This window comes from Chelonia mydas, chromosome 1 (assembly GCF_015237465.2).
Source record: "Chelonia mydas isolate rCheMyd1 chromosome 1, rCheMyd1.pri.v2, whole genome shotgun sequence".
Classification (NCBI taxonomy): Eukaryota; Metazoa; Chordata; order Testudines; family Cheloniidae; genus Chelonia; species Chelonia mydas.
In genome coordinates, this window is record NC_057849.1 from 331,047,148 (window position 1) to 331,335,505 (window position 288,358).

The window sequence follows — 288,358 nt, forward strand, 5'->3', positions numbered from 1 at the left end:
GAGTGGTTTGATGTAGTTTCTGCAGCACTAGCCGGATTAGGCCCTTTGGTAAGAGGACCTTCCCTTCTGGGGAATGGAGCCATCCCTCCTTTTCCCGGAGACCGAGTTTGTCAGTTAGCTGTCTCTCCTCCCCAGAGTACTGAGGGGTTGGAAGCTCCCCTACTGATGGGATAAGGGCAGCATATGGGCGTTCTCAGTCTGAGGGGATGGCAGGGTGACAGCATGCTTAGCCTCTCTATCTGCCTGGGCATTACCTCTGGCCACATCTTGATCCTCCCTTTGATGGGCTTTACAGTGTACCATCGCCACTTCCGAGGGAAGTTGTACGGCTTCTAGGAGCCGGAGGATTTGGGGCCCGTACTTGACTGGGGAGCCTTGGGCTGTCAGCATTCCCCTTTGCTTCCATAGGCCAGCATGAGCATGCAGCACCCCAAAAGCACACTTTGAATCAGTAAAAATGTTGACCCGCTTTCCTTTTGACAGTTCAAGTGCACGGGTCAGAGCTATTAGTTCGGCAAGCTGGGCAGAGGTCCCAGCAGGCAAACCTTCAACTTCCACAGTGTCATGGAGGGTCACAACAGCATAACCCGCCCTCCTTTGCCCATCTATTACAGTACTGCTACCATCAGTGTACCACTCATAATCTGCATTTGGGAGGGGTACATCCTTTAAATCCGGACGGCTGGAATACTGGACATCTATGATCTCTAAACAGTCATGTTTCTGTTCCTCTGTTTCTGGCAAGAGGGTGGCTGGGTTAAGGGAGGGGCAAGGCTGTAAGGTGACTTCAGAGTTCTCTAACAGCTTAGCCTGGTACCGAGCAATCCGAGCCCGGGTGAGCCAAAGCCCTCCCTTTGCATCCAATAAGGCTCGGACCATATGGGGAGTATAGATTTGCATAACCCCTCCCAATGTTAGCTTCTTGGCTTCCTCAAGCACTAGGGCAGTAGCTGTGACCGCCCGTAAACATGCCGGCCAACCCTTTGCAACCTGATCCAATTGCTTAGAAAAATAAGCCACGGGACGTCTCCATGCCCCTAACAGCTGTGTAAGCACTCCTAGGGCCACCGCCCTTCGTTCATGTACATACTACTGAAACAGCTTAGAGAGATCCGGCAGACCCAGAGCCGGGGCTTCCATCCATTGTCTTTTCAGGATTTTAAATGCCCTGTCAGCCTCTGGGCTCCAATAGAAGAGGTCATGATCTGCTCCTTTTACACAGTCGTACAGGGGTTTAGCCCACAGTCCAGACTCTGGGATCCAGATCCTGCAAAAGCCTGCCATACCCAGAAATGCCCTGAGCCGCTTACGAGTGCTTGGGGTAGGAACTTGACAGATAGCTTCCTTTCTTTCGCTTGAACGCTGACGCTCCCCTTGCCTTAGCTGTAACCTGATTCCTTTACCTCGGACAACAGAGTTCTTAGGAGGATATTACATTTGTCTCAATCCGGCTTGTGACTACTGAGGCACCCCTCAAAGACTGATATAAACCTGCTTGGGTTCGTTGAGAATTCCCCAGCCTGTGTTTTAAAAGCTGCTAAGTCTATTGGATTGAATGGCACATGGGTGTAAACTTGCATAGTGGTAGCCTGACTTCCATCTGCCCCTGGGCAAGCCACAACAGTCTCGGTAAGCAAAGGATAGAGTCCCACCGAGGGGGCAATCTCTGTAACCCGAGGCATCCTACCCTTATAAGGTGGGGGTGTGGGAGCCGAAGGGGACACCGGCTCTGCCATTACAGTGGGGGTGGGGGTCTGGGGACTAACATTAGCTACTACCGAACCAGTCGGAGTCAAATTACAACTCTGCAGAATTACAGCTCTATTCTATTTCTTAAAGCCATAAAAGCTTGTGCATACAAATATTCATTCCATTTACCCATTCACTGACAAAACAAAACTAATTGGAGGATCGTGTTGTAATTAATTGATCCTCCTGGTGGCCACCACTCCTGGTCCTCTAGTTGATATTGAGGCCAGTCAACTGTACAGAATCGTTTTAATTGGCTCTTAGTCATCGGATCCGCACCAAATACCTTCCAGTTTGCTAGAATGCACTCTAGGGGCGTACACCGTGCCCTAACCCCTGAGCTCTGTCCCTGTCCCATACCTACAGGGTAACTCTGGGCATCCCCAGGTTCCAACAGAGCATACAATCCGGATTTCAAAAGGTTCCTACCTTATCCAAGGCACCAGTTCTTCACCGTCGTCCACAACTGCAAGGGACCAGTTCTTCAGCATCGTCCACCACAACTGCTTCTCCACTATATGAGTGCGTTGCACCATTGTGCCCTCCGGGGTTGATCAAATTGCGTCTCCTCTGAGGCCCCAGATGAACTCACCAATGCGCGCTGGGAGTCGGTTCTCGCCACAATCCTCAACCTCCAGGGGGGTCCGGGCAAGGCTAAATTGCAGCCTCCGCCCACCCAGGGACGCCAAAAGCTGTTGCCGGCACCCAGTGCCGAGAGGCTGAACAACAGCTTGAGCTGGTTCGCTACCCGGTGTGCTACACCCAATAATCACAACGGGGTGGAGAAGCAGAAAAGTTTATCTGAAGCTTCAAAAAGGTATAGGGAGATTTGAATCTCAAATCCTGTACACAGAGCAGGAAGTTACACAGGCTTTTATACATCCTTTTTCCCAGCATACTTATCCAATAGCAAGCTGCCCTAAGTATCCATATAGCCAGCCAATCCAGTTCCCAGCTAGTTCCCTGGTTCTCTGTATCATTTGTTAAACTATACATAAAGCTGCTTTATTCAGCATTGTTCTTCCATATCTCCCCTGTGTGGCCTTGCTTAGTTCCAGGCAGTCTGACTCCGCAACATAGTGTTGCAGATTCTCAGCATTACCAACAGGAGAGTGGGTTTGTGCGGGGCGGGTTGGGGAAGAGAGAACCTGGATTTGTGCTGGAAATGGCCCAACTTGATTATCATACACATTGTAAGGAGAGTGATCATTTTAGATAAGCTATTACCAGCAGGAGAGTGGGGTGAGGGGAGGTATTTTTTCATGCTTTGTGTGTATAAAAAGATCTTCTACACTTTCCACAGTATGCATCCGATGAAGTGAGCTGTAGCTCACGAAAGCTTATCCTCAAATAAATTGGTTAGTCTCTAAGGTGCCACAAGTACTCCTTTTCTTTCTAAGGACTTTTGAAAATGTTATCCTAGAACTGTATTGTCAGATAAAGATGTTGGCTATAGAAAACAAGCCACTGTGGGCAACTTGGTCTCCATATTTCCCTTTTCCTGATGAAGTCACAGTGGACTACCTGTTAAAAAAGTCAGTCTTCCTCTCTTGTTTAGATGAATGTTGCCTGGTCTCTGGAAGTGAGCTAAGAATCTGCAAATCAGGAGTCCAAGTAAAGCTGAGATTCCCTTCATCCCACGTCTGAGTGTTAACAATGGGATTTTGATGTATTTTTTTAGTCTTAAGTGAATTTGGTTTTGCCCTAAGGCCTCTATTTTCCCCCCATGAATTTTCAAAACATTAGTATATTCCTGAGGCTGCAAGGCCTAGTTTAATATAATTGTTGCACAGCGTGTCAGCATCACCCTCCTTGAGGGCAGTGTAGTCTTGCTAACTTCGTCTGCCCAAGCAGCAGAGAAAGCACTTATTTTTAAAATTGCCTGGAAGGCAGGTGAAATGCGTTGCCCAATTGGACTTTAGTGCTCAGGGACACCACGAGTCTGGCAGCCTAGGAGACAGAGACTTATCCACAGAACAAGCAGTGACAGTGCAAACTTCTCCACTCTGGTGTGTGTGCCTCAATTTTGACCTGGAGGAGGATCTATGTCTGGGAAGGAGAGAACATAAGCAGGGCCATACTGGGTCAGACTAAAGGTTTATCTAGCCCAGTACCCTGTCTTCTGATAGTGGCCAATGTTTAGGGTTACCAACCCTCCAGGACTGGCCTGGAGTCTCCAGGAATTAAAGATGAATCTTTAGTTAAAGATTATGTCATGTGATGAAATCTCCAGCAATACATCCAATCAACATTGGCAACGCTACCAATGCTAGATGCCCCAGAAGGAATGAACAGAACAGGTAATCATCAAGTGATCCTTCCCCTGTCGCCCGTTCCCAGCTTCTGGCAAACACCATCCCAGCCCATCCTGGCTAATAGACATTGATTAACCTATCCTCCATGAAAGGGGGTATTCAGTCCCTACGGCCCGTTTGGTCTGTGACTTCTCTGCTGAAACTGCTGGTCATTGTGCTGCTGAGGACCAGTTGTATTGCTGGTTTTTCTGAAGTGACCACATGGACACTAGGAACGGGTTGGAAATCCCCAACTCATGCTACACGGGCTATTGAACATTCTGATGATAGTGATTCTCAGTCACTACCAGACAGTGGCCAAGGGTCTCTATCAGGTATAGCAAGCCAGCCCCCACAACCTCCAATTCATATTTCTAGAAACACCAGAATGAAGGAAATGAAAGGAGAAACTCCACTTATCCATGGCCTTCTCATGAAACATAAAACACATTAAGCCAGTTCATCTCTGGTGCAACTCCCCTGACTAATGGCGCTACTTCAGGGATAGAATTGGAGTCAACAAATTAAATGACGATACGAGAGGTGGGACAGAAGCAGAGCCTAGATTCTGACTGCAAGCCCTCACCCTCAACTTTGGGAGACTTTGGATTTATCTAGGAACCCAGGCCTGAGCTTCACAGCTGGGACCCATCACTACCAGAAAAGAACACACTAAAAACAAAACAAAAAACCTCTGGGGCAAGATGTTCTGAGGCAGCGTGGCTGCTGTGGCTAAACCTGTTGGATTCAGCCACTTGAGGATTCCTTGACATTGCTCCTACAGCTCTCCACTCCCAAAACCCACTGCAGGAGAGGGGATAGGGGAAGTAGGGAAGTAGGCAAAACGTCCCAGAAATCCCCAGCTGAAGTTTCCAATTCCTGGTGGCTAGCTAACAGAACGGTCCCTTGGGGCCACTAGCAGCCCGTTGACAGTTTAGAACAGGCCTGGGGCTGCATTTACTTTACTTCAGGGTCTTTCCTCTGGGAGCCACATGAATTGGCTCCTGAACTGAGAAAATGCAAAGGTAGCTTCAGTTCCTCTGTCCTTGCGCTAAGCAGATGTTAGGCAGATCAGAAAAACTAGCCTGTCAATGTTTTTTGATAGGTGATGGGATGCTCTGTCTCCCCCTTACTCGCCTCTCTCTGTGACTCATGGGGCCCAATTCCTCATAGCCTTGCACCTTGTGTTGTCAATAACACTTGTGCAAAGTGGGCATAAGACATTACCACCCATGTAGGAGAATTCTTATTTGGTATCAGTTTACACCTTGTACTTGGCATTCCCTTCGTAGAGATGTAATTGCCTGCACAAAGTTGATGGTGCTGTGGTTAGGGTTCTAGCCTTAGACTTAGGAGATCCTGGATCAGTTCCGCCTCCACCACAGACTTTCTGTGTGACCTTGGGCAAATCACTTAATCTCTCTCTGTACCTCAGTTCCCCATCTATAAACTGGGAATAACAAGACTATCCTTCACAGGGGTGGGGTTAGGATAATTGCATTAATGATTGTGAGCCGCTCTGACACAATGGTAACTGAGATTATATATGCACTTAAAAGATCTAGATAGACAGAGGTGCAAGGCAGAGGAGAACCAGCCCCATGATTCAATGACACTCGAGGTTTTACATCTAACTTGGAACATCTTTAATTCCCTTCTCACACCAGCCAGCATAATTCCATTGGCTTCAGTGGAATTACTCCCGACTGACATTTGGGTCAGAGGAGACTCATGCCCCAAGATCATCAAGACAGAAACTTTGCCTGCCTACTTGTCCATAGTGCCTGCCGTACGTACCAATGGGTCTATATAAGTAATAATCATAAACATTGTCAAACCATTGTTCTTAAAAGCTGTTTGTGAGCGCCAAAAGGAACCATTTCAGTGCTTTTTATTTTCTTATTTGTTCCAACAGCATTGGCCGGCAGCCGCCTGGCAGATTGATAGAGAAGCTAGAGGAGCCTGGCTATGTAAAGTCATTGCTGATAAATAACCCATCATTAGTCACTAAATCACAGCATTTGTCATTAAACATCAGTATTTTGAAAATGTTCTGCTTTATGGGTCACACAAGCTCCAAAAGGCACATCAACAATGACTGTTTCTCGCCTAGCTTTGTTTGGCTTCAAGACAAGTTGGGGAGCTCTGATCTTTCCTAGCCTCAATGTTTTTACTGCCACTGTTTTTAGCCACCTTTAATAAGTCTCTCCCTAAGCTCACAATTTTCAAGATTTTTTTTAAAGGCCTTGCTTGCTAGGTGTGTGTTTTCCACATATCAACTCTAGTTGTAACTGAATCTAGAAGTTCACGTTTCTTTTTTTTTTCCAGGTAAAAGGAAGCATTAAGATGATACCTACAAAGAGCAAGGCACTGCTGAAATGGGAGCAAATAGCAGTGGCTTGCCGGGTAACAATGAATGTACTAATAGTTGTGATTGTACCATATGAGCCAACATTCCACTTTCCCCGGGGGTGCTCAACCCTCGCTTCGCCCTAGACCCTGCCCCTACTCCAGCCCTTCCCTCCCAGGTCCCATCCCCACCTCTTCCCACCCCCCGCTCCACCCCCACCTTGTCTTTTCCTGCCCCATTACACCCCCACACCGCCTCTTCCCACCCCCATTCTGCTCCCTCCCCCAAGCACGCTCCACCCTCACTCCTCCCTTCACCCCCCCAAGTGCCTCCTGCACGCCGCTAAACAGCTGATCCATGGCAGGTGGGAGGCACAGGGGAGGACGATGCGCTAATCACTATTTTTTTCCTGTGGGTGCTCCAGCCCCGGTGGAGTGCTCCAGCCCCATGGAGCACCCACGGAGTCAGCACCTATGGATTGTACTACAGCACCTATGGATTGTCCTAACTGTGAATTGAAAGAAATCATAGAATCATAGAATCATAGAATATCAGGGTTGGAAGGGACCTCAGGAGGTCATCTAGTCCAACCCCCTGCTCAAAGCAGGACCAATCCCCAATTAAATCATCCCATCCAGGGCTTTTGTCATTAAAAAGGTGTAAACCTTCTGCCAGGTGAAGTCAGCAGCAACAAGGGCCGGGTTCAATACCCAGGGGTCTCTCTTAACAATATAACTGCACCGGCTTGAGCCCCCACCCAGCAATCTGGGAAAATTAAACATTCCTGGGTGCCTCTAGGAGGCAAATCTTCCCCACTCACAAGCACTGAGTCTGTGTATAGCAGAGAAAATGTAAGAAAAAGAGGAAAGGAACCTGGCATTAATTTGGGAAAACACCACAACCATGACTTGTATACATCTGGCCATGAAGCCAAACTCCCACCACAGAGTACATTGGGCAGTGTTCTTTGCCTCTGTTTCTCACCTTGCAGTGTGAAAGTCCAACAAACCAATGTCCCTTTAACATACCACTCCCCTCTCCCTCCACTGCACCCCACTCACAGCTGCTGTCCTTGGTCAGTGGAGGCCCAGAGTTCAGAGGTGCATTCACATGAGTTCACCTCCCACTTGGGTGGGGGGAGGGAAGGAAACATCGAGCAATGCCTTCACGGCTGCTGCTTCTGCAGCTGGCTCACAGTTGCACCGTTCACGCTGCATCACCGCCTGCTGCTGCCACGGCACTATCATTCACTTTGCTGCTGTCGTGTGTAGTGCCACTGTTCACTCCAACGCACTGTCATCTGCTCCATCACCGGTGGCTCTGCACCATCACCTTTTGCTGCCACCTGCCTCTCTATTGTGACCTCTGCAAGTCGGTCTCTTGAGGTTTCACCCAGCTCTCAGCGATTTCAGTTCTCTGTGAGGGAATCTCACTGCTAGGGCAGGCTGGGTGGTCTCTTCCACAGAAACACTGTCCCCTAGCAGATCTAAGCACTTAGCCCTGATTATCCGTGATTTCATCTCTAGTGATCACTTAACAAACCAAAAGACTCTCCATGGAGCCTAAGCAGCTCTGTCCTTAAACCAGGGAGAGGAGCAGGCCAAATGACGTCTATGGCTCTTAGGCAGAGCCCACTGCACCAGGCAGAACAACTGTCCCCACCCTCTCCCTCTCCACTGGAATCTGGCATCCGACCCCTCTGCTTAGTGAGTTCAGTTCCGTTGAGGGTGACCCCATCAATCAGGACAGACTAAGTACAGTTCTGCTGCACTTTACTCAGATAGTAAGGATAACAACTTTTCATTACCCCTGCATTCAATTTTAAAGTGATTTGTAACCCAGCACCAGCCAAAATTGATCACTTGGGCAACACAGCTCTGTCTGCTGGATACCTAGGCAGAGTAGGTGTGTTCAAGTAAATACAGTCTGGTCCTGAAGCCTTTTCCCCACTCACTGTCAGGGGAGAGCTCATTCAGACCTTGCTTACAATGGATGCAGGTTTTCTTGTCAAAAAACATCTTGGACCAGATCCCCTACTTATGTGACCTGATGCAGCTTTATTAACTTCAATGGAGCTATGCTGATTTACACCCCTCAAGAATCTGGCCCATGGATCCATTGTCAATGGCTCACATGCAGTAGGAAAAAGTTTTATAGAATCATAGAAATGTAGAGCTGGAAGGGACCTTAAGAGTCCAGCCCCCTGTGCTGAGACAGGACCAAGTAAACCTAGAGCATCCCTGACGGATGTTTGTCCAACCAGTTCTTAAAAACATTTGGTGATGGGGATTCCACAGCCTCCCTTGGAAACTTATTACAGAACTCAACTAACCTTATAGTTTGAAAGTTTTTCCTAATACCTAACCTAAATCTCCCTTGGTGCAGCCCATTATTTCTTGTCCTACTTTCAGTGGACATGGAGAACAATTGATCACCATCCTCTTTATAACAGCCCATATGTAAAGATTATCAGGTCCTCCCGCAGTCTTCTTTTCTCAAGACTAAACATGCCCAGTTTTTTAAACCTTTCCTCACAGGTCAGGTTCTCTAAACCCTTTATCATTTTTATTGCTCTCCTCTGGACTCTCTCCAATTTATCCACACCTTTCCTAAAGTGTGGCTCCCAGAATTGGACACAGTACTACAGCTGAGGCCTCACCAATGCAAAGTAGAGTGGGATAATTACCTCCCATTTATTGTATGCAACATTCCAGTTAATACACCCCAGAATAATATTAGCCTTTTTCACAACTGCATCACATTGTTGACTCATTCAATTTTGTGACCCACTAGAACCCCCAGATCCTTTCGTACAGTCCTGCCATTTCACTAGTTATTCCCCATTTTGTAGTGGTACATTTGACTTTTCCTTCCTAAGTGTAGTACTTTGCATTTGTCTTTATTGAATTTCATCCTGTTGATTTCAGACCAGTTCTCTAATTTGTCAAGGTCATTTTGAATTCTAATCCTGTCCTCCAAAGTGCTTTCAATGTCTTCCAGCATGGTGTCATCTACAAATGTAATAAGCATACTCTCCACTCCATTATCCAGGTCATTAATGAAGATATTGAATAGTAATGGACACAGGACTGACCCTTGGGGGACCCTACTAAATACGCCCTCCCAGTTTGACAGTGAACCACTGATAACTACTTTTTGAGTATGGCCTTTCAACCTGTTGTGCAGTCACCTTACACTAACTTCATCTAGACCACATTTCCCTAGTTAACTTCTGAGAATGTCACGTGGGGTGTCAAAAGCCTTTCTAAAATCTAGATATGTAACACCTACAGCTTCCCCCTATCCACTAGGCCAGTAACCCTCTCAAAGAATGAAATTAGGTTGGTTAGGCAGAATTTGTTCTTGACAAATCCATTCTGGCTATCCCTTATAACCCTATTATCCTGTAGGTGCTCACAAATTGATTGTTTAATAATTTGTTCCAGTATCTTTCCATGTATAGAAGTTAGGCTGACCAGTCTATAACTCCCTGAGTCCTCTTTGTTTCCTAGTTAAAAGATAGGTACTATGTTTACCCTTCTCCAGTCCTCTGGTACGTCACCCATCCTCCATGAGTTCTCAAGGATAATTGCTAACAGTTCAGAAATTGCTTCAGCTAGTTCCTTAAGTACCCTAAGATGAATTTTGTCAGGCCATGCTGACTTGAATACATCTAACTTACCTACATATCCTTTAACCTGTGCTTTCCCTATTTTGTCTTGTATTTCTTCCCCCTTGTTAATAATAATAGTATTGAGTATCTGGTCACATTCACCTTTTTAGTGAAGACTGAAGCAAAATAGGCATTAAACATCTCAAGCCTTCTTGATGTCATCAGTTACTAGCTCTCCTTCCCCACTAAGTAGAGGAATTACATTTTCCTTCGTCTTTCTCTTGCTCCTAATGTATTTAAAAAACTTCTTATTGCCTTTTATGTCTCTTGCTAGGAGTAACTCATTTTGTGCCTTAGCCTTTCTGATTTTTGTCCCTACATGCTTGTACTGTTCTTGTGTACTCATCCTTAGCAATCTTCCACTTTTTCTAGGATTCCTTTTGGACTTTCAAGTCATCAAAGAGTTCCTGCTGGCACGGAGCCATATTGGCCTCTTATTTTTCTTTCTATCTTTCCTTTGTCATCTGGATAATTTGCAGTTGTGCTTTTAATATTGTCTTCTTGAGAAACTGCCAGCTCTCCTGAACTCCTTTATCTCTAAGATTTTCTTCCCATTGGCCTTTACCTGCCAGTTATCCACATTTGTTGAAGTCTGCTTCTTTTGAAGTCCTTATTCTGCTGCTCTCACTCCTTCTTTCCCTTAGAATCATGAAATCTATCATTTCATGATCACTTTCATTCAAATTGCCTTTCACCTTCAGATTTGTAACCAATTCTGCCGTGTTGGTCAGAATCAAATCTAAAACAGCTGTTCCCCTGGTTACTTCCTCCACTTTCTGAAACAAAAAGTTATCCCCAATACATTCCAAGAACTTACTGGAAATTTTGTGTCTTGCCATTTTATTTTTCCAACAGATGTCTGGGTAATTAAATTCCCCATTACTATCAGGTCTTGTGTTTTGGATATTTCTGTATTTTGTTCTAGAAATGCCTAATCAACCTTTTTTTCCTGATTTGGTGGTCTATAGTGCATTCACATGACTTATCACTATCACTATGTCATCCTTATTTTCTCCCTTTTAAATTTTACCCAGAGACTTTAAACTGTTCTGCCGCTCACCTTCTTCTGGACCTCAGAATAAGTATGTATATTCTCTTGTATCATGCAATACCTCCTCCCTTTTTCCCTGCCTGTCCTTCCTAAACAAGCCATATCCTTCTTTACCAATACTCCAGTCATGAAATTTATGTCTATGGCGTCCAAGTCTCAGTGATGCCAATTAAGTCAGAATTTAGCTTATGTACTAATACTTCCAGTTCTTCCTGTTTATTCCCATACTCCCTCATTTGTGTATAGATATCTAAGATGTTGAGCAGATTTCCCCACTGATTTCCCTATGACCCTATTGTAATTTTCCATATCCCCCCACCTACATCTAGCTCACTGTTAAGGTCACCTTTTTGATAACTACCTTTGGGCTTTTGTCACCTGTCCCCTTTGAACTTAATGTAAAGCCCTCCTCACTTGGTTGAGGAGTCAGTGCACACAAATGTTCTTACCCTTCTTGGTAAGATGGATCCCAACTCTTCCCAGCAGTCCTCCTTCCCAGAACAGTGTCCCATGGTCAAGGAAGCCAAAGTCCTCCCATCGACACCATCTGAGTAGCCATGTGTTACACTTTGTAATGTGCATGTGCCTGCCTGGCCCCTTACCCTCACGGGGAGAGTAATCAAGGCAAGTGCTTTCCTTGTAGCTACTCAGTAAATGCTGGTATGGACAGGTGTTGGAAAGACAGTAGTATGGAATGGCTGTCTCACTATAATCATATATAACAGGGATTGCTCAGGGGGTACAAAACTATGTATGGTAGCAAGAGAGGTGATCCCAAGAAATGCACTAGAAATGAAGAGCGTAGCTTACTTGCTACAGTTTGGTAGACCTGCGGTCACTATTGTATTCAGCAGTACCTGAATTAGAATCTGGCTAAGTCACCAAACTAAACCTCTATATTATGGTTATAAAATGTATGAGAGCATGAGTTCTCAGCCTATGGCTGATGAGCAGGTATTTGTGAGCACACTCCTTTTCCTTATGGCTAGAGCAGACGGGGGTCCCAAAAAATTTTCTCTCTCTCATGGGGTCACAATTTAGTGGGATATGGTGAAAACCACTGTACGAGGCGGTTTTTAATGAGCTTAGTTGGGGAGGGAGAGGGCAGTTTTATACCTCCTCCTTAAAATGGAAGATAAAGTATAGGAAATTTATGTGAATAAAAGTTATCCTAGCAAAAGCCTTTTCTACAAGTTACTATTCAAATATCATAGCTCTTACTGATCATTCTTGTTAATGATTTGTGTCTCTATAGAACATGCCAAATTGTAGCTAAAAATTGAATGACTAAATGTGAAATTACAGTCTTTGTGAATCTCTTTTGATTCTGTTTTTCAGTAAGAGTTATCTTGGGTAATTGGTAGGATGCGGTGAAGGATTTTAATGCCCATAAACATATAAAGCAAACCCATCTAGCAGTGCTTTCTTCAAGTACTGTAACACTAAGAACTCCCTAAAGTGGTGCAATGTTGTTTACGATGAAAAAAAAATAAATGGTTTTTGTTCCAAAAATGCATTCAACATTCACTGGATTACATGCTCTCGGGGGTAGTGACCAGACAATAAAACAAGACCATAAACAATTGCTCCAGCCTTATCTTTCAAAAGTATCATAAAGATAAAATGCAGTTTCTTCCAGCATATGCATTTACAACAAATCTAGTGAATAAGATGTACCATCAGCCATAACCCCTGCTAAATGCCAGGCTTCATCCTGTTTTTCAAAAAAATCTGTGTGTTGCTTATAACATTTTTAATCTAAATAGTTAGCTATCACTTGAAAGGGTCCCTCTGTTGAGATGAGAGAAAGTTTACACTCCTGAGGTCGTTCTCTAGCACATAGATATACATATGCGTGGTATAAACCTAAAATTAAGGTTGCCCAACACTCCCCATTGTAAGACTCTTTTGCTGTTGCTAATAACTTCACCAGACTTAAACAATTTAGGCTGAAATTTTCCATGCTGGGTGTCTGCCTCAGGCATTTTCTTACCTTAATTTTTCAACCCAAAGAGTTCCGTGATCTCTGAGAGCAAGGCTATACAAAAGAAAACTTTTTGCAAAGTTAAAAAATTCTGGTGACTGTTTCTCTGTGAAGCTCTAGCGCCCCCATGCTTTGGATCAGGGACTTGAAATTTGGCAAGGCAACACCCTTTGTGACAAGGATGTGCTTTTTGCCATCCCTGTGAAAATCTGCCCAAATTTGGCCAAGTTATAAGCCTTTGGAATATCACAGCTTGCACGTGCCCAGTCTTCTTGCCCAGGCAATTCCACTTCCCTATCCGTCTCCCTGATCTGTCTCTTCCCCACCCCATCCTCAACCTCAGCCTTCAGTCGTCATGCCTTCTCTGACCCAGTCTCTGTGTCCCCACCTCCCCAGCTCCTTGTCTCAGTCACTTTGCCCAGCCAGTCCCAGTTTACATCCTACAGCATGGCTCCTTGTCACATCTGTTCCCACTCCCTCCACATCCTTCCCCTTGGTTCCAGTCCCAGTCTCCACTGGTCTCCTCAGCCAAACTCGGTTTCTGCCCCCCACTCACAGGTTCACTGTCTCTTCCCCCCACCATTTCCCCCAGATCTAGTATCCTATCGCAGCCAGCGCTAGTCTCCATCCACCAGCTCCCAGTCCCAGCCTCCACACTCAGGCTCACTGTCCCAATCTACTCTCCTGACCCGCCCTTGCAATGCGCTAGGTCTGGCTTTTGTCCTCTCTGCATTTGAATCAGCTGGCTTTCACCTCCATGGTGCCTGAGTGCCAGCATGCAAAACCTATGTTAAAGGAACACATGGGGAATGCGCTCATGGGAGTAAAACTCAGGTTGCACAGACAACCTTAATTCTGGCATTTCCTAACTTCTGAGTGCTTGAATTTGCAAACTTAATAGTGCTCTATTAACTTAGTTTTTTGTGTGGAGTGTGTGTGTATGTCAGTGTGTGCAATCTTACACTTGTGTATATATGCAACATTTTTTGAAGCTACATTCAATAGAAAATCATTATCTTTTCACAAGGATATAACCTTATCCATCTTGGGCTGGATTCATTGATACACGGGAGCAGTTTGGCATCTCTCCACTGGCACAGATCTTAGTCTAGTTTACAGCTGCTTTCCATCCAGATCCGTACCAAGTAGCCAGAGCATACCAGTGAATCTGGGCTTATCTCTATTTTCAGACACTGGGAACCACGATCACTCTGGTTCATCGTCTCTCTAGGGTTCTGTAAATTTTGGTCGCTGGGGCAGATTCATGCAGCAATTTCCCCTCTAAAAGATAACTTTCAGTGGAAGGTGTCTTCAGCGAAATTACGTCTCCACACCATCTTTTCAGATCAATATTTCCTATTGAGAACGGATCCTTTGTTACGCTAATCCCTACGAGGACTAAGCAGCAAGCACAAAACAGACCTATATGCAACTGACAGTGGAAAGAATGAGGGAGTACAGGATAGAAATCATTTTGTGGGCTGAAAGATGACCTGAGTCATGTAAGCTTGCATCTACATCATGAAAACTGTGGGAACTATAACAGATATCTGTTTAAATTGGTTAGTCTCTAAGGTGCCACAAGTACTCCTTTTCTTTTTGTGAATACAGACTAACACGGCTGCTACTCTGAAAGATATCTAAATGGAATCAGTATTGCTGTTCCCTTTGAAGTTTCCAGAGAGTTTGATTTATTGGCACTTGGAGCTTGTTTTTAGCTGAAGAGAGATAGCTGAATTACAGTGTATGCAGCCTGAATGTTACTATATAATAGCATTCACTTATATCCTGTTGCTTCCTACATTTGAAAGAAGCTTCACCCAATATGTAAGCTCATACAGAAATTACAAGGAACACAATCGGTAAACACCATATAATAAAGAGAGTGAATTTGTGTCATTTCCAGCATTACACCTCTTTGGAACTGAGCTTGGAAGTCAAAGTTCTTTGATCTCTGCAAGCCGCTGCAGTTTGTGATGCCAACAATTCATGTCTCATTTATTCAAAAAGTAGAAAGATCACATGTGAAACATGTTTATTTAGAAACAGCACTTTTTCCATTGCTTCTGTTACAATGTTGCTCTTTGCTCTGGGGAAAACTCTGGTTTCAGTACTCCCAGTGTAAATCAGGACTAACTCTGCTGATGTCAGTGGAGTTTCACACTGTGAAGCTGGGCTAAGTGAGATCAGAATCAGGCCCAGTCTGAGTAAAGGCCCTCAGTGAATTACTCAAAGTCACAGAGTTTACATACAAAGCAGGACATTAAGTGTCCCATTTCTTTTGGAAGACCTGTTCCTAATATACCCACAAATATACCATTAAATTAGGTGTTGCCTGTGTTTTTCTGGTCCTGGGGCTCATCGGTATGGCAGAACCAGTTGGTCTGCTGTAGGTGATGTGGGATATGTGATACGCAGAGCTACAATCAAAATAGCTCTGTAAGCTAAACATGTAGACATCCCTTACAGCTTGGTCAGCAACAGAGAACTCAGTGCACATACCAACATATCTATGTCCTCATACTATGGCATAGTTGCTCAGACACACACATAGTATGTGATCAGATATCTCATTATTTGCTTAAACACCCAACTCACCAAAACATCCACAGGAAAATGCAATTCCACTGCATCTTGCGTTTCAGAAAATGTGGGTTGAGCAAAAAATTGCTAATTAGCTCTAAGTAGCTATCATACAGGTAGTTGTGAAAAGGGGACTATAACAGATTCATCCTATAGTGTGTATATTTAAGTTCCATTTTGAAAAGTGACTTTTAGGCACGTAGGAGTCTGGGGGTACATCTACAGTGCCGCTGGAGGTGCAATTTTCAGCTCGAGTAGATGTATGCAGGCTAGCTTTGATTGAGCTAGCGTGCTAAAAATAGCAGGATAGCCATGGCAACACAGGTGGCAGGACAGGCTAGCCACTAAAGCACAATCCCAGCTGAGGTGCGAGATAAACACCTGGGCGGCCGGCTGCCCATGCCACAGCTATGCAGCTATTTGTAGCATGCTACTTCAGTCTAAGCTAGTGTGCATGGTAGTGCAATCTAAGATGGAAACTAAGCGCCCAACTCCATTGTAGACGCACGCTGAGTTTCTTGTAAAAGATGTGATGAATCTCGTCTTGGCAGCTGCACGGTGAACCATCAGTGAACCTGTTCCAGCAGGAATTATTTGGATTCAGAGCAGTCCCAGAAGGGGTCATTGTGACTTCAAGACTTATGCTGGCGGTTTCACAGCTCTAAGACAAAAGCTGATACCAGCGAGCCTTTAAAGAGAACCCTTCAAAATATTTATTTTCAGAACGACTAGATACTTCCACATCCCCTCACATAAAACTAGTATCAGATTTAATCAACATAAGCAGCAATGGCCTAATAAAACACTTCATGGCTCTTAGATGAGTGAGCCAAGGTTATCATAACAGAGGTGTCGAAAGGTCATAAATACAAAACAATGATCATCAAACAGAACCATCAGCAAATACTTTCTCGTGTGTTTCCTTTTCACTGTCATAACAACAAGTTTTTGCCACAGAGGACTTTGCTTCACTTTGTTTTTTATCCTGGGACTTGCATTTTCTAACCCCACCCACATCATGTGTCACCCCTGGTGTGTAAGGCTCTAATTCAATCTGTTTTCTTTCATTTTAACTATATGGGAAGTCTGTAGAATTCCTTCATCTAATTACTTTGTTGATGTTGCAGTCCCGGAATAACATGGGCTGAGAAGAACATTCTGGTTTAATCTGACACTACAGGTCTGATTCTCCTCTCACTTACATCAGTTTTGCATGCGTGTATCACCGCTGGGCCTGATCCCGCCCTGTTGCACAGAGATAAATCAGGAGTAACTACACTGAAGTCAGAGAGCGAGTTGAATCGGGCTCAGTGAAATCAGTGGAGTTACTCCTGATTAACACTGATGTAAGTGAGGGGGAAATCAGGGTCTCTGGCTTTAACATTCCCAAGGATTTCATTTGCATCCATGAATAAAAAGCATTTCAGTCACTGATGGCCAGATCCTCAGCTGGCATGATGCCAGATGAACTCCATTTGAGTGCAGTTTACACCAGCTGAGTTTTTGGCCCTGACACTTTAAATCAGCTGACATCAGCAGAGGCGGTCTTGTTTTCCTCAGGTGGATTTCACTTCTTATTGATTCCGGAATATGATCTGCCATGCAGCTACTCCCATATCATTCTCTCATCTCCAGCTTCAGCTTTGATTCCATTCGAACACGCGATCCCTTTTAGGTGGCTCTTGAAGTTGTCTTCGGGAAAGCACTGTGTCCTATTGCATAACATTTCCCGTGTTCTAGCTCTGGGGCTGGGGCTGCCTGACATCTTACATTCATGCCTATTCTGTTTCATCAGCAGCATTTCACGCATTCTAACAAGCCAGCGTGTTATTTCACTGTCTTCCTGGTACCGTTTTAATTGTTCTCCAGGAAACCATTAGGCATGAGTGTGAAGTGTTAATGCAGAGTTCTAAAGATTAAGGTTGTATCTTTGTAAGTGGCGCTTTCACTTTAATAGTCATAGAGAATATATTCATATATCTGATCTGCACTATTGCACAGATTAAAAAGTCACATTTGTTTATTATAAAACTACTTTGTATGGACATCCTAGTATTGAAAGGGGCTGCTGCTTTAAATGGACAAGATAAAGGATACAATTCAAGTTAATTCAGCTTCACCCCCCCAGTTAGGAACTCACAAGACAGATTCTCTCCTGCAGCCAAGTTCTGCTCAGCGCAGGAGAGTGGGGTAGCCATCAAGCTGAGTATTGTGAGCAACAGACCCTAAGGTTCAAGGGGTGATAAACCAGCTGAGAGCTGGTGGAGGTCTGCCCTCCACCATGTCTCTTCTTCACTCTGGGGTGAGGTGGGCTAGTTGGCACAGAAGTCAGCTCTGCCAGATTTATGCCAGCTGAGCTGAGACCTCCCTCCAGCATGAAAATCCTCTGCTGGCCAGCAACAGCCAGCATCTCGTTTCCTGGCACCAGCCGAGCAAAGGAGAATCTGCCCTCCTATCCCATGTAGATTTATGAACTCCGAGTTGGAACCACTGTAACCTTAATTGTGCCTTTTTTTAATTTGTCCAGGTAAGGTCCTGATTTTGCACCTTTACCCATGCTGAATAGTACCCTACCCTGCATTTGATCTTCTTTCATTGGGAGTAAGGGCAGCAAGACAGATTCTCTCCTGCAGCTGGGTCGCAACCTTCCTGGCTCTCGTCCTTGTGTGGATACATAGTGATAGGAGGGATTAAGAAGTTTTCCCCATTGCTCAGCCCACAAAAGTATGCTCTCTATGCTCAGGTAAATTTAAGGTCAGCTTCTTGCTTCTTCCTAGGGATGCATGGCAACCCAAAGTGTGGGGAGGGGAAGGGGTGGGCAGAGACTAGGCTGGGCAGTAGGAGAGTAAGTGGGCAGCAGGGGCTGCACTCCACCCAAACCGAGGCTCAAGATCCAGGTAGCGAGTACTCGGCAAAGAAGAGAAGAGAGCTTTACCCCCCAAGGGCCCTGCTCAGCTGTATTAGACCAGGGCACAATCTAGCCCTCAGGAATATCGGTGCTTGTCAATGAGATTTCATGGTGGGTGGGGACAAAGGGCACGTCCACACTGCAGCATGTGAGACATACTGGAGCTAGCACTGATCTGGCTCACACTAATCACTATGCCAGGGAAGCCAAGGCAGACCAGGCTGTAAAAGCCCCTGTCCCCTCCCTCTGGGACCTGGAGCAGGTCCTCGAGAGGCTAGCCGGTGCTGCAGCTCCTGCTCCTGGGGCTTCACTGCCATTGGCATTCCAGCTAGCGAGATCGGTGCTACCCTGGGAATGTCTACATGGGCTGCAGTCACCCCTCTGATTGCAGTGTAGATGTACCTAAAGGAGACCTGATTCTGACCTCACCCCCGTTCTACCTCAGTCTAATCGACTGACTTCACTGGAGCGACTCCCGAGTCACCCTGGCATAAATGAGATCAGAGTCCAGCCCAGAGTGATACTTGTACTGTAGGTCCAGTGTCCAGGAAGCAGAGATTATTAGAATTATGCCACTTCTAAATGCCTCTTTGCTTCATGTCCATCCCAGGGGATGCCTCCAGGAGTCATTAGGCTGGTTTCTCCATTTAGAAGGCAGCGTGTTCTGCATGCTGCTCACACACTCCCCTTTCACTTTAAAAAGCCCTGAGTGGCTTAAAAAAATTAATTGGGGTTTCTCTGCTAGTAGAGAGAAAAGCAGAAAAATAATTCATGTGTAACCAAGAACTAGTCCAAATGATGTGGCCAGGAAGAAGGACAACAGCCAAGCCGAGCTCATAAAACTCAGCTGTACCTAGCCAACTACCCCTTCCAGCCCATACTCATGTTTCAAGACACTTTCCCAGAGAGCAGGGGCATAGCCCCTCAGCACTGCCTTTAGTGGAGGGGCACTGGTGCCTCCCTCATCATGTGTGGTGAGAGAAAGAACCAGTGCTGGTAGACCTTGGAGGAACATCTTTTTATCCGGGGTCCTGTTGGCTTTGCCAACGGAAAGGTAGAGCGAGCAGAGCACCAAGCAGTCTGCTTCAGCCGGCCAATCAAAGTGAAAGGGTGCTGCTGCTTCCACCCACTTAGTCTCTGGCCACCTCCATGTGCTGAGGGCTCAGTCGGCACTGGCCCATGTTATGGACTGTACAGAATTGAGCTGTTCTCAGAGGAAACTCTAGGAGGAATTATGCCTAGGGGAGAATTCCTCCCAGGCTCCTCAGCATGTCCAAGGAACGTGCCGTCAGCTGAACCCCTTCAAGGGGTGAAGCATACTCCCCCCTGCATGCCCAGCCAGCTCCCCCTCCTCCCTGCCCCTTCTGACACCTTTAGGGTGTCCTGCACACTAAGGGGTGCTAGAAGAGAGTAGCCACTGCTCTCAGGGGAGCATAGGGACTGTGATTGTATCTCGCCACCATGCAGAGACGAAAGGGGGAAGTTTCCCATTCCCTTGTGCATCCTAAAGCACAATCTACACCTAAGTTATGCCCCCAAGAACTCCACTGATGTGCACATCCCCCAAAAGTCTGAGAAACAAGTAGCATGTTCTAACTTCACAGAGGAAGATGAGGCCACATTTTTTTCCTTCTCTTCTCTATTATGGCTTGTGTAATGGCAAATCACCCCCGTCGTTTTGTACTCCAAAAGCAATAAAAGGTCTTTGCAATAGATTAGTGCCTCAACTTTGCTTCTGCATTTGATCAGCGAGAGCAGCTGTTTGTTATTTTGTATATTCCAAGGCAGCAGAAATTATCACTTAAATAGACATTAAAACTTGGGGAGGAAGTCATGTCAGCTGTTGAAAAAGAGATTTGTTCGCTCTCATAAAATACGGCCTAAAGTACAAATGTTTCTTTTGTAAAGGTGTAGCTTTGACAAGCTGCTCTATTGTTCTGGTCTAACATAAAGACATCAGCTACCCCCTTACTCCGGGCTGCTCTGAAAGGTGTTGGGGGGTAGCAAAGAGAACCCAAGAGGTTCTTGCAGCATCTCCTACAGGGCTGTGTTACCAGAAATGAAAAATTTCTACTGGCACTGGACTGTGACTCCAAAGATCTAGGCCATGGCTACACTGCCCTGTGCTTCGGACTACAGGTGTGTGAATAGCAGTGCACACCAAAGTACGGTGCTGTAACTCCCCCCTCTGGATGCTGTGGGCACAAACTAAAGGGTTCCTAGTTCGCATTGATGGCTGAAGAGAACTACATTCATGCAAACTAGGAACCTTTTAGTTCACGCCTGGAGTGTCCACATGGGGACTTAGAGCTCTGCACTTTGGTGCATGCTGCTATTTACATCCCTGTTGTATAAACTGTGTGGCAGTGTAGACACGCCTCTAGATTTCATTCCTGGCTCTGCTACAAATTCCCTATGTGACCTTGGACAAGTCGCTTAATCTTTCTGTGCTTGAGTTTTCCATCTGCAAAATGGGCATAAAGGTAACCCCTTATGAGACTGATGCCTTTGAGCTAACAGACCTGGATCTTTTGCTGGGTGAAATTCTACAGCAAGTGTTATGCAGGCAGTCAGACTAGATAATCATAATTGTCCCTTCTAGCCTTACAATCTATGCATTTAATACCTGCTTGCTTTCACTTTCAAGCGCTTGAGATGCAATTGCTTGTGCATGTGGAAAAAAGTGAAGAGAAAATCAATGAACACTGAGAAAGAAAACATTGGTACAAGACAAAGCTGGATAGTAAAACAAAAACCCTGATTCACAGGTATTCTGACAGTTGAAAAAGTCTGAGATTGGTTCACTAGGGTTCAAATTATTCCTTTCTCACAAGTGTTCACATGACAGCCGGCTGTTTTTGCAAATCCTGAAAGTTGGAAGCACAAATGAAAATGTGTCCCAAAGTTTCTTAGGAAAGTTGGTTATAGATTGTAAATCATGTTCCTGTTTTAAAATCTTTCCATCATCCAAACACAGACTATAAACAGTTTATAATTATTTATCATACAGTACTACCTTATGCCCCAATGAAAGCAGGGCCCCCATTGTGGGAGGTGATGTGGGGACGTGGTGGTAATAGTGTGAGGGGGTGTAAAGAAAGAGACAATCCCTGGCCCAAAGCTTTTAACTTCTAAACAGACGTGCCAAGTACTATTATCCCCATTTTACAGATAGGGAACCAAGTCATGGAGAGTTTAATGGACAGATTTTCAAAGGTAATTAGGTGACTAAAACGCAGGCAGGTGCCTAGTGAGATTTTTCAAATGCACCTATGCTGGTTAGGCACCTAAGTCTCATTGAAATCAATGGGAGTTAAGCACCTAACCTGCTTAGGCACTTTTGAAAATCCTCCTATAAGCAGCTTTAGGTACCTTTGAAAATCTGCCCCTAAGTGACTTGCCCACAGTCACATAGGAGTCTGGGGCAAAACCAGGAATTGAAGCCAGATCTACAGAGTCCCACTCGAGTGCGTTAACCACAAGATTATAGATTAATGGTTGTGAGGAGCTCAGATACTATAGAAATGGGGCTTAGAGAAGTAACGTAGATAGAAGGTACAAATAAATCTCCCATGCCAGCTCTCTTCAAGTCCCTTTCCTCAGGGCTCGCTTTACCAAGACAGAAAGGTCCAAATGAAGAGTAAACCTACTCAAAACACTTGTCAATAACCACCAGAGCCTTTCTAGCTTTCAGCCAACTGGGAGGCATGAGGACACACCCTCCCCATTTGGTAGCCTGCTTTGCAACAGCTTCCTTGTTCCTTTTGTAGCCCTGCTAAAGATCCGGGATGTGATAGGCAGGGAAAACAGTAACCCACACCATACCAGGACATAAGGAGCACCATTTCACCTTGACTCTCTTCCTTTACTCCCTTCCCCATTTTTCTTTTCTTTCTTGTGTTACACAACAGGTGAAGGGTTATTTCTTCAATCATGAGTTCCCATACATGCACCACTGGGAGCTAGTCCATGGTTGTCAGATCAGCAGAAAGTCCCAACTAGATTATGGTTCTGTCATAATCCGTATTAAAAGTCAAAGGGACCATCATCATCGGGACATTATAAATTAGACTGTGGAATTCACTGGTTGAAGGAATGTCCGAGATGACCTTGTAAAATCTTTTCCCTGTATTATTTCTATGATTCTATCAAGCAAACGCATACTTACTCCTGTCTCCAGATAAGACATTGGGATCTATTTTTGAACATACAGAATATGTGTAAATGACAGTGGTTTTATTCATGAAGGGTATGAAAATTGGTCAATGAAATTATAAATCCCCCAGGAATGCTGTTGCTTCTCTTAAGCCACTTATATATCTCTGAGCAGATTTCATGGTGCAGTTCCTTTCAGAGCTGTTCAATTTACATTCCACCAACAGAATGCATCCCTCCATTCAGTTACTTCTGAATCTCCAGCACTCATTGCAAAGCCCAGGACCATTCTAACATGCAAGTCAGTTATGAGCCCAGCAGCTTAGTTAGTTATTTTGCACAATTTGAAGTTCCATTTCTGCATCGTTTTGAAGGCTTTGGGTTAGCTTTATCTGGTAGAATTGTAAGCTTGCAATAAGGCGGTAGTGGCTAGCCGATATTTAAATAACATTTCTTCAGCTCAGTAGCTGACAGGAAATGGAATGGTTTTCCCCTGGATTTCTTATTTTTTTAATAAAAATCATTAAATCGGGGCACCCTATCTGAATAATCCTTGATGCACAGGATGCTAATTTTAAAACATCACGAATTAAACTTTTTTCCCCATTTATTGCTTGGCTTGTTACATCAACAGGAAAAGATAAAGTTTAATTACATTTATGAAAATGAACTAAAACTATTATTACTTTACTGAAGTACTGATGGCAGTGCCACTTAAAACTAAACCACCAAAGCATACCAAGCGCTAAGTGACTCATTGGGTGGGGTGCATAGCAAGAGGATTCTTATTTATTAGGACAACATTAGCATTTTATGGTACAGAGATTGATTACCCAACCCTGATTTGTTTGTTTCCTTCATGCTCTGTAGTGTTATCTTGTATAAATTCTCTAATTTATTTCCCACTAACAATACTATAGCGATTGTTTGATTAGATGATAGATTATGTAGCCTGAAATGTAATCAAATAAGAGATGACAAAGACTGATAGCAATTACAGTCTGAATCCAAAGGCTTTTTAAAAGGTATTTACTTGTTACATGTATATTTATATAGATTAAGGGTCAATGTTTCTCCCCTAGGAAAAGGGTTTTTTTAATAAATATCCAGTACATTATCAAGGTTGCTTGTGAATTATCGGTCCAGACCCTCAACTGGTGTGAATCATCATAACTCCATTGACTTAAATGGAGCTACACAGATTTGCACCAGCTGACAAGCTTGTCCATTATGTACACTGTTTATTGTAACAGGACCAAATTCTGCCCAGGGCTTTACCCAGGCCAGCTCCTGTTGAAGCTACAGGGCTTTACTCTGCACTAGTGTAACTCCATTGACTTCATTAGGGTTACTCCTGATTCACACCGGTGTAAATTAGAGGAGAATCAGGGCCATGAACTGGAGGCAGAACCTGTCTCTCAGTCCCACTCCTCATTCAGAACTCCCATTGATGTCCACAAAAGATAATGAGCAGATACATGCAAAGCCAACCTTTTGAACATCGGATATGTTTTGGTATGGTCTGGAGTTTTGGCAACATTGCTGGTGTGGGAGGTGGGCCTCTAATTGTCTCTGAACAGGTTTGTCCCAAGTTCAAGACCTTCTTCACCAGAGGTAGCTGGATTTTAGATATGCTTTCTGCCATGCTGCCCTCCATGCCTGAGAGGTACTTCCCAGAAACATCCACAAAGCTACCTCATAATCTTCCTTCAAACCCCTCTTCAAAGCTCCCCTCTGCCAGAGTGCCTACAAAAAACTTGACAAAGGTTAGGCTGATGGTGTACTGAGACCCCAGCCAAATGTGTTTTCTTGTACCTCCCCATCAGTCTGTGTATCCTGCTATTGTTTTTTGTCCTAGTCAGTAAGCTCTTTGGGGCAGAGACTGTCTTTTCATTCTTTCTTTGTACTGTACCTAGCATAATGGGGTCCTGGTTCATGACTAGGGCTCCTAAGCACTACCATAATACACATAATATATGGGTCCCTGTGAGTGGAGGTTTTTGTCAGTTTGTAGAATTGACTAAGCATTTGGAAATGTTAGGATGGAAGGTGCTGTACAAATGCAACTCTTGTGTTATTATTTTATTTTTTAAATGACCTGTCTGAGTGCTGGGCCAGACCTCAGCTGATGTAAATCAGCAGAGCTTCCAGCTGAGGATCAGGCTCCTTCCGGCTATTTACTCTGTCTAATCTGTTTACTCAAAAGGCCTGTTGTGGCTGCCTGGAGCCAGTGCTCGTACTCCATCCTGGACAGTGTCTTTTTTCCATTGGAGCACCTTGATTCTCCACTGGCCATTTACACCTGTGCAAAATGAGCGCAATGTGAAACGTCACCCAGTCAGAATGACACCCGCTTTGCCCAGATTGAAAAGGAGGACTTGTGGCACCTTAGAGACTAACCAATTTATTTGAGCATAAGCTTTCGTGAGCTACAGCTCACTTGCCCAGATTAAGACTCTGACCATGCAAATGATAACGCTGTACCCACAAGGAGCCTGTTGAAATCAGTGGTTCTCCATGCAGACGCAGCAATCTGCCCACATTTTATCGGCTGCAGTATAAGAGTCTATGCAACAGCCCAAGGTGCAAGGTAATGGAGACAACGGTCCATTGAATAGCCCAAAGCCTTGCACCACTCTAGATGTAGCAATATTTGACATTATGATATGGTCCCGATCCTGCACACCCCATGCATCCAGACCACCCCACTCAGGTCAGCACAAGCGTGGAGTGACGAGGATCAAGTCCCAGGCCCTGAAGTGTCTTATTGCTGGAATAAAATCATCTCACTTATACTTCAGGCTGCTTTTAGAGGTTTCAGACTTTCCAGTAGCAACTGTCTGACATCATCCTGGCTTGGACTGTTCAGTAACAGATCAGACTCTCACTCACTGGCAAACAGACTGCACTGGCAGGGAGACAAGATGACATGGCAGGTCTTTTCTAGCGCTCTTGCCTGGGATTTTGTGAACATCATTTCAGACAGGAAGTAAAGGCATCCCCCTGGGAAGTCAATACTAGGTTTGTATAAGTCAATTGTTGTAAATATTTGTCTCAGAGCCCTCTCCCACAAACACCTACTGCCCAGCATAATGCTTACTGCTGGGAGCAGTTAGTACCATTTCGGGCAATGGGACTAACCACAGCAGTGAGCACTGCACCCAGCAGTAAGTGTTTCTTGGATCAGACCCATAAATTGGACAGAGGGAAATAATGATCTTGTGGTTTAAACCCTGGACGGGGACTTAACAGATGGGGTCCAATTCCTGGTTCTGTCACTGACTTCCTGTGTGACCTTGAGCAGGTCATTAAGAGTCCGTCAACACTCTGAGCTGGGAGTGGGATTCCCAGCTGAGGGAGACACACCCTTATAGCTCGCATCCAGCGAATGTGCCAAAAATAGCATGTAGCTATGGCAACGAGGGGTGTGGGACCAGGGGCAAGCTGCCACAAGTATGTACCCATCCAAGACCCTAGACCAGAGGTGGGCAAACTACAGCCCCCGGGCCGCATCCGGCCTGCGGGACCATCCTGCCCGGCCCTTGAGTTCCCAGCCAGGGAGGCTAGCCCCCAGCCCCTCCCCTGCTGTCCCTCCTCCCCCGCAGCCTCAGCTCGCTGCTCCACCAGTGCTCTGGGCGGCGGAGCTGCAAGCTCCTTCCGGGCAGTGCGGCGGTGTGGCTGGCTCCGGCCGGGCGGTGCGGCTGCCAGTCCTGCTGCTCTGAGCGGCATGATAAGGGGGTGAGGGGGGTGGATAGGGGGCAAGGAGGTCCCAGGGGGCAGTCAGGGGACCGGGAGTAGGGGGCAGTTGGACGGGGCAGAGGTTCTTGGGGGAGGCGGTCAGGGGGCAGGGAGCGGGGGTGTGGACAGGGGTTGGGGCAGTCGGGGGACAGGGAGAAGGGGGGTTGGATGGGTGGGTGATTCTGAGGGGGGCAGTCAGGGGGCAGAAAGTGGGAGGGGGCGGCTAGGGGGCGGGGGCCAGGCTGTTTGGGGAGGCACTGCCTTCCCTACCCGGCCCTCGATACAGTTTAGGAACCCCAATGTGGCCCTCAGGACAAAAAGTTTGCCCACCCCTGCCCTAAACAGCAGAAATAGTAACCTGGATACATTTCTTTCAACCTCTTGGCTCTGTTCAGAAAACAATTACTTTGAAAGCCATCACCTGGGTGTTTTACACTTTACTAGGTCAGATATAAGGCTGTACACGGGAGATGAGAACAGGAAAATAACATTTTGCCTCAAGGTCCTGTTTCCCATCTAGGGGTGGAAATATTTCTCCCTCTACACACTTATGAAAGAAATAAGCTGTATATAACAGTCGAACACTGTGAAGCAAAACATCAGTTGTTTGGAGGTTGATTATTACACTGGGCTGTTTATCAGGAACATTAGGTGTCACCTCTAAGGCGTTCACCTGTGAGTGACAAATTCTGAGGCTGGGATTGTCAAAAGCACTTGAAAAGCCCCAGTCCTAGGGACTGAAGTGTTATAAATGGGAGGGGATGAGGCCCGAGGACTAAGCCCCTCTTACGAGTAACAATTCCACAGAACTGAATCCCACAGTAAAAACGGTGCTGCTGTGATCTTCCAAGGACTCTAGTTCTGCTAGCTCCCTTCATCTAGAAGCAGAAGTGTTCCAGATCAAAAGAGCTGAGGTCAGTGGGAGTTTTGCTGGAGTGGAGAGCTGCAGGATCAAAGCCTGTGAAAGGAGAGAGAGAGAGATAGCCCATGCAAAGGCCAGAGAAGGACAAGAATAAGGATGAGACTGGGATAAGGTTAAAAGGGGAATAGACAGCTTTAGCAAAAGGTGCAATGCAGCTTGTAACCCCATTCATTCAAAAATCACAAGTCAGGCCCCCCCAAATTGTGAGATTGGGTTAAAATTATGACATTGTAAAAATACAAAATGTTGGGTTCTTTTTATTTGCCTTCTGGTGTTGGAACATTTAGAGTCCGGGTTCTCAAGGTTTTCTGTGCAACCATAAGCACTAGAAATATACTTTAAAAAAAAAGAAAAGAAAGAAAGCTGAGGTTGTCAGATAATAAACTGCTCCCAGCAGCTGTGGCTCATGATATGATTATGAAAGTTGTCAGCTCTTTGGGGTATGGACATTCTTAGATGTTTGTACAGCACCTCGCAGAATATGGCCCTGATCCATGCTGGGGCTGCTAGGCACTAACACAGGGTAGGCAAATTTTTTGGCCCGAGGGCCACATTTGGGTATGGAAATTGTATGGCGGGCCATGAATGCCCAGAAAATTGGGAGTTGGGGTACAGGAGGGGGTGAGAGCTCCAGCTGGGGGGGCGGGCTCTGGGGTGGGGCCAGAAATGAGGAGTTCAGGGTGCAGGAGGGGGCTCTGGGCTGGGGCAGGGGGTTGGGATGTGGGCTCCGGTTGGGGGTGAGGGCTCTGGGGTGGGGCTGGGGATGAGAGGTAGGGGGTGCAGGAGGATGCTCTGGGCTGGGACTGAGACTGAGGGCTTTGAAGGGTGAGAGGGGAATCAGGGTTGGGGTAGGGGGTTGGGGTGCAGGAGGGTGTCAGGGCTCCAGGTGGGCTCCAGGCAGTGCTTACCTCAGGCAGCTCCCGGAAGCTACGGCATGTCCCCCTCTCCAGCTCCTATGTGGAGGCGCAGCCAGGCAGCTCAGCACACTGCCCTGTCCACAGGCGCCGCCCCTGCAGTTCCTGGCCAAGAGGAGCTGCGGGGATGGTGCTTGGGGTAGGGGTAGCATGCGGAGCCCCCTGGCTGCCCCTACATGTAGAAGCCAGAGGGGGGACATACCGCTGCTTCCAGGAGTTGCACGGAGCCATGGCACACATGGAGCAGGGCAAGCCCCCAAGCCCACTCCCCATCGGGAGCTCAAAGGCTGGATTTAAACATCTGAAGGGCCAGATGTGGCCCCCGGACCATAGTTTGCCCACCCCTGCACTAACACAATATATTTAATAATCAGAGTAAAGGCAGACAAATGAACATATTAGAAAGAACACCGATCAGCAGACATGTAAGAGGTAGATTCAGGAGAGAATAACAATGCCTGGGAGAGATGAAAGGAGGAAGATCTTTAAAGCCATTGAATTAAAAAGCCATTGAACATTATAGAAGTTAGTTGGAGTGAAAACATGGAGCCTGCCAGAGACTGAGACAACATGAAAGGCAGATCTATGAGGTGAGAGAACAGACTGAGGAGAGAAGACAGAGATGGGAGAGGAAGAACAAGGCAAAACATAGTGAGTTCCTTTTAACAAATGATTTCATAGACCTAGCGTATGATAGTCATTTAACAGCCTGCAGACCTTGAAATATTCTGCACAAATTCTCTGTTTGCCGTTTAAAAAAAAAAAGAGTATCACCAAACATTAATTTATTGCTGATTATTTCTAGCAACGGGAAAGCAACAGCAGTTTGCCTGAAGAATGTGGAAATAATTTATCCTTAGTACTGCATGTGTTAGCCCCCTTTGCACTAACAAGCACTGAAAGAAACTACAGCCTGGAAAGCCATGTGCCCTACGGTGAATGCTGCTAACGCATATGCATATAAGTGACCTTACACATGTCAGTAGCCCCATTTAATTCACTTTTAGGTGCAGTGGGACCATTTACATGCATAAAGTGACTTGTGCATAAGCGTTTGCAGCACTGGCTTTCGTTACCATGAGTCCTGCTATGACAGGCCCAGGGGGAACCATAAAAACCTCTAAAAATGACCTAAAATAGATTTTTTGTACTGAAAATGTCAAGGCATTAAAGTTGGATACCTCGGGTCCAGGGACACTAATTCTGATATTCCTTGTGGGAGTGGAGGGAGGGATTCCAGTCCCTGCCCTACCCATCCCCCCAGCAAGGACCTACTTCCAGTTCCCGTTCATAGCCCCCTCCCCTGCCACAGGGACCCCAGATCTCCCTCTGCCAGGAAGACTCCCCTCTCTCTTACCCACACAACCCATGAGCTGGAGTCACCAAGAGTGCATTTCTTGGCAGATTCCTCTGTGCTCCACCAGAGAGGAACAGACACACACACCCCTGCATCCTCCCATCCCTCTGTCTGGATGCATGGGAGGCCTGGCAAATTTGAGTGACATTGTGACCCCGTGCGCCAGGTCACTATGCCACCCACTGAAATTTGGCCTGGCTACCCCTCCATTTGGGCAGGGGGCGGCTGAGTGAAATTTCAGTGGCATTGCAACCACTCAGCCAGAGTGACGCTCCAGCAGCAACTGTACGGATTTAATGTGGGACCAGTGCTTAAAAATGGTTGGGCCACGGACCCCAACCCCAGCTCTACAGCCTAGGGAACTTAGAGCAAGTGCAAAACCTTTTTGGGGGAGGGGAGAGATCATTCACCATCCCTAGCCCTCCCTAACTGGCACCTTAGTGGTACCATTGCTCAGGTTCTTCCAAGGCTAAAAGGAGTGCTGAGTTCCATCAAAAAGCTGTGACTCCTCCTTTCTCATGGTAGAAACCTCCCATTCCCGATCCCTGAGGGCTGGCAGACATCAGACTTCAAAACTGAGACACTTTTTGATGTCGATAATCTTGCCTGACCTGAATCTTGTCCCTCCTGGCTCTAAGGCAGGCGTAATTTTAGGGGAAGAGGAAGAGGAGAGAAATCCAAATTTAGGGGTAAAATAAATTTGTGGCAGATGGTTGTTTTTTTTAATGGCAGCTCATGTGATTGGACTGTTAGAGTAAGTCTCAGGGAGATGGGCTAGTGGGCAGCATGCAGGTAAGACAGTCAACAGCTCATGGTAAATCACAGGCTCTGTAATTTACCACACAGCTATCAACTCCCATGACAGGAGCTTCTCCCATTGGCCTAAGTACTCCACCTCCCTGAGATGTGGTCACTATGTCAACGGGGGAAGCCCTCCCATTGACATAATGCTGTCTACACTGGGCATTAATTCGCTATAATTGCATCACTCTGGCTTTTCCACACCCCTGAGTCATGTAGTTATACCAACATAAGTTGGTAGGGTAGACCAAGCCTAAGTCTTGGCCAAAAGATAACTGTTAGCATAATTATAGTAATGTTTGAAATATTTATGTCTGACATTCATAGCAAAACTGCATATTTGCTTCTTTTTAAAAACCATTTTCTGTTTTGTGCACAAGGCAAGGTAACACAGAAATGCAAAATAAAGCCATACCATATGTTGTTTTTATTTTCTCCTTAGATGTGTTATTTCTGCATCTTTATTGAAGAAATGTATGCCAAATCTTGATCTTGTAACAGCAAGGTTTTAAAATCTGAGGATGGACGGGATTTTTTTCTTTTAATTTTTAAAAACTCCATTGCAATTTTCCCTTTTTAATTGAATTGTCTGTAGTCCAGACATTTCAGCGTAATGCCGCTGCAATAAAATGTGTGTGGCTGACTAGGGAAGTCTCTATATAAACCTAAGTGATACTGGCCAGTCTATCATCATTGTCCTGTGCCGACAAAAAGTAATCAAACAGCGTCACTAGTGGAAAATAAATGGGATTTTTAAAGTCTCCTCCGTTTCAGTAAGTGAGGGTGCTAGTAGCAGGAAGGGTAAGGTGGTTAAGATACTGGCTTGGGATGCAGTTCCTGGATCTGTCTGTGACACTTAGGGTCAGATTCTCAGCTGGTATCAATCAGCATAGCTCCATTGACTTACACCATCTCAGAGTCTGGCCCTGATTAGTCTCTCTGTGCCTCAGCTCCCCTTCCGTAACACAGGGCGAATAATGTTTCCTTTGTCTGTCTTATCACTGGAATTGTGGACTCTTGGGGGCAGGAACTTGTCTCACATTCTGCCTTCCCTGCAGAGTTAACTCCAGTTACTGGCACCCGAGTCAGCCGAGCTCCAGTGAGAGCGGCCACACTGTGAAATAACCCTTGAGAGGCTGTCCCTGCAAGCACTGCGCTCGCTCATGTGGGGCACTAAGACTTTAGTGGGCGCATCCCATGGTAGTTGAGCCCCTCGATGAATACTCTCCCAGTGAACTGTAGGAAAACTTCCCTGTGCTTTCTGGGCACATGGGGGGTGGAATTGTGGGCTACCAGCACTAACCTGTGTCCACACTATAGAGTGGTCATGGTAGCGGCTGACAAGTCGGGCTCACTCGAGCTTCAGACGTACCCCCTCTGAGGCTGGTGAATTCAAGTTAAAAGCAGCGCAGCACTCAAGTGAAGTGTATTCATGAGTGGATGGGACTCTAATTGGGGGGCAACACTTGTGTTAACTTCGCAGTGAAGACAAACACTAAGTGTTCGCACAGCACCTAGCACAATGGGACCATGCCTCTGTTAAAGCTTCTGGGTGCGACTGTATTTCAAATAATTACTAATAACATACTCTGGGAACTAACTTGGAACTGCATCAGTTTACACCAGCTAGGGATCTGGCCCACGCTATTTAACTTCAACGTTGCCCTTCATATCTTTTACTTTGAAGAAAACACCTTATCTTAGCTGAGTATATAGACATGCACTGCTTGCATTCACGTACCATTTAAAGGTCTCTATTTTCACTTCAGAAATGTCTTTTTTTTTCTGTTTGATTCGCTTTTTATTATTCATCTGTGACTAGCAGATTAGGAGAGTAAATAGATGCACTGACAATCATCTCTGAACATAGTGCTACCTCGAGTCTTTACATGTGTATATACACATTGTGATAATCGTGCTTTAGGGTTATTTCGGGTCATATTTTGCCTGGCCCTTCCCGGATGCACCGTGGATCCTTCTGCCCCCTACCTCTACCTTTCACTGAGCAGCCCATGTAAGATCCAGATAGAAGGGCATTCCTTGTGATCACTGCTTAAGGGATCTTTCTGATCCCTTGGGTCAGACCATGGCTCTACATTCTTCTGCAACAGTCTTTGGGACCATCAAGCAGGAAGAAAGAGGTTGCATCCCTTACAGGGTTGTAGTAGCAGGTGCAATCCCCCTACACATCAGAGAGATCTAGTGAGCATTTTGCTTCCTGGCAGCCCAAGCCTTCCTGGTGATCTGCCCCCAAAACTGGGCTGGTCCAACAGGGCACAAATGAGCTCTTTTGGAATAGCTTATTATTGGAGCTGACTCTGTAATCTTTGCACATTCAGATGGTCACTGAAGCCCATGGAAGATTTACAGAGGGCAAGGAATTCAGGAGGCATCCTGCTGTTTTGACAGGAGTGTAGGTGAACACTGCTCTGAATGCTAAGTGAAGTGTGTAGAATATGCAAATTTAACCGGACCCTCCCCCAGAGACTTTACAATACCAAGGTGCAGCCTGTATGACTCAGAATTAAAACAGAATGGTGTGTGGTCATTGTGAACTCCATCCTGCTAGTTGGGGGAGTGATAGCTCAGTGGTTTGAGCATTGGCCTGATAACCCGTGAGTTCAATCCTTGTGGGGGCCATTTAGGGATTAGGGGCAAAAATTGGGGATTGGTCCTGCTTTGAGCAGGGGGTTGGACTAGATGACCTCCTGAGGTCCCTTCCAACCCTGATATTCTCTGATTTAAGTGCTGGATTAGGGTTAGAGTTCTTAGCACTTTGCAACATCAAGTGCTATTGCTGGAGTATTTCATGGCAAAGGTGGATTAACTAAATTCTGTGTTTGTGTTTATGATGCTTTTCTAAAACTCTAGGCACTTCCCACAATCTACAATATCCAGTTAGAAAGTCTGAATACTTTTCAATACTATGGGCCACTTTTACCCACTATACTTGATTGCTTTGCACTGCTCCAGCAGTATAACACCGCCGTAATCCCAGCCTAACTGGCCACTTAATCCTGGTCTACAGCTGTGTTCTATCTATGGAGTAGCACAAAGGAGCCAGAGCATACTTACGAATCGAGCCTAACATTCTGAGTCATCAGCTTGCCAATTCCTAATTTCCAATGAATAGACTCTCTCACAAACAATAGAAACACACCACCCAATTGTATCACAATATTATAACTACGCGGTTACTAGGTGGGAATAACTAATTATTAAATACTAAGAAAGTGTCGAGAAAACCTTCTCTACATAATTCTGTATTGTATCTGCATTGAGAGAGAGGAGAGCATTTAGAGTATAGGATTGGCACCTATCCCTGGCCTGCCAATGACACCCCCCGTCATCTTGAATGATTTACTTAGGGCCTCATTCTGCAACCCTTACTTGTGCTGGCCCTGACTGTGACATCACAACAGTCTGAGACTTGGATAAAACCCTTCACTGCATTGAAGTTACTTCTGATTTACATCAGTGTAAATGAAAGGAGAATCAGATCTACGGAGCAGCACTCACGCAGAGTCAATGGAACTATTCTCACAAGTACTGCTTAATGAGAGTAAAATTTGCACCCTTGGGCCATTAATCGCTCTTCCCCAGTTTCCTCAAACGGTAACACAGCGGTGTTCAGAGGATTAATTAAGGCTCTCATGGTGAAAAGAAGAAGCTCTGAGTATTACTATTATTATTGCCTCTCACATGGTCACTTAAATGTTCAAGATTAAACTTTAATGGACAAAAAGCTACAAAAAATGAAAAGCTCAGCATTTTCAGGAAACCTCTCATCAAAGGGCATGAAATGGTGAAAGCACCTGATTCTTTACCAGGTGACACAGGAAAGAGAGAAGATTTTTTTTCAAAAGCAGCATTTCCCTAAGACTTTGACTTTAATGGGGCCCACACAGTTCTTTTTGTCGAAGGCCATAATCCAAAGCTCAGTGAATTGCATAGAAAGTCCCACTGACTTCACTGGGCTTTTGATCAGGCCTGCTGACATTTGTTAATTGGTCTTTCGAACAAACACCGCTCCACGGGGTTGACAACTTTCTACTCTCACAAAACCGAACACCCTTGCCCCGCCCCTCCTCTGAGGCGCTGCCCCTCACTCACCCCATTCCCCCGCATCCTTCACTGTCCCCATCCTCACTCACATGCTCATTTTCACCAGGCTGGCTCAGGGGTTTGGGGTGCAGGGAGGTACAGGGGCTGGGCTGGGGCTGCGAGTTCCAGGGTGGGGCCAGAAATGAGGGGTTCAGGGTACAGGAGAGGGCTCCGGGCTGAAGCAGGAGGTTGGGAGTGGGGAGGGTGAGAGCTCTGGCTGGGGGTGCTGGCTCTGGGGTGGGGCCTGGGATGAGGGGCTTGAAGTGCAGGAGGGGCCTCTGGACTGGGGGATGGAGCCAAGGGGTTCAGAATATGGGAGGGGGCTCTGGGCTGAGGCAGGGGGTTGGGGTGCAGGAGGGGTTACGGGCTCTGGGCTGGGGCTGCGGGTTTGGGGTGGGGCCAGAAATGAGGGGTTCAGGGTACAGAATGGGGTTCTGGGCTGGAAAAGGGGGTTAGGTGCATGGGGGGGGTGAGAGCTCTGGCTGGGGGTGCAGGCTCTGGGGTGGGACTGGAGTTGAGGGGTTTGGGGTATAGGAGCGTGCTCTGGGATGGGGCTGAGGAGTTCGGAGGGTGAGAGGGCGATCAGAGCTGGGGCACTGAGTTGTGACACGGGAGCGTCAGGGGTGCAGGCTCCAGGCGGCACTTACCTCAGGCAGCTCCCAGAAGCAGTGGCATGTCTCCACTCCGGCTACTATGTGGAGGCATGGCCAGGCAGCTCTGCGCGCTGCCCCATGTACAGGCGCTGCCCCTACAGGTCCCATTGGCCATGGTTCCCAGCCTATGGGAGCTGTGGAACTGGTGCTTGGGGCAGGGGCAACGCGCAGAGCCCCCTGGCTGCCCCTATGCCTACGAGTCACAGGGGGGCATGCCATTGCTTCTGGGAGCTGTGCGGAGCCACGGCAGGCAGGAAGCCTGCCTTAGCCCCACTGCACTGCTGACTAAACTTTTAACAGCCGGAGCTGCCAGGGTCCCTTTTAGACCAGGCATTCAGGTCAAATATCAGACTCCTGGCAACCCTACCACTCCATAATTAAAAACATGATAAACAGTTTATGGATTTCACTATAGGCAAGGCTGGTAGGATCACCTATTATTAAGGTTGCCTGACATTTCCCATTATAAATCTGTTTTCTGCTGCTTAGAGCTTTGCCAAAACCTTATTATCTGTGTAGGCTTTCCATGCCAGGTCTCTGCCTCAGGCTGAATTTTGTTATATTATTATTTGCAGGGTGGGGGGGATCTGATCTGCAGAAGTGCTGAGTACTCACAGCTGCAGCTGAAGTCAATAGGATCTGTGCCTTGAATACATAAAGTGCTTCATAATGCTAAATGCTCTGATGAATCAGGTCTTTGGTGTCTCAAATTGGGAAGCCAAAATTAGTGGACACTTCTGACCTCAATCTCTCTGTGCCTCAGTTGGCCATCTATAAAATAGAGATAATACCACTCCCTCATCTCATGGGGTGAGGGGAGGGGTTGTGAAGCACATGGATACAGTATTTATGAGCTCCATAAAGAAGACCATTAGCAAATTAATAATTCTGTCTTCACGGCAGGGTTTGAACAGTGTGAAGTAAATAAGGTCTGGGCCACACATAGAACAACAAGGCTAAAAAAAATATTGAATAGCTGTTCATCCATTCTGTGCACTGAATGAGGCAGGGTCCTGTGAAAAAAATAGTATGTGGTCATGTAATTAAGGCTGTATCATAATGCATATGCACAGGGGGGCCTAATTAAGGTTATACAGGCAACCTTCATTCTGACATGTCCTAGCTTTTAAGTGCTTGACTTTACAATCCTAATAATGTTCTTTGAACATCGTTTTTTGTGTGTAAAGCAAATCATACCATTCTTTCCATTCTCTTGTAGTGACAAAGGGTTGCTTCTTTTTTCTTTAAATTAGAGGAGACATCTTTATTCTGCAGAAGATTATGGAGTGCAATGGAGGTTTTAAAATAGTTGAAAAATATTTTAGTTGCCTTCTGCCCTGAGTATTTTAATCTGTGTTTTTATCAGAACCCCGAGCACACAAATGCTTTTCTCTTGGAAAAATGTTGGCTTTTGTTAAAACATGGGCCAGATCCTCAGTCTGTGACTTTTAGCTCTTACCGATTTTATTTTCCATTGACTTCAATGGAGCATTGCCCATTTATGCAAGCTTTTTAACCATATCATCCTACCTGTATTGAGATGGGATTGCTATTAAAATTCTTGTGGCCAAAAAAAAAAAAAAATTGCAAGACAAAATCCTAACCCAATTTTCAAAAAGTTAGAATATCATTGACCAGAAGAACTTAACAAACTTCCTACTTCTAAATTTAGCCTTTCATTTTCAACAAGGGGCAATGCAAATTCTCAGCAGGATATTCAGACAGTGGTATGTCCAGATGGATTCTCAGTGTGAGGGGAATCTGAAATACACTAACTGGCATAATAAAAATAGGCTAAAGTGGAGTTTTCAGACTTGCAAAGCTGTTGCCTTTGGGCTGTGAGTGTATTTATTTCACAGGAAGCCCTTATCTTGAGTTAATGGGAAAATGTAGATCTTTTGCCTGGCTTTGTATGTGGTAGGTCATAGATATGATAGCATTATAAAGGAAATGGATCCATGTGTCACTGTCGCTGACAGCACTGTGCTGAACTCTTTGGCAAACACGCCACTTTAGAGTTGCAAACAATCCTTTATATCAAGCCAGCCAACGCTTTAAGTGGCTCAGATCTTGACAATGTTGCAGAAACCCCCAAGAGTAAAGCCAACGTGTCCATAATTCGCAAGCACCTTAAAGAAAACATATAAATGCCGTAATTCCTGTGAAGGGGAGAAAGGAAATATTTCTAACAGACTGGTTACATTTAAAGGAAACAAAATTGGTAACAGCTTGAATACTAATAGACTCATAGACTCATAGAATATCAGGGTTAGAAGGGACCTCAGGAGATCATCTAGTCCAATCCCCTGCTCAAAGCAGGACCAATCCCCAATTTTTGCTGCAGATCTCAGTGGCCCCCTCAAGGATAATAAATATACTATAATGCCCAGAAGCCTAAAGCTGATTTAAGCCAAAAGCAAAATGTATTGGATGATACCAGTATCCAGAATCCAGTAATCTACTTGATAGCTAGAACAGAATGTTTGTCTGGTTTTGATTAGAAAGCCCATTGATTCTGAATACTAGAGTGTGGGAGAAGAAGAGATGAAAAATAATGTAAGCAGCAATCACTATACGAACCAGTGACACATCTTCTTACTGAGGGCTAAACTGTGTGGCTTTGCCCAGTGCTGCCCCACAAAGAGACTCAGAGAGTCACAATCTAAGGCCTGATCTACACTACAGAGTTAGGCTGGTGCAAGGCAGCTTGCATTCACCTAACTATGGAAGTGTCTACACTTAAATTTCACTCCCAGCTTCGTAACTGCCCAGCTACGCCGACTTAATAACTCCACCTCCACAAGAGACGTAGAGTCAAGGTTGATGGAGTTAGGCTGACGCAGTGTTAGTGTAGACACTGCGTTGCTTCTGTCAACTGTTACTGGCTTTCAGGAACCTTCCCACAATGCCCCACACTGACAGTGCAATTGATAGACACTCTCCTGGTGAGGACGCACACCGCCAGTGCAAGGAGCAAAGTGTAGACACACACAGGTGATGTAATTACTGGGGCGGCTGTATGCCGACGTAAATTAGGTCGATAATTTTGTAGTGCAAACCTGGCCTAAGAGTACGCCTACACTAGAAACACTGTCGCTGCACCGCTACCGTGTAGGTGCTTTCTACAGCGCCGGCAGACCCCTTCCATCACTCTGGTAAATCCACCTCTCTGAGAGTCAGTAGCTAGGTCAACAGAACAATTCTTCATTGACATAGCAGTGTCCACACAGGGGCTTAGGTCGGCTTAATTACATTGTACAAGGAGTGATATTTTTCACAGCCCTGAGCAATGTAGTTTAGCCGATCTAACTTTGTAGTGTAGACCAGCCCTAAGTCCTTGCACCAGACCTTTGCATAGTGCACATCCACACCTGGTGTGGTATATCACACTTCCCCCTACTCTCTCCCTAGCCTGCTCCCCTCCAACCTGTGGTGGGGGGTGGGGTAGCGGGGAGTTAGTAGCCATTGCAGGGGAGTAACAGAAGTCCATATGTCCTGAACCAGCCTGCAAGATGGGCCATGATCCGGCCCTAGGCTAATCAGGATTGTGTTACCTTCTCCTCCTCCTATTCCACAGCCTGGGAAGGAGAATTGCTCCCACCCATCCCCATAATGTTACTCAGGCTCAGGGCTAGGGAAAAGATTTGCCCCTAAAAATAAAAATGTGGATGTCGCCTAGTGTTAATCTCCTATAATTAATTAAGGCAGTAATATTGCCTAGTGGCTAGAGTACTGGTCTGGGATTCAGGAGTCCTTTGTTCTATTCCTGGCTCTGCCCACTGACCTGCTGAGTGACCTTGGGCAAATCACTTCACTGCTCGGTGCCTCAGTTTCCCCATCTGTAAAATGGAGATAATGATGCTGACCTCATCTGTAAAGCCCTTTCGGTATGTCTAGCCTGCATTTTAAAACCCGCATCAGTGAGTCTCAAAACCGGGGTCTACGGACAGGCTCATTGGGCTCATGTTACCGTACTAACAGCCATGTAGATGTTCAAACCTGGGGAGGGTGGTGAATTTCACATCTACACAGCTGTTTTTAGCACCATAGTGTGAGCCCCAGTTTGTAGACCCAGGATGTGAGACTCACCACTGTGGATTTTTGAAAGCTATGTAGACATGTTCTTTGAGACCTACTGATGAAAAGCACAGGAAAAGAGCTAGGTATTATTACAATCATTATCACATATAGTGGTCACACACGTACTCCTACCATTTTTCTTAGATAATACCCCAATTCAGCAAAGCACTTGCCAATAGCAAGTATAGGAAACACTGCATATATGCAGGTTATCAGAACTAGTTATTTAAGGTCAAATTAGCAAGTATTCAAGTGTGACCACTGTATGGTACTAAAGCTGATCTTAAAAGCCACTTAAAATAAGAAACCATCCCTTTGTTTTTGTTTCTGGGCCTGCATGAGGTTGTTAATCAAATTTATGAGTTTTTGTGAAACAATTTCCTCTGTTCATTAGAGGTTACTATGAAAATGTTATCTGGAAGCTCAACTGCCAATTTGAAACTAATCTAGCTTTTAATCAACAGCACTAAAAGCTATTATTTCACTAGTGGGTAGCTCATGAAGGCAAATCACTCCCATGAAAAACACTTTTAATTTTCCCTTGACTTATACCTTCCAGACTGAGATGGGAAAATAAATTTCACATTAAAATTTCTTCTTCCAGATGCAGCATTAAGACATTGAGGGTTTTTCTAAGTAATAATATCATGCACTTAGAGGTTTGATCTTGCATGCTTGTTCTATTTACTGAGGTACTTACATGGCCCTCATCACCAGAGTATCTGACCCCACCTCCTCTCTTCACAATCATTAACGGAGTTTATCTAGAGATGGTTGACATTCTTCTGGCAGAACTACTGGGAAATGATCTGATGGAATCAAAATATTCAACAGGAACTTGTTGATGCTGTTGAAACTTTTGACAGAAATCAGACAGGCAGATTGGCCAGACTACCTACCTGCCAGTTCATCCACCCATCGACCTGCCCAAGCTCCTCAGGACTGAAGCTGGGGTTGCCTAGGCTTCCAGGTTCCTAGCACCTTGGTAGCTCACCCTTTAGAAGGCTGCATGGGAACCCATGGTCCTGGGACCAGATATATATATTTTTAATCCATTCTGGTTCTTCTGAAATTAATTTTTTTTTTAAATGCTATGGAAAATTTCACATCTCCAGCTTTTCTTTCTGATTCAGAATGAGAAAAAAAATCAGAAATGCAAAATTTTCCTTGGGACAGAAATCCCGGGTTCTCCCAAGCTCTAATTTCATCTTCACAGCTGTTATCCCTTCTTTAAAGAGAGGGGACTCAGGCACAGAGAGATTGAGCAATTTGCCCAGCATCACACAAGATGTGCGGGAGGGCCAGGGCCTTCTACGCAAGCCTTTTCTCCCCGGATCCAACCGATCCTAACGCTTGCAGAGTGCTCTGGGACGAACTCCCTACGGTGAGCGCGGGTGACCGAGACCAGCTAGAGCTGCCTCTCACTCTGGCCGAGTTCTCGGAAGCCCTCTGCCGCACGCCCACCAATAAATCACACAAGTAGTCTCTACTAAAGCCATGCATAGCACTAATGTCTCTTGAGCCCTGAGTTCAGTGCCCCCTCCAGGAGACCATCCTGCTTTGAGCACCCGATGTTCCCAGTAATGTCAATGGGAGTTTGGATGTGCAAGGAATGTGGTATTGGGTCTCAAAGCACTTCATAGACAGAAATTAACTGAACTTTACAACACTGTTGTGGGGCACAGAGCCAACCTGCAACCTTGTGGCTGGGGGCCTACGTTTATGTCATGGAGGTCATGGAAGTCAGGGAATCCGTGACTTCCAGAGACCTCCCTGACATTCTCTGCTTCAGCCCCAGGGGCTGCAGGACTCAGGAGCTGACAGCCAGTTGGGCCCTGGCAGGGTTCCAGCGACAGGCAACAGCAGTGACAAGTGATGGGGGCCCCCTGCAAAGTTCCTGGGACAGGTGACAGACCCCTGAGGGGGCCCTCCTCAGGGTTCCAGCGACGGGCAACAGCCTCGCATGGGGGGAGCGGGACACGTTGGGTGAGCGGCTGGGGGTGTCATTTTCTCTTTGGGAAATATGGTCACCCTGAAGCTCCCAGCCACCGCGGGCAAAGGAAAAACCCCACAGCTCCCAGCTACCATGGTGGTAGGGGAAACCATGGAGCCGCAGCAGCAAAAGACATAGACAGGTCACGGCTTCCGTGAATTTTTGTTTATTGCCTGTGACCTGTCCATGACTTTTACTAAAAATAACCATCACAGAATCTTAGCCTTAGCAATAAGTGACCCCTTTAGGCCAATAAAGTCAGTGAAAAGGGGTTGTGGTGAAAACTGAGATTGAAGCCCTTGTGTCATTATTTACACTTGTGCAAACTATGTACAGAGGGCTTGATTGATTGTTGCCATAAACCAGGTGTGAAGCCCCCATGTGGCACAATAGTGGTGCTAGGGGCCTTTCCACCAGAGCCAGAGATTGCAGAGCTGCAACTGCCCCCAGTGGACATGTCAGGGGTGTCCCATGGCAGCCCGGGGGCAGCAGGGGGTGTGGCCAGGACATCTCTATGCCAATTCACCACTGTTGCAAGCCCCACAGTATCTCTGAACCCTGTTTATTCCATCCACCCCTATGCTGGCCAATCCCACAGAGTGGGTTTTAAATGCTACTGAATCCAAATGGTAATATTTCACACTCACTTTGAACAGTGACCACACAAGGTACGAGTCAGTGCAGAATCAGACCCTCCCTACTCCTAGCTGACAGCCAGACTTCACCAGCATGAACAAGGTGAGCAGGGCTTGGTTCGCTACTACACAAAGTTATGATTTAAAGCACTGGGGGCGGAGTTTCCTCTTTTACTTTGGTGGAAGTGCATTTACTCCCGTGGAGTTACATCTGATGTACAGCAGTGTAAGCCCAGAGGAGAATAGAGCCCTTGATGGTTTGCTCTTTGCTTCATTGACGGCCTCAATGAAACAGTTTAGCAGGCACATCTCAGCAAATGTCACTGGCTCCCAGGAACAGAACTCCTGTACAATTGCCCAAGTAGCTCAAACGCAGGGGCTGGATTGCAAAAGCAAACAGCTGTTCAATAACATTAAATATTAAACACCAGAGATAGGGTAATTTTTTAAAGTGGCTTAATTCGTCACTGGAATCAGGGCTGCTTCGAACAACATGGGGCCACTGCACAGTCCCTTGTTCGAGGCTTATGACTGCAATGCTCCAGAGTCCTCCTTCACCTTCCCCAGACTCCTACATCACACACACTGAGGGAAGGAAGGGGGGCCAGGCCTGACTTGAAGTGGGGAGGGAATAAATAATGTGTGCTGTGCTTGCTCAGTTAAGGGAACAGTGGCCAGAAGTTTCCTGTTAAACAGGAGGAGCTGGGAAACTTGCAAAATATCCCAGCCGGAGCTGTCATGAAGGAGATGTCCCTAGTTGTTATCTCAGCCAGCTTTTACTCAATAATAACACCCGGCAATGGAGCATGAGCAGTAAATCACACTGCGGTCCCCCATGCAGCTGCTTGGCAGCATTGTTTAAACTCACCCTAGCTGAAGTCAATGGATTTGCACCCGTTGCCCCCTGCGGTTCATTCATCCCATGATGGTTAATTGTCTCCCTTTAGATCCATTACCCCGTATTAACTGTCCTCTGACGTTTGTGGGGTTTCAAGCCAAATTTTCCTTTCAAACCTGATTATTTGAAAATATATCTTTATACATTTTAGATTGTTTACATTGATTTGGCTTCCTGTCTTCTGCCTTTGCTGCACTCTGGCTTGTTTTCCTGGTGCCCATTTTTCCTCTTTGCTGTTCTCTGCCAGAGTTGGGGTGGGAGGGGGAAGCTGTTTTTCCTTTAAAGAAAGAGAGAACCAAAGTAGATCTTTGGAATCAGCTGAGGGAGAGCGGGAGACAGAGAAGCAGACAGGGAGCAGACGACCCACCAGACTGATCTGGCTCTGCATTCCAGCCCCTTCTTGGAATTTCTCCCCCTGAAAAGCACAACGAGGCAGCACCCAGAGCATCCTCGCAGGGGTGTGGCTCCCCTCCTCCCTCCTCCAATCAGAACTTTTTAGGAGCCTCCCAAGAAGATTGATGCGGGGTTGCTAGGAGATAGCAGCGTCTGCCGTTCTTGCCCGGGCTGCCAGTGCAGGTGGAAAGCTGCGGGGAGAGCGGCTCATCGCATTGCTCCGTGCGCGGCTCGTGCCGTCCCCCGGCAGCCCGGGAGCGCAGGATGCTCCTGCTTCCGAGTTAGCCCTAGAGAAATAATCCTACGTCCCCCCCGCACCCTCTGCAGGCAGCTGGTGCTGGCTGGGAATGGGAAGCCTGCAAAATCTGCCCCCCTCGCCTCCCTCCTCTTGACAGCCCCAGCCAGGCTGGTAATTTAAGGCTCTGCACCAAGCTCCCCCCAGCTGAAAGGAGGGGAAAGAAGGAGCCGAAGAAAGATGCGGCTCCGCAGCAGGGAGCCCCCGCTAGGAGCCTGGCCGAGGCGAGCCCCCGTGGGGCCGGTGCACGGGAAGAAGCGGGCTCAGGAGGAGCGAGGAGCAGGGAAGCGGGGGGTTAATTGGTGAGCGCAGATTCCGCCCCCCCCGCCCCCCACCCCACACACACACCGCCAGCCTCCCCCCGGCGCACGGGAGGCCTTGGTGCGCTGCCAGCGGGACTCGGTCCAGAGCGGGGCGGACGGGGGAGACGCTCCTCTCCTCGCACAAGTTTGGACCTTCCGGGGCGGCGGGGGGCGAACTCCCTCGTGGATCTTAAAGGGCGAATGAGAGGCAGCGCGGAGCCCGGCAGCGAGCCGGAGCCCAGGAGCCGCCGCGCCGGCCGGCCGGGAGGTCCCTTCCCGCACGGTAAGGCGAGCGACCGCGGCCCCGCGGCTGCTGCCCGCTGCCCGGGCGCGGCTTGCGGCGCCATCCCGGGGGGAGTTATTGGGCGGGGGGGGGCAGGTGTATTTGCCTCGAGCTGCAGGGATTGGCGGTGGGGGGAAAGGGGGCAGGTGATCGAGGGTTGCCCTGGGCCCCTCCGCTGCACAGGGCAGGTGGGGCGCGAGCCCCCCAGACCCCGGGGCTTTCCCTGGTTTGCAAACCCACCGCCGGTCGCGACGGCTCCGCGCCGTGACTCGGTGGGACCCGGCGGCGGTCAGTGACACGGGCTCCCCGGCCGGCTCACCTAAGGCACAGCGGCTGCAGCCAGATGTTCCCCAGAGGTTCGCTGCGGGGGGGCGAGGGGGGACTGAACTTACTGTCCGTTTGGTTCCCAAGCGCGGGTGGCCACTGGCAAGCGAGCCTGCAAGCTCCTAGCCGGCCCCTAGTTCACCGCATGGTCTTGTCTGGAGGAGGGAGCAGGCTGGGAGGGAGAGACTTGGGGAACACAGCGCATTGACGGGGCTTCACGGCTCCTTAGAGATTTCTGCAGGGATTTGGCTGTTCCCAGCATCCTAATCTTGGAGTTCTGTAAAAGATACAGAATAACTATAAGTGCATGTATCTAGCCGTGTGTGCATAGATGTGCATATCTGTGTGAGTAAATGTATTTTATCTCTATATTTGTGTGTATATATCTATATGTTGGGTGCATCCGTGTGTCCATTTGTATATGTGTGTCTATACACGTGTGTGTTTGTGTCCATATGTGTGCCTATCTGTGTCTATATGTATATATCTATCCACGTGTGTGTAACTATCTTTGTGTTGTATCTGTGCATACAAATGTATATTTTAACAGCTGTCTGAAGGTGGGTGTTTTTTATGCATATACGTGTACATAAATATGTATGAGTGCAGAAGCAAGAAATAATATACATATTTATGTGTCTGCACGGGTTTACCAAGTTATCTTAAAGCTTCAGTTATTAAAAATCCCCAAATTTCAGTAATCTTAGCATTTTGATTCAAACCAAGCAAAACACAAAAATAGAGTATTCGGACTCACACTGCTTTGGTCTGAGTTAAGGATAAAGCTGCTAGTTTTAACTTTTCTCAGCTTTTTCACAGTTTATGTCACTTGCTGAAGACGATGTAAAACATATTCTAAATGGTTGATTCATTTTAAAAAATCTTCCTTGGAAGGTTGTGAAACCAAATCGCTTAAGACGCAGACTAGCAAATATTTAAGCTTGTGTAAATGCATGTCTCAGGTTGGTTAAATCTACATGAAAACAATTTGAAAGGTGTATTTTCCACCTGATTAAATACATTTCCCTTACAATGCTTTCAAGCTGTTAAGAGTTAGTCTACTAACTACATATTTTTATACATGCAATGATTAGAAAACATAATTTACTCTAAAGAGGGTTGCAATTGCAAAAATACCAGTTAAGGCATTTTTACCAAATTGAGGACAATTTTATATAGTGCCTTTTATCCTCAAGGATAGATTAATGATCATTGTGAATCCTTCTTAATTAATTGATTAATGAGCAGAATAATAGGAATGGTTATGGTCTACTGTGAAATAACACATTCTTCCCCCACTTCCAAAATATACCAATCAGTACTGTCCACCAAACCTCATTGTTTCTATGATTACTCATTTTAGAGGTAAAAGAATGAAAATCAACATTAAGTAAAAAATGCCCACCATTTTTCCCCTGCTGTGTAACTTAAAAATAAGCAAAATCACTATTTTTATCAAGTACATTAGACTATAAATCTTGCTCCTGCAATGAGACACTGGTTTTTGTTGCTGTTTGTTTTGTTTGAGTTGTTTTTTATTGATGGCCTAGTTATATACTCCTCTGCAAATGATGATTTTTAATGTAAATGTTGCCACCCTTGGTAAATGTAGCAGAATGCTATCATTCAAAGAGTGAATCCTTGGCATGGTATGGCGATCAAGTTCCTCTCTGGATCTTGTTTGCATCTTTATGTTTAGATAATATGTGCTAGAGCAAGTTTTGAAAGTAAGCTCGAACCCCAAAGCAAAAGAAACATAGAGGTAAGAATACTCAGCAGTGCAATGATCTGTGCTGTTTAAGTGGAATTTAATTTAGAAATGAGTAAAGTAATGGGGTGGGGGATGGGAAGATACACTGTTACATCTTGGTATTGAAAGGAAGATGTGTACAGATGTTTTGTGCAAACAAGATAGCCCCAGGGGAAAATCCTATAGAATTTAATAGTGTTGTAGCTAATAGGTTCTGTACAATGCATCCGATGAAGTGAGCTGTAGCTCACGAAAGCTTATGCTCAAATAAATTGGTTAGTCTCTAAGGTGCCACAAGCACTCCTTTTCTTTTTGCGAATACAGATTAACACGGCTGTTACTCTGAAACCTGTAAAACCCTATGTAGCTTAATTCTAATCTGATTTGCCCTGGTGTAAATCAGGAGTAATTTGTTTGACATCAATGGTCCAGATTCTTAGCTGGTGTAATTGAGTTCAATGGAGCTATACCAATTTACACCAGCTGAGGATCTGGTTTAAGAGTGTGAGTTCAGAATCAAGTCTGTAGACTTTAGTAAAGCAGTAGATCCTGGCTATACATTTGTTGAAGCATCCTATAGGATTCCACTGCAGGAAAGATCATTCTCTATTAAATTCTACAGGATGGTTCAGAAAGGTTATTATTTTTTATTAAATCTCCATTAGAGACCAGAATTTCAATGCTTCAATGCTTTGTCTCTCCTTACATACAGTATAATAATAATTAATCATTTTGTTTACAAAGCACCCACCCACTAAAGCTCTCAAGAAGTTGTACAGCAATGTTATCAATACAGGATAATACAGTATTACTGTTTGTGTGTAAACATATATAATGAGAAGTGCAGAGAGTTGTTCAAACTGTGGTGAAGAAATCCATGTAGTATCGACTGGCTTCTCTTTCTGAGTATTGATGTCAAGTTTACTGATGAAAGAAGAACAGGAGTACTTGTGGAACCTCAGAGACTAACAAATTTTATCTGAGCATTTATTTGACGGTTATTTATTTAAGCATTTATTTGATGGTTATCACTAAGTGATCCAGTCCCATTCTTGATCAGAAGCTAGGGTCGATTGTCCCTTGCCATATGCAGGGAAATATGGTGGCATATGGTGCTCCTTTACTTCTTTGCATGGGATGCACATGCAGTCTCCCCATGGCCACTGCTCCCCTTCCCATGAAGGGGTGGGGAATGGGCAGGGATTTGGTTCCATCCACCCCAACAATGCATCAAGCTGTGTGGAGGGGGAAGTAATCTGCGACTTCTCTATGCTCGTTTCCCCTTTGGAACAAGTTGGGAGCCAAGAGATTGAGTCTCTTCCCTGCTCTGCTCCTGGGATAGTGCAGCTATGTGCTACCCCTTCCGCAGGGCAGATTGCAGAGTGATGCTCTAGCCCTAAACTGGTGAAAAGGAGTGGGACACAGCAACAAGAGGTCTTGTGTAAAACACATCTTTTCATTTAAAATCACCTCTTTATTTGAATAGTAGAGCTGCCAGGACAAAAGACAAGATTTTCTCAGACTTTGTAGTATCCAACTCTAGGCTGGGAACAACTTCAGGGCAAGTGTGTGTGAGTTTTTCCATTGCTACAGACAAAAAAAGCAATTGTCTACAAAAGTGTTTCAGTTTCTACCACCTGGGAGGCAAGGCTATTGCTGCCTCCTCTGGTATGCAGAGAATCCAGTGGGCAATGCCAGTGAAACTGTTGCCGTGTATATTTTACTGCAGGGTTTTTCAGTATTTTTTTTTTCAGTATTCCGCGAATATTACAAGGAATATCATACGTAGTTTCAAGTTGTGTGTTAACTCAGTGGTGTCAGATCATCAGTCAATGTAAATCAATGCAGTTCCATTGAAATCAAACAGCACTAAAGTCAATGGAGCTACATGAATTTTTACCAGCTGAGGATCTATCCCAATATTCCTTTTATCTTAATATTGGCCCTGTGACGCTAAAATGATATAATTGGAAACACTGTAATGTCATTATGCACAGCTACAATGGAAGCAAATGGAAATGTAGGGTAATAGTCTTCACACTATGTAGCTGTAGGGCCATGTTGTCAACTGGTGTAAATCAGCATAACTGCATGGAAATCAATGGAGTTATACCAATTTGTACCAGCTGAGGAACTACCCCATAACTTGTAGCATAAAATGGTATAAAAACTCAATTGTAAAAGAATAAGTAAACAGATCATTCTACACTACAGTCTGTTCTTAGATACAGACACCAGCCTCATTATGATGATCATTATTGTACCATAAAGGTGCACAACAATGACCAGTAGCAAGTGTCTACACTGAAGAAAGCCCCAATTTCAATTTACAATTGAAAGCCCCAATTCAATAAAGTACTTAAGCATGTGCCTAACTTCAAACACCTAAGTAAGCCCATTGACTTCATTGAGACTGCTCATACGCTTAAAGCTTGGCACATGTTTAAGTACCTTGCTGAATGGGGCCTATGGCTCTACCCCTCACCATTACAGTCAGTGGGAGCTTTGCCACTTATTTTGATGAGTGTAGGCTCCATGAACAAATGGAGATGGTGGAAAAACAAGACAGGATATGCATTAAGTAGGGAACGCACGACAGAGCTTGAACACTTCATGGATAAAGATTTTTTCCAAGGTTCCTTGTAGGGAACTGAGGGACCCTTGAGCCTTCAAATGGGGAGGTTATTTCAGGTACAAATGGGTGGCATGGGAATAGGCACAAAAGTCAGAAATGGCTGAAGAGGAAAATGGGGTGATGAGTGATAAAGCTTGGGAGGAACATGAAGAGCTTCAGGCAGTGGAGAAATGACATGAGGAGAAGAAGGCCAAGCTGGGCCTGCAGTAAGTGTAAGAGCAATGTGAAGATTCAAGGATGACTGAAACGTGGTCAGAGCAGTGGGGAAAGAAAGGTAGCTGCATTTTGGGTTGATGGAAGTGGAGAGAATTAAGAGTGGAAGAGGAGAAGCTGCAGTAATTAAAACATGAGATTGCAATGGCAAGGAAGGCGTGAATTTTGGAGGTGGCGTAGAGGTAGCCGAATTTGGCAAGGAGAGGGGGAGAGACGACATCAAGGATGACATCTTATTCAGTAAAAAGAAAAGGAGTACTAGTGGCACCTTAGAGACTAACCAATTTATTTGAGCATAAGCTTTCGTGAGCTACGCGAAAGCTTATGCTCAAATAAATTGGTTAGTCTCAAAGGTGCCACAAGTACTCCTTTTCTTTTTGCGAATACAAACTAACACGGCTGCTACTCTGAAACCTATCTTATTCAGTGGAAAGGATGATGGTGATAGAGGTGGGGAGAAGGGAGAGGTTTACGGAGGAGATTTCAGGGAGTTGATGTTCACCACTCCGAATTTCTAGTGGCAGTGAGTCACAGAAAGGAGATATCAGACAGCCAGGTGGGGATATGAAAATGGGGAAAAAATTGAAAATTCATGCGTGCCTACACATTTGTACAGAGAAATCAGAGTAAAGCTGGTATGACTAAACCTGTGTGAGCAAATTGCATCACTCAGGAGGAGTGTGGTGGAAGAAAAGGGGAGGGCCCTGGTGTGCCTGGAATCCCAGGGGAGCCAGCTAAGGTCAGTCAATCAGGGTGAACTGCAAAGAGTGGGGCAGGCAATCCCCAAAGCTGGTGGATATTCCAATACTTAGATTTACCAAGCCAGCACAAAACAGCTTCTATTATACTCACTGGTTACTCAGAAATCAACAACACAGTCCCCTTAAAGTAACCCAGCCTCAGGCCTCCACCTAGACACCCAAGTCAAATAATGCATCCGATGAAGTGAGCTGTAGCTCACAAAAGCTTATGCTCAAATAAATTGGTTAGTCACTAAGGTGCCACTAGTACTCCTTTTCTTTTTCCAAGTCAAATATGATGAGGATTAATGAAAATCTTATTCATCATATTAAAAAGTTCTGCCAGTCCCAAAGGATTGGACACATTACCCACCAAGTTAATTAATATTTCAGATCTTACCCAAATACATGCTTATGGCCAATTCTTATTAACTAAACTAAAATTTATTTTTTTAAAAAGGAGAGAGCGTATAGGTTAAAAGATCAGTATACATACAGACATGAGTCAATCTTGAGATTCAGATTCATAGCAGAGATGGTGAGCTTTGTAGATGCAGAGTTCTTTCAGAAATAGTTCACAGGTTATAGTCCAATGTTTATGTTCAGAGTGGTCCCGTCAGAACTGGGATCTCAATTTTTTGGCTTAAGTTTCCCCTGCATTGAAGCATAAAGCAGATCTGAGATGACAGGATCAGGACCCAAGAGTCTTTTATACAATTTTCTAACAGCCACTTGACCATACAATCCTGCATGAACAGCAGGCTTTTGATGTAATCTTCTGTTTCCCAAACCTCACTGGTAATTAACTACATGGATTAACATAAAATAATTTGTCCATTAAGCCATTTATCACAAACAAAGAGACATATAGACAATGACATTATTTCATCCACGATTCATCTAAATGTTCCCTTTTGATCATTAAATCAATAGCTATAGTGACAGACAGGAACTGTCTGTTTACATGGCTAACACTTAACAAGCTATAATTAACACATACAATTAATATCACCTTCAATTCTCTAACAATACAGGCTTGCATTTCAAAGTTCTAGTCTACTTAGCTTGGAATGGCCTTAATTACCATTTACATAGTGTTCTAAAATCTCTCTAATGGTTGACTCTGGTCATTTATTCTGCAGAATGCTTAACCCTTTCTGGCTAGGTGTCACACTTCGTATAAAGTTTGCTGCAATTATATAACAGTGGTAGCAACAATGGTTTGCACGGTCATACTTTAATTAGATAATGTCACTCCTGGATGGAGTCCAGAAAAAATAAATGAGAAGAGAAGGAGGAATGTGATAGAGATCCTTAAGGAGACAATGAAGAAGTGTTTCAGAGTAACAGCCGTGTTAGTCTGTATTCGCAAAAAGAAAAGGAGTACTTGTGGCACCTTAGAGACTAACCAATTTATTTGAGCATCAGCTTTCGTGAGCTACAGCTCACTTCATCGGATGCATACTGTGGAAAATACAGAAGATGTTTTTATACACACAAACCATGAAAAAATTGGTGTTTATCACTCTCCTTACAATGTGTATGATAATCAAGGTGGGCCTTTCCAGCACAAATCCAGGGTTTAACAAGAACGTCTGAGGAAGGGGGGGCGGGGGGGAGGAGGAAAAAACAAGGGGAAATAGGTTGCCTTGCATAATGACTTAGCCACTCCCAGTCTCTATTCAAGGGGAAATAGGTTACCTTGCATAATGAAGAAGTGGTCAGAGATGTCAGAAAAGAATCAAGCAAACACAAGTATTGGGGGAGGTAAGACAATGATCTGCAATGTCAAAGGCAGCTGATAGATCAAGGAGATGAAGCACAGAGGCGTGGCCTTTAGAAAAGTGTTGGTGGAGTGAAGACAATGAAAGCCACATTGCAGGGCCTCAAAGGAAGACACCTTGAGGAAAGGGATTAATGGGAGGAAAAACTGATCCCCTGTTTAGAGCATCTGTTCAAGCAGTTCAGAAGCAGAGCTGAGGAGGCAGATAGGATAGCAGTTAGAGGGGCAGGTGGATTTTTCAGGATAAGAGAAACCAGAGCTTTTTGCCTGAGATGGACGGTTCCTGAAGAGAGGGCAGAGAGAGAGAGAGAGAGAATGATAGAGGGAGCAAGTGAATGAAGGCATTTGGAGGCCAAGGAATAAAGGAGGAAATAGATGGGGGGAAGGACTAAAGACTGAAAGGAAGGAAAGGAGAGAGAGGGAGGGACTGGAGAGAGAGAGAGGAGAAAGGGAAAGAGAAGGTGCAGAGATCCCACTGTGTGGGATCATAGGGATTGGAAGGGACCTTCTGGGTCCATTGAATCCAGTCCCCTGCTATATCAGGGAACCCTGTCAGATAATTCCATTCATAAACTTATCAAGCTCTATCTTAAAACTACCTAGCTCGTTTTTTCCCATTACGCCTATTGGACGACTGTTATGCCCCTGAAGCACCCCATGTGGGACAGAGAGGGAGGAGGCAGGGGCTTGGGTAGAGGGCCTGAGGAGGGAGGCAAAGGGAATCAGAGACCTGTGACTCACTGAAGGAGAAGTGTAAATGCCTTGCCAGAGAAATAACTACCCTGAGGGAAGAAAGAGCAACTGAAAAATAGGAAATGTTAGTAAGTGGGTGCATCATTAGCTGACAAGTGTAGTAGGGGCTTTATAATGTCCTGTTTTTCCATGGGACTCTCCAATTGGGAGCAATTTCACACTCAAATCAGGGACCATTTTGTTCCATGCCATGTTTCGTTTACATCTGAAACTTAGGTCAGGCCAGCTCCATCACACAGGGGTGTGTGAAAGCCCAGTGCAGACAATGCTAGGTCAACAAAAGAATTGTTCTGTCAAACTAGCTACTGCCTCTTGGGGAGGTGGATTTACTACAGCAATTGAAGAACACTTTCCGTTGCTGTAGTAAGTGTCTACACTACAGTGCTACAGCAGTGCAACTGCAGTGCTGCAGCTCTGCTTCTGTAGCATTTCTAGTGTAGACGCTGAATGGCCAGACTGCTGATCTGCGGACCTTCATCCTGTGCAGTTCTGAAAACGATCAACTTCTGTGCATTTGTGATGGCCTGTCCCCAAAGGCATGTGATATTAGGCAAAGCCAAAAGTGACTCTGCCGTCTCTCTGCCATCTGAAAGGTATGGTTCTGCAGACAATTTACTGAGTCTAAGTTTCGGCTGTGCTGACTCTTCCAGTGTTGCATAAAAGCCTGCTTAGATGTGTTGCCAATGGAGTGCTGACGGTCTGCACTGTGTGAGTTTTATGCACCTTTCAGCTGAATGTAGCAGATCCAGATCCAGATGTAGCATTCAGGGACATCACTGATCTGTGGCAACCACTGGAGGGCTTTGTGCTTGTAAACCAACAAGAGAATTGCACCTATCCATAGAGTATGAAAAGGGACAGATTTTCAAAAGAATTCAGCCTCCACCAGCCCCCATTTATGCCTCTAAATAAATGGCCTGGTTCCACTCAAGTGGCTAAATGAAACAGCCAGATTTTCAACTGCTGGGTTCTGCGTAGTTTTAAAATCTGGTCCTAAACAGTTTCTCATCAGTGACAGACGAAAGAAGGAGAATATTCTCCATTTTACTTATTCATTACAAAGCGCTATGTGCAAGAGAGCACGATACAAAGGAAATTGCTTATGAAACATACTATATTTTGCAATACAATATGCTATACAATACTGTATATTCTAGTCATGATTAGGGATCTATTAAAGCTAAAGGAGCATTGCCACTGACTTCACTGGGTATTGGTTAGTCCCCAGGGTAATGGATTTGTGGATGCATATATTTGTGTATGTGTCTCAATGAGTGCACAAGCTTTTATTTCTGCATTCTTTGGCTGCAAATGTTTGGATCTTGTAATTTCTGCCAGGGATTATTAATTTATTAGTGGTAATTGTAATCACAATGGTGTATATATTGCTCAGTAAAGAAATTATGATGGCAGCCAGAATAGAGCATATTAAATAACATAGAGGAGAAACCCATATATAGCCATAGGGACTCGTTAAAGACACAGTGCTGTTTAGTATAGTGTGGGCATCCTGCAGTCAAAACCACACACAGACATCTGTGAAAAATCAAGGCACAACATTTGGGACCATTTCCCCTGCCCTTATAACATGGAGAGATCGGCATTTTTCTTCCACGGGCTTCATTTTTCGTATAAATAGATAGATACCTTATACTAAGACACACAGGGACCAGTCCTGCAACCCTTACTCTTACAAAGGGGCTATGTTAGTCCTATTAACTGGGATTACTCTCATGAGTAAGCATTGTAGAATTGAGTCCCTGTCTAAAACTATAAAAACTATTATCTTTATTTTACTTCTAATAAAAAAATGACCCTGCCAAACAAAAGACAATTTTTGGAGGAAGTGAATGAGCATCTTTGCTGAGGATATATATTAACCTGAGTTTTAGCTCAATGGAAATTAAATTGTCCAGGTATTGAGCTGAATTCTCAGCTAGTTTAAATTGGCATAGCTCTGTTGATGTCAATGGAGCTACATCAATTTATACCAGCTGAGGGTCTAGCCCATAAACTCCTGTATTTTTAATGGATCCTTCACTAAAATTGGGCTCAGTCCAACATCCTGTACAGTCAATGGGAACTCTGCCATCCACTTCAGTAGGCAACGGATCAGGCTTCTATCTGTGGTCCAAAAGAGTCTTTCTAGACCTTAGCATACACAACAAATCAAGGTCTTGGCTTTAGCTGCTAGCAATGACGTTTTATCACTACTCTAGATCTCTGTCTTGTAAAAAAAAAAATCACATTCAGTCTAGTAATCTGACCACAAAGTCATAGATCAGCATTTAGTACAAGAGGACTTCATACATTGTTAATTTATACACCACATTCTTTGCACACAGAGAAAAGAGCATCTGTGTTTCCCGGAAAGTTTTGACATCAAAGAGCTACAGTGAACTTTCATATGACTAGAATATTTACAAAACGTGCTATAAAAATTACTACTCCAGAGTTATTTCTAAGTATTATAAGTCAGTAGAATTAAACTATGCTTGTTAAATACAGTACATGGACAATGTCCATGTTTGTGATGCATTCTTCTTGGCTTTTTCAGTTGGACTTGCTCACTTTCTCACTAACTGGCAACACTCGAACTTATGATGGGGCCTCCATTGTAAATTGAACTGGACAGATATTGCGTTTCCATTATTTATTTATGGGCCTGATCCGGTGTGTTGCTGAGTGCTGTCACCTCCTGATGAAGTCAATGTGAGGTAAGGGCACTCGGCACTGCACAGGATCTCAGCATTTTGTTAAATCAGGCCCTTGTTACTCTACCTATTCCCAAAAAGTGAGGAAGGGGAGAGTTCTTTAAGGGAATGAAAGCTCAACATTAATGTCAACATCAGCCAGTTCTTCTGAGCCATCTTGTTAGCAACCACATTTCTGATAAAGGAAAATCTAAAGCTACTCAGCTTCCCTTGATATTAAAGGAGACATTTACCTTCTCTTTTGTAGCCAACAGATATGTTCAATCTTAGGATCTTCAGTGCAGAACAAACACAATTACAGTACATGCAACCATTGTCCTTTTTCCTTCCATTTGTTATACCAATAAAATAAATACCAGCAGGATCTTATTAAAGGGAAAAAGGCAAAATACCACATTTATTGTGAATACACAAAGAATCATAGTAAGTAGTTAGTTATAGCTATAACATTCCATTCAATCTCATATTTATTCACACACACAAACACACACACACACACACAGGTTCTGCAAGGTTGTTATCATAGTTACCAGCCTTAGAGTTGCTCATGCCAAGCCACTGGCCAGGTGGCCTGGACATGAGGAGGGAGCAGGGCCTTGTCAGATGCTCATCTGATGCTCCTGGAAGTTGGTTTGCAGAATCAGACCCCTCAAAGTTCTCACTTTCTAGAGTCCATTTTTATAGGAATTTCTTCCTATACCAGTCTATGGGAATTGCTTCATCATGCTGTTGCTGAATCAATCAGCAGATGGCACATTCCTGACGGCTCCATGCTGCTAGATGTTATCTTGTTCTTTGGTTCTCCCATTCTTGAGGCTGTTGGGTGGATTCTAGTCTGCCCTCCGGGGGTCCTCTGGTTATTTCCACTTGACGCCTTCTTCAGCCGATGGACACTGGATTCTTAGGCTGGCACCTCCCTGATCATTCAGTTATTATCCACACCAAGCATCCATCCACATACATCCTCTATCTCTATTTTAATCACAATTGTTAACAAAGCAAGATGAATACAGCAAAAGGGCGGGGAGTCTCTGGGTGCTGTTTCTATTGTTACAAAGTATTGCTTTGAGTCTCTCTCTGTGTGAGTAGTTGTTGTAACAAAGAATTGCTTTGAGAACAGACTCTGTCTTAGAATGTACTAACACAATTAGCAGCTTGCAAGTTTCACACATAGAGGGAGAGAAACAGTACCAAAAACCAAGAGACCTCTTAATTAGTAATACCCTTGAATTTAAACTATGGGGAATCAAACTTATTTATGATTTTAATACAGAACTTCTTTAATATGATCCAACACATTTGCCTGTCTATTATGCTCTTAATAAGGCTATGTTTACACGTGGATAATCCTGAGATCGATTTATTAAAATGAGTTTATGAGTTAAAAGGGAAGAAGATCGAATGGGATAGTTCAGGGAATACAAATCAGATGAGATGACTTTTGGAGAATAGTAATTTTGCTTCCTGAAACTGACTTGAAGAGAACTGCACAGCTTAAAGCAACCTGTTCTTCTTTCACGCGGAAGTGATCTCGAATTAATTGTACAGTTTAGCTGAACTTGGTTTTCCTTAATATCCTTGGAGAAAAGCTCTGAGAGACTGGGAATTTTAACTTGTTTGTAATGTAAACTCAATATATTGGAGGCACTTTTTAACACTACAGAAGCTGGCAGGAGGGGGAAAAAGCCTTGATTCTCTAAGCAAAGAGGAAAAACAGGTGACAAGAATCACCCTCACTGAAAGGCAGATAATGAAAATGTGGGAAAAGGTCTTTATTTTACCAATTGTCTTTCCAAGGCCACTTAAAATGACATTTACAATGTCAGCCTCTTTCTTATTATTAGACCTCTTCAAAAATGGGGGAAGCGGGAGGGAAATTGCCCATTTGTATTGTATTTAGTTATTTATTTGCTTTTTTCAACATTTTCAGAATTTCTCAATTATTATAATACATTTCATTTCATTTCATTTCAATTTAGCCAAGATTTCTCCCAGAAGCAGGTCTCTGGGGCATTCTGCAGGTGTTGTGGGCTGTTTTCGTACCCTGAGGGCCAGGTTCTGATACCCTTATAATGATACTACTCAGTATAAGTAAGGGTATCTGAATGTGGCCCAGGTGCAGGAGGGTGGAGCCAAGGCTCTGCCCATTCCCCGCCCCTTCCAGCTGATGACTCCCTGCCCACCTGCTCCAAGGAAGGACTAGGCAGGCCGGTAGCCCTACTTACTCCTATGCCTTAATCAAAGGCGTAAGGAATAGTGGATGCCCTCACTCCCTCTGACTCCCCTGCAAAGGCATGCAGCCCGAGCGAAATCTAGCCCTGAATAAGGATGCATTTTGATTTGGCCTCTCCAGATGAAATGTTGCATGCAGCACCTTATACCTAATGAATCATGCTGCCCACAACAATCCACAAACATTTGTGATTTTTAAAACAAAGGCACATCTCTCGAGTTGGCGCCCCAGGAGAATTCCAGCAAATGAGTTTACTTGCCGGAATGTCCCTGAAACAGGGACACGTTCATCTAGTCAGGGAACTGGCTCTGAATTGCAGCCCTTTGGGGTGACTGTGTGTTAAGAAGAAAATGTGTGTTTACTTGAGAACTGAATGTGCGTTTGTTCCTTGAGCTGCACCCTGTGATTTTAAAACTGATGTGCTTGAATCAGCCTGGTCACTGGGCCGTGGGAGGCGTCCCACCTTTTCTCTGCAGCCCCAGCAGCCGCTCTGGAGTGAGCGGGACGTGCTGTTCCTTCCCTGTTGCAGCTGCTCAGCAGCTCCCCCTCTGGCAGCCCACTGCATCACAGCAAAGGGAGGAGAATTCTTCCATTGACAGCCTCCTTTCCAGGCTGCAGGAACCCCAGGGAAAGCAGGAGAGGAGCTCAAACAGCTCTGCCTGAGCTTAACAGTGTGCCCAACAAGGGAATGCTCCTTCCCGACCCATACACACAGCAGAGGGGGAAAAGGGGAGAAGATGAGACCTAACAACTAGTTACGGCTCCCTGATTTTCTGCCCCAGAGCAGGTTAGAGCACCTTGTGGGCTGCTCTCACTTGTGCCAGCTCCCGATGGTCCCCAACAGACTATTCACCAGGTCAGCAGCATGCACCAGCCACTCCTTTCCTTGACCTTGACTTGTCTCTGTGCACGTCCACATGCCCCCTGCACCAGGTGCCTTTGTGGAAGGAAGCATAGGAGCCGGATAGATTGGCACTACTCCTGCTGTGACGTGTGGTTGGTTTCCGCTCCCTTTGCAGCACACAAGTGGCACAAATGGAGTGGCGAAGGCCAGAGAACCTACCCCAAGGTATTGATTGTGGTCCCTTGGCCTTTGTGAAATAATATATTTGGCCCCAGGCTGGAACAGTTGGACTCCACTGGTCTAAGCGGTACATGGTGCAATGAAGGAGCAGTAAAACAGAGGGAGGCGAGACTGTGGACACAGTAACACAGCAGAGGTGTGTGTGCAGCTGGGTAAGCCCCACATCTTCAACAAGCTGTGCCACAGCCCATAGATCAAAGACATGCTCCCTGGGAGCCCCCTAACTTCCAGCATAACGGTATTGAATTGGTTGCAGTGGAGCGGAGGGAACTCATTCTCTCAGGGCCTCTGCACTGTGGGTCCCCAACAGGACCTCTTCATGGAGGTGAGGGCGCAGTGACCATGCAGGGAGGCCTTTGCAGTCCTGCATATCGAGATGTGTGCTCCGTGCCAGCTCCAGTTATGCCAACATGAAGGGGAGCATTGGAGTCAGGCTGAGAACAGGGGCGGTGGTCCAGTGGCCAGGTACTGCAGCATTTGGGCCGTGGAGGGGCACTAGCTGTTACTCCAGTCTCCGAACTGGAGTAGTGACTGTTGTAAAGTGGTCATCAAGGGGTTAACTGGGTTACTCAGAGTATTATGGGTTGAAGCTGTGCTCCCTGACTTCTGGTTTAGTTAGAACAGTGGGAGTTTTCTCCCCTGCCCTGTTGTGATATAGTTAAATAAAGCAGCAAGTTCCCACCCTGCTATCCTTTGAGTAGACTGATTGTCGTTGCACTGAGCAGTCCCTTTACAAAAGTGACCACGGAAGGCTCTGTACAGGAATCCCAAGTGAGGGTGTCCCCCTGCAAATCCCTTCACAATTCATCCGCATTAAGCCCAGCTACTGGGGCTTTTGGCAGGATTCAAGAATCTCACCCGCAGCAAAATTCTGTTTCAAGCAGAACTTAGATTGTTACCTCTCATTGTTTATTGTTAATCCTGCTATTAATAAACAAGCCCTTTTTGATTAGCATAGAACACTTCCAACGCAGGACTGGGAAAGAGAGAGCGTTCTGCGGGTACTGGAGGAGTTCTCACCGGTCTTTTCCCAAACCTCCTCTGTGCCTAGTGCACAGCTTCTACATCTCTAGCTTCAAGGAAATGAAACATGCAAGTGGTAGAAACTCCACTACAGCCTCCCGAGCAGTTCGCAGAGCATCCATAACATTGAAAAAAGCACCCCCTGGCCTCCAAGCTAATCGACAAGATGTTTTAATTTATCTCAGCAAATTAAAACACATTCCGTCAAACTATTACATTAACTACCAGACCTCCTTCTTCCGTTGAACTCTCATTGTTCAGATGAGCAACTGCTTTGCAGGCATAAATAGCATGGTGCTGTACCACAAAATAAGCTGCCACTAGCCACCAGGTCTACCTGAGGGGAGGGGCAAGAGAGCCCTTTAGCCCCATTGCTTCCATGTAGGTGTAGGGTGCCTGTTTGCACTCCTAGACCACAAGGATAGAGCATGTCAATGAAACCCATGGGGTTGTCTGGGTTGAGACACGACCACTGCTGTGTGCTGACAGAGGGCTACACTGAGGCTAAGAGCAGCAATGAGAATGCTCCTGTCGTGTCTCTGAAGGCATCACGCCTCCTACTGCCCTCTGCCTGCAAAACATCCCCACCTGCCTCCACTTGGACCATATACCTTCTCACCCCCGCACTATCCTGGCTCTGCTACTGGCTTCACTGAGCCCTGAATAAGCACCTTCTTTGGTTCCTGGCCATTGCTAGGGCTGCAGAGATCAGCTCTAGCAAGAGAAAACAAAACAAATGATTGACAGTGGGTTTTCTTAGATTGGCTGGAATTTGGAAAATAGGCATCTGGCATCAGAGCTCTCAGTGGAACTGAGGAGCCTAGTCCCACTCTTGGTTTCACAGTCAGGTACAGCTCTCCTGGACTTCAATGACAAATGCATGCATACCCCCAAGCTCAGAATTTCCCCCACACTACATGTTCCCTGACTGTGGAGCTGCCTTAAGTATTATCAGGTAGACTCATACTATTCTATTCAGGGGAGATGGACGCTCTCTAAAAGTGGGGGGGGCCACTGACACCCAAACCATAGCCCTGCCCTCCACACCACCCCTTCTCCCCATGGCCCCGCCTACCCACATCTCCCCTTCATCCGAGGCCCCGCCCTCGCACCGCCCCTCCCCTGAGGTCCCGTTCCCATGCCGCCTCTTCCCCACAAGACCCCACACCCCACTCACTCCTTCTCCGCCTCCTTCCCCCCCCCCGCCCCCATTGCTCGCCCTTACAGCCAGTAAAAAATGATGGGGCCATGGCCTCCTGGTCTCCTGCGTTCCTGAACCCCGACTCTATTTTGTATCCAATCTAATATCTCTATCAAGGATTTTATACTGTAGCATCTGAGCACTTGACAGATGGAGAGAAACTACCTGCTTTCCCTCCACATATCTGACTTCCCTCCTGCTGTAGGGACTTTGGGTGATGCTTTGGGTTATTTTTCCCTCTTACTTTTGACTGGGGTGCTTGTGGTGAAAGGGGTGGGTTTTGCATTTCACTCTGAAGTGAAGTTAAGAATCAGGGTCTTTCCCTGGCGCACACTGCAGACTTGCAGGCAGCCCGTCCCAGAGAAAGCTTCTGCGCTCATGAGCAAAACTGGTCAAGAATGTCTTTTTTTCCCCTGGGAAAAAAATCAATTCAAATTTTAAAAAGATTTTGGTTTTGTCTAATTTGTTCTTTAGAAGTGTTCAGGTTATTGTCAAATAAAGGAAAATTTCAAACCAAACCCTGGAAAATGGTTGGGGTTTGATTTTTTTACATAAGCACAAAAATGTGGAAACTGAACATTTCCCACAACAGTTTCCATTTCAATTAAAAACTATTTTCCACTGAAAACCATTTTGAACAATACTTGCCCTGGAGGGTGCCAATTCCATTCCTCCAACAGCAGGGTGCTGACATGGGAGGTGACCACCACACATGGCCCTTCAAGGAATTTGGGCCATTCTTATAGAGGTCTTTGAAGGTGAGCACGGAAACCTTGAATTCATCCTGGAACTCAACGGGGAACCAATGACGAGAGTGGAGCAATGGGGTGATATATTCTTGGGAGTTAGTTGCTGGCCTCTATGAAATGAACCATCTGTAGGTGTTTAAGCTCGGCTGCTTCAGTCCTATTTCCAGAGTACTGCAACAGTGAAGCTGTTCTGAAGCGTCACTAACATTCGAAAACCCAGCCAGGAGTTGCTCTAACATTTTTTGTTTGTATTAATTCACATTTTTAATGCCGATATCTCACCAAACACTGTAACATAACATGGATTCAAGTAGCTTGAAAGACAAAAGCCCACTTGGAATCAGACATGTTTATCTTTGGAGAATAATAACTACAGAAAGGAATGGATCAAGGGGCATTAAATGCCAGGCTAATCATTCGTTAGGCAGCCTAATACTGATTAAATGTGTTAATCTGTTTCATTTTGCATCTATTCATTTCCATTGTTACCCCTGCTCATGGTCTGTTGTATATATTACTTAACCCAAATTGGTTTGCTAATGAAAGAATTCACACACGACTCAAGGCTCAAATCCTGCAGTCCTTACTCAGGCCTACTGATGATGATGGCATAAGGACTTCAAGATCTGACCTCATATTCTCTCCCTGCTCTGTGCCCTGGACAAAATAGTAACACGAGAGTTGTTTTATATATGATGAAAATTAATACACACTCCATGTGCATTGATTCTAGATAGCTCTTCCACAGTCATGTTAAATTAATGTAGGTTTATTTGCAATATGTTTTTTGTGTCTCCTTCTATGAAAAAGGAGCTGATCCTGTAACCCTTGCTCATGTGAATAGTCCTAAAATGGATTGTTATTGTTTATTATACATTGTGTGTGCTAGGCTATGTGCTTTACAGACACGTAGGGAATAAGGCTCCCAATTACGGAGCTTACAAGATAACACCTAACATTGCACGCACTTGTTACCAACATAGGTTTCACTGTGAGCCAGTCTAAATGCCTGCCTAGGGGAGTAATGGGGACATGAAGGTTTCCTCTATGCCTTGCTCAGCCTACTCTCATCGTGGGTCACAGTATGGGGGGAGAGCAGAGATCACCAAGCCGCTACTCCCCCTCCCATGCAGGTTACCAAAGAGTGCGCAGGCAGGTACAAAGAATGGGTAGGGCCAAGGCTCCAGCTCGACCACACACGAGCCAGTACAGGTGAGATGGTGCAGAGGGAGAAGTTAGCTAAGCCAGGTAAAGGGCTGATGCAGTATTACTTCCCCCCGGGGGAAGCAGGGACTGAATTGTGACTCTTCATCCAGTCCCTGCTCTGGTCTTGGTGCAGTGCAGTTACATACTACCCCTTCCTCAGTGCACATGTCAAGGTGCTAGTCAAGCCCATAGTGTTTAAGACCTCTCCCATTGGCTTCAACAGGGTTGCTCGTGGTAGCAAGGAATTCACACAGCAGTAAGTGTTTTCAGGATCAGGCATTGTATGGACACAATGCCAGGCTAACAATTTAACAATCAGAAAGAGCAAAAGGGAGAGAGATGGTAAAGGTTACTCTCTCCATATTAAGCTATGTGCTGTGTTTTCATTGGTTTCAGGACTCATGGGTAGGTTTTACATTATCTAAGGCTCTCAAGTAATGCAAATATTAAAAATATATGTATTAGGAACAAATGCAATATATCTATTGACGTCATCAATGCAGAATGACAGTAACTCTAATGCCTTCTACACTGCAGTGATTATTATGAAACTAGTAGGCATTTTGTATTATTAACTCAAGCCGTCAGCTGTAATAAATACTTATAAAACCTGATGGCCAGAACATAAGCTGCAGGAATCTATGAAAGACATGTGCAATATGTTTTCTGTCATGCACCAATTGCTAATGCTTTTACCCACTAATTATCTGGTCCAAAATATATTGTAACTGAAATCTGAAATTACTGAGAAATTTCAGTTGTTAGAAATAAGGGCCTAATGTTAATATTAATTACTGGAGCAGGTTGGAGTATATTTTAATAAAAGTGTGAGATGATATTGAAATTCAAATAACTCCTTAGAGGTTTTAAGGCTCATATAATATCCAAAGGAATTCAGGATGAGAAGACTTTAGAAATTAATAACTTTTTTTAAAAAATCGAGATAAAAAAATCGTGTGTCTTGTTCCAAAAGGCCATTGTGTTTTGTTGTCAGTTTGTGAAAATATATTATTCATATGTGTGATAGAAAAGATGCTTAGGGTAAATCACACGCTGTCTTTTCTGCCATGGAACTTTTCTTCCATTCACAAAGCACTGTATCTTTCATTACTTGAGAATATAGAACGATTCGTCTTTGCCCTCTCAGAACAACTCACCCCCTCAGGTGAACAGTAGAAATGTGTTGATTTGTGATGCAGCAAAGTAGTTCAGGAATGGAACCTGACCTAAATAAACGATTCAATGGGGCAGACCCTCAGCTGGTTTAAATTACCAACAAAGTCGATGAGCACTACACCAGTTTACCCCAGCAGAGGATCTCCCCGGATGGGTCAGATCCACGGTACTGTCAATCACTGAGTTAAACTCACGTGAATGAGAGAAGAATCAAACCTAACGTTTCCAGTTTTTAGAACCTCTTTGCGTCCCAAATAAAAACCAGTGGTAAAGAGGAGACATATTTTGCCATCTCCATGTATTGCAACATGGTATTATTGTGAGGCATGTTTAAAATCACTCACGGTACAAACACTGCTCTCCCTTGTTCCCCCCGGCCTCCAGCTAAGAGCCTGGTAAGCCACCGGTGTAAAATTGTTGGGTACAGTGGTGAAACTGATGACAAGAGATTGTGAGGTTTATGAGTTGCTCCAATGTTGTCCTTGTATTTCTCAGATTTAAATTTAAAGGCCAGATCTTTAGCGGGTGTCAGCCAGAAGAGTTCCATTACTTCACTGCAGCTACACTAATTTATGCCAGCTGAGGATCTAGCCCTTAACAAATCTGGGCCTATCTGTGGCAGACATTTCCTGAGTGATTGCTGATGTAAACGGAAAACCAGAAGCCCAAACTGTAAGACTCAGCCCATCTTTAAATTGCTGACCTGTTCATACACACAGCCTTCTGTTGTTTCAGGAGCCAGGAATGCATGTTACAAGTAGCATTGCCATGAGTTGCTTCCGGTGCTCTATTGACTATTTGTTCCACTGCTACATCTTAGTCACCATCTCGCTAGCTTCTGAAATGTTGCAAGGTGTTTTTAATTTTTAAGTTAGTATGTAAAGTTTTCGTTATGGGTAGAATTCACCCCGTGCAAAGGACAGCACAATTTATTATTATTGTGACTGGTTCCTCCTGGGGTGCCACCTGGAACCTGGGTGCCACTGAGCCCTCTGGCTCACCAGCCTGGGTTTCCTTTCACACTGTGTTGCTGTGATAAGCTGCAGACCACTCCCGGTTCTACACTTCCACCAGCATTCACACAGGCAGGGATACACCCAGCTGCAGTTGCATGTAGGCTCTGGCCAACCACTGCATGAACCAACAACAGAGAGACTGCACCAAATTAACCCCCAGCTCCCCAGCCTAAGACCCCAGAGCTATACTGTCCTGCCCTGGTCAAAACCCTGACCAGTGTGAATTTATTACCCAGTTTGCCCCTTCCTCAGTGTGGAGAGGAATATGCAACAGACTTTGCTCACAGAGCAGAGATTTTCCCCAGACACTTCACTCAAAGGCAAAGTGGTTTAGATAAAGTGAAAAACAAGTTCATTAACTACAAACGATAGATTGTAAGTGATTATAAGTGATAGCAAACAGATCAAAGCAGATTATCTAGTAAATAAACAAAACTGCAAACTAAGCCTAATATACTCAATAGATTGAATATAAATTAGCAATTTCTTACCCTGGCTGATGATACAAGCAGTCCACCAAGTTTCCATACACAGCCTAGAAATCCCTTTAGCCTGGGACCAACACTTCCCCCAGTTCAGTCTTTGTTCCTCAGGACTTTCCAGGAGTGTGTGGGGAGTGAGGCCACTCGGTGATGTCATACCCCCTTTATATAGCTTTAACATAGGGTGGGAACCCTTTGTTCCAAACTCAGTTCCCCTTCCCCCAGCTTGTGGGAAAATACAGGTACCCCAAATGGCGTTCACTATCATGTGGTCTGGTCACATGCCCTTGCTGAGTCATAGCAGCCATTACTTACAAGCCAGTTGAAATGTTTACCGGAAGGCTAAACTCTTTCATAGTCCATTGTCTTTGCTGATTGGCCCTCAGAACTGTCTAGCTTTTTCACTGTTGTACCTGAAAGGCTAGCTGTTTCCAGAGTAAACACATTTGAAGTACAGATACATAGTCAGTATTCATAACTTTACATACAAAAGTGATACATGCACCCAAATAGGATAGTCATATTCAGCAAATCATAACTTTTCCAATGACACCTTACATGACCCATCTTGTACAAAATGTATCATAATTATGCCATGATCATATAATATCACTATGACAAATATGGGATGTCGTGTCACAATTATTACTTGATTATTAATTTGTATTACTATAGTGTTTATGAGCCCTATCCATGGAGCAGGACCCCATTGTATTAGGTGCTGTACAAACACGTAAGGCCTATCTGTCATTTAAATCCCATTGTGACATTAAGTGGAATTTAAGTGATAGTTGGCCTTTGTCTGGCCATCTGTACACAGATGAGAACAAGTGAATGATGTGCCAGGGATGGTGTCTACACAGCCAAAATCTTATAGGGCAAGGCTTCTTCATCTTTTCCATACCACAACCCCCTTTCCCATACCATGACCACCTTAGACCACTCACTGCTTCCATCAAGCAAGGTCTATGTGGGATCCCCTCCCTTTTAGCCATATTTAGCACAGAGACTGCATTGCTCACATGGATGGATGGTCTCTTCCTGGTGACAGATGAACACCGGTTGTCCAAGCTGGTATAGTTCGATCTGTTAGCTGCCTTTGATACTGTTGATCACCAGGTGTTGTTGATTCAACTGCGGACCCTGGCGGGCGTGGCCATGGCTGCTCTTCAGTGGATTTGTTTGTTTATCTTGGAGAGATCTCAGCAGATGGTTGTGGGCAATTGTTCTTCTTCCTGAAGAACTGTCAAGTGTGGGGTACTGCAGGGTGCCATTCTGACACCCCTGCCCTCTGTATGTGGGGCTGTTAGTAATGAGTCATGGAGTTCAGTTTCTTCGATCTGCTGATCACACCTAATTGTAGGTGTACATCTTATCTGACTCCAACACTGTGGGTCAACATCTTAGCCAGTGTCTAATAGAGATAGGGGCATGGATGAGAGCGAGTTGGCTGCATCTCAGCCCAGAGAAGACTGAGGTGATGATGGCGACTTGGGGAAAGCAGCCAGAGGAGATGAGGTATGTAATAACAGTCCCTCATAGGTGCCGGAACTAGGGGTGCTGGGGGTACTGCCACATCCCCTGGAGTGAAGCGGTTTCCATCATATACAGGGTTTACAGTTTGGTTCAATGACTCTCAGCATCCCCACTATACAAATTGTTCCAGCACGCCTGCCTGTGACTGAAGGAGTACATCCACTATTAGTTACTACTAGTGTTCACCCCCTAGCTGCTATTTGATATTCATGTTACAGCAGTGCCCTAGTCAGCTTGTTAACATCTGTGTCTGGCTATGAGGTTGCAACCCTACCTGTCAGGTATGGCCCTTGCCACTGTTATCTCTGCTGTTGTTACCTCAACATTAGACTACTGCAAAGCACTATACATGGGGCCACATCTTAAAACCATTTGGACACTGAAGCTGGTGCATAGCATTGCACTGGCAACATACGACGCCAGCAGCTCAGGATCTACTTGGGCTGCCCAGTGGTCTTTGGGTGGAGATTAAGGTGTTGGTTATAACCTTTAAATCTCTAACTGGCCTAGGACTGGCCTACCTGAGGGACCATCTCTCTCCCTGTGCCAGACTGCCGTAGCTGTGGTCAGCAGGGCACCACTTGTTGTATCAGAGAGGAAGCAGTTGCTGCTATGAGAGAGCTCTAGGACACTGAAACTTGCTTCCCCCTTGATCTGAAATAGCTCACACTTAGTGACATGAAAGATATCAATATGAGAGGCCTTTGGAGAGGATTGTAGGTGTGCTTGCAGAACAATGAAGGGGTGAAAGGAGCTTTTTTTGTAGGTAGATAGCGGGCCAAGTTTCTGGCTAGTGGATTGTTTATTGCTGCTGGAGATATGCTGTAATATTACTTGAGTGGTAGGATGCCTAGAGCCTTGCAGAGATGTCTGTTTTTTAGTATATAATTGGGGATAAATAAATAATATGAGAAGGGTGTGAAGGTCAGTGACTCCCATGTTATAGAGACATTTTGAATTACAGACTTTGACACAGGAGACATAGGGCTAGGGAATTTGTGGATAAGATAAACTTCTAGTGCAACTATGGTAGTTTGTTACCAGGAATATGGCACTTTTAGTGTAATCACAGATGCAATGCTCTATATTTCTTCTGTAGCACCCTCTGGGCACAACTCCAACAGTGGTTGAGGCCATTGTATCTTCCCTCCTAAGTGACTCTGCTGCACACCTGAGGACCAGCGTGCCCTGCCTACATTGTGTTCCTTGGGCTGATCACAAATCTGAGCCCTTACTGGTTTTCTTAGATGATACTGGATTCTTGGTGCATGGTGCCTCGCCCTAGTGGCAGGGTGAGTAATGCCCATTAGAACAATAACAGTTCTTATTCTCTTATCAGAGTCCTAATGTTTGGAGGAAGAAATAGCATTTATTTGAAGGGAGGACAGAGTGGAAATAAAAGAAGAGGTTGTTGATGGAGAGAAGGGGTAGAAGAAAAGTTCTGGGCAACAAGGGGGACATATATATCAGTCTGGCTCTCAGACAGTCATAGCCTCTCAGTTGAACTAATCAGTCATGGTCAGCATCCCCAGAAGAAAAATGGATAGAGCTTCAAGGTCTACCCTAATGGCTTAGCACTAATTTTGCCTTGTGTTGGACTCTTTAGTGCTGACTAGAGAATAAAAATTTGCAGTTAATAATAAAATAAAGGGATGAACTAGGCCAGGCCATCTCCTCTGTACATAGAGAAGTTAACACCTTCTCCTTTTCCCCCTCCAATACCCTCTACTAGGATATGGCCTTCTCTTGCAGAGCTGCTCTGGGGATCAGCTAGTTGGGGATGAAACCTCATCTTGAAGTTTGGCACATCAAGTCAGCAGGTCTTCTTTTCCTGGGAGTCAGCTAGGGTTTGCCTCTTTCCTACCTGTTCCAGAGCGGTATCTCCTCCTGGTGCTTAACCAGCTCCCATCTTCCTTAATCTTCCCATCTTCTGAACATGGTCTGACTGGCAATATTTGAAAATATTTGGGGTAGTCCCAGGCATGTGTAAGCTTTTCTTTGCTTGTGTTCTCTCTCCTCGCTGTCAGTCATGCTCCTGACCCAGTAGTCTGCAGTAGTCTCCTACTTTCTGTCACAGCTCAGACACACAGGTCAATGCAGTCCTTTGGGACCTAGCAACTCTTTTTTCTCTTTGGACCCTCCTGGTGGGCTCCCTGCTCAGGTTTGACTTTCTGTTTCCCAGTTGTTCCCAGTTTGTTTACTTCCAGTTTCCCAGTTGGTCCTTCTGTGAGTGCTGGTCCCCTGAAGATCTTAAACTTAACTTCATATTACCTTCATAATACCCCTGAAGTTACAAGGCTGGATTCTCCTCCCAGGTCAGCCAAGTTCCATGGGAGTAAGACCGGCAGCCTGAGTGAAAGGAGAATCAGGCCTGCTAAGTACAGCATGTTCTGGATCTGTGCCTGGCACATAGTCAGTTCTCTCCCCAGCTGCCTTCATAGTCGACATTGTGTGACGTGCTGAGAACCTTGTGCCCTTAGCTTCTGTAGGTCATGTGTGACTCTAATCCAAGAAGCCTAACAAGCATGTGGAAAAGCCTTTTTGGAGAGTGATTGTACAGGCCCATTGATCGCATAAATATGCTAATTATTTTGACCGTTAAGTTTGAGCACCTTATAGTTTTGGATCCCTACAAACTACTCGCTGTCAGCCAGATAACTACATTTTACCTCAGACACCTGACCAGAATATCTCAGTCGGATCGTACTTTGTAGGGAGGGCCCATTGCCCTCAGATTCCAATTTGAAATCCAGTCTAATGATTTATAAGTAACTTTTCTGCCTGGTGGTTACCACTAGCAATAAAAGCTGGCAAGTATGTCGAAGGTCCCTCTTGAAGAATAACAAAACTGGCTTGAGACCCCACCTGGAATCCTGGGAAAATCAGTAAATCCTCTGCTGGTTGCCCTTATCAGGAATGCCCTCTGCATCTATACACAGAACAAGGGAATCTTTATAAGGGGAAAGGGGGACATAGAAATTGGGAAAGCTCAACAATAATATAACATTAAAATAAGGATTAAACCCCTCAGTAAATCTGCAGTAGTCCAGTCAGCTTTCGTCACACCAAACTCTGTGCATTCTCAACAAACAAGAGTTCTCTGGCCACTTCACTTCACCCACTACAAACCCCACTCATGGTTCAGGTCAGTGAAAACTAGTGGTCCAGGTGTCTAAGGGTGATGATCTCTGCACATCTGGCTCTGGTCCAGTTGAAGCTAGTCACCTCGTCCCATCTTGAGGTGCCTCTACCTGACCCAGCTTTGTGATTCAGCTCAATCTAAGTGCTAGGTGAGGGGGAACTCACTGAAGCCAATTCAGCTCATTACCATTCACTGATCTCTGCCAAGGAGTCTTTTCTTCACTACAGGATCCTCAGCAGGGGGAAGCAAAGAGCACCTAGGAGCCTGGGGCAAAGTCCTTACTACGTGGAAATGAACTTCTCACAACAAAGAGAGAGTACCCCTCCCCTTCCCTCTCAGAGTTGGAACTTCATTCCTCTTGTGACTATAAGCTTACCAAGAATCATAGCAATGTAGGGCTGGAAGGGACTAGAGGTCATCTAGTCCAGTCCTCTGCACTGAGGCAGGACCAAGTAAACCTAGACTATCCCAGGCAGGTACTTGCCTAACCTGTTCTTAAAATACTCCAGTGATGGGGATTCCACAACCTCCCATGGAAGCCCATTCTAGAGCTTAACTACCCTTCTTGTTAGAAATTTTTTCCGAATATATAATCTAAAACCCCCTTGCCACAGATTAAGCCCATTACTTCTTGCCCTACCTTCAGTGGACATTGAGAACTATTTATCCCCGTCCTCTTTATAACAGCTCTTAACATATTTGAAGACTGTTATCAGGTCCCCTTTCAGTCTTCTTTTGTCAAGACTAAATATGACCAGTTTTTTAACCTGTCCTCATACATCAGATTTTTCCAACATGTCCATCATTTTTGTTGCTCTCCTCTGGCCTCTCTCCAACTTGTCCATGTCATTCTTAAAGCCTGGCACCCAGAATTGAACACAGTACTCCAGCTGAGGCCTCATCAGTGCTGAATAGAGTGGGACAATTATCTCCTGTGTCTTACATACGACACTTCTGTGAATATACCCCAGAATGATATTAGCCTTTTTCCTGTGCCTTATGACATTAACTCAAAGGATACACGCACAAAAGGATTCTTGGCAACAGATTATCAGTTAAGTATTTCTTTATTACACTATAATATCAAGAATTAAGATTACACTATTCTTTAGATAACATGCATCTATATTTTAAAATTATTTCAAGGATGCTTTCTCTTTTTTCAGTGGGTCTGTGCTGATGTTTCCTGGGTTTTATTAATAGTGTGGTGAATGTTTTCTCTCCCTTTTAATTACATTTAGGTTTCAGTTCAGAACTGACCTGACTGACAGATCCTCTGTTTAACTCTCAGGTTCCATTTTCTCACCATGTTTAGTTCCCACCTCCTTCCAGTGACTTCTACAAAATCCAGCATGGCTGCATGAACACAAAGCATTCAGTGGCCATTGGGTACCTTGTGTTAATCTCTCTGTTAACACAAGAGATCCCACACAAGCACATGCACTGATAATGTGATTAAACATTACATGCTAGATCCATAAAGGGATTTAGGCACCCAGCCAGGAGTCAATTTACCATGAAACAAACTGTGCGGTGGCACTGGTCCCCCCAAAACAGGGGGGGGCCCAAAATGCAGGACAAATATCTGACAACCTGCCCCAAAGTCCCAGCTGGTGGCACAGCAGGGCTCCTGGAAGTGGCCAGCTGCTGGCACATATCTGCGCACCACTGGCACAGAGACCCGCTGCCTCCCTACCCCCCAAGGGGCACGCAGAGACATGACAGCAGCAGAGCTAAGGGGGCTCCCTGCCCAATCTGCCTCCCTCCCTCTGTGCCGCTTCGCTCCCAGAAGTGGCCGGCATGTCCCTGCGGCCCCTAAGGGGTGTGTCTCCATGCACTGCCCCTACCCCAAGCACCAACTCCACAGCTCCCATTGGCCAGAAACTGTGACCAATGGGAGCTGCGGGGGTGGCACCTGTGGGTAGTGGCATGCGGAGACACCCTGCCCACCTAGGAGCCACTGCTGGAGGGGTGTGTGTGCCAGTCGCTTTGGGAGCCGCGCTGCCCGAGGTAAGCGCCACACCCCTGCCTCCCTCCCACACCCCAACCCCCTGCCCCAGCCCGGAGCCTACAGCCCACACCCAAACTTTCTCCCAGAGCCCACCCCCCTCACCCCTGCCTCCCACACCCCAACCCCCTGCGCCAGCCCAGAGCCTGCACCCCGCACCCAAACTTTCTCCCAGAGCCCACCCCCCTCACCCCTGCCTCCCACACCCCAACCCCCTGCCCCAGCCCAGAGCCTGCACCTCACACCCAAACTTTCTCCCAGAGCCCACCCCCCTCACCCCTGCCTCCCACACCCCAACCCCCTGCGCCAGCCCAGAGCCTGCACCCCGCACCCAAACTTTCTCCCAGAGCCCACCCCCCTCACCCCTCCTCTCACACCGCAACCTCCTGCCCCAATCAAGGTAGCTCACTTTATTTTCATTTACTTCCCATTACTTATAATATAGGAAGAGGATGAAGAAAAAAAGAATGACAGATGGGGTGGGGGGGAGTTAAGAGAGAATGTTCTTTTTCTTGGCTGGGTCCCGAGGAGGGCCCCTGAAAATGAAGCTCTGCACAGGGCCTCACTAACTCTAAATCCACCACTGCATCCAACTGCCATTTTAGGTGCCTACATCCAAAATTTAGATCCTCAAAATGCTCACTCAGCAGCTACCTAAACCTGTAGGTGCCTAAATTCCCTATGTACCTAAGTTTCCTTTGGTAACGTCCATCGGCACCTAAATTTCTGCCATTGGGCATACGGACAGTTGCCTAAATCCTGACACCTAGGTGCCTAGCTCATGCCTAAGCCCCAGTGGAATACCAAACCCCCTATCTCACCCACCAAATTGGGCCCTGAACAAAGAACAGTCAGTGGTTTCCCACTGGTAGTTTGTAGCCCATTGATTAAAAGACTCATCAAGGGTATGGAAGACTCAAGTTCAAGTCAGTGTTCTGCCAGATGCAGAGCAGGGATTCAAACCAGAGCTTCCCCTTTTCCTAGATGAGTGCTTAACCACTAGTCAATGGTGTATTTTCAGGCATAAAACACCTTAATTCTCACCTCTTGAAGTTGTGCCATTTTCTATGACATACTTTAAAGTCATTGGACCAATGTAAATGCATGAGAATGACTGTATAGCCCAGAGTTAAGGGCACTGATGTGATAACTGGGCTTATAAATTTACTCTAATCATGAGCTCTACTGCAAAAAGTATGTGAAAGGTCATAAAATGTCACAACAATCTATAACTTTTTGAAATTTGAGAATTAATCATGGCAAGTAGGTCAAGTTATTTTCAGTAAAGAATGTTATGAACAACGAGTGTAAGAAAACCAGATAGGGAGACTGAATTAATCCAAACTAAAGAGGGCTACCAATATAACTGAAAGACTGTGTTAAGAACATGCTTGGTAAACAAGAGGTGGGCCTGGAAATTAATGGACCAAAATTGGTGTGGCGGATATTAGGCTTAACTGATGGATAAAAATTTGTAACCCACCTTCCCTCCCCCCAGCATTTTTGAGATTCTTAAAAGGACATTCTGAAAAATTCTGAGCAAAATGCTGCTCATCCCAGTTCAGCTCATCGCAGTTTAGCTCATCTTCCTCAACCCCAACACAAAAGGAGCAGAACAGACCAAAGGATTTTCTTCTCAAGAGGAAGGCCATTAGGCCTCGCTCTTCTTTAAGGAACTTTGTTTTCACCTGTGAGTCCTGAAAGTCAACATATCATCATGCCATCCAGTCCTCAGCCCCTCAGTGGGGATATCTCATTCTCAGCACTGCAGCCTGTTCTGTTTCCCTTCCTTTTTGTGTTTCTTTCCTCCCCGCTACCTTTTTTCCTTCTATCCTATCTCTCACTCTCTCGGCATTTCAGCGGATCCTGAAATCAACAGCAATGAACACATTACTACAGTGAGATAATATGGCCCCTTCAGCCCCGCCCTGTCTGAGGAAAAAGGACCCAACCAGATGACGTCCCTGACCCGGCATGTGTGCCTAGGTCCACGCAACAGGTGCCATGGCCTACCTGCCATTCTAAAGCATCCTTTTATGACCTACCAGTTGTCCAGTGTTCCAAGAAATCAACAAAGGCTGTATTTCCTCCATCCGTTCTATACTGTCTCCCCTTCACCTTGTGTCTGCCTGCTAGTTAAAACCTGGAAAGGTGAATACACTTCACACCTCAGGACTGAGAGTAAAATTAACCTTTTCCTTTTCACAAAGAAAGGTTGTTGGTGACTATTAAAGGCTCTGATAGTGTGCCTCTAAAAGGAGAAAGACTTAAATAGGATTTGTTTGTTTGTTTTGCGTAATTACCCAAATCCAGTTTCAGTATAAATCCTTGTTTTGATTTCTTGTTCTTTCGTCTGTTTGATCAATAAACTTCCAACTTTAAAATGAGCACCCAAGTAAATCAGTGCCTCTGTAGAACTCCCCTCCCACCCCAACCTTTCTAATGCTGTTTTAATATTGGTCAGTGAAAGAGTTAATACATACCTTTAACTCTGTTGATCCTTGAGATTAACACAACAGCACTCACCCAGGATATGGGAGACTCAAGTCCCTGTTCCAATGACCTCTTAAGTATTTATACAAATTAGGAGAGTTTCAACAGAAGAGACTGAGAAAGACCCACCCCAGAATACCCCATGCCCTCAGGTGAGGGCATCCACCTGAAACACAGGAGACCTGAGTTGAAATCCCTGCTCTACATCAGGCAAAGTGGGGATTTGAATCCTGGGTAAATGCTCTAACCACTGGGGTATAGCCTATGGGGGGGACGGGAGCAGCACATCCTTCTTAGGGTTTTTTTGGGGGGGAGTGTTTTTTTGTTTTGTTTTTTGTTTGTTTTGTGAGAAAGGGCTTGGGCACCTACCTCCAGGAGAGGGTTCCCGGCTGTGATTCCCAAACCTGGCCTGGATTTAGACACCTAATTCCCTTTGGCAAATTTAGGCTCAGAGTGCTGGCTTTTGTGGATCCCATTCTTAGGCATCCAACTCTCCCCTTGCATTGTATAGGGAGCCTGGGTGACCATTGTGGATTCCACTAGGTGAGAGAGCACCTAAATGTTCAGTGTTGCTGAGTTTAAGGGTATTGCTACACTTGCAGATGTAGAGCTCTTTGAGTTAAACCAGCCTTCGTAGAGCGCAGTAGGGAAAGCGCTGCAGTCTGTCCACACTGACAGCTGCAAGCGCACTGGCGTGGCCACATTAGCAGCTCTTGCAATGGCCACAGAGAGCAGTGCATTGTGGTAGCTATCCCAGCATGCAAGTGGCTGCAATGTGCTTTTCAAATGGGGGGGGTGGAGTGTGACAGGGAGTGTGTTGTGTGTATGTATGGGGAGAGAGAGTGGGTTTTGGGGGGGCTGAAAGCATGTCAGCATGCTGTCTTGTAAGTTCAGACAGCAGCAGACCCCCCTCCCCCCCGCCTCACTCTCACACACACAGCATTCCACAGTAATGGCTGCTTTGTCTTGGAGCAGATAAGCAGCCAGCTGTCAGAAACGGAGCTTTCAAAGGGCATATCCGCATTCCTACAGCGAGTTAAAAACAATGACAAGAGTGGGCACTTGACTTAAGAGGATTACGGGACGTTTCCGGAGGCTGATCAGAGCGCAGTAATGCAACACCTCATTCACACCGACACTGCGGCGCTCCAGCAGGGGTGCAGCAAACGTTATTCCACTCGCCGAGGTGGAGTACCAGCAGCGCTATAGCCGCTGAGTCAGAGCTCTCTACGTGCCTTGCCAGTGTGGACAGGTAGTGAGCTAGTGCTCCCAGGGCTCCTTTATTGCGCTGTAACTCGCAAGTGTAGCCAAGCCCTGAGTCCCTTTTGGGGATCTAGCCCTGGAAGTCTTCACCTCCAGAAAGATGATGAAAAATTGGAGAGGGTTCAGAGAAGAGCCATGACAATGATGAAAGGATTGGAAAACATGCCTTAGAGTGATGGTCTCCAGGAGCTTAATCAATTTAGGTTATCAAAGAAAGTTTAAAGAGTGACTTGATCACAATCTGTAAGTACCTACAAGGGAGAACAGAAATTTGATAATAACGGATTCTTTCAATCTAGCAGACAAAAGTAACAAGATCTAGTGGCTGGAAGTTGAAGCTAAACTAATTTAGACTAGAAATAAGGTGACAGTTTTTAATAATGAAAGTCATTTACCATTGGAACCATTTACCAAGGGTTGTGGTAGATTTTCTATCACTGGAAATTTTTAAATTATGACCAGATATTTTTCTAAAATATGTGATCCAGGAAGTGCACCAAAGCTATGAACTTGAAGCAGGAGTTTATACAGGGACATCCTATGGCCTGTGTTATCCAGATCAGACTAGGTGATCACCATGCTTCTTTCTGGCCTTAACTTTATAAATTAACTTAAGTTCATTGAACTGTTCCCAATCTTCAGCGATGCAAAATAAGTCACTGGTAAGATGAAGCAAAAATTATTAGAAAAGTAGGCAGGATGGTATGCAAGTTGAAGCATGTTATTCATATCAAACTTATTAATTATAAAGATTTAGGTTCTGGGCTTCTCAGAAAACATTACATTCTCCTTCCACTAAACTTACGCTGATAACAGTCCCATGCAACATTAAGATATGAAAATAACTTTCTCATTTACATTAGTATGTCATGCATGTGTGATGACATCCCCTTTGGTTGTGATGAGGGTCTGAACCGAGCTAAAAGCATAAACCTCTACAGCCAGAATCATAGAATATCAGGGTTAGGAGGGACCTCAGGAAGCCATCTAGTCCAACCCCCTGCTCAGAGCAGGACCAATCCCCAATTTTTGCCCCAGATCCCTAAATGGCCCCTTTGAGGATTGAACTTACAACCCTGGCTTTAGCAGACCAATGCTCAAACCACTGAGCTATCCCTCCCCCCAGAAGAGATCATAGACTACCTACTGCAATGAAGTGCTATGGCAGGTTCATCTCTTCTGTTGAGCAAGCATAGAGGAGGATACATAAGACACAAGCCAAAGCAAAGAATTTTCTCCCAGTTAATATCTTTAAAAACATTTCTGTTAGACCAGTGGTTTTCAACCTGTGGTCCACGGACCCCTGGTGGTCTGCAGATTATGTCTAAGATTTCCAAAGGGTTCACATCTCCATTTGAAATTTTTTAGGAGTCTGTAAATGAAAAAAAGTTGAAAACCACTGTATTAGACTATGAATGCCACGTCTCAGTGAAGTCAAAGATTTAAATTCAGGTCAGTAGTAATGTGCAATATTCTAAATATCCTAGAAAATGCTTATTTTTCTGCTCATGTCAGAAGGACTGTCTGCTGTGAGCTAGGACTAGCATGTCTGATTTCTTGCATTGCTTGTCTCACCACCAATTCGTGGCCAGTTTGGGGTGAGGAACAAATAAAGTTTAAAGTCAGTGACTATTTTTTTAAACAGTCCCGTTATGCTTTTCTGTTGCAGCCAGTTGTGGGGCCGCAGTTCTCTGATGAAAGGCTGGACCTTTGCTTCTTGCTGCCTTAGATGTTGGGAGTCTGAGTCTTACAGTCCGCCAATGATGCGTTCTCATGATTTCCCCATTGATTTTTTTCCCCTTTCTCCCTGTATCTCTGGGTGCACCCAAAAAAATGCAGCAGCAAATCTCAGAGCTGGGTCAACTGACTCAGGCTTGTGGGGCTTGTGCTGCAGGGCTAAAAATAGAAGTGTAAGCATTTGGGCTTGGGCTGTAACCCAGGCTCCGAGACCCTCCCCACTTGACGGGTTTCAGAGCCTGGGCTCCAGCCTGAGAGGGAACATCTACGCTACTATTTTCAGCCCCACAGTGTGAGCCCCACAAGCCAAGATCAGTTGACCTGGGCTCTGAAACTCACTGCTGCGGGTCTTTTTTTGGTGTGTGGCTGTATCCTCTTTCTGTGTCTCATTCATCTGGAGCTGACTAGAAGTCTTGTCCTTCTCTCTGGTACTCTGAAGGTTGCCTAGCATTTCCCCTTACATACTAGGACCTCAATCTTATAAAGACTCATCTGCATGTAGTACAATTATCAGTCTACATCTCTTGAGCCTCATGGTCTGGAACCTTTGTTTCACTATGCAGTTCATCCATCTTTTTGTCTTCTCCCTCATTGAGTATATATTCTTTGCTTTGCTTTGTTAAGTGGAATTTGCTGCGTGACTGATTATTTGTGCCTTGGTTTTCATTCTCTAGGATTGCATGAGTAAAAGACAGACAATTGCCAGTGAGTTCCTGCTCAGTCTAATGATGTCTTACTATTCTATTCAGGTTCTTACACCACGCTCCTCACTGACGTTGTAGACATATTTGTTTCTCCTTTCCCACTAAAATCTACAGAGCCAAATTCCGATTGAAGTTACACCAGTGTAAATCTGGAGTAACTCAACTGACTTTAGAGTCATATCACTGTGAGTATCTGTCCCAAGGTATCATTCTGCAGGTTTTTTTAATACTTAAATCCACCAGCATTGCCTATATTGCTGTTACTGAGACCTAAAGATGACTCTAAATAGAGCAAAGGGCCTGACAGTTCACAGATTATATTTTCATGTCTCATCAGGCAGCACAGTTACTATCTGAATCAACCGACGTACAAGTGGAACAAGGAAGCCATTTCTTTAATGACTCATATCCCACTAGGTGTCCTCATGTTCCCAAATGTCTAAATTATACCTAATCTGTTCAGAACAGAGTTACATGGTTTTTAAATAAATCTCAGCTATCCAGGGTTGACTAAATGTATAGAATTTATGCGTAGAAATTCAGTAGATTGCAAGGTTAAGTTCAGTAAGCAGCCAAATGTCTGAAAAACCAGGCTGCATATCTCACAAGATCAGGTTTGCTAGTGAGACAAATAAATAGGTTGTATATGACAAAGTCAACATTAAAATAACATTAAGGATGTTTCGATAAAGAATGGTAAGAGCAGAGCAAATTGAGAGATGTAGGGCCATCAGTACCCAAACACAACAGGAGAAATGTCAAAACGGTGTTAAAATTACATCAATGAACGGAATACATATGGCTACATCCAGAGCCATCCCTAGGGTATGGCGAATTGGGACAACCGCTCCGGGCCCCGTGCTTTGTGGGGCCCCGCGGGCCGGTGCACATGGGTGGCTCGTGAACCGCTGGCTGGAGGAGGCTAGCCCCAAGCCCCACCCCTTCCACCCCATGGAGAGCGGGCCTGCAGGGAGAGCGCGAGGCGCCACCAACAGCCTGCCCAGTCCCAGGAAGGCGGTCGGCGTGGCCCCAGCCCCTGGAGCCCAGCAGCACCACCAAAGCGGGGCCCTGGGGGAGGCGGAGTGTGGGCAGGGCCATGCCTGTTTGGGGAGACACCACCTCTCCCAGCCTCCCCTACCCACCGCCTGGCGCGGTCAGTCCCAGAAGTGACGGATTCATGACTTCTGCCCCAGGCTCTGCACTCCCCCTAGGGACGGCCCTGGCTACATCCTCAACTGGTGTAAATTGTTGTGGCCCTGTCAACATCAGTGGACCCCTGTCAGTTTAACCCAGCTGTGGATCGGATCCAATTGTCCTTGCATTTGGTGGGTTTGGTCCATCCTCTAACACTCTCTCACAACGCTGAATTTTTTGTTTTTGAGAGTTGGGGAAGGCAACAGATATTAAACAAATTAGGTTCCCTTTGCTCTCCAATCCATCTGTTAGTTCTTTATTGAATATTCAGCATAAATTCCTAGCAGAGAACTCCCATGGAAACCAATAGGAGTTCCACATGCAGAGCAAGTGACGAATATAGACAATGCTGGGAAGCCTGTTGCCTGTTATTTGCAGTTGAGAGACTATTTTTAGTTCACAGACTATTATTCCATGGAATAAACTCAAGTCAGGTAGAAGAAAAGGCACTTTGTATTTTCATCTACATGGGGAGCCAGATCAATCAGAATTCTCTCTCCCTTTAATATGTTCATATTTTTAATACTTGTGTCTTGCAGATCACTATGACAAATCCAACAGAATTAAATCCCATAGATGGGTAATCCAGCTATTTAATAAAATAGCCTTATGATTTATGTTGTGCTGAAATAACAGATATTGAAATCATCTAAAAAAAAAAAAGCTAACAGCATGCCAGTTCCATATTTTTGTTGCTGCCTGTTGCATTACCATAATAAACATTGGAATCTATATAGCTGAATCCATAAGGTGCCTCTGTGCTATGGTTTTAGTAGAGGAGTTGACTAGTCTCTAGTGGATTGCACATGGGATTAGAAACCTGGAAATTCTAAATTCCAACCCGAGTCCTGCCAAATTGTTTTAATCTCTTTGGGTCTCACTTTCCCCATGGGTAAAATGGGGAATAATTATACTTACTTCTCTGAGTAGTGGGTTGTGGGGTTAATTACTGAGGGCTTGCAAAAATCTTGGCCAAGATTTTTTTTTGCAATATAAGCTACCACATACGTGCAGTGAAATTATTATTATTACATGCTGAGGGTTTCATCATTCGCCTAAATAGTTTTTCAGACTGATTATTGCTATGCCATCTTAATGCAATTTTCACAGACACATATTATTAGCCTGTATTAATCATTCTTATCCTTCTCCTGTGGGCTATCCTAACATGCTCAGGAAGAAGAGAAACACAATACATGTACACATCTGAGAAACTCATTGTTGCATCCGTGCAGCACCATCGTGCTGGATTGTGGTGGCAGAGGATGGCTTGGAGCAGCTCATCAGACACAGTTTGTTTTGATGGGAAAGGGGGGAAATGGATGGATTGGTGGGGCTTGAGGAGCATGGCAAAGACATAAGGAAATAGGGCATGAGAGATATGGAAACCCCAGCAGAGGACAAGAGATAAAATGGGTGAAGATCTCAGAGGAGGGATAATGGAATATGGAGTGGGGCAGAAGCAGAAAGACATACCTGGGTCAATAAAAATGGGGTTGGAATTAACAGAACAAGAGGGAGAGAGTGCTGAAGGGATGCTAGTGTGCAGTAAGTTACTAGTCATGATTCTATTTATATCTATTCTTGGAAGAAATCAATTTTTATTTTTTTCTAATTTCAATGGATAATATTTTTTCTATTTTTATTTATTTAAATGTTCAAAGTTGCATAAAAGTTTTATCAATTCTAATTTTCACATTTGTGGGAAATTAGAGGGGGGCAAACCATAACGGGGGGTCAAACAATAATTATTTAATAAGAGTAGATGTTGAGATTCAAGAAGTTAAAGCTTCACAACTATGAAAACCCAAATTGTCAAGATCACGTGACCAAATATACAAAGTAAGTATTCTTAAATCAAACTCTGATAAATTCTCAAGCAGCATTTTTCTTATTTTGCCTCTCTGTAAATTTCAGTTACTATCAATGGAAATATTTTTTCATTGGTTTTTGTATGTGTAGGGTGAAATCAACGTTTAGCGACATTTACTGGTAAACATCTAGTTCTTCCAAGCCTACTTATATTACAGCTCCCAACCCAAATCAGGGCTCCATTGTGCTGGACATGAATAACACACAGTGAAAGACAGTCTCTGTCCTGAAGGCTCTACAGTGTAAATGGACAAAGGAAGGCATGGGAAAGAGAAAGAAGTGACTTGCACAAGGCCAACAGCAAATCAGTAGCAGAGTCACAAATAAAACCCTGGTTTCAGAGTAGCAGCCGTGTTAGTCTGTATTCGCAAAGAGAAAAGGAGTACTTGTGGCACCTTAGAGACTAACAAATTTAGTCTCCTTTTCTCTTTGCAAATAAAACCCTGGTCTCTTGAATTCTAGTGTAGTGCCCTATCCACTCGACATTTCTGTCCCAGCGCCTCCCTGCTGGACTGAGCAGTGGGAGGAGCTGGAAGAGAAATGCGTGAGGTGAGAGACGGAAAAAACAAGGGTGGAGAAAACTGGAAAGGGAGAGAATGGATGGAGTGGTTTAAAGGGGGGGGGGCGGGAGGCGGGAGGGGAAATATGAAATCAGACCTGCTAGCCCAGCCTCTTATGCCTGTGCAGACCCCCATTCGAGTGTGACTGCATGATCAAGGCCTTTGTGTGTAGCAAAAATTGTCACTGGGGAAAAAAACAGGAAAGAGACAGGCAGCTATAGAAGAAAATGAAGTCAGTGAAGAAAGGAAAAGAACATAAAAACCCAGTGTCCCACAACAAGGGAGATGTGCTAGCCATATTAATTCCTGGCATAATGACATTGATTTCAATGCAGCTCCACAGGGAAGAATTTGGCTGCCATAAGTTTAAATTCTTAAAAATTATTTAACAGAAAGTCTGGTGCCAAGAGATATAAAAATCAAAGGCTTGGGCATGCCTTTGCATGCAGGAGGAAAGGGGCTTAGGAGATCTGGCTGTGGGTGGGAAGTCAGTATGTTTTCATATGACTGAGGAAAAGGATTTTTGGGGTATTTCAATGGTGTATCTGATTATGGTAATAATAACAACATCCTCTTATATACCACTGCGCATCCATACAGATCAAAGAGCTTTTCAAAGGAGGCAAATATCATTATCCCCATTTTACAGATGGCAATATTGAGGCACAGAGCAGTTAAGTGATTTGACCAAGGCCACCCAGTTGGCCAGTGTCAGAGACAGGAATAATACCCAGTTCAGCTGAGTCCCAGACTATCCACTAGGCAATCCTGCCTCCCCTCCATGAGTGCATTCATGGCCCAAAGATTTTGGTGTTGAGTTAATTGTTGGTGGTTCAGTGGACCAGGAAGTTCAAAATTTCTAGCTAGACTCCTATTTTATTTATCCACTGTGGTAAATAGGGTTGATTTCTTATAGACATCACATTAAATTAAACTAGCTTAAGCACAAATTATATTGATTTAAGAGCATCTATATTAGGCATTTACTTGGTGGAACTAGCTCGAGCTTCGGTTGATTCAGTTACACCGGTGCAATATTTCTCATAGAAAAAACAGGCCTTAAGGTTCCGGTTTTGATCTATCAAGCCCTGAATGCTGAGGACCCACAAATCTGAGAGACTGTGTCACTCCCTGCCCTGCAGTAGAGATATGCCCTTGGTTTAATCGCGAGGGAGCTGCCAGTACGACCTTTCACATGTGGGCCCTGAACTTTGGCATTGGCTCACCCTTTGGTCTGAAATAAGCTCGCTCTGCTGATGACATTTCAGGCAATGCTCATCTCAAGCCCTTTGAGAGGTGCTGAGTGAGGAAAGTCTGGAATTTGAGGGGAGGAGGGGGTTTGGTTGGCCAAGTCCAGGGCATAGTTGGATGCAAATACTTTACACATTGGTCATGGGTGCCTAGAGTCTGGCATAGGCCCTTTTCAAATCTTTCACCTACAAATGGAAATCAGAAGCATAAGCCAATCTACAAATCATTGAGAAGTCGGAAGAAATTTTCCCTGGGAGCAGGTTATCCTGTAATAACCTTCTGCAGAGCTTTTTGTACCTTCCTCTGAAGCAGCTGGTGCTGGCTGCTATCAGAGACAGGACACTTGACCAGATGCACTTGGGGTCTGATCCAGTCTGGCCATTCCTATGTTCCTTAATACTTTATGAAATGTACTTGCATTTTGCATCCTAGTCTCTAGAAAGACATGCAAATAAGTAGAATCTTCTTCGAGACGTTGCGCATTACATGCTTTCTGATATTCTGGGGCAACGTTCCTTTCAATTCCCTGTTTAAAGCACTTGTACGCACAACAATGGTTTTAATGTGCTTTATCAAGGTCTCACTTTCGCAGCTGCAAAGGCACAGTTAATTACTAGTCACAGAGTATCTGCTGTGGTGATTTTTTAAGTACGCTGCCATCCTCTAAGGTGTTCATTTGTCTGACTCTTGAAATGACCATCTAAAAGAAAGGCGCCGGTAAATGTGCTCCAATTACCTTGCTGGTTTTAGTACCAGATTATTTAGCACCTTTTCTCTTTCAAATTGCAGTTCATTAGACCTCAGACAGAAAAACAGACAATGAAAGCGCGGCTTTTGACTCAGAACTCACAGCTCCCGCCCAGGAAAATGGACTGTTTCCTTTGTGCTATAAGTGGATGAAAGACACAGGGAAAGTGTTTATCTGGTGACATAGGGCTCAGGTTGATGCAGGAATGAAATTATTGGGTTGCTATTTTTTTAATATTGTGACTGTTTCCCTCATAATAAACTATTTAGTGCAGGGACTGTCTCTTCTATTATATGCGTGTAGAGTGTTTAGCAGAATAGGGATCCCTGACTAGGGCCTTTAGGTGCTCCCTCAGTACAGTTAATAAACAATGCACACAGGTACTTCATATTTTAATAACATGCCCTACCAGGGGCCAATAGTGTAGCCTTTATAATACTGATAGGTTGGTGTTTCCAGTGGTATCTTAAACCACAGTAACCTGTGCCAAAGGTTCAAGCTACCTGAGGGCTACAGTATCAGAATTAGCAGTGTGAGAACCACTATTAGAAATATCCTCAGGTCTGGAGACTGTAGGGGTACACAAGGAATGATAGCAGTGCCCACCACAACATTCCCAAGTTATCAATCTTCCCTGTATTAAAAGCCTTACTACACAGATAATCAGTGCCACAGTCATAGATATATCAATGAAGATGGAGGAATACCATAAAAGACCCAGCATCAATGTTTTCATACTCACATCCCCCAGGGTACCATAGAAATGGTTGGATCTCTCTACAGATGGTCATCTTTGGAGGGTTGCCTGTTGAACTCTTCATCCCTCTTCATGCTGGGGAATCCCTTTTATTCTGCGTTACACTCACGCCCATAACTTTACACATAGGCATGGGGGTTCCAACCGCTTTTCCCTTATCTGGATTTCCACACCCCATACAATTTGGGGTGCTCTGCTTTTCTTAGGCTACCCTCTTAGTTCCCCTTATTTTTATGAGCATTTAGATCAGCATGTCCCCTTAGTAACATGCGGTCACAGCAGAATTTCTCATGATGTTACAATCAGGTGTCTTGCAGTATTGACATATTTTACAGTAATCTTGTAACTTTATTGGTACAGGATTACTCATGGATCAGCTCCTCATGTCAATCCTTCTTAGGTTAGCTTAGCACGTGGCTAAGCTAAGATCTGGCAGGCGTCAGCCTGCAGGACTTGCATTACAGCCTTACTTTGCTTATATACCTGATACACACACATCACTCAATATTATACCTCTATGATATTATTCTACTTGTTCCTATACCTATCACTTAAATCTATTAATCACACATTGATTACATATGAGTAAACCACAACAATAGATAACCCAAGTAAATGCTTATATAAGGTGTTCAGCTACAATAGACAGATTGATCCTGAAATCTCAAGCACTTGAGCTCACGTGCCAAGTTCACTAGCTGGGAGCAGTAGTAGGTAGTTATCTTCTGAGGACCTCTGTAGAGACATGCAGCACAAAATAAATAGCTGGTTACAATCTGATTTCATCTGACTATAATAAATGGATCCAATAAATGGATCTAATTTTGCAAACGATGAATGGATCTTTAAGCCACCTCTCAGGAGAACATGGCTGCTATTCCTTGGCACACAGCAGCATTAAGTAATTTAGGGGAGGAAGGGAAGAATACAAGGCCACACTAATTTTATATATAGAGGCTGTTACTAAAGAAAAACAATTAACAAGCCCCTACAAAAGTTCACATATAAAATACCACCAACCCCCCGCCCTGGTCCATTGTATTCTATGCAGCTGTGTTGATTTACACCATGTGCAGATCTGTCCCCCTATATAAAAAAATACCATGGTATCTTTAGGCCCCCAGTCTTGTGAGGTGTTAAGAGCCCACAACTTGCATGTTGAGCTGTGCAAACAAGTGAGTTTTCAGTTCACTGGCCATTCCAAAAATTGGGAGAGGGAATGGTTTTGGATTGACCCAAAACAATTTTTTTTTCCAAACAAACTTTCAGCAAACCAAAAAGTTGAAAAAATATGCTTTAGGCTGAAGAAGAGGTTTGGTTTCATTTCAAGCTTTTAAAAAAAATTCATTTTTAAAACTTTATTTTAAAGCCAATTTTGAAAATGGAAAATCATTTCAACTGAAAAATCGAAACATTTCAGTTAGAAAGTGTTGAAACAAAGCATTTTGGTTTCTTCCCAGAATTATTTTTAGTTGTTTTTTTTTAAACTGAAAAAATTCTGCAAAATCAACACAAATTCACAAAATATTTTGGTTGATCTGACTCTGCATTTTTCAGCTGAAAAATTTTGCCCACCTGTACTTGCACAGACCACAAGTGACAGCACACGGATTTTACATTTTATCCACAGTCAACATCCCTAATACGATGCTGGATGATTGTCCCAGTGCTGACTCAGGATCATTTGCAGCAGCTCCTCTGTTTTCCTTGCAGGTCTCCCCACTGAACACTCACCAAGCTCACCCTGTTTTAGCTTTAGAAATACAACAAGGTGATAAATCACAGCTGTAGTGGTACTGTATACTGTGTTATAGTTAAACAGGAATGGTGCCATATACTGGGATGACAGCTTTCCACACAGCTTTCAATGGACCAGAATGTTCATTCCCTATTGTATGCCAGAGATACTGGGCAAGAACCTCTCCTGAGCTCTGGGGCAGGAAGTGGGTAGCGGGTGTCAGTTACTCAGGGCTTGTCTATATGGGGAGTTAGTTCACGGCCGTCCGGGGTGTAAATCTGCAGCGCACCAGCTCGACGCACACTAGCTGGCCGTGTGGACCCTTCTAGCATGCTCTAAAAGTTCTGTAGTAGAACAGCAGTAGATCAAAGCACGCTGCCGAACTTTTAGTGTGTGATAGCAGGGTCCACATGGCCAGTTAGTGTGCAGCGAGCTCATGTGCTGCAGTTTTACGCCTTAGCTTCCATGAACTAACTCTCCATATAAATAAGCCCTTAGTTGCAGTTCCATGATTCTCAAAACCAGCCCAGGCCCCAGGCAGTTTTGAGCTGCTGGCCGCTCTAAATTCTGCCACAGGTGTAGGCTCCTCAATGGATCCTTTGCTAGTGTAAAATAGGCATAGCAGAGTGGAGGTCTGGCATGCACCCTATTCACCCATAGCATGCCCTCCCTGCTTTGCCAAGAGGACGGGAGTCAGAGGCTCAGATTCAGAGCTGGCGTACTTCTGCCCAGCGGAGAGATTTTTTACATCAGCCAAATTACTGCCCCCTTGTGCCACTGCCATAACATTGCTATGGAATCTGGCCCTCTAGTGCTATAGCAATCAACAGATTATGCATAAATGGCAGGTGGGCCAAGTTTGCTTCAGCTAGTCACTGAAAAGGTAACAATATTCATGAAAGCAACTTGATAATAACACTTTGCACTTAAGTAGCACTCTTCTTCTTTTCCAAAGTGCTCTACAAACATAAGTGGAATGCATTTTAAAAATAATAATAACTGGAACTTCCTAATAGCATGACAATGGGAAAACCCAGTCATTTTGATACTCCTGTGCTGTGTGATATGCCACCGAGTTGCAACACAAAATGTAAGATCTCAGTTCATCTTGTTTTAGGAGTGTGGGAAGAGCACAACATTGAACTTAGTGAAAATGTAAATGACTTTACCTATCACTCTGCCCCATTCTTAATGGTACATAAGTATTAGGGATTATGATTTCCTGAAAGAATGGTTCAGTTCTCAACACATACTTGTGAGAGAACTGCAGGTATGCCTATTAGCTAGAGCAGGAGAACTGACTGGATACAATGGGAGAAATCCTGGCCCCACTGAACTCTATGGCAAAATCTCCATCGACTTCAATGTGGGGAGTGGGAGGTGGGACAGCATTTTGCCCAAAGACTCTTGGGTTCCATTCCCAGATCGGCCACGGACTAGCTGTGTGACCACAGACAAATCCCTTAACTTCTCGGTGCCTTATTTTTCCTTCACCGGTGAGTTAGGATAGTAATAATTACCTACCTCGCTGGGTGGTGTGAGGATTAATTCATTACTTAACTCCCAAGGGTTCTCTCGGCAACAATAGCTCTCGCCTTCCAGTAATGAACCTCACACCCGTAAAACACCCGTCTCAACAGCCTGTTCTCAACAGCCAGGCCTAGTGCCTCTCTGGGTTCTCTTCCTGTTCCAATCTCACTATTTTAAATACTGGGCTTAATTCCAAATCAGTGTGGGAATATCAAGCAAGTAATTTGTGTGTGTGTGTATCTATAATTTATATAGTATTTTTTGTTTTGTCACCATTGTTCCTGCCAGTCAGATAAACCGGCTATGTTTTAATGAAAAACATGAATGACAGAAAATTGCACATTCCCCTTACATTCATAAGTGCCCTTTAACTTTAATTATGCTGCATGCCATTTATTGTAATGGGCATGTTATAACTGACAGCTTACAGTAGACACCACAGATTTCTCCTGTCAGGCATAAATAACTCCGTGCCAGTTTCCCTGTAACAGACAATAACATGAGACCAGATTCTACATGCCTCACTCACATGGGACCAGATCCTCAGATAGTGTAAATCAGACTAGATTTACATCAACCGAGGATCTAGTCTGCTGAGCAATCCCTTATCCCAGGAGTAGTCCCACTGTTTGCAATAGGATTACTCACCTTCTGTGCTCCTTAACATCAGTAGGGGTGGCAGAGTCTGACCCTTTGTTTTTATGAGAGATTTTTGGTGGGGGTCACTAGGGATGCTCAGCAGGGGCAGAGAGAAAACCAGGTCACGAATGAGATGGAGGAGCTAGGGAGATTTCACTTCCTTACCAAATAATTTCCCACAAGCTGCGTCAGCTATCTTTTGTTAAACAAATACTTGAAAAGATCAACATTTTCTATTTGTATGGTGGGGCGGTACCAATGACCTGTGGTTTTGCTGTCTTGGGAGTCTCAGCAGTCGGCTTCAAACACAAACTCCCACACCCTGACCAGTCATGAGTTTCCTGTTTCACAATACTGGGGTCACAGTCTATCCTTTGCAGTGAAGTCCTCCTTGATGCTGATGTGTGTGGACGTAGGGCGGTGTAGACCCTGATTCCTTTGTACTGTGTAGATCTTCGCCTTCTGGCTGGAGACTCACAACTAGCACTAAATCTGTTAGGCATTTTTGACAGTTCTGGTGATATGTTGCAGGGTGTACTAATTATCAATATGCAAAGGTTTCAGATGTGATCAGAGTCCTGATTGTCCTCTTTCTTACAGTAGGTGGAAATCAGGAATGACTCCATCTAAGCTAATGAAGTTACACTGATAAGAAGCCAATGTGAGTGAAATCAGAATCAGGGCTGACAGCTTTACCCATTACAATGACTTCATAGGACCTCCTGTGCTCCACCTTTCTCCCATTTTATCCTGCTCTACAGGCGAGGATGGGGATTTTTAAAAATAATTTTTGTATGTAATAATGTAATTGTATTTTATGTCTATTGGCCTTGATCCTGAAAACTCTTACTCATTGTCTTCAGTGGCACTACTCATCTGATTATAGTTGACACCGATGAATGCTTGCAGAATCAGCCCATCATTTGTAATTAACAGTGTCTAGTAGACTGGCAAGATGGTCCAGCAGGTAGGACACCAACCTGGGATGCAGGAGACCTGAGTTCAAAGCCTCTTTCTACTAAAGGCCTCCTGTGGGACCTTGGATTATTTACTCGCTCACCCAGATCCTCAAACATATTTAGGTGCCTAACTTCCGTTGAAATGGATTTCAGTGGAAGTTAGGAACCAAAATATTGATTGATTTAAATGGGAGTTAGGTGCCTAAATACCTCTGAGAATCTTGGTCTCAGTTCACCATCTGTGAAATAGGAGAAATACCACTGCCCTACCTCACAGGGCTATTGTGAGGGTGAATATGTTAAAGACTATGAGGTGCTCAGATAGCAGGGGACATATGAATACCTAAGATAGATGGTCCCTGAATATCACAGAAGGAGTGAAGGAAGCACTTTATAATTTATTTATTTATTTATTACCCTGACAGGGATTAAAATAGCAGCTCTGTTTTTGCCTTTCACAGGATTCCTCAGAAATATACACTTGCCAGTCATGGAGCTGAGAAAGGATTAAAGGCTAGATCCTCTGTGTAAATTGAAGCCAATGGCTCTACGCTAATTTACAGTGACTGAGCATCTGGCCTTTGTGTGCTGCATGTGTGTTGGTGTTCATGTGAACATGCAAAACTGGCCTTCATTGCTGTTGAAATAGTTCAAATGTATTGCTTTAAAAGGTTGAAATTTTAGGAACTGTTGGGGTTCGCCGCACAGAAATGAAGCAAAGGACAACATCAAACATTTGGAAAATTTACAAATACACCAAAGAGAATATGGTGATTTACTTGGCTTTAATCAGGTTAATATAATTTCATGAATTTTACACCTAAAGGTTTCCCATCGGTGTACCAGTTACCTGTGAATAAAGCTTGCTTCTGGCAAGTGATAATTAATTCTTAAATCTTAGAAGCCTTTGAGCTTCCAGGCCCCTGAGCACATTTGTATGAAGATTAGATATTGTTTCTTTTCTCCAGTTTTCTTTGAAGTCTTTTCTTCAAAGATACCTGTTCGCTGTTTAGACTGCATAAAGCCTCAATTGACAGAGCTTTCCTGTACATTGCACAGGCTTTGCATCTGACTCTCCTCTTTCCTACACCAGCAAAAATCAGGAGTAACTCCATCGAAGTCAATGGAGACACATCAGCCTAAAACTGGGGTAAGGGAGAGGGAGAATCAGACCCTGTGTCGGGAAAACAAAAGAAATCAAGTGAATTACTCACCCCATGGTGAAAACTTAACAAGTAACAATGTATTAATTGATATCGATGGTGCATGTTGTAAGCATGTTGATTTTTTTTTAGAAGCTCCTCTTTGGGGTTGGGCAGTGACAGGTTGTATAGAACAAAGGCTGATGCCTCTCATTCATTGTAACAAGCTCTCGGGGCAGTGCTTGCTTGTCGTGGGAAGAAATTAGTGGTGGGTAGAGCAAATCCAATACATATATATATTGGACCAGAAGCCTTGACTCATATATAAATATGTTTCAGAATGAACCAAACACAAAATCCTCAGCAAATTGAGAAGTCAAAATAAATTTTGGATCAAACAAAATATTCTGATAATTTTAATGTTAATTTTAATTAAAGGAAATTTCTAAATGAAAAGTCATTCTGAAACAAAAAATCAAAACATTGTTTTGAAAATAACAACATGTTTACCTTTTTTCTGATTTTAAGGGGGTTTTTTAATGAAACAATTCCGCAAAACCTGCACAAATTCACAAAATGTCTCAGTGTCACCAAATCTACATTTTTTTTTTTTTTGGCCAAAAAAGTTTCAGTTGAAAAATGTTCCCCAGCTCTTGTATGACACAATGCAGTCCTGTGCCGAAAGTGACGGCAGATGCTAGAGTCAGATTCTAATTTCATTTACACCAGTGTCAATTGGGACTAACTCCACTAAAGTAATGGAGCTACTCCCAATTTACCCTAGGTAAATAAATAAGATCAGCATTTGGCCCCTAGAGTACACAGCAGCGCTTGTCTGATCAACCTTTCATTTTCAACCTTTCATTTTAACAAAAAAAAAAAAAAAACAATCGTGCAGGCAAGAAGGGTGGGATTCACCAGTGGGGCTTAGGTGCTGCCACCAAGTGGAACTGACAGCCCCAAATTAGGTGCTCAGACTCCCTTATACAATGCATGGAGAGATTCAAGTGCCTAAGAAAGGGCTTCGCAGATACCAGCATGCTGAGCAGGGAGCCACCTAAGCTAGCCAATAGAAAATGCCAAGCAGAGGGGTGTGGCCTAAGCCCTACCTCCCCCTTAGGGATTTAGGGTCTAACTTCCAGACCTGTTGGACCAACTGGCCTTTCCCTGTCCAGCAGTTCTTCCAGTTCTTAAGACTTTGTGCTTTTTCTGAAAAACAGCATCATTGTTGTAGCTCTACACCACAAGTCCTGGTGGAGAAAATGCTTATCCAATGGAGTCTCTTTCTCCAAGAATCCAGTTAATGGATCTGAAATTTGGTAAAAAGAAAAGGAGTACTTGTGGCACCTTAGAGACTAACAAATTTATTTGAGCATAAGCTTTCACGAGCTACAGCTCACTTTATCGAATGCATCCGATGAAGTGAGCTGTAGCTCATGAAAGCTTATGCTCAAATAAATTTGTTAGTCTCTAAGGTGCCACAAGTACTCCTTTCCTTTTTGTGAATACAGACCAACACAGCTGCTACTCTGAAACCAGAAATTTGGTGTGACCTTTCACCAGTGTTCAAATTCTAGACATCTTTTCCCTTTCTTGCATGTCATGCACATACAATACCTCCCCCTGCTGGCCCAATGTGGAACTCAACTCAGATTTCTCTCAAGCTGCTGCAAGCCCTCTGACAAGGAGCCATACGAAGGTTTCTACCTAAATATCGTTACCCAAGAAAAAGCAGGCCAAAGAATACAAAATGTTAGTTGAGGGCACATTGCACTTGATACAATGGAGAAAGACCCCTGCTGGCTGGAAACTCAAAATTAACAGCAACAACAACAAGAAAATTAGCAAGGTTTGCCAGCTGGGGATAGGCGGCTGGCTGGTGATCAGAAGGGCCTTTCAGTCAATTAATCCATCTCAGAGCTGGATTAATGCATTTAAACACGTTTCCCTTAGTTGCTTCAGAGAGACCCATTGAATGAGCTGTAAAGATGAATGGAAGTGAAGAAATTTCTTTGAGAGGAAGGAAAATGTCTCTGGAACAGTGAGTGGTTGATTTTTACATACCATATGTGCATCAATAACTGAGAACAACAGAGTGAATTAAGGGCAGAGACCAGCAGCTTTGAGTCAAAAACTCTTGAGTCTGAAGATCTATTTCATTTTAAATGACTATCTATCTGTGTTTCTAACGTGCCCGTTACCAAAGAATCTTTAGGCAGTTGCAATCAAGTTAGGACAAGCAGACTTCTGCCTGCGGAGTTTACTCTCTGCTCCTTTCATTCATTGCTCCACTGCACTAAGTGAAGTAATCTTGCTTATCACGGGGGAAGCTATTACTGGGCTATTTTGCCATCATTCTGAATGGCAGAAGACTGGCTCAAAGAGGTAGCTTCACAGCTCAGTGTAGGAGGTATCTGAGACTTGGTCTCAGCCTGGTCTATCACTGATCAGGTGATTGACTGAAAGTCAATGGGACTTGTGCTTTATCAAGTGTCTTCGTTCATAGTCAAGGTCCCTCCACAGAGAATGTTCAACCCCTGGCCCCTGAGAGTCTGGGACTGGCCTCCGTTAGTTGTAGTATCTCAGCTGATATAAGCTGTCACATAAAGTTGTGGAAGAAAAGGTAGTCTCTGAGGTACGCAGGGCTTTCTCGATGAGACCCAGTACCTTGATGTTCATGCAGCAGCTGACTTGAAGGCAGGGACTGTTGCAGAGCATGATTTCCCTTTCAGTATATAAAGCATTTATACACTCTGATCTTCCACGAGGCCAGGTGAGATCAGTCTCTTTGGAGATCTATGAATGTGATTTATTCTTGTATATTCCCTTTTAATAAGAGACACATAAGAACATAAGACTGGCCATATTGGGTCAGACCAAAGGTCCATCCAGCCCATTATCCTGTCTGCCAACAGTGGCCAATGCCAGGTGCCCCAGAGGGAGTGAACCTAACAGGTAATGATCAAGTGATCTCTTTCCTGCCATCCATCTCCACCCTCTGACAAACAGAGGCTAGGGACACCATTCCTTACCCATCCTGGCTAACAGCCATTAATGGACTTAACCTCCATGAATTTATCCAGTTCTCTTTTAAACCCTGTTATAGTCCTAGCCTTCACGACCTCCTCAGGCAAGGAGTTCCTCAGGTTGACTGTGCGCTGTGTGAAGAAGAACTTCCTTTTATTTGTTTTAAACCTGCTGCCCATTAATTTCATTTGGTGGTTCTTATGTTATGGGAACAAGTAAATAACTTTTCCTTATTCACTTTCTCCACACCAGTCATGATTTTACAGACCTCTATCCTATCCCCCCTTAGTCTCCTCTTTTCCAAGCTGAAAAGTCCTAGCCTCTTTAATCTCTCCTCATATGGGACCCGTTCCAAACCCCTAAGCATTTTAGTTGCCCTTCTCTGAACCTTTTCTAATGCCGGTATGTCTTTTTTGAGATGAGGAGACCACATCTGTACGCAGTATTCAAGATGTGGGCGTACCATGGATTTATGTAAGGGTAATAAGATATTCTCCGTCTTATTCTCTATCCCTTTTATAATGTTTCCTAACATCCTGTTTGCTTTTTTGACTGCCGCTGCACACTGAGTGGATGTCTTCATAACAAAGTATATTTGGGGCCAGCTTGTGACTTGGACTATGCACCTGCACATGGGTATAAAATGGACTTTCCATTTTGCTGCTAGTTAAGAGGCAGAGGGGAATCAGGCAGGGAACTGTGGTGGGGATGCTCCTGGGCGGGAGCAGATACCTACCGTGCTTTCTGTCCACCAAGATTGGACAGGAAGAGGCACAAAAGTGGTTTAAAGCCATTGGTGAGCTGGAGCCGGTTCGCACCGGTTTGCGTGATCCGGTTGTTAAATTTTGAAGCAGTTTTAGAACTGGTTGTTAAAAATTGTTACAGCTCCCTGAGCTCCCGGCCGGGGAGGCTCCCCCAGCCCCTCCCCCGCCTTTCCCCCCTCTCGCAGAGCCTCAGTGTGCCACATCGCCAGGGCCAGTGCTGTGGAGCGCTCCTGGGCAGCCCTGCAGCGCCTGCCGCTTTGAGCAGCATGGTAAGGGGGTGGGGCTGCGAGCTCCAGCGGGCCACGCGGCATCCATACATGCTGCCCTGAGCAGCATGGTAAGCGGGCTGGGCCAGGGCCGGGAGGAGGGATTGGATAAGGGGCAGGGAGTGGTTGGAGGGGGCGGAGGTTCTGGGGGGGCGGTCAGGGGACGGGGAACGGGAAGGGGGTTGGGTAGGTGTGGGAGTTCCGGGGGTCTGTTGAAGTGGTGGTGGATGGGGTTGGGGCAGCTCGGGGACAGGGAGCAGGGCAAGTTGGGTAGGGGGTGGGGTCCTGGAAGGCAGTTAGGGTGGGGGTCTCAGGAGAGGGTGGTCAGGGGACAAGGAGCGGGCGGGGGGTTGATGGGTTGCGGGTTCTGAGGGGGGCAGGAAGTGGGTGGGGGTCAGATGGGGGCGGGGACAGGCTGTTTTGGGAGGTACAGCATTCCCTACCCGGCCCCCAATACAATTTTGCAACCCCAATGTGGCCCTTGCGCCAAAAAGTTTGCCCACCCCAGTCTAGTTTATTATTTTATCAACAGAGGTCGCACTTGCCTCATTCGTTATGTTGATATGCATTTAATAAAGCAATACTTTGTTTCTATTGTAATAAACATGTAAAAATGTTTTTTTTTTATTGTTAAGTATGACTCCCAATGATTTAATGCATTGCCACTTCTTATGGAGAAAGATACAAAAAATACATACTGTGGCACATTCCTTAAATCAGAACTTTTTATAGGGAACCAGTTGTTAAGATTTTGGCAGCTCATCACTGTTTAAAGCCACTTTTGACCTGCCCCATCCCCAGGCTTTTATCAAGCTCTCCACATCTGGACTGGAGTCCTGGAGCCAATGAAAGGGGTTGTTTTCAGAGAGATTGTTCTGTTATCTACCAGCATGTAGGAAATGAACTATGGAAACCATAGGGAAGTATTAAAATTAATTCACAAACCTCCTTCCAATGAAATAAAGGCCTGATCAAAAGCCCACTGAGGTCAACAGCAAAGACGCCCATTGACTTCAACGAGCTTTGGATTAGGCCCATAGATTTTTAAAACTCTGAGAAGTCGCACGGTTTGCACTGCATTCTGAAGGAAAAAGCTGTTCCATTTGGTTTACTCAGGAGAGACTTTGCCATCTGCTGTCATAGGAGACCGAGTAATGAGATTTTTGTAAAAGAGAGGGGGAAAAAAATCACTATTTCAGTTTTTTCAATTTATTTATTTTATTCATCTTAAAATGTTCCAGCACAGAGAGAATGTTTTGAGGAAGGAATATCGTCAAAGCAACAGGCCCAATTGCTTCTAAGTTTCATGCCTTTTCAGTGTAAAGTAACCAAACAATTTTCTATCATCACATCCCTAAGTGTTTCTGAGTAATGACTTTTTTTAAAATTCATGGTACCATTTACTACCTACACACAGACAGACAGCAGAATAATGATCAGCAAATGGTTGTAATTTGATCTTGTTTTATTCTGCAGCTTGTCTGCCTTCATCCGTCTTCGTTTGTGAAGAAGTAACAGGTCCCCTCGGTCTCCAATGCAAATGTATGAGCCTATTGTGAATGCATTGCAATGCTTTCATTTTCTATCCAAAGTAATGCCAATTATAAAAATAAACCCACTGATGGCTGTCACGCTGTGTGGAGTGGCTCACGACTGTGAGTGCCAACCTCAGGATAGATTGTCAAGAAGCAGGGCAGAGACCCCAAACTGTTTGTAAGTTCTATCGTTAGATTTCACCAACTCAGTAAGAAGTATGACCTCCTAAAGCACTATAGCAGTCTTACCCTAGAGTCACAGAAAGTCCTGTTGGGCATTCCAGTCTCTCTTGCCACCCAGGCAAGCTGGACTCAGTGATAGATGGTTGCTATACACCAAAGATCACAAAATATCCAGGTTGGTCCCAGTCCCAAGAGACCAGTCACTTACCCCATGTCAATTTGTTCCCTAGATCTCACACCAGAGACAATGCTTGTAGCCAGTCCTGTAGTAAACTCTAGCTAAACTATCTAAAGCAGACAAACATATATACATAAATGAGTTATAGTCTATTGTTTCAAAGGTGACAGAGTTATGGTAATGTCAGCTCTGAATGTCTTTTAGGGCTAACTCAGGTTGGCCCTGGGGATCTCTGCTTCTGTTTCCTAGCTCCGGCCCTCTGAATGTCGAAACAGCAAAAGAGATGAAAAAAATTTTGGTCAGGTATTTTTATTTCCTTCTTCCAGAATTCAAGCTGATAGGATGAGCCCTTTTCCACGTAGCCCCGTCATGGATCTGAGGGGCCAATTAACAAAGTCTTTGCATTGTGATGTCCCACTGACAGGCCTTCTTGATGGGCAGGAGACAATCCCTCCTGACTGGGTTTACAGTTTCAGAGTAAACATTTCTAGAGTTATAAAGCAAAATCTTAAACATTATCTGATAGCATGTGATAAAGAAATTGGAAGTGAGATTAAGGCATGCAGCAATTTACAAGCATTTCATAAAAGTCTGAACACATTGTTATAAATCCAATCCCCCTCTTAACCATACTAACACACAGGTGAAATAGACTGGTATCCAACAATGAATTTGTCAGTCCTTGGCTGAGGCCTAAAGCTTTGGCAAGAGCTGGCACCAGGTCTGCCAGTGTCACAATGGCTAGTTCCAAAAGCATTTCAGTTCATTTGTATATTTAGCCTTTTGCAAATGGCCTTCTCATGCCAACACAGCTACAGTCGAGATCTGAACTTTATAAGTACACAAATTTAAGGAGCATCATTCCCCTTTGCAAAATGATAGATGCAAAAGGTGGCGGCAGGGAGAGCATCTCATGAAACATTGAAATAACGTGTTGCAATTCTGCAGCTCTTTTATTTCAGAAACTCAAAGAGAATATTGAGAACAATAGGAAAGCCATCAAACAGGATCATGTGAATAGGGTAGTAAAACATCCCCTCATCACTGTTAGCTACCTCATGCAGAAAATGTGCAATCAGCCCTAAAAAAAACCCAACTCATCTCACAGTAAGGGTGTATTACTGGTGGACACTCATTTGCTCTAGGTATTTGAATTCCTCAGGGTTTAGTGAAACTGTCAAAACCTTACAAGTGTGAATTCTGTTGTGTAAGTAAAATTAATGACTGCTTTGTTGCTTCCCATATTTTAAGGCTTTAAATGAGTCTTATTGCGAGGGGTTTTATCGAAATGTAAATGTAAATCTGTCTGCATTTAAATTCTCAGAACTGATTGACCTCAAGACAGTGTTTCAGACTGGCATTTATCTTGGTGTTGTAAAGCAAGCAAACTACTTTATCCAGGCATGAATCCCACATCGCAATCTGCTTTAACTAACTAGGGAATAAGGCTCAAATGGAAAGATCCAGTCAAGCAAGTAAACATTGGAAAACAAACAAGGGCATTTGCATGCAAATGTATTAAATTTATTCATACTTTGACCTCTTTTTCTATGGGAGGGCACAGTATTCTGGGCATTGCTGTAATGCAACTATTAAATAAATGTGAATTATATGAATAATTAAAATTAACGCTTGCCAGAGCCGTATTACCAAAAAGAAGCTTGCAAGTTAGATATAGCGACAGAGTGAGGGAGTTCAATCTATTTAGTTTAACAAAGAATGTTAAGGAGTGACTTGATCACAGTTTATAAGCATCTACATGGGGAACAATCATTTAATGTTGGGCTCTTCCGTCTAGAAGACTTAATGTAAAACAAGATCTAATGGCTGGAAGCTGAAGCCAGAAAAATCCAGACTAGAAATAAGACTAATTAATTAACCACTGGAACAATTTACCAATGGGTTGTGGTGGAGTCTCCATCACTAGCAATTTTTGAAACAAGATTGGATATTTTTTCTAAAAGATATGCTCTAGCTCAAACAGGAATTAATTCAGGGACGTTCTCACGCCTGTGTTATGTGGGAGGTCAGACTAGATGATCACAATGGTCCCTTCTGGCCTTGGAATTGATGAAGTTAGGCCCTCATTCAGGAAACCATTCCTAGTCAGGAAAACACTTAAGCACTGGTTTAAATTTATGCTTACAGGCCCTCCTGAATAAGGGTCTTTAACTGCAAACTTTTTGCGGCAGGAACTCTGCCTTCCTCTGTGTTTGGAAGGACACCAGCGTAGTTCGAGCAAAGCCTCAAGCTATGGCCCTTTGGTGCCATGCAGTGAAAAGGAGTCAGAACTCCTCAACAACACTCTGTGGCCTGAATAATGGCAAACCAGGAATTATGGCCTGGAGCTCATAACAAATACGAGGGACATGCCCCCAACAATTCCCATCTGAGCAATTCAGCAGAAGTGGGGTGGGACTCCATGGGAGTGCTAGGGAGTAGGAGGAATCATGGCTCCGTCCCCTATGTCTAACAGCAAAAATACAGGATGAAGTCCTGTCCCCTGCCACTATAACCTTCGGGTGGGCTAGAGTTTACTTCAGTCACCCCTCTGCTAGAGCTTAAACACATCTGTAGAAAAAGCACAGGGAGACACAGAATTCGGTGACTGAGGATTTTCAGCAAGGACTGCACAGGGTCAACCTCCCCACAATCAAGTCACCAACAACACCAAAAAAGGGATGAACTTAATTCTTAAGTACCAACTTTATAAAATCATATAATGATAAAGAAACATAGTAATAATAGCTTAATTTCTGCTACATAACAAGTCTACTTTCTAATCCACGTACATTATCTTCACACTTATACATAAATATAAATAAAAGTAACATATTAAATCTAAACAGGTTGGTCCCCACAAAGACACAGTGAGAAGTAACTCAGAGATCCAAAAGCTTTGGTTGAGTTCCCCTGAGTCTCAGAGTCTTTGTTCATCCGCTCCATACAGTCTGCTGAGTCAAAAGCAAGGCAACAATATCTTCCTCCTCTTGCTTGCTTGCAATTGGGACCCAGGTGGATTCTTTCTCCTTCTCTCCTGAGCTGTGGAATCACTCCATTAGCTAGTCAGCTAACTAACCAACAACCAGGGTTAAGTATATAAATGAAAAACCCTGTTATAAGAAATATACAAAGCTGAGAATAGCAAGCTATCCCAGATTTTCCCCATCATCACATTTAAATAAGAGCCAGACTGGTTGAGACAATGTAACTACACTGGTTTGGCTAAAATCAAACAACATTCAAGGTATATGTAGTGAGGGGGGCATGGTCTCCCTCCCTGACAGACAGGGAGAAAACTACAAGCGCCCCCAAGTGGGCAGAACCGGGACACCCGTGGCCACCCTGCTGGAAGCAGAGGGGGCGGGACAGGAATCGGAAATATAAAAGACAGGCCCTTCAGCTCAGCTGAGGGTGAGCTGCCAGAGGAGCAGGATTTCTCTCCCCCAGGAGCAGAGCATGGACCTGATGGAGGCTGCTACAGTGCCAGAGAGCCAGAGGGACTGCCAGAGCTGCCAGACACCAGGGACACCAAGGAGCTGTTGGGGCTGCCACTAGCCCTTTACCCCAGTGAGACAAATGACAACCCCGGAACCCAGGCACCCCCTGATTGGGAGTGTAGGAAGGAGCCCAGGGAAGCCAAGTAGGGTTGAGCTGTGTTACTAACTGCAAGCCGGCCAGCATCTTGAGGCCAGATCTCCCCACTGACCCAGTGGCGGACCACTCTGCCACTGTTAGGGCCCTAGGCTGGGATGCAGTGGAGTGGGTGGGCTTGTGTCCCCCTATCACTGCCACCCCACCCCTGTGGGTAGCAGCCTCCCCACCTTTAGGCTAAGAGACCTGCATTGGTCTGACGCCCCCGAGCATCATCAATGGCTATTAGCCAGGATGGGCAGGAATGGTGTCCCTCGCCTCTGTTTGCCAGAAGCTGGGAATGAGCGACAGGGGATGGATGACTTGATGATGACCTGTTCTGTTCATTCCCGCTGGGGCACCCGGCACTGGCCACTGTCGGAAGACAGATATTGGTCTAGATGAACCTTCGGTCTGACCCAATAGGGCCATTCTTATGTTCTTATGAGCTAGGACGCCAGATGGTTTTGCTGGCTCTCCTGCCAGAGAGCTAATCTCCCCCTAGACTGCTGTGTTGCTCTGCCTGACTGCCAGCCAGAGCCCTTACCTGATTGCTGCCCTGCCCTGATTGAGGGCCCCAGGGCAGATAGACTGCCTACTGCTCTGCCTGACTGCAAGCCAGAGCCATTAACTGATAAGGATCCGGCCCTGATTGAAGACTCTGAGCCTATAGACTTCCCACTACTCTATCCGACTGCAGGCCAGAAGCGTTAACTGTACCCTGCCCCACTCTGGCTGGGAGCCAGGGCTCACAGACCCTATTGCTGCCTAGCCTGGACTGCAGGCTTGGGCCTACTGACTGTCGGCTAATTCCCCCTGGACGGCGTCGCTTTAGGAGAAAATTGTGATCACCTTACAGGATACAATTAAAATGAAAAAAATTAGTTATAGAAAGGGGATATTGGGAGGGAAAACTAACACTGCCAGGGCTTCCCTCTGTCGGAAAGTTAACAACAGCATTAATCTGTTGCAAAATGCTTCAGAGTTAGAGTGAAACCAGCCTGCTTTGTGCTCCGGTGGCTGAGCTTCTCCCATCCCATACAGGTCACACCTCATTTTGCAAAGCAACTGCCATGACTACTTGCCCTCCATGAAGTCTCTGAGTCCAACTACAGAGAGCCTATTGAGTATGGCCAGAACCGCCACACCCAATTCCAAAAATTTCTGGGTGTGGAAAGCTAATGTGCAGATGTAACACCGACAGACCGCAGTCGTTGGTGGGTGGGATTGAACCGGGGTCCTCTGAAGCTTAAAGCATGAGCCTCTACTGCATGAGCTAAAAGCCAACTGCCTGTTAGCTAAGGCTGTAGAGCAGACTCATTTTATCTCTCTTTCTAAGTGGTCTTGGTGCCACTAGATGGGACAGAACACCACCCCCAGGAGTTGTGTGGGTTACATACTTCCCCTAGCTGAGGAAGCACATCCCAAGCTTCAGAGACCTCCCAGCTGAAATCCCGGACAAGCCCCCACTTGTAACATCAACAGACCCTGCTTGTCGGTGGGTGGGATTGAACCGGGGTCCTCTGAAGCTTAAAGCATGAGCCTCTACTGCATGAACTAAAAGCCAACTGCCTGTTAGCTAAGGCTGTAGAGCAAACTCTTTAATCTCTCTCTCTAAGTGGTCTCGGTGCCAATAGATGGGACAGAACACAACATCCAGAAGGTGTGCGGGTTACACAGATGCACAGCAACAATGACCCAGACACAACTCATTCCTTCCCCACCCCCACCCTCCAGTTTCTTAAAGAGATATCTCCTTGTTAGACAAGTGAGTTACACCAGTGCAACCAGAAAGCCTTGGAGCTTGGCTACACTTGCAAGTTAGAGCGAATTAAAGGAGCCCCGGGCGCACTATCTCACGACCCGTCCACACTAGCAAGGCACGTAGAGCGCTCTGACTCTGCGACTAGAGTGCTCCTGGTACTCCACCTCGGCAAGTGGAATAACATTTGGTGCACCCCTGCTGGAGCGCCGCAGCGCCAGGGTGGACGCCCTGGTCTGTTAGTGCGCTCTGATCGGCTTCCAGAAGTGTCCCACAATGCCTGTTCTAGCCACTCTGGTCATCACTTTGGACTCTACTGCCCTGCCCTCAGGTGACCAACCATCAGACCTGCCCTTTAAATTCTCTGGGAATTTTGAAAATCCCCTTCCTGTTTGCTCAGCCAGGCGTGGAGTGCTCTCAGCAAATCTTTCCAGGTGACCATGCCTCTACGTGCCAGACGATCCCCAATATGGAGCAACGGTGAGGTGCTGGACCTCATCAGTGTTTGGGGGGAGGAAGCTGTCCAGTCCCAGCTGTGCTCCAGCCATATTAATTACGATACCTTCGGGCAGATATCAAGGGACATGACGGAAAGGGGCCATGACTGGGACACACAGCAGGGCAGGATTAAAGGGAAGGAGCTGCGGAATCCCTACCGCAAAGCCCGGGAGGCAAACAGCCGCTCCGGTGCTGCCTCTGAGGCCTGCCATTTCTACAAAGAGCTGGACACAATACTTGGGGTGACCCCACCTCCACTCCGAGTACCACCATGGACACTTCAGAGCCCAGTTCAACAAGGCAGGAGGAGGAGGAGCAAAGCGGGAGCGAGGGTGCTGAGGCAGAGGAAGACACCCCGGAATCCCTAGATACATGCAGCCAGGAGCTGTTCTCAAGCCAGGAGGAAGGTAGCCAGTCACAGCAGCCGGTGCTTGGAGAAGGACAACCAGAGGAGGTTCCCGGTAAGCGGCTTTTATTTTGGGAAGGAAGTTATTTGGTGCAGGCTCTTGGGGCGAGGAGGGTTAGGGCTGCATGCATGCCTAGATGTGGAATAGGGTGTTGATGTGCTCTCTCACATCATGGTAATCGGCCTCAGTGATCTCTTCAAAGGTCTCATCCAGTGCTTGGGCAATGTGCTTGCACAGATTTCTTGGGAGAGCCACTGTGGTCCTTGTCCCAGCCAGGCTAACTTGTCCGCACCACTGTGCTGTGAGGGGCAGGGGGACCATTGCTGCACACAGGCAAGCTGCATATGGGCCAGGGTGGAATCCGCATTGCAGTAGAAGACCCTCCCTTGCTTCCCAGGTCACCCTCAGCAGCGAGATATCTTCCAGGATGAACTCCTGTGGAAAATGTGGGGACCGTGTTCAGTATAGGGGCCCCCTGCCGCTGTTGGCTCTCCCCAAGGCACAGAAACCCAGAGGACAATACAGCCATGAAACAATCAGTCACGCTTGACCCAGTGCTTGCTCACCATTTTGAGGCTCCGTGGGTTATGTGCTCTTGCTTTGGGATGGGCAAATTACGTTATTGTGTTGACAGTGCTTGCCCTTAAGTACAGGGGAATCATTGCTCTATCTGGTGTGAACAATGCTGCCTCTGTTGAGTGTTGCATTTTGCCTTTACAGATGCAACCTTGAGATCTCAGCCGTCCATGTTATCACTGCCCAAAAGACCCCAAAGAATCAGAAAGAGGCCACGTAAAAGGAAGGAAGACATGTTGCATGAAGTAATGCAGCATTCAAGTCATGAAAATCAAAAAGTGCAGGAGTGGCAGGACAGTGAAAGGAGGATCCGCCAGCAGAATGAGGCGCGCTGGCACAAAAGCGCAGTGCTCTGGCAGCAAGGCACGGATCGGCTGATAAGCATAATGGAGTGCCAAGCGGACTCGGTCCAGGCACTCGTAGCCATGCAGGCAGAGCACTACCATGCCCGACCCCCCCGCAGCCCTTGTCCAAAAACTCTTTCCCTTGTGCCCCCATGTCACCTCCAACCCACTTTCCCCAACATCTGGCTTCTTACCGCCACCAGCTGCCTCCAACACCTGTAGCTTCACCACCCAGCCCTGAAAACGACAACCCTTACCCCCTGCACTGAACCCCCATCACCATGCAGTATAGCCATCCTGAAGTGCAGCACTCATTGCACAGCACTCCAGGCAGGAAGACTGAGTATGATAACAGGACATACACAAATCTGTGATTGTACCGTTCCCCACCCCACCCCCTTGCCCTGTCTGTTTCCCAAGCAGTTGTGTTTCTTTTCAATAAATTAATTTTCTTTTCAATAAATGGATTTTTTGGCTTTGAAAACATTCTTTATTACTGCATAAAGTAAAAGATACCTTAGCCCAGGAAAGAAACAGGCACTGCAAGTCAGCGTAGCAAACACAGATTCCTACTAACATTGGAACCACTTCACTTCAGTCCCGTGCAGGGCACCAGACATTACTGGTGGCTTTTAGCCTCAAATTGCTCCCTCAAGGCATCCCTAATCCTTGCAGCCCCACACTGGGCCCTCTAATAGTCCTGCTCTCTGGCTGTTCAAATTCAGCCTCCAGGTGGTGAACTTCTAAGTTCCATGCCTGAGTGAATCATTCACCCTTCCCTTCACAAATGTTATGGAGGATACAGCACACGGATATAACCACGGGGATGCTGTCATCGGCCAGGTCCAGCTTCCCATACAGAGAGCACCAGCAGCCCTTTAAACAGCCAAAAGCACACTCCACAGTCATTCTGCACCGGCTCAGCCTGTTGTTGAACCGCTCCTTGCTGCTGTCAAGGCTCCCTGTGTAGGGTTTCATGAGCCACGGCGTTAAAGGGTAAGCAGGGTCTCCAAGGATCACAATGGGCATTTCGACTTCCCCATGGTGATTTTCTGGTCTGGGAAAAAAAAGTCCCGGCTTGCAGCTTCCTGAACAGGCCGGTGTTCCGAAAGATGCGTGCGTCATGCACCTTTCCGGGCCAGCCTGCGTTAATGTCAGTGAAACACCCACAGTGATCCACAAGCACCTGGAGAACCATAGAGAAATATCCCTTCCGATTAACGTACTAGGAGGCTAGGTGCGCTGGTGCCAGAATTGGAATATGTGTGCCATCTATCGCCCCTCCGCAGTTAGGGAAACCCATTTGTGCAAAGCCAGCCACAATGTCATGCACGTTGCCCAGAGTCACAGTTCTTCTGAGCAGGATGTGATTAATGGCCGTGTAAACTTGCATCAACACGATTCCAGTGGTCGACTTTCCCGCTCCAAACTGGTTAACGACCAATTGGTAGCTGTCTGGAGTTACCAGCTTCCAGATTGCAATAGCCACCCGCTTCACCACTGTCAGGGCAGCTCTCAATCTTGTGTCCTTGCGCCGCAGGGTCGGGGCGAGCTCCTCACACAGTCCCGTGAAAGTGGCTTTTCTCATCCGAAAGTTCTGCAACCACTGCTCGTCATCCCAGACTTGCATGACGATGTGACCCCACCACTCAGTGCTTGTTTCCCGAGCCCAAAAGCGGCGTTCCACGGTGGTGAGCATGTCCGTGAATGCCACAAGCAAACTCGTGTCAGATGCATTACTGAAATCGATATCATCATCAGTGCCCTCACTGTCACTTTGGAGCATAAGGAATAACTCGACTGCCATTTGTGATGTGCTGGCGAGACTCGTCAGCATACTCCTCAACAGTTCGGGCTCCATTCCCGCAGACCGAAAGGGAAGACAGAGCGCGCAGTACAAAGATGGCGCCAAATGTGGATGGAAGCACAGGGATTGCTGAGATGAGAATGGATGCAGCATGGGGTGTTGGGACAGGACCCAGAATGCCCCGCACCCCTCGCCCCCTTCCCACAAGCCACAGCGCCAGAATGGGAAGAGGTGCTCTGTGGGATAGCTGCCCATAATGCACCACTCCCAAAGCCACTGCAAGTGGTGCAAATGTGGCCACGCCCGTGTGCTTGCAGCTATCAGTGTGGACAGACTGCAGCGCTTTCCCTACTGCGCTCTCCGAAGGCGGGTTTAACTCAAAGCGCTCTACATCTGCAAGTGTAGCCATGTCCTTGGAGTCATTACGCCTGTCTGAGGCACAGTGCTACCTGCTGCTCTCCCTGGGGTGATGCCCAACACACTGCCCCTTCTCTGAGATCCGTGCTCAGAGCACAACTTCTCCATAAATAACCAAACAACAATTTTAAGAAAATGCTGTCCCTGGGAAAAAATCTTACAGCCCATTCCTTGCAGGGCATTGCAAATTATTTTTGCTGCTCGGCATGAGGCTAATGGCAGCTTGATCGAAATCCCATCACAAAACACCGGAGCGGGTGGGGGTTATATTTTGCACTCCGTTGGCCAAATTGCTGCTCTCAGCTGGAGTAATGTGACTGACATCAAGAAAATTACTCAGATTAACAACAGTTTAAGGGTGAACAAAATGTGCCCATGGTGAACAGAGGCAGATTAAGATTTATTGGGGCCCTAAGCACAAAGAATTTTGGGGCCTCCAACAACCCCTTTGCCATGGGGCCCTGCCCCCTGCTCCTCCTCTTCCCCCTGAGGCCCCACCCCCTGACCAGGCCAGAAGCCAGAGCTGGTCCATGGTAAGAACCATGGCGCACTTGGGCCACTGTGGGGAGCCCTGGACTCTCCACCTGCCCTGTGTAGCATGCCCCAGGCCAGTGGCTGCTCTCGCCGCCCCCTCCCCCAAGGCAGGTGGAGGGTTTGGGGCACCCCACAGTGGCCCAGGCTCCCTGGAAGGCTCCTACTATGGCCCGGCACTGGCTTCTGGCCTGGCCAGCCAGCGGGACCTCAGAGGAAAGAGGAGGAACAGGGGGAGAGGCCTCAGGGGAAGAGAAGGAGAAAGGGGGAAGGCCACAGTTCTGGAGCCAATGCTCCCCCCTCTCCCCACACACACACACACTTCTACCCAGGTTCTGGCACTCCTGCGGGGGCCTGCAAATTATCCGGGGCCCCTGGGCACAGGCCTCATGGACCATGGGTTAATCCACCACTGATGGTGAACAGTAATGTTCATAAGATGATCTCAAAGCTCTTCACAAGACTTGATTTCCATTGCTGGCTCTGCCACTGATTTGCTAACCTCAGACAGATCATTTAAACTCTCTATACCTCAGTTTATTATCTGTAAAATGGGAATAATGGTACTTATCCACATTGGTAAAGCTATGAGATGTATTTGGAGGAAAAGTACCACTGGCAGCAAATACAACAGGGGGCTCTGAGGGAGGGTGCAACTTGACACAGCTGCTGCAGGAATTCTTACAGGAGGGAAGGGTACAAAATTTGAAAGACGAGTAACTAGTGGAGAAGAAGGGTTACAGGTTTACCTCCCAGTTGTGTCTTGCCAATCCAGTTTGGAAAAAAATAGTTTTAGGAAGAAGATTGTTCCATTATTTAATGCTTGTTGTATGCATTGGAGCACAGCTCATGCTCTGTAGTAATGGCTTGTTTGACGCTGAATGTAACCAGCCAGCCCAGACACACACATTGCCAGTTTTAGGCTGATGGCAACCTTATGACTACTTCACCCGCTCAGGAATCTTACTCCTCCAGCCAAGGATCAGCACATTAATCCAAGCAGCAGAACTAGGAGCTGAAGCTGGGTTCTCTGAAACAGCAGGTTTAACAGATGAAAGTAGCAAAGCTCCAAGCCTCCATGCTGGCCAGCTGATGTGTTTTTAATTTCTTCTCTTTGCCATATATAAAATGAAGCAAATTCTGAGAAGTCCCACTGACCCCTAAAACTCAATGGAGAAAGTCAGCACCTTCCACCAGGACAAAAAAATCAAGGGCCAGATCATCAACTGGTGTAAATCGGTGTCATTCTATTACAATCAAAGGAGCTACATCAGTTTATGCAAACTGAGGATCTACCACCAAATATTTACAATAAAGCGCTACCAACACTTTGGATTCCACCCAGTCCTTCCGGTGCCCTTGCATGTATCTTCTAAAGTTAGCTTGTGCACTCGTACACATGACTGGGGTTAATTTGGATATCTAGAGTATTATGGGATGGTGCCATGCACTGCCCTTCACTTAACTCTTCTGTTGTGATGCAGTTGTTGAAAATAGCAAGTTTGCAGCCTGCAGTCCTGTGAGTAAAGTGTTATTTTTGTTAAACTGAGCAGTCCCGTTAGAAAACCTGTCTGTAAGATGATTGTCCAGGACACTGAATGCAGTGATGATGTGTCCACATATCTGGGGGCAGGAACCAATCCATTTTTACCTAGTCCAGGTACATTTGAATTCATTATTCACTAGACTAGATCCATCAAAGGGATGATGGGCAGATTTTAATATTGTCACTTTACAAATTTTGGATTTGTGTGTGTCCTTCCCATCCCTTTCTATTCTACCATTCCATTTCCTTTAAGATCCTCGGATGAAAGATGCTAATTTAAGTGCAAAGTGTTGTTAGTCTTGCACAGATAAACAGTATAACATAGCCAGAAGATGAGACAAAAAGTATCTGAATATGGACAAAGGGCCAAATTCATCAGCAGTGTAACTCTACTGATACCAATGAAATCCCTTTCACCAGGAGTGAATTTGGCCCATGCTTTGCACAAAGTCTGTATTTCTCATGGTCAGAATCCTACTTAAATAGGGTCCATTCATGCAAGCTTTTGTGGACTTCAATGTGAGTTTTGAACAGTTGATGTCTGCAGGATCAAGCCCATAATGGATCTAGTTCAATGCACCACTGAAGTCAATTGACGGTCTCCCAATAACTTCAATGGGCATTGGATCAACAATGAGCACAAATTCATAGAATCATAGAATTCTTGATTTAGATTTTATATGCATAAGAGTTGCCTCCTGCAAATCTCGTAGGCGGGGCTGACAGCACCACCTGTCATTAAGGTTGCTTGATATTTCCCATTACAGGATTTTTTATCAGTTGCTTGTAACTTTAGCAAATTTTAACAGTTTGGGCTGACATTTTTCATGCCAGGTGTCTGACTGAGGCTGAATGTGTTTGAAAAGCTTCAGCCAAAATAGTGCAGCCATTTCAGAGAATGAGGTTAGGGGGAAATTGTTGTTTTGCCAGTTAAAAAAAAACTAGAGCAACCTTATCTTTGAACAGCTATAGCACCTCATGTTTTGGACCAGGGATATGAAATTTGGCAGGGGAGTGACTTTTGTGTCAGGGATGGGCCTTTTGCCATCCCTATGTAAATCCATCCAGATTTGGCCAAGTTATATGCCTTTGAAAAATTGCATGGTGCACATGCTCAGTAGTGACTTCTGTGGTCTCTGAAGATTCTGTCTACACTGAGCATGCTCCACCCCTTCACAGCTCCTGTGTTACCAGACTGTGCATGCAGCATCCCCTCTGCCCAGGGCTACAGAGCCAAATCCAAACTTTCTCTGTAATGGCTGCGCCTAGCTGCTCCAGGCCAGGGTGGTTTGGGCATTGGAACTGAGAGCAGGGAACCTGTCTCTCCTGTGCTCTCAATGATGCTCTTGCTGGTGCCCAGGCAATGTGCAAGAAACCACCTGGCCTGAATGCAGGGGTGACAAGGACCGGACTGGTGGGACGGGGGGAGAAGTAGACTGGGACAGTCTGATGACATTGGGATGGGGGTAAGTCTGGGACATATTGGTCAAGGCGACTGGGATTGGGAGCCTGGGGGGAAGAGAAGGGAGGAGAGACTGGGAGCTGATAAGGGAAATTGGGTGGAAGAGGGGACTAGGAGCCAGTTAGAGGTGGAGAACAGAGTCAGGGGGAGTCAGATTTGAGAAGGAGCTGGGGAAGAACTTGGACTGGATAGTCAAAGCGACTGGGTCAAGGAGCCAGGGAGGTGGAAGACTGTGATAAGGTGCCAGGGTAGGAGTGATTTGGGGAAGTCTGAGATTGGATAAAGGGGCTGGGGAGTCAGAGTAAGACTAGGAGGCAGTGGGAGGAGGGGAAACTCGGGTGGAAGCCAGCAGGGAGGGGAGAGACAGATTAAATGAGGAGCCAGGAGGGGTGAACTGGGACTCGCTGGCAACACGACTGAGAACAAGGATTCAGGGTGGGAAAAACTGGGATTGGCTGGGCAAAGAGTCTGGAACTAGGAGTAGGTGGGAAGGCTTGGAGGGGGGTGACTGGGACTCTGAGTGGGAGCCCAGATAGGGAGACTAGGAGTGGCTACGCCAGGAGACTGAGACAAGACTGAGGAGTGGAGGCTGTGACAAGAACCAGAGATGGGAAGGAGGACTGGGACAGAAACAGGGTGGATGGGGTGGAGCAGGAAGCATCAAGCTTCGTGAAAATAGACAGAAGAGTCTGTGACCACTAAAACCACACTGCCCTCCAGAACCTGGAATGAAACCCAAAATTCCAAAGGGCTTGTCTAGATGAACAGTTAGTGCACAGCAAGCTGGAGTGTAAATCTATAGTGCCTTAGAATGCCGCGCACTAATTGTCCGTGTGGACCCTGATGCCACCCACTAAAGCGCCATAGTGTACTTCTATCTACTCCACTTTGAAGTGCCTCATTTGTTCCATAACTTGGAAGGTGCGTACCTATTGTAGAAACAGTGGGGGATGGCGGGCATGGGCCCACTCATAGTTAAAGGCCCTCCCTCCTCATCTGAGCAGGAGGGACCTGCAGACCCCAGTCACAAATGAATTCTGGGGACGACAAATGAAAAAAACAGGGATGGGAATGAAGGTCATAGGGCAAAAACCAGATAAACAGAAGGGGACACCAAACAGAAAGCCCCCAACAGTGCCCACTGCTCCTCAAAAGGCATCTAGGGTGTCAGTGAACGCTCTCCCGAGGAACTCTGCTTGGAGGTCTGACTGTACAAAGGCACAGAAATAGGCCCAGCAGTTACAGAACAGCCCACACACATACACCCCAGTCCAGCTTCCTATATTCCTGGGCTTGAATATATAAATTCCTATATAATGCTAAAGTACTTTCAAAAAAAGTCAGGTCCTATATTACTCAAATTGGACACCCAAAATTAGTGGACACTTTCATCTTAATCTCTCTGCCCCAATTCACCATCTATAAAATAGGGATAATACCACCCCTTCAGAAGGGTGTTGTGAAGATAAATGTCTGTGAAGCACATAGATGCTATACTGATGAGCACCATAGAAAAGCCCACAAGGAAATTAATAATTCTGTTTTCAGAGCAGGGTTTAAATAATGTGCAGTAAATAAGGGGACATGCATTGAACAGGGACAAGTGAACAAATTATTGAATAATTGAGCACTAGCCATTCTATGCACTGAACAGGGCAGGGGTCCTCTAGAAAAAAACTGGATGTGATCACGTAATTGTAGGCTGTATCAGAATATACATGCACAAGGGGGTGCAGTTAAGGTTTCACAGACAACCTGAATTCTGGCATTTCCTAACTTTTGAACCTTTGACATAGCAACATTATGCTTCAACATTCTTTTAATGCAGATTTTTTTGGTGTTATTTTATATATATAAAAAATTGACAATGGGTATATATATATTCAGAGAGAGAGAGTCACTTTTGCAGCATACAGATTGCAGAAATAAACATCTAGCATATGAAATATACACACACATAAACATATACACACATGTAAAACCAAACATCCTTAAATATGAGCATCTAAACTGCTGAGAAATACTAACTCGCTTGGTTCACGTTGGACTAAGTGGGGCATGCAGAAAATATAATGAAAGCATTTATCTTTCATGAATGCAAGCTTACGGACTGATAGATCAGTTGATATCTATGACTCCATTATGAACTTGTCATTGGACCCACCCAGGAGGCATTAAAGACCATATTTATGGCATTATAATTTTAATAAACCTTGCGTGTTCCCGCTGAGCTCACTGGAACCCAGATTGTCTATAAGAGATGCTGCCATTTAGCAAATTTATGGGAACCATTTTGTCCAAAGAACCTGGTCACAAAGTGCATTTTCCTGTTAGCATCTATTGAGTAAGGTTTCAAGAGGAATAAGTCATCATGGTATGTGTGGCCATTAGCCATAAAAGAGAGGGAAATGTACTGTGGAGAAGAAGCACAACCTTAGGGCACATCTGTTTCAGGTTTGATAGAGAAAACAGCCCCAAACCAACAAATCAATGGCTCCAGAGTGAAGCTGAGCAAAGTATCCATCGCAAGAATATAGTTGCAGGGTGCAGGTCTCACTAAGTGGCATGATATTGCTTTTGCTCCTGGACTGGATGGCTGTTATATTAAATGACACAAATAGAAGCTGCTGCAATTGTAAGAATAACGTAACAAGGGGCCAGATCCTCAAATGCTGCAAAATCAGTATATCTCCATGTGTCCACGAGCGATCTTCAAGGTACAACCCTTGTATAAAATGCTACAGGATTCATCAGCAATGGACCAATCCACTACCATTTTAGACGCTGATACCACAGTGTCTGGGGTGGTAACTGTAGGACTCTCATCTTTTTTGATAAGGGAATCTTCTTGTGCCATGTGCTGTAGGGGCAGGACTGCAGACACCAGATCTCTCCTTTATGAGTAACGTCCCAACATTACCCTAGGTTGTATCCGAAGGGCCATTCCAGGCCAAATGGGACGAGGGGAAATCTAGGGCAGGGATTCTCAACCTTCTTCTTTCTGAGACCACCCCCCACCTCCCCACCCCCGACATGCTATAGAAAAGCCATGGTCCACCTGTGCCACAACAGCTGTTTTTCTGCATATAAAAGCCAGGGCCAGGGTTAAGGGGTAGCAAGTAGGGCAGTTGCCTGGGACCCCGTGCCACAGGGGGCCCCGTGAACTTAAGTTGCTCAGACATCGGCTTCAGTCCCAGGTAGCAAGGCTCAGGGTTCCGGGCTTCAGCCCTGCACAATGATGCTTAATTTTTCTGCCCTGGGCCCCAGTGAGTCAAATGCCAGCCCTGCTTGGTGGACCCCCTGAAACCTGCTCATGGCCCCCCAGGGGGCCGCAGACCCCTGGTTGAGAACTACTGATCTAGGGAAAATCCTGACCCCATTGAAGTCAATTTGTTCACTTCAGTAAGGCCAGGATTTCACCTTTGAAATACCTCCTTGTCCTAAAGGCACAGCTTGCAAGGAAGACAGACCCACCCGTTCAATAGCCCATCTTGATCAGAGAGGAACTGCTTGGATCAAGATGAAGCCCTACCTATTGTCTCAGCAGGGCACATCTCTATATTAAAGATGAAGGTAATGGCAATCTAACCCAAATTAGATGCAGCCCTTCAACTCTTAGCGCATTCCACAGCTGGGCAAAATTTGGGCATCTCTGTTTCCTCGCACTCTGCTGATGGTTTTAATGTGGGGGAAGGGATTAAAAAATTGCCATTTGCATGCATTTTTCTTCTCGAACCAGCTGCTCTCTCAGAACTACCTGGTGTCTTCTTGACATATAAGTCACACACTTCTCTATTTCCTTCGTGTAACGAGAAAAGGCAGAGACTTTGGGTCATTTTATCCTTTGCTCTGCTGAGATAAAGTGTGCAGATGCCCCTTGTGCATTTGCAGTGGGGAATAAAGCCCTAAGGAAGACCTTTCCCCTGCAGTTACCACTCACACCTTAGCCAAATTGTGCAGGATAATCCTGCCAAAAAACTCACACGATCATTAAACCTGAAGAGCTACGTGCTGCAGTTCTTGTCTCCTAAACAGTTTCCTGAGCCTCAAAGGTCTCAGATTTTGCTGAAGCTCATTTCCTGACTTAGAAGACTAGCTAATTTTGAAGCCTCATTCCAGTTTCCTCGCAGCACTCCTCCACCCCTCCCTTTGTTGTTTTCATTCCACGATTCCCTTCAGGACATTCACTAACAAGTGAGTCTCATTATGTTTGTCTCGCACCCGTCCCTTCTCCAGGACTCAGCAGTGGCTTTGCCACAAGCCCCAAGCAAGAGGCAGTCCAGGAGCAGCCGAGGTACCAGCCTGTGGCTCTAGGAGTCACACTCTGGTCCCTGATTTCCCCATTGTTCCGAGGGAGCAGTCTGTGCCAGCCCAATATCTGGTGCAGTCACTTCACCTAGCCTGCCAGATCAACTGTGCAGCCAGCATATTGGATGTGAGAGAGCCAAGGCTCCACCCGCTCCCTGCCTCTGCCTGCCCATCCGCCCCACATATGCACAGGAGCGGAGTCCAGAGAGACAAGGAGGAGGAGGAGAACCCTGCAGAGAATGCTGTCCCCCACAATGTTACTACCCTCTGATACAGGTTGCACTATCAGAGGTGTATGCCACTTACTACTCTGCATGGGAGCAGAGCCAGGATCACAATCCAGCCCTCGGGCATTTTAAATTCCTAATCTACCACCACATTTACATGCACCTTTATCTACTGATGGTTAACCCGCATGCTTAGGTCACTCTCCCTTAGAAGAATCTGGGGCAGTCACTTAATAATATTCATTGCACTCTTGGTGCAGAATGGACAGTTCTGGCCAAGTTTCTGTGAGCCATGTAAATCCTGACAGACACAGACCTTCTGTCTGATCAAAGCTAAGGAGAGTTGTCAAAGACGACGCCTTGCCTTTGGTCCAGTTTTTGTTACCTAACACAACTGGCCACCCTCAGCCAGCTTCTGAGTTCCCATCAAATTATTACTCGTGCATGCCAAGTTGATTGACACTTTTCACATACAGTGTTGTAAATAAAGATGCTTAACCTTTGAGGGGAATTAGAGCCCCAGCAACAACAAAAACACGAAGGCCACATCGGGGGTGCTGGAACAATTTGTATAGAGAGGATGCTGAGAGCCACTGAACTAAACTATAAATCCTGTATATAATGGAAACCACTTCAAGTCAGGGGGTGCTGCCTCCCCTGCCCTCAGCACCCCTAGTTCCAGAACCTATGGTCCACACACAGAGTCCACACTGTAAAACCCCAAACAGACAAGATGCAGCTCCAATCATACCTTTTGCATACAGTTAACTTCACGTTCTAAGGAGTAATAATGACCTACTACCTATGTAAGGTCCTTACTCAGTTTTAACTCAGGTCCTTACTCAGTTTTAACTCAGCCCTTATTCAGAAAAGTCTCCTGTTAGCTACAGTAATGGTGGGGGGCAGAGTAAGGAGTTAGCAAGAACCTCAGGATTGGGCCCATTTGGTACAACTTTAACCCAAGCATCTGAAAACATATTACAAATTAAGGACCAACATTTCAGCTGGGGTGGACGGGTGTTGCTCCACTGTAATCCATGGAGCAACACCCATTTACATCAGCTGCGGATCTAGAGAGTCTGAATTAAATTAAGCCTCACCCCCGCCCCCCCCGTGATGTAGGTCCTGTGATTCCCATTTTACAGATGGGGAAGCTGAAGCACACAGAACTTAAGTGACCTATCCGAGGTCATGCATCAGTCCATGACAGAGCCAGGAATGGAATCCAGGAGTCTGACACCAATGCCTGCTCCAACGACTAGGTCAAAGAGCATCAGAATGTTTGTACTTTGGGGAGCAGGTGGAGGGCTTCCTCCCTCCTGGGTCTACTGTCATCAGCAGTGGACAGCCCAACAGTACTGATCTAAACGTGCAATTATTTCTAGCTTCCTGAGCAAATTCATCTGCTCAGTGACAAAGTGATTATTATAATTATTCGTATTGTGGGAGTGGTTCAGAGAACCGAGTCACGGACCAGGACCCCATTGTGCTAAGTGCTATGCAAACACACACCAAAAAGACAGTGCCTGCCAGAAAAGCCTACAATCTAAACTTACCCCTCTTCTGTAAGGTCGTAATTGCTTACTATTCTGGCACAGTCTTGTCCATAGGCACTGGCATCTCCCAGCACCTGCAGCATCCTTGTGCACCAGTTGTCTAGAAGGTTGAGTGTGGGCAGTGATTTCCCCAGTGCTTGCTTACAAGGTTTGTGCATGAGAGTCCTGTCTGCAAAATGACTTCCCCTGAAATTCTTACCAAGGCTGTTACAACTTTGCGGTCCCCAAGAACTAAAGAAATGAATGGTAACAGAAATCATTTGCACCTGGCATTGTGAAGAAGCGTCTGTTTGGATAGGTTTGGGGAGACGTAGTTTTCTCAATAACAGAGGCACTTTAGTTTATTCGTGTTGAGCCTGATTCTGTTCTCACGCTGGTGTAAATCTAGAGGAATTACACTCCACTTAACACGGCTGTGCAATCCAAATTTGAGCCTTGGCTAGAAGAGGTGTCTCAGACACATGCTCTGCTCCTTCTGACAGCCCTGCCTCTATTCCCTCCATGGTGATCTTGCATATTGATACCATTCAGGAGCTGCCAGATCTGATTTAAGGCCTCTCCATCCCTTCCCAGCTTTTATTAGCAAAGAAACCTACAGCCTTTGTGGTCAATCCATGAATTATTCTGGTAGGAAGGGCATCAAGGATCAGAGTGTCAACCTGGGGAACTTAAATCTGCAAATGAATTGCCATTGACTGTCACTATAGAGAAGAATAAAAAGAAATCTAAAGCCAGACTCAGCTGTTTCCTGGGACCTCTGAAATGAAGGAGCAGGTGGTTGAATCAATGGGTGCTTTGATACAACTAGACTCTGGTGATTAAGGCAATAGCTACTTCTAAGAAAGTGACCTTAAGTACCACACTTTTGTCTTCTTCTTTTTTTTTTTTGCTTTAATTTTTACTAAGTGGCCTCGTGTAAATTTCAAGTTACAATGAGTTGTTGCCATGGTGATAGCCACTGAAAGCCAAGGGAAGTTGGTGAGGGTCATAAAGGTGTGAGGTCTTGGCTCCTAGTGGTGGGAGCTCAATAGACAGCTTAATCCAGGTCTGAGGAGGGACATTCCAGGAGGACAGTGGAGGGAAAGTTAAGAGACTCAGCTGAGCACAAGGGGATATGAAAGGGAGAGGCTTTCTGCTGAGGGCACTAGATATTGGCTCTGAGTCCAGCCTAGTGCTAAGAGTGAGACAAGAAGGATAGCTATTCACTTGTCTATTGTTTCATACAGATACAACATCTGCTTGTCTGACTTCATTGGTTTGTGCAGGGCTTGCTTATTACTGTACATGTGGGATGTTTATTTATGGAAAAATAACTCTCGTTCAGAAACAGGAAAAACCTATTTTTTTTAAGAACCAAGTCTCTAGTGGTAGAGAACAGAGCACCTTTCAGCAAACTGCTCATAGTTCCTGGTAGAGGGGCTGTAACTAATCAACACACTTCCATCTATAGGACTGACCTTCCAGGGTGTGGTAGTGCCAAGGAGAGACTTATGTAATGGGACCCTCCTTCCCCTGCCTATTGAACTTGGGACACCAGAGTGTGGGTGAATTATCTTAATTTCCTGCTAATGTAAAGTTTTTATATTTCACTCATAAAGGCCCCTATTGGCCTGTCTGAGCAGTGGCTCGAGCCAGCCACAACTAACACCCCACTGCTTTCCTCTTCTCTTCATTGCCCGTTCGCATCCAATGAGTTATGAGCATTCCCTGTTCATACAGACGGTAACAGTGATGTGCGGTGGTCCTGCGAGATACTGTGGTTTCCTGTAGCTTTTCCCCATAGGACCACCAGACATTTTGGCCAATGGCAGTGCGTTCCCTCGATCTTATTTTGATACTGGCCTTTTTGAGGTGCCCTCCAATTCACATCCACCAGGGCTCACACGCCAAGGCTTGAACAGCTATTGCACTTTTCTTATTTTCCTCATTTGCCAGGTCATCTTGCTGCTAATTTATGTTCCTGGTTTAAAAAGGAGAGACAGCAGCCATAAAGAAGTCAGAATTTAGTGTTCTTGCAGCGTTTGGATGCTCCTCATTACTCACTGTCCTCTTGAATTTGAAGCCTCTCTTTCTCAAGGGACACTGGGATTTATAGAAGCACTTAGCATTGGCCTAACTCTGCTCCCATTGAGGTCAGTAGGTGCTTTGCCATTGACTTCAATGGGAGCAGAGTTAGGCCAACTCTGCATTTTTGAAAAACTTTTCCCTTTATGGAGTCAGTGGTCTGGACAGTAGCTCTGGCACTATTAAAACCCTGGGGAATCACCAAAATTTGAGATGGCAAAAACCTGTTCGATCGCATAACCTACTACCATGCGAGTGCAGAAATGCTCCCTTTAGTTTATCCTTTTGTGCTTTGTTGAGAGTACTTTCAAATGACTCCAGGTATGGATCTTCTGCCACCTCTTGGAAGTGGCAGGCATATTTACCCTCTATAGCTATTATTTTTATCTCTAGCCCTCAGTATTCTACCAAAAATTTAGCAGTGTATACTACTATCTAAGGCACTGAGATGGTCCTGATTACCCTAGGACTTAAACACCTCACAGTCTTTAATAATGTGTCCACACAACACATCTGCGACACAGGGAATTGCTAAGATCCCCATTCTGCAGATGGGGAACTGAGGCAAGGAGAGACTTGCCCACCATCACTCAGAACGTCTGTGGTACAGCAGAGAATTGAAGCTAGGTCATTTAAGGCCTAAACTAGCACCCTAACTCCTGGGCCATCATTCTGCTGGTAGGCATTACTGCACTAGTTATTATTTACAACTCACCAGATATCCCTCAGCAAACACCACTGATACATCATCTTCATGTAAACCAGGTCACCTCTCAAACAGCAGAACAAGCACTATGTTCTGTAATGACAGCACCTGGGTAATCATTGTAGTAAGGCAGATTCAGAGCACCTCACTCATTCCGTAGAGTTTGTCTCCCTTTAGGGTCACCCCAGGAGCTACAGCTGCTTCACAGTATAGCTAGTGTGACGTTACACTCCATATTCTTCATTAAAATATTATTATGATATGAATATGGCATAACGAAGATATGTTTTATGCAAACCGGGTCATGTGAGATAGCATTGGAAAGGTTATGATTTACTGAATGTGTTTATCCAATTTGGGTCACCCCAGGGTCACCCCAGGAGCTACAGCTGCTCCACAGTATAGCTAGTGTGACGTTACACTCCATATTCTTCATAAAAATATTGTTATGATATGAATATGGCATAACTAAGATATGTTTTATGCAAACCGGATCATGTGAGATAGCATTGGAAAGGTTATGATTTACTGAATGTGTTTATCCAATTTGTATGCATGTATCATTTTTGTATCTAAAATTAGGAATATTGACTTTGTAACAATTACAACTGTGTGTGTACTTGGGAAACACTCACCAGACAGCAGGCCATCAGCCTTGATGGGCCATTAGGAAGAAGCAATAAGACTTTGAATATACTAATCTCTCTCCTTCTGAGAAGCTGGGATGTTGCTTTGACATTACAAGGTCAGGTGGTCATGTCACCTGGTACTAAACATCGTCTTGGATTTCTAGTGATTTTCCACTAAAAGGAGGGGGAGGTCCAAGACTGGAAAACAAAAGGTTCCAGCCTTATGTAAATTATGTTTAAGGCTGGGGAGTAAGTTGATCTAGGTTCACTCTTCATTGAATCCTCACCCAGGATGACAGCTGGAAAGATCTGAGAAACAAAGACATTTGTGGGGGGGGGGGGGGGGAAGAGTGGGGAAAGAGTTGTGCCCAGGCTGGAAAAGGGATCTCGTCTGTGAATATGGTGTCTGAAGATTTAAGCTGCAAGCAAGGTAGCTAACCTTCAAGAATTTCTGCATCCTGCACAAATGCAACATTTAGGGTGAGAAATTACTTCTTGAAACCAGTCTCTTTAAGATCTTAAGCTTAGTATGTGTGTTTTGTTTTATTTGCTTAGTAATCTGCTTCGTTCTGTTTGTTATCCCTTATAATCACTTAAGATCTGCCTTTTGTAGTTAATAAACTTGTTTTTGCTTATTATAAAACCCAGTTTGTGCAATTTATAACTGGGAGGGCAAGAAGTTGTGCATATCTTCCTCCACATTGAGGGAGGGGGTGAATTTATGAGCTTACGTTGTACAGATTTCTGAGAGCTGCTTGCAGATTCTGTGTGATTCTACAGCTGGTGTGTCCCTGCCTGTGTGTGTGTGTTGCCAGAAGCCGGAGAGCCTGATTCAGCAAAACAGGGAGAGGGAGCGCAGACTAGTGGAGCAGGCAGGCTCAGTGAAACCCCAGTACATCAGATGGCATCCCAGACTGGGGGTCCAACCTGTCACAGCTATCTCAAAACAGAAAGCAGCATTTAGGAATACAGAATAGAATTCCCTATGAACTTCAGGTAAGGTTTTTTAAATACAGTACTTGCTTCGCAGGACAACAGATTCTTTTTACTAGTGTGTGCATTGTTAAGAAATCAGTGCAGTGCATGGAAATGTTATTACATAATTTTATGCCCTCTTCCAGCATATCTCTACACTCCTATCACTAGTATTTTCTGGTTAGAGGATGAGATAGTCAAGACTCCGGGATCTGTTTCTAGCTTGACCACTGATTGCGTGATCTTAGGCAAGTTACTTAGGCCCAAAGTTTCAAACATGGATGCCTAAAATTAGGTACTTAAAATTCATGCTGAGGCACCCAAGTTTGACAATTTTAGCTTAATCTTTCTGTGCTTCAGTTTACCTTATGGGTGAAACAGACAAAATAATATTGAAATATGTCACTCAGAGGGCTGTTGCAAGGGTTTAATTAGTTAAGGTTTGTAAAGTGCTTTGATACGAAAATGTTCTTACTTTCTAGGCCAGTCCTGTAGTGTTGCTTGTTTCTCAGTAGATTCTGTATTAGTGCTATTTCCTGCTTCTCAGAACAAGTTAAAAAAAATGTTAAGACAGGTATAGAAGATAGAGGATCTTGTTTTTAAATCAACCTTCCAGGGTACTTTTTTTTTTTTTTTGGCAGTAGAAAAGGTAATTCACACCTTCCTCAGCTGAATGAGGAGGATAAAAACAAAGGGCCAGATCCCCAGCTAGTGTAAATCAGTATAACTCCATTCATTTCAATAGAGTGAAAATGATTTACATCAGCTGAGGACCTGGCCCAGTAATATGCTCTGTCATCTGCACAGTAACAACTAGTCCCTAGTTTATAGGTGAGGGTAGCTTTTGTTTCCAGGAAAATTCTGTGCCATTAATGATTAAAACATAAAAGCAGTAAGCACAATTCACAACCAATTATGTTTTATTAATGTTTTTCTAATACATACACGCCATAGCTCAGCAATCATGAGCCTGTTCAAGAGAGCTGTTCTAAAATCAGCTAATAGCAGAATGTAATTTGCAACAGCTTCTGCACACTTACAAAACACTTGCTCTGTTAATTGTGATTTCACACTCCACTGAAGGCTGGAGCCTTGAGGTAACATTCATGTGATGGAACAGTTACCAGTCTGTGGTTTGGTGTGGGAGCATTCCTTATTATTTATTATTATTTATTATTTTAGGATAGGCTACGGTAGTTAATTTCAATTTTTTTAAATATTAAAAATAAACCTAGCAGAGACAGGCCCCTTATCAGTTGCTAAACACTTTAATTCTTTCCTTTCCCCGTGAACCTAAACAGGAAAAGTATGTCTCCTGGCTCTGATCTCTTTCACTCACTCACCATTGTTACCAAGAACAATTATTAATACTAGTATATATATTACAACAGAGTCATGATCAGGGCCCCACTGTGCTAGGTCTGCGCAAGCACAGAAACCATCCCTGCTCTGAGTCTACTAAAGGGAGCTAAAGGGAGCAATGCTATTCCCATTTTACAGATGGGGAACTGAGATACAGAGGAAATTATGTCTAAGATTTTCAGATGTCTTCCAATGAGCATAAGAGATCAACCTTCCCTAGCCACTTTGGAAAATCCCAGCCTACCGATCTTGCCCAAGGTCACACAGGGAGTCAAGGCCAGATTTAGAGGCAGGCGACTGCCTGAGGTGCTGTGTGGGGGGGTTACCGGGCTCAGGGTGATGTATGGGATTTAAACATTTACCAAATGGAGGAGAGGCAAAGACGCTCCTTGCCTGGGGTGCCAGGGAGTCTGTGGCAGAGTCAGGAACTGAATCCAGGTCTCCTGCATGCCAAAGACACTGAGGAAAATTGCTCTCTGTTCATCCTTACCTACAATCTAATTTAGTAGCCCAGGCTTTCAATATATTGCTGCCAATCCTCATTTTCTGCATTAAACGCCTCGATTTCCCCATAAATGGCCATTCGTGTTCTGACACTTTTCAGGGTTACCCAAACACTGCCACCTGCTTACAGCATGAGCACCTGGTCTGGGCCCACCAGGGGATACCCTCCCCAGCTACTGGCTGTTAGCAATACAGGGGATCCACTCTGGGCTTCACAAGCCCCCGCTCTTTCTCCACGCAGACTCGCAATTTACACCCTGCACTTTGTTACACTCGACTGCCCAATCCCTTATCTTCTGGACACCCACAATACCTCTGTGGAAGCAGTGCACCCCAATTCACCACTGGGCTTAGCACAAGGCACTTACACGCATCTCTAGTAAAACCACATTCAAGTTTATTTAACAGAGCTTGAGACAGAGAGTCACAAAAAAAGCAGATATAAGGGTTTGGAAACACAAGTAAAAGAAAATCATAAAATGTGTTCTGCAGCTTATACTTATTAACAACTTACTTTCCTGTCTAATAAGGTATTTCTTACCCATGGTAAGTCTTTATAGTGTTGTCCAGTTCAGAAAGCTGGGATCCACCTTTCAGGAGATAGAGCCTCTTTTCTGTAACAGATACAATCTTGTGCTCTTTCCTCTTCTCTTAGACAGTTACAGACTATTGTTACTACCCAAGGTGGGTCCCTATTCAGAAACTTTTCTTTGGGTTCTTTTGTCTTTGTAAATCCTCAAACCTGCTGCTGGTCCAGGCAGTAAGCACAGGGCTGGCTGTACAGATGTCCATTGTTCTCAAAGTTAGCCCTGAGGCCTGCCTTGCGTCAGGTGACAAGTTGCACTTCAACAGTTCAGAAACCCAATATCCTACATGTTACAGAACTAAAATTATTTCCAGTACAAACATTGCGCAGTAAGCCGGAAGCTGGGTGAGGAAGACAAGGGTGGATCACTCCAACTGCCCTGTTCTGTACACTCCCCCTGAAGCTCTGGTACACCCACTGTTGTAGACAGGATACTGGGCTAAATGGACAATTGGTCAGGCCCAGTATGGCTGTTCTTATGTTCTTAATAACCATGACAATCAGCTAGTTCTTACCTTTCATCGGAGACCACACACAACCCCTTTTGAAGACATATTGAGAAGGTGGCCAAACACATAGGCACTAGACCTACCTGCATATGCCTGTGTCACACTCACATTTTTCTTCATCACCAGTTTTGCAAAGGGAACTGTTCAGTCAACAAGAAACACAAGCTACTTACAGGACTGAACAAATGCCCATCAACAAGTTTAGGCTTGAAATGAAATGAAGGTTTCTAACCACCAGAGGAGTGAAGTTCTGGAACAGCCTTCCTAGGGGAGAAGTGGGACCAAAAACCTAACTGGCTTCAATAGTGAGCTTGATACATTTAGGGAGGGGATGGTATGATGAGCCTGCCTAAAACGGCGTGTGACCCATCTGTGACTGCTAGTAAGCAAACATTCCCAATGGGCAGAGATGGGACACGAGATGGGGAGGGATCTGAATTACTACACAGAATTATTTCCCAAGTATCTGGCTGGTGGGTCTTGCCCACAAGCTTGGGATGCAACTGATCTCTGTATTTGGGGTCAGGGAAGGAATTTTCCCCTTCTGCAGCTTGGGACAGGGGTCACTTGCAGGTCTAAATTAGTGTAAATGGTGAATTCTCTGTAACTTGAAGTCTTTAAATCATGATTTGAGGACTTCAGTAACTCAGCCAGAGGCTATGGGTCTATTACAGAAGTTGGTGGGCGAGGGTCTGCAATGTGAAGGAGGACAGATTAGATGATCATAATGAGCCCTTCTGTCCTTAAAGTCCACAAGACTGCAGGCTGGAAACGTGCTGCTTTATTCAACCACAGAACAAAGTGGGGGACATGGAGGGGGGACGGGAGAGAAATCCCACTGGCTTAACAGGAAGTAACGAAGGGATGGAGATGACTCTATCCCATAATATTCTGAGTAACCCAATTAACCCCTCGATGACCACTTTACTTTAACCACAAGTCCATCCTCATACAGAGCAGAGACTTGGATACCACACTGCTATGGGTAATTCCTCATCACCTACACACAAGGCTCTCATTTAATACGCTGGGCTCAAGACTCATCGCTCCTGAGCTGTATTGGGGCGAGAACAAGTAGTGGTGAGAGGCAGTCATTGGGGGCCTCCTTGGCTGTCAGGACAGAGTCCTGCTACTCCAGGAGAGCGGCGGTAGTCTCTGCTGCCCTAGCTGATGTGTAGGGGACCGGCCCAGGCTCATGCACTGCCTTTCCGGGGTAGTAAGCACTGCTGGAAACATCAGACAGCCCCCCCCCTCCATCTGCATTAGAGAACATTTAAAGGCAAATGTAATTACAGCTGCTAACTGCACAGGAGCAGTCTAGGAAAGGGACTTCCTGTATCCCTCCTCTGTGCAGAGAGCCAGCCATAATATGGGCCTCTTGCTGTCACACAAGAGAGCTGTCTTGGCAGAGCAGTGGTGAAAGTGAAACTGGCAGATTCAAATGTCGCTATCTGGCAGAAGCCAAGGCTCTGCCTACACAGCAGCTGGGCTGGAGGGTGAACAGAAGCTCACAGCAAGAACTGGGCTCAAGAAGACCTCTGCAGATGTTCCAAAGAGCTGCCAAGTGATCACGAGCAAAGGAGAGGGATGGGGTTTACTAGGAAAAGACAGGAAGACACTTGAGAAAAAAGGAAAATGCTAAACGCTTGTCCAATGAATCAAGTCTTTGGTACCCAGTCCTGCAGACAGGGAGAGAAGTGAAGGGGGTCATCTGGTATCTGTATCTGGTGACTGTGCCTTATACCTCGTCTCTCTTCCTTGCCAGAGATTTCATCTCAGACCAGAGCATAGAGACATCCCTAAGAGCACTGAGGGACAAATCGCTTTCTAGTGTTGGGCAGGATACACACCCCTATATTTATACTGGGAGCGCTCACTGGCCTTTGGCCCCATTGACCATACTGTGCTGATGACATACATACAACAGCTAGCAGGAATAAATGTGGTAGCACTGTATGGCATCCACAGGTCAAAAAAGGTCAAGATGGGCACCTGCTTCTCCTCATCTAATGGAGGTCCTCAGTATTCTCCTCCTTTCGCCTCGCTGATTTTATGAGAGTATTTAAAGTGCTACCAAAATGCAGACAGCACTTGTCTGTGCGTTGCTTTCTCCACTGGTGCAGTCTCAGCTGTCACCAGTGCCTGGAAGAAATAAGCAGATGGATGAAGAGAAGCAGGCCCCAGCTTAATCTAGGAAGGACAGAAGGGATGATGGTGGGAAGGCAGTAACTCTTTGAGGGACTTGCAAAGACTCTAACTTCACTTTACATCAAGGTCGTCACACCACAAGACATCCAGATGGCGCAAAGCCTCAGACTCATGTTGGGCTTCCCACTACTCCTCAAAACACTCAGATTGCTACAGTACTGAAGAACACTATCTTCCATCTTCAGCTGGCCAGAAGACTGTACATCCTCCTTGCATTGGAGCAGATGGCCATTTGTGATCCACATACTACTGCAGAAAGAAAAGGAGTACTTGTGGCACCTTAGAGACTAACCAATTTATTTGAGCATAAGCTTTCATGAGCTACAGCTCACTTCATCGGATGCATACTGTGGAAAATACAGAAGATGTTTTTATACACACAGACCATGAAAAAATGGGTGTTTATCACTACAGAAGGTTTTCTCTCCCCCCACCCCACTCTCCTGCTGGTAATAGCTTATCTAAAGTGATCACTCTCTTTATCTTTATGATAATCAAGGTGGGCCATTTCCAGCACAAATCCAGGTTTTCTCCCAACCCCCCTCCCACACACACACACCCCAAACCCACTGGGGGGGCGGGGTGGGGAGAGAACCTGGATTTGTGCTGGAAATGGCCCACCTTGATTATCATACACATTGTAAGGAGAGTGATCACTTTAGATAAGCTATTACCAGCAGGAGAGTGGGATGGGGGGAGAGAAAACCTTTTGTAGTGATAAACACCCATTTTTTCATGGTCTGTGTGTATAAAAACATCTTCTGTATTTTCCACAGTATGCATCCGATGAAGTGAGCTGTAGCTCACGAAAGCTTATCATAGAATCATAGAATCATAGAATATCAGGGTTGGAAGGGACCCCAGAAGGTCATCTAGTCCAACCCCCTGCTCGAAGCAGGACCAATTCCCAGTTAAATCATCCCAGCCAGGGCTTTGTCAAGCCTGACCTTAAAAACCTCTAAGGAAGGAGATTCTACCACCTCCCTAGGTAACGCATTCCAGTGTTTCACCACCCTCTTAGTGAAAAAGTTTTTCCTAATATCCAATCTAAACCTCCCCCACTGCAACTTGAGACCATTACTCCTCGTTCTGTCATCTGCTACCATTGAGAACAGTCTAGAGCCATCCTCTTTGGAACCCCCTTTCAGGTAGTTGAAAGCAGCTATCAAATCCCCCCTCATTCTTCTCTTCTGCAGACTAAACAATCCCAGCTCCCTCAGCCTCTCCTCATAAGTCATGTGCTCTAGACCCCTAATCATTTTTGTTGCCCTTCACTGGACTCTCTCCAATTTATCCACATCCTTCTTGTAGTGTGGGGCCCAAAACTGGATACAGTACTCCAGATGAGGCCTCACCAGTGTCGAATAGAGGGGAACGATCACGTCCCTTGATCTGCTCGCTATGCCCCTACTTATACATCCCAAAATGCCATTGGCCTTCTTGGCAACAAGGGCACACTGCTGACTCATATCCAGCTTGTCGTCCACTGTCACCCCTAGGTCCTTTTCCGCAGAACTGCTGCCTAGCCATTCGGTCCCTAGTCTGTAGCGGTGCATTGGATTCTTCCATCCTAAGTGTAGGACCCTGCACTTATCCTTATTGAACCTCATCAGATTTCTTTTGGCCCAATCCTCCAATTTGTCTAGGTCCTTCTGTATCCTATCCCTCCCCTCCAGCTTATCTACCACTCCTCCCAGTTTAGTATCATCCGCAAATTTGCTGAGAGTGCAATCCACACCATCCTCCAGATCATTTATGAAGATATTGAACAAAACCGGCCCCAGGACCGACCCCTGGGGCACTCCACTTGACACCGGCTGCCAACTAGACATGGAGCCATTGATCACTACCCATTGAGCCCGACAATCTAGCCAGCTTTCTACCCACCTTATAGTGCATTCATCCAGCCCATACTCCCTTAACTTGCTGACAAGAATACTGTGGGAGACCGTGTCAAAAGCTTTGCTAAAGTCAAGAAACAATACATCCACTGCTTTCCCTTCATCCACAGAACCAGTAATCTCATCATAAAAGGCGATTAGATTAGTCAGGCATGACCTTCCCTTGGTGAATCCATGCTGACTGTTCCTGATCACTTTCCTCTCATGTAAGTGCTTCAGGATTGATTCTTTGAGGACCTGCTCCATGATTTTTCCAGGGACTGAGGTGAGGCTGACTGGCCTGTAGTTCCCAGGATCCTCCTTCTTCTCTTTTTTAAAGATTGGCACTACATTAGCCTTTTTCCAGTCATCCAGGACTTCCCCTGTTCGCATTATGCTCAAATAAATGTGTTAGTCTCTAAGGTGCCACAAGTCCTCCTTTTCTTTTTGCGAATACAGACTAACACGGCTGCTACTCTGAAACCTGTCATACTACTGCAGCTCACTCTGCTGGGGCCGAATGTAACCACTACACCCAAGCCTCAGCAGGTACTGAATGCAGCACCCTGCTTCACAGAGCAACACAGGCCAATGCTTCCACATTGCATCAATGTTGTATAAATTCCACTGGCTCCCCTTTATCGATCGGAGTCCGAACATACAGGGTCCCTTAATGTCTGGGAGCTGGCTAACTCCAACAGTGTCCTATCAAGGGCTTCTATGTCTCCCTCTCTTTGTGCAAAACCACTTAGGCTCTTTTTTATATACACATCAACAAGATCATCATAGGGTATAGTCTCTGAGACAAGGACTGAATTTTAATTGTATGTCTGCATCATTCCTAACAGAGAAGGGCCCTGATCCCTGATCTGGGCCTTGGTGTTACCACAGTGCTAATACTAATAGACTTTATTCTGAAATAACTATTTGTTCTCTCTAAAAATATAAGGTAACATTTATAAATGCAATAACATATTTCAAGATGGGCATATGTACAGGAATAACTCACACTTGAGTCCACCTTCTTTGGCATAATACCTCCCGTCTTGTGTGTTATTCCATCTTTTGAAGCCTTTCATAAACTATCTGGGAGTTTTGACTGTAACGTCTGCTCTTCTGTGATATGCCAACCATGTGATGAACTTGTGTAATTTTACTTGAGGCTTCAAATTTCAAAGCATGCAAAACCATTAATAATTAGATCCTAGGAGAAAAGTGATGTTGCAAAAGGGCAGAAACTGCTTCAGATCGACACTGAAATTCATTTCTACATACTTGGAAGGCTACCACTCAGCAAAGAGTTTGCATAAAGCTTTTAATTTATGGTGGAAAAAAAGCACATTTTAGGTATTCCACATTTTAATCATGTCCTTTTTGCAATATATCAGTTGTCAATCGAGTACAAGAAGGCACTGATTCAGTGTTAAATTTCAACACATCTTTTTTTCCCATTTATAGTATATTATCAATAATAATAGCAATACCAACCTCTATTCATCAGTAGATGTCAATGTGCTTTAGTAAGGAGGTAAAGTATCATTTATCTGTTTTACAGATGGGTAAACTGAGAGGCACAGAGATGCAAAGTGACTTACTCAAGGTTATCCAGCAGATCAGTGGCAGAGCCAGGACTAGAAAACCTACATCTCCTGAGTCCCAGACTAATGCTCAATCTACAAGGCCATTGTGCGTCCCCAAACTAAACCAACCTTCTCCTAGAGAACTAACCACCAGAGAGGAAAACTCCTAGTGTACCAGAGCCTCAGATGGTGTAAATTGGTGTAGCTCCTTGGAAGTCAAAATTATGCTGCCCCAATAAATCAATGTCATGGCATAAAGAAAACAAAGCATCTTGAGCTGCATCCTCAGCTGTGCAAATGACAATGGCTTGATTCTATAAAAAGGGATCTATAAAATTTTGAATCTATAAAAAGGGAAATAAGGACAACCCAGGGAATTGCAGACCAGTCAGCTTAACTTCTGTACCTGGAAAGATAATGGAGCAAATAATTAAGCAATCAGTTTGCAAACTCCTAGAAGATAATAAAGTGATAAGTAACAGTCAACATGGATTTGTCAAGAACAAATCGTGTCAAACCAACCAGATAGCTTTCTTTGATAGGGTAACAGTCTTTGTGGATGTGGGGAAGCGGTAGACATGATATATCTTGATTTAGTAAAGCTTTTGATGCTATCTTGCATGACCTGCTCATAAACACACAAGGGAAATGCAACTTAGATGGAGCTACTATAAGGTGGGTGCATAACTGGTTAGAAAACTGTTCCCAGAGAATAGTTATCGGTATTTCACAGTCATGCTGGAAGGGACTGGGGTCCCGCAGGGATCAGTTCTGGGTCCGGTTCTGTTCAATATCTTCATCAATGATTTAGATAATGGCATAGAGAGTACACTTATAAAGTTTGCAGACGATACCAAGCTGGGAGGGGTTTCAAGTGCTTTGGAAGATAGGATTAAAATTCAAAATGATCTGGACAAACTGGAGAAATGGTCTGAAGTAAATAGGATGAAATTCAATAAGGACAAATACAAAGTACTCCACTTAGGACGGAACAATCAGTTGCACACATACAAAATGGGAAATGACTGCCTAGGAAGGAGTACTGCACAAAGGGATCTGGGGGTCATAGTGGATCACAAGCTAAATATGAGCCAACAGTGTAACACTGTTGCAAAAAAAGCAAACATCCTTCTGGGAGGTATTAGCAGAAGTGTTGTAAGCAAGACACAAGAAGTAATTCTTCCGCTAATTACATGCTGATTAGGCCTCAACTGGAGCATTGTGTCCATTTCTGGGTGCCACATTTCAGGAAAGATGTGGACAAATTGGAGAAAGCCCAGAGAAGAGCAACAAAAATGTTTCAAGGTCTAGAAAACATGACCTATGAGGGAAGATTGAAAAACTTGGGTTTGTTTAGTCTGGAAAAGAGAAGACTGAGAGGGGACATGATACCAGTTTTCAAGTACATAAAAGATTGTTACAAGGAGGAGGAAGAAGAATTGTTCTTCTTAACTCTGAGGATAGGCAAGAAGCAATGGTCTTAAATTGCAGCAAGGGAGGTTTAGGTTGGACATTAGGAAAAACTTCCTGTCAGGGTGGTTAAGCACTGGAATAAATTGTCTAGGGAGGTTGTGGAATCTCCATCATTGGGGATTTTTAAGAGCAGGTTGGACAAACACCTGTCAGGAATAGTCTAGATAGTATTTAGTCCTGCCACAAGTGCAGGGGACTCGACTAGATGACCTCTCGAGGTCCCTTCCAGTTCTTTGATTCTATGTTCTGCTTCCCTAATCTGCCCTTAACGTTTTAACTGGATATAGTAGCCCTTCAGTGCTTAATTTGTGCCAGGGCTTGCCAAGGCTGAGCCCTGGCACCTCTAGGCTTGCCGTGTCCGTTATGAAAGTAAAAAAATTGCTTGAGCCCTGGCATCTAATTGCTTGAGCCCCAGCACCTCTTTCATTCCAAATTCAGCACGGTAGTCCTTACTTCCTAATGAATGATGTGTAGTGCTGCTCCTCCTCATCTGCTGCCACCTTGTCAGACCTCGAAGGTGGCTGAATTCTGGAGATGTTGCAGAGTGGCAAAAGAAAAGAAAAATGAAAAAGTGAAGGAAATCAACTAAACCGTGGACATCACGGTTCCATTGCATTTGCTGGGTAGACAAGAGAAAAAGGGAGAGGAGGAAATGGGAGAAAATGAAATTTCGAAATGTTTTAAAGACAATATTTAGCCAAAAAAAATCCCTTTCCAAATGAAAAGAACTTCAAAATGTGGAAAGTTTTCATGGAAATGTCTTTTCCTTTTTTCCCCAACCAGCTCTAGTTTCTAATACACACAAATTGATACCAATCCAACAAACCCCTCAGGGTGATTTAGGATCAGATTTTCAAAAGAGCACAGGCCCAGATTTCCAAGTGCTCAACACTCAACTGGAATCAGATTTTCAACAGATGCCAGCAATCTGGCCCCGATTGTGAGTGCAGTGAATGAAGCTAAATTGATTACGCCCATTTTAATTCTGAATAAGACTGTCCAATGGGTTTAATGCAGTTTACCTAATCCACTATAAATTCACACCTTTAGTTAATTCAGATTAATTTTCCTGAATATTCCTGTGTAAACACACCCATAGATGCTTATGAAAATTGCACACTTAAGAACATGCTTAACTTTAAGCATGAGTAGTTGCATTAAAGTCAGTGGGACTATTCACATATTTATGTGCTTTGCTGGATTTTGGCACTAGACTTATTTTAATAACTGTATAATTTACCCCTTCATGAGTCCCCCAGGACATCAAAGGTACCAGTCCTCAATGAGGCAAACAGAACTGAAACACAATTTTTAGCTCAGCTGACCTTGAATAACAGGCCAAATAAGTTAGAAAAATTTTCTACAAGTGAAAACACCTTATATTTTGACTCCCCATATCTCATGCATGCTTTATACAATTTCCTTCTGTCTTTCCAGAAAAATTCGAAGGCATATGCTCCAGTATGTGAAATTTCTGGCAGTTTGGTTTAGTTTCAGCTAAGTTATGTGTCAAACCTTGGTGTTTCATGGAAAGTTAGCTTCAGCCATAACTACGGAGAAAATGCAATTTTGTTTCCTTTACCTTGTCATCTATCGGCAATTTTCCTTTTTCTATTCCATCCAGGTCTGAGCTATCAGATTTCAGGCAGCCACTATCAGTATGTGAGTAATTTGTGTACCTGGCATATATCTGTCACTCTGATGCTTGTGTTTCTGTGAAAAGGCTTTTACAAAAGGTGACTGGATCTCTAATTATAACGAGTCAGGAGATTCAGGCTTGTCCATCACTCACTTCCAGTGAAGTGAGGTACCTTATTCTACAGAATAGTGCTCATCAAGCATTAAGGTCAAGTTCTGGCAGAGGCAATATAAATGAGCCAAGTGTGTTGGATTAGCAGTGCTAGCATGTTGGTAGTCCACCATTTTCAGGAAGGGCATAGTGTAGCATTTAACCATGTCAGCACTTGTGAATTGGTCTTTAGACACATCAAATTTCAAGGAAAAATAGAATTTTGTCTAGAAATGTACTTCAGTAGAAAAAGGCACCTATCTTATGGTTTGTCTACACGGCAACTTAGTGCATGGCAAGCCAGGGTGAGAATTAAGAAATATGGCAGACTGCACTTGGATTTCACTGCACTGTAGCAGCAGCAAGCTGGTGCACTATAGATGCACACCCTGGCTTGCTGCACAGTAATTTGCCTAGCAGACCATCCCTTAGTTACCTTTGCCAGTAATTAATAATACCGTCAAAGTCAGCAGTTGCTGTTCACCCCTGTGCCAAAAAGTAACCAAACACAGTAAAATCAAACCCACGTGCTAACCTTCTCCACTGCAGACATCAGCTTTTGCTGTTCCAAAACTGTAGGTAAAAAGATGAGCCATGCAGAATGCCATGAAGATCAACAAATTCAGACTACTTCTGATCTGGGGAGATTCCAAAGTGGAGGTACCCTCATAGAGAACAACTTACCTCATGATTAATGGTATTGGAGACAGTTGATTGAGCTAACAGCCTCAGCATGGGCACCTGACCTTCATCCATTGCCCAGAGGAGATCACCGGCTCATGCCGCTATTGCGGTACAGTCCAGTACCCATGTGTGTAGCCAGATTGACAAGGCTCAAGGAGATCCGAGGCACCAAGGTGCTCAGAGAGTTCTCACTAGAACTTTCGCAATAATCTTAACCAAAAACAGAAGATTTGAAACTACGTGATTGTTAGACAGATTGTGATTGCCAAGTGTTGGTATTGTTATGCGGGAGAGTGTTGGAGGCCATCACAGACCGCACTGAAGCTAATGACTATGCTAGCTACCGTTCCGTCAGGCTAAATGGAATAAGCAATTAAGCTCCTTTGTTGAATATATATATAGCTGAAACAACTGAAACCACCGCCCAAGGTGCCGAGCCGCATTGAAAGACCTGAGCAAGAACTAACTCAGGAAGAATAAGAATTCCCTGGGATTGATTGAAAACACAGGGGCTGGGCACTGATTGGGAGCCTATATCTATTCTGTCTGGTTTCTCATTTTGGTATTTGGATTGATTCTATTCTAACAGAGGGGCCAAATTAATTTTCACCATGAATCTACCTTTCTAAAAAAGGCCTTACAGCTAGAGATGCACCAAAAATGCCCCAGAAAAACTAGAAGCTGATGAGTAATCTCATATTGGAGACAGCACCTAGTTAGTAGCTGGGACACTAGACTGGGAGATGGGAGATCAGGATTCTCTTTCTGGGCTCTGACACTGACTTGCTTTGTGATCTTGGGCAAATCCCTTCATTTCTCTTTGCCTCTGTTTCCCCTCACTTTGTCCATTTAGACTGTAATCTCTTTGGGATAGGGACTGTTTCTAAGTACATGTTTGCACAATGCCTGTCACAATGGGCCCTGACCTCAGTTGGGTAGTTAAATGCTATCACAGTATCAATGCTTGACAGATAGCCACTCCCATTTGAAACAATATTCAAATGCACCATCTCAGAAAAGTGTTTTAATGTCAGCCAGCGTGGATTTGGGCAGAATGGTGATATCACTTCCGGAAGCACGCGGCACAATTCAGCTCTGAGTTAGTGGGTGCTATTCCAACTGCAGGGAAGGGAGAATATGGCCCACGTTCTTTTACATGTAACATTGCCAGGCGTGACTTACGTATATTGCAGAGCTAACACACCCTGAACCAAGCAAGCATGTCAGAGGTGTCTGTCGATGGAGATGTGCAGGAGGGAAATTAAAATCCTAGCTCATCTTTGCTAACGGCTTCAAACCAACTTTTCTTCTTCACAGCCAGCACTCCGCAGGAATCCCCACCTGAGCATCTAGCCACCTGAATCTACCTTGCTGCTTAGGGCTTGTTCTTTTACTAATCACATAGCCAAATGGAAAACATTTGCTCCTGTAAGCATCGCCCCTTTGACAGTCCTAGAGGGAACAATTTTTGCCAAGCCGCCCCTCCCCTTCTCAGACTGATATGTCTGCCACACTTGTTCTTGTGGGCAGCGCAGTGACACAAAAAGAAACCAAAGCCACACAGGGCTCCAGGAGCAATGAGAAGGAAGACGTTTGGAAGTGAGGTCGGCCAGTTTGCAGGATGAGAGAAGAGCTGTGCCTGCAAAAGGGAGTCTTTTTTTTTAACTGAAAATTATGTTCCTGGTTAATATTTAAAAGCTAAGAGACTGAACATCTGAGAGGCAGTGATCATGTTTTCCTGGGAGCCAGGAATCTGCCCCCGTGTTCCTGTCCATTTTATAAAATACAGAATTTTTCCCTGGCTTTGGACTCCGCTGCAGTTTGGAGACCTGAGTGAACCACTGGCCTGCTGAGTGGGGCTAGCTAGCCTGTGTACATCAGGAACCAGCCCCCCCTTAGTGTGTCACATGTTGCCAACCTTCTGTCCCCTCACAGACCTCCCAGGGGGCACCCCATCCTTCTCATGACAGAAGTCCTTTGGACCAGCATGTAGAGTGCCAGAGAAGTGAGATGGCTTGACAGAGGAGAATGAGTGGGCCTACCCCCATCTCTCTCCCTTCCACACCCACTCCCCGATGCCCATGGAAAATGCCAACCCTTGCCCCTGCCATGTTTCTGACTCGAAAAAGCTGGTAGCCAAAGAAATGAATGTGAATGATGAAAGGCTGGAATAAAGCTGACACTTTGCAGGATTGCTCATTCCAGATGAAATTTATCCCAAGACAGAAGGCCTGCCCATGTCCCTATATACCACCTAAGACGGCATTGATGCATAGGGCCTTGTGTAGGTTGTCTATGGGATTTAGAACACAGGGTTGTCTCTAACTAGACATTTCTGAGGGGAAGTTACTTGTTCCCGACAGCCTTGGAGTGCTGTTGTGACAAACTGCTTTTGATATTACCCCATAAAACCCTCAAGGAAAAGGAGAAGGTAGGTGTGGGAAGGAAGGGTGGCTGACTATGGGACTGGCAGAGAGCTCAAAAGATCTGGGTTGGATTCTGAGCTGAACCACAATAATCTTCGGTGAGTCATTCATTATTATTGGTATTACTGTATATTGCACTAGGCTCTGTACAAACACAGGACAAGAGACAGTCCTCACCCCAAAGAACTTGAAAGCGAAGTATAAGACAAGAGACAACAAATAGATACAAACAGATGCAGGAGTACAAGGAAAAAATTCACTAGCATGATAAGCAGTGGTCTCAGCAGCCTCGCTCAGCTCCCATTTAGCTACATAAATAAGTAGCCAGATTTTCAGAAGTGTTCAGTTCGTTGGGGATGGAGCTCTTTTGAAAACTTGCCTATAAACTGTGGGCGCTGCGGAGTGCAGAGTTCTTTTGAAAATCTGCTTTTTATGTAGGTGTGAAAATGGGAGCTAAGCTCTTTTCAAAATCTGGCCCCCCAGCAGAGGAAGTGAGCCATTGAAAACCTGGCCCTTAAGCTCTGTGCCTCAATTTCCCCACCTATAAAATGGGGATAACAGTCCTCATGGGGCTGTTGTGGAGATAAATACATTAAATGTTTGTCGTGGCCCTAAGATACCAGGATGATATAGGCCAAACAAATGCACAGAATAGATAATGCATAGGAAATCTCAGAGCACGTTATAGTCCAGAGAACAGATTACTACCATGAACTATGGAAGCGGATCTGATTGAATTATAAGCTGCCAATAATTTATCTGACAATTTTGTCCAATAAATTATTTGCAAACAAATATTTTTCATTATCTGAAGCACTCTGAAGATGGTTGAATAGTATTGGGCAAATAATTTGTTCGACTGAATTTGATGTTGAATTATTTGTGAATATATTTCTTTTGTTATTCCTACCAGCTTTCCCCGAGTAGATGTTAACTTGAGAGGTTCTTTTCCTGCATTGATTAAAAAACCATATGGCTGATTGCCTATGGTTAAGGGTGAAACTGTTTGTTTGCAGCTGACATATCATTTACCGGCGAATGGAGAACTCGGCTGAAATGGGCTGCGGTTCAGGCTATATAGACATCATTATGGCTATAAAGAAGTATGTTTAAATGTGTAGCTGGCTTGCTACTGACTTATGATATAAAGATGCTGGAGTAAATATAAATAAAATTCTGTCCTTTGCCAGAATCTGATAGAGCAATATAGAAACTCCCCCAGGATAAACAGCTGCATCGGAATAAGCTTGTTCATCCATCTTTCAGTGTTAAATTTGAATTATCTCTTTAAATTTCTTAGCGCTCTGTTTTAAATAATGCTAAGTGTTTCCAAATTATACACAGCCCTGCAAGTCTAATCATAATAAATTTTGTTTTAAGGAAAAGGTAAGTACGGTAATGAAATATTAAAGTGCTCTACTTAAATATTACCATGTTTGATTTTTTAAGGACTTGGAGTTCAAGGTGGCCACATTAGTCCATGCTGTAAAGAGACACTATCAAGGAGTTTACAGGCAAATATATATATAGTCATGAGACTGTTGTAGCATAACATGGTGAGATCTAAAGGTTTGATCCTGCAATCACAGCAAAATGCCCATTGACTTCAATGGGAGTAGAATCAGCCCAAATATATACATGCTTGGATTTCTGTTCTACCCTTGACCCATGCACTGAACTATGATTAACATTAAAGTGAGCACGTTCAGCCCTAGGCATTTTTCTGCCTTGGGCAAACTTCAATATGTGTATCCTTTCTGTTCTAGCTCATCTTCTTTGCTTTTACCTTTTCCTTGAGTTATTTTCTTGCAAGGTTTTTAACTTTAAAGACAAATGATCAGGTGTTTAAGGCACTAGACCATGATTCACGAGATTTGGGTTCAGTTTCCAGTTCTGTCACAGACTCACTGCATGTCCTTGGGCAAGTTTTTTAATCTCCCTGAGCCTCAGTTCCCCCATCTTTAAAATTGGGTTAATAATATTTCTTTTCTCCCATCCTTTGTTTATCTTGCCCAGGAAGGGGAGCCACAGCCTCCCTCCCACAATGTCTCCCTACCTCAAGCCAGGCAGAAGGTGGTAGGGATGTACCTCCCCTTCCCATGGAGGGTGGGGCAGCTGGAGTTCAGCCTGGCACTTTGGAAGAAAAGGTCCTCTGCTGAGCAGAGCAACAACTAAATACCCAGCACCGGCAGGCCCAGCTGGCAGCAAGGGAGAATTCTGAAGCTGTGGGAGGGGCAAGTGGGATCCAGTGGGTGGAGCTAGCTTGAACCAGGAAGGGAGGATATAACCTAGGGGAGGTTGACAAGTGCAGTGAGACACAGAGGAAGCTGCAGCCTGAATGGAGGGTGGAAGGAAACATAAGGGCAATACGACTCTCAGAGTAGGGGAGACAGCAGAAGAGTGTTGAGTGTGAGAGAGAGCTAGATATGAGGGGAATCTGCTTTATTTATTCTTCATCTCCTGTCCTAACTTGTTGCTTAACAGCACTCAGCAACATTCCACATTTGGCTCGTTTCACCCCAGAGTTGGTTGTTTTTCTATGGAACTTTGTGTATAGTTGCTGTGTAAAATTTGTTCAGCTTGTGAAGCAATTATGGATCCTTTGGGATGAAAGGCACGATGCACATGTAAGCTGATCTTATTTCTCATTGCCGGAGCTTTCCATTTTCCCAAACCATGTCCTTTTAACACTGCTCTGAATGTTTTATTGATGAAAAGAACATAATAACTGATGTCTCCTTTTGCCTTTTCTAATTCCTTTTGTCTATTTAGGGGCTTGATGGAAAGTCTTGTTGGCTTGTTCGTCCCTTGCTTGTGGGACAGCACTTCACATTTAGCAATGGGTCAAGAGGACTAAGGGGCACGTCTACTTCTGCCCATGCTTCTTAAAGCTGCCAAAACAGGACCAATGAAGATGTTCACCAGGCTGCAGGTGCTTGCCCTGGCTTTGCTCTCCAAGGGAGTTTTCCTTTCCCTAAGTGACCATAACTTTTTAAGAAAGGAAATTAAGATAGAAGGAGACTTAGTCTTAGGTGGTTTATTCCCAATTAATGAAAAAGGCACCGGGACAGAAGAATGTGGGAGAATCAATGAAGACCGAGGCATCCAGCGCTTGGAGGCTATGTTGTTTGCCATTGATGAAATCAACAGAGACAATTACTTGCTCCCAGGAATTAAGCTTGGAGTTCATATTTTGGACACATGTTCGAGGGATACATATGCTTTAGAACAGTCTCTGGAGTTTGTCAGAGCATCTTTGACGAAAGTGGATGAAGCGGAGTATATGTGTCCCGATGGATCTTACGCCATTCAAGAAAACATTCCATTACTCATTGCAGGTGTCATAGGTGGTTCTTACAGCAGTGTCTCCATACAGGTAAGACATTTCAAAACGTACACCCTCCGGAGAGAACTATTCATCTTGAGCTTCCCTGAAAGAAAAACCTACTAAATACGGTACAGATCATGGGTCAAATTTGTTCCTAGAGCCAATGAATTTACACCAAGGATGAACCTAAACCAAATTGATTTAAAAAAAAAATCTGCTATAACTTAAATATGGGTAGGCTGGACATTTCCTTTAGCAATAGTAGAACCTGTGGGACTTTGTGATTTTGAAAAAATTAGATAATATATTGTAAGCTTTGACTTTCCCAGAACTTTTTTGAATATCAGGATTTTTTTTAAATCTCAATTCACACCATTGTTTTCACATGGAAATTTAACACCACCATATATATTTCTGAGTAAATGGAAGTCTTTGTCGTGCAAATAGTAAAGATGATTTTTAAAGTAATTCTTGCCCTAGGCCGACCAAAGAATAAATAAAATAAAATATCATGTAACAGCCCAAAACTTGCATTACACCAGAACCAAAGGGAACTTGACCTCCAGACATTAGAGTTTTGCATTAAGGGCCTGATCTAAAACCGACTTAAGCCAACAGAAGTTTTTCCACTGTCGTCAATGCTCATTGGATGAGATCTTATATCTAGAAGCCACAATTTTAATGGGTTCTAAATTTGCTGTGATTTCTTTATGTCTTTGTATTGTTCGTGATAAGAATGTGTTTAACTCTCTGCTGTGTATGAATGGGGAAGGTGTCTGAAGAGGTGCCTATAAGGCTAAGTGCTATAAGAAGTCTGACTACAGCTGATTAGGTTTTAGCTTAATTAGAGAAGAGACCCTGACTTTTTGTTTTGTACATCAAGCGAATGCAAAGAACAAATATTTTCCTCCATTTTTTTACAGAGATTCTGCCTGCTCCTCTACCTATCTAGTATGTCTACCGCACCCATTGCCACAGTGTCAGGGTGCTGAGACTTCCAAGCTTCTTCCAAAACGTTCATCTCTTGCCTCAGAATGCAATTCCCGTCACTATAAAAATCCTCTTGCATCTTTGGGGGAGGCTGATCTATTTTCAGTTCTTCTCTGCTGAACCAAAATCTACCCCCCTTATTCACAAAGGAGCCGTGTTTTACTCCTCAAACAGTCCCATCTAAACAGAAGGGACAACCTGTCAATAAGGTGCTACACACTGGATTATATCAGTATCAAACAGGATAAAATCCTGCCCTGTGCTACTGGCGGAGAAAGAAGTCATAGGGACCTTCATCTGCCCCTTGCAGAAACAGGACAGGATTTCAGCTAGTGCTAACTTCAACTAGCACTAAGGTGAGGGACTGACTGTCACCCTAGCCAGCACACCAAGGCTCCACTGGCTTGGGAGGACAGCCAGGTCCCTATGCTAACATCACAGAGTTATCATGAGTTCAGAATGGCCACTAAGAGAGAATACAGCCTCCTCTTTTTGGCCCAGACTGTGGCCTGTTCGGCATGCTCACGCAGGAGAGTTATGGGGGGAGGAGCAGGCTCTGGAAAGCTGCTACCCCCTCCCGCGTAAGGCGTGGGTTGAGCTTTGACTCTACCCTACAATGTACCAGACAGCCATGCCAGGGGATGTATTCTGTGCCAGATACAGGGTTGGTGCAGGGCACGTTCCTCCCCACCAGAGCAGGGGGGAAACCAGGAAGCAGCTTGTGACTCCAGAGTCCTGGGCTGTACCGTTGGTGGTTCTGCCCAATACACAGGCCTCGACAGTTTAACTCTAAAGGAAGAGTAAGCACATCCTTATGTGCATGTCCTGCCAGCATTCCTAGGACATCCTGCTGTGTGCTATCTGGATGGCTCTAGGACCTACTACCCTGCCCACATCATTCCACCTCTTTGCCCCCAGCCTCTGGTACCTGCGAGGGCAGGATTAGGTCCTGTGCCTTATGAGGCACATGGGAAAGAGCGTGCATCGCAATGATTATGCTAACAGCTGTGTCAGCCTCCCTGAGCTTTGGTTATGGATGATGAAACAGCAGTAAGCTTACTAATAATTGATACTCTATCGCTTCCGTTCACCCAGCAGCACCTCCTGATTCTTGGGACACTCCCATTGACATCAGTAGGAATGGACAAGCCAAGAGTTCAAGGAGTCTGAGTGCAGATGTCAAGAATTTCCAACATAGGAGCCTAAGGTTAAATACCTGAATCCATATCTAAGCATCTCACTAAAGAGGCCTGATCTTTAGGGGTGCCGCTCCCATTGGCTTCTGTGGGAGTTGTGGGCACTCAGCGCCTTGAAAATCAGGCCTTGTTAATTACTGGATGGGCCTGCATGTCAGAGGGGCTGAGAACTCACAGGTCCCATGACTTCAGTTAGAAACGGAGGCATTCCGACTTAGAAAATCAGGCCCACCGTGTTGCTAAATATGGATTGAAGTGTCTGACTTTAAGCAATTCATGTTTGACCTCAAAGAATTAAGCAGCTGCAGATCCACACCACACTTTCTCTGGGAAAGCCACAACGTAATCTATGCTGAGCCCTTCCGACAGGAAAACATTTCTGTTTTTTGTGTCTTGTGAATTTGCTGTTGTATTTCTGAACCTCCGCCTTAGATTTCTGTCTGGACAGCTGCCTGCCCAATCACTTCATGGTGCTCCCACTGTCAGATTTCTGCTTTTTTCATTATTCTTCCACTCAGGAAAGATAATTCTTTGGTAAGCCAGAAATAAGCATATGTCCCTCAGAGCCAGTGTACACAACAGAGACTTTTTGCAGATAGCAGAAACTACAAGAGAATGTGAAATGCTTACTTTCTTGGTCAGACTTAATTATCATTAATGAAAACTGGGATAATTAGTCTTCGGATGCTGTGTATAAATTAGCAATGAGCCCAATCTACACACAGCCTGATCCTGGAAAGCCCTTGCCCAGGAGGTTAATATTTCATTACTCATGAGAGCACTCCCATTGCTGTCTATGGAACTACTTGCATAAGTAAAGTTATTTGCATGATTTTAGGTTTGCAGTCGGGCCCAGAGTTTCATTCAGATTTGGAGATGGATTCTCCAAAGTTCAGGGACATTCACATCAGGGTTTGGTTGGTTCCTAGCTCTAGTTTAAATGAGACAGTCATCCTGGTCTCAGCTAATCTACAGCAGGATTTTTGGACATATTGTTAATGTAGTGATCATTAAAGAGTCTATGATAAGTTCCGTTTTAAGTGGGAGGGGGAAAAAGGGGAGCCCGATTTCCGTATGTGGGCACTGTAACACCATGTCCAAATGCCATGTTTAGACACTCAGGTGAGCACTTACAGGAATTTACACGTGTAAGTAGTGATTCATGTGTCCAGATACTGGACTTGTATGTCCAGATTCACAACCACTTTTGAAAACTGGACCGACCTGCTGTCTTTAATGTAGGAATGAGATCCATTCACCCTACCACCAAGGTTTCTTTCTTAGGAGTATAAAGACATCGATTTAAGTGGACTATATGCTGTACATTCCCACATCAGAAAGTAGGTATTTCCACAACGATATAGAACTCGGTCCTACCAGAAAATGCCTCCACGTTTCAGATCCATAACATTCCCTGGGATACAACCATGAAAGTTATTTCTGAATTAAGCCCTTCCTTAGTGGCAGAACAATGTCAGAGCAGCCTCTCTACGCTGCCTTCATCTCAGGGCGCAGAACTTTTTGCTAGGCCCAGTACAGCTGCTACATGTAGCAACCAGGCTTTGGAGAATGATTAGGGGCATATCACTGAGCCTGTTAAGACCCCCCACATCCACACCTAGGGACAGGGTCTTCCCTTACTGAATAAATGACTGTTATAATTCTGGGAGGGAAATTGAGAGAGAGATAGTTGTGATAAGGAGGTGTTCTCTCCTTGACTGACAGATCGCTTCAACCACGCATGTCTGCCAGGGACAGTGGGGAAAGGGGACATATGGCCTGAAAACTTATCCCCTTCGCAAACAAACAAAAAATCTACAGCCATACAATCAGAGACCATAAAGAATATGTGACCAGCGTAACCAATAAAAACAGCATGAATTACAGATTCTCAATATTTACAAAGAACCATTTGCAAAAAATCCCATAGCACTACTTAGCACTCAGCCTAGAAGGGTCAGTGACAAAAAAATTGCTTCTTCTACTTCCCCTTTGCTAGGAAGCTTGATTGGTTCCTCCAAGGTCTAAAGCCATAAACCAGAGCTTTCACCGCCTCCTGGCTGGGTCACTAGCTCATTTTAAAGGTGGCAGCATTGCAGAGACGACAGCTCAATCAAATCAGTATCTTAGATGTCTGTATACTAATGCGAGAAGTATGGGGAATAAGCAGGAAGAACTCAAAATGCTAGTAAATAAACACAACTATGACATAGTTGGCATCACGGAGACTTGGTGGAATAATACACATGACTGGAATATTGGTATAGAAGGGTACAGCTTGCTCAGGAAGGACAGGCAGGGAAAAAAGGGAGAAGGTGTTGCCTTGTATATTAAAAAGGTATACACTTGGACTGAGATTGAGATGGAAATAGGAGACAGACTTGTTGAAAGTCTCTGGGTAAGGACAAAAGGGGTAAAAAACAAGGGTGATGTCATGGTAGGGGTCTACTACAGACCACCAAACCAGGAAGAAGAGGTGGATGAGGCTTTTTTTAGACAACTAACAAAATCATCCAAAGCACAGGACTTGGTGGTGATGGGGGACTTCAACTACTCAGACATCTGTTGGGAAAATAACACAGCAGGGCAGAGATTATCCAACAAGTTCTTGAAATGTATTGGGTGAAAGTGATCATGAAATGGTAGAGTTCACGATTATAAGGAATGATAGGAGGGAGAACAGCAAAATAAAGACAGTGGATTTCAAGAAGGCAGACTTTATAAAACTCAGGGAGTTGGTAGGTAAAATCCCATGGAAAGCAAGTCTAAGGGGAAAAACAATTGAAGACAGTTTTTCAAAGAGACATTATTAAGGGCACAAGAGCAAACTATCCCACTGCGTAGGAAAGATAGGAAATCTGGCAAGAGACCACCCTGGCTTAGCCAGGAGATTGTCAATAATCTAAAACTCAAAAAAGAGTCCTAAAAAGTGGAAACTCGGTCAAATTACAAAGGATGAATGTAAACAAATAACACAAGTATGTAGGGACAAAACTGGAAAAGCCAAGGCACAAAATGAGATCAAACTAGCTAGGGACATAAAAGGAAACAAGAAAACATTCTACAAATACATTAGAAGCAAGAGGCAGACCAAGGACTAAGTAGACCCGTTACTCAATGAGGGGGGAAAGACAATAACAGAAAATGTGGAAATGGCAGAGGTGCTTAATGACTTCTTTGTTTCGGTTTTCACCAAGAAGGTTGGTGACAATTGGACATCTAACATAGTGAATGCCAGTGAAAATGAGGTAGGATAAGAGTCTAAACTAGGGAAAGAACAAGTTAAAAATTACTTAGACAAGTTAGATGCCTTCAAATCACCAGGGCCTGAATAAATGCATCCTAGAATACTCAAGGAGCTGACTGAGAAGATGTCTGAGCCATTACCAATTACCTTTGAAAAGTCATGGAAGACGGGAGATATTCCAGAAGACTGGAAAAGGGCAAATAGAGTGCCAATCTATAAAAAGGGAAATAAGGACAACCCGGGGAATTACAGACCAGTCAGCTTAACTTCTGTACCTGGAAAAATAATGGAGCAAATAATTAAGCAATCAGTTTGCAAACACCTAGAAAATAATAAGGAGATACATAACAGTCAGCATGAATCTGTCAAGAACAAATTGTGTCAAACCAATCTGATAGCTTTCCTTGACAGGATAACAAGTCTTGTGGATGCGGGGGAAGCAGTAGATGTTGTATATCTTGACTTTAGTAAGGCTTTTCATGCGGTCTCACATGATCTTCTCATAAACAAACTAGGGAAATACAACCTAGATGGAGCTACTATAAGGTGGGTGCATAACTGGTTGGAAAATCGTTCCCAGAGAGTAGTTATCAGTGATTCACAGTCATTCTGGAAGGGCATAAAGAGTGGGATCCCACAGGGATTGGTTCTGGGTCCGGTTCTGTTCAATATCTTCATCAATGATTTAGATAATGGCATAGGGAGTACACTTATAAAGTTTGTGGACGATACCAAGCTCAGAGGCGTTACAAGTGCTTTGGAGGATAGGTTTAAAATTCAAAATGGTCTGGACAAACTGGAGAAATGGTCTGAAGTAAATAGAATGAAATTCAATAAGGACAAATACAAAGTACTCCACTTAGGAAAGAACAATCAGTTGCACACATACAAAATGGGAAATGACGGCCTAGGAATGAGTACTGCGGAAAGGGATCTGGGGGTCATAGTGGATCACAAGCTAAATATGAGTCAACAATGTAACACTGTTGCAAAAAAAACCAAACATCATTCTGGGATGTATTAGCAGGAGTATTGTAAGCAAGATATGAGAAGTAATTCTTCTGCTCTACTCTGCGCTGATTAGGCCTCAACTGGAGTATTGTGTCCAGTTCTGGGTGCTACATTTCAGGAAAGATGTGGACAAATTGAAGAAAGTCCAGAGAAGAGCAACAAAAATGATTCAAGGTCTAGAAAACATGACTTATGAGGGAAGGTTGAAATAATTGGGTTTGTTTAGTCTGAAGAAAAGAAGAGTGAGAGGGGACATGATAACAGTTTTGAAGTACATAAAAAGTTGTTACACGGAGGAGGGAGAAAAATTGTTCGTCTTAACCCCTGAGGACAGGAGAAGAAGCAATGGGCTTATATTGCAGCAAGGGTGGTTGAGGTTGGACATTTGGAAAAACTTCCTAACTGTCAGAGTGTTTAAGCACTCTAGGGAGATTGTGGAATCTCCATCATTGGAGATTTTTAAGAGCAAGTTGGACAAACACCCATCAGGGATGGTCTAGAATGATAATACTTAGTCCTGCCTTGAGTGCAGGGGAATGGACCAGATGACCTCTGGAGGTCCCTTCCAGTTCTATGATTCTACAATTCTATGATTCATATAGACTGTGGCAGCCCACATCAGCAATGGGTCTGGCTGCTGTGAGCAGTTGGGGCTGGCAGGAAATGAAGATTATTGTTATCCGCTGGAAAATAGGCAGGATGTAATTACAATAGATACACAGATGATAAGAATTACAAAACTGTAATTTAGCCATGAAAATGAAATTAACAATTTACAAAAAAGCACCGTAGAGCTTTAATGACCACATGTGATCTCAGTTCTGTGGATCATCCAAAAATCAGTACCTTCAATAGTGTGGTATTGGGGACTGTAGCTTTAAGGGCTGAGCTTCCCAGACAGACTAGGCAGGGCACTATGAAGCTATTGTTGTTATGCTCAGCCAGTTGGAACCAGACACAGAAAAAAGCAGTGAGTAATCCCTGAATACCACAAAGAGCACAGTACCCATAACACCAAGGTACTGCTTATGTACGTAGCTATCATGATTATGGGAGCATTAAATATGCAGGGATCAGTTTCCCAAACTGTGGCCTACGGACAGCTGATGCCTGGCTCCTCCTCCTTGTTTCTAAATTATATATTTTTTAAGCTAAAAAGGATCAGATTTCCAAAGGTCCCTAGGGCAGTTGGACACCCAGCTCCCAGTGGATTTGCCTAACTACCTTTGGCTCCTTTGCAAATCACAGCCTAAATGATTTCCTAGCAGTGCTTTTCCAGATAAGCATTTGCTGCAGTTGTCACTGGGGAATTATATGATTGTGAATCGGAAGGGAGGTGGTGCATGCAGTCATGAATGGGAGGCCAGGTGATCTGCAGTTCCATGAATGAGGAGAGATAACCAAGAGACAATCAGTCTATTAAGATTTGACCTGCGCTTTGAGTGGGCTTGGAAGGATTCAATTTTTACTGGTAAATGTCAATCAGGGTCAATTTCACCGTACAAACACAAACTGAAGGAAAAAATATGTCCATCAATAGTAATCGAAATGTACAGATACACACAGTAAGACAAATATCGCATGAGAAATTATTAGCGTTTGATTTAAAGCTACTTACTTTGCATATTGTGACAGATGATGTTACCAGTTTGTGTATTAATGGTGATCAAGCCGTAACTTTTTGAATCTCAGTGTGTGCTGTCATTGCACCATTACTGTCTGATCTGCCCCGATTTCTGACCCCCCTCCATAATTTCCCACAACAGGGAAAATTTAAATCAATAAAAAAAAATGAAAATGCTTAAAATAAGCATTGATATTATCTGTTGAAATGATAAAAGAATAAAAATCAAATTCTGCCAGACCTGAGATGAACAAGATAGGGCCACCCTGGCATAACTCACACACCCTCCGTCTGGCACACTGGCCCCCTGCAGTGAGCCACAGACAGAGACTGATGATACACCCCTGACTAACAGAAGCGATTCGTTTAGCTCATGCAGGAGAGCCTCATGCTTTAAGATCCAGAAGTCCCAGAATCAGTCCCTGCTGCCCGCAACCACAGAGGGGCATCATGTTCCAGATATGGTGCACATTAGGCAGAGGCAGACTGCTGACTCCCAGAGAAGGGTCTCCCCTGCTAAATTGCTCACACAAACATCTAGGTTTCCCTTGAAGGTCTCTTATTGATGTGCTGACAGCTTACAAGAACTGACACCATCACTGGCTGAGGTTAAATGGCTGCAGGCTGCATATGCAAAGACTCACTGTGTTATCACAGGGACAAAAAATTCTGGTTAGAGACAATCCTGCTCCTCCATTACATATTTTCTCTCCCGGCTTCCTCCCGCTTTTTATTTCATTGTATGAATTACTAGGGATATTTGTATACAAATAAGTTATTTGGGCCTGATTTATCTTTCAGGTGCACCTCTATATCCATTGCTTTCAGGTACACCTCTATCTCCATTGAAGGCAATTGTGTAAACATGGGACAAATGAGATCAAAATCAGGCTGTTTGTTCTGAAGGGACCCTTCATTCCTGGTGTACATTTCCTAGGTGATGTCATAATGCTGTTTAAGACATTGCCTATCTAGAGGGCTATAATGGCCACTAGTGAATATGTAGCTAGATGTTTACAGCTTAATTTCTAAGACTTCTGGCAGAAGAAAATGCTAAATAAAGGCATTTTGCTTTGTTTGTGGGTTTGCTTTTTCTTAATTATTCCCTATTGGCAGGAATGTTGTTAGATGGCATACATTAATGGAAAACAATAAGCAACTTAAACAATGTTATAGATATCTAGTTACAGCTGATTGCTCCTTCATTCCTCTGAGTAGCTCATATGCTGTACATGAGGATGGGACTTCTAAGTAACTAAACAGCTTCTGTTTCTGAGTATTTGATACTGAAGTTATAGTTAAATGGTTAAATTGGAACAGCAACATTAGTGCATTGTAGTTATGCTCTCAGGACGAGATCCTCTAGTCCAGGTGAGCTGTGCGCAGCGCAGGACTCAAACGTATGAGAGAAGATAACCCTAAGCCACCTTTCTATCTTAGAAAGAAGTACATCCAATGAAGTGAGCTGTAGCTCACGAAAGCTTATGCTCTAATAAATTTGTTCGTCTCTAAGGTGCCACAAGTCCTCCTTTTCTTTTTACGGATACAGACTAACACAGCTGCTACTCTGAAACCTTTCTATCTTAGGTACTTGTAGATCCCCCATGACTGTGGATCTGAGTGTCTCACAGTCTTCAATGTACACACCTGTGAAGTACTATTTTCCCTATGGTTACTGATGGGGAACTGAGGCACAGCTTCAGACTGCACTGCAGATATGCCTGCATGTGTTTTCCAGCTTGAGCAGACATACCAACACAAGGAGCCCCTCCCGGCACCTTCACTGCACTGTGGTGTGTAACGGACACTGTTTCAGAGTGAAAGAGTGGGACTGATTACTTTAAAACAGGCAATTTTTGCCAAGCATATGCATTTCAACGCAAGGCAGTTATGGAAATGGCTCAAAGACTCTGAAAGGAACTGGGGTCTCGGTTGTCATTAGACTGACGAATGACAGACTTCCATTTACACATAACAAGCAGAATAGATAGATAGATAGATAGATAGAGAAAGGGCATACAGCTAGGCCAGCTTTTTCAAACCTAAAGTTAGATTCCTAAATCCATATTGTGACATTCTGTTGGGGTTACCTGAGGAGCCTGGGGTGAATTACTACCCCCTGCATACAGCGGGAGGCTGCCCTGTCTGTGTCCCACTGTGTCCCAGCCGCTGGCTACTGGCAACACAGGCTCCCAGCTCCACGAGCCCCACTCTTTTCCCATGTAAGATAGCAATTGAAACAACCCACTTTGTTACACTCAAGTGCCCAATCCCCTGTCTTCTGGGTGCCCACAATGTACACTGATCCTCTGCCTCTGAGGAACCAGTGCAACCCACCTGCTGGTTTATTTAACAGAGCTTGAGATAAAGATTCAAATAAAAGGTTTTGGAAACATAAGATTACAAGTAAATGAAAAACATAAAACACAATCTATAGCCTGTACTTATTAACAAAGTACTGTGACTAAGTTCCTCCTCTGCCTTGGAGGGTCCTGCGCTTATTGGCAGATTTGCTCACTTCAGAGGTTCACGGCAGCCCTCAGTTTGGCCACTTTCATGGCTCAAATCTGCCATTCACTCAGTTAGCCTCATCACTGGCCAGCATGGGGAAAAGGAAGAAGAACAATCCGCGCAGTCTCTGCTGATCCACCTAATGGATCGGGGAACAGGCCAGAGACCTTCCCTTCTGGTGGAACCCACAGTCCAGGTCAACTCCTCGGGTATCAAGTAGGGAGTTGGGGGGATGGAGGAATGGGGGGAACCTGGGCCTGCCCTCTACTCTGGGTTCCAGCCCAGGGCCCTGTGGATTGCAGCTGTCTACAGTGGCTCCTGTAACAGCTGCGTGACAGTTACAACTCCCTGGGCTACTTCCCCTTGGCCTCCTCCCAACACCTTCTTTATTCTCACCATAGGACCTTCCTCCTGATGTCTGATAATGCTTGTACTTCTCAGTCTTCTAGTAGTACACCTTCTCACTCTCAGCTTCTTGCACCTCTTGCTCCCAGCTCCTCACACTCACACACTACAAATGGAAGTGAGCTCCTTTTAAAACCGAGGTGCCCTGATTAGCCTGCCTGTCTTAATTGATTCTAGCAGCTTCTTGATTGGCTGCAGGTGTTCTGATCAGCGGGTCTGCCTTAATTGTTTCCAGAAAGTTCCTAATTGTTCTGGAACCTTCCCTGTTACCCTACCCAGGGAAAAGGGACCTACTTAACCTGGGGCTAATATATCTGCCTTCTTTCACACTCCTGTAGCCATCTGGCCTGACCCTATCACAGTACTTTCCTGTCTAATAAGGTATTTCTCACTCAACTATTAGTTCTTCCAGTGCTTGTCCAGCCCACAAAGTTGGGATCCACTGTTCATGAGCCAAGCGCATGCACGCACACACACCCTGACACAGAGCCTCCTCTTGTAATGGATAACCACTTGGGCCAATCTTCTGCTCTTACGCAATCCTAGGCTATTGTCTCTTAGCCTCCCCCACCCCCCGCTTTGAAAACTCTCTTGGGGTTCCTTTGTCTTTGTGAATCGCCACTCTGCATCTAGTCCAGACAGTAAACGCAGGCTGTCTCTGTGGTAGCACATGAATTAAACCTCAGTCTACAAAGTCCTAGAGGACAACCTTAATCGCAACACTAGCCATCCTTCTTGTTACAACTATCCTTCCTCTAAATTTCTCAGAAGTCCACCGCACTAGAAATCTCTTGACGGTGGACTGTGGTCAGACGACAACTTGGGGTCAAAATCTGAAGTGACTTGGTTGTGCCATTTATTGATTTATATTTAATAGGTATGGTTTGTTTTAGGAAAATTCTTCTAACATTTTTATTGAGCCATATTCCAAGACTGGCTATACTAGAAACTTTAAATTTGGTTTATTCAAGATTACTAGCACACGGTGGAAACAGATCTACCCCCTTTCAGTCACATGAGATCCACTGCAACTGACCAGCAAGACATGGCAGCAAAGAAGAACATATCTTTCCTCTTCTCCTTCCAGATTCAGCCCAAGAGCAACACTGTCTCATAGCTACCCGTACAATCTGGATAGATTATTCGAAACACATTTATGTGTAATAACTGCCCGCTAGCAAGGGAAATGGCAGTGTGTAAAAAAGCAGTACATTGCACAGCATAAATCTCCCAGCAGGTGCAATTAGGGATTATTAATATTATTTATTATGTATATAGCACTGTATAGTAGGAGAGCCATGCCAAACAAATAACAGGTCACCGCCCTGGGGGGAGCACTGGCTAGAACAATACAGAACAAAGAGCACAATACAGTAAAGAAAGGGAAAGGGTGGGAGGGCGTCACTGCAGCTGGAGCGTGTCACCGAACAGATGGGGCTTCAGGAGTTTCTTTGGAGGAGGAGGCTTCGTATACATTAATTTGGAGGCTGCTCCGAGCATACTGGGATATTCAGTCACGTGCCTAATTAGGCCCTTGAAAAACTGAATCACACTGTGCAGGGGCAGGACACTCCAGTCCCACCAGTATAAATTCCAAGGTTGGATATGCTCCAACCAAACAATGGTCCTGGTGGCACTGGGTTGAATTCTCTTCTGGTGTAGATGGGCACCGCTCTACTGAAGCCAATGGAGCCAGCCCATATGCAGCAGCAGTGACTACAGCCCATTATGCCTCCAGAAGGACTTGGGGCAAGTGAATGGGGCAGCAGGACTTTTGCTACATCAGGCTCCCCCCAGTGCATTGCTGCCACTAGAGATAGGGACAGGAGTGGACCTGTAGCCTCTGCTAGACACCCCGTCTCCTCCAGGGCACCGCACACTGGAACAGCCATTGTTTGGCGCTTCATAGGTATGTTTGGTTCAAATTCATAATTACCACCCAGTAAAATGTGTCTTTTCCCTCTTCCCTCCAGGTTGCAAATTTGCTGAGGCTATTCCAGATCCCCCAGATCAGCTATGCTTCCACCAGCGCCAAGCTGAGTGACAAGTCCCGCTATGATTATTTCGCAAGGACGGTCCCCCCCGACTTCTATCAAGCAAAAGCAATGGCCGAGATCTTACGGTTCTTCAACTGGACCTACGTATCAACGGTAGCCTCAGAAGGAGACTACGGAGAGACAGGGATTGAAGCCTTTGAACAGGAGGCTCGCCTCCGGAACATCTGCATTGCCACCTCAGAGAAGGTTGGCAGGTCCAACATCAGGAAGTCCTATGATAGCGTAATCAGAGAGCTGCTCCAGAAACCCAACGCAAGAGTGGTCGTGCTCTTCATGAGAAGCGATGACTCTCGGGAGCTCATTGCTGCCGCTAACCGATTCAACGTTTCCTTTACGTGGGTCGCCAGTGATGGGTGGGGGGCCCAGGAGAGCGTTGTCAAGGGCAACGAGCATGTAGCTTATGGAGCAATAACCCTGGAACTTGCTTCCCACCCAGTTAAAGAGTTTGACCGGTACTTCCAAAGCCTCAATCCTTATAATAATCATCGCAATCCCTGGTTCAGGGACTTTTGGGAGCAAAAATTCCAGTGCAGTCTCCAGAACAGAAAACCACACAGAAAAGCTTGTGACAAACACTTAAATATCAACAGTTCCAATTACGAGCAGGAATCCAAGATCATGTTTGTGGTGAATGCTGTGTACGCGATGGCCCACGCCTTGCACAAAATGCAACGGACACTGTGCCCCAACACTACCAAACTGTGCGATGCCATGAAACTTCTGGATGGCAAGAAGCTGTATAAAGATTACCTACTGAAAGTTAACTTCACAGGTAAAAGAGAGCTATTGTTTGTGGCATGCAGTGTGTGATGTTTGCTAATGAGATTGGAAAAGTTAAATACCTTTATTATTCTTATATTATTTATCACTTATATGATAAGGATCAGGGCCCCTTTGTGGTAGGTGCGAGAGTAAAGAAACACTCTTTACATTAGTCCCTGCTGCAATAAGATACTTACATACAGGCATAACACTGAGCATGTGAGAAGTCCAGTTGATTATGCACGTTGTTAAGGACATCACTGAAGCCGAGCTCTACAGATCTTGCCATTTAAATTGCTTACAAAATGCAAAAACCTCGGTGATGCTAACGTAAGGAGGTGGCAGAAGGTGGATAATGTGATAATGATACACGCACATTTTCATGGGGACAAGCTGTGCTCACAGTGCAGTTCACTACCTGCCTCACCATTGTCACTGGCACTGGTTAGTCTTTTATTAACATATCACCATAACAAGACAAAGGAGTTCCAGAGGGCAAACAAATAGAAAGTACAGTATTATAATTCCTTGGTTTTATATGTCTATCTCCCTCCTTAGGCACATAGATCACACTCACATTTGTATGAATTATCAAAGTGAGTTGCGTGGATGACCTGTCTGATGCAAAGGGAACACGCTGCTATAGTTTGCCTGAGAGAAACCAAGAGGTATTGCGTGTGCAATACAATACACGTGGCCCCAGGAGTCAGGCAGCACTGGTGGGACTGTCAAGAAAATGGGCTCCACCTGCAAACGTGAGATCGGGATGTGAACCTTGCCAAGGTTTGGAGCTGTTCTTGGGTTTTGGCTCAGGCCTCAGGGGCCAGATTTTCAAAAGTGCTCAACATCCACAGCTGGAACCAGTTTTTCAAAAGAGTTCAGCAGAAGACAGCATTTCTCGTTGAGAATGAGAAGTGTTCTCAATGGGAGCAGCTGGGTGCTGAGAGCTTTCAAAAATCTGTTCCTAAAAGTGTTCATACAATGGATTGGGCCATCCACTAGATAGCTGCATGTGTTATTTCGTTCCCTCCTGAACACATCAATACATACCGTGCACACAAGCACATAGATAATATATGCACCGAATCCCAATGCATTGTGATTATATTTTATTTATTTATTATGTTATGCGTAGCAGGAAATAGCACAGTGGTGATATCTTTTTAGGTTTTAAATCTAATGGAAAGGGGAAAATACAAATCTTCCCCCTTTTAACGTTAATTTTCGTTAATTAAGCCAGATTGTGAATCCCTTACTCCCAGTGATGTGCAGTTACTCATCTAACTAGTTCTACTACCCAGTCAGACGACCCCGTTAAATAACAGCTCACCAGTGAGAGTGCAGAATTCACAATCTTTAGATTATTAGCAAGCATTTATGTTAAACTATAGTTACTTTTATGAAATTAAATTCACATACTGCTACTAATAGAGTTGAACATCACAGAGTAATAAACTGTTACCCAATCACATTCAAGATCACAAATTAAAGTGAGGTGGGAAACAGTTTTCCCATTCTGCAAACATTTTCGAGATTTTCAAAAATTTTCACATCCTGAATTAGGACAAAAAGTTGAAATCTTAGACATTTTCACTAACTGAAAATGAAAAAATAAATTGGTTCAGGTTAATCAAAAAACATTTATTTTGATTTTTTAATACTATAAATTAACCTAATTTTTTAAACAAAACATTTCAGTTTGAAAATGTAAAAATGGGATGTTTTGACAATGTTGCAAGTTTTTTTTTTTTCAAAAATTGCTCACAACAGGAAATTCATTGAAATCAAGCCTTTCCCATTCAGTTTCAGTTTCAGCGAACTGGTATTTTCAGATGAAAAAAATAGTTTCCAAAGGACACATCCAAAAATGCATCCCAGTGGGGATGGGAGGATGGCGTGGAACTTACTTACACAGCACTTACACTAATGCCAAGTCAGAGTCTGAATGCTGAAGTTTCCTTAGCCTTGTTAATAGTTCATGACTCTCCAAAAGAATCAGGAAAGAAATGTAACAAGGACAATAATAATATTCACAAATACACACACAAATAGTTATTGAGTACTTTAGAGTTGTTAGGGAGAACACTGCCTCACCATCTGTGCTGAAAGCCTGCAGTAAAGATGGACAAGCCTTGCAGGCATAGAAGTAGGCAGCCGGTATTCATGGTTTGTCTCCCTGTAAAGACCCAAATATTGATCCTTATTACGCACCTCCAGTTTTTACAAATGTGTAAGTTGCATCTTCATATATGCCAGCTAACACCAGTTTGACTATATGTAACTTACACCATCAGTATATGTAGATGCAATCCAAACCCCATGACAATAGCAAAACAATAAAGGCATAACAGGAATATGTAAGATAAAACACAGTATGGAGGAATTAGTGTATGGTATAATGGTTAGAACAGAGGACTGGGCATCAGGATTCCTACATTCTAGTCCTAACTCTGTCACGGACTTGTTTATCATTTCTGAGGCTCTGCTTACCCCTCTGTAAAATTAACATAACACATTCGCCTACCTCAGAGGGTTTTTGTGTGACTTAGTTCATTTGTGAGACACTGAATTTTTTTGATTAAAGTCAATACTGTACAAAAGAGAAATAAATAAATTCCATCCTTACAGGATGGGGGACTCTATCATTGGGAAGCAGCAACTCAGAAAAAGATTTCAAAGTCATGGCGGATAATCAGCAGAACATGAGCTCCCATGTGACACTGTGGCCAAAAGGGCTAATGTAATTCTTGGATGTATAAATAAGGGAAAGAGAAGAAAGAGGTTATATTACCTCTGTATTTGGCATTGGTGCCATCAGTACTGGAATATTGTGTCCAGCACTGGTGTACACACCTCACGACGGATATTGAAAAATTGGAGAGGGTTCCGAGAAGAGCCACGAGAATGATTGGAGGATTAGAAAACCTACCTTATAGTAATGGACGCAAGGAGCTTAATCTATTTAGCTTAACTCAGAGGAGGTTAAGGGGTGATTTGATCACAGTTTATAATTACCTACATGGGGAACAGAAATCTGGTAATAGCTCTTCAGCGTAGCAGACAAAGGTATAAGCAGATCCAATGGCTGGATGCTGAAGCTAGACAAATGTAGACTAGAAATAAAGGGCAAATTTTGAATAGTGAGGGTAATTAAATACTGGACAGTTTACCAAGGGTTGTGGTGGATTCTCCATCACTGGCAATTTTTAAAACAAAACGAGCTGTTTTTCTAAAAGATCTGCTGAAGTTCAAGCACAGTTGTTGGACATGAAGCAGGAATTAATACAGGGAAGATATATGGCCTGTGAAATTTTTTTCAAATGCAGATTCAGTGACATCAAATTCTTTCACGACCATGTGCCTATTTGACCAAATTATTTGTTTCTTTTAAAAAATACAAAATAATCAAAAAGTTTCTTTTGAAACTTTCAAAATGAAACATTTTGACTTTTTTGGTTTGAAACAACTTTTTGATTCAAAATTTCCTTCCATTTTATTTTCAAATATTTTCAAATGTTTTAAAATTCTCAAAATAAAAATGAAATGTTTTTATTTTGTTGAAACAAAACATATTTGACCTGAAACAATTTTTTTCAACTTTTTGATTCACCAAAAATTTCTAAAAAAAAATAATTTTCAGTCTACCTAGAAAAGGTTTTTTTTAATGTTTTGAAATTTCCAGTGAACTGAAATATCCTTTCTTCACATGGCTCTACTTCTACTACATGTAATCCCAGATGTATATCATAGGTTAAACTGTTAAAAGCTAAAGTTACCCAATTCTAAAGGCCACAGGCAACACAAGCACTCTCCTCTAGGCCTAAGCAGGCCCTGCTCTCTCTTGACAGATTAGCAATAGGCTCACTCCAACCTCCAATGTCTGAATGTCTCCCTGGAATTTCCAGCCCCTGGTCCACTGGACATTCTCAGAATCCACAGATTTGCTACTTCCAAAGAAACCGTACACCCCAGCTTACCAGTTTCACCACAGAGCATGACTCCACTTGACACACAGCACTTAGATGTGTTTATAGTGAAATCAAGTAAAAGTTTATATAACAAAGTACAGAGATTCAAGTAATAGCAAGTAGAAGTATTGGAAACAAATGGTTACATATAAAATAAAACCATAGCACGCGTTCTAGAACCTAGACTTACTTCAGTGGATACTTTCATGTCTTAAAAAACAATTCTCGCCCAAATTCTTTCCAGCATTTTACCGCCAGACTTGGCTGTGATCTTCCATTCATGAGACAAGTCACTCTGTCTGCTTGCCTCCTTGGTGAAAGATCCAGGCTGTCTGCACTGCCAGATATATCAGAACAATCCTTTGTCCTCATTCATAAACAGGATAAACTCCCTGCTGGTTTTTTTCCCCTGTATACTCCTTTCTTGTAGATTTTGCAATCTTCTAATCAGCATCTGGCTCAGTATGCAAATAGGCCTCCATTGTGAGGCACCCAGTACACAATGACCAGACAGGGAGATAGGCGTCTATTATCCCTTGTGTGAAAAGAAGCTGTCTGAGACATTTTTAAGAACATAATTTTCAGTATAGACGCATAACTCCTTAAATATTATCTGTACCTACATTTTGCCATGATTATGCTGATCAGTGGGCTATTTGGTAGAGACCTCCCATGCCACCTTTAGTGAATTATTTTGCATCAGTCTCACCTAAGGGATCATTGTAAAATCCAGTGTGTCCCCTCTGCCAAGTTGCACCAAGATGTCCCTGGGTCACAGTCCCCTGTAGCACAATCAGTTGAGTCATGGGATGTTGGTGTTGGAGGATCTGGCTATAGTGCTTGCTGTTGCCTAAAGCTTTGAATGGCCATGGTGTACAACCAAGAGACAGCCACAGTGTCCTACATGCCATTTGTATTACGCACTGTAGCACTGAGACTGGATGATTTAATGGATTGCACATGCCATGCAGACCCTTTCATCTTTAGGTCCCATCAAATCTAGGTTACAGATAACCAACAATTCTTATGATGGGATAGCAGTTCAGTGGCCTACGTACATTGAATTGGTGGTGTCTGTCCACTAATCCAGTCCCACCATAAAAAACTGCCATTACAATTGGCACTAATGGGTAGCTTCCTTGACAATCTGAGCAAAAGGCACAAGGACTGAATGGAACTGGAGACTGAACTACCCTCTTACCCTTTCAGGTAATCTTTGCTAGTCAAGGTTGAGGCACAGTGGGTCAGGCAATGTTCATTGCCATGGCATATGCCATACCTGCTTTATGAACAAACTCTCAGATTTCAGTGGGAGTTAGGCACCTAGATACTTTTGAGGATCTGGGCCAAAACATGTCTGTCTCCAGATGCCACCAACCTGCTGCCTGGCATGAACACTAAACTCCCCTATTCAACAAAGAAGGAACATGCAGCATTAGACAGACACCGAGCAGCAAAGATACTTCTTCCCAGTGCTTCAAAATTCTCAAAGGACTCTGGGGAGTATGTTGCAGCTGGACAGCACCCAGCATGCCTCCATTCCTAAAAAGTCTGCAGAAACCAAAAACACAGCAACAGAGCCAAAATGGTAATAGCAACATAGTTAGATGACTGAACTTTGAAGTCTCTGATACAGCAAACAGCTCTTGATCTCAGTTTCCTTCACTTGAATATTTATATTTCCCACAACTCGTTTCAGCTGAGCTGGTCAAAAATACATCCTGAATATAAATATAAATATTCTCTACCTGGTTTGTGACTTCTCTTCAGTTGCCTTGGCCATATTGATAAAGTAACCTTTAGATGTTACAAACTCTAGGGCATACTCTGCCCTTTCAGGAGTGTAACTGAGGGCAGAATTTGGTACTCTGTTTATTGAGCATTGCACATATGTCTGAAAAACTGAACAATGTTCTCAGCTTTCAGATCACATATCTGAGAGCCAGAAGGCTCAGTAACCTAATTTCCCTAAATCACAGGCTTGCTATGTTTTGCCTACTGCATGTTTTATAATTATTATTATTATTTCATCTTTTGTTTCACTGGCAAATATCATCCTGAATTCTAAATGTCAAAAGACTCTACAAAAGAAGAGATTCAGATTAGCAACTACACTCATCTGGCACTTTTCATCTTCAAATCACTAAATTCACTTCTGCAACTTCATTGGCTTCCAGAGCAAGAGGAGAGAGAAGCATTTCAATGGGATTATATTATTTATTATCTCTGTGGCACCATACATGTGCACAACATTCACACATAGATAAAGAGGGAGTAGGTCTGATTCCACACAAAGTAACACCACTGAGTTGAAATGGAATAAACACACTGTGTGAGAAGAGCCAGACTCTGTGTTCTACTCCATAGAGTTTACAATCTAATTTGGGATCATGAACCAGTAAAAAGGGCCAGATGCTGCCACACTTGCTCAGTACTTCATTCTACCCATAGTCGCAGTGAAGTCAATGGGGTTATGTGTATAATAAGGCACTATCTGATAGGTGTTAGGGTTACAGAATCTGGTCCCCAAATAACAAGAGTGATGGATATGATTAAATAAGGATGATTCATAGAACCCAAGACCAGAAGGGACCATTGTGATCATCTAGTCTGACCTCAAGTATAACATAGGCCCTAGAACTTCCCCGAAATAATTCCTAGAGCAGATCTTTAGGAAAAAAGCATCCAGTCTTGATTTTAAAATGGTCAGTGCTGGACAATCCACCATGACCCTTTGTAAGTTGTTCCAATGGTTAATGAGAGGAATGAGATCAGCATACACAGGGATTGGGAAGACTACACCTCTTATGGAGGGCAGTTATTCCATAAGAGCCTGATGCAAAGCCAAAAGACTCCTATTGACTTCGAAGGGTCTTTGGATCAAGTCCACAGAAAATGAGTTGTTTGAGTTGATGATTTATTTGTATCTGTTAGTGCTCATATACTGCTAGCATACCATCCCTGCACACACAGCCAGGCCGCTCATTTGGAAGAACGTTGGTCATTCACAAATTTGATGTCCCCTCACTTTTGTAGGTGGGTATTATTTACATCAGAAATGCAGCATCATGAAACTGAGATTATGGAAAGGGACCTTTACACTTAAAGGATAACCCAGCAGCATTTTAAGTTTCCTGCCTGAGTCATTTTTATGTCCCTTATTTTGGGTCTGTCTGCATCTCACATTGCGTTCCGCGTGCGAGCCTTGGCAGGTTGAAAGGTAGTCTTGCATATATATTTTTTTGCATGTTTTTGTTGGATATTTAGATTTTTAAATATATAATTTGCTTACTTTATAAACTAGTTTAGTATTTATATTCATTATTTTAACATCTCCAATTCTGATCTCAAAAGCATTGGTGTAAATCAGGAATAATCCTATTGACATTTGTTATTTGAAAATTTTCAGAACATTTTATGTGAATCTATTTCAGACTATATGTCGTTCCTTTCAGCTATGTCTTTAGTTATTATTTATTCCTTATTCCTAGTGTATGATTGGTCAGTGAAGTCCCATGACATTGTTTCTGTTCCCTGGCTGAAAAACGGGAACTTTAAACAATAGGGGATGGGAAATCAAGGCAATTCTGAGGTGCCCATGTGAACACTTGTAATACAAATCTTAGCACATTTGTGCAAATATTCACAAGATTTTCATTTTCTGCAAACATTCTTGTGAATAAAAAGGTCACTTGTATGGAAGTTTGATGAGAATGAATAAAAAGGTTTGGGAGTCCTGTTATAACAAATTCACCTTTATTATTCATGTGAATGTTGATGAATGCTTCCATTGAACTATTCACTCGAGCTGGCCTGGAAATGGTTTTCTCCTCCTACTGATATTTTCAAGAGTTCACATTTTTTTCCTGCCTCAAATTAAGATAAAATCTCAAACTCTCACTAGTGTTTTTAAACCCAAAAATGAAAAATGTTTTCATCTGAGGAGACATTTCCATGGTTTCAAAACAGTTCATTTCACTTTCAGTACTTTTCGTACATTTTATTTTAAATTTCTAAACAAAATGTTGTTTCAGACAAGATAGCCAGAACTTTTTGTTCCAAAAAATGTCAAAACAAAACATTTTAATAATTTTGAAACCTTTTTTCTCAACATTTTTTCAAGTTGGGAAATTCATCAATCCCAACCATGATTTGTGAAGTTTTAGTTTCAACAAATCAGCATTTTTTAAAATTAAAAAACATTAAAAAGTGCATTGAAAAATGCTTGACCATCTGTCGTATACACTCAGAACCAGCCATTAGACTACCTGTATCTGTCGAAAGCAAATTCAATAAGCAACCAGCTCTACACAGTGGCTAGGCAGGAATATTTTATGTGGGATCATTGTTCTGAAATTGACCTCCCACACAATTCCCACTATAGACAGTGGGAATTGGATCTGGACAATGTGTCTTTCTTTTTCTGTTTGTTTGTTTGTTTGATACACATTTTAAACATGTATAAAGCATTTCAAACAGAGTTTAGTTTAGCATCAGTGCATTTTTATTAGCAGATATTGGTAATAATGGAATATAATATTTCATAGCTTTTATCCTGTGAGTCATTTCCTTGTTCTCCCTTCTTCCTGCCATGAAATCGTATTTTATACAAGGACTGAACTAGCTAACATACTATACTTCTCCAAGGAAGGGCTGCGCTCAGGAATCAGAAGCAGAGAGCTTGCAAAAGAAACATCTACAGGATGGTTCCTTCAGCTGCAATTTCTCACACTATGATGGAGACATGGGAATGTTTTTTTGACCTGACTGCGCCCACACTTTGCACTAGCAACAGAACAATGGTCAGGAGCATGCTGAGCCCTGAAAGGGATGGAGTGTCTTAGGTCAAGTCAATAGCAAACCATCTGGTCAATTGAGATTTAGCATTGATGGGCCACAAAGGAAAACATGTCCATTACTAACTAGCCAGAAAGATGGTGTCTGCAATGTTGGGCCTTCAAGGGTGAGGGGCGTAAAGCAGAGGAAACTTGTAGGCTCATTAGGATGCCATCTAAGGCCTAAACAACCAACTCCTTAATGCACAGGAATAATGGCGCAGGGCCAAATGCAGAAGTGATACAAATGATAGTGGAAGTTACACATTGATTAGTGGGTGTAAATTGATGTAACTTACATACTGAGGGCCCTACCCCACTTTATCTTGCACCTCCTTATCCCCTCCTGTGGGTTGTTTTTCTGGCTCCAAGCCCACGCTTCCACTTGCCAACATGTAATCTAACCCACCATTTATGTCACCTCTACATTTAGCCCAGTGGCTTATATTTATATAGTGCCTTTTATCCAAAAGGATCCCACTTTAGAATCTTTTCTAATAATAGAGTAAATTCTGTTCTCAGATGCATGTGCACAACTCTCTTTTAAGTCAATGGGAGTTTCATACCCTACTGGCCCACACAGATGTTGGTCCTTTCATTCACCACAAAATGCTGGCACTTGCCACTGTTGGAGACCACTGGCCTAGCTAGCTAGTAGAAATGATCCAGTGTGGCAATTCCTAGGTTCCTAGGAAATGTAACCACTTCTCTAGGCTAAATTGTGGGGCTTGTTTAATAGCACACCACAACCTGACAAGAAGTGAGGTGTATGATACCCAATAGAACTGGAAGCAATTTCAGGAGGACACAATAGGTGAAATTTCCCCTGGTACAGAAGGCTGGCACAGGGCGTATGTGCCACTTAAGTCCTACCTAACCCCTATTTCCGAGGGCTGGGTGGGGACATAAGTGGCACTTATGCCCTGCACTGGCCTTCTGCACAGGAGTGAATTTCCCCCATATTGATTCCCAACAGGAATTTGCCCAGGTCTTCACATGTATACATCTACTCTAAAATGTTACACCTCCAACAGCTTAGGGTCCTATACATGCACCCATACTAGGGACATGGATTCAGTGCTGAGGAAAGGATGCTGATCAGCACTGAATGATGACAAAAGAGATAATATAGGATTATGTTAATGGTAAATAGAAATTTTTATCAGGGAAGTTTGTTAAGCTTATTCTTTTGGTTTTCAAGGACCACTACAGTTCAAACAAAGATAGACTGACTGTCTCCAACATAGAATTCCAGTATCCTGAAGAACAAAAATCCTCTTCTGAGACTCTATCATAGAAATATGTCTAGTGTCACAGTAGGTTTGGAAGCTATGTTGTCAGTGCCATTCTAAGTTCTCTACAACCGTTTTTCAACCTCTGCCTCTTGCTGGTCTATGCTTCCACCTTTACGCGGGGAAATACATCAATATTCCCTTTTTCTCTTTCCCCCTGAGTCCAGTGATTGCTCCTGCTGTTGCTGAACATTCAGTGGAGCAAAACATTGGGCAGAGGGGGAAATGTGTGCATCGTGGTTTATCCTCTATCCTTGGGAGTGGAGGAATGCAGAAGTATTAACAGGATATGCAACTTGCACGTTGTTGGAAAAGAGACTCCCATGAACTCTGATGGCATTGTAAGGTGACTTGTCAGCTTTGCATCTGGGAGGACGTGATACACATGACTAACTTAAAAGCCAGTAGTGGACATCTTTTATTTCACCATCCCTCTATTGTTATTCATTGGTGTGCATAGTGTAACTTCACATCTGAACTGGCTGACTAGGCATTTTGGACATTAGTAAGATGTTTCCCTGCATGGTGGTTTAACCCCTCATGATAGTAGATGTAATTCCTACATCTTATATCGAAGGCAGGAGAGATCCCACAGAAAAGGTATATCCTAACCCAAGCCCCAACTTAGCAAGGCACTTAATGTATGCGAAGAGTCCCACTGAAAGCATGAACTCACTTGATTCTCCATTTGGAGTCTATATGTTCACACCTCCACTACACTCATGTGCATGGCAAATTCACCTTAGAGTAAGCAACTGTGTACAAAAAAAAAATTCTGGGAGTTGAACCCCTGCATGTTGAGTGGGGGATTATTATGGGGTGTTGAATCTGTTTACATTTCCAAGTGAAACTCAGGTCCTCTTTCCCTTCCACCAATATTACACCACTGTCCCAATCACTGTAATTGATCTGCTTTACACTCTTCTCCATCTTAGCATGTCCATTCCACTCTGTATGGGCACGAGGGTTACTGTACCCAGAACAACATAGCATTGTGTCTCTATTCAAACTGTACAGCATTCTATTATCCTTTATATGAATGGCAATTTAAGATTAATTACCTTAAAGGGATTATTGATCCGCTTGGAGTGCACTATATTTTCCTATTGGAAACACAATCTACTTTTGCAAACATTCTCAGAATTATCAAATTGTATAGTAACTGCTGGAGAATTTTTGGTAGTTTTGTAACAAAAACAAATATTATTGCATTACAAGTTATAAAATCCACATCTGTCAAATTTGGGAGCTCCTTTATATCAAGACAATTAGACAATAACAGACAGAGGGTCTATTTCAAGGTTCATTTGGTTCCTATTTCTAAAGTCTGAAACTAGCTAATTAAAAACATTTTGAGCATTCCTTGGAAACATCTCTCTCATCCTCCAGGTCCCCCACACATGAGAAAAATGTCTTCACCATCATCATGCTTCAATATCTTAATTTCTGAGTCTATTCAAATTCCCTTGAGATTTATCCAAAGAGACACAGATTAAGAGGGACTGACTGAATGAATGTGATAGATATTTAGTGCCTAACCACCCATCTTCCATTATATGCAAATGCAATCTGTGGGCTAGATGTGAAGGGAGCAAGGGATGGTGCATAAGCTGCAGAACTGCAAGAGCAGCCCTTAGAGGTACTGTACTTCAAAGACACAGGGGTGAGAAGGGGATGTTGGTACATTACCACTGGCTTATACAAGCAGCACATTACAGCACAACCTCTAGGCCAGCTCAGCTACACTAGCCAGTGCATTGGGGAAACTGAGACAAAGTTCTACCCATCCCTCTCCCCACCAAATGCCAACTCACCTGCTCCAGGGAAGGATTAAATGGACATGCCCCTGCTTAGACCTTCATGCCTGGTCCAATGATCTGAGTAGCTTGTGTAGTGTGTAAAGGGGTTTTTTGCTTCCTTGCATAGGGCACATAGTCCAAGTCTGAATCTAGGCCTGTGTAAGCAACTTTATAGTCCTCAGCATTTGTACAAGCAAGGTCATCAGCTTGCAGATTGATTCAAAGAATCACAAAGGATTTTAAAGATCTACTTAGAATATAGCTTTCCCTCTCCCAAAGTTTCACGCCGTCACCCTAAAAAGGTCCATAATTCTTCATAATGGGATTGGGTTCCCCTTGCTCATGTTTACAAAACAACTAGTTGGCCTGAGGGAGGAGTTAGACTGTTTAAAGTCATGCTTTAATTTCCTTTGTAATTACAAATTGATTGTTAGTATAAATTACCTTGCATGCTTGCTGCCTTTTGTGCCAGCCATTTCTGACAGTGAATAATCTTAACTTAAAAGCCTGATATCAATCCACAGGCATCAATGCTGAAATCCCACAGTACGTTCCCATGGCTTGTCAGTTATCAGCTAAACAGAATTCTTTAACAAAATTAGCCTTGGTACTGCTTGATTTTTAAAAATTATATTAATGCCATTTTAATTTTAAGGATTCATGAGATTTTTCTTACATTTTTTAAAAAATGTAATCTTTTTTTGCTAATGTTTATATGCTTCATATTTTCCGTGTATCAAACTGAATATTCTTTGATAAATCAGAGCTCCACCTGCAACTTCCAAAATGTCCTGAGTAAGAATGATGTGATGAGAAAAAGATCACCTTGGTTATGGGTTGCCACCTTGCAACCAGCCAGTGGTTCCTCAACAGCAGAGGCCCCAAGGATCATGCAAGTAGGTGGACAAGACAGAAAGGAAAACAAAGAGCATTGTTTTCATGCAACCAGCTCATCTCAGAGACAGCTAGTGAGTTTTCCCTACCTAAGGCAAGGTCTAATTTACAAAGTTTTGTCTGCATAGGTATATCTGTCCAAGAGTGTGGTCAGCTGGCAGAGCTGGGCAGCAGGGCCTGCTTTCAGGAGAGACACTTCTTCTTGCACGTATCTCTGACAGCTCATACAAGCTGCTGTCACTGGGTATGTCTACACTGCAATTAGATACCAGTGGCTAGCCCATGCCAGCTGTCTTGGGCTCATGGGGCTACGGGGCTGTTTAATTGAGGTGCAGACATTGCAGCTCAGGCTGCAACCCAAGCTCTGGCACCCTCCCACCTTGCAGGGTCCTGGAGCCGGGACTCCAGCCCAAACCTGAATGGCTACACTGCAACTGAACAGCCCCTTAGCCCGAGCCCAGTGAGCCCACGTCAGCTGGCATGGGCCAGCTGCAGGTTTTTGTTTGCAGTGTAAACATACCCATTTTGGCCTGCATTATTGAGGCCTAGTCCCCTATTGAGACTAGGCTAGGCATGACTTTCCTATTTGACTCTCTGGACTTGTCTACACTTCAGCATCAACCCTGCCCACATTGACAGGAGGAATTCTCCCATCAGCGTAGGTAATCCACCTCCCCAGGAGGTGGTAGCTAGGCCAACAAAAGAATTCTTCCATCCACCTAGCACTATCTACACGGGGATTTAGTTCAGTTTAACTATGCAGTTTAGGAGTGTGGATTTTTCACACCCCTGACAGCCCTAGTTAAACTGACCTAATTTTCTAATATAGACCAGGCCTCCATTAATAGTCGTGTGAGGGCTGACAGCTGCATGTTCTGGCTCCCAACAGCAAGTCAGTTCAGCTGCTTAGCTGAAATGTAAGCCATGGAGCTGAACATAAAATCTGATCAGTCACAGTTGATAGTAAGGTTACATTTATAAAGGGTTAATAAATGTTATATGATAGACATGAGCAGTATGTGTTACAGGTAGGTATAAGCACATCAGGAGAAGGTGTTATAGGTTGTTATAAGATGTTTGCAAGCAACCTCCTGGACACTATAACACTTGATTTGTTTTTTTAAATCTATTAATTATTTACTAACCCGTTATAAACTATTTGTAAATGGATCTTAATATAAAGTGAGACCATTTGAGCAGTAGTATAGAGAATACTCTGGGTGTGAGTCTTCTCTCGGTGACCCTAGTGTAAATCAGGAGTAGCCCTGCTGAACTTGGTGGAGTTACACTGGTGTAGAAACACGTGCCAGTGAGCTCTGATTCAACGTTCTATGTGGTTTGAAATGTAATCACACTAGAAATAAATCACTTCAACTGCACCAAATTGTATGTAGCTAACTCAAATAGAATGAAAAGCTAAATTAACTCCTTGAGTCATGCAGGATACGTTGTAAGAGGAGCCCATGAGCCCCAGGCACCATGTGTCTTGTTGTATTATCAAGGATCTTCCTTATAAGGCCTTGCCAAGACAATGAATATGCCCCTGAAACGGGGCGAAAGGGGTTAATAGAAAGTACAATTTTCATATTATCTACTTGCATAAATGTCTTCTTTTCCACACTTACATCCGCTATTGGTAGTTTTCCTAGCGCCATCTAGTGTGACTAAAGGGGTTTTACATAACTTTCCAGGAAACTTCAGCGTTTCATAGATCTAATCGGTTCTTTACCTTTTCATTTCCACATTAGCTTCATGAGGTACCACTTACCACAGGGCTGTGGGGCCAGCAGGCTACTGAGGAAGGTAGCTCTAGGATGCACAATACGCATTCCTACATTTGTTTCTGAACCGCATGAAATCAAGGCTTAGGAAACAGCAGGGCTGAGGATATGCAACGCTTTTGTCAAGGCATGTCATTAATGAGCTGTCTCTGTGCTACTGAGCTCTGTCTCTAATCTGCACCTTGTTTTGGAAGATTACATACTGCAAGCACAGAACAGATTTTTTTTTTTATTTAAGACACTGTATCTTCTCAGATTTAGGCATATCTGCTGTTATTTCCACGAACACTCAGCTGCTAAAAGTGTTATTTTCTCTAAAGTGACATTTATACATTAAGCACTGTGCCAAACACCTGCTAGGTATTCTGCAGAATCCATCCCTGACCAAAGAGGTAACTGCCTACGCATAAAACCATATCTAACAGCCTGCTTCCCGTCTGCTCAAAATGAAGCTCATCTCTATTCTATAGGTTCACCTTTCCCATAAGAGTTTCCCAGTACCTAATATATTGAAACCTCTCTTTCACTCTCCTCTCATATATGCAGTGAGATCCTGCAGTTTCTCCATCTAGCTGGCCCCATGTGTGGACCTGGAGGCATTTCAGAGAGAACTACCACACCAGTCTTTAACTTAACCTTTTCCCCAGTAATGTACATTCCACTAGTAGGACTTCTCTCCTGCACCTCCCTGCATCATGGGTACCTACTGTGTACCATCAGTTCCATGACTGCAGGCTCCTCCACAACACTCACTAGACGTTTGTTTAAACATCTTGTGAGATCTGGCACCCAGAAAGCATGTCACCAAATTATTCTCACAGTCACCGCATACTCAGCTACCAATATTTCTGCTGTTCGGATTCCTATCACCACAGCCTCTCTGTGTCTCCCAGCTGTAACCTCCATCTCCTGGAGCAACCTCCTTGGTGTCTGATTTGACTCCTATGTGGGCATGTGAGTTCCATCTGAAGGAGTTTGTCTGTCAATTCCACATTGGCCCCTCCCATCCTGAGCCAGGCTTTCTCAACTGGCTTTCCCATCAATGCAGCCTGTTCTAAGGAGGGTCTATGCTGTACCTATGGGCAGTCTCTATAAACCCATTTCTCTCAGCTCCACCAATTCAACAATTCTGGACCTGTGCTAGGCTCCCAGGCCATGAGCTGTTTGCACCAAACACATAAATGCATCAATGGGCCACAAGGCTAGGAGATGTACCTTCTACAACCTGTGCAATAAACTGGGCGGCTCTTCCCTTCTGAAATATGTTACTGGTATCCTACCTCTATTTTTAGTCTGGTGGGGTTTGCTCTGTAACTGGGCACTAGGCAGAATTGGGTAATACCTTTAAGTGACTTTAAATTTACTCTGAAACCTTTAACTTATATATTGTTTTTTTGGTTTACAGATTTTACTTTAGCTAACCCTCTTTGCATAGGTGTAATTGGGCACTGTGACGAAGTATACTGGGCCCTTTGAGGCCCCCTGCTGGAGGTCTTGTGGTCTTACCACACCCTGCCCCCCAGAAAGGAGCAATGAAAGTTGGTCCTCCAAAACTGCCTCAAAAAGCTAAGGGGAAGCAGCCAATCAGAACCCAGCTGGCTCAGTTAAAAGGAGATGAAGGGCCTGAGCAGATCATTTGTTGGCTGGGATCAAATGGGTGAGGAAGGCTGTGAAACTCTCCAGGCGAGGAGGCCTGGGAGAGACCCGGTGCAGGCTGGGACCAGACAAAGAACCCTGAGATAAAGGTGAAGAGGAAGGGGCTATGTGGGAACTGGCCCAGAGAATAGCAGCAGTAGTTATTAAAGGAAGCAGCATATGGCTGCTATTTGTAGCGTCCCTGGGTTGGGGCCCAGAGTAGTGGGTGGGCCAAGTCCCCCCACGGACCACTGGGGAAGTGGCCTAAGCCCTGAGAAGGGGATAAGACTCAGTACTAAAAGCCCAAAAAAGAGGCTAGAATTTAAACAGGACATCAGAGAACCGCTGAGGACAAAGTCTCCAGGAAGAAAGCCCTGGGTTCACTGCTCTATACCAGGACAGGCACAGACTTAGAGCTAACCCAGAAGGGGCTGAAAACTGAGCCCAAAGACAAGGCTAAAGACATCAACAAAGGCACAGGGACAGGCCCTGCTGGACCTTATACCCTGGAAAGGCTTCCTTCATGCGTTTAGACTCTGGGTGACTTAGCCAGAGGGCTGAGCGCTAAACACCCACCTGATGAGGTAAACAGCCGACAGGGGGCAACAGGAGCAGACAGACTGAATGTGCAGGTTCACACCCAACCGACAGGAGGTGCTCACAAGAGGTGAGTGTCCGCTGTCACAGGCACACAAAATGCCAGGTAAGGATGAATTCAGGAATACTGCTGCAAAGATCTTCTTTTTTTATTACCTTCCAAGAGACAGGAGAGATTAGTTAACTGAGCTAATACCTTTATAAATAGCTGTTTTAAAGATTGTGACTTAAATCCCCAAATTAACTGCCCAAATTAATTTTAAAATTGAAACTGGGAAAATAAAGAAGAATAAAATCCTCGCTGAGTGACTCATCAGTTGGTCTGGGATTTCCTTTCTGGGAAACTCACCGCTGTCATTTAGAAATTATTCCTTTTATTCTATAGACTAAACTTCTATTTTATTATCATTATGGATTCTTGTCTTCAGTGTGGTGGGTTTTTTTCAGTAATATGAAGTCAGCTTCTCTGGTATACCTTCAGATGTACATTGCTACATCAGCTACATTATGTTGATAAATACCAAGTGAAAAATGCTTCTGTAATTTTATATATAATCAACAACTACATTAATTACTACCATCAAAGGGTTTCATTTGCATTCTTTGGTTCCTCATATTCTAGTTTAATCAATCCCCGTTTGGTCAAATGATTTCAGCCTCCTTATCCAAAGGATTTAAAGTCTCTCAACCCTCACACAAGCATTGTAATTTATTTTTATCTATCAAATGCCACCAAAAATGCAAGCATCTGTCTGTATGTGCATGGGCAGAAAGACAGCTGTAATTCATAGATTCCAAGGCAAGAAGGGACCAGTGTGCTCATCTAGTCTGACTGCTTGCATAACACACACCAGAGAACTTCCCCAAAATAAATCCTAGAGCAGATCTTGTAGAAAAACATCCAATCTTGATTTAAAAATGTCAGTGATGGAGAATCCCTCATGACCCTTGGTAAATTGTTCCTGTGATTAGTTACTCACTATTAAAAAATTACGCCTTATGTCCAGTCTGAATTTGTTTAGCTTCAGCTTCCAGCTATTGGATCGTGTTATACCTTTCTCAGCTAGACTGAAGAGCCCATTATTACATATTTGTTCCCTATGTAGGTACTTCTAGCCTATAATCAAGTCACCCATTAATCTTCTCTTTGTTAATCTAAATAGATGAGTTTAGGTTGACCAGCGAGCAAGTGAGAAAAATCAGGACAGAGGATGGGGGGTAATAGGCATCTATATGAGAAATCCCTGAATATCGGGACTGTCCCTATAAAATTGGGACATCTGGTCACCCTAGATGAGTTCCTTGAGTCGATCACTTTAATTGTAAGACTAATTGTCTTTACAAACTTGGACCCCTATCCTGCAAACATTTTTGCACATGCTTCATTGCAGTCAACCACTTGAATGCTTAAAGTTAAGCACATGTGTAACTGTGCATATGTAAGTCCCGTTATTGTGGGGAACTTTCCTAGCTTCTGCACTACCCAGGTGAAATGGGCTAGCAAAGGGATCCGAGTCCTCACTCCCACTTCCTTTACCCAGAGGCCTCCCTGCCCTTGAGGACTCCCCTTCCACTCTCCTGTCTGGCAAAGTCCTCGTAACCCCAACAAGGCTGGGCCCAGGATTCCTGGGGGCTTGACCCCCAACCCTGCTATGGTCACCTAAGACAGGGGCTAGGGTGTCCCCACTCCAGGGTACTCTCTCTGCACTGGGCACTTCTCTGACCCACTGATCGTTACATACAATTTAAAGCAAATGCAAGTTATTTAATCAACAATTAATTTTAAAAAGAAAAGGAAAAATGGGAAAGGTTAAAGGAAACACATTGCCCTGCTCTGTGGCAGGGAACATCACAAACAGTGTCTCTGGAATGTCAGGGCAGTTCAGTCTCTTCCTTGTAAGTCCCAGGCCTCCTTCTCAGGCTCTGGCTGTGCTGTAGGGATGCTGTGGGTCGGACACTCGCTCTGGTGGTGGCCACACGCTCTCAGGCTCTAGGTGGCAGGGCCCTTCTTCCCAGGGTTGCCCCCTCCCTGTCGGGGTTACCAATCCCCCTCCGAGTCTGGCCTGCAGAGCCTCCTGGCTGAGGCGTCTCCCTGTGCTGGGCCCACTGCCCAGGGTCCCCCCTCGCTCTCCCCAGCTGCTCATGACACCCAGCTCTGGACTGCTCCGGCCCCAGCTCCACTCTTCCTCAGCACGGCTGCTGCTCTGCCTCCAGCTCCCTGGGCTGCTTCTCTGGCCCCTCTGGCTCTGGTTGCTACAGCTCTCCACCCAGGGCAAGTCTGCTCTGCAGGCTGCTTCTGTGACGCTGCTCCCAGCACTGACCTGCTTCGTGGGCTGCTTTTCTGGCCCCTGTGGGTCTGGTTGCTGCAGCTCTGCTCCCAGCACAGGGTCTGCTCTCTCTGGGCTGCTTTTCTGGTCCCTCTGGATCTGGCACAGCTCTGCTCCCAAGCTCAGCTTGGGCCCCTGCTATCTCCTTAGCTTGGTCCCACTCTGTCTGACTCAGGCAAATCCAGCTCACACAGAGGACAGGACCTCCCTGGCCTCCTGACTCCCTGATTAGCCTGCGCACCCTGTCATTCGGACCTGGAGCACTGGCCTCTCCCCATTGCTCCTAGGGACTGGCAGTCTCAGGGTCCTGATTCCCCATTGACCCTTCCCCCTTTTAGTACTGGGAACTAGCAACTAAAACACCCCCACTGAATGTTAGTAAGGGGGCAACAGTCCCCTTACACATAGAATAGGGGGTCTTACTTTCTGTAGCTCTCTGCAACCAGTGTGCAAGGCTGTCTAAGGCCATGCCTGAGTGCCAATATTTATATCCATATGTAAAAGGTACTATTTTTAATATTGATGATCACCTTTGTTAACCAGGTTGCAGTGCTGGGGTTTACTACTGCAGGATGCCAAGAACTCTGGCCCTCAATCAGCCAAGCACTTGAGCACGTACCTAACCATAAGCACACGTGCAGCCCCATGAAGCCGCATGCTTGGAGTTGAGCACACCACTAAGTGCTTGGCCGGTTCCAGCCCCTGATTCTAGCTGCGCATCTCTAGTTCCAGTAGCTCAGCACCTCACAGGATTTGACCCACTGCTGCCCAGTGAATAAACTGTCAAAATTAAGCGGGTGCTAACAGTTTCCACAATCTCCATACGTGCTACGAATAATGAAATGAGACAGTGGCGATGACAGCACGTTGCTGAAGTGCTATTAAGTGCTGCATTATGGTTTTATATTAACGGTGCTTCTGGCTGAGGGAGCGGGGAGAGGGACTGATTTAATCTTCCCTCTCGTTGTCCTGTATTGGGAGTTTGCTACTTGTTTCATGGAGATTGTCATTTCAGGGAGGCCTGGCTGTTCCAGGGAAGTATCTGGTGCCTTAATGCAGTGGAGTGCTTTGCTCTGCCAGGAGTCTCATTGGGCTAGATTGTGCCACCCACACGGGGGAATAAGTATTCCCCTTACACCACTGCTACCCAGACTACCCAGGCCTGGAGAGTAGCCTCACAAGCGAAAGCTGAGCTACATGCTGAAGCAGATGGGTGGGAAGTGGGCTGGGACGAGACAGCAATGGGTGAAGCTTCGGCTCCAACCCCCAGCACAGCTGACTAATTTGCAGCTGGCGTAACTCAGCAGTAAATTACTATTTCCCTACCCCTCCTCAGTGCAAGTAAGGGAAGAGGGTACCTGTGTGTCAGTGCCTTCTAGGGCTGCTCCTAGGCAGGTGCAGTTTATGCACCACTTCTTTGCTTTGAGATTTGCCTAATGTCACGGTCCATCCTGTGAAACCAATGGGAGGAGCTGCGGACTTAGATATTAGATAGATTTGTGTGTTTGAAAGTTCCCCCTGCCCCTCAGGGCCATCCCACAGCCACAAGGCTTTAGCTCATGCTTTTAGCTCTGTATCTTTAGTCCCCAGGGTATCAGCCAAGAGGCAGCCGTCAGCTAAAGGAGACACAATTTGGCCGTGAATGCTTTTAGAAATCCAAAGGAAATGGATTGTAAACTGGAGGGGGAAATTACATCCTTAACTAAAGGGCTTTGCTTATGTAAATAAGAGTTTGACAGAATAAAAGCTATTAACCAACCGCAACGTGAGATGAGGGGGGAAGGGAAGGGGAGATTTATTCTAGCAAGGGCAGGGGAACCACTTCCATCACCAGACACACCAGCAGAGAAATCTTTTATTGCCCACCAGCAGTAAATACGCGTTCACTTCCTGCCAATGATGCTGTTCACCTTTTGTGCTGCAGCGAGAGAGGTACAATAAATCAGCTTGTAATTGCCATTTCCTCTTACATTTTTAATAATTCTTCATTCCCTTTGCGAACCGCAGCTTGTGGAAAAAACCAAAACGCTCCAGAGCTTTAACAGTCCAAAGTGCTACAATATTGATTCCCCACAGAAGGTCACAGTTCCAGTTCATGAGTTTTTTATCCATTCCCCAAGCACGGCATTGGACCACAGCAGCGCATGCCAGGCAGCTTAACAAAGAACTGTAACAAAATCAATATAGTCCAGCAAAGTATGATGGATTCCTAACTGTTTAGGATGCAATAATAATAAGATACAAAAGCATGGCAGGAAATTGTTATGGAATTTATAATTACTTCAATATCATCCTCTCAATCAGATCGTTCCAAATAAATCCTCTCTTTGGCTTCATTTTACACTGTCAAGATCCAAACTGCTTCTTACCAAGAGGATCCTTTAAAATGCCTTCTAACCTGCAGGGTGAATTCCATTGAATAACACTGAGCTCTTGCCAACAATGATCCCCTTTCCTGAACGACAAGAGACAATGCGAAGGTTCAGGATTGCATATACAATGGGGATATCGGAGGGGTTTGAATGGTTTGGGGAAAGTTCCCTTTCCCTTCTTCCTCCTCTCTCCTGACATAACTTTTCCAGGCATATGCAGGATTTAAAATAGCGTGCATTAGTCTAGCAACTTCCTTTCCAGGTGCTAAAATTTCTCATGCTATTTGATGGTCGTCTTATAGTCACAGGCTACAAGGGAGCTCTCCTCTTGTATCTTCATGCAACGAATGTGGGACGATACCCTTGTGGTGGGAGGGAAGGTATCAGCATGCAATTGAATAGGGGATAAAGGTGGAGGCTATTATGCTTTACCTCTAAGGTTACTAGAAACCCACCTTTGGAAAAACCAGCTAGGAGCATGACTTACCTCTGAAGCATTTGCACCAGTAACAACGGAGGATGTAGAATGTGTGATATCCAAGCAGTTGCTGTCCATGTTCAATGTATTTTTTAATTCAGCTGGGTCCAAGAGGAAAAATTCAGAAAATATGTAGATCAGTGAAATGCATATTTTTAAACAGGGAAGTAGCAGGATACAATCTCTAGTTTGTCCATCCAAGGAATGGCATATTCAGTGCAAAGTTAAATATGAGCTTTGTCAAATGAGTTCATTCTTGTAAGTTAGTAGGAGCCTAGCAAACTTTAAAAAAGTATTGAACCAGATCTTCAGCCAGTGTAAATGGTCATAGCTCCAGTGGCTTCACAGAGCTATGCCAGTTTTACACCAGCTGAGGATTTGAGCCATTGTACATTTTGATAGAGCCTTTATAGAGCTCATTAATATCTAGCACATAGGTCAAATAGGAGATGTCTTTGTAAATCTGGGGGAAAGGGCCTTACAGATGATAAATGCTACATTTTTCCATCCTTCACAGTGTGGGGAGGGCTCCAGGCTGACTCTGTATATATTTAGAATGTGCATTTGAAAGAGTGGTCAGAGGTGAACTGCTCCTAGTCCAGTGGCTTAGTCCACATGCTACCAATGATCTGCGGAGATGTTCTTGACAGTCTGTAGAATGAAATACTTTGAAACGAAAACAGTGGGAAATGGAGGTATTCGAAAAGGAGGAGACCCTTGAAAGGATTTATCTCATACGAAGTGCTCTGCAGTGCATTCCATATAGTCGGGACATGTATAATTTTGAAATTTGGCCCATGTGCATAGCTTTAGCATGGGATGCCACTTTGTAATAGAGAAATCTTTTCACAGGTGACCTCCACAGCAAGACCAAATTTGAAAAACAATATTTAGACCATTAGGATTTCAAATGCATGCTCTTTGCTATTGGAAAGCTTGCTTCCCTTAGATTTGCAGTAAAGTCTCAGACCTGACCTTGATCTTTTGGTCATTCATAACACAGCTGTTCCTTGAACAGGTGCTTCTACCAATAAGAAAATTTCATAATTGATGTTTGGGATCAAAATACCTCACTCGCTCTAGATGGTCTAAAAAACTGACAGTGTCTTGCTAGATAGACATGCCTGCCAAAAGAAAGAAAAATGCTTAGAGTCGCTCTGTTCATTTCCTCTCTTTCTGTTTTTGACAGCTCCATTTAACCCTCCCAATGCTGCGGACAGCGTGGTCAAATTTGACACCTATGGAGATGGGCTAGGCCGATACAACGTGTTCAATTTCCAGTACGCCGGAGGCAGATATTCCTACCTGAAGGTTGGTCACTGGGCAGAAATCTTGTCACTGGACATAGACTCAATTCACTGGTCCAGAAGCTCTGTCCCCACTTCCCAGTGTAGCGACCCCTGCGCTCCTAATGAAATGAAGAACATGCAGCCAGGAGATGTCTGCTGTTGGATCTGCATTGCCTGCGAGCCCTTTGAATACTTGGCTGATGAATTTACCTGTGCAGACTGCAGACTTGGGCAGTGGCCCACTGCCGACCTGACTGGCTGCTATGACCTACCAGAAGACTATGTCAAGTGGGAAGATGCCTGGGCAATAGGCCCCGTTACTATTGCATGTCTGGGTTTTATTTGTACCTTCATGGTCGTGGCAGTCTTTATCAAGCACAACAACACTCCCCTGGTCAAAGCTTCCGGCCGTGAACTGTGTTACATATTACTCTTCGGGGTCTTCCTGTCTTATAGCATGACATTCTTCTTCATAGCCAAGCCTTCTCCGGCCATCTGCACCTTACGCCGTCTGGGGCTGGGAAGTTCCTTTTCAGTTTGCTATGCCGCCCTCCTGACAAAGACAAACTGCATAGCCAGAATATTTAACGGTGTGAAGAATGGTGCTCAACGGCCTAAATTCATCAGCCCCAGCTCTCAGGTCTTCATCTGCCTGAGCCTCATCTTGGTACAGATCGTGGTGGTGTGTGTGTGGCTCATAGTGGAGTCCCCGGGCACCAGACGGTATACTCTTCCTGAGAAAAGGGAGACTGTCATATTGAAATGCAATGTCAAAGATTCGAGTATGTTAATCTCCTTAACATACGATGTAATCCTTGTAGTCTTATGCACTGTATATGCCTTCAAAACAAGGAAGTGCCCAGAGAACTTCAACGAAGCCAAGTTTATCGGTTTCACAATGTACACAACGTGCATCATTTGGCTGGCCTTCCTCCCCATATTTTATGTGACATCTAGTGACTACAGAGTAAGTCTTTGGACATTTGTTTCTATAAACTGTGTGCATCAACTTAGCAGGAACCTGGCATTTCCTAAAAACGTCTTTCACTTTTGTGCTCTCCAGTGCCCCTTGCATACATTCCCTTTTCATTGTTAATGCCCTGCTAAGCATAAGACACATCAGCTGATTGCTTTATATGAAAATGTTACTTTACTTCTAAGCAGATGATGGACTTGCTTTGAACTATGGTTGTTCAGAGAATGTTTTTACACTAAACAGTAGGTCTGGCTGATGGAGGCAGAAGCACATGGGTAAAATATTCATGCACTGGTATATTACTATGGATAGTCACAGTTGCAATAGGTCAGACCAAGGGTTCAGAAAACAGTTATCTAATAAAGGTGAATTTTAACTAAAAGCTTAACCAAACTGTACAGTAAACCTCAGGATTACTAAAATGAGGGAGGTAGCTGTGGTACATGGTCCTTACACCAAGTTTCATTGTATTCATTCACCTTTCTGTCAATTTTATAAAATTAACTTTGCCAGAGGATGGTGTGAAGGTCAAGACTATGAAAGAGTTCAAAAAAGAACTAGATAAACTCATGGAGGATAGGGCAGGGTTGTTGTCCCTAGCTTCTGTTTGTCAGAAGCTGGAAATGGGTGACCGGGGATGGATCACTTGATGATTACCTGTTCTGTTCATTCCCTCTGAAGCACGTGGCGTTGGCCACTGTTAGAAGACAGAATACTGGGCTAGATGAACCTTTGGTCTGACCCAGTATGGCCGTTCTTATGTTCTTAACTAAAAGACAAGACTGTCATTGGCAGTCGAGTTGAACAAATGTTCTTCTTTTTTTTTTTATTCAGTGGCTGATCCAAAAAATCCAGAAAAAGAATTTCAGGTTAAACAAAACATTTTGGCTTGGCTAAATGATATTTTTTTCAGTTTTGTTTATATTTTCAGATGTTTGTTATCCTTTAAGTTTTTTTTAAAAAAACAAAACAAATCTAGCAGCAGTTCTAAACAAAATGTCACTGGAAATGAAAAGTCAAAACATTTTGTTTCAAAAATAGTTGAAATGGTTAATATGAACTTTTTCACATTTATTCGGCCAAAACTATTTGCCAGATTCGATGTGCATTCACTCATAGTTTTGGTTGCCCTGAAACTGCATTTTTTGGCAAACAAGCTATTTCACCAACATTTTTTGTCCAGATCTAATTGGTGGTATATGTCACGGAGATAACAGGGGAGTTAATAGCATTGTTCTACATTAGGGTTGGCCAGGGAACAATTGTTTCATTTCAAAACGTGGTTTCATTCCAATGAAACGTGGAATGAAATTAGACCTTTTGAACTTTTTAGAGAAAGACACACCCCCTAAAAGCCAATAGCCTGGTGGTGAGAGTAGTCATCAAGAATGTGGATGACCCCAGTTCAAGTCCGTATTCCAAATCAGAGGCTTAAATCTGGGTCTCCCATAATCCTATGTGAGTACTCTAACCACTAGGCTATTAGCTATTCTGGGGTTGGGTCTTTTATCTCTCTCTAGAGATTCCCTCCTGGACCTGTATAACCTTCCCATGAAAAACATGTTTCCACAAAACATTTTGTTTTTGACAAAACAGCATTTTTCAATAGGAAGTGTAGTCAAAAAATTTTCAACTGTCTGCACTCTACTCAGGCTTGATGGGGCCAGACCAAGAATATTATGTGTAGTTCCAGTTTCCTTAGCCTAGGAAAGGTACAGAAAGACTAGAGACAGTACAAGGATGGATAACAAAAGTCACACGGAGTGAAACGAAGAGAGCTAAATGTGTCTAGTCTAGACAAGAGAACCCAGGGAGACATGATTAGTCTATAAATAACTTCAAGGTAACAAGAAAGGGATTATTTAGTCTCGCAAGAAGTTAGGACAAGGAGAAATGGCATGCAGCCAATGAAGGAAAAGATAGGCATTGGGGAAAAGTTCTTAACACTAAAAGCAATTGGGTAGTGAGGTGGACACAGTGTTCAATGGGTGGGGACAGATAAAAATGAGACATTAGTGGGTATGCTAGAAAGACTAGTCCTATAGCGTGATTGGGATAAAACTAGATGACTTAAGTGATATTTTCCAACTCTGTTATCTATTGCTGAGATTTGAAAGGAACCCTGGGGATTTGGGTGCAAAACCTCCATTGAATTGAACTAGGTTTTGGCAGTGGGATTTCCTAAAGCACCTGAAGTTAGTCAGGAGCGCACGTCTCATTGACTTAAGTTCAGGAAAGGAAGGACTGAAGTGAATGGAACTCTCATGTAGGTGCTTTGGCAGCTCCCACTCTGGGTGTCTGAACACTGTTAATCTCACTTAAATTCCAGCCACTGATCCTACTAAATGGACTAAAATTTTATATATAATAAGTGATGCTTTTGTTATCTATAATCGAACGGTAACCTACTCATTCCATTCTCCTGTAAAACAATGCTGGTGGGGTCACTCTCTGGAGCTATTATTTGGGAAGTTGGTACAAAAAAAAACCCAGGAGACATAACAACAACAATGAATAAGTGAATGGTGACTGGATTGAGCTTTTATTATTATATTTGAAACTGGTTTCAGATGCATGAATAAGGGTGAAAATATGGGAGGCTACTGGGAAACGTATGCAGAGATTTGGGTGCATTTTAAAAACTGAAAATGAAATAAAATGTAGAATTCACCCAGTTAATTCATACAAATACTATGGGAAGAAACAAACTGCCCTTTCCTATGTTAGAGGGAAAAGGGCTATTTCACACCATTGATTTTTACAAAGTTCCACTTTGACTTCAGCGGGTAGTCCTACTTCAGAATCAATGAAACAGTAGGACCTGATGTTATTAAATAATCACTCACAAATTTGCACCAGTGAGAGCAATTAATGTATTTAGTTTTTTTCAGCTGAAGATTCATCTTAGCCTAGTCTTAGGGGATGCAACAGTAAGAGATGTGCCAGAGGGGAAAAGTCTGGGGGTTAGATAAGTTCTAAGACAGTCAGATGTTAAATTGTCCTAGCACTCAGTTTACTGTGCTCTCATGAAAAGAGGTATATGGTAGTTTCTCACTTAAGTTCTGATCCAAACTGCATTAAAATCAATGGAAGTCTTGCCACTGACTTTAGTGGGCTTTGGCTCGGGCCAGTAGAAAGCAAGGAAAGAGGAATGAATGGAAATGTGGCAGGGTGTTCATGTTCTCTCTGTGTCCATTCAGGTTCCTAAATGGTTCTCCCCACCCCCATGTGACATCTGAGTACCATGCACTGAGCAAAGCTTGAAGTAAGCACTTTTTGTAAGGGGTTATTCTATTAATTATACAGACCATCTGCTTGGTGCTCTGTGAATACATGTAATGATGAAGACGACGACAAGGAAAGGGAAAGAAAGAAAGAAAGATCCTCCGCATGGATACAAACGGTTGTTGGTCAGGGTCCCTTAGCAGGACTGAGATAAAGCAGCCAAAGAAAGGACCTGAAGTAGAGCTGTGTGTAAGCTCCTAAACTTGTTTCTCTCACCAACAGAAGTTGGTTCAATAAAAGATATCGCTTTCCTCCCCCACCTTTTCTCGCTAGGGACCAACATGGCAAAAACAACACTGCATATAATGACAAAGGCCATTCCCTACTCTCATTTTTCCCTTATAAAGTTTATTTTGAGAGTTGAGCCCCATAGCAGTGTTAACCTATAAGTTTGGCATGAATGTAACTGAAGGCAGAATTGGCCCTATTTGTGTAATAATCCAGATTAAGTAATAGAGTTTGAGAACATGTAATTCTACCTTTTAATTGAGGAATCTGCTCTGAAGAAAAGAGACTAAACTGAACCTGAGGCAGCGGACTGGCACCCAGTTATCACAATGATGAGTGTTGTTACATAGATAAGATTAGATAATGGCTCCATGAAGCTGTAAGGACAAGCATTGATTGGCCCACTGGTTGCTACCTCCAGAATCTTCTGACCCCCCCACAAAGGGATTTCACAGCAGAGAGAAATTGTGTCTACATTAATGTAGCTTTAAGACCCAGTCTCACAAACGGACCTGTTTGAGCCGGCCCTTATGCGTGCTCAAAATCTCACTGAAGTCAGTGCTCCTCTTCATGAATGCAAGGGGTTGCTTGTCACTTATCCAGATTGAGGCCTTAGGCTGAATTAACTCTCAAGTGGATTCGCTGCATAGCACAGCCATCTCTTAGGACCTCATCTGGTCCCGTCCTAGGCCTTTTGCCACACATAGATCCCAGGCTTTACGGAAAGTGCTCTGCTTTGTCCAGGAATGCAGCAGGGATGCACTGTTGCAGAGCATCTGACTAGCCTTCTTGTGTCCAGGCTAGCTGTCATATACTGAAGCAGGCAGCCCCTTATGTACAGATCAGCAGGGTACCATCTAGGCCTTAGGTAAATCACTGGGAATCACGGGTCGTGGGAATTAGAGGTGGAACAAGTCAATGGATCACTCAGGCTAGATCCCTGTTGATGCAAGACTGAGATATGTTTCCTCCTACTGCTGTATTATGGCTGTTCTGGAATTTTGCATTTCTGCCTCTCAGTGCTATTCAGATCAGAGTTTAGCATGCTGAAATACATAAACAATTTGCATTACAGCATGCAGTAACAAACTGTGCCATGAATGCTGGGGTGTGCTGTCTGATATCCTAAATTGCAGAAGGCATTGGTAGAGCTGATTTTTTTAGGGCTTTCAGTCATATCATTAGTACTTTCTGAAGCCACATTCATTTCTAAACCTTCTGAAAAAACAGCTGTGAATTTGGTACCAAGAAATCTATAGAAATTAAAAACAAACAGCTAGCAGTAAGTAGCTCCCACGGTGACCACCATGGTCACATTCTCACTTGCGGTACATGCTGCCTCACTGCCCGGCATTTAACAGCACTGACTTTTCAATAACTCTCTCCTAGGTGCAGACCACGACCATGTGCATCTCTGTCAGTCTGAGTGGCTTTGTTGTGCTGGGCTGTTTGTTCGCGCCCAAAGTGCACATCATCCTCTTCCAGCCACAGAAGAACGTGGTCACTCACAGACTCCATCTCAACAGGTTCAGCGTCAGTGGGACCGGAACCACTTACTCCCAGTGTAAGTAAAGAATCCGTCACCTATGTATGGCATGCCTTGTACGGTAAGTGTGTTCAAGGAGAGCTAGAGAGTTTTCACTTGTAGTGGAATCTGCAGTCATTAAGAACTGCAGGACATTTTTGCATTCACCTGAGTGTCGGATTGGCTATGAACCTCCACGAAATCATCACTCAAGTCTGGTGGGAACAAAACAACCCTTGTTCACAGCACATGTGTTCTTCTCACAGCTGGCCTGATCCAAAGCCCATTGGAGACAATGAAAGAAAAGACTTCCACTGAACACAGGGGGCTTTGGATCAGGCCCATAATTGCCCAGTGCCTGCAGAACCACAGTTCCTGTCCCTCTCATAACAGGCAGAGCAGATTGCTCTGGAGTCTTCCTGTCAGAACAACATTACAGCGGGACTTGGTCCCCCATGCAGCACATTCTCAATGGCTGTTATTACCTGGGTTTCAAGAAAATCCTTTGAGTCAAACCACTTCAGCTAATTCCCCTATAATGCACATAAGGGACAGCAAAAACTGCTTCTGTATATCCAGTATGTGTTGTACCCTACATAAGTGTCACAACCTGGGATATCAATCGATGCCGCAGTGCAAGAACACTTCATCTGCTTTTCCCATCTCAGTCTCTTATTCCCAGACAGATTCACATATTTGGGATTTTATCAGTTGCTGTTGTTTTTGGCTAGGAAAAAATAGGTCAGCTTTATTTGTTTTTTCCTTGTCAAGCTTAACTAGTAAAGGATGCAGGCAAACAGCACCTCATTCACAGAGTAAAGCAGACACAATGTCTAACCTGGGAAACCGATTGAAGGAGCACAACATCCCAGAGCAGGGGAGGGGGGGGGGATTGTGGAGGAAAAAGGGAAGGTTTGTAAGGATATTAACTCTGAACCATTCAGTTGGCTTTACAATATAATCTAAATTTTCAAAAGTGATTAGTGGTTATTAGGTGCCTCAGTTTTGGGATGGCCAACTTGACACAACTCAAAATAGCTGAGCATCCACTCTGAAAACCAGGCCCTTTAAGGTGTCTCCAATTGCCCCACCCCCAAAAAACTGAGGTACCCCAAAATCACTAATTACTTTGAAAAATTTAGATGAACTCGATAGGTCAAGCTGGCAAACATTTCAAAAGCGCTCAGCACTCACAGCTACGGACAGGTTTTCCAGAGCTCCCACTGTGAACAAAGGCCATTTGGAAATCTGACCACTTATCAAGGATGCCTAAATGAGAGCTGCTGTTGCTGATGGTGTTTGAAAATTGGGCCTAAATATGTATAAAATGGTCTTTGCATTTTTACATCATATTTTGTATCTGAGACGTTAAGAGGCTGTTTCTATTTAAGGAAACATTTCTGCAATTATTTCACCCTGGAATATGCTCTGTTTCTTTGTAATGGATACAGAATAAAAGAAAACCAGTATTTGGGACTGGTGTTTTCATGAGGGCATCTGATGCTCTCCTCCTTACTACACCTTTGTATAACACAAAGATGCTACTGTATTCAACTGAAACAGGTTATCCTGCGTTTTTTGTCCCATCTATAACCACATGAAGAACACTCATTCTAAAAATCTTTAAGTCTCAAAGGTAAAGTGCAACATCAGAGAAAAAACTTCATCCTTGCCCTTTCTGATGTGAAAAGAGGGCCTCAAAAGAAGGTTTATTTTCCCAGTTTAGGGAAAAAATGGAATATCAGGTGCTCCCTTGCCTAGTTTGATGAATGACCTTGGCAAACCTTGGGAGGACCTGGAAAGTGATGTCACACGAGGCATGATCCAAAGCTTGTTCAGTTCAATGGGGAAAGCCCCAGTCACAGCAGTGGGCATGTCATCAGGCCCATAATGCTCTAAGCCACCTGTACAGCTCCTGCACCCCTCATCCCAGGTGGGTTTCCTCAGAGAAAAGTGAGGACCTGGTATTTCCAATGTAAAAAAAAAAAAAAAACCAAGCAGGAAACTAGGGTCGCCCCAAAATAGTATTGAGATATTTCTGCACATCATAAAGAAACATTTGAAATGGCCAAGCATTTATTTTGCAATTCACTGTAAGTATTTTTTTGGTGAAGAGATTTATTTTTTAAAGGTTCTTTTTCTTGGAACTGCACAGCCCTCATTCATAAAATGCCAAGTACTTGTCATCCAGATTGATCCTCGCCAGTGCCATGGTCTTCTCGGTGTCTGCTGGAATTCTGCGTCAGTCCACATCCAATTCATCACTGGGATGTTTCTCTCCATAGCAGCATTAAAGCTTGAGAACACCAAGAGAAATTCAATAAGCCCCTGACACCTTTTAAAAAATGATCCAAAGAATTGCCCCATCCATCCTGGGCTGACAGCTTGTTTTCCTATCAGTCTTGATGGTGCTTTGCATCAGTCACAAATGGCTTAACACACGTCTGATCAATATTATTTGTCCAGCTGCATGTTTTGCTTTGAACACAGCCGTCTGGAAACCTAGGAGATGGCCACAATCCTTGCTCACAAGCAGGTACTCTCTAGTACTTAGTCTAACAGACTGGGCACCAGAATTGCTGGGTTGTGCTCCCACCTTGGCCACTGATTTGCTGGGTGACGAGAGATAGGCAACCTAACCTCTCCAAGCATCCATTTGCTGCTCTAGAAATTGAGCCTAATAACCAGGACCCTGTGTCTAATATATATATATATATATATATATATGCGCAGTGAAATAATTTGCTTTTTGGTCAAGGCACTGCATAAGTCCATCCAAATGGGTATTTTCCTGCCAGTCCCTCAGTTGGTCCAGCCCATCATTTGGTCTTCCTTCTCTCCGTGGATGTGGTTTGCTGTGTTTGCCCTAAAAAGGGAAGCTCATGTGAGTGGTTCTCAGGTTGATGCCCTTATTAGGACTGAATTGGACTCTTCATTATTCAGAACAGGAAGAACTGGGGCAACCTGCCACCGCAGGCCTCCTCTGAGAGGCCAGGGGACAGTGAGGGCTGAAGCACTGTTTGGGAGAGCATAGAGGTTGGCTTTCATGAGGATGTGGTAGAAGCTATGCATCAGGGAATAGCAGCTGCCTAACAGGAGCAGTGCTCCATTGCAGACTGGAATATGTATGGAATGCAAACACCTCTCTCTGTGTCCCCCAAAACAGAGTCAACCCTTTAGTTTACTTCTCATGCTGCTGCATCCTAGGTTCCACTCTTGTAGAGCTCTGTCACGGGGCAAGTACATCCCATCCCCCTTTGGGACAGGGCAAGGGCATCACAGCCCCATGGTTAAGTCCACCTGTCTGCCCTTAGTCTCAGGGCAATATGGCCCAATGGCCAGAGTCAATGTGGTCACCTTTGTCATCAGGGCAGTACAGCCTAATGGCTGAAGTTAATATAATCACCCTCTCACTTGCGCTGTATGGCCTAGTAGCCACAGTCAGTATGGCTGACCTCTTCATTCTGGTTGTGCGGTCTAGTGACCAGAGCCAATGCAATCACCCTCTCACTCAGGCTGTATGGCCTAGTGGTCAGAGGCAATAAGGTTGCCCTCCTTAGCAGGGTTATGTCGCCTAATGGGCAGAGTCAGGGAAGTGAGCCACTCCTGGGGAGGGAGAGAGGTGCCAGGGTACAGGAACCTGGGCCCTCCCTCTCCACCAGATCCCAGCCCAGGGCCCTGGTAGTGGCAAGTGTGCATGCCACTGAATTGGCTGGGATCCGACTGAAACACACTGACTCAAAACCCGGTTCGCTAACCGGTCCTCTGCCTAGTTTCCCTGGGCTTCTTCCTACTATACCCCCTGATACTGTGGCCTGGACATCTTCAGGGTTCCGGTTTCCTCAGGTTCCGCTACCGCCGAGCGACTGCGGCCTCCACAAGGCATCCCCAGGTATCTGGGTATCTGCCTGGGTTTCAGCGTCTCCAGCTCCCACCATCTGGAGCTTCAGCTACTCCCAGGCTGGAGCCAGCAGCATGCATCCTTCCTCTCTGGTAGTCAGCCTAGAATGAGCTGGGCTGTTCCCTTTTATACTGAGCCAGCACTTGGAGTAGGAGTGAGGGGGCACAGCTTCCTCTGCTCAGAGTGTGGGGTTTCTTGTCCAGTGAGGGGCAAGTACACCCCATCACAAGCTCCTAAGCACCTGTTTATCCCCCTGGAAAGATATTCCTCTGCTCCAATGGTGTGTCCTTCCAAGAAAAAAAAAAAGGTTGAGAAAACATATCAGCTATTTTTAAAATGGTGTTTGCAACATGAAATACTGCAGCGAGACACACCAAATAGCTCCTGGGGTCCTCATGAGGATTTTGCAAACCTTGGAAGATCTCAGCAGAGAACCAGTAGCCTTTAAGTGCTTAGCCAACACTTCATCAGAACAATCAGCGGCCTTTCTAAAGTCATTTCTCCAGAGAGAGGTGTTGAAGTTAAGGAGGCGCGCGTGCGCACACACACACACACGTACGTACGTACGTACGTACGAAGCAAAGACAGGAAGTCACCAGCTGAAATTGACTTAGCTGCTGACAACTGGTTCTTGGATTGTTTTCCAAAGGAAAAGTACATCCGTTCAGCAAAAATAAAAGAGTTTGTAAATTATATATATCACTTACATTGCACAACATCTTTTCTCTTCCTAACACCTCATCAAAGCAGGTACACAAGTACTCCTGTCCTTGTTTTACATATGAGAAAAGTGAGAGGGGGGTTGAGAGACTTGCCCAAGGCTTGAAGAAGGGAGTCTGCACTGAAGAGATTATTACAGGTCAGTTGTTCAAAAGGTCTCAGCTCTCATTTGGGACCTAAATAAATTGACTAGATTTTTCACTAGTGCTCAGCATCCAGCTGCTGTCATTGGTTTAGGTGTCAAATGGGAGCTGAGCTCTGACTTCTTAATTCTGGTTCTTGGATGCCAGTTCTATGCTACTTTTTTCTCTTTATGTGTATGGAGCGCTAACTGGGCATCCTGCTAGGGGTTCTCCCCTCCCCCCTCCCCTGCAGACAGAAAGCAGAAGACCAGAAATCTGAAGTGGAGGCAATGTGATGTTTATTGGGGTTTCAAGCAAGCATATCCAGAGCTCTGATGCCAGAGAGCCTTTTCCCTAAGGAAAGTAAGGAGTGAGGTTGTGTTCTGGCCAAGGCCAGGCCTTTAGCTTTTAGTGTTTCTAATACCGTCCCCCGCATTCCCCTTGCCCCTCCTGACTGGTTGCTTGATCTTGGCTTGAGAGAGGAGCCAGGTAGCCTTCCAGTATATACTCGTATATTACACTCCCACCATACCCAGTAACACTTTAGCTCTATCCCTGATCTTTTCTCATTATACTAACAAACCCATCTGGTTGTGGGAAATGCAGCACACAGTCTCTTTGTTCACACATATTAGTAAGGATAAAAGAGTATTTAAAAAAAATTGAACCCCAAATTCTATCTCAGACTAACAAGCAGGCCTACATATTAACACATCCTTCAGTAATTCATTTCACAACACTCATTTCTGTGTCTGCTGGACACTTTGAGATCCCCACCAGGGGTCAAAAGACTTACAGAAATTAGCTTCTAGCTGACCCCAAGTCCCACTATACATAAGCAGAAGTCAGGTGTATCTATTCTGCTGTTGTAAAGGAGATAAAGGAGAAAATGGGCCACAGAACACAGCAGATGAAAGCAGCAAACAAAGAAACAATTCAGTGACATTTGATGTGCCATGATGTCACAGCGTGCTGCCCTCCAGCTCACTCCCTGGTGGCTCCTCTTGGCCTTGCACTCAGTGCTCCTCTGGTTCTCTCAATCAGTTACCCAGACTTAGCTTGTTTCAAAACACATACCCCCTTTGTGGGGCCTGACTTAAGTCGTTCTACAGAATGTAACTCTCTTTGTTAGTCACTCGAGGTCACTCGTCTCTGGGTCCATATAGAAGTAGTGGTCAACTCTCATTCCTGTTCACAAGACCCTCAGCCCCCTTCCTGGAGCTGGGACCATGCTTCAGATGGTCACTACCTCAAAACAGGAGTCCCCAGCTCTCCCCCTTGGTTAGGGTGACCAGATGTCCTGATTTTATAGGGACAGTCCTGATTTTGGGGTCTTTTTCTTATGTAGGCTCCTATTACCCCTCATCCCCTGTCCCAATTTTTCACATTTGCTGTCTGGTCACCCTACCCTTGGTTGTAATTTAGCCAGCTGTAGGGCCTTAGCCCGTTCTCCTTCAGCTGGCCTCTTTTTCCATAATTAGCCCTCAGCAGATCAGCAGGCCAGCCTTCTCCTGCCGATGTGTGCCCAGCCTGGAGGGAGGAGGCAGCATTTACGTTGGCCCCTTCTCCCAGCTCTTGCCCAGCCCTCTATGCCCTCCTGGTCCCAGGCTCTTAAAGACACAGGGACAGGATTTCCTCCTAAGCACCCCTTATTTCTAACGCTTCTTCCTCTCTATCAATATTTTCTCAGTCTCTGTAGGTATATCAGATCTTCCAAAATCTTAAAGGGATACACCATGTGACAGGGATGGGCTGACCTGAAGGGGGCAGACTATCCTATCACACAAGGCAGTAACTCCAAATAATGTCAAAGCAAATAGATGATGAGGAAAGAGGATGGGAAAACATGCACCACAGACAAATCAGGATGTCAGGTCACTTTAAAATGTGTTGAGTGAGTTCCTACTTCCATGATGATGTAGGAAACCAGTTGGTTGCTGCTATAAAAACTAATGTGATATTACAAAGACCAGTGGAGCGGATATTTTGCCTTTAACAGAACTTAGGAACAACTATTAATTTTGACCTCTCCTTTAGGAGTGAGAGATGTATTCTAAATGTACAACAGATGGTGCTAGAGGCAAGGTATCTTGTTTCTTGTCATACTCCAGGTCTTTCTATCTTAAGTAGTTATATGGCCCCCAATTATTGTAGTATCTGAGCACCTCATAATCTTTTAAGCATTTCTTGTCACAACACCTCTGTGGAGTAGGGCAGTGCTATTAGCTCCGATTTTACAGATGGGGAACTGAGGCAGAGAGAGACTAAATGACTTGCTCAAGGTAACAGGAGATCTGTGGCAGAACAGGGAATTAAATCCAGGTATCCCAAGCCCCATGCTAGCACCCTAACCATTGGACCATCCTTCCCTTCATTTGTTAGAGCGTATAATTTAATTTCATAACCATTTAGTAAAGCGCTGTCTTCTGTAGCTGCATAAAAAGTTCATCTGTATTAAAAATAAGGCTCTGTCTTTACTGAATTGGTCTGAAACTAAGTATCCATCATCCATAAATTGCCTTTTACGCTGGGTGATCAAGTTTAAAGTCAGTGCTTGATGCATGTTTTTCCTTTAAATGCTTTGATGAAGGCATCAGGATTCTCTGGGTCACTGTTACTGTTAACCTAATGTATCTTGGCAAACACAGCTTTGTCTTGTTGTGAACTGTCACGTCAACAAAATTGTCTGATAACACATTCTTGATGCCGAATGGATAATTCTAACTGGGATGGACAAACCTGTTTCCTTTAAAATTAAAATCCCCTGGGCTTTTACAAGATAACACTCTATCCCAGTGTCAAGATGCAGAAGCATTTAGGGCCAGATTCTGACACTCATATTCACATTGAGTAACACGTTACTCCAAGAGTAACTCCACTGAAGCCAATAGAACTACTTGTCAAGTAAAGTACTATTCAGTGTGAGTAAAGGCATCATAACCTGGCCTTTAGGTCTGGACACATTTTACATCTTGAGGTCCTGATCTTGCATTCATGGAAGTCAATGGGATCCAGGCCAGAACGTTATCAAAGGGGGAGTAAATGTGTTGGCAAACTCATACAATTGTTAAAATACAAGATTTTCCCTACTCCATTCAACATATAAAATAACCCATTTCCCTTACATTCAGATGTAGGGTGACATGCATTACCTGATGCAAAGATGGAGTGGATGAGGGAAATGCAAGCTAATGAACTATTCCTGTAAGGTGCTGAGCACTCTTCGCCAGTTGAAATTAGTGAGGTTGGACAGCATTCAGCCCCTCACAGAATCAGGCCCTAAAATAAGATACATGAAAAATCCAAAGATGTGATTTTTATTTACACTGAGGCTACTTTATACCACTCCAAATAAATTAGAGTCATATCCACTTTAAGGCTCCTTTACACTTCCAGAGAGGCGTAAAGTGACCTGAATGTAAATGAGAATCAGGCCCCCAGTGTTTTGTCCTAGGTGGCTAATGATGGGGTTTTGTTTTTTTCCTTTCTCTTCCAGCATCGGCTAGTATGTACGTTCCGACAGTCTGCAATGGAAGGGAAGTCCTAGATTCTACCACCTCATCTCTGTGATTGTGACCTGCAGTTCAGTTCTTGAGTTTTTAGACTGTTAGCCAGAATTTGCACATGTTGTGCACTCCAGAAAACAACACAAACAAAACTAGAACCTTTTTTAGAAACAGTATAATAAATTATTTTTGAGGACTGTACAGTATATAGTGACATTCTAGAACTTTTTAGACGGATTTTAGCGCCTCTGTTATTAACAGTTCTAAGGGACATGTAAATAACCTTGGTTTACAGCACACATATTTCTGCAGTGTTGACTCAGAAGTGGGAGAGTGATTTGCTGCGAGCACAGTTGCAATGTTAGGTGACTTTCTTTCCTATGAAATTTTTTGTAGCTCCTTGTTGTAATGAACTTAGACTGCATTTCTATGTTATATATAACAGTTACATTATGCGTAACCGATTGTTTTCTCAGCACAAAACAGCAGTATTAATGTAAAGATGCCAATAATAAAACCGTAAACATTTGTCACCGTGGTTGTCTTCCCTTCATGGTAATTATGATTCAAAGACAATGGGCTAGATCCTCAGCTGGCATGGACTTGCACTGTTCCACCTTCTGGCTTCGTGACTTTAATTAGAGAGTAAATACAGCTCACTGAAAAATTTCAGATAAGCTTGTTGTTGAAAAATGACCTGTTTTTCAAAAGCAAAAAAATTGCAAAAATTCTTGATGTTTGTGAAAGTTTTCATGACGTTTTAAATGAAATTTTTAATCAAATTATACTGAAACCGTTATCAAAATGGTTATTGACAATTTCATTTGGTAGATCATTCATTAGATTGATGTATTGTTGTAAGGCACTCAAGATACCTTGATGCAATATAAAAATCTAGACAGATTAAATTAAAAAAAAGACAAAACAAGACTACATATATACTATGGCTGCTTTGTATTGATCTGGTGACATGAAGGTGCTATACAGCCCATTAAGTCCGCCAGTTAAACTGGGTTTACAGCTGCTTTGCATCACTGGCGCAGTGCAAAGCAGCTGGAGCATACGAGAATGTGGCCTGTAAAATATATTCACAAGAAAGATAATCCAGAAAAAAATTGTGGCATCTCTATGGCAATATTTGCATTCAAACTATCTGTATTCAAAATAGAAATCTACAGCTTTTGAAGCCAGCTGCAAACTACCTTCAACAAAACAAATAATGTAACCTTTAGAACCTTGTTCCAAAGTCCCTCCCCTTCTATTAAAACACTCACATCTTACATGCTACTAACTCCAATAAATCATTCAGGAAAGTAAACATACGTTAGCTAAGGACTTGCTCCCACTGAAGTCATTGGCAAAGTTTCCATTGACTTCAGCGTAAGCACCAATGGGGTTTGAAACATTGGAGTTAAAGACAGGTGTAATTCAAGGTATGCTGAATGTGTAAACTCTCCAGAGCCGGAGCCTCATTTACACACATGGCTCCAGCAGTGTACAGGTCCTTAAAGTAAACAAGAATCAGGCCTCAGAACTCCATTCTCCTATGGGACATTGATCAAGCCATCTCTCCTTGTCTATCATGCCACAATTTCTTATGCCTCCCTTTAAAACACACTTCCTCTGACAGGTAGTAAGCCTTGCTTCAAAGAATTTTTGGCTATGCAGATGTTTGAAAATATTTACTCGAAAACAAACCAGGAAATTGTGGGACGAAGGAGGCATGTGCTAAACATCCCCATTCAATCACACATGGGGCTTTGCCTTGCTTCCCAGTTCCCTTCTTGTATTTGGACATTGTGCTTGAAACATTCAAATCTGTCTAAGGCAGCAGTTCTCAAACTTATTTGATCAGGCCCCCCCCTCTTTGTGTTCGTAGTCTTTTGTGGCTCCTCCGCAAGTACATATACTGCCACCCAGCTCTGAAGGCAGACTGGAGGCTGCGGCTGCTGGCTGGGTGCCCAGCTCTGAAGGCAGCACCGTGCCAGCAGCAGCACAGAAGGAAGGGAGGCAATGTGAAAAGTGGTATTTGTCAATATCACTTTTCACAGCAGACTTAGCGCCCCATTGCCACCCTGGGGGCTGACAGCCAAAACTCCGCCACTTCCCGGTGTGGGAATGGGGCGGGGAGGAGAGCCCTGGCTGCCTCTTGGTGAAGAATTGGTGGGGGGGACAAACCCGGATGGCAGGGCTCCAGCTGTCCCTTTTATCTCTGCCTCCTAGGTGTGCACGGCCCTTCTGCATGAGCCCCAGCCACCTGAGGCTGACAGCCAGAGTTTTTTTTGACACATTTCCTTGCCTTCCTTGGGTAAATTCTTCTTCTGGGGCAGATTCTGACTGATACTAAGGCCCCTTTCACATGGAGGGATAGCTCAGTGGTTTGAGCATTGGTCGGCTAAATCCAGGGTTCAATCCTTGAGGGGGCCATTTAGGGATCTGGGGCAAAAATTGGGGATTGGTCCTGCTTTGAGCAGGGGGTTGGACTAGATGACCTCCTGAGGTCCCTTCTAATCCTGATATTCTATGATATTGAGTGTCTGAGTCTTAGCATCAATGAGAATCAGGCCCCTTTTCTTCATAACGCTTTAAATTGTCTAGCACATTTGTTCGTGCAATGTGCATTTAATAATAAATAACTCAAAAAACCTGGTGTCTGGCTCCTTAGCTGTAATTCTTTCTTTTTCCCCTCCAGTGAAATGAAATGGAATTAAACAAGCAGGATTCAATTTAGTAATGGAATCAATAGTACTTGCTAAAGCAGAGTTAAGAGAAGTCCTGACAGACACTGCACAGACCTGACAGTAGTGCTACCCGTGTCGTTTCTCCGAATTAGCAATCTGGCCAATATCACGTACAAAATAAATTTGATTCGAGCCAAGGAAAATTAGCACACTCCCCTGAGCATGGCACTTTAAAGGTAAAGAAATTACAGCATATGGACTATCAAGAATGTAAGAAGATTTTTCCAAACAGTAAAATCTATCTTGAGTCTTCTGTAACAGGACAATATCCAGAGGTATTCATTGAACCGGAGTAGCAGGCTAGAGTCAAAAGCCCATTTTGAAGTCTGGTTTGAATCATGCCCCACAGATTCTCATGCTGTGTTACTGCAGTGCCTGCAAAGGTATTAGCAAACTTTGATATTTTCCTTTCTTCTTTTGCCACTGGTTTATTTCAAACATCGGCAAGTGTCACATGATCTACCTTCCCTGGACATCCAAATGAGAGTAACTTAAAGCACTCAAGACGAACACAGGAAAAATACATTCAATACCAGGATCAACAGGTTTCAGAGAGCAGCACAATTTTAACGTCAGCCAGGAGACTTTTATGTATGACTGAGCCAGCTGTAAACTCCAATGGCTTCCAAACCTTTTGCCTACCCAGAACAAATGTTCAGAAGAGACACTTGGGGCCATTTCCTTAACAGGTGTAATTGAAGCCAATGGAGATCCTCAGCTGGTGTGAACTGACATACCTCCATTGGCTTCAATGAAACCAGCTGAGGCTCTAGATCACTCTGCTTTTATACAGAAAGGGCAGGGGATGTGGAGGGGGGGGAGGCAGAAAAATCCATTTCTCTTTGGAACTGCGAATCTTTGGAGTGACCCATAAGCACCTTGTACATGGACAGGTTTAAATATTTAGGGTCAGGTTCCGATGTACTATTCAATGTGAAAGAGGTTCTTACTCCACGAGGGGTTCCATTGATTTTCAATCTAGTCCAGCAATTTTGGGCACTTAACTAGGGCTACCACAACGGGACCTGATTTTCCAAGGCTGCTAAGCACCAGCACTTTCAAAATTAGTCCTTTAAGATCTCTCAAGTTGTGCACCCAAAATCACAAGACACTTTAGAAAATGCAGGGCTACATGAGTCCCACTGCCGGACGGAAGACACCTGATCCATTCATGTGTTTATAACAGGGGTGGCCAAACTTACCGACCCTCCAAGCCACATATGACAATCTTCAGAAGTTCGAGAGCCGGGGCTGAAACCCCGAGACCTCCCCCCACCCCGCTGCCAGAGGTGATGCATAGGGGAAGGCACCTGGGGGGGGGGGGTCACATGACTCTCTTTCCCCCTCCCCCCCGATTTTTGCCAGGGTTTGCTGGCTCGGTCACATGGTGCCGCCAGGCCCCATCCCTGCATGGCAACTGCTGGAGCTGGCACGGTGGGAGCTGCAGTCGTTCCCAGAGGCAGCAGCAAACAGCTGGGAGCTGTAGGGAGAGCTGCTGCCTCTCACCACAGAGGTGAAGCAGGGGCCCCTCCCTGCAGCTCCCAGCTGTTTGTGGCTTCCTCTCCAGGCAGAGCTAACACCTGGAGCTACAGGGAGGGGCTACTGAGGGAAAGAGGGGGAGTGTACCTGGGGGGACATAACTCAAGCTGTTGGAGGCACCGAACCTTTAAGTTGTGCCCCCCACTCACAGCAGGCGCTAGTCTTCTCTGGCAGAAGCACCTACCTCCACGACCTCCCCGCAGTCTGGTAGGCAGAGAATGAGGAGGGCATGGGGGTGGTGCCAAGAGCCGCGCTTTACTATAAAAGAGCTGCAGGTGACTCATGAGCCACAGTTTGGTTACCCCTGGTTTAGAAGCTCCCTGTAGGAGGGTGCAGGACTTCCTAGTACCCCCCTAGGACTCACTGTCCCATCACTTACCCTCTGTACTCTGCCAGCGGCTGCACTTTGGAGAATTCTCAGGGGCTGAGGGGCCTGGTTCTTCTTCCTCCCCTCCCCTCGCAGAAGAGGAGGAAGAGGGTCAGCCTCTCAGACAGCCCCTGGATACAGCTTTACAGGCTCCATCTCTCAAAGTCTATTACTCCTTTGCATGGTTTACCTCTTACTCTTCTTCCCGGGGCGGCTCTGGAAACAGTGTGTTCTGTGGCTGTCTGCCTCTGTTAGTAGCAGCCTTCTTCCTGGTCATCACCCATTCCTATGGTAAGTTTCCCTTTTTAAGCCCTTCCTCCTCCATGTTGAACAAGCCATGCAGGTGTGCCTCGTTAGTGCAGCACAGGCCCAGAGAAGCTCATTAGCCGCCCGGCCAGTGGGAAGGTGTGTCCCTTCACACTCCCGATCTGCCCGGCAATGCAGGTGTTTCTTTAGCTCAGGAGGTTGGGATGCTGAGCTTTTGGAGCCAAGGGGCTGGTTTTCATTCCAGAACTGGTGGCCAATTGAAACGGAGGAGTGATAACTCATCTGGATTATAGTGAAACGCTTGATCCACATTCTCACAAAGTCTTAGTCTCCACGTGAATTCAGCATTCCTCCATCACTGATTTAGGACATCATAGTTCTAGATAAGCTATTACCAACAGGTGAGTGGGTTTGTGTGGGGGGCTGGGGAGAAAACCTGGATTTGTGCTGGAAATGGCCCACCTTGATTATCATACACATTGTAAGGAGAGTGATCACTTTAGATAAGCTATTACCAGCAGGAGAGTGGGGTGGGGGGAGAGAAAACCTTTTGTAGTGATAAACACCCATTTTTTCATGGTTTGTGTGTATAAAAACATCTTCTGTATTTTCCACAGTATGCATCCGATGAAGTGAGCTGTAGCTCACGAAAGCTCATGCTCAAATAAATTGGTTAGTCTCTAAGGTGCCACAAGTCCTCCTTTTCTTTTTGCGAATACAGACTAACACGGCTGCTACTCTGAAACCTGTCATAGTTCTAGTTGTGCACCTCCTTGTGGCCACTGACTAGACTGGTTAGGAGGGAATCCACACCTCTGGCTCCCAGAGTGTTTTGAGCCTGAACAGAGTCCAGCCACTGACCCGGCATTGGGTCACGAGCCACACTGTCAGGGCACAGATCCCCCGGTCTAGCAACCTGCTGTCCAGCCGCCTAGCCCATGGGCTCATTGCTTGTCTTTCAGACTTCCCTGTAGCCTAAATACACCCTCTCCCAGAGCTCTACCCAAAGTTGTGAGCCTTCTAGGTTACCACTTAACTTTCTCAGGTGGCCTCTGGTAAGTGTAACGCACACAACATACAAAGACCCTCTGCCCAGAGTCTTCCCCAATTGCCCTTTTACTGAAGAGATAAAGCATGAAACTACAGATCAATTAGAAAGTAATAAATATCCTAAACACAATGGCCCTCAGTAGCTCGCCCTTCTCTTGGGAGTCCTGGGGGACCAACTGTGTTCCCAAAGGTCCCTCCATGCTGGGTTTCTTCTCCCTCCTCTTTAGCTGAAATAAAAATGGCCCCTCAGTTACACAGCTCCTGTCCTTGTATAACTTTTAGCCCTCTCTATCAGGTGACTTCTTGCTCAGGTGACCAGCCACCCCTGACAAGTGACTGTTGCCAAGGCGACCTCTCCCCTGACAAACCAGTTCTGCTTGTCTGGAGCCATCTAGTGTTCAGACCTATTCCATTTCAATGGGAGCCCACTCCAGCGTTAACCATCATCTATTGTCAGCCCTGTACCACTACCCTTTTGCAATTTAGGTCCTACATGGAGGTGAAAGGACAACAGAAAAGTCAAAAAGCTGCCCTTTCAAAATGCAGTTTGCAGCTTGGTAAAGATACATACAGCGAGTTCATCACAATCTCACACAGAATTCCTAAATTGTAAAGATGGATTCCCCAAATCCTCACAGGCTGTCACTTCACATTTCTGGCTCAGTTTCCCCATCTGTAACATGAGGATGAAAATATTAACCCATCTCCCTCCCCGGGATGTTAATTAGTAAATGTCCATTTGAACATGTGAAATGCTTCAGATAAATGCTGAGTGTTATTATTGACACGAGTGCTGAAAGCTGGATGCTGGACAGCAAGGAGGGATATACTGAGTTTGGGTAACTAACTCCAGATCAGGGAGTGAGATTTGCTCAGATCGCTAAGCGTTGTAAAGCACTCAGCATCACACACAAGCGCTCGCTTTGCTGTGAATTTCTCTCCGTACTATTCAAGAGCCTGCAGGATGAAAAACCCCCTATGTCTGTGCAACGATTCCCTGCCTGGGTTTGAACTCAGGACCTGATGGGAGTCATTCCATCAGCGGCTGGCAGCAGCACTAGCCTCTTACCATCTCATGTGGACCAGCCACTAGAGGGGGCAATAACGTGCACTGTGCCAATGTGTTACGTATGCACCAACATTCATTATGAACTCACATGATAGAATAACAGGGCTAGATTCTCCATCTCTCTTATCCCGGTGTAAATCAGGATTGAGTCAATGCACCTATGCAGCATATGTGAGAAGAGAACCCGTTCCATGCTTTCTTAACTGATCTGAACGTAGATGGATTTTCATGACACCCTCATGCAGTGTCTAATGGTGGCTGTCTTTAAAACGGTGGGTCAGAGTTGGTTATTCCCTATCCACACTTAATGCTGCTGGATAATGGTTTTGATCCAAAGCTCACTGATGTCAATGGGATTCTTTCCATGGACTTCAATGAAGCCTGCGACATGCCCACCCATAAAGACAGCATGCTATCTTTGCCCCCGCACTTTGACCTGTGAACGCCAGTGATTCCAAGTATACAGCAATTTCAAATCCATTCCCAAGGAAGCAACATTAGCAAAGCCCATTCCCTTCTCCCAACTCCAGCTGTCAAATTCTAGTAAAGATTTTAGAAATCTAATATTATGTGATGAGCTGAGAAAAACAGTGGCAGCCTTTGAGATGAATTGCAGTGCGGGGTGAAGCCTGACCTGCAGATTTCACAACAGTGCTCCATGTGTGGTTCAAATTCTCGAGCTATCCACTTGCTAAAAGCCCCACAGAAAATCAAACGCAAGCAACATACTCTTATCTGCAGGTTTCTGAGTGCTGCTGCAGTACAACTATCCCCAGGTCGACATCATCTCTGTAGATGTCACTAGAGGATAGTGGGTGTGGGGGAAAGGCACCTTTTGCTGGATGACTTTGCAGGAAAGACAGGCACAACTCGAGCTGGTTGCTTTATGTGTCTGACAGACTTTTATTAGTCAAAATAAATGGGTTCAAACAAAAACCCAAATAAACTAAAACAACAGCAGCAACATAATCAGCATACAGCTGCAGTAGTACAACAAAGATTCCAGATGCAGTTTCAAGTTCCCCATGACCTGGGAGTGTCTCAGGCTGAGTTTTTGCAGAAACTCTGAGATTAAGTGACTTTTTGTGGGGAATTCTAGTGTGTGTGTGTGTGCACGCACGCACGCGGGGGGGGGGGGGCAGGGGGGTGGAAGGGTGATACATAAAACCAAAGCTCCCAGAGTTCACTCTTTCACACCCTTTATTTCACCAAAAAACACAGAGAAAACACACACACATCCCACCTCATTTTGGCTTTAGAGTCCTTTTTAATGGACCATGAGTCTGATCCAAAATGTCTTCCTATGGCAGTACACACACTTCTGCAGTTTGCTCCTTTGTCAGTTTCAACTTCAACACTTGGAGGTCCGCACAAACCACGGCAGAAACTTGTAATCATCACTGCAGCCCCTCCCCATCTCTGCTGTTTGACCAATAGCACGCCGGTGAGGTCACTGGTGATCCCACCTTACCACATCACCGACCCAGCATATTCCAGGAGGAGCTGCAGCAATCACATGAGCTATCAAATAAGACTCTGATTTCTTCTGCTTCGACCTACACACTTACTCCTCAAAAGGACCACAATTTCCTTGTTTGTTGAAGGAAGACATTAAGGAGGACACATTGGCCAATGGTTACGAATAAGGAGAAAGCTGTAAGAGGTTAAACCCCCACAATGAAGTGATACTCACTGCCTTGTGATATCATTGAGGCAAAGGGCTTGGTAGGATTAGACATTTCATGAAACCGTTCACAGTCACACTACAGGGACACAACAGTTTAAGAGCGATTTCCCCCTCATGCTTCAGGACATAAACCAAAACCGAACAGTCGGGGATTCAGAAGCAACTTCATCCATTGTGGGAGTTTTGCGTCTTAGTCTGAAGCATCTGGTGATACTGGACCTTGTTGGACACGGAGATGGCTTCTGTATGGCAACGTCTGTTGCCATCCTTCCGGCCATCCCACCCTTGGGACAGGAAAACCAAGAATTCCCACACACTCCTTGACAAGCCCCCAATCTCAGAGTCTCCTTTTAAACAGTAAACAATAGAAGCTCCTCCTTTTATTAGAAGGGCTAACAGCTGCCTACAACTACCCAATGGCTGCTAGTTATAGCCTTGAGAGATCTAATTTTTCCTAGGCTTGGACTCCAAATCAATCATATAATACACTACAAACAACAACAGAAGTAGTCAGAACCAAGGTGGGGAGGTCAAATTCTGATTTAACCTTTGGGGCCAGATCCTCTACTGGTGTAAATCAGAGAAGCTCCATTGAGTTCAGTGGCGCTACCCCAATTTGCACCGGCTTTGGATGTGGCTCAGTATACTTAGCAAAGCTGACTACAGATAAATTCTCTGCAGGCTTTTGTTTTTCTGAGAAAACAGCACCAGAGCAGACACAATCCCATCCATACTTACTTTGCCAATAATTTATACAGCGAGGCCACGTAAATGTGTTTAACCCATGAAAAGATTCAGTTGCTTGGATCCAGATTTAAAAGAAAAGCAGGCAACTGCAGTGATAAAAATGTATCCCATTTAATCAACTGAACACATAACAGAGCGCTTTGCATTTCTTTATGGCCTTAAATAACAAATTCATACATGACATTGCTGATAGGATGGTTGCTGTGAGTACATTTGGGCAGAACACTAAATGTCAGAGGCAACCGTTTGCTTAATGAAGTGTTTCAAGACTTCAAAACTGTGCCTTTTGCCTATCTTTAGGGAAAGAAAAAGAGAAACAGCCAAAACTCAGCTAAAAGGTATCAGAACAAACTTATTTATGGCTGGAAAATTCCATTACAATACTTTACACTAGCCTTACATCAATTCTATAGGCTTAGTTGGTTTCTGCTTCTCATCGTGCTCAGCCAGGTGTACCTTCAGGGTGCCCAGAAGAATTTCTTATAATAATATGACAGATCATTTGGAACCCCAAATAAGAAGCGTCATATACCAAAGGCTGCAGGAGCCGACAAAAAATGCTATTTAATATCTAATTTGAAAAAGTCATTGGGTTCGGAAATAACAAAACCCCTCCTTTGTATTAATAAAACTGAAAGGTAGTTTGTTAAAATTTAAGGCATTTTAATATGTCAGGGATACGACTCCAGCGGCAGAAGAAGAAAAGATGTTCCTAGAAAGTAATCCTACTTATATCTCTATGGCTTGGGAAACGGGTGCAGATAAGAGCAACAGATGAAAACAATGGTGACAGACGTAATTCTGTGCAAGGTGGAACACTCCATGGCTCCACCCATCACTGAAGAACACTGCCAGATGTAATGCATGCTACAGTTCTTCCAAAGATTGTAAATTCGCAGTTCAAATATATTTTCACTTCACTGCACAAATGCCGATCAGCTGAAAATCTTTGACACTACAACACGCTATCTGAATAAAATTCAATGACATAAAAAAAAATCCTCTTCATAAAAGATCAGCAAAGAACACATCTCAAAATCCCAATTGGCATTTGCTAAGGGAGCATGTCACCATTGCTGACTACGTGCAAACGATAGGATGACGACAAATACAATGTAAGATAATAAACGGGCAACAGTACAAAATATACAAAAAAAAAGAAACTTGTATTTAATATACATTCAAAAACATCAAAAAATGGTTCAATACCTCACAAAAGCCCTTCTTTCTGGAAAATGAAATGCTGTTTCAAGAACAACAAAAAGAAATGAACACGACCCCCGATGAGATACCCAAACTAACTCCAATCAGAAGAACAGATCCCAGTTTCTGTAACTGGATATATAAAATAATTGAAATAAATTTCTCTGAACAAGAAAAAGAAGCTCTAATCTTCATAAAATCTCCTTCCACATCTCATAGTATAATAAAATATTCAGTTTTCATCTTAGATTTAATTTAGAAGTGGACTCTTCTCAGACTGGTTGATGCAACTGAGTCATACAAAAGCCCAAATCTATATATTCTTTATAGTAAAAACACCATTTTTGCCTGTGTCTTTTCCAAAGTTTTATATGCATTTCACAATTCAGACATTTTATTGTGATGCAGATATAGGTCTGAGTAGAGTGACAAGATTGGAGCCTCATTTCTTCCTAGCTTTACGCAACTCTTTCCTTCATAATTTTCATCAACAATTTTATACCCACATTTTAGCAGATTATTTTCAGTTCAACTTGCACTGGAATTTCAGGAAATTACAGTTTTTCATAGACTGGATATTAGGAAGATCACATACTTTTAACGTGGTTGCTAAAGTCAGAGAGTTTTAGGCCCTGAAAAAGAATCTCAGGCCAGCCTTCAATATTCAAAGCACCTTTTTGTGCCCTCCTTTAAATATACAATAACTTGCATCGACAGTAGAACCCATTTGTATACTAAGATACATGATGGTGTAACCAACATTAATACCTGCAGGGGGGTCCTTGTCCCTTTTTAGACCACATACAGGCTAAAAGAAAAGGAGTACTTGTGGCACCTTAGAGACTAACAAATTTATAAAATTTCTAAGGTGCCACAAGTCCTACTTTTCTTTTTGCGAATACAGACTAACACAGCTGCTACTCTAATACAGGCTAAAGAGTCTGATACTGCCTCTCAACTGCAAATTGGCTCGGTTAGCTTAGACACGAGAAGCTTGCGGTTCCCCCCACCCTGAAAGGGTCCAGGATTCAATCCCTACAGATGCTTATCCCAGGGGGTTGTGACACAAATGACAACTCGAACTGCTGTCAACCTCCGATGCTCAGGACAAGCTTCGCCAGGCAGGGAGAAAGCCTAATTCACATTATGGATCTTTGCCCCCCTCTAGTGTCTAGACCATGTAAAAAGATTTATGAGTGCTCCTGCAGCTTCTAAATGGACGGATCTGATCTTTCAACTCAGGCACTGGCAGCACACCCATTTAGGGTATGTCTACACTTGGAGGTGCCGGTGTGACTCTCAGCTTGCGTAGCTCTCAAACCAGTACACTAAAGACAGTAGTGTAGCCACAGTAGCATGGGCAGTGCCAAGCGGTGGCATGGGCTAGCCACCCTGAGTACAAATCCACCAGAACCCTGTGGGTACATACTCGGCACAGCTTGCCCATGCGGCCACTGCCTATCCTACCATGGCTACACTACGATTCTTAGCGTGCTAGATTGATGACAACAGATGCGAGAATGTTGACACAAGCTGGAAATCACACCCTTAGCTGTAGGTATAGATATAGTCTTAAATTCAGGAGTGCCAAGTTCAAGCCAACCCAGATGGTCATCACATTGGCATCTAAGTGGGTTTGATCCGTGGGTGCAAAATTGGCCCTGCCTCACTAAAGGCTGTTGCAGGCCATCCAGCCCTTAACCCTAAAAGCATTATTTTATCCAAGGATCAAAAGTCATCCATGATTCTGTTTCAAGTACCATTCCCCATTTTGATTTTAAGAGAGACTGGAAGTTAGGCTACAAAAAGGACAGTACAGAACCTTTCCAGAAAGTTTTGAATCTCTCAGAAAATCAGTTCTTACAATGCATATGGACAACGTGATTATGCACTGAAAGGTACCAATAAATCACACAGCAGGCCTGAGCAATGCACAGGTGAATACAAAACTGATGTCAGTTGCAGTATGTATATCTCTTCCTGAGTTAAGCTTCATTCCTAGTTTGGAATCCAAGCAGTCTGCTTCTTGTTTTTGGCAAGGTACTTGACCACAGAATAAGGCAATCCAATCTTTTGTTTTGATTTCCACCCTCTTTTTGCTTAAATGGCTCAGCATTTCTCACTGCAATCATTATTCTGCTGTCTGCAGGAATATGTTTAAAATGTGGTCCTGTAAAAATAGAAATCAGGTTTGTTTCTTTGAAGGTAGCATTTAATCCTCATATATTTTGTGATCTTGAAGATTTCAGTTGAACAGATTCAAAACAATCTTGTTTTTCCTGCAATGTAAAGAGACAAGTTCCCGTCACTCATGATTTCTCAAATTCACTCTGAAGCGTACTAACATCTCTTCACTCAGTATAAAAAGTCATGGAACAAATTTCTACTCTCAGTAACTCGAGTGCAACTCCTGTTGAAGACTTTACTGAGATTGTGCCACAGTAAATGAGAGTAGAATTTGGCCTTTAATTTTAAACTAATTGTAACATCTCTATAAATTAAAAATAAAAATTGCACAAACTTCAAAATTCCATTGTGAGGTACAAAGGATAATAATTTTTTAGTGTTTCCTTTATAGGAAGTATATAGATATGTCCACCGGTACATACCCAAATGGCTATTTCACTGAACAGAGAAGTCAAGGTTATGGATTTTATGATAGAATTACAAAGAAATTATGACGCATTACTGTAAAAAAATACAAAACATTCAAGAGTGAGAGCAGTTTGAGCAAAGAACTGACAGTGAGAAACTCCTGAACTCTGACACTGATTCCTTCGGTACCCTTAACCAACCCACTTAGGCCTTAGTTCAGCAGAACATTTAACACGTGTTGACCTTTCAGACTGTGAATCGCCTCCCCCTTCACTAAGGCTGTGTCTACACTACAGTTTATGTCAGCATAGCTTATGTCGCTCAGGGATGTGAATAAACCACCCCCCAAGCAACATAAGTTACACCGATATAAGCACTCGTGTGCACAGCGCTATGTCATCGTTTCTGCCATTTGTGGAGGTGGTTTTACTATGCTGACGGGTAGCGCACCTGCATTGGTACAGCCGTGCCAGTACAGCTCTGTACGTACAGATATGCCCTAAGGTACCAATTCTCCAAACACTTAACCCATGCATTTAACTTACTATAGTGAGCAATCACTTTGATTTTATTGGGACTACTCACAGTAATGAAGTTAAGCACGTAAGTGTTTGCAGGATCGGGGCCACAGATGGGACTATCCCCACGTTTATGTGTTTTGCTTAATTGGGGATTTAACTAGAGCTGGGTGGGAAATGCTTTCCCAGTCCACTGAAAATTTTTGAGATTTCAAAATAATTTCCTTTCTGCACCAGGAGGAGCCAGTGACTTTTGGAAATTTGTCATGAAAAACAAGTGAGAGAGGGCACTCAGCTGGGATGTGGGAAACCCAGGTGCAAGTCCCTGCTCCAAATCTAGGTGAGTGCACTAGCCGCCAGCCTGCAGAGTCAGTTTCTAGTTCAATTTCTCCTGCTGGAGCTGTTCCAAATGTATAAATACTTTAATATTCACTGGGCCAACAAATGAGACTGACTCTACAGCTCAGTGGTTAGGGCACTTACCTGAAATGTAGGAAACCCAAGTTCAAGTCCTTCTTGCAAAGGAAGGATTCAAAGCTGGGTCTCCCACATCCTGGGTGAGTGCCCTACCCACCAGGACGTTAGCTATTCTGTGGCACATCAAAATCTCTCATTTGTTTAAAAAAAAAAGTTCCACAGAATGAAAACAAATTTCAAAACCTCATAAATTTTTTCCTGAAGTGGAATTGTTGTTTTCTAGCCTGCCCTATAATGTACCCCCTGTGAGTACACCCAAGTTGATTCTCATGCAGAGCATTTCACTGACAACATTGTAGATGATTCTAGCTGGAGCGAAAAGAGCCATTAATGTAAAAGGTAGCAAACTCAGAACTGATGAGGAAATATGTTTTCAACCTATGTGTAATTAGACTGTGGATCTCATTGCCACAGGAGGCTGCTGAGGACAAGAACTCCAGGATACTGGAGAGAAGAAAAAAGGCAGGTGGTTTTGAGGTTATTGGTGGGAAAAGGTTGAGACTCCTGCAACTGTAGAAGCTTCGTGCATCAACACATTGATTAAATTAGGCCTTCAGAATGCTAATACAAATACCAAACTTGTCTTGGTGTACTAAGATACAGACCTTGTTTAAAAAAGGGAGTGGACCTGTATATGGAAGGCAAGCAAAGCTACAGCTATACTACTTAATGCTAACAAATATTTTGGAAAGAGATATGAAACTAAACTCACGCTTTGGGGTTTAAATCAATCTCTAACTATTACGATGAGACCTAATGCGTGTGCGCGGTCAGATTTTCCCATAGTTGCCTACGGCAGGGTTTCCTGCACCACCCAGCCTGATCCAGCACAGCAATTCCTACATTCTGGGTTGTTATTACAATAATACTGCAAATAAATATGTTTCCTTTTTTTACATTAGGGGCTTAGCTCTGCATTTCTTATCTAGTCAAAGCTCTCAGTAACTTCATGAGAAGTTTTGGAACACAGAAAAGTAATCACTTCGGGTCTGATCCTTTTATGTATTTCTGATTTTTTTCTCTCTCTCTCCCTGTTGTTAAATCTTTACATTGTCTCTGTCCCCCATATTTTTTACTCTCTCTTTTCTCTGTGTTTTTTTAAAAGAAGTTATACTTCTCATCTTTTGCATTAATGAAGAATGATGCCTATCACATGTGTTCTGAAAAAATATATAATAAATCCCAGTTATCTGCAGGGATATAGGATGCAGACTTGAGTAAGCTAATGAGGTCCTGGAGGCCGAGTTTGGCAGCTCTGATTATCCAGCAGATGGAAGAAAAAAAAAGCCAGAGATATCTGACAGGCTTATTTGAAAAGGTAACAGTGTGCAGGGAAGCCTGTTAAAATGAACGTAGGAACTTGAGTTAAGAATAGTCTGTTTGAAAACAGTGCGCAGGTGTGCAAGTGATTGCTACTCTTAATATAAAGCACTAAGCTTACTTTTGAACTATGAAACCTATTTCTTCCAGCAATCCTTCCTCTCTTCTCCTAATCATTACAGGCCCACCTCTGCACACTTCATCAGCCTTTAAACTCATCAGGACTATTCATGGTAGTAAACACTATGTTCAGCAGCAGAGGTGGTCAGCAATGTTCACTACACTCAGCAGTAGAGAGCTTTCACAAAATCAACACTTCTGAGACATTTTCTTTTTTGCAAGGTTCAAAATGGGGGGAGGGAATCAAGGTTCAAAATGGGGGGAGGGAGCAAGCGAGGGAATATTTTGCTTTTTTTAAAAAAAAAATCACATTTTTCAAATTTTGAATTTTCAATATGCTATATTCCCATTCCCTTTTTTCCTTCTTGCCACTCACTACAATAAAATGAATGATGTCCAAATGCGGGGTTCCTCCCTCCCCGGCCCACACATACACTTTTTCATCTGGCCCTTCTAATTTTTCCAAAGTTTAAGATACGGGAAAGTTGCAGAAGGGAAAAAATTAAAATGGAGAAAAAGAAAAGAAGGGGGGCAGGAGGCGATACCCCTACACATCATTCACTCTGTCACATTCAGTGGCAAATAGGAAAATCAGAGACAAGAAAGGCAAAAACCCCATAAATTTGAACATTTGAAATTTGGGGTTTTGATGAAAAACTGGACAATTCTGAAAACACAAGGCTTTTTGTGAAACTTTTCAGTTTAAAAAAAGCCATTTTTCAGAAGAAAAAAAAAGTTTCAAATGAAAAGTTTCAACCAGTTGTACTTAGCACTATTGGCCTGAACCACTTTGAAGCAGTGGATGTCTTTGGGCCTTTGGAAAAGGACTTGCAAGTACTTGCAAGCTCAGACCCTTAGAATCTCCCAACCCTCCCTCTTCTTTGGCTTGTGTTTTTTTGGCTTTGTCTAATTTAGGGCCCCATCCTGCAAACACTACCGCTTACTACTGTGCTCTCCCTTGAAATGGCTGGGATTTATCAGGGCAGTAAGCGCTACACCAAGCATTTGCAGATGTGCATGTATAGTTGAAGCCCATGTTCTCAAACTGTGGTCTATGGACTTCCAGTGGTCTACAGAGCACTTACAGATAAACCATGGAGAGCTAGCTAGACATTTGGTGCTTTCAGAATGTTAATTTTCCACGTAAGCAATTACTATGGAAGCCCCTGGGATGATGTTTAATCAGCAACGGGAGGTGACCTGTGTGAGGTGTCCAGTACACAAACTCTTTTCAGTTGTTGTCCATACTCTGAAGATCCATGTTATAAGTTCTCTGGGCAAGAGAGAATCCTGCAACTCAGTGCCATTGACATTAAAGAAGCCCAGTGAATCTATAGATGTGTGCGTTTGCAGGTTAGTTAGTGTAGCCTCTTTTTAAAATTGAACGAAGAGCTCTGTGTTAAACTGTCGTGTCCCTAGGAAGTGAGTTCGGCTCCTGTGGTGCTACAGTTTTCAGATCAATGAGATTGGGAGACTCTTAGGAGCACAGAAGATCAAATACAGGGACCACAAACAAGATTTTTTACTTGTAACTTATAAGTTACAATCACAAACAAATATATAAAAACCTAAGAAATCCCATGCACCCTCTAATGCTGTATTCATACTCACATATCCAAAGATATTACAGAGTTTGATGGATCTTTCAACAGGTGGTCATCAATAGAGGAGTGGTTCTTGCTGGGGTCATCACAATGAAGTCTTCCCTCAGGGTCTTCCCACCCTATCCATACCAACCAACCCCTTTTATCTTGTTGTTCTGACCAAGCTTAACACTTTATGCTTATGCATGAAGGTTCCAACTTCCTTTTACTTACCTGTACTTCCACACCCCATCCATTTTGCGGTGCTCTGCTTTACACAGGTTGTTCTCTGAGTTTCCCTTATTCTCATTAGCATTTATGTAAACATGTTTCCATGGTGACCTGTGGTCAGGTGCCTTGCTGTCTAGATGGGCACACTTTGGTCTCTTTTTCTGGAACATCACCAGAACAGTAATCTCGTAATCTTTACCCCTGGGGGAATTCTGTGTCACTGCGCGTGCGCAGAATTCATGTCCCCTGCAGATTTCTTTGCTTCCCTGCAGAAAAATTACTTACTGACAGGGAAGCTGCAAAAGCAGTCATGCAGCGCTCCCTAGCAGTGCAGGCACCCAGAGCAGCCGGCAGAGAGGTAAATCACCACGAGGCTGGGGACACCCCAGCCAGTGGAGCCTACCCTGAGCTGGGATCAGCTGCTAGTCCCAGCTGGGCTGGAGGCAGGAGAGGATGGGACTTCCTCTTCCCCTGCAAGGAGTGGCTGCGGCTGTGTCAGACCCACCCCCAGAAACCTCCCCCAGCTGCAAGAATCTCAGCATCCTCCCCTGCTTCCTGCTCCCATCGCTCCTCTGCTGTGGGGGAAGGGGTCACTGTATGGGGAGCTGCTCCCCCATCTGCCCAACCCCCATGCATCCGGACCTCCTATACCCAGACACCCTCGCCAAGCTTCACCCCGTATACCCAGAACCTCCCTACCCCTCCATACCCAAACCCTACCCCACTGAACCTCAACCCCTGCATCTGGAACCCCCTTGCACCCAGACCCTCTGCCTCCAAATCCCCACACCTGCACCCAAACCACCCCCAATGAGCTCCCTGCACTCAAACCCATAGATGCCGAATCCATGGGTGCTCTAGGGCTGGAGCACCCACGGAAAAAATATAGTGGGTGCTCAGCACCCACCGGCAGCCCCGCAAAGCAGTGCCTCTCCCTCCCCCCAGCATCTCCCATCTGCCATGGTTCAGCTGTTCAATAGCATGCAGGAGGTGCTGGGGAGGAGGGGAAGGAGCAAGGGCGGGAAGAAGTGGGGCATGGAGGTCTTGGGGGAAGGCGTTGAATGAGGGCAGAGTGGGGCAACTCTTAAAGATGGTGCCTATGCTCAAACCTCCACACTGACGAGCCCCACCCCCCCGCACCACTCTGAGCCTCCACATCCAGAGCCCCGTGCCACTGACCCCCAACTAGCTGCACCCAGACCCCCACCCCACTAAGCCCCACTCCCCCAGCTCTCCTGCTTAGACCCCACACACAGACCCCTCCGCTGAGCCCCAACCACCTTCACCTGGAAGCCCCTGCGGAGTCCCATTGCCCCTGCACTTCCCCCCAATGCACTTCCCCCCCCTCCCCGCACTTCCCCCCTCTGTGCATCCAGATCCCCCACACCTATACCCCCGACTGAGCTGCCTGCACTCATATTTTCCCACACAGAACCCTCTCACTCCACACCTGAATCCCCCCCACACTGAGCCACTTCACACTTGGATCCTGCCTGGTTGAGCCTGCCTGCCCCACACCTGGTGTACCTGGTGCAGAGGGGCAGGGCCCTAGGGTGTTTCTGGGGCAGGTCCAGGCCTTGTGGTGTCGGGATAGGGTGCAGCCTCACCGCTCAGTCCATGTCCCGGGGTGGGTGGTGGAGGGGCTGCAAAGTGATCTCCCACCTTCGTGCAGCCAGAGGCCTGTGCTCCCCACTTTCATGCTGGAGCCTCTGCATTTATTTAATGACAAATAAAACTTGCAGAGTTTTAAAATGTGTGCAGAATTTTTAATTTTTTGGTGCAGAATTTTTAATATTTTGGCACAGAATGCCCTCAGGAGCAGGTAACCCTACAGGCATAAAGTCAGTCTTAGGTCGCCCACTCGTGTCAAGTCTTCTTAAGCCTGAGGCCTAGTGTGGCTAAGCTGAAATCTTTCAGCCCTTAGCCTGTACGCCTTGCATTACTGCCTTATCTTACTTGTATACCTAATACACACTTGTCACTCCTAAATACTTGTCAAATTTATATTCGTATAATCCTGTCCTACTTCTATCTATTCATCACACAGTGATTGCATAGGAAATAACATAACCACAACAATAACCCAACTAAATGATAAAATGAGCTAATTAGCCACATTAAACTAACCGTGCTACATCAGTGTCAATAAAAAATAATAATTTTAATGCTCACCTTTGTTGCCAATGACTTGAGCTTTCCCAGCAATGACTGTTTATTTGAATATACTATTTCCTCTTCGTTGTCTTCTCCTTCCATTATAGCACAGCTGTCAGCAGCTGGAAGCTCACACTCTTTCGAGTTAGCTGTCATCACTAATTTGGAATATTTATACTCCAACCTAAAGGTACAAACTTGGACAGTTACTTTCTTAATACCCCATATTCTAGCTGCGACAATACAGGTGGTCAGAACAGTATCTGCAGCTATTCCGCAGGGTTATTTGTTAAGCATTTATAAAGAATCTGAAGTTATATTTTAAGAACCAGAAGTAAGAAAGCATGACTAGAACTGCAATAGCAACTCATCCATTTCCTGTTTTCCAGACTAGAAGAGAACAAACTCCATCCCATGAAGTCTTTAAATCAAAGACTTTTTTTTTAGACTTTTTCTAAAAGATTCACTCAAGACCAAGCAGAAACTGTAAGCTTGATTCAGGAAACACTGGGTAGAATTCTGTGGCCTATATTATGCAGGAGGTCAGACTAGATGATCATAATGGTCCATTTTGGTCTTAAAATCTATGACTTTACCAATCTCTGTTGCTTCCAGCCTTAAGCCAACCTCTGTCAGGGGTTAGGAGGAAACTTCTCATGGCTATCCCACAACTGCCTACTTCAGGGTATCTTGCACCTTCCTCTGCAGCATCTATTATGGCCACTACTGGAGAGAGGAAATTGGACTAAGTGGACCACTGGACTGATTAGGTATGACATTTCCTACACTGCTTTAGGGTTTGATTTCAAAGTCCAGTGGAATCCAGGGGAGTTTTTCTAGTGACTTCAATGAGCTCTGGATCACGCTTTTGATTTATTTTTGTATGTCACCTCCAGTACAGTACTTACTTCTGATTTTTCTTCCAGAAGTAGCAGGTTAAGGCTACGAGCAGAACAGCTGTGAATGCACCAACACCTGCTCCAACTTTTAACCAAAAGTCCATGGTTTCACAGGTGCTGACCCTTTTCTCAGGCAAGGCAATCCCCTTCATGCATTGCTTTGGCTCGTTCCAGACATATAAGGTTTCCTTTCAAAAAAACAAATAAGAAAGAATACAGAAAAGTTGATGTGAATGTAGAGAACGTTTGTTGACATTTTGAGGTTAAGGCAACAACATGTTTTTGAGGCAGAGAAATTACTGAAAATAGAGGTGTTATTTACTTCAAAAAAATATTGTATTTATCGTATCATGGCCAGATTCTCCACTGGGTTAAGTACCTTTTCTCCATACACTACAGGGACGTATACCGGCTGTAAATGCCCGGGAGAAATCCCTGCTGGCACAAGTGTATTGCTGTCAGGTCCTCTGCCTATGGCCCCCCCTCATTCAGCACAGAGGAGTGTGTTGGGAGAAGAGATGTAGGGTAAAGGGAGTAGGTGTGGTGTAGTCTGGCTATGACGTCCAGGACCCTACCCCAGTGGAGCAACGTAGGGTATGTCTACACTGCAATCAGAGGTGTGACTGTACCCCAGGTAGGCTAACCCACGCTAGCTCCAATCTAGCCTGCTCCCTAAAAATAGCAGTGAAGACGATGCAAGGCTGCACTGTTGCAACAGCGTGTACCCTGGTTCTGGTCAGATTAGTCCATGCTCCTGTGTCTTCTGTGCTAGCTAAAGCTAGTGCAGCTATATCGACATGAGCGGCAATCATGCCTCCGATTGCAGTGTAGACATACCCCTAGAGCAGTGTGGCAGCTACTCTATACTACACAGGGGCTTGGGACAGCCCTAATTATCAGGGAGCTTGTAACAGGGCTCCCCAGTGCCCCGACCCCTTGCTGAGTTCTCATGCAAGGTAGAATCTAGCCCATGTCTCCAAAATGGCTTGGCCTAGTAACCTGAGATTTAACAGTAAGAATAATTTTGGAATGAGACCCAACTGCACTCCCCTGCATCATGGCTGCAGGCCCGGGGAGGGGACAAAGGCTGTATCCTCAGTGCTTGCTCCTCACACAGGCTAGCAGAGATTGGGAATGACAGAGAGGGGAATGGGTGGAGCCTGCCTCTGACGTGGTCAGAAGAGCAGCTCTGGAATGGCGAAGGGTTAGCAATCTGCGAATGGAGAAGGCCAGTAGCAGATAACTTCTCCTGGGAGCGAAGAGAGAGTAGGAATGAATTGTGAATCTTTCCCTGGTCTGCTCTTGGAGCAGCATGGCTATGTGATGTACAGGCACAATCTAGCCCTGTGGCTCTTACACAGGCAGTTTAACAGCACCCCCAAGCCTACACACCTCATCCAATTTGACTAAAAGGCATCAGTCCTCTACCTGAAATCCCTTTTTACAAGCTCCCTCAATCTCATGGTAGTCATGCTCTGTGCACAAAGGGCAGGCTTCTGCACTTTCCCACATGAAGTAGAAGGTGCATCCATCACAGGTGCCAACGGGGCATGCGCTAGGAGAAAAGCAAAGTTTGGTTAGCACTTGTGACACAGGTTTCGTTCCGGGGAAAGGAGAACTGGTCTGGATTCTGTGCCTCCAGCCTGCTGCTCAAGAGAACTAATAATAATTAATAACCCCCCATTGATTCAACATTTCCAGAACAAACCAAAAAAACCCAGGGAAAGCTTTTTCAATCAGCGAAATATCTAGCTTCAAATAAAGAAGGTGTTAGTCTCGCAAATTAATCTGGCAGTAAGAATCCAGATACCACTGATACTACGCTGATATAAAACTCTATAGGCTAGAATAGAAGCAGTCACTGAAAGCACTGGAGTTATTCCAGATTTGCACCAACATACCCAAGGGGAGAATCTGGCCCATAACGTTCAGCTTTGTAAATATGTTCTAATATCCTTAAAAAGCACTTCCTAAGATGAAGTTGAATCAACTTCTGACTTCGTAACTGTGTTTTATGTATATCTCTTGTACTTGAGGGTGTCTTTCTGATGTGTTCCAATCAATGAATTAGAGTGACTAAACAATGAAGGTTTATTAATTGACTAACTGAGCCACGTTGCCATGCACTGCTAGATACCAAAGGCCAAATTTTCAAAAGTGGCCAATGATCTGGGATGTCTCAAGTTGGACATGCCAAAATTGAGGCAACCTAAATCAGTATCCACCTTTGAAAATTGTGGACTAAGCCATTTGAACTTTGTACCCCAATGCCTGCCACTCCTAAATGAAAGCTGTCAATTGTTTAGAAGTACATGTCACTGTTCTCTAAAGATGTCAAATTTACAGTTGTATTTCATCAGCATAATTTATACAGCTACCACTAGGTGGCCAGGTAATACAGACCTCTGCTCTAGTGACTCTGAATTCTTTACAGAATAAATTTTATATTTGAAGAATGCTGAGAAACAAAATTTATATGAAAAATAGCAGGCCATATTCATCCTTGATGTAACTCTAATGATTTCATTGGCAAATATCTAGAATTACAGGGGGAAAGCTATACATTACTAGAAACAATTATATATATTTGGACAGAGTTCATCCCTGGTGTAACCCCCCCACTGGCAGCAAAAAAGTTAAGTTTTGTCACAAACTATTTTTCTAGTAACATCTAGCATTTCCCCTACAGTTACAGACATTTGTGTGAAATAGAAACAGAATCCGTGTTCTATTAACATTGTGGGTAACCCCACCACTGCTGCCACCCCAATTCCCAGAAGCTTACGTAAACCCCATTTCTTTTTCTTATTTCAAGGTGTTCAGGCAAAACCACTTATTGCAGTAATTACAGCTGCTGTTTCTACTTGCTCTGAGTTGATAGGGGAACATTCCCAGACAAGGTGGCAATACAGAGCCTTGAGTGACTGCAAAGTAGTTGCCATTTTAGCACACTAAAGGGTGGGCAGGAAGTTGTTAACCATGCTTGGTAGCTGTTTTGAAGCTTGTGTGGAAGGCTTCATTAAGGGCAGACATTCCTACATGAACACACATTCCCACCCCCTCCCCACACCTTATCAGTGAGTTCTGGCAGGGGTACAAAACTGGCAGCCATTGTGAACACTAGTGAGATCCAGTCCAGCCCTGCAGGGAGAAGATAGAGCAGGCAGCAGTAACCCAGACTGATCTGAGGGGTGGATCTCAACGCTGAAAGGTTTTATCTCTGTGCTGAAAGGTTTTCTCTTTGGAGTGCTATTCATAAAAAGGAATCTGAAATCATTAGTTGTGTGTGCGTGCGTAACTGTCTTATGGTAAAGAGTGGTACAGGATTCCTAAGCAGAGGGGGAAAAAAAGAATCCGATTATAATTTCCACTTTTAGTATTTGAAAAGTTCCTATAGAAAATCCAGCTGTGGTCTCTTGCAAGGATAGGAATTCACGGTCTGTGCATGGTCTGCAGCACAGAATTGGTAAGCAAATTGACTTACCTCCCCTCTACATAGCTTACACATAGAGGAGAGAAGCTGATTTCTACATCTCCAACATATTATGGAGAGCCATCTTCATATCAATTACATCCCTCTCAGCTTCCGCATATCACACGGAAGCTCTGTATAAAATCTTTTATCACTCCTTTCTCATGCCAAGATGACTGTTCCGTATGGGATGCCGAAAATCTGATTTCTGCTGCTGTAATTGTGATGCTTTGAGTGATTTCCTCCATAAGTGGCAGACATGTTCTGTAACAGTTAATTAGCGGAAGGATGTTTACCAGCCTACTGAACGGGTAACAGTTTCTCCACGCACCTGAGAAGTACAAATGGCCCTATTTCATACTCAGTTAGTAGAACAGAATACCATCTGCACTTCCATGACACTTGCTCAATTGTTGTGACTGGCAGCTAGATTGATTCTAACAGTGACAGTAACTGGAAGTCTATTCAGCAGCCAAAAATATTGGTTCATTAAATCTGGATCATACAAAAACTGACTTAAAAGAGATTTGTAGTGTCACTCTGAAATCTGTCACACATTTTTCGTAGACTCATAGATATTAAGGTCAGAAGGGACCATTATGATCATCTAGTCTGACCTCCTGCACAACGCAGGCCACAGAATCTCACCCACCCACTCCTGTGATAAACCTCTCACCTATGTCTGAGCTACTGAAGTCTTAACAAAATCCAGAGAGCTAGAAGACCAACCTCACTTGCCTTGATTTGACTAATTCAGAACACCATCTCTGGATCACAGAGTATTTTCTCAGGAACATTAGTAGGAGTATTTCCCATGCTCCTTCCATCTGACACCCTAGCTAAACCAGGAATAAACTACAAAGCAGGCACTGCTTATTTAGACATTTTTGTTACAAATACAGATGTCTACTTTGATATTAAATGCTCTGCTTCAACTGTTATTGGATCATGATCTTCTTCAATCAATCCAAGATACTTATATGATCCCCTTTACCATAATATCTGAGCACTTCACAATCTTTAATGTATTTATCCTCGCAACACTCCTGTGAGTTAGAGAAGTACCACATTTTATAGATGGGGAACTGAGGCACAGAGAGGCTAAGGGACTTGCCCAGAGCCACACTGGAAGTCTGTGGCAGAGCAGGCAATGGAACTAATGTCTCCTGAATCCCAAGATAACACCCTAACCTCTGCATCATCCTTCCTATCATCATCATCATCATCTTTTCTTCCATAAATTGAGGGGATGGTTTGTACAAAAATACGGGCTTTGCATTTTGCCTGAAGGTGGCCAGAACGAGGCTCATCCTGATCTCTGGTAATTATATATGCAAGGGCCTGGGAGATACTGGGGAGCAAGGAAGCAGATCTGGGAGAAAGAAGCGTTTGGGGAAAAATCCTCTCTTACTGTTTCTTTAAGGGGCCCAGGGCCAAGAGACTGGCAGAGGGGGTGGGCAAGGCTCTCCTCTCCCCCAGCCAGTTGGGGATGAGCTGGGGGACAGGGACCAGCATAAATGCGACATCCTCCCTCATGACCGGGCAGACACAAGGAGCTCCCAGTGGGGAGAACTTGGCCTGCTGAGCAGTCTGATTAAGGACAAGGGATCAGCAGAGGAAGAAGCTGTAAAAGCCGTACAGCTGGTTAACCCATAACTCAGCTCCAGTGAGGAGATCTGAGGATTCCTGTTTAAGAGGATTAAATAATCTGATCAACAGAACCCAGCTCCAGGGAGAAGAGCTAGAGAGACTCCTGTTTAAGGAGAGAGTGAGGGACTAATTCATACAACCCAGTTCCAGAGTGGTAGGGACTCCTGCATAAAGATCTGAAAGGGAGTAATCCAGAGGAGTAATCCAGAAACAGAGACCATTTTCAGGTGCGGGGAAGAACCACAGGGTTAGAAGGGACCGCAAGAGTCATCAGATTTAACCCCTGCCAAGATGCAGGCTTTGTTGTGTCTAGACCAGTGGTCTCCAAACTTTTTTGATCATGCACCCCTATCAGTAAAATATTTTTGAGCACGCACAAGCATACATATATGTTTATGTATAAATTATATACATGTACTACTGTACTAATATATTATGTAAATTATAAAACATACACAAAAAATAGAAATTAAAAAACAATGAGATAAAGATGAAATAAACAATATTTTTAAAATAATTTATTTTATTTATTAATGGTACAAAAACCCTTTTTGCTCTCACTAAAAAAATTATTATTAATAATAATATTTTAGTGAGAGCAATGTGATGGAATATGCTTTATTATTTTTGAAAATCTTGGTTTAACACTTTGTGATACAGCGGGCGCTCAGGGTGGGTGGGGTGCTGGGTCTGGGAGGGAGTTAGGGAGCGGGAGGGTGCTCAGGGCTGGGGCAGGCAGGAGGTGCAGAGCATTAACCTGGGGCAGCTCCTGTTTGGTGCAGGGGGGGTGCAGAGGGCTCTGCGCAGTGCAGCACCACCCCCATGGCCACGATTCTGGGAGCCATAATTCTGGGATCCCCCCCCCGCAACGGCAGGCAGGGCCACCCGGAACGCAGGGGCTCTAGGGGCTTCAGGGCCCTGGGCTAAGGGGGCCCCGGGGCCCTGGCCTGCAGCTCTAAAGCCCCTTTAGGAATGCGGTCCTGAGAGCACGGGCTGGAGGACTCAGGAGGAGCAGAGGCAGCCGCGCAGCCAGCGGCCGGAGAGAAGTAGCGCTTTCCCCTTCAAAGCACCACTTCTCTCCGGCCGGCTTTGAAGGGGAAAGTGCTGCTTCTTTCCGGCTGCTGCTGCTCCTCCACGGGCCGGAGGACTCAGGTCTGCCCCCCTCCCCTTTTCTTTTTCCCTCCGGCAGTGCTCCTCCTGCCACGCAGCCCTTTTGCTCCGGTGGCACTCCTCCTGCTGCGCCCCCAAATCAATCGTCTTGCACACCCCACTTTGGAGACCACTGGTCTAGACCATCCAAGGCAGATGGCTATCCAGCCTCCTTTTGCAAACCTCCAGTGAAGGAGCTTCCACAGCCTCCCGAGGCGTCTGTTCCATTGTCCCAGTGTTCTTACAGTTCAGAAGATTTCCTGAGATTTAATCTAAATCTGCTATTGCTGTATTTGAACCCACTGCCCATTGTCCTGAAGGAAGGACCAGAGAGGATGCATGCCCAAGGTATCTCTAAGTAAGGGCCTATTTATGCTTATGGCTTTTATTAATAAACGAGATCCCTAGAAAGGGGCCAGTTTGACTAAAAGCTCTGTCTGGACTTGCTTATATCCCAGATGAATGGAAGTCAGGTGGGACTGACCTGTGGCACCATGCCTAACTGAAAGGGGCACACTGGGGTGACCTACATGCCATCACACTAGGCCCCACCCTATACGGGCTTAAAACCCTCCTTAAAACTGCCCTTTCCTGTGATGCCTACAAAACATTTGACAATTAGTCTGCTGGCATGCTGAAACCACTGCTTGTCATGCTGGCTAATAAGGTCTCACTGTTTCCTTGTACTCCCCTATCTGTTATGTCTGGTCTTATCTTGGATTGTAAGCTCTTCGGGGCAGCAACTGTCTTTTTGTTCTTTGTTGGTACCGAACCTAGCACAATGGGTCCGTGACTGGGACTTCTAGGAGTCAGTGGAGCAGACAAAGTATTGGCACAGATTCAGCGATTATAAGGCCACAATGGACTATTGTGGTCATGTAGTCTGATTTCCTGTATAACTCAGGCCATAGGAATTCCCTGACTTAATTCCTGTTTAAACTAGAGCTTATATTTCAGAAAAACATCCACATTTTAATTTAAAAATTTCCAGTGATGGAGAATCCTCCAGGACCTTTCGTGAATTGTTTCAATGACTGATTACCCAGTCTGAATTTATCTATCTTTTTATATCTTTGTCTGCTAGATTGAAGAGCCCTCTGTTATCAAATTTCTATTTCCCAGGGAGGATCAAATCAACCCTTAACCTTCTTGTTGTTCGGTTAAACAGATTGAGCTCCTTGCATCTATCACTATAAGGTTTCCAATCCTTTAATCATTCTCTTGGCTCTTCCCTGAACCCTCTCCAATTTATTAACATCCTTCTTGAATTGTGAGCACCAGAACTGGACACAATATTCAAGTAGAGGTTGCCCGAGTACAAAATAGAGAGGTTAAATACACTCCTATCGTGCGCTCTTTCCTGGCTTTATTGTCTAAGAGCAGGCTGTTGTGTATGGTGTCTGCTGGGGCTTCCACAGGGACCTCGGAGCCAGCAATAACTAGAATGTGCTGCCAGCAGTTCACCTGGAGTTGACGTATACATGGATCACTGTGGCCAGGTACTCACCTGGAAGAAATGTGTGTGATCTCCTGGACAGTCACAGATGGGAGAAAGCACTTCTCACGACTTGCAAATATAAGGCAACTAAAAGAGTTTTGCCAAGGATGGCTTAAGAAGACTGGGCACCTAGGCACTACTGTAATACACGTAAATAAATACCTGGGGACTGAAATATCCCCTTGGCCTGGTTTGGTGGGATTACACCTCATCACCACAACAGTTGCACGTCCATTTTCACAGGGGGTTGTAAGTGTAGAAGACCTAATATGAAATAAGAGCAAAGTTTGCAATGAATATTGATTTTACTTTAAAAAAATTACATATTGCACAGTAAATGCATATTTACAGTTCTGCCTATGTATGCACCTAGACCTAGAGAGTCTGGATACTCTGCCTGATTTCCAGTAGTGCTGAACCATTCTGACCCAAGTCACCACTGGGCTTGTCTCTGAGGAACAGCCTCCCCCACAGTCCAAAATAACAGTATTAGAAAATCATAACCACAGAGATCATGGTCTGAATGTTACTCTGCAGGAAATACTACAGTCGACTCATTCACCCCACTAGCTCAGGAAGCTGCAAACTACACTTCCCTGCAATTGCAGAAGGTAGGCAGGACTTGGAGAATGACATGTGTTGCATCAATTTGCCCCCTGTAGGCTAATGGCTTAAAACTACAATAATCTTACCCAAAGCAGGGTCGCTGGTAGGAATATTACCTGGAGGAACAAACTAAGAAGAGGACACTGTAGGCTGAGCATGTCTCAAACTAAGTGATCTTTTTTCTCCAGTTCATTTTTGTAACAAAAATGTAAAAATAAAAATAAATGCAAAAGGAAGTATATAAATGTAAAGCACACATTTAAAAAATAAATTAAGGAGAGGCCAGGGCCCAGAACACAAGGTTGAAGATGGCACCTGGAAATATCCAGGCTCTCCTCTGTGTAAATCAGGAATAACTCAGATTTGTGCAAGCTGCTGCATTAGCTGATTTCACAACCTACTCATCAGCAGGCCCATCAGTCTGAGCCCTGGAAGAGTGCCTTAAAGACCTTCCCCCTAAGTCTACATTCCTTTTAAACAATTAAAGAGCGCTGATGTTCCTCCTATGGAGAATTTTCTACCTACTTGAAAAAGAAATTCACATCAGGTATTGTCCTTGGAGAAGGTGGAAACATTTCTGTTTCAGTGTTAATATTTCCCAGTGTGGTTTCAATCGTAGCTCCTAAAAATAACAGCAAACAAAAAAAAAAGAGAACAAATTAAGCATGTGGTTTATGAAAGGTGTATGCTTTGTACTTTACAAAGTGTGCTTTCCAGAATGGCATCTGATTTGCTAATTAAGAATTTGTCCAGTAATTTCACATTATGCACAATTTTTTAAAATAAACCATGTGAACTTCTACCCATTATCGAAGGGCATGCAATAAAACAAAGAGCTAATACTAAAATTCACTGTATGAGATCGAGTTTTACATTTTTCAAAGGGAATGTGTAGTTTGTGGAGGATTCCATGTGTACAACCCTAACGAGTGGAATCCTCTATCTAAATAACAGGGACCGCATAGGAATTAACAGTGTGACCTTCCCTATACCGCCTCTTGGGGGTTCAAAGTTTGTGCTCCATGCTCATTCTGTGTCTGCGGAGACTGCCAATGTGGGAGGTTGTACTTTCAATGAGGAGGATGGCCCTAGTCCACTAGAGAAAGGCAAAAGTAAGGGGACAAATTCACAAACTTTTTTTCAATAAATGTTATCCCATTAGTTCATGCTGAAATTCCTAAGCAGCTCCCTTATCCCCCTGCACTGTGACCCTTGGGGTTGGGGCCTACCCGGGGTAGTATGGGAGACAATGAACTCCATGTGTTGCAGCTCCACCTTCTGCGCAGGTGAGGAGAAGAAAGGCAGGGAATGGGAGGAGCTTTTGTTCTTCTCTGCCTTGCATTGGCCAACACAGCTGAGCTGACACAGTGGAAAAACAAATCGGTTAATGGTATAGACCAGTAGCCGCTTAATTCTCCCCTGGAGCAAAGAGGCTTACTTATGTCATAATCGGTATCTAATAGATGTCATGTCATATGTCACTGGAAAACTAATAATTCACTGAGCCTTGGTATTCTTGTGTGATGCATATATGGGGTATGTATTAAGAGTTAGGGATATATGCTGGAATTATGACTAAAATGTATTTAAACCAGGCATGTCAGGGGGAGTTGGTAAAGAGGTCTGCCCTGGGCAACAGAACGTGTATTTGCTTCTCTGACCAGCCCGGTCGTCAAGCAAAGACAAGGAAGGTCCACTTACATATTAGGTAAACAAAGTGATCAAGCTAACAAATGAGGGAGTAGACAGCTTCCAGCAGGGAAAAGAAACTTTATCTGGGCTATAAAGACAGAGGGTCTGAACGTCAGGTGATAAGCAATTGAATCAACTGATTACTGTGTTATAAAAGTGTATCAAGTCAGGTCTTTTCTGAAAGCTAATGACACATTGGTGATTAATATAATTGTGAAATGCATGTATTAGCACTGTATCGGGAACTGTGAATACTCACTGATACTGGGCTTTACAATCTGTGACCAAACAAAGGGAGAAACAGGTTTTACCCAGACAGGAAGGAAGGTAGCTATCTACCTGTCTCCAATGAAATTAAGCAAGGTGTGACCAAAAACAATGGCAGTTTTATTTACATGCAAATCAGCATGGGGATGGGAAGATCACAGGAAGGGAAGAACAGTATGAGGTCATCCTGCTTACTGATACAAGATCATTGAACTTTGGAAGATACAAGCAGACACAGAAAGCCGTGCTGGCATCCAGCACAAGACAGAAGTAAGGGAACATTGCTGAGAAAGATGGGTCCTTCAACTGAGGGGGACCGAAGTCTCTGGAAACTGAATATAGGTGAGAAACCTGCTGAGGCAAAGATCTTTCACCTAGGAAGACAAGGGAAACCAGCCACTTGTGTTTCTGTGGAAGGTCCTGACTGAGACAAAGGCAGCCATGACTGGAAAGAAGAAAGATTGGTAAGAAATCGATCCTGAACAAAGACTGTAGCTTGTTAAGTCTTAGCCATTAGAATTTATATTTTCTATTGTTTACTTGTAACTGTTTCTATTTTCATTCCATATATGTGAACTCACTTAATCCTACGTATATTTGTTAATAATTTGGTTTTATTTTTCTATAAATGAACTCAGTGCTGTGTTTGCAGGGAAGGGTATATTTACCCTAGTTAAGTTAACAAGCTGTAACATGGTTTTGTCTCTTTAAAGGAGCAACGAATCTTATTATTTCTCTGAGTGGTCCAGGTGAGGGATGGACACTTCAGGGCACACAGTTTGGGGAAATTCGGGACTGCGAGTGTGTTGGGGTCACCCTGCTGGTTGCAACCAAGGCTGGTGGAAGCCAGAGCAGGGCTGTAGACAAACTGCTGGGGTCAGAGCTGCCTAGCACACAGACACTCAGGGCTGGTCTACACTGGGAACTTACATTGGCATAGCTATGTTTCTCAAGTATAGAAGCGCTAGGTCAACACAAGAATTCTTCCATTAACCTAGCTACTGATCTGGAGAGGTGAATTACCTTTGCTGACAGAAGAACACCTTTCGTCAGCATAGGCAGCGTCTACAGTGAAGTGCTACAGTGGCGCAGCTGCACCGCTGTAGTGGTTTAAGTGTAGACATACCCTTAGGGTGTCACCTGTGGGCTTGCAGGTTGGCTTTGAGCATCCCAGCATGCCGGGTTGCAGGGTAAGTGCTGACACAGCCCTTAACTGGTCTGAACTGCACCACCAGACCAGTGACCAAGTACAAACTAATAAATAGTGGGCCTTCTCCACAGAGAAGCTAAGCCACTGCAATCTCCACTGATGCGCACAGGTTTTGCAGGATTAGACCATAAAACAATATCGCCCTTTTTCTTAGCTGCAGCGGAACAGCTTGCAGAGTCTTCCTCATGAACAAAAAGTAAAAGGCACAAAACCATGTACCTAAGAATGTATCAGCAAGGCTGCTGGACTGTAGAGCCAGTGCTGTTCTGAACCCCTTACTGTCTGACGGGATGATCGTAGATTGGCATACAAAAGTTCCCACCAAGCTGGAATAGTCTTCTGATTCAGCTACCATGTCCTTTACTGTGACATCTGTTATATTGTCTGTGCAAATTGCCATCTTCTTTCCCTATGGATATTAAACGAGAAAGGGAAGGTGTTAACTTCCGGCAGGATTTGCAGCCTTGGGAGGGAGGGGATGCAAACACAGAGGGTGCTGATTCCCCATTAGCAACTGTCATCAAGAAAGAGACAACATGCAACATTATTTTGCCATCATGAAGCTTTCTATTAAATTCTGGTGAAAATTCTAAAACAGCCAGTCACCTACCCCCTGTGCATTCCCATATGTATTATTCAGAACCTGTGATACTATGTACCTTTATTTGTTTATCTTGACAACATGGTGTTTATTTGAAAAGCATAATAAAATGCCTTGTAAAAGAGAAGCATTTTCCCCTTAACCAATTAATGATACACTGTAAAGTACCTCATTATCTGGGGTTTAATCCGGAAAAGCTGTTCTCAGAAAGAGTATAAATGCATGCAAAGCATAAATGAATGTATATTAGGTTCTAGCCTACAAGCCTGCATTAGTGTCTCATGGAGTCATACATATCCTTCCATGCAGACCTACAGTAAAATTTTAGAGCAACAGCAACAAAGGACAAAGCAGTTTACTCATGAGGGGCCCAATTCTGCAAGCTAATGAGATCTCCATGTTCCTGATCCAGCAATGCACTTAAGCACAGGCTTAACTCAAAGCACGTGTGTCACTCCAAGACGATGGGACTACTCACCTGCTTAATGTTACAAAGGCGCTTAGTGTATTGCTGGGTCAGGCAGATGCTTTCATTTAAGCATGGGTTTAAGTGCTTTGACAGATCAGGGTCCACACTAGCACTGTGTCGGTACATTTCAAGACTCAGATTAAGCCCCTGTTGCTGGAAATCCTGGTTTTAAACTGCATCAGTTAAACGCTTTTCACCACTGCTCCAAAAGTATGAAAACAGAAAGTCAAGTACAGGCACGGGAAGCGCATGCAGGCAGACAGCTGGGCATCAAGGGGCTCCATAGACAGAAACACTGGGGCCATGAAGAAAGAAGTCAACAGCAAAGAGTCTCAGCTGCTAGCTCAGCGGCACACCACATTAGCTGCCGAAAACTCAGGTGTATGACGATTTAGGAGACCCCCTGGCGTGAGAGCAAAGGAAAATCAGTGAGGCTACGGTGTCAGCAAGCTCCATTTCTGTGCATCAATTCAGCCATCAGCACTCCTGGGCCCTCGCCGGCGAATCATTCTGCCATATACAGCAGCTGCACTCAGGGCTGGATTCAAAGCCCACTAGAAAGTGCTTGTGCTATGCAGGGCCCATTTGTGTTAGTAGCTGACAAAGCCAAGGACTGCTAGCACCACCGAAGATCAAGCCCCAACTGACTAGTGAGATACTGCAACGTATCAATGTCCAGAAATGCAAACACCGAGTGTAAGGCTAGCCCCGCCCACCTGCAAAAGCCAACACTCACCTCATTCCCACACAGGCTGATGTTAAAGAAATGAAAAAACTTTGTCCCTTTGGATGTAAAGCTGGGTCCATTCATTAATGACTCTACCCCACTTAGGTTGGTAAAGTCATAATTCAGGCTCTGGTTGTCCATGAGGTAAGACAGTGTGCAGTCACTGAAGCAGGTGGAATGGTCCTTTGGGAAGGAGAGAAGGTAAATATTACAAGACAGCTACTGACCCACAACTCCCCTTCCTCTGCGAAAAGTAAAGGGAGAGTCCCTCCTATCTCCCTGGCTCACATCTTCCCCTCCGCCTTGGTGGGTGAGGTGAGAGCTCCCACTCCAGTTCCAAACTGTTTTAACCACAGCTTATATCTGCTGCAGGCTACCACCATTATATCACAATCTGATGTGAGTCTAGAATTCCAGCCAGCAGAGGCCAGTGGCAAGCTTATGTAAGCCCGATTAATCCAGTGTTGGTCTTGTCCCCTACAGCAGCTAGATAACATGCAGCAGTTTACAAATCGTTACTACATTTGCACTAATGGATCTGGTGTTTTCAGTCAGCCAGTAGAAGCTTGGGCTTTTGGATCCCAACGTCCTGGGTTCAATCCCTGCAGATGGACTAGATGGGGGTTTCATTGCACATTGTGGGATGCACAGAAATACAAATATAGCATATCATCACACGTTTAGAAACGGAAGTTACACCAGGGATGAATTTGGAGCTATGAAACATTGGTTTTAACTACACTGCAGGACAAGCAACCTGGTGGCATTTCTACAGTGAAGCAGTAAGATCTGCCCCTTGAGTGCTTATATTACAACCTCCCATCTCTGCCTTTAGTCAGGGTTAAAACCACTTTCAATCTCTGTACCTTGTTGCTTTTACTGCCAGGCCCACATGGGATACAAGCCTCTTTGCCGTACACCTGATGTATAGACAGATATGTGTTGTCTGGGCACTCCTTGCATTGGTTGGTTTCCTTCTCAATGTAGTGTCCAGCAGGACAGGGTACGCAGGATGACCCAGACTGTTCAGACCCCAGTGCGCAGGCCTGGCAAGACGAGGCAACTCCATCCAACACATTGGTCACCGTTATCGAGTAGATCTTTGCCACGTCGTGTATGAATTGCCTGCTCTGAAATAAGAGCAGGAGAAATAACCCCAGAGCTACTTTTGAGTCACACTTTAAATAGTTCAGCTATAGTATAGCATAATCAGAATCCTGAATGCTCATCTTCTGTGCAGTAGGGCCCCAAATATGGGAACAGATTTAAGCATGTAGTTAGCTTTAAACATGTGTGTCACAGGGTGGGAAGGCCCTTTAAGGAAGTTGGGTTTAGCTCCCATCTGTGACTAATACGCTGCAGCTCAAGTGATGGGGCTGAGGCAAGGGATCAGGTGATAGGACCAGGTGACTTGCAGACTAAGATAAAAGGCCAACAAGCAGCTTAGTTTATTATGGTACCAGTGATACTTGCTCTTACAGGAGAGCCTGGGTCAGGGGAAGGGGCCTAGTTTGTCTATTTGATTTACGTTTAACTGGTTTGATTTGGAAAATGAAACTTAACCCTGAAGTGAAGAGATTGAAGTCATGCCACTATTGAAAATGTTATTTAATTCACTGGTTGGTGTGTTGACCCACTGGCTTACAATGGGCCTAAATCCCATTTACTTTAATGGCACATGAGCACTTGCTTAAGATGCTTTTCTGAACAGTGATTTGGTGAGTTCATATTTAACAGATGGGGAAACTGAGGCAGGAAGATTCACTGCCCAAGGTCACAGGAAGAGACAACTTCAGAGCAACGAATAAAACTCAGAGGTTCCTGACTGATAGTGTGTGCTCAGACCATTCCCTCAATTGACAGACAAATGCCTAAAACTCCTGGCCATTCTCCACCTCATTCTAGATTACAAAGTTCACAGGCTGTAGTATTGCAAGTCTGTTTCCATCTGAAGTCCATAAGGTTGGCTTCTAACAGCATATGATTACCAGCACCTGACTGGTCTAAACGTAATTCCCAAATTCGTATCTAAGGGATAAGAAGATCATACCAGAAACGTATATACATTTGTTTAGCTAAATCATGTGTTGAGGCTGAAGAAAAGGGGAATGTTATTAGGCAAGGGATTGTCATTTGTTTTTTTGACTGTTTAAAATAATGTTTAACATGAATTTTGTGCTGGGTTGACAGACCTGGAGGCTAAGTCCTTTACCTCAGAAAAGGCAGCAGCAAGGCATGGTGGCTCACAATCACATCACCAAGGTACCCAATGGAGAACTAATCTCCATGTTGAGACAGTCCTATCTCTACTGAGATTACTAACCCTGGTGCCAACTTGGTGATAGTGGCTTTGTGATCTGTCTACTAAGAACTGCTTTACCAATTCATTTCACATAAGCTTGTCAGCAAGTTAAAGAAGTATGGGCTGGATGAATGCACTATAAGGTGGGTAGAAAGTTGGCTAGATTGTCGGGCTCAACGGGTAGTGATCAATGGCTCCATGTCTAGTTGGCAGCCGGTGTCAAGTGGAGTGCCCCAGGGGTCGGTCCTGGGGCCGGTTTTGTTTAATATCTTCATAAATGATCTGGAGGATGGTATGGATTGCACTCTCAGCAAATTTGCGGATGATACTAAACTGGGAGGAGTGGTAGATACGCTGGAGGGCAGGGATAGGATACAGAGGGACCTAGACAAATTGGAGGATTGGGCCAAAAGAAACCTGATGCGGTTCAATAAGGATAAGTGCAGGGTCCTGCACTTAGGACGGAAGAACCCAATGCACAGCTACAGACTAGGGACCGAATGGCTAGGCAGCAGTTCTGCGGAAAAGGACCTAGGGGTTACAGTGGACGAGAAGCTGGATATGAGTCAGCAGTGTGCCCTTGTTGCCAAGAAGGCCAATGGCATTTGGGGATGTATAAACAGGGGCATAGAGAGCAGATCGAGGGACGTGATCGTTCCCCTCTATTCGACATTGGTGAGGCCTCGTCTGGAGTACTGTGTCCAGTTTTGGGCCCCACACTACAAGAAGGACGTGGATAAATTGGAGAGAGTCCAGCGAAGGGCAACAAAAATGATTAGGGGTCTGGAACACATGACTTATGAGGAGAGGCTGAGGGAACTGGGATTGTTTAGTCTGCGGAAGAGAAGAATGAGGGGGGATTTGATAGCTGCTTTCAACTACCTGAGAGGTGGTTCCAGGGAGGATGGTTCTAGACTATTCTCAGTGGTAGAAGAGGACAGGACAAGGAGTAATGGTCTCAAGTTGCAGTGGGGGAGGTTTAGGTTGGATATTAGGAAAAACTTTTTCACTAAGAGGGTGGTGAAACACTGGAATGCGTTACCTAGGGAGGTGGTAGAATCTCCTTCCTTGGAAGTTTTTAAGGTCAGGCTTGACAAAGCCTTGGCTGGGATGATTTGATTGGGGATTGGTCCTTCTTTGAGCAGGGGGTTGGACTAGATGACCTCCTGAGGTCCCTTCCAACCCTGATATTCTATGATTCTATGATTCTATGATTCTAAGCTACCAAGCAGTTGTTTGATGGTGATGACTTGGTCTTAATTCCAGCAGTGCATGTTTATTCTGTATTATAAATGAAACAATGTATATTTGGTATAGAAGTGGTCCTTAACTAGTCAATATGGACTGCAAGTGCCGCTATAATGACAGTGGAGCAATCTGCTGGTGGCCTACATTCAGGAGTTGGGATAAGAGGAGAGAGCAGAAAGCTATGGCACTTAACTGCCCCTAACAATATTTACTGGACGGAGCAGGCCTTCATGCTTAATTCAATAACAAAGGAACAGCTTCTCTTGGTTTGTGGTGGAGTAGATGAAGGTGCTAGCCTTTTGCTTTCAAAGACCTTGGGATTCATCTCAAGCCCCCGGTGCAATGCTTGGTGCCCTCCAACTAGCTTCAAGAGCTAATGCCTAATGTTACAAAACCAGCACAGAATTTGTAACACACCAGCATGAATGGCGGTCTCTGCTGAGCAGAGCTCCAGGATTGTAATGGTAGATTAACAGTGTTATGTGTGCAGATTAGCACTGCACATGCCCACATTTATGGTTGACTGCTGTCACTCCTTCAGTTCTCACAATTACTAAAATCCAACTGAAAATTTAGGAAAAGGACATTGAAATGAAAATTGTGGGAGAACTGCCTCAGTGTAGATTATACAGAGAGATGGAAGATTCACTACCCCTGTTGCTGCCTGGGACACTGGGCACCAGGCCACGATCAGTGAAACTATCTTGAAAACCCCAAAAGAAGAACTATTGGCAGAGGAAGTCTCACTACCAGTTGGTTTATGAATGTGAGACAAGATACGGTGCCTCATTACTCCAGAATAATCTATAAAGAACACATGAAAACTCAAAGATAAATATGCGATGAGATCTTCCTTGGGTTGTCCTCAAAGAAGACGTTCGTTCAATGGGCTGAGTTTGGTGGAAGAGATGAACCAACTACTAATGCATAACCTGTGTTGAAGAAAAACATTGTGCTACCTTCAGAGGTTAATCTATCCAAGGAGAGTTCATCTGTACATAAAGACTGCCTCCTAACACTGCCAGGGTTAAGGAGACCTTGGGTTAATTGCAATGTAGATACTGCTCACACAAGTTAGAACTTCCCCAACATGCGTCTAAACCTGATAAAGTCGAAAGCCCAATTTCAGCCAGAGTTCTTAAGCAGATGCCTAATTTCAAGCATGAGAATAGTTGCACAGACAGTTCGTTCACACTTTTTCCAATGGGGCTGCTCCCAAGGTCAAAGCTAGGCATCTGCTTAAGTACCTTGCTGAATCATGGCCCAAATGCAAGGTGCTGAGAAAGACATAACAGGATGGATAATGTACAAGTGCAAGGGCAGGAAGCTTATGCAGTGGGATTCATTCCCTGAGCATCCATAACATTTTCTCTCTCCTCAGTTTCCCAATTCAGCATTTTTCATGTCACTCGCTACCATTACTAAAGCAAGACAACACCTTCTTTGTGTCAGATGGAAGCAAATTTGGATCTGAAATGAGGGACATCCCTTCCAATAAGGGGGAGTCAATTGGATCATTAACCTTTTTTGGAGATCGCCCAAGATCTTTTGCTTTTAGAAATGTACGCAACTTTTTCAGCTCCTCGCTATTTTCTATGTCATTTCTTCCTTTTTAACCATCCACTTTCCATCTCCCTACTCAGCCATTATTGGAAGTCCGATATATCCACAACCACAAATCCAGATGGCAGAAAGAGGCAGTTAAGTTGGACAGGAGGTCTACCATCTGCCAGCTTTTTCTATAAATGAACTGAGAAACAAGCTGGAGTGGAGTGGGAGTTCTGGGCACTTCGAGCAAATGTCAAGAGGAGGCTATGTTGTTAAATACTCTACTTAAAGCAAGCATATAATACTTACATCTTGGCCCCGGTTTGTCCTCTGAAAGGCCCATGTAAATGTGAAGGAAGCATTTTTGGAGATAACGTGAGTGTAAGATTGTTTCTCCTTCGTCCTGCCCCAGGATTCCACCACATTCGTGTTTTTTCTATTAACATCCTAAAAATATACATAGGAGAATTAAATACAATACTGTGGAACGAAGCTGTGAAATATTAAATGCCAGTGTGTTACAGTAATAGCTATGAGGCCTTAGCAACTCCACAGAGTTACACAGTGGGTGAGTGACAAAAACAGGAATAGAACCCAACTTTTCTGAGTGCAATGCCCATGCCCTGTATCCTGAACCACGATACTATTATACTTGTGGGGTCAAAACCCCGATCATATTGAAGTCAATGGGAGTTTTGCCAATGGATTGAATGACGCAGAATTTAGTCCGTTGTCATTTTCTTTTAAAATAATCAGATAACAGAAAAGAACAGGATCATTACCATGAGTGATGGAGAAGCCCTGGGACAGCAGCAGTTAAATACTTCTTCAAGGGCACTGCAGATATTAAACTAATGCCACACTTACTCTTCGTGATAATAAACCTAACGCAGCTAATTCATGCCCATATACAGCTATGAAAGAGATATGTGGAAGACCAAGATCATATCCCTCTGCCATACAGATAGAGGTCTCACTTACCACCATAAAGTATATCACGCAATCTGCCGAACAGATGGTCTCAAAAATAAAAGTAATTCGTCCTAGTTCTGACCCGGTTGCCCCAGTCACCGATGTTGGAGGTCTGTTTAACAGATACGAAATGAAATATTTAACAGGTGCTCTAAGGACACCTAGCACCTAATTATGCCAATTGTTTTTTTAATCAACAGGAGAGGTGAAGAAATTCACTCACATGAAACCTGTCCTAATGTAACTGGTTTTTGTTCTGATATCACTATTTCAATTCGGGGGGTGATTTTTCATTATTTTTTTACAATGAACATACAGTTTTACCTGTCTGGATCCCTGGGGCAGTCCAGTCAGCTGTCAGGGCTCTTCAGGCCTAATGCCTGGGGTGCCCTCTCCAGCCCAGTTTCTATTCAAGCAAAAAAGCATTTGCAGGTTTCCAAGCAGGCTCAGTTAGTGTGTCTCATTGGGCCTCTTTGCTAGCTTCCTGCCCAGTCACTGCTGCTCCCCCATAAGTCCCATACAGACATGCACACAGCTGTGAGGTCTGGCAGACACAGCCTGTTCCACATGGAGCTCTGTCCACAATTCCTGGGGTTTCTCTCCAGCTCCCTGCTGCCATGTGGTTCCCACCTCCAAACAGAGGCTGGCCACTTCCCGTTTTGGACCTTCCTCCTTACATGGCCAGAGAAAGGGGAAAGTGCATGGGGAGGAGGCTGATGGGAAACATAATCCCTGCATAGCCAGGAAAAAGGGGATGTACGGTGGGGAGGGGGTTGATGGGAGTTGTAGTCCCCTGCTTTGCAGCTCCATCACATGTTAAAGAACACCCTTCTTCCTAGTGAAGGCAAGACCCTAGTGAAGGAGAGCTGATTGTGCATGTCAGAGAGGACACACACACATTCAGAGACACTGTGATCTCTCTCATGGAGACTTTTCTTTTGCCTTTCTTGTTTGTTGTCATCCCTTAATTTAAAATAAAAGTCAGTCATATGGCTGCTCATTATGTATGGGAATACATCACACCACTGACTTCAGTAGGACTGCTTATGTAAGTAAGCCCTGCAGGGTCACAGCCTAGGGCCTGATTCAGATCTCATTGGTTTGACTTCAGTGGAATTGCATCTGATTTGCTCCAGCCTAACTGAGAGCACAATATGGCCCTTAGTCACTGGCCAAGGCCCTGATCCTGTTTTGATGTGCAATGACTTCACTCCATGCAGTTGTAAGAAGAATCCTGATTGCAGATTCAATGCTTATGTTGTCAACAGTCCCAATCACAATAAAATACTGGATAATGAGTTACTTATGGATGATCTGGTACTGGAGAATCAGGCTTGGTCTATGCTACCACTTACATCGGTATAACCTATGTCACTTCAGGGGTATGAATAAGCCATCCCTTTGAGCAACGTAAGTTGCACCAACCTAAGTACCGGTGTGAACAGTGCTATGTTGGCGGGAGAGCTTTTCCACTGACATAACTCCTGCCTCTCGCGGAAGAGGATTTATTATGCTGATGGGAGAGCTCTCTCCTGTCGGCATAGAGTGTCTTCACCGGATGCACTATAGCAGCGCAGCTGCATCAGTGCAGCTGTACCACGGTAGCACTTCTAGTGTAGTAACTTTCTTTCCATTGTATTCCAAGCATAAGCCAATGTGAAACAGGTACAAGAGGAGAATACAAGAAAAATTGACAAAGAAACTATGTTCCTTACTTAAATCCTGGGATATGCAGGTTCAGGATAAGATAATCATTGTCAGAGCCCCCTGTCCCACTCTGGATGTGATCACCAGCCACCTCCCAGCCTGCAAAGGAAAGGCCATTTTTTGTACAAAAAACAGTCAGTTTACTTAAATATCCAAGTCTCTCTACATAATGTACTTTTCAAAATTATTTAGTAAATACATTATTTTTTAAAAATCTTTAGAATAAATTATAAAGTCCTAATAAACTGTTTTAAAAGAAAGGTAATTAAGAACAGCTATCAGCTAACATAAGAATGGCGGTACTGGGTCAGTCCAATGGTCCATCTAGCCCAGTATCCCGTCTTCCAGCAATGGCCAGTGCCAGGTGCTTTAGAGAGAATGAACGGAACAGGGCAATTATCGAATGATCCATCCCCTGTTGTCCAGTCCCAGCTTCTGACAGTCAGAGAGTTAGAGACCCGCAGAGCACAGGGTTGCATCCCTGAACATTTTGGCTAATAGCCATTGATGGACCTATCCTCCGTGAACTGATCTAATTCTTTTTTTTTTTTAAACACACTTATACTTTTGGCCTTCACAACAGCCCCTTGCAGCGAATTCCACTGTTTGATTGTGAATTGTGGGAAGAAGAACTTCCTTATGTTTGTTTTAAACCCACTGCGTATTAATTTTATTGGGTGATCCATGTTTCTTGTGTTATGTGAAAGAGTAAATAATACTTCCCTATTCACTTTCTCCACACCAGTCATGATTTTATAGTCTTCTCTCATATCCCCACTTTAGTCATCTCTTTTCTAAGCTGAACAGTTCCAGTCTTTTTAATCAGTCCTTGTATGGAACGGCTTCCATATCTGTAATCAATTGTGTTGCCCTTTTCTATACCTTTTTTTCAAGTTTAATATTTCTTCTTTGAATTGGGGTAATCAGAGCTGTATGCAGTTTAGAGCTGTGGAGGATTTATATAGTGGCATTATGATATTTTCTGTCTTATTATATATCTCTTTCCTCATGGTTCCTGCCATTCTGTTATGCTTTTTGACTGCCGCTGCACATAGAGCAAATGTTTTCAGAGAACTATCCACAATGACTCCAAGATCTTTTTTTTTTTTTGAGTAGTAATAGCTAACTGAGTGGCCATCATTCTCCTGCGTCTCCTGGAAGTTAGCTATTCATTGTCAATTTCATGTGCAAATGTTACCATGAAGTCATGATTTATCAAAGCAATTGAAATTCTATGGGGTGTGATGTACAAGAGGTCCGACTACATGATCATAGTGGTCCCTTCTGTCCTTAAAATCTACGGATACGTGGAAGTCCATCCCTATTCAGCAAAGCACATAAGCACTTTAAGTTAAGCATGCGCTTCTGCGTTTTGCTGAACCAAGGACTGAATTACATCATCCTAGCAGCCTTAGCATGTAAAATAGAGAACAGTTGTTCACCAGGACCCTTATACAAACAAGAACAATTCCTCACAGGCACTAATAGGAGGATGGGTTGGAAAATTTTTGAACAGGAATATTTTCACAGGGGTTCTGTGATGGCTCTCTGCTGCCATCTCAGCACACATGCAGGGAGACTGCTTTGAAAGCACTAGGCTGGCTTGATGCAAAGATTGAAAACTTTGTATGTTTTCAAAAGCACTAATAAAATGTCCTTGAAAGTCACAGTGATCATGAAGCATTAGGTAAGACACAAATGGAGAAAACCAAAAACAGAACTCGGAGAGGACTTTTTTTCTAAAATAGACCTTTAGATGCATAACAGTGTACTATGGGCCAGATGCTCAGCTGGTATAAATTGGTGTAGCTCCAGGGAAGTCAACAGAGCCAAAATGTTTACACTAGTTGAGGATATTTATTTTCTCCTTTTTGGTTTTCAGCAAGTTTTATGTCTATTAGAGGTATTAAATCCTTTTGCAGTGAGAGGAAGAAAAGGAGCTGCATGTCGGAATGAACTGCATAAAGCACATATATTCACTGGGATAGGCACTCAAATACTTTGGTGAGTGGCACCCATGAAAGACAGACAAGTAATAAGACAGAAAGACCAGCTCACCATTCATTCCATCACACTTTGAATTGCCAACATTAAAACAAGACGACTTCATATTGACCGGCAGAACGTTCCACCATCTATATTCAAGCCCGAGAGCTGGTTCAGTCCCAGCAGGACAGGCCTTGCATTCTACAGGAAGAGAAAGGCAGGAAAAGAAAATTACACACAAAAAGTGAATATCAAATACAGTGCTTTAAAAAAACTTCATAACCATTTGTGTTTCATTCAGGGCAGCTGTGAGCAAATCTGAAGACATAGTTCAAAAGGAACATTAATCCCTTTAAAAATGAACAGCCAATGGCCGCACAGAATCAGACCTGTAGAACTTTCTCCCAGCTGGGATGACAGAGGCCTCATTGTTGACAATACTTTGAATCAGATTAGCTGGACCAACGAACTGTAGGGAACAAATAGGCACTGGCAGCGGGATGGACTAAACCAGAGATCGGCAACCTTTGGCATGCAGCCCGCCAGGGTAAGCAGGTTTGTTTACCTGCCGCGTCCGCAGGCTCAGACAATCGCAGCTCCCACTGGCCGTGGTTCGCTGCTCCAGACCACAGGGGCTGCGGGAAGCGGCGTGGGCTGAGGGATGTGCTGGCCGCTGCTTCCCGCAGCCCCCATTGGCCTGGAGCGGCAAACTGCAGCCAGTGGGAGCTGCGATCGGCCAAACCTGCGGACGCAGCAGGTAAACAAACTGGCCCAGCCCACCAGGGGCTTACCCTGGTGGGCCGCGGGCCAAACGTTGCCAATCCCTGGACTAGACAGAATGTTTTGTCTGCAGTGGTCATGATTCCATTCTCAGAGAGCTTAAAAAATAACTTTAAATATGTGCATACCAGCCAAGAGACATATCCAGGAGACATCACAGTAAATAATGGCAGCAAAACATTATAACAAAGCATTCTGGGGATCAACTAGGACACTCCTGTTCTTCATGTTCTCCATCTCTCTCTTCCTTCCCCAACCCTGCTCCCATGTCCTTTAACCAATAATTATTTTACAGACCAGAACACTGACTGACAGGGACACATCACAGAAATGTAGGCCACACACAAACAAGTGACAGCCTCCAGAAAAACAAGCAAAGTCTGTCGGTGTCTAACTGCCATAAGTTATTGAGAAGGTGTATTCACCAGATAAAAGACCTCATACCTTTTGTTCCATCCGAAATCATGCCCTGAGGGCAAGGAGCACAGGAAGATGATCCGTTGTTGTAAAACCCAGGGTTGCATGGTGGACAATCCTTCTTCTCTCCAGAAGGAGGCAGTTTCAACGCATCAGGAAGATCCTCCCTGCAGATTTTAGGCTCTATCCATTTGTACATTATCTGAGTCTGAAATTGAAAGGTATTTGAGTCACACATTACATTAGATGGCGTTAGGACTCAAAGCTTGTTAAGTTCCTAATTAATGTTCACCTGAAGGCACTGGGTGTTTTCGGTGGGACCCAGGCATGACAAAATGAAAACCAATCAGATCGTTTTGGACAATAATGTTAAGTAAATACAAGGGAGTCATGGGAGGAGAGAGGAGACTGGGTTCACAGATGACTCCAAGATTTTAGGCCATAAAAGCAAAGCAAAGGTTTGACTGTGAGGAGTGTTAGTGGAGTCAGAAACATGGGACAAAGAGGACTTTTTACCTAGGAGAAGGATTCAGTGTCTGAAGCATTCAGTAGAAGCAAGTTATGGTGTAGCCAGGATCCGAGAAAGTCAAGGCAGGCAGATAAAGGAGAGTCTGACAGGGTAGGATGTCATTTTATCACACACACATCACACACACAAGCTCATGCATACCCACACTCATCCCTGGGTCATTTGACAAAACTGCTAGGTTCACACTGCTGAAATCATTCACACAAGGACTACTGCAATCACCTAGGCTACGCTTCCTGAATCCCTGCACTCTAACCTCCAGCAGGTCCAGTAGCACAGACTGCTTTCTCACTCCAGTAGCATCACCCCATCCCTCTGTCACCTTCATTATAAACTCTCCTTGCACTCTCTCCACTCTAATCCCATGATCTCATAGCCTCCTTCTGCCCTACGCTTCTCTGTATCCCCTCCCATAAGTTAGGATTCTTCACCACTGGAAACAAGGGGCCTCTTTTGCACTTTGGATGCCACATCTGGAGCTTTCTTCCCCTCCCCATTTTCTCCTACACATGGAAGCCATCATCTTCCAGTGTGGATGCCTGAAGACAGGAGCCTAAATCCATAGCGAGGCACCAAAATAAGTGACCTGATTTTCAAGAGGACAAGCATCTGTTATTATTATTATCATTATTATTCATTGTTTGTATTGCAATAGCATGCAAAGGCCCAAATCAAGATCAGCACCCCACTGTGCAAGGTGCCGTACATACAAGAATCCCCAGCTTTCCTCTGATGAGCTTACAATATAATTTAAAACTAGATGCAAAAAGTGAGTGTAATAAGCAATATGAGGAAAGGATGAGAGTAATAGTAATAAGATCGCACAGTTACGTAGGCTGCCCATGTGCACAACTTGACAGCTACAAATCAGTGAAAGTATGTTTCTCTTCTATTAACAAATAAATATCAGTTATCTCCGCTTGCCATTTCCATCACTAGGGACCTGACCCAAAACTCACTGATGTCAGTCAGTCTTTCCAATGGGCTTTGGATCAGACCTTAGTTGGTTGATTTCTTTTAGGCACTGCAGCAGATCTCCATTGACTTCCAATTTGAATATGTTGGCTTTAATCACTTTCCCCTCTTTAAACTGGGCTTTAAAAACAAAAACTTTCCATTTTTCCTGGAGCATTTTATAGACTTTTTTCTGTGAAGTGTTTGGGATGCTCTGTATGAAGAACACATACAAAGAATACTTCCTTTTTTCCCCCCCGTTTTGAAAACTGAGCACGTTTTGAGGCATTTGTACATGAGAACTTCACAAGCTGAACATCATCTCAGCACTTGCCTATACTTTGAAAAATGCTGAATTTCTCTCCAACCCTTATTTAGAAGGGAGACGAAATCAGGTAGCATGAGCCGCCTTTCCTGAACCCCCAGGATTGACTTATGTGCAGTGAAATTTTATTTGTTCATTTGACGTACAGCTCAGACTGTGCTATTCGATCCCCCATGAGCAGACTTGAGTCCATGCAAAGCTCAGCTACCATCCCAAGGGTTCCTAATGGACAGATCATTGCAGGATTTTGGTTTCAGGATTTCATTAGGCCAGAGATTCCCAAATGTTGTTTTGCTGGGTCCCCCTTCAGAAAGTCACTTCCCACCAGGAATGCCCCCGACTTTCTAAGAAACAGTGTTTCCACAGATGCCTGGGGTCCAGAAGCCCATCCGGCTGGGGCACCCTGCTGCTCCCCAGCCCAGGACATGTTCTGGGCATGCAGCCCCAGCAGGACACAGACAGATAGGCTTGCACTCCTTTCCTCATGTCCCTGGGATCCCTAGAATCACTCACAGAATCACTCCTCTGGCCCTGGTGCGATCTCCAGCACTTACCTGCAAGAGGCTGTGTGTGCACGGAAGAATTACCTCCCAGATAGGGAGAGGGGGAGCACACTTATGTATCAATCTCTAGAGAGGCAAGCAAGCTGGAATGGGCCCCTCCCCACCTTCTACATAGGGAGAGGCCACATCCCCTCCCGCCTCACCTCTCTCCTCCTGTTGCCCCATGACATTCCTGCATGTACCCCAGAACTTGGCAGTCCTGCAGTCAGCCATGTACTGCTAGCTGTAAACCAAACATCGCATAGCTAGGAATAATTTTAGGCCTTTTTGAGACAAGGTCAGACAGCTGCATATTTGCAGTTTGTTAATTAGAATGGGAGGCTGGGACAGAAAGTTATGGAAGAGACTGAGTGGATAGCGACCTTGGTTTTGGGTGCCCCTGACATATTGTTGTTATCGCTAGAAATACTAGAAATGTTTTGAGACAATAAGTAGTTTGTTGAAATTAGGAGAATGGGTGACCCAGTAGAGATTATTATGCTGACCCACTAGGACAGGGGTGGCCAACCTGAGCCTGAAAAGGAGCCAGAATTTACCAAAGAGCCACAGTAATATGTCAGCAGCCCCCCATCCACTACCCCCCTCCAGCCCCCAGCACCTCCCGCCCAGGGGCAGCACCACCAATCAGTGTCTCCCAATCCTTCCCCATGCCTCCCGCCCGCCGCAATCAGCTGGTTTGCAGTGCGCAGGAAGCTCTGGTGGGGAGGGGGGAGGAGCGAGGGCATGGCAGGCTTGGGAGAAGGGGCAGGGATCTTGGGGGAAGGGGGGAAGTGGTGCCAGGACCTGGGGCAGAGTAGGGGGTTGAGCAGTGAGCACCCCCCAGCACATTGGAAAGTTAGCATCTGTAGCTCCAGCCTCTGAGTCAGCACCTATGCAAGGAGCTGCATATTAACCTCTGAAGAGCCACATGTGGCTCCGGAGCCACAGGTTGGCCACCCCTGCACTAGGAGTCACTGTAGATATGTTTTGTTCGAGTTAGCTATAACAGATTAGGTAAAAGTAAATACCTCACAGCAGTTCAAGGGAGCTTTTCTTCCAGAAAGGAGCCGACATCTAAACTCCTCATCAGCTGGACGGAAAGCGGGCCCCTGGAAGTCTGGCTGGTGATCACTCAAAACCATCTCAGACTGTGGGTAACTATATCTGGGATGTCCTAAACCTATTGCTTATGTCTGTGTGCTTTATATCTAATAAATTGTCGTTTTAGATAAGAGCACGCTTACTTGTATTAATATGTCATCAGACAGAATTGCTGTGTTCCCATTGATTTATTCCTGACACTGCCTGGAGTGAAATGTTTAAATCTGCTTTGAAAATGCTGGGTAACAGATTTGGCAAGCCAGCCAGGAGTGGTGGAGAAGGAATAACTGATAAGTAGTTTGTTTGTTTGTTTTGTAGGAGAGGGGACGGTGGAACAGGGCAGCTCAGATAGTAGCACTGTACAAGCCCGGGGCGGGTGACAGTGAGTGAGAGAGTAACAGGCTGGAGCAGGAAGTGTCTGCATTGAAACAACAGAAAACTGAGAGTGAGGAATCCCATAGTACAACTCAGGCTGATCACGGGAAATGTAAGAGACAAAGATGTGCTCTCAGAGCCATGTTGGGAGAGCAGATGGGAGTAGTGGTTGCGATTCATGGGAGTCGTAACCTAAAGGGGAGGAAGATGAGTCAGAGGCAGATCTCTACTCGTATCCTTCTCATTATGAGGATGAGAGGAATGATCTCCCTGAGCTTCCTTTTCCCTTGGACTCTTCTGGGCAGTCCCCATATAGTCCCTTGCTTGAAACACTGGAAGAGCTGCAGACATCCATGCTCATAGGCCCCAGGGTAAGGAAGATTGGTCCCCAAGGGGTAACCAAGGAGAGGAAGAATGGGTAGAGGTCAGGCCCTTTACCCCTGGCCAGGCTAGAGCCGCAGGAAAATTGGTTGGCCTGTTAACCCACAGCACAGCTCTGGGATGGCCAGCAACAATAGCTGGCCCCTCTGGTCTCACTTCGGAGGATGTGACAGAAAGTCCCACTCTCCTCTCCGAGCCAGGATAAGGGCTAGGGCTAGGGGTCCCCAGATGCTTTGGCCGATAGAGCCCCAATTCAAGATTTGTTGTTGCTGTCTGCACTTTTCTTGGCTTAGGTTTTCTTTTCTCCCTAAGTCGTTCTTTTCCCACTCCTCTTCTCTCTACTTCTTTTCCCTCCCGCTCCTTCTGCCCTCTCCTCCTCCTCTCCTGCTTTTTTCTTTTTGATCTTCCAGCCTGGCTAGAGTTGAAGCAGGAGACTCAGCTACTGAGGAGAATCCTTATTACTGAAGAAACAAGAAAAAAAATTTAACCAGTCAGGTCTCTGCTGCCCCCCCTACCCCGCATTAACCTTGTTGTGCCCACCTGGGGGACGGGGAGGCATGCCCCACAGTTGGAAAACTAATGCCTTAGGCATTAGATTCAATAGCTCAAGAGAAGAAAACTAGATATGTTCCAAAGTAGAAAAATATACACAGGACTCAATGTGGCAACATTTTAAATGATAGGCCACCCATCTCATGTACATCTCTCTTTACCTCTCTGGAGACGACTGCCACAATAGAAGATAACTGCCATGTAGTACTAGGGGAATTCCGAGGTAAATATGCAGGACTTTTTGTGTTCGAAGCTGCAGTGCAGTTGGCATGGCCTTATGGACTTGCCAGCAAATTGTTATTTCTGCAGCAGGTGTGCTTGTCATTTAAAACAAAACACTACTACTACTAATAGCTTTTATATAAAGACTCCATGCAACTGAGTAAACGTTACACCCACAAGTAATCCCATTGAACTCAATGTGCATATGAATTTAGCCAATCAGGTTGGGATTTTCAAAGGAGAAAGTCAATGAAACCCAATGGGAATTGGATGGCTAAATCCCTTAGGCCCCTTTGAAAACCTCAAGTTCATAGAAAGACTTCCATTAACTTCAACAGGCTTTGGAGCAGTCCCTTAGGACAGTGGTTCTCAACCAGGGTACGCATACTCCTTGGAGTACGCAGAGGTCTTCCAGGGCGTACATCAACTCATCTCGATATTTGCCAAGTTTTACAACAGGCTACATAAAAAGCACTAGCGAAGTCAGTACAAACCAAAATTTCATACAGACAATGACTTGTTTATCCTGCTCTATACCCTGAAATGTAATTGTGATGAGTTAATTTGATAGTAGTTTGAGGGAAAGGTTATCAAGAAGGCAGGAGTGGTGGACTTGGAGGTCGGCGTTGGGAGGCCAATCAAAGCAACTGACTTTTGAGGAGGGACTTGAATTTCACAGATCAATTACAGCGCAATCTGCAGGAGACAGCAATTACAGGCTGCTACCTTGGGGTGTAGTGGTAAATGCTATTTATTTACTAAGTCATTAGAAAGAGGTTGCAGAGTACAAGTACCGTGTGATTTGAAGTGTGTGTGTGATAAGTCAAGGTTACACATGCTGCCATGTTCTGAAAGTGAATGTTCTAATAGGATTTTTCTTAAAGCAGGTGCAGGTACAAAGAGGGGTATAATCAGCTGCCAACCTTAGGCTGAAAGGCTCCATCTTGTTAGCAGGTGTTGCTCCAGCTGGCCATCAATTAAGTGGATTTTGACGACTTCCTGAGGCAGGTGACTTGCTACCCCCACCCCTGGATCTAAGGGAGATGGGAGGGCCTCTAGGGATCAGAGGATCTAAGGTTTGGGGAAAGTAGTTCTGAAGGATCAACTCTCAGATCAGACCAGTTTCTGCAAGAGCTGCAGGGGAAAATGCTGCAATGAGCAGCTGCTTCAACCTCTAAATCCAACCTACAGAGCTTTGGCAAAGGAGTTCCCATGAGACTAAGGGTGATGGGAATGAGAATAAAGCCACACAACTGGCACTTTCCTAATGCAGCTCACCCTCTAATAGATCCAGTAGATCTGGTTGCCCTTGGCTTAAACTATCTAGCCCTAGTCAATGAATCCTCAAGATGCTCCTATGAGGCATGTATATGCTGTTATTTCTATCAAGGCCCTGATTTTGCAAACACCTATGCTCATGAGTCATCCCAATGACCCAGTCAGACTGATCACACATGCAAGTGTTTAAAAGATTAGGATCTTCCATACTATGATGATAGATGTCTTAGAAAAACCTAAGAGCAATGAACATTTACAGATGGATAAACTGATAGAGAGTGTGGTTAAGGGACTTGCCCGAGGCCACTAAGAGAGTCAGTGTTGGAAGCAGGACAAGAACTCAGAAATTAAGAGCTCCCTGTCCTGTGTTCAGGCAAGTAGATCACAAATGGCTCAATGAACTGGCAAATAATATGAATCAGAGTGAACATCTGACTTACCTTTCCTTCCTTATCACACAGCGTATGGATCTGGAAAAAGTCTTTATTCGTACAAGGAGGACGCTCTGTACATTGACTGGATCCTTCATCTGAAAAAGAAGGATGAGGAACAGAGTGGTCAATGATTTCCAAAGGGCTGAAAATCAAGGTATCCAGCCAGACTGCAAGATCGGACAGGAAAAATGCTAATTCAGGAACAAAAATACATTCACTGGGATTTTCAAAGGAGCCTATGTGAATTAGGCACCCCAAACCCACGGAAGTCCAGCGGGTTCCTTTCACAAGCTCAGCCATTACTTGTACTGTCTGATACTCTGCTTTGGCACACACTGACCATCCATACAGTCAGACCAGCACCTAAACCTTTTTCTCTGCAATAACTGTAAACCCCAATTTGCATCAATCATGCAAGCACTGTAATCAAATTCTTATCTGATAATAAATGAAAACTACTTGTCTTCCCTTCAGAAACATTTTACTGTGCTGAGGCCAGGACTTGTTTCCACTGAAGTCAACTGCAAAATTCCCATTAACTTCAATGGGAGGAGGCACAAGTCCCTAATCGGTGTCCATACTAATGTTAGCAGTTAACATGATAGGAGACATTTCTGGCAGATAATCAGTTCTCTATACAAAATGTTGATCTATAAGAAAAAGAACTGTAGAAGCTAACTAGTCTGCAAGAGCAATGGAGCAAATGGGCAGTATTTGAGATAACATCACAGTATTGTGTGTGTATATGCATCAAATATGCTACTTATACACAGTATATGCAACAAACAAACTATTTGACTTCACTTTCATGGCCTATCCCCATGCTACCTATCATTTCTCATATGCTGACACTGATGAGGCCTCAGCTGGAGTACTCTGTCCAGTTCTGGACACCACGCTCAAGGAAAGATGTGGACAAATTGGAGAATCCAGAGGAGAGCAACAAAAGTGATAAAGGGCTTAGACAACCTGACTTGTGAGGAACGGTTAAAAAAACTGGGCACATTTAGTCTTGAGAAAAGAAGACTCGGTGGGGACCTGATACCAGTCTTCAACTATGTTAAGGGCTGTTATAAATAGGAGGAGGATTGATTGTTCTCCAAGTCCACTGAAGGTAAGAGGAGAAGAAATGGGCTTAACCTGCAGCAAAGGGGATTCAGGTTAGATATTAGGTAAAGCTGTCTAACTGTAAGGGTAGTTAAGCTCTGGAACAGGCTTCCAAGGGAGGTTGTGGAATCCCCATCATTGAAGGTTTTTAAGAACAGCTTGGACAAACACCTGTCAGGGATGGTCTAGGGTATACTTGGGCCTGCCTCAGCTCAGGGATTGGATTGGGTGACTTCCCGAGGTCCCTTCCAGCCCTGCAATTCTATGATTCTGTGCTGACTTCTGCCATCCAGACAGATCTCCCAATACAAGGAGGGGTCGACCAGGTGACTCTTTGAATAAGAGATCTCCAGGAAACACTCACGAGCTGAAGGAAGCAGTGGGGAGCTGCCAGTGAATCAGTACTGAACGAATGCCTCAGATTGGCTTGGGGGTTACCATCATTTGGAGGAAATCTAAAACCAGTGCCATTGAAGATCTCATGGTGCTTTCTGTTGAAGCATGGGAGTTATAAAGTACCCTGGCCAAATTCCAGTGTGAGCCATTATAAATTGCCAACATAAATTCCCTCTGCAGTTTCAGATGGGCACCATATTAATCTTCGTTTTGTGTCCCAATCTCTTCTGACTACATTTCAGCGGTGGGCAAAGTGATTCCTGTGTATGTACAGAGCTCCATAAAAGAACGCAGAGCTGATAATAATACTGAAGCAGACACATGTTCGTGTATTCTTTTTGGCTCATGCCCTGTACCTGCATAATGTGTTTCTTCACTACAGTTGGTACATTCCTTAGCTCCTTTCTCTGAGTAGGTATTTCTGGGACACACCCGGCAATTGGAAGACCCTGGCTTATCACTGAATGTACCAGGTTTGCATGGAAAGCATTCAGATGTATACGCAACTCCTGTAAAGCAAAGCACAGATTAAGCACATAAATAGGCACAAAAATAGAGAGCAGCAGTACCTGCAGCTCCTGCCTACACAGTTGTTTTGGGAAAAACAGACACTGTATATAACACCACTGAACAGTCACAAACAATCATTGCTAGTTTGAGTCCGCTAGGCTTTGCTAACTGAGACTCTGGTTCTGCAATCCTTACCCAGGCCAAACTCCCATTCCCTTCAATGAGAGTTTGATCTGGATGAGCATTACATTATAAGAAACTAAGGGCTTATCTATACTTGGAAATTTACCAACATAGCTATTCTAGAATATTACAGTAAATTTCCAAGTGTACACAAGTCCTGAATGTTTTATAATGTAATGGACTATTTTAGAATAATAATTCTGTAACACTTATTCAGTATTAGTCCCCGCTCTGATTCTGAAATAGCTATTTTGGTACATTTCCAAGAGCAGACAAACCCAGTTGTAATAAAGGTCATCTATGCTGTGCTGTTGCAGACAGCCTGAGTTGTTTTTTTTCTTCTACAATTCCAATCTTCCCCAGCAGGCGTCACCATTTACTAATTAATTCCGTGCATCATATTTCGCAGGACACCAGTGGACTAAATATTTTCCTAGAGATTTAGAAAAGTAAAAAAGAATACATGGAATAATTACTAGAAAGAAAGAAAGAAAGAAAGAAAGAAAGAGTTTACTGCGATTATGATGTCAGATGTTTTCTCCCAAAACAATGTACCTGTCCTTAAAGACAGTGGCTGGAATAAAACATCAATTATTATTGCAATGTACATTAGACAGTTTAGTTATTAGCTGATAGTGTGATATTCCATACCTTCAATTGTGATGTTTTTCACCAGAACAGGTTTCACGACTTTAGAACCCATAAGAATCCCTGTTGTTCTCCAATATAATATATTAGTCCCTGATTTCAAAGATACCTGCAACAACAAAGGAATGATACTTCGCATCATCATCTTTCGATCGACCCCTGCTCAATGTTGTTCTTTTATCTCCTAGTACGTGTCACTCATTTCAGTGACTCATTTTCCTCACATCCTTGGAGCATTTGGGGATTCTGTGGGTCAACTGCTTTGTAAGTCATGGGCTGTAGGAGGCACAGATAGGTAAGGAAGGTGCAGCAGTGCCCTCTCTATGAAGGGCAGATGCAGGTATTATGGAGGTACTGGAGGCAGGGAGGCTCTGGCACCTCCCTTGAAGAAGTGCACTGCAAGTTCCCCTGAGCCAACAGGAAGCAGTGCAGGGCAAAGAGTCGTGTGCCTACCCCCATCCAGCCGACTCACAGCTGGAGGTGCCCAGCACACCAGGAGTGCATAGCATTCCCCTAGTGCTTGTGCTCAGTCATTTTTAACTCTACTCTGTTCCAGATCTAGGATCTTAATCCATCAGTTTGTTTCCAGAGCCGCACAATTCACCTTTTAAAAAACAGGGTCCAGTATTTTAACAAGCCACACTTTTACGTGAGTTCTGCTATATAGGTTGGGATTTTCAAAAGTTCTCAGCCTTGGCCTATCTCTGCTCCCATTTACCAAGGCCTTGATGGCACTAGAAAGTTGTGCCATTTTAACTATATGGGTACAGTAAAAGCAGTACCACCCCCTAACTCTCCCTCCCTCCCCCCCACCCCAGCCTGGATGAAGTAATAAAGGTGCTTGTATTGGTATAGTTGTTCCCTATGGGAAAGAGACTAAGCTACACCAGGATAAGGCACTTGTATACCAGTATAATTGCAGCCACACTAGAGCTGTACTGGTATAACTATCTTGAGACAAAATTCACCCTCCTAACCGACAGTTAGATGGGTGCCATTTTCAAGTACAGAACAGGCCCAAGCAGGGTTAGGGTTAGGTTAACACTGAGCACTTTTCAAAACCTCATGCTTTGTGTTTGCTTAAGGTGAGGAATTATAAAGGAGCTACTGAGCAAAGAGCCAGGGCTGGTGCTAGCCCATTGGAGGCCCTAAGCAGGAATATTTTGTGTCCCCCCCGCACTCCCAGCAATACTAAAATAGGCAAGTTCTTGTAAGAAAAAGTGAATAGCCCCCCCCCCCACACCCCTTGAGTTGCTTGGGGCCCTAACCAATTGCTTATGCCTAGCATCAGCTCTGCAAACAGCCCAGCCAGGCTCACAGACAGGTAAACTAAAAGCTGCATTCTTGTTAGAGTCTGAACAGAAAGCACTCCAGAGTGAAACCCACCAGTGGGAGGCCCTGTCTACATTAGAAAGGGCTTGCCGCTGGTGGAGCTATACCAGCAAACCCTCCTAGTGGAGACAGAGCTTATACCAGTCCCCTGAACAAAAGGACTCTTTGGTGTCTACTCTGGAGCTTTTGCCATCACAGCTATGTCAATCAGGGGTATGATTTTTTTCACCCTCCTAAGCCATATAGCTATGCCAGCAAAACATTTTGGGTAGCCCAAGCCTCAGTCTTGGGGGTTGATGAGGGATGAAATTTGTTCACCACAAATAAACTCAGGGCTAGTTTACGTGCTCTGGGCACGGACTGAACATAACTCGTGTAGAAACCAATTTACTTAAATGAGTGGGGGCCCCCTATTGGGGACCTCCAATCTGATTTGAGAGGAGCTGCATATGGAGTGGTTGCACTAATTCAACTAAACTGTGTGACACAGGGGCAGAAAGGGTTACACAACTAGCAGGCTAATTGACCCAGATTCAACCTGTAGAGACATATTAGTAGATAATGTTGTGTTTGTGTGTGTTTACATATATACTGTTAGAGGTTAACAATGTAACCAAACAATTCCTGTCTGTCATTGTATTCTGTTAATTCGGAGATCAAAAGGAGATATTAACATTTAAATGAACTGAATGTAGTAGAAAGAATGAGGAGGACTTGTGGCACCTTAGAGACGAACAAATTTATTTGAGCATAAGCTTTCGTTGGCTAAAACCTACTTCATCAGATGCATGTGATATCACTATCTTGATTTCTCTTTGAAGTATATAGCAAATCACCTGCAAATGGTGGGAGATAGGCAACTGCCTTATATTAATCCATGTAGCTAATTACTGGTAATGTTTAGGAAATAGGAGGTTACTTCGAAGACACTATTGTTCACCCAAGAACTGCATGCAGTCAAGAGGCCGCCCGGAAAATGTATAAAGGGCTTTTGGGACCTGATCCTTTCATCTCAAATCTGCTCATGCTTTGTCAAGGAAAGTTTGAGCCACAAGACTGAGATCTCCAGTTTCACTGATATTGAATACTGGACTGAACCTATGAACTAATGCTGAAAGAACTCTTTGCAACTCTAAAGCTCACCATCTCTGCTATGAAACTGACCTAAGAACTATATTCCTGTCTGGTTGTATAATGAGTTTTTAACCAATATTCTCTCTTTCTTTTCCTTTTTTAATAAATTTTAGTTTAGTTAATAAGAATTAGCTGTAAGCAAGTATTTGGGTAAGATCTGAAATATTAATTAACTTGGTGGGTAATGTGTCCGATCCTTTGGGATTGGTAGAACTTTTTCATATGATGAACAAGATTTTCAATAATCCTCATCATATTTGATGTGGCTGTCCGGGAGGAGGATCCAGGCTGGGTTGCTTTAAGGGAACTGTGTTTTTCGCTTCTGGGCAACCAGTAATAGAAGCTGTTTTGTTGCTGGCTTGGTAAATCTAAGTATTTGGGGATTGTCTGCCCCCATTCTTTGCAGTTTGCCCTAATTGAGCAATCTCAGTCAGGCACCCCGGGGACCCCAGTCACAACTGGTTTTCAAACTGCTGAGAAAAACCAGTGGAGCCCAGCCCCTAGAAATGCACTTGAAAATAAAAGGCAAAATCCTATTCTCAAATGTGCACGCACAATGCCGGTGGACTGCAGTGTCATTCACATAGCAGGGAACAATCTACTGTGCAAGTGAATGAGCAAGCGTTTTGGAAGATATGGATCACAATGAATGGGAGTGCCCTGTGGAATTTGGATTCCCATATATCTACCTGATTTCTTAAGAAGTCTGATTCAGTGAAGTCTGTGGGAAGGCCTGCATAGACTTGAACAGGCTTTGGATCAGGCCCTTAGAGCACACATGAGCTTAGAGCACACATCTCTTGCTCCTGAGAGAAGCTGTGCTCCTTTCACAGCCACTGAATTCACAGGATGTGGCCCTCCCTTGCTCACATCTCATAAGAATCGATGTTAATTTATAAACAAAAGGAAAGCTCTGTGGAGCGATACTTAGCACTTACGGAATGAAAGCCCCATTCGCCGTTGTCTGTTAATTTCACCCATTTGTCAGCCGTGGAGTCCATCTCTTTGCACTGATCATTTTGAATCTGTCAATTAAAAACAGTGGTCACAATCAGATATCTGGTTAAGTGTCTCAGTCAGGACACACCGCAGAAGGATGCCTGTAGACTAAAGGCTGTGTGATTCTGCTGTCTGACCCCTCTCACCACATTCAGGACAGGGGCTGTGTTACTTGTTGCAAAGGACATCCAGAAAATACATGCAAAATCACTACCAGTCTAAGAGAGGGCTTCCAAATATAGTGCTAAATTCCCCTCTCTGCCTGAGGAGAAGGGATTGGAACAGGGATGGACCACCTCTCAGCTGAGTGCCTTAGCCACTGAGCTAAAAGTATGGAAGAGGGTCTCCGTCTCATGCTGCTGCTTTGTGTAGACCTAGGTGGCATCTGAGCAGGCCTAACAGTTCGCATCACACTATGGGATATTCTGATGTGGGTCTCTCTCCAGCTCACCTATTGAAGTTGTTCCACTTTAACTGAATAATTAAATACCAACTTAGAAAGTGCAAGAATCCCCCTATAGCCCAGCTGTTAAAGCACTTATCTGAGAAGAAGCAAATCCCTGTTCCAATCTCTTCTCAGGCAGAGCGGAATTTGAACCTGGGGTCTTCCACCTCCCCAGGGAATACCCTCTAGAGCAGTGGTTATCAAAGCCAGTCCGCCGCTTGTTCAGGGAAAGCCCCTGGCAGGCTGGGCCGGTTTGTTTACCTGCTGCGTCCGCAGGTTCGGCCAATCGCAGCTCCCACTGGCCGCAGTTCGCCGCTCCAAGCCAATGGGGGATGCGGGAAGGGCGGCCAGCACGTCCCTTGGCCCACGCCGCTTCCCGCAGCCCCCATTGGCCTGGAGCAGCAAACCACGGCCAGTGGGAGCCACGATCGGCCAAACCTGAGAACGCGGCAGGTAAACAAACCGGTCCGGCACGCCAGGGGCTTTCCCTGAACAAGCGTCGGACTGGCTTTGAGAACCACTGCTCTAGAGCACCTCCTGGTGCTGCTATTTTAGGTAGAGATAGGTGCCTCTGAGCATACCTGTCAGGTTAGGCTCCATAGGTGAGTTAAGGGCAGGAAAACCTATTTTCCCTGGTTTGTGGATCAAACTGAGGCTTCGGTAGGTGACAGGCGTCCAGATGCCTAGAGTGGGGCAGCAGTGCATGTGCCCAGAGGCACAGACTTGGACACGGAGGGAACTTTTACTGTAAACAAACAGGTGCTGAGTGAGTTTAGGCACCCACAGGCGAGGGTGGCAGCTGAGCAGGGATTTTGCCTAAAACTGGGCACCTAAAACTGGGGGTTAGGCGCCTAAGTACCCTTGTGGAGCTGTGTCATTGTCTCTCTATGCCTCAGTTTCCCATCTTTAAAATGGGGTTAATGGGGCTGCCCTATCTCACAGGGTTGTGGGGAGTTTAAATATGTGAAAAGATTATGAGGTATTCAGATACCATGGGGGCCACATAAATATCTAAGACAGATAGATTCTATACCTAAATTGTAGGGGGATGCTGATGTAATGATGAAAAATATTTAATCAACAATGTATTCTGGGGAAAAGTACATTCTTAAAGCCCCTGAAGTGCAGAGCATCAGGATGAAAATCTGGATGCCAAGTTACAATTATTTGGTTAATGGCTTTTAAAATGACAGCCTGCTAATTGATACATATAAAGGGAACGACAAATGTAAGGAGGTGACCAACCATCAGTGCTATGTTGATAAGAGCAAATAATATGTGGGAAGCAGCTTTCAGACCTAGTGCTCCAATAAACAACATTTTTGCTCCTCTGCATGGGAAAATCAATCACTAGTCAGTCAAGAAACCACAGGGAGGATCATATTCTGCTACATGCATCTGGCAGTAAAAGCACATTTTGCTGCTTACTTCTTATGAATCAGACAGGACATATGATAAAAAGCGAAAGAGGTTTAATAATACAGTACGCACTTTCTATTATCACAGTGCAGTAGATTTTATTAAAGTAACAGGCACAGCAATAAAGGGCCTCAGGCATTGAAATCAAGCTATTTTTTGTCTTCCTCTCTTATCTCTTACTAAGGATAATGGCGCTTTGCACTTACATAGAGAGGCTTTCATCCCAGCATCTCAAAATACCGTAAAAACATTAATTAAGGCCTAGCACTGCTGTGAAATAGCATGACAGTGCTTTGCAGATGGCAATGACTCACCCGCCAGAGACAGCAAGAGAAAGTCGGTGACGGAGGAGATGGACAATTTCCAGCACATTCAGAGAAGCAGCCGTGATAGCCTGTATCCGCAAAAAGAAAAGGAGTACTTGTGGCACCTTAGAGACCAACAAATTTATTTGAGCATAAGCTTTCGTGAGCTCACGAAAGCTTATGCTCAGATAAATTTGTTGGTCTCTAAGGTGCCACAAGTACTCCTTTTCTTTATTCTGAGCTGCCATCTCTCTCTGTTTTAAGTCCTCATTTGCTCCCTTCTCAACATTCAGTAGCAAATGCAACATTGACAGGCAAAGCGAGATAGCTCAGGCTAGAATCTTTCAAAGCACAGAAGTGATTTATAAATCCCATTGAAAATCAATGGGATCTGCAATCCTAAGTCTTTTTATCATTATTATTTGGATAGGAGCCCCAGTCATGGACCAGGACCCCACTGTGCTAGGTGATGTACAAACACAGAACAAAAAGATGATCCCTGCCCCAAGGAGCTTAGAATGGCAATGTTTGTCACCATGATAGGCAGTGGTCTCTGTAATTTGTCAAGTTTGTCAAGTTTTTTGTGGGCGTAACAAGGAGAGTTTTAAGGAGGGATTTGAAGGTGGATAATGAGGTAGCTTTGTGGATGGTTACAGGAAGGAACAACTCTCAAGTATGAGAGGAAGCCTGAGAGAAAGCACACAAGGTGCTTGTCTGAGGAAGTACCAAGTGGGCAGTGAAAGCTGCATGGAGCTTTTTTGAAAATCCCAATCTTAAACCTCAGAAACAGCTCACTTTTCATCCATCTCTCTGCATGGTAGTGACACAGACCGATCCTTTCCCAAAAATGGAGACCAAGATTTCCAAAAGTGACTAGTGATTTTGGGTTTTGAGTGCCCAACTTGAGACACAGAAAGCAGGTTCATAGTACTTTCTGAAAATCAGACCCCTTAAAGGTGTCTCAGATCAGACACCCCAAAATGGAGACATCAAAAATCACTAGCCATTTCTGAAACTTTTGGATTAAGCTGCCACCTGTATGACACTGAGATTCTCATTCCCAGAATGTTGTAAGGATATTCACATATTTAGAGTCCCACACAACTCTCTGTGTAAACAATGCTGGCCAAACTAGATTATATTTTTCCAAGTTAAAGGGAATCTGGACAAGAGTTCATCAGCAATTTTTCAACAAATTTTTTTTTTGGGGCGGGAGGGGGTGTCAAAAAAGGCCATTTGTTGAAACCTAAATTATTGGCACAGGACGGTCAGATTTGATGGATTTCCTGGCTTGAAAACAACATTGAAGAAAAAAGTTTCAAAACTGTTTCATTTCAACATTTTCAAAACTGATCCATATTTCTGGTTCTATACAACTTTTCGTTTTGAAATTTCAGCTGATCAGACTAAAGAAAAGGTTAAAGAAAAAAGGGCTAAATTGAAACAAGACATTTGAATTGTTCTGAACCAAAAAAAAAAAGTTTCAGTTTTTCGGTTTGTGACTATTTTCAAGATTCTGACTTTTCATCCTGATTTGAGACAGGACAAAATTTTGATCTCTCGAAAGCATTCGCGGGATGGGAAAACCACTTCTCACCAGCTCTACTCTAGACCCAAACTTAAAAGCCTTCCTCATGCTTCATGGTGTCCTCCACACAGAGTGACCTTGCAAGCACCACGCACGCAGTGTGACCTAGCACATATGGGGCCATTTTGTTATAAAATATTATCTCCTCCATGTGCATTTGGAGGTCAGATGGAATCATCCCATGGGCATGGCTGGTCCTGGGACATGCAATGCATGCCTTGCATACACAGATGGCACGCTGCTGATAGCACTGTGCAAACTGTAGACCAGAGGTGGGCAAACTACGACCCGGGGGCCACATCTGGCCCGCAGGACTCTCCTGCCTGGTCCCTGAGCTCCCGGCCGGGGAGGCTCACCCCCGGCCCCTCCCCTACTGCTCCCCCTCCCCCGCAGCTTCAGCTCACTGCGCCGCCAGTGCTCTGGCCCGCCGCTCCTGCCGGGCAGTGCAGCGGCATGGCTGGCTCCAGCATGGTAAGGGGGCGGCGAGTGGGGGATTCCGGGGGACAGTCAGGGGACAGGGAGTTGAGGGGGTTGGATTGGCATGGGAGTCCCGGGGGGCCTGTCAGGGGGCAGGGGTGTGGTAGGGGTCAGGGCAGTCAGAGGACAGGGAGCAGGGGGTGTTGGATAGGGGGTGGGGTCCCGGGGGGCGGTTAGGGCCGGGGAATCCCGGGAGGGGGCAGTCAGAGGACAAGGAGCAGGGCGTGTTGGATGGGTCGGGGATTCTGAGGGGGATGGGAAGTGGAAAGGGGCTGATAGGGAGCGGGGGCTGGGCTGTTTGGGGAGGCACAGCCTTCCCTACCAGGCCCTCCATACAGTTTTGCAACCCTGATGTGGCCCTTGGGCCAAAAAGTTTGCCCAGCCCTGCTGTAGACAACCTGGCTATGAAAGTGACTAGAAATGATGGTGACTTTCAATGGGTTTTGTGGTCCTAGCTCCTTTAGGCACTTATGAAAACCCTACCATACAGTGAAAGCAAGCAGTTTAGTCTTGTTGTCAAAGCTGAATGAAATGCAGAAAGTAGACAGGCAGCATAAATGGTAGAGGGGAAATGAGATTTTAAAAATTTGTTCAGATTTAATAAGCTAAAGAGACATTAATAACTTGGATGAGGAGAAAACTAAGCTGATTCCAAAATAGGTCTTTATCGTTAAATCACATCTCTTTACTCTGAGGTTAGATTCAGTGTATAAAAGCCTTACAAAAAACTCAAAGAAGATGTTGTTGTCAATATACTGGTATTCAAAGAAGACAGAACCAGATTTCTTCAGATGTACAGCATAGATTAGAGAAACAGTGCAGTCATCTCTATTGGACTCTATGTAATTCCCATGAGGAGTCCACGAAGAGCTGGATAAAGATAAACAAAACAAGGCTTATTTTAGATCACAGGAACCCAGAAGACATTTATAACATTTCTATTTAAAAATATATTGCTCGGTAAAGGACACAGGACCCCACTGTAGCTAGATTCACTCCCTGACCCTTTCACACCCGTTTCCCACATATTTTTCACACAAAGGATTATGTGCTCTGTCAAAATTTACCTTTTTGCACATCAAAATTGTGAATGGGGGCAAATGTATGTTGTTTCCTGGAAACTTCTAATGCATCCACATCAGGAAGGCTTGTCTAGGATACAGAGGGCCATATCCTTAAGAATAGCCCTTCTGCAATCAGCACTGATCATGCCGGGTGTAAAAGTAGTTTTAAGACACCTTTACTCCTCCTTGATTCCAGAGCCACTCAGGTACAAGTTAAAGCAGCTCAAGGCTGTTCCAAGTTTCACTGGCTGCTAATATTGAATCTATTTCCCTAAGTTAAGTATCCTCACACCTTCTTGTCAACTGTCTAAATGGGCCATCCTGATTATCACCACAAAAGTATTTTTCTCCTGCTGATAATAGCTCATCTTAATTAATTAGCTTCTTACACTTTGTATGGCAACTTCCAATTTATCTGTATGTGTGTGTATATATATATATAATCTTCTTACTATATGTTTCATTCTATGCATCCAATGAAGTGGGCTGTAGCCCACGAAAGCTTATGCTCTAATAAATTTGTTAGTCTCTAAGGTGCCACAAGTACTCCTGTTCTTTTGGCTGCTAATGACATCTCGGAGGCCATTATGACAGCAGGGGATTGGCTGAAAGTAGTGGCTCGCTAGCCACTCCTGTCATGCTACTCCGCTGGTCCTATGGCACCTGAGGAGTCCTCCAGCACAGAGGAAGGCTCAGGTAGATGATGAAACTGACTTTGTGCGGGTGGACCAGCAGGGTCAAATAGGGTCCATTTTATTTATCCTTTATTCTCAACAATTCAATATCCCTGAAGTCTGCTTCCTGGCAACGTGCAGAGATTGCTTTTATTGCACAAGGTACTTTTCTGTACTTACACAGCATAGCACGTTCAATTGTCCCCTCCGTTAACCAGCTGATGGCATCATGAAACTCCAAGAGCTTTCACTAACACTATAACCTGCATTCCATTCGGAGGGGCGTAGTCTACCGGTCACTGTTTTCTGTCAACACCAACTACGTGTTACTATACTACTGGAGCAACTGGTTCCCACAGCAAACTATGGGCTTGATCCAAAGCCCACTGAAATCCATGAGAGTTAAACCAACCCCCTCACCAGTGTGGCCACAGACCAACCCATAAGCCTCTTACTTGTCACAGCTCTCTGCTTTATTCTCAGCTGATTCGACAGCAGTGTCCATGAAAGTTGCCACATTGGAGAATCCTGCTGGCAGGTCATCCCATTCATCAAACTTGATCCCACTGCCCAAGGAATATGTCCCCTCGGCACATTTACTGCACACTTGATTTTTCATTTCTAGGTATTCACCAGAAGCACATGAAAACGCTGTGAAGACAATCATTTACAAGTGATTAATTGTAAAGGCAATTAGCAGCATCGGTGAGCTGTCAATAAAGAAACCAGTCACAAAACTCCCACCCATGAAAATCAGGAACACGATGAATCAGCTCAGAAAACCACTGTAAAAATCGAGGTTTCAGAGTAACAGCCGTGTTAGTCTGTATTCGCAAAAAGAAAAGGAGTACTTGTGGCACCTTAGAGAATTTAACCAATTTATGAAGTGAGCTGTAGCTCACGAAAGCTTATGCTCAAATAAATTGGTTAGTCTCTAAGGTGCCACAAGTACTCCTTTTCTTTTTGTAAAAATCGAGGTGCAAATTGATTTCTGTTTTTCACTTAATTGACAGCACTGGAGCCAAATCTCAAATTACGGCTATTGATCTGCTTATTTGTCTCCATTAGCAAAGAGGAATTTTTAAAAAATCTACACCGACAAACTGCATGTGTAGCTAGTCTATGCAAAAATATGTTCGTATCACTGTTGTCACATTCTGCCTCATCATCCTCCCAATTCCTTTCACCCACCTGTTGCATCTTGTCTTGGACTAAGATTGTATGATTTTTGGAGTAGCACCTGTCTTTCATTATTGTCTGTACAGCATCAGATATGGTGCATCTTTATCTTTGATAGGGGCCTTTAGGCACTACTGGAATAAAAATAACAGCATGCAAAAAATATTTCAGCTGTGTCTAGGGTAAGTACCTCAATGTATGTAATAAATTATAGCATAATTTAGTGGTTAGAGTTTCAATTTTTTTCCACCCATGATTCCAAAACCATCAACTTTACTCTTCCACTATCTATCTAGGTACTTATATGGCCATCATCACCGTAGCATCCAAACCATTCTCAGTTATGGATTAATTTTATCCTCACAACAGTCCTGTGAGGAAGGGAAATGACCCTACAGATGGGGAACTGGAACTCAGTGTAAATCAAGTAACTTGCCTAAGGTGACAGTGGAAATGGCTGAGCCAGGAATTGAACCCATGATTCCTGAGTCCCAGCCCAGTGCTCTGTCCACTACACATCCTTCCACCATCACTTTTTCCTCTCATGATTTAATATCCCAGAATCCTTTTTCAGTGAAAAAATAAATATATGCTGTCATTAATAATCTGTTATTGGGTGTTTTTAAGTTAATAGTGCCAGTATGGCTAATGTAAGTATGTATAGCTAAATATGGACAATCTGAACACAAGAACAGCCATATTCAGTCAGACCAAAAGTCCATCTAGCCCAGTAATTTGTCTTCTGACAGTGGCCAATGCCAGGTGCTTCAGAGGTGGAACAAGCGAGCTCAGTGGTACCCCAGTACATCAGGTGGTACTCCGGAATGGGGGCAACCCATCACAATCATACCTTATTTGCATTTTAAAGAATATCTAACTAAAAGTAATACATTCTTATTGAAAATATCATGAATTTCACACTCTGCAATGATATATATATTCAATAAAACTAATTACTACCACGATTTATATCTCCACTATTAAAAAATATATAATTAGGCATCATAGCCAAGTGGAGGAATTCCCAAGCTATTTCACCCATGACCCCCAAACCATCCACTTTTGCTTTCTACCATCCCTAAGCCATGCATTCTTTCATGGGCAAATGGATTTTGCAAGCCCCATCCTATGTGATTGGTAAAGAACTATTTATGCTCATGGGGCCAGAGCCTCAGCTAATGTAAACTGGCATAAATCAATTCAAACCAGCCAAGGACGTAATGCATGATATTGTACATATGTACTGATGTTTATCTCACATCAGAAGAACCTGTTGGACTTAAAATACTTTGAGAAAAGAGTTGTACAGTAGCAGAAAGTACAGGTCATATCCAAATCCCAGCTAAGCCTGAATTTCAGGTTCCCACTCATGTATTTGACTCACACACAGCATTCCTTTGCATAATCATCCTTGATTGGCAGGGCTAGAGGGAAAGATCCGTAGATAGGCCAAATTCTCCTCTCCGTAACTTTGGTACAACCTCCATGAATTTGAATGTATGATTTTCCAAACAAACCATTGTATCCATTCTAATACAGTCTTCATACTCATGAAATGGATAGGAATCTATTGAGGTCTCCAAGTAGGAAAGCATCCCTCTTCAGGAATGGTGCTTAACTTTAAACATGGGTTTAAGTCCCACTGAAACTGATTTCAATGGAATTTAAACACATGCTTAAAATTAAACACTTGCTCAAGGATTTTCCTGAACTGGGGCCTTATATTGTAAACTCTTTGAGGCAAAGAGTAATTTTGCATTTTGTGTGCATATAGAGAGTAGCACAATGGCACCCTGTCATAAATATAAAGGGAAGGGTAAACACCTTTAAAATCCCTCCTGGCCAGAGGAAAAATCCTTTCACCTGTAAAGGGTTAAGAAGCTAGGATAACCTCGCTGGCACCTGACCAAAATGACCAATGAGGAGATAAGATACTTTCAAAAGCTGGGAGGAGGGAGAAAAACAAAGGGTCTGTGTCTGTCTGTGTGATGCTTTTGCCAGGGACAGAACAGGAATGGAGTCTTAGAACTTAGTAAGTAATCTAGCTAGATATGCGTTAGATTATGATTTCTTTAAATGGCTGAGAAATTAAGCTGTGCTGAATAAAATAGATATTCCTGTCTGTGTGTCTTTTTGTAACTTAAGGTTTTGCCTAGAGGGATTCTCTATGTTTTGAATCTAATTACCCTGTAAGGTATTTACCATCCTGATTTTACAGAGGTGATTCTTTTTTACTTCTATTAAAATCCTTCTTTTCAGAAACTGAATGCTTTTTCATTGTTCTTAAGATCCAAGGGTTTGGGTCTGTGGTCACCTATGCAAATTGGTGAGGATTTTTACCAAACCTTCCCCAGGAAGTGGGGTGCAAAGGTTGAGAGGATTTTGGGGGGAAAGATGTTTCCAAACAACGCTTTCCTAATAAAAATAAACCCAGATAAATGTTTGGTGGTGGCCAAGCGGAAGTCCAAGGGTAAAATAGTTTGTACCTTGGGGAAGTTTTAACCTAAGCTGGTAAAAGTAAGCTTAGGAGGTTTTCATGCAGGTCCCCACAGCTGTACCCTAGAGTTCAGAGTGGGGAAGGAACCTTGACACACCCCAACCCCTGATTAGTCATGAAGGTGTTACAGCATCATTAATAAATAAATACTAATCTTTCCCTGTTTTGTTTTCTTGGTGTTTTCCTTGAAGAGTGTGAAGAGAAGCCATCACGGAAAAACAGCAAGACATATTGTGGTGCTGTTTAAGCCTGTTATCCACTCCCAGAAATTTTATTAATGTTTTTGTTTTGTTAAAAAAGAAATTGAGAATATTGCTGAACCACATATTCCAAATTTGTGAACTTCAAATAGGGGATCGGTATCCAAGAGAAATTCACTGCCATACTGACAGCACAGCAGGCGTCAGAGCCTCCTGTTCAGCTTCTAATGGAGGTGACCAAAGATCCCTGCTTTAATGGAGTTAGTATTGTTCAATTCCTTATGCTCTGATCATTTCAGATGAGGGGGAAGGGAAAAAAAAGACTGCAACCTTTTGAAAGAGGAACAGCCTGAATGACAAGGCAGACTGTTGTCCAGGAGGCTCAAGCTCATTATTGACCTTCACCAATAGAGACAAAGCCCAGAGTCATGTCCATCCCTCCCCATCAGGCCCGGATGGAGGCCACACCCCCTCGCTGCTGTGTCTCTGTAAAGACCAGTGTAAAGGGGAATTAACAGCCTCTGAGGCCCTGAAGCTCTAGGCAGGGCGGAGCACCAACAGTCTTGGGGCTCAGGCCCTCAGGCAGGACAAAGCACCAAACAATCTAGGGCCTGCCATCTTGGCAGGCAGACAAATGCAGGCCTCTTGGCTTAAGATGGGGGAGGGGCAGCAGCAGAGGGTGTGGGGACCAGGGCCCACCCTACTCCACAGGTCCCAGCCCAGGGCTCTAACCATGGTGGAAGGCTCTGCTACTGGGTCAGCGGGGATCCCAATACAACATGCTGACCAGTATTCTGCTCATACAACCAGATTATTGCCTGGTGTCCTTCCTATGATCCTCTCGCTGGGTACCTTCAGTTCGTGGGGGTCCTCCGTCTCCCCAGGGTACATAGCTAGCGGCAGTCCCAGCAACTCTTCAGTGTCCTTGTCGACTGGCAGCTCTGGCAGTCCCTTTAGATCCTCGGCGCTGCAGAGGTCCCCCTCAGGCGCAAGCCCCAGCAGTGGGCAGGAGGTGGCTGTCTCCTTCACCAGCTCCAGCCCAACTGAGCTATAGGGCCCGTCTTTTATACTTTCTGTTCTGCCCCACTGTTTTTGGAGGGGTGGGATGGCTTGCCTGGCTCTACCCTCAGGGCTGGCCTTGTCCGCATCCTCCAGCCATGACAAGGAATCTGTATTTGCGTGTTCCCTCCCAGCACGATGCTGCACTGTAAATGCAAAAGGTTGGAGGATAAGGTACCACCACATCAGCCCTGCATTGGTGTCCTGAATGGTTTGTCGCCATTTTAGGGGTGTGTGGTCTGTCACTACAACGAAGGACCCGCCCAGGAGGTAATAATGGAGGGCTTCTACCATCCACTTAACCGCTAGGGCTTCTTTCCTAATGACCAAATAGTTATGTTCCCAGGGAATAGCCTCCAGATGATATAGAGGACTGGGTGTTCCTCCCCATTTAGACAACGAAGCCAAGGGTGAAGTCAGGGCTTTACAGTACCAATTCTTGGCATAGGTGGTCCGTCAGTGTCCAAAAGGCCTCTTCACAGTCGGGGGACCAGCGTACCCATTGCGGGCTGTCCTTAGTGAGTAGCTCAGTCAAGGGTGCGGCACTTGTGGTGTAGCTGGGAATGAATCGGCGATAATACCCCACTAGTTGCCTCACCTGTTTTTTGGTGGTTGGGGCTGCGTGGTCCTGTATAGCCTGGACCTTCCTGATCTGGGGGCATGCCTTACCTTGCCTGAGGGTGTAACTGAGGTAGGTGGTCTCTTGCTAACCAATCTGGCTCTTCTTACGGTTTGCAGTCAGCCCTGCCTCCTGGAGGGTCCTCAGAACGGCTGCCACCTGGTCTGGATGGTCCTCCCAGTGGTGACTGTAGATCACTATATTGTTCAGATAGGCCACGGCGTACTCAACGTGGGGCTGCAGCAGATGGTCCATCAGACACTGGAAGGTCGTAGGGGCTCCAGGAAGGCTGAAGGTCATCCTGGTAAACTGGTAGAGCCTGCAGAGTGTAGCAAAGGCTGTCTTTTTCTTCAATCCAGGTTCCAGTGGGATCTACCAGTAGCCCTTGGTCAAATCCAAGGTGTTGATGTAGCAGGCCTCTCCGAGTCTGTCAAGTAGCTTGTCAATCCAGGGCATTGGATATGCATTGAATTTAGAGATAGTGTTGACCCTCCAGAAATCAATGCAGAACCAGAAGGTCCCATCTGGCTTGGGGACCAGCACTATGGGGCTGCACCACTCACTCTGTGACTTCTCAATTACCACTAGATCTGCCATTGCCTAGACCTCCTGCTCTATCACATCCCGCATTCGACGCGGGAGAGGTCTTGTCACCTCACGAGCCATTTCCCCCGGGTTGCTCTGGATGGTGTGCTGTCCAGTTAAGGCTGTGAAGGTTTTGGAAAAGGCCTCCAGCAGCAGCTTGGTCTGCTTTTGCTCCTCTTTCGTGGGGGTATCCCTGAGCAGGGGTTCTTCGCGCTCCGCCACCACAGTTACCTTGCAGTTGCAGGACATACCGTAAGAGCCCCTGGATCCGGGACAGGGTTTGTTCCCGCATTAAGTCGAGCAAACCCCAAAGCTGGTGACCGTACAGTAGCTCAAATGATGAGAATTTGGCGGAGGCTTGTGGCACCTCCCTAATGGCAAGCAGTAAGGGGGGGATCAGTTGATCCCAGTGGCACAAGTCCTTAGGTGGGAACTTCCAGAGCATTTCTTTAAGGGCCCGGTTGAACCAATCCATCCATCTGGGGGTGGTAGATTGACGTCTGCAGCTTCTGGATCCCTCAGAGACCACAGACTTTGCAGAGCAGCTGGAAGGTGAAGTTTGTCCCCTGGTCTGTAACGGTCTCCTGGAGTAAACCCACCCAGGTAGAGATCTTCAGGAGTTCAGCTGCGATGATCCATTCGGTGGCTTTCCTTAGGGAGATGGCCTCTGGAAAGCAGATAGCATAGTATATCGCTACTAGAATGTAGCGGAAGAGGTGACGCTTTTGGTGAGTGGCCCCACCTGGTCCATCACAACCCTCTCAAAGGGCATCCCTACCACTGGCAAGGGGATCAGTGGGGCATTTTGTACCCACAGAGGCACTGCCAGTTGGCACTTTGGGCAGGAAGCACAGTAATCCTTGACGTCCCAGCGTATGCTCTGCCAACAGAACCGGGCCAAGACCCAGGCCAGGGTCTTCTCCTGTCCCAAATGGCCAGCCGCAGTGATGTCATGAGCTAATCTCAGTACTGCCCACCGGTGACACTAGGACACGACCAGCTGGGAATGAGGCTCATGGGTCTGACGGTCTCAGTCGACCCGGTACAGGTGCTCCTCTGTCAACTTAAACCATGGCCACTGGGCTGCTCACTGCAGATCCGTTGCCATCCTGTTGATATATGCTATCTGTTGATAGGCCCAGCTGAGGGTGGGGTCCTCTCTTTGGTCCCTACTGAAGTTGGCTCCCATGTCCAGCAGGGCTTCCCCGCCGTCCAACTGGGGTAGCTTTATCCTTCTGGGGTGTCAAAAGCCCCAGGTGGGGCTGAGGGGTCACCTGGGTCAGTCTTCCTGGGCCCCTCAACCTTGCCCTCAAGGGGGTCTCCCTCGAGAGCCATCTGCACCAGTGGGTCCCAGAGGCTCGCAGTTTGCAGAACCTGAGTGAATTCTGGCCAGTCTCATCTGAGAATGATGGGGTAGGCAGCTCCAGGGCAAACCCAGCCGTCATTACCCAGGTCACTCCGTCCACAGTTAGCGGTACCAGGGCACTTAGATATGACTTCAAGTCCCCGTGGATACAAAGGAGTTGAATCTGGCCCAATGCAAGTTCACTTGCCAAGGCAAGTCACTGATGCACTAGGGTTTGCCCACAGCCAGAGTCCACCCGGTCATGCACTTGTTTCCTGCCGAGGCCCATGGGAACAGTCACCTTAGCAGTAGGACACAAGCGGGCATAGACCTCTCCAGTGTAAACCTGGCCAAAGGAGAAGTCTGTGACTGGGCTCTGTCGCCTGAGGTGTCCAAATTGACCACAAGCAAAACAGGGACCAATCTCAGTGTGGCTGACCCAGCACTTGGGGTTCTGCGAACAATCGGGTTCAGGGATTTCCCTCCTTTGCCGTGGCCTGCGGGTGTTCCACGGGACATTGGGACGGGTTGTGGCAGGTAGCTGCTCCTGCGTCCCTCATTGTGGCTCGAGTCTGTCCAGGCCACTGTCTTAGGGCTGGAGGGTCTTTCTGAGCCCAGGGGGCTCCACACTGTGGCTGCAGCTACAGGTGCTACTGGGGTCTCTGCGGCCAGAAAATCCTCCATTAGGCCGACCACCACCCTCAAGGTGGTGGGTTGATTTTGAAGGACCCAGGATCTCCCTCAGGGTAGGAGAATGTGAATGAACTGCTCTACGAACACCTGCTTGGCTACTTCAGTAGTCGAGTGTCATTCGGGTTGGAACCACTGCCAGCAGGTGTCCTTGAGCTCCTGTGGCCTGACCCAGGGTCGGGTCCCTGGCGGGTAGGTCTCCCCCCGGAACTGGCACCAAAAGGTGTCAGAGGTGATGTCTAGAGCATCAAGGATAGCCGGCTTTACTGCTCTGTAGTTGCAGGCCTCATCGTTAGGGAGCCCGCAATAAGCAGCCTGGGCCACCCCCATTAGGTAGGGGGCCAAGAGTGTGGTCCATTTGTTCTGAGGCCATACTGCCACCGAAGCAACCTGCTCAAAAGCTTTCAGGAAGGCTTCTGGGTCATCTTCAGGCCCCATCTTTGTGAGGTGTACCGGCATCTTGGTGGTTGTTGGGGTTGTCGCTCCTCCAGGAGTAGGGCCAGAGGGGCTGGGAAGCAGGGTGGCCAGCTGCTGAAAGCATTGTTGCTGCTATTCCTGCTGCTGGGCCCCCACCTACCCGATCAACTGCTGCTCCTCGGCCCCAAGTTGCTGTACCTGTTGCTGTTGGAGCTAGACTGCCAGTTGCTGCAGCTGGCTCTCCGCCCACCATTTTATAAACTTGTCCGATTCCATCGTAGTCTCTTGGATGGGCAGTGGCCTAGGAGCATGTGCAGGCCACTTTTCTCAGGGGTTACCTGTGTTCTCCACCACATGTAGAGGGTCATGTCTGTCCCTGCCGGGTTAGGCCTAGAGGGAGGCCATGCTCCCTCACTACTGCGTCTCTGTAAAGACCGGCATAAAGGGGAATTAGCAGCATCAGAGACCCAGGCTCTGACCCTCTAGGCAGGGCAGAGCACCAAACAGTCTAGGGGCTCAAGCCCTTGGGCAGGGAGGAGCACCAAAGAGTCTAGGGCCTGCCGTCTTGGCTCAGGCAGATGGCAGACAAATGCAGGCCTCTTGGCTTAAGGTGGGGAGGCTGCCACCCCAGGAGTGAGGTTGGCAGCAGTGGGTAGGGGGACCCGGGCCCACCCTACTCCACCAGGTCTCAGCCAAGGGCCCTAACAGTGGTGGAGGGCTCCACTATTGGGTCTGCAGGGATCCCTCCACAACACGCTGGCCAGTATTCTGGCCACACAACCGGACTATTGTCTGGTGTCCTTGGGCTACTTCCTATGATCCCCTCACTGGGTACCTTCAGTTTGTAGGGGTCCTCTGGCTCCCTGGGGTACACATCTAGCAGCAGTCCCAGCAGCTCTTTGGCATCCTTGTTGGCAGCTCTGACAGTCCCTTGGGGTCCTCAGTGCTGCAGAGGACCCCCTTGGGCACAAGCCCCAGCAGCGAGCAGGAGGCGGCTGTCTCCTTTGCCAGCTCTGGCCCAACTGAGCTGTAGGGCCCGCCTTTTATACTTTCTATCCCACCCCCCTGTTTTGGGCGGGGTGGGTGTGGCTTGCTAGGGGGTGGGGGGTGGTTCCTCCCATCAGGCCCGGAGGGAGGCCATGCCCCTTGCTACACCCACTCTAATTTTGTTTTGAAATTTGCTAGCTTATATCAGCCAGATATTACCTTACTCCACAGGAGGCTGCGCTTCCTGTCAAAACACATACATCTGCGAGCAAAACTAGCTCTGTGCAGGCCAGCTGCTTGCCAGGTTCAATTACAGGCTGAATGTGGTTAATGGCAAAGTGAACCACTTTTGACATTGGAACAGCTGCATAACTTGAGTTTATTCCAGTCAGTACCGAGCAGCAATGCGGGGGGGAGGAATGGGATGAGAAGCATATTGCTGTAGAAGCATCTGTGTGATGAGCAGAGCTATGGTCTCATTGCCTGCAGTCGTTAACAACAAAGGAAAACGAAAAAAAGCCAACCTATTTTGAATCTAAGGCACACGTGTCAACTGCAGAAGTTCCTTTTAAATCTATTGTCTCCAAGTCGGCTGTTATGGTTATGGGATTATTTTGATGGTGAGTGGGTTTTGACAGAACCTTTGGGGATTCTGTAGAGAAGATGTCCCCACACTCTTGGTCCATGAGGCACATGCGAGTGGTCCACAAAAAGATAACCAACTGGCTGTAGGGTGCTGGCTCTTCTTGTTCACAGCTGCTAAAAATTTCATTAAAATGCAGCTAAATGTACATTCAATCCTTTCCTGTTACTACTTGTTCATGTGAATTGCGGCAGTTGCCACAGCGATGTTACGTAACGATGAATGAGAGAGGTGGGTGATTGTGAAGAGAAAGGAGGTGTCCACAAGATAATCTCATTGTTAAAATGGGGGTAAAATTTTCCGAAGTGTCCAAGAGGCTTAGGAGCTTAATTCCCATTTTCAAAAGTGACAGGCATTTAGGAACATAATTGTGAACTTTCAATGTGACTTCGATGCCAAAAACAATGGGAGTTAGGTGCCTAAATACCTTTCAAAATCTGCCTCTCCCCCCCCAACCCCAAGTGCCTAGGAATTCAGCTCCAAAGTCAATTTGTTGCTTTTGAAAATTTTATCCATGGTTCACACTACGAAAATGTTTGGGCCTCCCTGCTTTAGAACATATTCTCCCTGGTATGGAAGGCCACTGGCAGCAGAGAGAGCTTCCATATATAGTTCAAGGATTAACTCTGGGTATATACCTATATATATATATACACACACACACACACACACACACACAGCTTACAAAAGAATTAGATATCCAGAGACCACTTGCATCAGTTTATTGGAAGTATTACTAATACATACGACTAGGCATGAAGGTATCTAAAGGAGCTGTTTTCCCACCATGCCTATTCATGGGTATTTTAAATTAAGAAAATACTTTCAGTGGCAATTAGAAACGATGGGTCATATTGTGCTACCAGTTACACTGGTGTAAATCTGGAGTAGTTCCACTGAAACTACTGGAATTACTTCAGATTTACAGCAGTGTGAGAGCAGAATTCATTCAAACCAAGCAAAGGTGGTTATAGTTTGTAGAGCTTGCTAGTCTCAGGGATAAAAGGCGCTGGTATGTATTATTACATATCATCTCCCACTGCCCCACTGTGTCAAGCTATACTGCCAGGGCCTACTTCTCTGCTGCCTTGCCCTTTAAGTAATTATATATATCTAGGCTAAGTGGATGCAAAGCACCACCAATTCCCTTTGGTAGCATTTTGTGCTCACTTTGCACAGATATAAATGGCTATACGAGGAGAAAGTTAACAGAGATTCAGGCATGCAACAGTTACTTCTTACTAAAAGGTTTTTAGGGCCAAATTCCTCTCCTGTGCACCATCCATTGAAATCAGTAGATTTCAGGGTGGAATTTGCCCTTTAGTGACTCACACAGAAATGTAGCATTGCTTTACTTTCTATGGTTAATGGAGGTTTGTTAATGAAAATGCCAAGCGTAAATCATTCCGAGACGCCAATGTAAATATTGGTATCGCTACTTTCTAGCATCCCAGATCTAAAACAAGCTTCATATATATGTTTTCATGTATTTAGGTAAAATCAAGATCAATCATTTTTATTGTGGGAACAGAATCATGAAAATGAGCGCCCTTGATCCTCCCTCACTTATCTCAATACAACATTCTGCTTGCTCCTTTCCTACTCTGCCCCATCCACTCCATCTACCCAAGGACCCCAGACTCCCAATCACTCTATCAGGGTTTGTGACGAAGTGGGACTGTTCTTAATGTTTCCTCCGAATATTGTGGGGGTGCCTCAGTTTCCCCTATGCAGTTCTTAAGTATCTAGGGGGTGGGAGAAGCGTGTATGATCATTGCAGAGCCCTAGAGGGCAGGTGTGTACAGGGGTCTGGACACAGAGAATGGCCAACACCCTGTTTCCTGACAACTGATGGCCTGGGCCCTTCCCCCCTGCAAGGTGAGAGCTAAAGGGTTGGAGAACAAAGGAATCCGGTGACCTCCTGGCCCGGGAAAGGGACAAAGCCCAGAGGAGGAGGGGCTGGAGGGAGTTTCAGTTTGGGGCTGGCTGGGACATGGAGTGAAGTGCAGACGTGGTTGTCTGGCTCACTGCCCCCCCCCCAAAATGGACCCAGCTGAGGGATCCTGTTCTCTGCACCTGCAAGCTCTGTTTTAGACCATGTTCCTGTCATCTAATAAACCTCTGTTTTACTGGCTGGCTGAGAGTCAAGTCTGACTGCGAAGTTGGGGTACAGGACCCTCTGACTTCCCCAGGAGCCCTGCCTGAGCGGACTCGCTGGGGGAAGCGCACGGAGGGGCAGAGGATGCTGAATGCTCCGAGGTCAGACCCAGGAAGGTGGAAGCTGTGTGAGCTGTGTGTCCTGAAGACAGGCTGCTCACAGAAAGGCGACTGCCCCAGAGTCCTGACTGGCTTCATGGGGAGCAGTTCCAGAGTATCGCCCAGGGACTCCATGACAGGGTTATATTAGTAAATTGAATCTTAAGGACATCAAATATTATAATAAAACAGAATTTACTAACATTACCCTGGTGTGTGTCATTTCTTTTATCCCTTCTCATCCTCTTCTTTCACCTCCAAATCTCATTCTCCTCTTACCTCTGTTCCAACTTTTCACTCTATAGTCATCCGCCATCCCTCATGGCCTCATCCTGTTTTCTATCTCCTCTAGCCCTTCTGAATCTTTCTCCATCATTCCCTTTCTATCCTCTTTCCCCATATCTCTCAGACTTTCTATTTCTACCCCTTCAAGACTTCCCATCAGCCCTTTTCCCCAGCCATGACTTGCTTCTGCCTTGACTGAGTACGTGTTTCTCTATTGCCATCCTGTGAGGATTTCTGCCTTCCACTGGAGACCACGGGTAGCTCCCTCAAACTTGAGTCCAACTATTAAAGACAGAACCCGATTCTTTTCTCACTTTACCAGATGATAACAATTGTAACAGTGAATGCCCAGAGTAACATCACTGAAGTCAATGGAGATTGTCTTCTCATTAAAACCAGTGTATCAGCCCAACCAACTTCTTTAGATCGCCCCAGTTCACCCTCATAGCATTCAAAGCTCGTTTGCCTGAGTTCCAGGTAGTAGTCTGGGGTTTCCCACTCTGCCTACAAACCCTCTGCTGAGTTTTCTCACCCTGGTGAGGCCAGAGGCTAAAACTGCAGCTCGGAAGAGGAGTGGTAGGTAACCACATGGCAGCAATATGCAGTTGTCACTCAGCTCTTAATGGTTGTTGAGTCTGATTGTACAGATGCCAATGCACAAGCCTCCAGGAGAGAAGTGGGCAAGGCAACATAGTGTGAAGAGCAGATATTTTATTTTATTTAGAGCGGTCAACACAGTAGGGCTTCCTGGCAGTCCAGCTGGGATACTCCACACCACAAAAGGTCCAAACCAGAAGATACAAGAACCAATGTGAGGGAAGAGGGGGGAAAAGCACAAGAAAGTTAATAGAAAGCAGGACTTGTTGCTTTCTTATTAGTAATGTTTCCTATAACCTCCATTTATTGATTCAGAATGTCTGATGTGAATAATGTATGTGAGGCTTCTGCAACAGAGTATGAGAAATTCCTGCTCGTTTTCTCCAGTAGTTATATTGGATGTGCTATCAGTGATTAGATTGAATCTTCATTTTAAAAGGATGCCGTCAGGCCTGTGATCACCTTGAAAACTAGTGTAATCTGGGAGGGAATGTCCTTCATATTATAGACATCGTCTCCTCTTAAGAAAAGGAAGTGCTACATCACTTTTACCCTGAGAAGTTATAAATGTAAGCAGAGTCAGGATGAGCTCTACCCTGACATCTGGTAGTGAGTTGTGGCGGATTGTGGAAAAGAACTTCAGGGGCTGATCTCATTTGCATAGGCACACCCACCCCACCTAGATGGTCACTTTGGCTGCTGTGGGATCCCCAGTCTCTGTTATTGGGGCAGGAAGAATAAATTGTTATCCTGATTATGTGAATCAAGGACAGTGGAACTGTACTTGGCCTTTTGTTATGATGGAGGGACTCGCCATCAACTAAGTAGCACTCGCTAGGCAAGGGACATGGGTTCCAAAACTCAGTGAATGGAGAGAGGTTGGGAATAAGCATTTGTACTTTGTGGTCTGGGTTCCCTTCTGAGGGCCCTAAGTGCTAACTGCCCCTCCTCTTCTTTCCACTGTGTAATAGCAGAGCTAATTTTGATTCCATTAGGAGTCTGGTTACAGATTGCAGAACTGAATTCACTTTGGGCCAATGGTGTACCAGCACTGGGGCTCCCCTACTATGAGATGAAATCACTAAAGAGCTGAAATCACTGAGTACTGTGTTAAATAGTAGGGGGCCTGAAGATATATTGGTGAGTGGCTTGCAGGCTGGCTCCCAGAGAGGAGCAGCTGGAGGAGCAGCTCGCTGGACAACTACTGAAGAGGAACAGCTGGCGGTGAAGGCTGCTGCAGAAACCCATGGAGAGGTGGGGGAGTCAGTTGTCGGAGCATGTAAGGTGCCCCTTTACTCCCCTCCCCCTATTTCCACACAGGCTGGGGGGGTTAAAACTTTGCAGATGAACTTTTGAACCCTGGACTCACCAAGGACAGAGACAGAGACTTTTGGGTCGTTGGACTTTTGGGACTTTGGGTGACTTTTGGGTTGCTGGACTCAAGAACCAAAGGGAAAGGACATGGCCCAATTTGCTTGGGGTGGGTTTTGGCTCATGGTTTGTGTTATGAATCCTGTTGGTGGTGTTTCCCCAACATAATGCCACATTGTTTCTCTCTGTTATTAAAAGGCTTTTGCTACACTCTGACTCTGTGCTTGCAAGAGCGGAAGTATTTCCTCTTAAGGCGCCTGGGGGATGGTGGTATATATTTGTCCCAGGTCACTGGGTGGGGGCTCGAGCCGGTTTTGCATTGTGTTATTGGAACGGAACCCCTAGATACTGAACCCGGCCCTTGTTGCTGCCAACTCTGACGGGCAGAAGGGTTACATAAAATATATTGACAGCTCCCCCAACTTATTTAGCACTCCCTTCTGCCTCCTCTTATAGTCTCCCTGTCTCTCACTCACATTTACATATTGTCACCCCTCCTCTGAGTACTAGCAGATGTCAGGGCCTTGAGGTTGGCTTCATGCTGGAAGAGAAATTAGTAACTTGGAGACAGGTTGTTGGTTTTTAGTGTAACTTATTTACACCAGTCAGACCACAGAAGTGTTCACAAATGTCATGTGAGCAAACCCTCCTTTCAGAAATCTTAGTCTAAATGCCAATTCCTCCCAGAAAACAATTTTCACCACCCCCAGTAATTGACTCTAGCAGAGATGAAGGCAGAGAGTAAACTCTCTTTCTGTTTTGGAGAAGTTGCTGCAAAAAATCTACATCACAAAAACAACAAATACAGCATTATTTCAAAGACTGTACTCTGCTCACATACTAAAAGAACTTGAAAGACTATTATAGAGACAAGATGGGTGAGGTAATATTTTTTATTAGACCCATCTCCACTCTCTAATATCCTGGGACCAACAGGGCTACAAAACACTGCATATGACATTGAAAGAATATGTGTAACAGCACCCTCTGGTGACTCCTCAGATAACAAGATATATTAGCAAAAAGAAAAGGAGGACTTGTGGCACCTTAGAGACTAACAAATTTATTTGAGTCTCTAAGGTGCCACAAGTCCTCCTTTTCTTTTTGCGAATACAGACTAACACGGCTGCTACTCTGAAACCTGTCAAGATATATCAGGGAATGTTAGGGGGAAAAGGCCCATGTAAACACAGCTTTGAACCCCAGTCCAGAAAAGCATCCTTATTCAGGGCAGCATTTCAACACATGAAGTCAATGGGACTCAGTGCATATGCTTGCAGTTAAAAAAATGCATGAATGCTGCCCTAGCTAGAGATGGAGTTAAGCACGTGCTTATGGTGCTTTTCTGAATTAGGGCCTGAGAAAGCAAATCTTCCTTTTTAGTTAGTGCAACAGATTTTCCTTAGAAAGCAGATAAAACCCTCTCACAGGCAAGACAGAGAGAGAGAGAGAGAGAGAATGCAACGGCCCAGTCCTGCAGCCTGTATTTATTAAAGTAATCCCTAAACAAATAGCCCCTTCGAAGTAAATGGGATTTCTTGAATCAATAAGTACTCCCCATGCAAGTGAGGGTTGCAGGACTGGGCCACTGAATTATTTCTGTTCGTCTCTTTCAACAGTTAAGAGAGAAAAATCTCGCAAGTCAGGGGCCAAACCTATGTGTTAAGCGACCTTCAGTTCCCACTGACTTCAATGGGAGCTGCCTGTGCTCATCCTCAGGTCCAGATTCTGATACCTTTACTCATGCTGAGTGGCACTTTACTCCCTGAGCAGTTCCTCTGAGGTCAGTGGGACCATGAGTGGAGACAGGAACCAGCAGGTAAGAGAGTAAGTGATCAGCTCCAGAGGAGGTGGGATGAAAGGGCATGTCCCTTCAGTACATTTTTAGTGAATAATCTCAAAATATCAATTTCCTACAATCCAGGAAGCACATTTTAAAATATGGATACCAAAAAGCATGTGTACTTGTGTGCATGTATTTACGTGTACATGTACACACATACGTCATCTCTAGAAGACATGGTGATTAAACAGGAGCAGTCATTAACATCTTTTCTACAGAACTGCCCCCAGCTGCACTGGTGATATCAAAGATGAAAAATATTGGGGGAACAAAGCCAGTGAAGTCAAAGCCTAATGCTGGAGAGCCAAGAGAGGGAGTGTGAATGGATATGCCCTATTCTAAGAGCTTTGCCAATTCCATTGGTGGTGCTTATTCGAAGAAGTAAGCAAGGTAATTGTGAGAGACCCAAGGAAGAGCTCTATGTAGCTTGAAAGCCTATCTCTCTCACCAACAGAGGTTGGACCACTAAAAGATATTACGTCACCCACCTTGCCTCGCTAATATCCTAGAACTGACACGGCTACAACAACACTGCCAAAAAGTTACCCTGTTCATTTCAAGGTCCAGTAGTGAGAGCAGAAAACAAAATCAACAAGTGTCAAATGGAGAAAGGTGAAAAAAGTATATTGATTTCTTATGATTCACACATTGCTTCAAGGGACCTAAACTCTGAACCTCTTTAAAAGGTGTGAGAAGTAATTCCTATATCTGAGCAGTGACCATGCAGTAAACACTTGGTTATGTCGTTATTTAATAAACTTAAATTTAAATATTTAAATACATTTTTTTGCTTAGTAGAGGGTAAAAATATGAGAAACTATTAAAACTATTAAAAGCAATTTTCTATTCTTTTTCAACCAACATCTGCACAGTCTAAGGGCTTGTCTACAGTGGCACTTTACAACGCTGCAACTTTCTCGCTCAGGGGCATGAAAAAACACCCCCCTGAGCACTGCAAGTTTCAGTGCTGTAAAGTGCCAGTGTAGACAGTGCACTAGCACTGGTAGCTATTCCCCTCGTGGAGTGCCGCGGCAGCGCTTTAATGTTGCTAGTGTAGACGTGCCCTGAGAATAAACTCCAGATAAACCTCTGAGACTGGCAGAAATGCAAATTTTCAGAATGCAAACAATTTGTCCACAGGAATATAAAACCAATGAAAAGTCCGGTTGGCCGCAGTGGGGCAGGCAGGCTTCCTACCCGACTCTGCATGGCTCCCGGGAAGCAGCCAGCATGTTCCTCCGGTTCCTAAGCAGAGGGGAGGCCAGGAGGGCTCCGTGCGCAGCCCCTGTCCGCAGGCGTCACCCCAAGCACCGGCTCTGCAGCTCCCATTGGCCGCACCCCCAGTCGGAGCCCTCACCCCCTCACACACCCCAACCCCCAGCCCCCTCCCTCACCCTGAACTCATTTCTGGCCCCACCCTGGAGCCCGCACCTGCAGCCCAGACCCCGTACCTCCTCCCACACACCCAGCCGGGAACCCCCCTCCCAAACTGCAAACCCCTCGTGCCCCCAGCCCGGAGCCGCCCCCACCCTAAACCTCTCATCCCCAGGCCCACCCCAGAGCCTGCACCCCCAGTTGGAGCCCTCACTCCCTCCCACATCCCAACCCCCTACCCCAGCCCAGAGCCACCTCCTGCACTCTGAGCCCCATGCTGCTCCCTGAACTCCTCATCTCCGGCCCCACACCAGAGCCTGCACCCCCAGCTGGAGCCCTCACTCACCCCAACCCCCTGCCCCAGCCCGGTGAAAATGAGCAAGTGAGCAAGGATGGGAGACATCAAGTGACGGAGGGAGGGGGTATGGAGTGAGCCGGAGCTGGGGCCTCAGACAAGGGGCAGGGTAGGGACGGGACCTTGGGGAAGGGTTAGGAAAGGGGGCAGGGCAAGGGTGTTCGGTCTTCTGCAATTAGAAAGTTGGCAACCCTAACAACAGATCAGGCCAAATTCTGCTCTCAGGTCACAATTCAACAAGATTCTTAATCATGCGCCTAACTTCAAAGAGGGGCTGAAGACCCATTTAATTAAATGGAGCGAGGCACATGCTCAAACAACTTGCTGAATGCAGGCCTCAGAACTGAATCATACCATTGACTTCAGATGAGTTATTTCAGCCTTTCTGGGGTTAAGTGAGCACAGAATTTGGCCCAATTTGTCAACAACTTCAGTGGGCTGCACTCCATCAAATTCTTCTCTGTTATTAGGTCCACAATGAATTTTTTTTCTATTGTCTAAGTTAAGTCACTTAAACAATTAACATTGTTTGTGCACCACATATTTTTTTTAAAAGAAAAAACCCAGCTCATTGTAAGTGGCCTTTGGATGCTAGCTGCGACCGGGGACTTTACTAAACTTTGCCTCTGAATCTTGTCCTATGGCCCTTGCAGTATGACACAGTCAAAGGGATATGCAAGGGACTCCACAAAATGGCAGCCTAAATGTCAATGTGCTGGCCCAGCATAGGGCAGGAGCTAAAATGCCAGGTGGAATCACGCTAATGTTACCCCTGTTTCATTCTGTTTTCTGTTGTTGAGCCAAAAACCTCATGGCAGTAATTACAGCCGCTGCTTCTACTTGCTCTGAGTTGATATGGAAACATTCCCAGACAAGGTGGCAGTATGGAGCCTTGAGTGGCCGCAAATAAGTAGTTGCTATTTCAGCACACTAGCGGGGTGCAGGAAGTGATTAACCGTGTTCAATAGTTGTTTTGAAGCTGTGCGTTTATTAAGGGCAGATGTTCCTGAATGTACACACATGCCCCCCTTAGTTAGAAGCTGAAAGCTCCTTGCCAATCAGTAGCGAGTTCAATCAGGGGTACAAAACTGTCAGCCATTTGAGCACCAGTCAGATCCAGCCCTGCCCTGCAGAGAGAAGATAGGGCTGCCATGGATAACCAGACTGAATCCGTAGACTGGATCTCAATACTGGATCCTGTAATTTTACAAAACTCATTGGGATTGAGAAAACACCGTAAAGGAGGAATCGCAGACTGGAGGCCAGATGTCTTTGTGAGCTATATTACATCATTGAATCAAAGACACCATGCCAGCCTAACAGCTATAGTAATGGTCAGTTTTTTCTTATTCAAAGTTGTGTTTGTGCTCAATATCATGGATGCTAAAACAGTTGGTTATGTGATACAACTAAATGATTTATCTTGTTGTAAATGGGTGAGCCTATGTGATAGCAGAAGATCTCTGGTTATCAGAAGTCCCAATATCTGCACATTTTTGTGAGATTTAAAAAAAAATATTTATATATATATATATATAAAATAGGGCTTAGGCCCTCTGTTATATTATTCATTTTAAAGGAACATTAAAAAAACGCTAGTTAGTGATGTTAGTTTAGCTAGGCTGCATTGTAACTGCTGTGCTGTAACAGTTTATCTATGATAAAGACTGGTACTGGATTCCTAAGAAGAAAAACGAAGTGAACACCATTATAATTTCTACTTTTAGTATTTAAAAGGTTCTTATAGAAAATCCAGCTGTAGTTTCTCACGAAGATATGAATTCCAGGTCTCTGCAAATACTTTAAGTCAGAGGAGTTCTGTAGCACAGAATTGGTAAGCATTTTGACTTAGCTCCCCTCTATGTAGGTTACACTAACTTTGTAGAATGTCCAGAAAGACACAGCATGAGTTTCTCCTACTTACAGTATTTTTTGGACAGGCCTTGGGAAAGAATAGTACTAGACCGGTGTGAAGAGAGGGGTCATACCTATCTAAAAGCCATTGATTATTTTTCTAGATGTGTTGAAATTCTATTTACAGACTCATAGAAATATAGGACTGGAAGGGACCTCGAGAGGTCATCTAGTCCAGTCCCCTGCACTCAGGCAGGACCAAGTAAATGTAGACCTTCCCTGACAGGTGTTTGTCTAACCTGTTCTGTAAAACTTCCAGGATAGGGATTCCACAACCTCCCTTGGAAATCTATTCCAGAATTTAACTATCCTTATCCTTACAGGATGCAAGTCTGAGAGGTGCCAAATCTAAGAAGTCTTTAGCCATCAGAATTCAGTCAGAAGTTTATCAAAGTTAAAACAGGAGACCTACCACAGAGAAAAGCAAATGAACACAAAAACTGGACAATACCAGCTGTTCTCACTGAACGGAGCGGCATCCTGAGATCCTATAAAGCTGAGACTGATTGAAGTACTCAGTAATGGAATATAGGGGAAAACAAGTGGCATATCCAGCTGGTTCCCAACCTGGTTGAGTTACTGTGTGATCCTAGCAGCAATGCTCCAGGAGGGAGATAATCCAGTGGAGAAGAGTCCTAAATGCATTAAACAGGAGCCTGCACAGAAGCGTGAGCTACAGAGCTGTGGTTGCCTAAGTGGTGCTGTGACAGACTCATATAATCTCTAGATCAGCACAGAGGGGAACGTGTACCACATACTCACCTGTGGGTTACACATAGTAAAAGACAGTCCCTGTCCTACAGTCTAAATAAACAAGACAGGATTGGAAGGGAAACAAAAGCAGTGAGAGGGGGAAATGACTTATTCAAGGTAACATAAGAGGTCAGTGGGAGAGCTAGAAATCAGGCTGGATAAAAATCAATGATTTTTAAAAAATAATTTTAAAAATTGGATTTTTTTTCTTTATATTGGATTTTTTTGATAAAATGCTTTTTGAGGAAAAAACTTATCTAAAGATAGTTTTAATTAAGATACATTATAACTCAAAGATATCTCATCATGGAATAGGGATTTTAAATTTTAATTCTATATTATGAGACAATATATTCATGTAATGTTTAAGAAAAGTTTTGTAAATGAGTTCCAATAGTTCATGGATTAGGGACCCAATCTTATGGGGTTCCAGGGACTTCTGTATAGATTATTTAGGTTAATCTTTCTATCTACCCAATGGGACTCAGTGCTCAGTCTAGAAGATACTATCAGAGATGCTTAGTTTTGCAGTTCTCAAACTGTGGATTTGTGTCTCCAGAGGTAACATGCTTGTTAACAGCAAAAATATTTTAAAATAAATAAATAATATATAGAGGTGAGAAATAACAGACCTCAACTCTATTGTCCCTCTGCAAATTTGTGTACACAGAATCAATCCCTTACCTCTCTCTAAAAGTGCAAAGTTTCAAAAAATTCAATGAATAGAAGATTGTTGGGGACAGAATATCATCTGAATAAGGAGAAGAAGTCTGGAGATAAATGTGAGAAGCGAGGGACATATGCTTGTTTTGTTAAAATATTATAGGTTTGCTGTTGAAGAAAAAAATCCAGAATACTTAACATTGTTGTTTTAGTTAAATAAAACAATTTAAATGTCTGGTGATGTTCTCCTCCTAATACAGCATGGCAAGAAAATCCTCCAAATATTAATGATTAACCTGTTGAATTGGAGATAGTCCACCTCCCAGTGACTTCATAAATATCTGCTTCAGTTACCTTTGGTAAATGAAATAACCAAACAATCATTCATTAGCTGTAAAACTAATCAAAAAATTTTTGAAAATAAATCACTTTATAAATGTATAGTGTGTACCTTGTAAAAATGAAACCTACATCTATCTCTGAGTTGTGAAGAATATGTATTAAGGTTATAACAACCAACAAGAATGCACTTTTATGTAGAAAACCATGACTAAATCGAGTCTTCCTGACTAGTGATTTAAATCAAATCCACCCTGCTAGAAATAACACCCATCTCTTGAATCCCAGTCCAGTGCACTATCCAATAGCCCACATTGCGTCTCTAACTGATAATTAACCAGTGCCAATAGTTTATGCCAATGCAGTAACATTACTAATAAAGATCTGTAAAATGAAAAGTGCAAACGTACTGCATTCTTTTCCTTTCATGGGGTCAGGTAATCCAGAGCACTCCGCTGATGGATTTGGGACAGCCACCCTCCACCTGGATCCACTGCTGTCACATTCTGTGTATTCATAGTGGTAATCTGTCTGCAAATAATTACAAAGAGTCTCAGTTTCATCATAACATTTGCTCCTCCACTTAACCAGGATCGTTAATCAAGAATCCAGTATTTTGTCATTTCTGTTATAATCTACAACATATCATGCATAATTCCCATCACACTGTTCTCATTTATTTTCCATATTGCATGCACAAGTGTGCTAGGCAGTGTACGGCGCAAACAGAAGGATACTGGGGTGGGATTTTCAAAAGCACATAAGAGATTCAGAAGCACAAGTCCCATTGAAATTGTGCTCCCGGGTCATTGAAAATCCCACCCACTTTCCTTTCCCCAAACAACTTAGAAGGAGATTTGCAAAGCACACAAGCGATAAAAGAGGACGAGCCCCAGTGAAAGTCGGTGACTTATGCTCCTCAATCCTTTAGGTATTTTTGAAAATCTTCCCTTTACATTCTAATTGAGGCATGACCCTACGGGCCAGATTTCCAAAAGTGCTCATTTCCTGCCTAGGAACCCAAATAAGTGGCCATTCACTGCTGAGCTTATTTGGTAATCTGACCAGCAGTATCAAAATGTGAGCAGTTGGCTACGGAGCACTTTTGGAAATCTGGCCCTTACATAGGTGCCTAAATGAGAGCCGAACTCTTTTGAAAATCAGGCCTCAGTCGTGGGTGCTGAGCAATTGAAAATCTGACCCCTGAGCCCTTTGAAACCCTTCCCCAGTGAATAAAACAATAGGGTCAGGAAAGATCAGGGTCACAGTAACAAGATCACAGGATCACTCTATTTTGGTGTGGGCACATCTTGTAGACCCATGTAAGTGACAGGTTTATTTTTAGTGGTTATTTCATTTCATTTTAACTCACATCTTGTGGACTATGATCAGTGACAGGGAATCAGATTAATGATGGCATAGAAAAGGTACTTGCAGGAGGAATGGCACTCAGCTTCCACGAATTACAGCCCACACCACCCACACTAGTCCAGGCTGCCCTAAAGGTGATTCCTCCAGGCACACTGGCAGAGCATTGTGGGTAATCCTGCACCACTGCTTTCCATGATTCTCCACTGCACCAACTTTCCACTTGGTGAAGGAGAAAAGGGAAGGGATCAAGTGGCTTGTTGTGGCTCCCAGATTCCCAAGGCATAGAATCATAGAATATTAGGGTTAGAAGAGACCTCAGGAGGTCATCTAGTCCAATCCCCTGCTCAAAGCAGGACCAATACCAACTAAATCATCCCAGCCAAGGCTTTGTCAAGCCGGGCCTTAAAGACCTCTAAGGATGGAGATCCGTGCTGGCACAGACGTAGATTAGATCAGTGCCCAGATGCACAATTGTTTCACAAAGAAAAGAGTTGCAACTTTCCTTCCTGGTTACTTACAGAAAAACAAGCAGCACTGAGGTTTAATATCTCTGCTACTGTTACTGGGAATCTCCTGAAATCTTTGGACAATAATCCCATTCTATTTAACGTTATTAAAGTTTTTAGTATTTTACACAAAGCTGAAAGTAACAGTTTGATTTGCTTTAGAATAAATATCTTTGTGATACTTGAGGTTTCAAACAAAACATCAACAATGCATTAGAAACTATGGATTCAGGAAAATAGAATCATAGAATCATAGAATATCAGGGTTGGAAGGGACCCCAGAAGGTCATCTAGTCCAACCCCCTGCTCAAAGCAGGACCAAGTCCCAGTTAAATCATCCCAGCCAGGGCTTTGTCAAGCCTGACCTTAAAAACCTGTAAGGAAGGAGATTCTACCACCTCCCTAGGTAACGCATTCCAGTGTTTCACCACCCTCTTAGTGAAAAAGTTTTTCCTAATATCCAATCTAAACCTCCCCCATTGCAACTTGAGACCATTACTCCTCGTTCTGTCATCTGCTACCATTGAGAACAGTCTAGAGCCATCCTCTTTGGAACCCCCTTTCAGGTAGTTGAAAGCAGCTATCAAATCCCCCCTCATTCTTCTCTTCTGCAGACTAAACAATCCCAGCTCCCTCAGCCTCTCTTCATAAGTCATGTGCTCTAGACCCCTAATCATTTTTGTTGCCCTTCGCTGGACTCTTTCCAATTTATCCACATCCTTCTTGTAGTGTGGGGCCCAAAACTGGACACAGTACTCCAGATGAGGCCTCACCAGTGTCGAATAGAGGGGAACGATCACGTCCCTCGATCTGCTCGCTATGCCCCTACTTATACATCCCAAAATGCCATTGGCCTTCTTGGCAACAAGGGCACACTGCTGACTCATATCCAGCTTCTCGTCCACTGTCACCCCTAGGTCCTTTTCCGCAGAACTGCTGCCTAGCCATTCGGTCCCTAGTCTGTAGCGGTGCATTGGGTTCTTCCGTCCTAAGTGCAGGACCCTGCACTTATCCTTATTGAATCTCATCAGATTTCTTTTGGCCCAATCCTCCAATTTGTCTAGGTCCTTCTGTATCCTATCCCTCCCCTCCAGCGTATCTACCACTCCTCCCAGTTTAGTATCATCCGCAAATTTGCTGAGAGTGCAATCCACACCATCCTCCAGATCATTTATGAAGATATTGAACAAAACCGGCCCCAGGACCGACCCCTGGGGCACTCCACTTGACACCGGCTGCCAACTAGACATGGAGCCATTGATCACTACCCGTTGAGCCCGACAATCTAGCCAGCTTTCTACCCACCTTATAGTGCATTCATCCAGCCCATACTTCCTTAACTTGCTGACAAGAATGCTGTGGGAGACCGTGTCAAAAGCTTTGCTAAAGTCAAGAAACAATACATCCACTGCTTTCCCTTCATCCACAGAACCAGTAATCTCATCATAAAAGGCGATTAGATTAGTCAGGCATGACCTTCCCTTGGTGAATCCATGCTGACTGTTCCTGATCACTTTCCTCTCCTCTAAGTGCTTCAGGATTGATTCTTTGAGGACCTGCTCCATGATTTTTCCAGGGACTGAGGTGAGGCTGACTGGCCTGTAGTTCCCAGGATCCTCCTTCTTCCCTTTTTTAAAGATGGGCACTACATTAGCCTTTTTCCAGTCATCCGGGACTTCCCCCGTTCGCCACGAGTTTTCAAAGATAATGGCCAAGGGCTCTGCAATCACAGCCGCCAATTCCTTCAGCACTCTCGGATGCAATTCGTCCGGCCCCATGGACTTGTGCACGTCCAGCTTTTCTAAATAGTCCCTAACCACCTCTATCTCTACAGAGGGCTGGCCATCTCTTCCCCATTTTGTGATGCCCAGCGCAGCAGTCTGCAGTCATTAATCACCTGTAATACAAAATCTGCACACACAATTCTGCCCTCAGGAACACCTGGGCAGCCCTGTAGTCTCCTACATCGCTCCTCTTGTGTGCTCTAGAACTAGCTTTTCCAAGAAGCAAACAATAAAGGTGTCGAGAAATATCTTTTTAAAACTTGTTCTTGACATGACATAGGTAGATAACAGAACTCACCCATTATTACTGCTTTAATGGATTCACTTATTATTTAATATTTGTCTTCTAAATGATATAATGGAGAATAAGTCACCATTATCTCCTGAGCTTCAAGAGACATCAGTTTGTTGCAATTTCAAGACTATGGAATATATTCAATGTCCATTTCTCCCCTTTTCATATTATTTTCAAGAAAATAGGCCAGTGCTTCCTCACCTCCTTATTGAAATCTTCCTGTAGAGCAAGCCAAATATATAAATAACTTAAAGGTAATGGATTGAAACCATCTCATGGCTTATATCATGCATGGAAAATTCATTTACAGTCTGAATTAGATATCTGAGACAGGAATAAGAAATGGAAGAGGACATTTCAACCCTATAATTGTGTCTCACATCCTCAGATCTGATATGAAGCAAAAAATGAGATCAGCAAAATTATACAGAGCAGGTTTGGTGGCAGCCAACACATGTTGGTCTTGTAACATTTCTCCTAGGATAATTGAGTCACATTGTCTCAGTGTTAGCCCACCTTTAGGCAGTGGCAAAAATAATTTCTCGAGTAGAGAAAATGAATTAAAAATCATAGAAAGGTGATTTTCAGTGCTCATTCTGAAGGCAGGTGGAAAGTCACTGGTTGCCTGAGATCAATGGGCTAGCCCCTGCCCGTCCTGCAGAGACCCCTGTGGAAGGGGACAGGGCCAGATGCCTCATTAACTTTTCTGCAAAAGCTTTCTAGGACAGGTGGAGCCAATGCATTTCCCTCACCCTGACCTGCCCCACCACATGTGTGGAGAGCCAGACTGGTGGAGGACTTACAAAGGTCACCTGTAGGGATACAAAACTTAACTACAGGTTTCAGAGTAACAGCCATGTTAGTCTGTATTCGCAAAAAGAAAAGGAGTACTTGTGGCCTCTTAGAGACTAACCAATTTATTTGAGCATAAGCTTTCATGAAGTGAGCTGTAGCTCACGAAAGCTTATGCTCAAATAAATTGGTTCGTCTCTAAGGTGCCACAAGTACTCCTTTTCTTTTTGCGAAAACTTAACTAGTTTCCTAAAGCATCCTCTCTCTGAAGCATCTATCACAGAATTTATCAGTTTTCAAGTGAAAGACAACCCATTCTTGTATGTAAAAATTAATCTGAGTTCTTTCTGGCTCATACATTAATCACCTGTAATACAAAATCTGCACACACAATTCTGCCCTCAGGAACACCTGGGCAGCCCTGTAGTCTCCTACATCGCTCCTCTTGTGTGCTCTAGAACTAGCTTTTCCAAGAAGCAAACAATAAAGGTGTCGAGAAATATCTTTTTAAAACTTGTTCTTGACATGACATAGGTAGATAACAGAACTCACCCATTATTACTGCTTTAATGGATTCACTTATTATTTATTATTTGTATAGTCATAGCATGTAGGAGCCCAGTCATGAACTAGGGCAGTGCTGCGCTAGGTGCTGTATAAACACAGAATAAAAGGGCAGACCCTGCCCAAAGAGCTTAAAATCTAATAAGTATGAGACAAGAGACAACAAATGGAGACAGACAACACGGGAGTACAAAGAAACAATGAGACAAATTGGTCAGCATGACAGGCTATGATCTCTATACACAAGCAGACTAACCATTGCCAAGATGACAGACTACAAGGCCAGAAGGGATGATTGTGATTATCTAGTCTGACCTTCTGTATAACACAGGCCAGAGAACTGCACCAAAATAATTCCTTGAGCAGATCTTGTAAAAAAAAAAAAAAACATCCAAACTTGATTTGAAAATTGTCAGTGATGGAGAATCCACAATGACCCTTGGTAAATTGTTCCAATAGTTAATTACTCTCACCTTTTAAAATGTATGCCCTATTTCCAGACTGAATGTGTCTAGCTTCAACTTCCAGCCATATGCCTTTCTCTGCTAGATTGAAGAGGCCATTATTCATTATTTGCTCCTTGTGTAGATACTTACAGACTGTAATAAGTCACCCCTTAAGATTCTCTTGGTTAAGATAAATAGATTGAGTTCCTTCAGTCTACCACTGTAAGGTAGGTTTTCTAATCCTTTAATCATTCTCTTGGCTCTTCTCTGAACCCTCTCCAATATTTCACCAACCTTCCTGAATTGTGGGTACTAGAAGTGGACACAGTATTCCAGTAGTGGTCACACCAGTGCCAAATATAGAGATAAAATAACCTGAGATTCCTCTGTTTATGCATGCCAGTACTACATTAGCTCTTTTGGCCAAAGCACCACATTGGGAGCTCGTGTTCAGCTGATTATCCACCATGACCCCTATATCTTTTTCTGAGTCACTGCTTCCCAGGATAGAGTCCCCCATCATGTAAGTATGGCCTACATTCTTGGTTGCTAGATATATATTTTTACATTTAGCCATATTAAAACATAATTGTTTGCTTTTGCACCCAGTTTACCAAGCAATCCTAATTGCTCTGAATCAGTGACCTGTCCTCTTCATTATTTATCACCCGCCCAATTCTTGCATCACCTGCAAACTGCAAAGTTTTTTGTAGGCTTCATGGCAAAAGAGTTTTAAGGAGGGGTTTGCCTCTTTGATGTCCCTCAGTACTGTGCACTCTTAAATGTACCCTGATAAAAGTGCAGGGGACAGGACTAGATGATCTCTCAAGGTCCCTTCTATGATTCTATTAGAGCAGGGGTTCCCAAATTTTGTTTGCGGCTTGTTCAGGGTAAGCCCCTGGCGGGCTGCGAGAGGCTTTGTTCCAATAGTTAATTACTCTCACCTTTTAAAATGTATGCCCTATTTCCAGACTGAATGTGTCTAGCTTCAACTTCCAGCCATATGCCTTTCTCTGCTAGATTGAAGAGGCCATTATTCATTATTTGCTCCTTGTGTAGATACTTACAGACTGTAATAAGTCACCCCTTAAGATTCTCTTGGGTTTATTATTTTGTCTACGTGTGTCATAAATATAAAGGGAAGGGTAAACCCCTTTAAAATCCCTCCTGGCCAGAGGAAATCTCCTCTCACCTGTAAAGGGTTAAGAAGCTAAAGGTAACCTCGCTGGCACCTGACCAAAATGACCAATGAGGAGACAAGATACTTTCAAAAGCTGGGAGGAGGGAGAGAAACAAAGGGTATGTGTGTCTGTCTATATTCTGTCTTTGCCGGGGATAGACCAGGAATAAAGCCTTAGAACTTTTAGTAAGTAATCTAGCTAGGTACGTGTTAGATTATGATTTCTTTAAATGGCTGAGAAAAGAATTGTGCTGAATAGAATAACTATTTCTGTCTGTGTATCTTTTTTGTAACTTAAGGTTTTTGCCTAGAGGGATTCTCTATGTTTTGAATCTAATTACCCTGAAAGTTATTTACCATCCTGATTTTACAGGGGGGATTTTTTTTTTATTTCTATTTACTTCTATTTCTATTAAAAGTCTTTTTGTAAGAAAACTGAATGCTTTTTCATTGTTCTCAGATCCAAGGGTTTGGGTCTGTGGTCACCTATGCAAATTGGTGAGGCTTTTTATCCAACATTTCCCTGGAAAGGGGGGGGTGCAAGTGTTGGGAGGATTGTTCATCGTTCTTAAGATCCAAGGGTCTGGGTCTGTAGTCACCTAGGCAAATTGGTGAGGCTTTTTACCAAACCTTGTCCAGGAAGTGGGGTGCAAGGTTTTGGGAAGTATTTTGGGGGGAAAGACGTGTCCAAACAGCTCTTCCCCAGTAACCAGTATTTGTTTGGTGGTGGTAGCAGCCAATCCAAGGACAAAAGGGTGGAATATTTTGTACCTTGGGGAAGTTTTGACCTAAGCTGGTAAAGATAAGCTTAGGAGGTTTTTCATGCAGGTCCCCACATCTGTACCCTAGAGTTCAGAGTGGGGGAGGAACCTTGACAACGTGTATATACTTCTATGCTATTAATTAAAGAGCAATGTTGTTTTAGAATCCTGTGCCAAGTCTTCCTGTCTGTTGCCTTTCCGATCATGTGCCCCTGAGGAGGCAAACTGTAAACCCAGAGTATCCACATGCCTATAGTTCTGGGACAGGATGTCCTAAATCTATGGGGGAGTCTGAGGGATCGGCACTAATCCCAGGAGCTAGGCAGGCAGACTGTGGGTTCCGAGCTCCCAGGTGAGGGTGCTAAACAGAGGATCTGCACCCAGAGTGTGAGCCTACAGCCCTAGCCAGGGATAGTACAGGCTCAAGAGGTTTAAAGTCCACAGTGGGAACCAGACAGGCAGCTCTATCAGGGCTCTGCATGTGTGTGTGCGACAGTGATCCGCTCTGTCCAAAAGTGCTATTGCACTAGAGTCTATGGAATCTTTTAGACCTAGTCCCCCACCTCCCTGACCTCATCTGTCCTTCCTGTGCAGTTTATAGCTAGATATTACGGCATCTCACATTCAGCTATGTTTGCTTTTAAAGCGTCTCACATTTATAGTCTTTATATTTGGCAATGTGCCTATTTCTCTTTTACGCCATAGACTGACACCTTGTTACTTTTCTGGGATTTACCTCCAGGAGCTGAACCGGTCCCTCCTCCAGGTCAGTTATCATTTCCATCCCTTCTTTTTATGGGTGGCACATTTGGCTTGAATTTCAGGTATTAAGATTGTGTTTCAATATGAAAATATCTCCCAGTATCTACTGAAAACCCACTGTAGGGTTACGGAAAAAAAAATTCTAAATGGAAGACTGATTCTGGTTGGTTTCTTGGAAAAGCACCAGTGTGTAAGGTCTGCAACATTAAATTTCAATGACAGATTAATAGCAACTGGGGCAGTGCAGCCAAAAAAGTAGGCTTATTCACTCCACGCTCTTCATTTATTTCACTCTACACTGAATTTTACCTTGTTCTCAACGGAGGGTTAGTGAAGTCATATCTGTATATTATAAGGCAACATATTTAAGGATGTTATAAGAATCTCTCTGACAAGCATACGCCTTCTTTGATGGACCCTATGTACTGGCAAAAAGAAACCCTTGTGCGCAATCTCTGACGCCAGTGGTGCTAGCGCAGAGCACTAATGGGGCATAAAACACTGCCCGGTGGATGCACGTGGGAGCATCTCAGAGCAGCAGAGAACGGAGCCTTGTGGCGCAATCTGTACCTCAGGCTTTGTTCTGAAATCTAGAGCTCAACGTCCACACTGGATAAAATACTCCGGTCCATGATGCACCCTCTTTAAAAAGGCTGAGTTTTAATAGTGTGATGTCTTGAAACTTACTCGGGAGAGAGGAAGAGCAAAGAATTAAAACAGGAGGCTCAGTTCGCTGAGAGTCAGCTCCAGCATCTGCTGTTGCACACCCTGGTGGAGGAATGTCGGCATGGAGGATAGCATTATAGGACGTGCCTCTCCAGCATGCCCCCTTGTGGCCTGTCATGGCCCTGCAGGCACACTGCACTCAACGCCCCTTGGGTCTTTTCAATTATCCAAACCAGATTAGTTCAACCTCTCCTTGCAAGTCTGGTTTATTCACTCATTCTGGAGAGAGTAACTCACTTATTTAGCTGCTCTGTGCCTATGTAAGAGTCCTAGTCAGTTTCCTCCTCTGTCCAGGAGATTCCACCACTTCTCCAAGGGCTGGGTTGTAAGTCAGACAATCCCTCTGTCCCGCTCCTTAAGACAGGAGCCTCCTCGCTCTCCTCCTTGGGGCAGCAGTTGTAATTTGGGCTAGATGTAGAGCCTCAAGCAGCTTCTCCCCCAGCTGGCCCTTTTCCCAATCAGTCCTTCCACTCTCAGGCAAGGGGGGGTTCAGCATGCAGACCCTCCCCTTTAGCAGTCCTGCCACTGTCTTCTCCCTGCTAACTCCGGACCCTGCAGGAGCCTTCTTACTTCCTGCAGCAGTTCCAGGCATCTGCCCTGCTGTGAAGGAGGGAGCCAGCATTTATGTTGGGCCCTTCTCCCACCTCATTCCTTATTGGCTGGGTAAGAGGGAGACCTACCCCTACGCTCTCTGCAATTCTCCAAGTCCTAAAGATACAGTAACAAGATTCCTTCTAAATGCTACTTCTTCCTGGGACCCCTTTACTCTCTCCCCATATCTCCTCAGGCTTTGTGTATCAGACCACCCCCTAGTCTCTTAAAGGGCCACACCATATGATAGGGACTGACCAGTAGGCAGTACTGCCCTTAAGAGGCAGACTACCCTGTCACAGCTAGTCAATGTGGCACAAGGCAACCATAATCCCTGCTGCACTGGGAGGCCCACAGCTAGATAGTGCCACTCGACAAGTGCTTTGTCCAGGGAGCGGGGCTTGGCCAGCAGACTCAGAGGGTGCACTGATTCAGCATGCCCCCTGTACAGTCTGTCAAATGGGCTCCTGTGATCTTGTGTCTACAAGTGGCTGGCTTGGTGGAACCCCTAGGGAGGGCAGTGGTGAGAATATCAGATCATAAGAATGGCCATGTTGGATCAGCCCAATGGTCCAACTAGCCCAGTGTCATGTATTCTGATAGCGGCCGGTGCCAGATGCCTCAGAGGGAATGAACAGAACAGGGCAAGTTATTGAGTGACCCATCCCCTGTTGTCCAGTCCCAACTTCTGGCAGTCAGAGGTTTAGGGACACCCGGAGCATGGAGTTACATCCCTGACCATCTTGGTAATAGACACTGATGGACCTATCCTCCATGAACTTCTCTAATTCATTTCCTGAACCCAGTTATACTTTTGGCCTTCACAGCATCCCCTGGCAGCGAGTGCTACAGGTTGACCATCTGTTGTGCGAAGAAGTACTTCCTTATGTTTCTTTTAAACCTGCTGCCTATTAGTTTCATTGGGTGATCCCTGATTTGTGGGTTATGAGAAGGGGTAAATAACACTTCCCTATTCACTTTCTCCGCACCAGTCATGATCTTGTAGACCTCTCCCATAGCCCCCTCCAGTCGTCCCTTTTCCAAACTGAACACTCCCAGTCTTTTTAATCTCTCCTCATATGGAAGCTGTTCCATACCCCTAATCATTTGTGTCATAGGCGCTGACTCCGTGGGTGCTCCCGACCGAGCACCCATAGGCTGGAGCACCCACAAAGAAAAATTGGTGGGTGCTCAGCACTATTTCCCCTTGTTTTTTCCTACCCCCCCCCCAGACGTTCTTGTTAAACCCTGGATTTGTGCTGGAAATGGCCCAACTTGATTATCATACACATTTTAAGGAGAGTGATCACTTTAGATAAGCTATTACCAGCAGGAGAGTGGGGTGGGAGGAGGTATTTTTTCATGCTTTGTGTGTATAAAAAGATCTTCTACACTTTCCACAGTATGCATCCGATGAAGTGAGCTGTAGCTCACGAAAGCTTATGCTCAAATAAATTGGTTAGTCTCTAATGTGCCACAAGTACTCCTTTTCTTTTTGCGAATACAGACTAACATGGCTGTTACTCTGAAACCTACCCACAGTGACTCCAAGATCTTTCTTGAGTGCTAACAGCTAATTTAGATGCTTTCATTTTGTATGTATAGTTAGGATTATATTTTCCAGTGTGCATTACTTTACATTTATCAACATTGAATATCATCTGCCATGTTGCTGCCCAGTCACCCAGTTTTGTGGGATCCCTTTGTAGCTCTTCACAGTCTGCTTTGGACTTAACTAACTTGAATAATTTTGTATCTGCAATCTTTGCCACCTCACTGTGTTTACCCCTTTTTCCAGACCATTTATTAATATGTTGGACAATCTCTGCCCTCCCTCATTGGTGGATTCCCTCTAAGATACAGCTTCACATGCTACATTGAAAGAAGCCAGGTAAATATCTAGATCAGCGGTTCGCAAACTTTTCCATAATGAGACCAACCAAGAATCACTTTCCATCCAGCTGGGATCTAGCCAGGATCCTGCCCCCATTTAACAATATGAAGAGGGGTGGAAGGTCACGACCCCTTGACACCACTGGGGTCATGACCCTCAAAGTTGAGAAACCTTGATCTAGACATACAGGGTGAATCAAGTCCAGAAGCCATAAATGTTACCAAATCTATAAGGATTTATAGTGAAAAGAGCCTCTCTATTCTCAGCAGGCTGCTTTGCTCATCTTACCTTCTGACCACATAGGGCAAGGAGCCAGAGTAAGCTGCCATCTTACCTGCCACACTGTTATTGTAACACAATTCACCCCAAGAATGCTGTTTTTTCCTTCCCTTTGCAGGGTGCATGAATTTGTGTTACCTGTTTCATAAATATTTTTGCTGAGCTTAATCCAATTAAGTGTACCCTGTGCTATTAAAAGATACAGTTTGCCAAAAGGGGCATCCATAATCTTTAGAGACCCAGGAGCTATCTATATTTACATGTGAAATAGGGATTAGCTGTGCATTAAAAAAGCCTCTTGGAGGAAAGAACAAAGTCAGAGGGATTAGTGGAGATTTCGACCTAGTCAAACACCCTAGTGATCCCTCCGGACTGAAAGGGAGAAAACACTTTCACCCCCTTTGTGCACAAGGATGTGATATCCCAAAGGATCACAGAAATCAGAGAAGGGGAAAAGACTCATTGGGTCACCCCAGTCCACCATTTGCCTGCCAGGTCAGGATCGTTCCCTGCAATGTACTGTGTAGTGCTCTGTGCAGTCTAGTTTTAATGTATCCAGGGATGAGGCTTCCAACATTTCCCAACAGGAGACTATTTCACCTGTTACTTGGGGCTTGTCTACGTGGAGAGCTAGCACACAGCATGCTGGGTGTGACTCTATAGCACACAAGCCCTCCATACACTAACTGGCCATGTGGACCCACCAGAGGTTCCGTAGCACACTTTGACATACCGTACTCCCGTTTCAAACTACAGAACTTCTAGTGTGTGGCAGCAGGGTCCACACGGGCAGTTACCGTGCGGCAGGCTGGCGCTCTGCAGATTCGCACACTGCCTTGCTGTGGACAACTCCCTATGTGGACAAGCTCTGATAGGTTTTATATGTTTTTCCTGCTATTCAGGGCCTGGAAGGGGAGATGCAGATGCTCAGTTCCTCTCAGGATCCAGCCTTCTTTCCTTAATTTCATCCCATTACTCCTAATTATAGCCTCTTGTGCAGTAAATATTTCCTCCTCCCACTTTGTGTTTACACTCTCCCCTGTTTGTGAATGAGCAGCATA

General features: G+C 44.6%; 2 protein-coding genes and 2 long non-coding RNA genes across 8 annotated transcripts in view; 1 reads left to right on the plus strand and 3 right to left on the minus strand.

Annotated features, from left to right (window-relative positions):
* Positions 1-26,961: 26,961 nt before the first annotated feature.
* On the minus strand, positions 26,962-44,595 carry LOC122466781. The gene is made up of 3 exons (XR_006292587.1): positions 44,508-44,595; positions 43,003-43,119; positions 26,962-27,443 (listed from the first exon to the last, which is right to left on the minus strand). It is a non-coding gene; the product is annotated as an uncharacterized LOC122466781 (long non-coding RNA).
* GRM3 (glutamate metabotropic receptor 3) lies at positions 43,153-189,674 on the plus strand. 3 transcript variants are annotated; one of them, XM_037889265.2, is made up of 6 exons: positions 43,153-44,115; positions 137,645-138,248; positions 151,158-152,013; positions 175,171-176,237; positions 181,149-181,323; positions 189,524-189,674. In XM_037889265.2, exons 2-6 carry the CDS (start codon positions 137,751-137,753, stop codon positions 189,595-189,597), a joined length of 2,670 nt encoding a protein of 889 aa, XP_037745193.1. In that variant the 5' UTR covers positions 43,153-44,115; positions 137,645-137,750; the 3' UTR covers positions 189,598-189,674. The 3 variants fall into 3 exon arrangements, with proteins under 3 accessions (XP_037745193.1, XP_043408485.1, XP_043408480.1); XM_043552550.1 differs by having other exon boundaries at positions 43,276-43,832; XM_043552545.1 differs by lacking the exon at positions 43,153-44,115 and adding an exon at positions 44,543-44,784.
* Positions 182,114-194,452, minus strand: LOC122466780. 2 transcript variants are annotated; one of them, XR_006292585.1, is made up of 4 exons: positions 194,371-194,452; positions 189,180-189,306; positions 185,427-185,472; positions 182,114-184,150 (listed from the first exon to the last, which is right to left on the minus strand). It is a non-coding gene; the product is annotated as an uncharacterized LOC122466780 (long non-coding RNA). The 2 variants fall into 2 exon arrangements; XR_006292584.1 differs by having other exon boundaries at positions 185,084-185,472.
* A 5,699-nt stretch (positions 194,453-200,151) lies between these two features.
* Positions 200,152-288,358, minus strand: part of ELAPOR2 (endosome-lysosome associated apoptosis and autophagy regulator family member 2) — a 141,721-nt gene continuing 53,514 nt past the window's right edge. Inside the window, exons 2-22 of one of the 2 annotated variants that reach the window (XM_037889266.2) lie at positions 275,757-275,877; positions 253,831-254,026; positions 252,360-252,507; positions 247,343-247,429; positions 243,942-244,047; positions 242,954-243,106; positions 241,101-241,189; positions 234,429-234,609; positions 233,277-233,405; positions 231,227-231,317; positions 229,521-229,623; positions 228,849-228,986; positions 224,308-224,571; positions 223,451-223,624; positions 221,864-222,053; positions 219,001-219,097; positions 218,032-218,133; positions 211,529-211,655; positions 210,110-210,288; positions 209,220-209,385; positions 200,152-202,482 (exon numbers count right to left, since the gene is read on the minus strand). In XM_037889266.2, the coding sequence (XP_037745194.1) occupies positions 202,423-202,482; positions 209,220-209,385; positions 210,110-210,288; positions 211,529-211,655; positions 218,032-218,133; positions 219,001-219,097; positions 221,864-222,053; positions 223,451-223,624; positions 224,308-224,571; positions 228,849-228,986; positions 229,521-229,623; positions 231,227-231,317; positions 233,277-233,405; positions 234,429-234,609; positions 241,101-241,189; positions 242,954-243,106; positions 243,942-244,047; positions 247,343-247,429; positions 252,360-252,507; positions 253,831-254,026; positions 275,757-275,877 (2,901 nt within the window). In that variant the 3' untranslated portion in view covers positions 200,152-202,422. Of the gene's footprint in view, positions 202,483-209,219; positions 209,386-210,109; positions 210,289-211,528; positions 211,656-218,031; positions 218,134-219,000; positions 219,098-221,863; positions 222,054-223,450; positions 223,625-224,307; positions 224,572-228,848; positions 228,987-229,520; positions 229,624-231,226; positions 231,318-233,276; positions 233,406-234,428; positions 234,610-241,100; positions 241,190-242,953; positions 243,107-243,941; positions 244,048-247,342; positions 247,430-252,359; positions 252,508-253,830; positions 254,027-262,801; positions 262,976-275,756; positions 275,878-288,358 lie in introns of those variants that run through there. The other variant, XM_043552575.1, reaches the window with a different exon arrangement.

Excerpts from the sequence above, each read along its gene's own strand:
- GRM3 (XM_037889265.2), top strand. The coding sequence starts at position 137,751 with ATGCTTCTTAAAGCTGCCAAAACAGGACCAATGAAGATGTTCACCAGG. Across the intron at positions 138,249-151,157 it reads ACAGCAGTGTCTCCATACAG|GTTGCAAATTTGCTGAGGCT; the intron begins GTAAGACATTTC and ends TCTTCCCTCCAG. Across the intron at positions 152,014-175,170 it reads ACTGAAAGTTAACTTCACAG|CTCCATTTAACCCTCCCAAT; the intron begins GTAAAAGAGAGC and ends TGTTTTTGACAG.